Below are 273683 nucleotides of genomic sequence, written 5' to 3' on the forward strand. Positions count from 1 at the left end.
CTGGATTGTGTGGTCAAGGATGCTCTAATAGGGGAGAGAAAATAAACACCTGGGTGAAAACCTGTTCAACCTCTACTTAGAAGAGGCACCCTTATTTTAAAAAAAAAAAAAAAAAAAAAAAAAAAAAAAAAAGTGGGGGAAGAAAAGAAAGAGGAAAACCCAAGCCTTCTTTATCACAGGTAGGATATCCACATGCCTAAACCCTTTGGCAGGTTGTGCGTAACTTCTATGGCTATAACCCACTTGAGGGTCCCTGTGGCATTTTGCTTCTTGCTGGTACCACAAATAGGATGCCACCAGGCAAGGCTGGGGCCATCGGGTGCTTGGGGAGATCCCTGACTGCCAGGACTACCCCTTTCCTGCACAGTCATGGCTTGGACTGCTTTGCAGGGTCTCTTGCTAAAACAAAATGGTCTGGGTGGCAAAATGGAAAATCTGGTCACCAATGATTCACAGATAGATCCTAAAAATATATGGCTATTGTTCCTTTCCTTATGACCCAGCTGGGATGAGTTGTTTTATAGAGGAAGCAGGAAGATAAACAAACAATTCCAGCATGCGATCGTGAAGGCTGCAGTCCAATTTTTTTCAGCTGCTTGAATTTGACTCCTGGATCCTCCTTTGCCATCAGGCTCCCCCTCTCCTGCTCCCTCTCTGAGCGGGAGGGCCGGGAAAGTTGGCTGGGAACATCCCTGTTGAATGCAGGACTGGGATACTGCATGTAGGGACATGCCGGGGTGCTTGGGCCACGATGCTTCTCCTCTCCAGGTCACTGATTCAGCCATGGGTCATCAGGGCTGGGGAAACGAAGCATTGTGATGCTGGCTTGCCACGCGGCACGGCACCGGGAGTGGGAAGCTGCCACAGATGGGAAGTTCCACTGGTGGCTGTCACTGGTCTGGATGTGGTCCTACCACAGCACGTGGAAGTCCACCAATGCCGCTGGCAATGCCTGGCGAGACATTTGTGTGAAATGACCTCGCTGACCCTAGCCTGGCTCTACAGCTCCTATTTTCTGTGCTAATGGGGATATTCCTGCCTGGCCCAAGCTGAGCCACCCCTTTCTTCCCACCTTCCAGCCTGGCTGTCACCTTGCTTAGCACTTTAACCCTGTCACCTCTAGCTTGGCCTTTCTGAGCATAGGGAGGAAGTACAGCACTCATTAAGCTAAAAAACCAACCCAAACCAAAGTATATTTCACTTGTGGGCATTAGGATACAAACCATTGCTTGAGAAGAAGCTCCTTTTAGCAGCAGGTTGATCCGTAACAGCTCATTTCAGGTTCGGTGGTGGGTTTTTTTGGTATCATCTCTGACCTACTGGCTCCGTTCAGAGAGTACGCTGGTCCCCTGTGTAATCACACGTGCCTGCATTTCTACACATTTCCTAAATCACACTCAGTGATTTAGCTCAGAGCCTCACATGGCCTTGATTTGTCCCCCTGACACTATACAAAATAGGGAAAATATGGCATGAGGCAGCACCGCTTCTCAGTAATCAGCTCTGCAGCTGGTGTAAATCAGCCCCGCTCCTTGGGTTTTTGTGAAGTTACACCCTTACGCACCAGAAATGGTGCGACCCCGCACACGCGAGGGATTCCTCTAAAACCTGTCTTGGTGTCAGGACTTGCACAAGGACCCAGCCAGCAATATTTAGTTTTGCAAGCGCTGCGCCCAGCCGCTGCTTGGCTTTTCTTGCGAGTTGGCCGTCCCCGGCAGAGCAGGAACGGGATGAGCAGGAATAGTGCATCTGTCTCGGGGCCACCTCAGTGCCCCTTTGCTGTATTTTGGCTGGGAGGCACTGGAGGGAATTAGGCTGCCTCGGCAGCTCCAGTCTTGGTGTTTTTCTCTCCGACAGTTGCTTCTGAGCCAGGGAGATAAAGCCAGTGTGATAGGTTTTTTTGGGGGTGATGGGGAGAGAAGCCTGTGCAATAACCTGAGACCCAAGCACCCCCTCAGCTCTGGGCACATCCATGATTCGAGTCTGGAGCGGGAGTTTGGTGAGAGGTTTCCTGTCCCACGCTGGGTTTGCCAGCCCAGAGCCTGTCTCTGCTGCTGAAGAAGCTGTTCTTGAGCTTGGTTTAAACCGGTGAATTTAGGATGCAGGCTGCCGGGGGGTGTGCCCACGTACCTCTGTTGTGCTTGGACAGGAGCACCTAGGATTTGGCAGATTTGCCCTCCGCCCTCAATAAATCTCAAGAAAAAATGGAGTGTATCCTTGCAAAGTGTAGATGTTTGAGTCCGCAATGTTGTTTTCATTTTGCCATGTGAAAAAGAACCTGCTACTCTGAATCATTTTTAATAACAAGGCTTGCTGCTTCAGTATGCTGGCAGTCTGCATACCAGCTCAGGCTGAGCTGCTGGGCAGGAGGTGTCGGACCCCTCCAGCACAGTCTAAGCCTTCATCACGCAGCCCTCCTGCTGATTTGATAATCTCCAACGCATTTCAGCTCTTCCTTAAGACCGACATGTGACACCTTTCTAATGGCAGCTAGAGCGCTATCACCTTGCCTGCAGCTTTGGACACCTGTACACGGTTCGTGCTGTCACACCATCGCTGGCTACATCAACGTGATGTGCCCCGGGTGTGCTGCTAGCATCAGGCTGGTGCAGGGAGGGAAAATAAGGGGAGGCCTCATGGTGTCCGTCCAAGAACTCGATCAGCCCTCAGGACCTCCTGCCTTGGTCCACCCCTGCCAGGGCTGCAAGTGCAAGGTGGGCTTGGGGGGCAGGTCATAGGATGGGGGAAGGTAGGGGAGAAGCCATCATCCTGACATGGTGCCTGCGTGTCTTGGGCAGTGTGGGCATCTCATGGAAGGAGGCTGGTGGGTCCACGTCCCTACAGCTCGCAGGGAACAAAGGTCCCTTTCTATCAAGCTCCATTATGGTGAATTTGAGGTGAAAGTGAGACAGAGTTCTTCACTAAAAGGCATGGCAAGGGGCTGCCCTTGCTCAGTGTTTGATCCTAGCCTTTCTCTGGTCACTGGCTCCCTGCTCCTTTCACAAGCACCTGGAAACAGCTGACTAATGAAGATGTGCAGATGTTCATCAACTTGTGCATTATGCAGCATGTGGCTAAAAATAGCCAAGGCTGCAGGTCCAGGCCCGGCTCTGCTGGGAGAGATTTGTCCCCCAGTGTCATGGCAACAGATCTGAAAATGTGAGAGACAGGACGGTGGCAGTGTGGCGATACTCCATTGGCGCACGGGATGACCGTGGAGAAGCAGGCAGCAGCAAGGCGGGCCATGGTTCCCACCAGCTGCTTGCAGGAGCCCATCCTGGAGCCCCTTTCCCCAGTCTACAGCCATCAGCTCCTGGCTGGCAGAAAAAACGAGGCTTTGAAAGAAGGGTGGACTAAAGCAAGGAAAACAAACATTGTTGCAGTTGCATTGAGGTGACAAAGACAATGATAATCTAGGAATTACCAGTAAAGATGATATAGGAGAAATTACAGCAGGGAGTGAGCTGTATTTCTCATTTGTAGTTGTACCATCTGAAGCATCTGTATTTCTCTTTTTCAGGAGTTTTTTCCTGTTCTGCTCGTTTTTAGGTTAGCAATATGCTGCCTGTTAGGTGTGGTATCCCAGGTTCTTGTTGGAGGACTCTGGTCCATTCAAGTAGGCTGAGGTTTCTCTAGGAGATGGAGCTCACTGAATATGTTGTAAATGCTGTTCCAACCAAAAAGAGCACAGGTCCATCCTCAGCTCCTTGGCAATAGCTGTCTCAGCACATCACAGCTCTGCTGTTTGTCATGTTGTCACATGGTATCTGTGGACTGACAGGTAAAACTTCATTATTTAATGGGAAGGAAAAGGAGACGGGAGCTGAACTGAGAGAAATAACTCAGGCACTTTTGTAAATATTTCTTCTGCAAAGGGTCAAGGTGTAAGAGGTTAATACTGTTCTTCACTTCAAGTGACCTTAGGAAAAAATAAAAATATCAACTTTAGCTTGCAAAAACTTGTTGGATACACCTTTGTTTTCCACTCTGTTTTCACCTGAGGGACATGCGTGACATGACAAACCTCAGTTTTCAGAGGACGCTTGAGGTTTTTCATAATCTCCGCTCTGAATACGTTATGTGACCCGGTTTGAAATGGGCCATCTCAGGTCCCTTTGGAACCTCAGTGTGGGTACCCAAAATCAGATAACTCAAATCACCAGCTCTGCAAAAGTGCCTTGACCCTGGCGCCAGGGTGACTTACGCATACGGGCTTTTACTGAGAGGGCCACGAGCACTTGATGTGTTCATTTGAGTAAGGGAAGTGGTGTAGGAAAATTGAAATGGAAAGGGGTACAGGCCCAAATGTTTGGGTACAGGAGAGGAACTGAAGCATAGCCACATTTTGCAGAAGTCTCTGTCTCCACCCATGCTTGCGCTCGGCGCTGTGACTCCTCCTGTGCAGAGAGGTGCTCTCCTCTGTGGAGCTGGGTCCAAGCCACAGGTCAGAAACTGTGACTTTTGAGGCTGGTGAGCTTAGCTCAGTTGAGTGAAAAAGATAGAAACCATTCAGGAAAAATATAATCCAGATTTGGGTTTAAATTTTATGTGTAAATTCTCAGATTTTTTTTTTTAATTGTTTTTTTGAGTTTGGGTTTGCTGAATTTTCTTTTAGGCAGGCCCATTTGTCAGTAAGGCTGAAGAAAAGTCCCCGCTTTATTCTGTTGACCTCTTTTACGGGAAAGTTAAACAAATGTGCTGCGGAGGGACAGCCCTGTCTCCGAGGGAGGGACCTCCCCTTTCTCAGAACGCATTCTTGGGCAGGTGTCCCACTTCCCTCTTTGGGACTGCGCAGGAAGGATGGAAGGGGAAGCGTAATAAAAGCAATCAGATCAAATATGGGCACGAAGCACAGTCACCAGCATTGTTTCTGGGACGGGGCACCCCCACACTCCCATTCTCATGCCAGAGCAGATTTAACAAGGTGTGTTAAATGGTGGGTTGCTTGAAATGAAAAGCCTCTGTCTCTGGTGTAATGCGCACTGCAAGAAAAAACGTGCTGCAAGGATTCAGATGGGCCTCCAGCAGCTCTATCTCTTCAGCTGCTGCATGAGAGTGTTTCTGCACACAGCCCTTGAGAAAATTGCTCATGGAGGTGCAGTTCCTCTTGGCTACAGTAGATCATACTTGTTTTGTCCTGGGAAATGCTGGCATCCCTCAGCCCACAACCAGACGCGGCAGCTTGGTCCAGCTTTGCATCCTTGCTTGCTTATTTGGGTGACTGAAGTGTGGCTCAGAGCTGGCATTACCCTGGAGCAGGAGCAGCACAGCACCTCCCTGCGCTTTCTCACTCATGTTTTCCACTGCCGGATGGCCTCTAACAAAGCAGAGCTCAATTCCCACAAAATCCAGATTTTTTTTCCCCATGATACCAGCCTCTTCCCTTTGATAACAGGGGCTTGTTGAAATAGGAACCGTGTGTGAAATTGTGCCCAGGGCCCCGGGCAGGGCGGGCAAGGAGCTGCGTTGCCCTAACAGGCACCCACGGAAGGGTGACGGAGCAGGCGGAACGCCTGCGGAAGTCTCCGGGCACCAACAGCCCACCCCGCCTTCGCAGGGATCATCCATCACGGCAGCTGCGATGTGCAAGTATTAACTGGGCATGGCTTTGGCTGCTCATCCAGCTGCTCATTGAGTTAGCAGTGGCTGCAAGTAGGGTCATGGCTTTCTGGTGCTCCATCCGCAGAGGCTCTGTGACCACCCACGGCTGTTCCTCAACCAAGGCAGCGCACCCAAGGATGACCTGCATGCTCTTCTCCTCGCCTCAAGCTGACCCCACACAGATACCTTCCCCGGTTGGAGAGCTATGGGACTGATTTCCAGCTTGGGATGGGGCTTTTCACCCACCCCATGCAGATGTGCCCTGCAGGAGCTGCTGCCCTAAACCCACCATTCCTTCCTTCACCACTCTGAAAATGCAAGGTTATTACTAGGGGAAAAATATCCACCATCCAGCTTCCAGGAGCCGGCGCTGTTTCAAGCCATGGCCACCCTGCCGAGGGAGGATGCAGAGCCCCGGCACCAGTGTCCGCAGTGCTCGGTGCTGTGCCCGGCGCTGGCAGGAGCAAGGCGGCTGCGGCAGCTATTAGAAGCTATCATCAGTCTTCAGCCAGGATGGCTGCGAGACAAGGAAGTGATTAGGAAATGGGAACGTGAGTGAGAAGTCATCTGTCAAACGGACTTATTAACCTAAATGTGTCAGAGAAGTTACCACTGAAAAGAGAGAATTTATTTTTTTCTTTTAGTTTGGGCTGAATTAAAAATGGAGAAAGCGACTAATTCGTAGTTTATTTTTTTTAATGTAAGCAACATTACTTATCAAAGCTTCAGATACCACGCGCTTATTTGTTCACCTGCCTCCCGCTTGAAAACAGCTAGCAATGAAGAAAGGCAGATTGGAAGCGCAGGGAGAACAGGGTGAAGGGAGTCTTAACTTTTCACAGAAACTCTCGTTCCAGGGATCATCAGGTGCTTTCTAAGAGACTAACACCGCTCCATCACGCTCCGTCTGCCTCTTGCTTTCTCTGCCTACACGGTCTCTTGCAGGCAGATGCATTTGCACTGCCTGTGCCCCGAGCTGTGGAGACGTGAGCCAGCTCAGAGTGAAAGCCACCTAGCCGTGGTTAGCTTGGTTCCTGTCCAGCTGGCTTGGCGTACCGAAAGTGCACGCACGTGTCTGGCGGCAGATAAAACCGCGTTGCCTTTCGGTGGCAAGGAGATTCGATGCGGCACCTCTAGTTCTGCTAGGAAAATGCATCCAGCTCTGGGAGTAGCTCTGATAGACAAGCACTGGTTAATCTTGCAGTCTTGGTAAGGTAAGATGTTGCTGCCCACCCTGCTCGAGATGACAGCAAATGATGCGGCTGAGTGTGGTCTGTGCGTACGGTGCTGCTGCAGCAGTGACTCAGTACACTGACGCTTGCTTAAAGCAGGAGGAGGACATGATGGAGAGCAGTGGCTGAGGGCATCGTACCAGGTCTGTGCACACGCATGTTTTTCCAGCTGCACCTCTGCTTCTGGTTGCCCACCACTGTCCTCCCCTAAATATTTTGATTATTTTAGATCTGCTCGTGGTATGGCTGTCTGCAGAGGATCCCAAACAATTTGAACGAAATTTGTGTAAATAGCCAAGTTCTTGGGTTTTTTGCAAGCACGACGTCTCTTGAGAGAAATGGCTTAGGCAGCAGTCCCATGAGTAGCTCAGTGAGCAGATCTGAGATGGTGATAACCTCCAGCAAGGAGGTTGTGAAGAGCAGCCAGAGTTGGACCAGGTGCTCTTTGACTGCACGTATGCAGCCTGCAACCTGGACCAGGCTGACCACTGTCATATCAATGCTGCAGTGCAGATGACACCTCTGGCCCCAGGGCACCAAGGAAAGACTTTGGAGAGCAGTAGGTGATGTTTTTCTCCTGTGCCCACACTGATGACCTGATGAGTGTGGTTGGCCTTGTGCTTCCAGGTACAGCTGCCTGTGCGATCCCTTATGAAAGGGCTGCTGGTCCATTTATCAAGGCCAATCAATCTCTTCCCCAAAGAAAATGATAGGACCTTTAAAACAACGATGTAAAATGAGCAGAAGAGACAGCAGTGAACCACCTACCATCAGGAAGCATGACCAGAAGTGTGAGACTGTTAATAGGAGCGGTGTGCTGCTTTTCACACACATGGTGTCTGCTGTATAAAATCAAACAAGATGACAGTTCCACATTTGATTTTATTCCTTCTCTTTAAAATATCCTGGGTGAGAGTCTTTATATTGAGGTGTCTCAGTGCATGTGATATTGAAGAAAAGCAGTGAGTCTTGAGGTCTGGTGTGCCGCATCAGTAACTTCTCACTGCCAAAACCTGCTAAATTAAAATCTGCGTCTGGATGTAATGTTCTCAAATTCATTTCTGTTTGGAATCTGGGGCTTCAGTTTGGCTATTATAGAGCGGTTTTTAAGATGTCCCATCTTAGGAGAGGAGATCCTCTCCTAAACTTCAGGGATGTTCACACCTCGGGTCTTGATTTCAGCCCAGTCATTGCAGTCTCTTCACAGGACAAGTGCATAATTTTTTGTCTCTTAGGAAAAGAAAAAGCAGAAGCTTCCACTCTGGGGTGATTTTTTTTTTTTTTTTTTCCCCCTTCATCAGACGTTATTCTGTGTAACACACTCAACTGAAGTCAATCAGTTGACTTCAGAAAGTTGCCACTTTCTGCTTTCAGTGGCAACCAGGACCTGCTGCCTTCCTATCAGGAGCAGGTGGTTGGTGGTCCCTGTCCATCGTGCAGGATGCCTTTGCATGGCCACCGCCACTGCTCGTCCTCCTGTGGCAGCTGTGTGCCCTACAAGGTGCACGTGGGAGAGGAGTTGTGCTCCTTCTGTGGAGGTCAGGACTGTGCAGAGGTGACCACTGCCAAGGCATGAGGTTACCAGGGCTAAACACTTGCTTCAAAGTCACAAGGCTGTGAGAAATCAAGCAGCACTGGATCATTCCAGCCTAGTGCAACAATTTACTATGAAACCAAGAAAGAGAATGAACCACAAAGTTGGAAAGGCTGGAGCCAATTCTTGTTGTATCCCTTGCAAATTCATTCCTTTCCCCAAGCAGCAAAAAATAACCCAGCTCTTCCACTCCCACAAACTCCAATCATTTTTATAAGCAAATACCAAAAGCAAATCAAAATATTTTGGAGGTCCTGAAATGTTGATTCACTTCATGTTCCAGCCATAAAGGAAATAAAGGGCTAGAGATCAAAACTGTTTTCATGGTCTTGTCTAAAATGGGAAAAGAAATCATGGCAACTCAAATGTGTTTAGATAAACTTTGCCTCTAGTTTTGGGCTTGTGCCTGGCTACCATGTTACTTTATGGGTGTTAATTTCTGTCAGCAATGGTTGCTGTCGGTCTTCTGCTGGCTAAGGCCTCTTTGCCCAACCTCAAGAAGACCAAGAGAGACCTGACCTAGGTCTGCCTGACCAAGGAAGCCTCTCAGGCTTTTCAGAGAGGAGGTCCATAAGGTGCAGCCATGGATTTGGGTGCTTGTTGGAGCTGGGTTTGACATCTGAACTCTCTCATTGGCTGTATCTGTTCTTGAAGGCAGCCGCCCCCCAGGGTTTCTGCAGCGTATGTAGTGGCTGGTGTCAATACTGCTGGAGGCTGAGTTCCTCTGGAGCAGCCTAGTTGCACCCACGCTGCATAACTCTGGGCTTAGGTCTTTCCTGGGCCACAAGTTATGGCCTTGACATATTGTTATTATTTTTCTGTGGGTTTTTTCTTTCTTTTTTTTTTTTTTTTTTCTTCTCAAAAAGCTTGAAGAAATGCGTGTGGGGTGCTGTAACCAGACAGGCTGGTGCTTTCATAATGTGATGCTAATGGTATGTGTCGCATGCTCTGGGTTATTGTGTGCAGATATTCAGAAGATATTAGTGTGGAGGGTCTCAGAGGAGCACTGAAGGACCATTCCAGGAGAAGGGACCAAAACTGGAGCCTTCCACTCCAGTATTGCCTGTCTCATGGGAAATATGGGGGTAACAGTCCCATCAGCTGTGCTCATTTCTCCTTCTGGAAGGAAGTACTTTAGTCAAACTAGGAACAGGTTGCCCAGAGGGGAGGTAGATGACACAGCCCTAGAAACATTCAAGGTCAGGTTGGACGGGGCTCTGAGCAACCTGATCTAGTTGAAGTTGTCCCTGCTTATTGCAGGGGGATTAGACTGGATGACCTTTAAGGATCTCTTCCAACCCAAACTATTCTATGATTCTATGAACATGCGGTATGGCTGATCATAGACTTAGGACCTGGGAGAGAGGTAGGAAACTAAACTGTCAGTGTAGACACACTTCTTTATGTTTTAAGCCAAAATTGTATTGGTGGGTTTCCAACAAAAGGGGGGAAATTTGGATTAGTCTTCTGGATTCAGTGGTCATGCTGGAAGAATTCAGCAAGAGGAAAGGAGGAGGAAGTGACTTATTCCTCTTGAAAAGGTAGTGCAGTGAAATACAGCGTGAAGTTCAGCAGTGGTAAATATAGCTAAATCAATTGAGTTTAGTTCATATCCTGAGAGCCATAAACGTACACAGGTGAAATTTTATGAGCTTTTAAAAAGAACTTTACGAGCTTAGAGGGAGAAGCAGTATAATTTGAAATAGCAATGGAAAAATAATGTAATAGGGATTGTGGCATACCTAGAAAAACCTGTTAACTTAACCTACAGAAGGACCATAAAGCATAAACAAGTAGAAGAGACCTAAGGATCTCTTTTATTCTTCTCCAGGACCTTGATCCAATCCCCTTTCGAAGCTGTAGTACCCATTGAAATTACTCTCTGGGCAGTCCAGGAGTGTAAAGAACTTATGTGACAGAGTCTCAAAGGGAAAAAGGGGAAAAAAAGGGAAATGTGCAAGTCTTTGGTAGGCGCTCCTAGTTCTTCATCACTGCACCCTCTTGTTTTCCTCCTGGGAACTAGAGGTTGGCCCTCTGCACACTTGATAAGAAGCAATGTTCTGAGACATTTAAAGATGCCTGGTGTTGCCTACTTGGTGTAAGAAGGGTAGCCCGTAGCCTCATGTGAGATATTTGAATACCAAAATACGCTGTCTCCAGAAGCTCTTCTTTCATGGGTAAATTAAGTGCCCTTAAGAGCAGCAGACTGATAGCAGGAGAGGAAGGTTCAGAGTTATGCAGGCTTCCTCATGTAACTCTGGTATTTAAGAGACCAGGACAGATGTTTCCCTGACCACTGACCCCTCCTGGGTTCCTGCTGAGCTCTGCTAATGCCTGGAGCTGTCAGTGATATCTCCTGCTCTATGCTGTGTTTCAGCACAGGTTATTTGTTCCTCTGGATCACAAGTCCGACTGAGGAAGATTTTGGGGAGGGAACCTCACTTGTGAGCTCAGTGACAGTCTGGTCAGCTGTGCCATCAGCTTCTGTTCAGCCAGTGGCCATGGTAAGATAGGGCTGAGAGCCATCCCTGATAATTGCTGAGCTGACTGATAGGTTTTAAGTAGCAGCATTTCCACAAGTTCAAATAACCCAATGTTATGGGTGAGTGGGATGCTATGTGAGTGGGTTGCTTTGATTTGGTGAGGTCCTGCCTTCTCCTGACAGCGCTTCCTTAGACCTCTTACTCTTTTGAGTCTGGTAAGGCTGGCTGTGCCTTAGAGAGTTGCACATCAAAGGAGAAGTCTTTGTGACTAACCAAGCCAGTCTGGTTCAAAATCAGATGTTTAGGAGTGAATTTTCAGCAGAGAGCTAGATCTAGAGCAGTAATTAGGGCGAGAGTCTATTGTTGATCTCTTCTCACATCAAGAATTTATGCTAGAACAGAAGTAGCCATCCAGCACTGCATTTGAGACACTGTCTTCTGAAGCAAAGGCTTTATTCCAAATAAAATATTTCCCCCATGTCACTAATCAGATCTGGCTTTTATAGAAAAGTCATCAACAGAATCCTCGTATGGTGCTAGTATCTAAGCTTTGCCTTCCTCAGTTGTGTTTGGTTTTATACATATATATATTTAAAGATCCTCTTGTTAATGCATCAAGTATGTGTAAGCAATTAACAGAAGATTGTGTTTGATTACAGCTTACAAGAAAGTCTCCAGAGAAGTTAGTGTTCATTACTCAGTGAGCAGCCCTTTCAACCATGAATGGTGACCTTGGAAGAAGGTCCTGGAGACCACGGAATTAATTGAGAAAGTTTTAATAAAGGCTGGTGCATGGAAAAAAAAATCCATATGACTAGTGCATTGTTTGCTGGTGACGATATGTTTGGCAGATACCTATCCCGTTACAAATTCAGATACTGAGTTCATTGCTGAGCTGTGCTTTCAGGATAGATTTGATGACACGCTAGTGTAAGGCAGCTTTGGAAAATGTTGTTTGATATATTCTGAAAGATGTTCTGCAATTTGACAAAAGTGTAGAATCGCTTAATGGGAGTCTGTTGTATGTAGCCAAGATGCTTTCTTGGAATAGTATTTTTCCATGGCATCATAGTTACAGAAGTGGTTGTGAGCACATTCACTAACTCATGTGGCCTGAATGAGTTTTCTTAATGAAAAAAATAGCCTTACGCATTGATTCCGTTTGCTGTTATTCCTTCAGTCATAGTTTGCTGTTTGTGAATGCTCTGATAACTCGCCCCATTTTTGATTTCATTGAGCCCAAAAAGGGGGACAGAGGAAAGATGTTAGCATGGTCGTGAATTCTTAAGCAGGCATGGCCAAGCTTCAGGAAGGGCTTGGAGCTCCGTAGATTACACTATGGAAGTACAAAGTAGACAAATCACGTATATGGGGTGTCTTTCCACAGTGATGGCATCATGTATGTGCAGCAAATGATGTGTATTATCAGGTGCTAATTTTCCCCAAAGTGACAGTACACCCACTGAAAATAAAAATTGAAAGGACCCTTCATGCCATAACTTATCTTTCTCCGTACCAGAGTATATTGCAGGGACTGCAATATAATCTCTCCTCGTGAAGCCATAATTAAGCAGTTACCTCAATATCTGTTCAGAGATCCTGGCCTCTGTAATTATAGGACTGTGTCTTCTTGAAACATGTGGACCATGACTATGGGGAACCCTGAGCAGTCCTAGAGGACCTGAGGTTTTAATCAAAGCCCACTGAAGTCTTTGGGATTCTTTGTGCTGACTTGGATGGGTTTTAGATTGAGCTCTTGAAATCCAGCAAGTTTAGGTAAACAGGCGTGAGTAACAAGTTGTTTCTCAAAAGCTCATTTTGTCATCAGCGAAAAAAAACGCACTGCAGATGCTTAAGATGCGCAATTCAAGCGGAGTTTGTTTTTTTTCTTTTGAACAGAGAAAACATTTTTCTCAAAAATACGGAATCTTTGAGGGTTCTATCAACTTCAAGTAAAGCTGTCCTCACTTCCCCATCTCTCTTCTGACTTAAAACTACTTTTTTCTTACTATTTAAAGTAAAATGAGATGTAATATTAGCAAAGTGCAGGATGATTTACTCCAAAGAGGGTAGAAACCCAAAAATGCGAGTGAGATTGGAAGCCAGCATGTAACTGGCAAGTAAGCAGCCTGCTCCTATAGTGTGGGTTCAAAGTTATCCTCTGGTTGGGCTTTTACGCTTATTTTCGTTAATGTTCTCCTCAAACAACACTGATGGGCTAGACAGGAGCCAAAATATCCTGCCTGAACACCTGCGAACTTTGGATCTGGAAGCAAATGGGGGTGTTGGCGGCGGTTCCTCTGTTGGCGTGATGGATGAGACTGCGGTCGGGTCTGTGTGTTTTTCAGGGGCTCGGGTCAGAGCGTGGGGCTGAACTTTGCCTTTTAGGAAAGGCCAGCTCTTCCCCACCGTCCCACCACGCGCCAGGCGGTGGGATGAGCCAGGCGACGGGGACAAAGCGTCACACAGTACAATGAAGAGTGTTAATATGAGTAATTATTGCAGTATGTCACTGTGATATTTTAAGGCTGCTCGCTGCATGCCAAAGAGTGCTCTGGGCAGGGTTTTCATTACAAAATCCTGCCAAAGCACTTCCTGAGGGGATCGTGATAAATATAGATAGCAGAGAGCCGGTCTGAATCCATTGCAGCGAATAGCAGCGGTGCGCATGCCTTAGGGTCCTCAAGGCTCATAAAGCAGAAGATACTTGAGTTGGCTGAGGTCCCTGAATAATTTGGCTGACTCCAGTGAGGGATTTTCAGGTAGCCTTTTGATATGGTATATAAGACATGCTGGGGAATCGGCTCCCAGCTCTCCCTATGAGGGCCGTGGGGGTCACTTTTATTTCTGGCCCTTGATTAATCATGATGAATCCCTGTCAGATGTTTTTAGGCCAACCGCTTTTCTCTTTTATTACACAGCTTCATTGTTGACCATCTGTATAACATTGCTCTTTGCATCGTGTCATGGCAGAAAAATAAAGAACAAAGGAAAAATGTCTGGCTGGTTTTAAACTCTCCCTTTATAGCAGGACAATTCCCAACTGCACATGTACATGAGCAGCGCTGCGACTAGTTGTGCAAACAGTTTTATGTTCTCCTTGCCGTGCCCAGGGCTAGCAGAGGTGCCTAACCTGACTGTTGTATCTGCAGTGTTGTCTAAGAACTCCTTAGTGACTCTTCATCCCGCAAGGCTGGCAGGCCTTGACTTTCTGTTCAAGTAGTGCAAAGTGATGACTGCATTGAAGCATCTGTACATGGGGGTCTGAGCCAGGGTCACCTCGCCTGGACCAGTCGGTCTGGTAGCACTGATGCTGCTGCAGTGTGGACCACCGTGAGCCAGTGACCCCATGTGCGCAGCAAGGGCTGTGATGGCTTTGGCCTCTCTGAGTGGCAGCACTTCTGAAGCAAAATGGCACGCCTCATGGGATGGCTGTGCATTTCATAAAGGCTGATTTTCACCACCAGTTGCGCTGGGCAATGCTCAAAGGTGCCAGGAGGTGTTTCGTGTCTCAGAGGGGTAACAGAGTTGGAGGGCAGAAATGTCCTCAGGATCATCAATGACCTGGACGAGGGGACAGAGCGTATCCTCAGCAAGTTCACTGATGATACCAAACTACGTGGGGTGGCTGACACCTCAAAGGGCCGTGCTGCCATCCAGCGTGACCTAGACAGTCTGGAGAGCTGGGCAGAGAAGAACCTAATGAGGTTCAACAAGGAGAAGTGTAGGGTCCTGCACCTGGGAAGGAAGAATGTCAGGCACCAATCTAGGTTAGGGGTGGACCTGCTGGAAAGCAGCTCTGAAGAAAAGGATTTGGGGGTCTCGGTAGACAGTAAATTATCCATGAGCAAGCAATATGCCCTTGTTGCCAAGAAGGCCAACAGAATTCTGGGCTGCACAGGGAAGAGTGTGGCCAGCTGGTCAAGGGAGGTCATTCTCCCCCTCTACTCTGCACTGGTGAGGCCACAACTGGAATACTGTGTCCAGTTCTGGGCTCCCCAGTTCAAGAGAGACAGGGAACTACTGGAGAGAGTCCAGCGTAGGGCAACAAAGATGACTGAGGGATTGGAGCATCTCCCTTATGAGGAAAGGCTGAGAGAGCTGGGAGTCTTTAGCCTGGAGAAGGGAAGGCTGAGGGGAGACCTTATTAATGTTTACAAGTGTCTAAAGGGTGGGTTTAAGGAGGATGGAGCCAGACCCCTTTCAGTGGTTCCCATTCACAGGATGAGGGTTAACGGGCGCAAGCTGGAACATAGGAAGTTCCAATCAAATATGAGAAAAAAATTCTTTATGGTGAGGGTGACAGAGCACTGGAATGGACTGCCCAGGGAGGTTGTGGGGTCCCCTTCTCTGGGACTTTCAAGATCCACCTGGATGCAGTCCTGAGTAATGTGCTCTAGGCAATCCTGCTTTAGCAGGGGAGTTGGACTAGATGATCTCTAGAGGTCCCTTCCAACTCTGAAATTCCGTGATTCCGTGATGTGGGAATGGAGACATGACAGACTGTACTACTTCTGCTTGGAAACCTGTAGTCCCTCCTTCAGACTCTGTCTCTGAGGGCTGGCCTAACTTGTTTTCCCATGTCGCTGTCGGCTGTGGGCTGTTGCCAGAATGTGAATTTGGTGTTCTATGTGCTTGTCCTGGGTTTCTGCTTGTGCTTGGTACCAGTGTACCCTCTGCTGCGCCCTCTCCTGCTCCAGACCCGTTGACCGAGGCTGTTGTAGAGTCTAATTTCAGGAGGTCTTATGCATTTCTTAGGTTGAATATTGACTTACTTTGAAACTTTCTCATCTCTATGTCTGTTGGACTCTCCCATGGAATGTTCCTCCAAGAGAGGCCTTTGAGTCCTCTCCCCATCGTGGCCTCATGAGTGACTTCATCTCCTCTCCTAGCAAAAACCAAGGAGCTTGCTCAACCGATGAAGTCACGAGGAGCAGTGAGGAAAGCTAACAAAGGAGGCCCATTCCTCCTGCAAGCCAAAAGCCCTGTCCATTCAGGGACAGCAAAATGCCCCTTTATAATAATTCCCTGCTGTATTTTCCCTTCTCCTCTCATTTCCCCTAATGTCCTGGCTCCAGAAGCCCCCCGAGAGAGCTCCAGGACAGGCCCTGTGGGCTCCTTTCTGCCATTTGCCTTCTCCTGTTCCCTCATCCCGACCAGGTGCATGTTGCATCACCTCCGCACCGCACAGGGCTCTCCCTGGAGCGTGAACAGGGAGTGGAAACATAGCACCAAGTTAAAACTTCCCATAGCTTCCAACGAGTGTGTCATGTGTTTCATATGCTTTTCCAGAAAATACCTGTGTTCTTTGAAAATAATACTGCCACGATGGCTTGAAATGCTTGAGAAAAAGTAACATACCGGTCAGCTCACTGAGAGGGGAGGTTGTGCATCAGCAGCAGGTGAACTTTGATGTCTGTATCTAATAGACCTCGTAGTTCCATGAGCTGCAGGAGGAAAGACACAAACTCCATAGTTATTTTCAGTTCTTTTTCTTTAAGGGGTAAGGCTATCATAAATTCAAAATTGCCTGTACTAGATAAGGGGTATGTGTGTGTATGTAGTTATTGACGTTCATTATTTATTTTATTCATGACAAGAAAACTGGATCAGAGTCAAAGCCCATTCTCTTATCTCCTGTTTACACAGGTAAAACAAAATCCAAAACTGCCTTGTTAAACTACGAGAGATGCTAATTTTCTCACAAGTTTGTTACGGGGCAATGCAGACAAGGTCTCTAGAAATAAATCTGAACAAAAATGCAGGAAAGGTGGTTCTAGTGCGGTGATGCTTCTTTGCAGCATCTGCATTGCTTTGGTTGTAAAGAATAACAAGTGACTTTACAATAGGGAAAATGTCTGCTCCGGCAGTTTTGCTGCTCTGCAGAGAACTCCCTGTACCTGCTGGGAGAGCTGGATCGGTTGACTGCTACCTACTCCATTTAATCATCTGTTTTTGTGAGTGCCGAGAGCTGGAAAACAGGAATAACAACATGTTTAGAGGTCTGATCCTTTCTCATGACCCACAAGGACTGTTTCCACCGCTTATTCCAAAGAGACAGTTGCAGGTAGCGGAAGTGGAAAAAGTTATGAGGAAAGATAGCTGTGAAGGTTTGGTTTGGACATGTTCATCCGAGCTAAAAACAATGATTATTTCCACTTCCCACCCTCATTGTCCCAAACAACGCACTGACCTGCGGTTGCATGTGAAGACATGCTTTTGACATACTTCTCCGTAATACACATAAGACAAGTCAGGTGGTAAGGGAAGATTTGGGTTTCCCGCATATTTCTACCCTAAACCTATTCTGTTCTATTAGCTCCCTGCTCCTTTGCCACGTGTGCTTTGACTCCTCTGCACCGTGCTTCAAAGGAGCTGTTTAAAAAAGTTGATGAGTTATTCCAAGCCCCAGAAGTTGCCACCTCTTAGCCACAACTATAAAAAACAAGACCAACTGTGTCAGAGAATGTGCACCAAATAAAATGCTGCAAGAGTAGGTCCTGGGACCAGTTACACTAGCGTTGTTCCTATTTCACTTCCATTTTATACCTTGGTTTCACACAACCAGGCTGTTGTGGAGGTGGACCAAGTCTCAGGCGCAGAGAACTGGTTTTGGTGAGTAACACTGACTGTCGCCACAGCACGCTGGTGACCTTCAGACTTGCATAGCTGCTAGGCCTACAGCCGTCTGTGACTGAGAAGAAAAGCTTCTTGAATAGAACATTCCAATCATTGACCTCATCAGGACAAAATTCATATTTTGTGGGGGGAAAAAAAACCAACAGTAAAGAGCTGCAATTGGGAAGCACAACCTTGAACTGTGACCAAATGGGAATTGGAAAAACCTGGAAGTTACGAATGAATGTCACATTTTTCCCTTATATAAAATTTAGTTTTGTCCCTAGAGACTGGTGATCTGTCTTTACTTCACAAAGCTTATAGCAGCAGACCTCTGAGCTGCATTTTTTTAACAATTTGATTTGTAGAGCCTACAGATTTCCCAGTAGCACTGCTCTCACAGTGAATCCAAGCTTCCTGCCAGCATACCCACTTCTCTTAGTGTCCTGAGCTGGACCCCTTGGAGCTCCTCCAAGACCCTTGGGGACCTGCTAGCAACAGAGCAAACACCTCTGTCCTCCAGTTCTGAAGCAACATTCCAGTTCGAGGTTTCTTTTGTGACCTGAATAGACTGCATAGAGTTTTGGATTATATTGGAGAAGGTGGTGCTCTGCCTCCATCGTCACCTGCCTAGGAGAGCAATATATTGCTTAAGAGCAGCACGTAGGGAGGCAACAGCTGCTGTCAAGCCTCAGCATCCTGAAAACTCCCTGGGGGAAGAGAGCTCCTCCCCAAGCAGAGTTCAAACTATGCTTGAAATGCCTTTTTTTTTTTTAATTAAAAAATACCGTTCTGATTCGCCTTTGCCACAGCACAGATTCCCTACACGCTAAGCGGTTTCTATCCAACAGAAACACATGTTCAACAACAAGATCGTCCCCCACCAGTTATTTAAGCAAAATGCCTAGTGAAGTTATCGGTGCGGGAGCTGACCTGGTGCAGACAAGCCTGGAGCTTGTCTGAGAGATCAGGGTCCATTGGCCAAGTCACCATGACCCCAAGGCAGTGACACCGGCTCGGTCACAGCCACTCATTTCTCTCCACCATACTGACACAGAGCCAAGCACAGCACAGGAGAGCTTCCCCAAAGCCATGTAGCTCATGCTGCTGGGGACAGCTAGTTTGAAACCCCATGCACGTCCAGTTTAACCAAGACCCTTCACGTCTGAGAGTGCTGGTGACTGAGAACAAGGCTGAGTTCACATGGAAATCCTGCCAAGTGACTTGCTGTGGGTCCTTGTCCGAGCGATGTAACTTCTCAGTGCTTTGGTTTCCCCAGTTGTAAAACTTAAGTAAAAACTTTGAGGTGTTGTCTGACAAAAAGCTGTAAAAGTCTGGGGAACTTTGACTCCCTCTGTTCCAACAACACAGAATAACGCACTCCAATTAACTATACTGCATTTCAAGGGTTAGTCAATAATTGTATACCTACAGAAACATATTAAACACCATGTACATGCTACACAGTATTACTGTCATTGTTTTCTCACTTGCAATTCTTTAGATTTTTTTTTCCCCTTCTCTCTTTTCTTTTCTCCTTCTCTCACCTTTTGGCTAGTAGTATGCGCAGAGAAGATATAGGAAGAAGATACAGAAGAGTCGCAGCAGAGCATGTGAATAATATTAGTTCTTCATGTTACTGGGGTGATCCATGTGAAGTTCACATGCAAGCACCGGTTCCCTAAACCTTGGAGAAATTTAGAGTTCAGGGTGCTGCTTGACTTTTAGGACTGCAGAATCACTTAATAAGGAGACCGATACAGGAATTACTGCTCTTAGAAACATCCTCTTTGCAATTAATTTTCAGACCAAAGCCTGCAAGTGATGGGTAACTTTTATCTCTTCCTCATGTCACTTCAGAAAACGGTTGTCAGAAGCCATACCAACAATGAAACCCCAGATGCACCTACAGCTCCTGCCCTGTTCTGTTTGAAGACTTCACTTCTGATCTCTCTGGGCCAACAGCCTGGCTACAGTCCATGTGTTTTTTTCGACAGCAACAGAAACCAGTGAGTGCTTTGTTCAACACAGTGGTGGTAAAGGTCCAAGTCAAAGTAAATCTGGCTTTGTCTGTTGCGGAAGCACCAGCCAGGGGTGAGGTTCCTCACAGGGGAGGGAAACAAACAAAACAGCGTTAGATGCTGGATGTCTCTGGCAGTCTGGCCAGTGCAGTGTTGACCTCCCTGGGTACCACTGCTGCATGCAAACTACAAAGGCCACGCTTCCAGACAGATGGGTATCTTTCCAGTCATCAGGTAACCAACCTTGCTAGCACCCTTTGGAGACTGAGAGAAGGACATGGCCCCAAACACACATAGAACCATAGAATGTGTTGGGTTGGAAGGGACCTCTAAAGGCCATCTAGTCCAACCCCCCTGCAGTAAGCAGGGACATCTTTAACTAGATCAGGTTGCTCAGAGCCTCATCAAGCCTGGCCTTGAATGTCTCCAGGTCTCCACCACCTCTCTGAGCAACCTGCTCCAGTGTCTCACACGTTCCCTGACATACACAATATTTGACAGAAGAGAGATTCTGCCAGAAAATGCTTCAGTGATACCAACTTGCATGCCTGAAGCTAAGTGCCTGCACCTGTACTGAAGGACTCTGTAGTCAGCCGGCAGCCTGTTTATCAGAAGCCTTGAGTGCCTGTTAGTCTTGTTGTTTTCAGTAAGAGCTGAATGTTCCTAAAATGAATCAAAGGAAGCCAGACTAGGGGACGGATGAAACGTGCGCATTCAGTGGCCAGCACGCAGGGGTGCCGCACACCCTGCTCATCCTACAGGCCAGCACACGAACCTTGAGTGACTCCGCAGCTTGCGCGATCGGAGAGCGGCCGAAGCTCGCTGCCTGTGGATGCAAACAGGTGGGATCTCGGTTCAGCATGCTCTCGCTGCATCCTGGCAGCCTGCTCTGGCTGCAGACATGTGTTGATTGTGGTGGCCAAAGGCTTTGCCTTTCCGTAAGGAGTGTGGGTAGAAAAGTCTATGGATGTGTTTTCCTGGTACAGTCAACCTGCTTCATTGTCGTCTTGCATAGTCATTGGGTGAGCTTGGTTTTAGGTGCATTTTCAGATTTTTTTTGCTACAGCTGTGCTTTTCCCTTCCACTGGGAGGGCATCACAGCCCTTCACCCCTCTGCCATGAGCTCTGCCTTCTGCAGTCTGGTCCTTGCCTAATCAAGGGAGACAGCTTTCCTGTTGTTACTGTTGAAGCTGCAATAAATAGCATATCCATTTCTCCATTTATCTGCTTTTTGAAATCCAGCCTGCAATGCCAGCAATAATTACTCTGTTTCTATATTTAGAGATCATCAGCACCTCATGAATATCAAATTGTACTGTTATTATCTCTGTACAATATGGGCCAGTCTCCTATCAGTGTAAACATTTATAACAGTGATTATCGGTAGGACTGCTAGAGATCCCAAAATAGACAAGGCTGAACAGGAGCCCGCCATTATTTGTTTACTGGGGAATGTGGGGAGAGAGGCAGAAGAGCCTGCTGAAGGTGTGATAGCACCTGTGTGGGAAGGCTGGTGCAGAGGGAACTCTACCTGGTGGGACCATTAGGAGCAGGTGTGGAGAGTCCTCTGAGCCCAAGCACCATCTTAAATCCTTGGCGTTGGGCTGCCATCTGCACAGACATCCTGCCCCACAAGCAAATTCCTTTGAACACTTCCTTAGGGTTTGTTTTCAGTGTTTTCCCTTGTCCAGAAGAAGGTGATGTTTAAAGCTCCAGTCTGACCAGTTTGGTAAATCACAGAAACTTAATTTCCAAATTACAGAATCAACTGATTTTACTGTCGGTAATTAGCTGGCTGGGGGGAAATGGTTGATGTCTCTTCTTCTATGCCAGGGAGCAGCTGCGTCTGAAGGCGTTTCCCCCCCCCCCGCCCCCAGGCAGCGCTTGCTGTTGGCTTGAAATGAAACTGTGCTTTGAGCTCAGGCAAATGGCAGGATGCACAGACAGGAGCGTGGGGAGAGACTGCTGGTAAATGTTAAGGGCATGGGTGAATGCCAATGGGTTTTTGCACTCACTCACTTGTTTGGGTTTTTTTGCTTTGATGGACATGCCACATTGCATTGAGAAGGGCTGATCTAAGCCTCTGTCAAACAGCTGAAGCTCAGTGGATCTGGCTGCCTCCTAAGAGACCTTTTCTTCCCTCTGAATCTCCAGCTGAGGAGGCTCCCAGGGGACGGTCACTCCCTACCATCATCTTTCAAAGCTGTCAGGATGCTTCAGCAGCTCGGCTCTTGGCGCGGTTTTCCAACCCTTGCTTGCCCTGGTGTGGCCCCAGTCGTATATCCTCTTTTCCATCCAGATTCATACCTCCCCACCACAAAGGCTTTACGGACATTAATAACTGCAATGCTTAATCGAATTACCTTTTTCTTTCCCTCACTTTTCCCTAGAATTATTGCTCTAGGGTGTTTCGTTTGCAGCTCTGTTGCCACCTGGGCATGGCTAGGCAGAGCCACCTCCTGGCAGGATGGTAAGCAAAGCTCCGGATCTGCTAGCCCAGTACTTGCCACTGCACAGACACTTGCCTACTGTCCTGATGGCAGACTGAGAGAGCAGGGTTACACCTCAGTCCGTAACTCTGTCCACACAAAAAGGGGGCATCTGTGCTTCACGAAACCTGTTTTGTACATAAAGGGGGGGTGCTCAAGCGCAGGCGAGAGAAAAGGGTGGCTGGTTCATTACCAGGAGCTCGGCATGGGAGTGACTGCGCCACCCGAGGGTGGGCAGGTTGAGCTGCTCGGAGACAGGGCCGGTGGGGCTGGGGGACACCAGGAAAATGGTAAAACCTTCTGAGAACCGTTGAGGCCATGAAATTGCAGATCCTGTTAGCCCATGGTATTTTACCCCAAGACATTAGCACACACACACACACAAACATATCCTTTAGTTTCTAGCTGCAAACACTTTAGGAACACCAAAACCAGGCCTCAGCATCATATTTTCTACTACAGATAGAAAAAAGTTAGTAAATAAAGCTGGCTTCTTATCAAATTCCTTGTCCCTGAAAGTGCTGTAATACACCCACCCGACAGTTTCTGTCCTAGCTAATTTCTAGAATCAGCTCTCTTTTCAGAGAAACCTCTGCCAGAAGAGGACATGACTAAGCAAAGGAGGAAGCTCAATTGCAGCAAAATACGGGTGAAACAGAAAATAATCAGTGAGTAAAGCAGTCCTTTGGTTCGTTCAGCGGGGGAAACAAATCTAGATCATTCTCTGCAGCTTTGGAGAGATCTCGCTGTCTCTAGCACAGCTGGCCTGGGGAGGCAAACAGCGTACAACACAGGAGTTAAAGGCGCTGGGGTTGTGCATGGCACCCAGCGCTTTCATCTCTTGCACAAGGGGATGTGTCCTTCCAACAAGAGAACTCTTGTATGCATGTTTATGCCGCGAGAAAGCTGTCTATGTTTGGTTTGGAAAAGCTACGCTTGCTTAACAAAACCTGAATTTATCCCTGTAATCCTTCCCTGCATCTCCATGGCCAGATTGGAGCAGCCTGTGGAAAAAATTCCTGTCTATTTTCAGAAATAGATAAAAGCATTCAGATTACAGAGTGCAAATCTCAGCTCGAAACGGCTGGAAAAATCCATTCAGCGCCACTGTCGCTGACCCCCTCGACCTCTCCAAGTAATGAATTTCAGTCGCCTGTGCCTCTCCCCCGCACCGCCTCCTTCTCCTCCCGCCGCCGCTGCCGGAACCGCCTGCGCTCCCAGCATCTGCAAAATGTCAGCCTTGCATCCCATTGTTTATCCCACGGGGAACAGGGAGGGAGGCGTTATGTGAAAGAGCGGAGTTCGTGGAAATTATTATTGATCTCGCTGCTCGAGACCGTTAGTGGGATCTTTTTAGTCCGGCGTTCATGTGGCTCACAAATTTTGGCAGAGCGCTGGCGCGCCAAGGAAGGAAGTGCTCTTTGCTGTGAAAATAAAAAATGCCAGGAATCTGCCTCTTTGCCCACACTCGTCTCAGGGCTCTGCTCGCTGCTACACCAGGAGCTGGGTACAGCGTCGTCCCATCCACCGCTGGGAGCTCCCAAAGCAAATGAGCCTTTAGCATCACTTATTAGTTCATGAGATTGAAGATTCAACAGAGGAGATTACTGCTCATTTAGAGGGATTGTGTGCTTTAGGTAGCCCCTGAGGCTTGATGAATTCCTGCTCCTGGTGGATTAGATGCCCTGTTAGCAAGCAAAATATTAAGTGCAACTGCAGCAAGCTTACATCTCACTCATATTTTGCTTATGGATTACAGGGCGAATCTTCATAATTAATACCAAGGAAGAAGACATCCAGATGGACTCTGGCTTTTGAAAGATTAACCTTGATGGGTTTTCTTTTTTTAATTTAAAACTTTGTTTTTCTTTCTGTCATGTTCAGAGCAGACCTGGGATGCTGATAGGTTTGTGCCCGGCTCGTCAAAGTGTCTAACAGAAATCCTGTGGTCCTCCCTTGGGATTCACCCAGCTGACGATCACCGCACTTTGTGTCTCCTCTGATAAAACTGGGCTGAATCCTGGGAGGTTCTGAGCAACCCGTTTTGGAGCTGAGGGTGCTTCTGACGTCATTCCTTCTGTTTCAGGATGATGAGCAGGATATGAAAACCTAAAGGAGCAGTGTGTAGCAAAATGAGATGTCGGAGAAATCACCTGCTCTGATGATGAGTACACAGATCGGGCTGGTAACATTCCTGGGTGCTGCTCCTAGGCCTGCTAATGAGCAAGGACTTGGGAGAAACAGCTCACTTCACTAGGAAACTTATAAAGATATCGTTTGCAATAGTGATGAGAGGGTTAATTTTTATCTAGTGTGTATTCACAAGGCATACAACTCAACACGCTGCTAGTGAAATACGTGAACAGGGGACAAGGTATACTGGTAGCTCATGACTACACCCATGGGATATTTGGTTCTTAAATGACTTTAAAATACTTTGAGATCTTTGATTGAAAGGCTTCAGCAAGGCAGCACGCGCAGCATAAGCACAAATTATGCATCTATTGTATGCGTATGTTCAGAGCTGGATTTATGTCTGTGTCCATGCACGTGTGTGTACTTACACGCATGTTCCTTCGAAGTCTAAACACAGCTCAACTGAACATACAAGTGAAGAAAAGTGGAGACTCTATGTGTGTGTGTATATATATATGTTCCTTGCATATTGAGTACAAGGGCCAAAATACACTGGAAAACACAACACATGCATTACACTCTGCCTACAAGTCTAACGCTAAGATCAGAATTTCTTTTATCCCACTGCCTTATTTTTAAGGCCTAGAGAAATACTCACACTAGCCAAAATAATCTGACTCTTGAGCTCGCTTCAGTACTTTCCACATTTTTCAACCAGCTCTCAGATGAAACTTTCAGCATTTGTAAATGGCTGTTGAAATTTTTAAAAATGCTAGAATTGCAGCATTTAAAAAAATGCAAAATTACTCTTCTTGTAAGAAATTATAGGGGGTTTTTTATAATCTTATATTGTTACTGAAAATAGTGTATATATATATATATATATCAAGGGATATAACTTCATCATTTCAGACAATGGTATGCAAACAGGGATACCACAGGAAAGGCCATTATTGACTATAAAGGTTAATTAATATTTATTCCCCTTAAAGTAGTCACGAAGGGATACATATTGATTCAAGGTTACTGGATCTACATACGTGGAATGCAGGCTGAATACATAAGCCTAAACTATATCCAGATATAAAAATGAGGGTGTTCGTTAGAAAGTGGAACCAAATCACAGGTTGTAACAAATTTATTTTAAATATCTAAGGAAGATCTGGAGATGTTTCTGTTGTGGCCGCGAGTCTGAGAACTATAACAATGTCTTTTCCGAGTAAAGACCTAACCTGTTAAGAGAAAATTAATGTGGAAATCCAGAAAAAGACTCAACTCTGACCCATTTGGAAGATAAAATAAGCCTGTGATATCCTGTTCATTCACCAGGGAGTCATACTTATCATTGAATTGTTACAGCCAGCCAGAATACAGGTATTTATATATTCTGTATGATCCAAGTGCTTAAAATTGCTTTCGACTGTTGACTCCAGCGGAGATGAATGAAGGAAATTTATAGGACCGCTGCAATCCAGGCTCTTCCTGTGGTGTGTAATGACCCCAGGAATATCTCCTGTGTACATCATTCCCATACGTTCCCAGAGTTCCCAGGGCATTGTGCAAACCCTATGGCAGAGAGGTCACCGCAGCCACCGCTCCCCCACCGCCTGCTGCCAGCTGATGGCCGCTCAACAGGAAACAGCTGCATGGCACACGCAACTCATAGGGCCATTTGGATGGGCGCCTTCTGGAAAAACGGGGAAAAAAAAGGAAAAAGAGAGAGAAAAGAACAGAACCAAAAAGAAAGGCTTCAATACGAGTGGGAAAGATGAATCCTGTTCCTCACTGAAACTGTCCAGACAGACTCTCTTACCTCCGTCCATGTCACACGATGTGTTTGGACAGCCAGGAGAATGGCTGGATGCGTTATCCAAACACTGAGTTACGCTCTTAACAGCTCCGCTGTGACACTGACCAGTCAGCATGGCTTTCCTTGGACATCAGCCGCGCATGACAGAGACAGAGATGAGCGAATTTACCTGGATACGTGCCCATGGACAATTCATGTTGCCATTTTGCTGCTGTTTGGACTATCTCTGTCTTTTCCACATAGTCTCCTCCTTCAGTCCTGACTACTATCCTGCTGCTTCTTGCTCTGGAGTCAAGGCCATGTGTTGTTTTAATGGGGATTTTCAGGAAAGGAGAAAGCACCTCCTTTTATCTTACAGAGAAGGTAGGTTTACAGGGTCTCAGAAGGATTCCCTTAGGTTTTCTGATTATGTTTCTAGGTTTAGGATGGGCACAAAGTATAAATTAGACAGGCAAAAGGCTGTAATACGCAAAACCTGGAAAATATCCAAATCTTTCAGACTTAGCATTTTTCACGTCCAGCTTTCCAATCGTTTCTAACTCCACAGCTTCATCTCTAAGAGTAATGCTTAGTTTTGAACTTAGCTTAAACGTGGCCAAGAATCCAGCCTAGAGCTAACTGAATTAGTACCCAGCCCTTGGGTACTTCAGTAAACTCCAAAAAGACCCAGTAAGGCAGAATGGAAGGGGAGAGGAATAGATTTTGTAATTAAAAAGCTGTCAGTCTCCTAAAGTTGAGTAAACGAGTTAAATCATCTAAGCCTTTCACACTGAAGATCAACATTTACATCTTCAGCCCCAAATCATTTATAAGCAGTAATAAATGATGGAATATATGTGGAATATATTCTATCCTCTCATGGTAAATACTGCCTTGGGCACAACCTATTCAGTGTGAAGCAGCAGCCTCCAAAAAGTTTGAAACTATAGTACTAGGCAGAGCAGGTTACAGCAACCCAACAGACAGGACAGGTGAAGTTCCCACCTCCAAACTGGGATGATGCAATTTCCCATTCAAGCGCAACTGAGAAAATAAACCAGTTTTGGAAATCACGGTTATTCCTTTCCAGCCACCTGAGACCCTGAAACTTCAAAGACTCTTGCGCTCAGGACATAGAGATGTGGACGCCTAACTTTTATGATAGTGTCTTAGAGGAAAAGGCATCACAGTTGCACAGGAAGGTGGTCTGTCCTTTGTGTACTTGGATTGCTTTAACAACTTGCCAGAAAGCAGGCTGGAATAGTTCTTCCACCTCTACCAGTAGGCTCTACGAGGAGGTAAGAGTAAGTGCAGTGCAGGAGGGCAGACCACACTCCAACGCCGGTTTGTTGAAGGCACTCTGCTGCCTAAACTCCTGCCTTGCAGCTCCATGCCACATGGCCCGATTCATCCCAAGGGTGGTCTGGAGCATCAGTGTGTGTTATCACCAGGTCTTTGGGTGCTTGTGCAGGCAGCTGAGAGCTCTTCTATCTGTAGCACTGCCAGTAAAGTTGGGGTCCTCCATCGGTGCCTTGGGTAGGACTGCTCATTGATCCTGACCCCGAGTGAGGTGCTGGAGCCATGGGGCTCTCCCTGGGGGACCTTTTCACTAGAGAGAGGGAAGGGAAGGAGGTGGAACCCTGCCAACAGATCTGAAAAAGAGGGGTCTTTTGCTCATTATCTGGATATATATTGCCATTGCTCGTTTCGCCTGGCTTTATGACTGCACTCCCTCTTGCCTAATAAAGATCTGGGAATGCAAGTGAGTGGTGGAAATCCATCTCTTTAAGAGCTCTCAGGGAGGGTATGTTTAGTTTTCTCAGGTTTCTAAGTGGAGACTGGAATTCAGTCCTTTATCAAGAGGGGCCATGGGTATATTAAATCCAGACATTTTCTCTGCTGTTAACCACCTGGCAGAAAGGTTACGCTAATTACATCAGATGTATTTTCTCAAATTTTCCTGCTTCTATTAAGAGCGTGAGGCTTATGTCAGAGGAACCAGTCTGACCGCTGGGAAATGCAACCTGTTTTATCCACATCTCCATTTTCAGATTAACCAGGTGACAGAGAGACCCTCATGGGAGGCATGGCGTGGAGACAGAAACGGGCAGGTCATGAGAGACGAGCGTGACAGAAACGATCCGATTCTGTTACTGCAGGGCTCCAGGTCTGTACGTATGGGGCAGTGAGTTGACAGGCACTGTGCCAGTAGACAGCGCGCAAGACTCTGTGGCTTGGACCCTGGCTTAGTAGGAGCAATGAGAGTAATTTTTATGCTGTGCAAATGTCTCTCTGCCATCCTCCTAACGCTCAACAGACATTTTTTGGGGGTTGCCATTGTGAGAATGATAGGAATGGTGAAGCAGGTGTTGGCTTGGTCTGAAGAGGGAGGAATTAAAAGGAACAAGAGGTGGGAGAGAGCTCATGTTCATGGCACTAAAGATTAGCCTTTGGATCATCCAACAAATCAGTGCCCCTGTAGCAAATGCCGCAGTGTGGCTAGCCATCATCTCAAGCACTGCAGTATCTCTCATGCAAACTGGAGTGTTTGGCCTTTTATTACTTCTTCTTGTGTAGTATTTTGTATTTTTTTGCTAAGAGTGCCTCAAAACTCAGACATGTTAAGCTGTGGGACAGGCTTCAGTGGAAACCTAAGGCGCTGAGGAAGCAGTAGTGTTAATTTCCTGGGAAGCAGCAGTGTTAATCTCCATCTGAAAACAAATTGCCCAGAATTGACAGTGGCAAAACCAGTTTTGGGTAGAAAAGAAAATCATTGTCATGCACGAAAGAGAGGAGGACAATAAAAGTCGCAGTTAAAAAGGGAGAAAAGTAAAATATGATTTGACCTTGCTCTTTCAAGATGAGACTTAGGCATGAAACTGCATTGTGGGCTGAAATTTTTACATTTAGTGACAGATCTTCTGACATGCTCCCACCAGATGCTTCTGTAGATTGGAAATGAGCAACACGGAAGAAATATGGTATTTTCTTACATGATGCAACAAGATGTTGTACTTCCTGGCCACATATAAAATGAATTTACAGCAGAAACATGCCAGAAATGCCTGAGGTTAACACTAGCCATAGCAGAACACTGAGTCGTTTTTTTTCTCCAGCATTGAATAATGGGACTGAATGTCATTTTTCTTAAAACCCCAGGATGGGTGGCTGGAGAGTGAGATCAAGGTTCCATGTTTCATAGGGCACATCAGGAAAAAGTTATTGTGTAATCAGATTTCATATGCACATACGTCCTCTGTCACACGCACTTAGATAATTCTCGAGGTTATTTATTGCAATAGACCCCTACAGTGATGACATTATGAAATTAATATTATTACTATGAATAATTGCATCATTTTCTCTGATTCTAGTTATTCTTGCTTCCTGCTAATACATGCATGTCAGTGCTATTTATTGCTGGAGTGACTGGAAACATTTCACACCGTTTGCAGTGGATAGCTTTAATATCCTCCAAGCAAAGGGGAAAAATACACCTTGACTCTTTTTGGCCTTGAAACTATGCAACAGATTTGCAAAATATTAAAGCACAGAGCTACCAGGTCTCTGCCAAGGTCATGGTAAGCTATAAAAACACTCCCACTGATTTCATTAGGCTTTATATTACACTGAAAAGACCAGAGCAATCAGAACTGCCTATTAGTACAAAGGATGGAAAAGAGGGATAGCCAATCTCGTAATGCATGTTCAATAGTAAATTGACCTGCACCGAGACCTGTGTGTCTCAGAGGGGCTGAATGGCAGTGCTGAGCGGTAGGTGACGAAGAGCCATGGAGGGAGAGGGGTGGATTCAGGTGCTGGTTACAACAGTGCAAATCTCCCTTTCGGCATAAGCAACGTGCCTTACACTTTACACAGGGAACAGGAGAAAACACCACTGGGGAATAAGCTGAGAGACCTGGAAGATCTTAATGCCTTAGTTAGGGCTCTTTGCCTTAGTGTCAGCTCTTCCACACTGATGCACATATGCTTTCCTAACCACAATGCTATCCCAAGCCTCCATCTTGGTTAACATTTCATCATTCACACTCCGGGAATTATCATTTCCTCTAGACATGCTGACAAAGCTCATTGTTTATTGCTCACAGCATGTCAGAACTGCTGGTTTTGCTTTGGACTGCAAGATGTTTGGAAAGCCACATGCTTTTTCTGAAGCTGGCTCAGTCCCCTCTGTGCCAGCCTCAGCTGCTGCGTTCGCTTTCGCCCAGAACGCCGGATCCTGTCCACGATGAGCCAGAGCAGAGGAGAGCGTCCACTTGAGACTGACCAAACAGCACTGGATTTCATGTAATCACGGCCAGATTCTTCCTGGCAGCCACATGTACGGCCTTTCCAGCAGTGATGGCTAGTGCTTTTCTACCTTTCTCCCCTCCAAACCCATGGATAAGCCTGTCCGAGGAGTGAGCCAGAGAAGATGATCTGGAGGTGTTCCTGTTGTGCCATTCACCCCACCCAGGGGAGATTATGGCTCTTCCTGGTAGCAGTATTGCCCACGGGGGGATTATAATGGGGGAGGAGGCCATGCACCACCCCTTCTGGAAAAGGAAGCAATCTTCAGCAACGGTCCTGTGCTCTAGGTCTCCCCGTCCAGAAATGGAGGCAACACCTGGCTACTCACTGACCTATTAGAACACTGCAGCCACAAACGGTTGCTAAATGTTGCAGTTGGAGAGCTGCAAATCATTGTTTATTAGTTACTGCATTTCATATGACAGGACATACATTTTTCCATAAATCCCTGAAATCTAAACTAACACAGACAACACAGGACTAGTCCGACAGATCTGTACAACATTACATCTGGCTGCACGGCTGAGCCCTCATTTCAGTCCAGGAGGAGTGAGAGCTGAATTTTTAATGAAGGCTCAATTTCTGTCTTGCAGGAAAAGCCCTGAACCACACATTCTGATCTCCCCAGCTAACACTTCTCCTGGAGGACCTGTCCTGCTCACAGCAGGACTGCAGGCAGGAGAGAGGACACACGGCACAGGAACTGCCCAAGGCTCCTGTACGTGAGCTGAAGGCACCCAAAGGCAGGCAGGGAGATCTTCTGCCTGCCCAGGGAAAACAAACGGCCCGGGCAGAAAGAGGGCAGCTGCACCCATCGAGTGGAGGCAGAGCAGCTGGAACGGACCAAGAGCTGTAAGTCCAGCACAGGGGCAGCCAGGGGCTGTCCTCAGCACGTAGCAATTCCACAGGGATGAGCGGCGTGATGGCAGCACTCCTTATTATTACATGGGGCAGATGTGCTCGAAGGCACAGGATACATCCTCCGGAGGATGGAGATCCCTCTGCATCCAGTGGTTGGGTTGGGTTGCTCCCCCTGTGTTAACCCTGAAGGAACTAGTCCAGCCTGGAGAGGTAGTAAGGAGAGGTGGCGGGTTTGTTATCACTGGGAAATCAACAAGTGGTTTGAACAGTTTTTTGAGAGGGCAGAAAAATCCTGAGGGCCACTAGCACTGATGACAAACAGCAGCTTGACCATGAAGACCATAGGCAGGTGCATGCTACTGGGAGCGCTGTCTTTCCTCGCTCCCCACCAGCACCTCACTTGGTCTCACTTTGCTGCCTTGGTCTGACAAGCCCCTGTAGATGTCACCTGTCTCGTGGAGCTTGTTATCCCACATTTTACTTGCATCACACTGGACCTCTCCAGGTGATTAAACAAAAGCCATCTTTTTATTATTGTTGTTGTTTTTACTGTGCAATTGCTATGTCCTTTATTAGGGCTTTGCTTTTTCTGTGAGGAGTAATCTCTGGAAACTTGGATAGGATCCTTTGGCTCACACTAGAAAAGGTAATAAAATCCTGGGAACCCAAAAATGCTTCTCTGTTGTTTTCATCAAACATCTTTTCCCATCTTGAAAAATCTCCTTCTCTGTTCTGATTTGTTTCCTGATTTAGGGAAAATGTCTTTCTAACCTGCCAGCTTTCATCCTGTCCAGCAGACCCGGGCACTAGAGAGGCTGTGACCAAGTGCTCACAGGGATCCACAGACCTTCCTTTTGCTCCCCACCACACTTCTGCCTCTCCCTACAGTGACAAGGAAGCCACTTATTTCCTCATTGCTCTGGGTTCTCCATCTGCCACCTTATGATATAATATTTACTTACCTTTTCAAAGCATTTTAAATCTCCATAGGAATGCATTATAAAAGTGTATTAGTGTTATTACTGTTCTCCGTTGCGTAACTTGGAGAAATGGCTTACGTAAGGCTGGCTCCTCTGTCCCCTCTCTGACCCCCATCCATTGTCCCAGTGCTGCTGCCTCCCTGTACGACAGCAATAATTAAGCTCCGGTTTCCCAGTATCCCCCTCAGGCTCCTACTCAGATCTTGGGGAATAACCACCCAGTCCCCTCTACATCAGTCCAGAGATCGGCAGCTTTGGTCCTGCTGCTTCTCTCCCTGCGCCTCTGTTCAACATGCCTGCATTGGAGTCCCAATATAAGCTTTCAGAGGCTCCAGAATGACTTGTATGATCTCAAAGCCCCCTTTTTCTGGCATCTCTAAAGTACCTCATCAACAAAAAAAACCTTACATATTTCCTTATAACTATGACATGAGTTTTATCACGAGGACATTTGTAACCTTTTACCCCCCCACGGTCTCAGGCTCAGCTTTCACAAACCAAGTATAGTAGGACCATAAGAGCGGTCAAGTAGAACGTATTCAGAAGTTATGGTGGGAAGACTGAAGCTCCCGACGAGAAAGACATAGCTGAATGCTGATGTGCTACTGACTGTGACCTGCTTTCTCTGCCACAGCATTTTTCTTTTTAGTAGGTAAGTTAAATTCTTTCATTCCATTTATTTACTGTCATGCCAAAACACCTATTTTCAGTGAGATAAAAGGCTGTCAAAACAGCAGGTACTTGAACTAACAACACAGTGTAGGATCTTTCACTAAACGGGCTGTCGACAGGAATCTGAAGGGTGCAAACTAGCGAGACTCGTCCATGGTCTTCCTCCTCTTTTTCTTCCTCCTTTCCTGAAGGATATTGGTCCACATCCTTAACATTTTATGTGAAACAGCTGCCAGGTTTCGTGCCAGAGGTGACTGCATTTCAGAGACAAGCAAATGTACTGCTGTATTGCTGCCAGATACTGATCTCATGTACATTAGCATTGGCTTTTCAAGCAGCTCCATTGGACTTCAGTGGTGCAGCTCTGGCCTGACCCCAGCATAAAAGAGATCTGAGCCCATTCCACTACTTTTTGGCATTCAAAAAATGTAAAGTATGTGTCTTATAACAATGTACCCATACATTCTGCCATACTGTTAACTCCTGTCTCACACAGGCTCGCTCTCTCTCTCCCATAGTCAATTATTTAGACAAGAACTGGTGACTAATAGAAGCAATTTGTAGGAAACATGCTGTTCCCAAGTGACCAACAGCAAATTGCTAATGACTGACATTAGAATGACCATTCTCCAAAGAGGAATAGTTGAAAGCCCACTGTGCACAGCACTGATCGCATTTAACACCAAAACACCCCCTGCTGATACTGACACCTGCCATTTATCCTGGCTACTGTTTGCCTCCTTTCTCCGGTACATCTGTAAGAGCAATTACACCGAAATGCAACAACCATGTATTTGTTTACGCAAACATGAAATGTGATTTAAAACACTCCGGTAATTTGACCTTATAAACTTGATGGACAAAATATTAAAAATACAAAGGCACTATAGGGAGCAATTCTGCACGGCTCAGGAGATGGATCATAGGGCTTAATAGATTGTTTCCATCTCTGAAATTTCTGAGTCATGATGAATGGAATTTCTTAGTATTTGAAACAAGAGAGGGACACATTTAAAAAGACTGGAGAGGACTGCAGTGTAAAATCTTAGCACTATAAAAAAGGCAGCCTTGGATTTTATTGCCCCTGCAGGGAGTCTCCTGTGAACCAAACAGCAACTAAATTAAATAAACATTTCTGAATTAAATCCATCTTCTCTTTAGCTTTGGGGAGGTTAAAAAACCCAGTAATTTATTGCATTGCCATTCATGGTTATACCTGCAGATGCCTTTTGAATTTGATAGCAAAAACATTTAAACTCATAGTGTTTCCCAAATCAGCTAAATCCATTATATCACCCATACCAGTTACTATATTTGTAGGGCAGTAAACAGTGGACTTTATTGTTTGCTGTTCATGGGGCTGTGCATAACAACGGGCTTAGTCTGTCTCCAGAGATATACACCTACCTTACTGGCACCAGAAATATTATACCAGCTTAAATCAGTGCAAGCTTTCCATGCTGTCACTGCCTCCCCTGTTTTGACGGTAATCTCTACTCATTGCTGTGCCGATACCCTGTGAGTCAAGGCCCCTTCACTACTTCTGCTGTTTCTGAAAAAATTTAACAAGTGCAGCTCAGGCATGTTATGAACAGTTAGCAAATTTCCACACCTAAGAGGGTATGTGGGCTCAGATATCTGCTTTCCTTTGCAAGCAGATGGAGAGGTGAAAATCCTTACGTGGGCTTGTCGTATCCTTATCTCCAACCCTCCAGAAAAGTAAGAAAATGAAAGCGAGAAGGTGAACAATCCAGACATCAAGTAACTTAGCTCTTCTCACAGGGAGTGAAATTTGCTTAGAAAACCCACGAGAGAGGAAAAATCCAGGTGGATGTGGAGTACTGCAGTTTTGGCAAATGAGGCCTATGAGGAGTGTTAGGGCAGAGCAGAGGGATCAGGGCAGGGCCATCCTAAAGGTTTTTAGGAACAAACACAGTAGAGGTTGTGATGATGGTACCTGCACTGCTCTCTGGGGCAGAGGTCTTTGGGGACAGCATCTCATGACCTCCCACCTCTTGCATTTATGATCCCTTCTCATCTTTCCCTTTCTGTCACACAATCCTTTCCTCTTCCTCTTCTTCCCATCCTTCAATTTAGCATTTTATAACATCTCTGGGGCTAATTCTGCAATTGTTTACATGGCATCGGACCATTAGGAAAGCATTTAACACATTCTGATGTGACTTAGGAGGTGGAAATAGCCACGTGAACAGCAGGGTCTCGGCAGACCCATAAGAATCTTGTGGGTCACAATTTGAAAACCTTTTGATGCAAGTACAGCCCAGGCCATTTAGCGACAAGAGCTCCTAGAGAGTCTCCTCACTCAAGTGACTGAGGCTTTTGCAAAGAACAGGAGAACACAAGTTTTCTTTCTGCTCTTTTTTGGCAGTTCTAGGGAGGTGAGACTGGCTGCTTAAAGATATTTTCCATGTTGCTCATCTTTTCTTTCCTTTCGAGTGCCACATGGTCCCTCAGCTCAGATATAGGCCCCAAGGGAACTTAATCTATGAGTAAAATGCAGAACTAAGCAATAGTGATTAAAACCCAAAATGTTTTAGGCATACTGCTGTTGTTAGTGACACTGGTTTTGAATCCTTTCCCCTCTTCTCTCTCTCCCCTCTCTTAGCGTCTTGTTACAAGCTCCGTGATGCCACTTGTCATTCAGGTGAGCTATGTCAACACAGGATGGATGGAAGGGTCCCACTGCAAATCATATCACTAAAAACGTTATGTAAAGCCTACATCAGCTATAGCCAAAAAATTCCCTTTTCACATGTTACTAGCAATATCTTAAATTCTTCATTCCATACATTTCCAAGTCCTGTCACTGGAAGGATGGTAGCTCTTCTCATTTCATGTTTTCACTTTCTGTTTCTCAGGTGCTAGCACAACTAGAAAGTCTGAATCATTTTTAATTTCGCCCCCTTCCAAAAAGGTTTTCATTGATTTCCGCCCCCCTCCACTGTGGTCAACTCTATTTTTTCAGTCTCATTTCTACATGAATATTGCTTATGCGGCCACGCTGACTTTCAATCTGTCTCCCCCCTGTAATAGCTTTTGAATCTTTTTGATTAATTTAACTCAAACTTGATGGAATGGCAGTAGTCTCAGAAAAACACATGTTCCTACAATATCTGTTAATGCAGACAGCACGCCAGAGGAGCAAGAACTAAATTCATGCCCCCACTGAGCAAACATTATTGTTTCTCTTGGCAGCTCGTACTCACTGGCCAACCCACACCTCCTGCTTCTTGCTTTGCGGGACTGTCGTCCGTGGTGTGGGGAGGAGACGAAATTAATGCAGCGGGGACGGAGGTGGTCTGGGGGATACAGGGAGTGAGTTTGTTGGAAATCAGGCCTCACTGCTTACAGCTCTACCCACAGGTACTGTTTTGTGGCTAAATTAAATCGATATTGTTTTACTTCAAACATGTCAAAAGCTTGACTTCAGCTTCAAATGGCATTATTTTTGTGGAGGTAAAGCCAGTACCTTAATATTATTTTAACAAAGCCTTCTGAAACGCACATACATTTCCAGTCAGCCGGATTCTTCCTTTTTGCTGAATACTGAACATTCTTTTCTTCCCCTCACTGTTGTCTTTGGCTGTAGAAATTGTACTTTCCACTTTCACAAAAACTGTAGGGGCATTATGAATGCCTGTATTTTTCTTGAGCAGACTTTTTGCTTTCTAACAAAACTGTTACGCTAGCTCACCTCACACAAGTTCAGCGTTAAGTATAGGATTGTAAAGCACAAGGTGCTTATCTACTTTGCCTGTGTAGTTGCAACTGAAAATTAAATTCTCCTTTGTATTTTCTAACAGAGTGCCACAGGGAATGGTTGAAAAGATGTCATGTTCTTCTTCAGCCGTCTGCATGTCAATGTGATAGACAAAATGATTTCTCTACAAACAGTACAAAACTGCTTTGGGGTCCTTAAGCAACACAGGAATACAATTACTGGTTATTATCTGTCTTAGCAAATTGTTTTCTCCACAGTTATAAATAAAATATCTTAACTGGAAGTTTGTGTAGCCAGGTGTTGGCATTGTAAGAAGGAGAGCTGTATAGTGTTTCAGAATTTCTAATCAAATTACGAACTTTGATTATTATCTCCCAACAGCATTCTCAGCAGAAAGAAAGTGTCATTATTCCTACTACACTGATAGGGAGAGTGAAGTGATTTGTCCAGGGTCACCCTGGAAATGGCAGAGTGGGCTGCAGTAAGATTCTGGCCCATGCTTTGGTGCTCAGAGATACACACTAGAGTGCCAAAGCTCCTTACTTAGCTACAAAATCTTCTTCAAGATTTTATTAACCCATTTTAGCGCAGATTTCTTCCATGCGTTACTGTTCAAACTGATGAGGCTGACAGCCCAAGTCACATATTCCCCTCACAGCCATTCTGCCTATGTTATTTCTTTCATCCTAAAGTCTTGGGCTTAACTACTTGAAATTCTTCAGTTTGCCTTCCTCGTGTCCTTATTTTCAGGAGGCATCAGTGAGGATTCATTTTGCCTAGCTTTATCTGTCTGACCAGTGAGAGTGCTACCACAGTCAGCCATTTCAGCTCCCCGTGTGCTGAGCTGCCTTAGACATCCCTTGTAGGATGGATTGGGCCACCTTTTGGAGCTGCTTAGAGCAGGGAAACTTGATGAATAAGTCTGACTAAATGCCTGTTTTATAGTTAGCACAAGCCAGGTAAGCTGAATCACCCAACAAACAGCTTCCTGACACAAAAGAAAGTGGAAGCTAATAAGAAGTTGTCTTCATCTCTTCAGCTATGACATTTTGAAGCACTTGGGATGCTATTAGTACTTTTACTTAAGAACTTGTCCAGACCAGTTTTGAGATTGCACAAGGTCTTTGGGAAGCCTGTTCCAGTGCTTGCCCACCTTCATTTTGAAGAACTCCTTCTTAACATCTAATTGGGATTTGTCTTGCTGCAAGGCAGGACCAATGCCTCTCATCTGTTTGCTGCGCACCTCTGAAAAGTTTGGCTTCACTTCCTAAATAACCTTCCACCAGTGGAAGACAACTAAGTCCTCCCTTAGCCCCTACTTCTGCAGGATGAATGAACAAACAAGACCCTTCAAAAAGGGATGGCAATGGAATTTCCAACATTTTTATGACTTTTAGGATGAGATTCCCAGAAGGCTCATTCCATATTTTTTTTATTTCAAGTACTGTCAAATTGATAAATGATTCTCAGCTCTGGGAAGGTACTTATTAAGGCCATGACTTCTCACTGAATGATTGTAGGCACTTCAGAAGAGATGGTGTTTTCCTCAAAACTAACTGCAGTAGAAAAGAGGGATCCCACCAGGGGGGTGGCTATGGGGCAATATATCCCTAAATGGGTTTGGCATCAGGTTTTGCCCTGGTATTTGTACTTTGCAGGAGTTTTGCAGAGGGGCATGTTCACCTGAGCATGTGAAATTGTTGTGGGGTTAGAAAGAGATCCCAGGTCGCTTTGGTCCTAATCCAACAGCTCTAGTCAGCCGGGCATGGGCGCACTTTGGTTTTACACAAGCGTAAAACTTGACTTAAAACCTCCTGGAGTTTTCCTTCTTGGATTGGGGGTTTCACCAGATTTGTTTACCTTATAAATCATACATGTGGAAAGCGTATAAAAAGGTTAACCGCGTCCACAGTGAGCAGCAGTAAAGCATGGTGCAATAAAAGCTGAAAATATTGCCAGTTTCAGAGAAAGTTAAGAGAAACCATCTCCTCACGGCAGAGTGGAAACCATGCCACAATCATTTTCCACTTCTCTCGCACTCGACAGGCTATTTTATGACAAAATCCACAGCTAACAATAGCAGGATTTTCCCCTCCATACAGCACTGTTGGGCAGATGAATCACTGTCCCCTTTTTAGCTAATAACTAAATTAAGACGAGTGCTTTGTCTTCCCGAGTGCCCGAAGCCACCCTCTCCCACCTGCTGCCCTGTGGGAGCGGCAGCAGGGCTCTGCGTACCCCGAAAGGCCTGGTTTAAACCCACTTTTGAGGCGAGCTGGGGCCCAAACTCCTGGAGCCTGGTGGAGAGGTGGCCGAGGGCAGCGGGGCTGGGCCTCAGGGCGGTGGGGTGCCTGCCGCCCCCGGGCACACAGCTCCCTCAGACACCTGGTCGCTCCCTAGGTCTGTGTGTGTAAGGAGTGTGTGTGTAAGGAGTGGGCGTGGGGTTGCGAGGGGTGGTGGGTGGTGGTGAAGTGGTTGCTGCCCCTTTAAGGGCGGCCGGGGCCGGCAGCGCTGTCATGGCAACGGCTTGACAGCCGTGACCGGAAGTGATTGGGGGGGTCAGAGGTCGCCGGTGGTAGCGGGAACATGGCGGCGGCGGCGGCCCTGGCGACGCTGGGTGCTAGCGCGGCCGCGCTCCCCGCGGCGGCGGCTTCCTGAGTGGGGAGCGGAGCGGAGCGGAGCCTCCTCCCGCCGCGGCGCTGCCCCGTCTCAGGTGAGGGAGAGTGAGGGAGCGAGCGAGCGAGCGGGCGGGCGGGCGGGCACGGGTGGTCCGGCGGCGGGGCTGACCAGCCGCTCCGGGTGTCCGCCGCTGGCCCGGCCTTGCCGGTTGTTTTCTCGCTGAGGTGCGGCCTGCCCCGCTCTGACCCTCCTGCTGTCTCTCCCCAGGCATGGTCGGCGCGCTGTAGGAGGGCCGGGAGCCGCGGCGATGCCAGAGGAGGAGCCGCTGGAGGAGAGCGCTTGAGCTTCGCCTGGGGATACGTTCAGTGTGTGCGGAACGTGTACGTTACCCGAAACCTTGGTTTCAGTGCTGCTGGGTTTATTACATCTAGAGGAATAAACGGAGGCTTGTTGCTATAATCTCATCCTTAGTATCCTTCCTTTTGGAAAAAGCAGAGTCTCTTGTTATGACTCGCACATACACAGAAGTCAGTCAGTTTTTGCCAACTGTAGCTGGGTGGTTTTCCCTGTTTACTGTGCCTGTCGTCACTTCTCCTGTTGGTATTGGCATGTTTGCTGCTGTCTCGGCTAGATTTGCCCTCTGGCAAAGCTAAACTTTGACCTGAATGGTCCTTGTGTAAGAAGTGTGGCGTGAGTATGGAACAAGGCATGTGGCGTTTCACAACCAGGCTGTTCAGAACATAACTGTGGCTGTGGAAAGCGGCGTACCTTAAATAAATACTAGAATTAAACTACGCGTGCAGCTTCACATTGGTGCTTATGTGTATTCACTGTGATACAGTACTTGGTAGCCACTAGCCTTTTTTTAATCTCGATTTACGCTAGTGCACTGAGTGGACTGTGCTCGCATAATGGGGTAGTGTGTTTTGCTTATTGATTGCTAAGTATTGCCATATCTCATTTACTTCATGCTCTTGTTTTGAAGACACCACCCACTCTCTGCTTTTGGACCCCAGGAGTTTTCAGTTGTGGTTACCACAACAATGCTTTAATATTATTTCTCAAGCACGAACTTACTCTGCTGTAACACAGAGATTAACAGATGGTCTTTTTTTTCCCCTCTTCTTCTTACATTACAAATGGCGAAACTAGGATTAAAAAAAGGAAGAAAGCCAAAGTATGTCTTAAAATGAACGCAGAAAGCTGAAATGGGTTGGTTGACTTTGTAATCAGATTTTATAGTATTATCTAATACTCTGAATGTAAACCTTCACTGGCAGCTGTGCTATCTGGCTCCTCAGCAAATTGAGGTACAGTTTAACAGTGTGAAGACATAGTTTGGTCGATGTGTGGGCTGCAGCTGAAAAGCGTGGTCTCACTCCTTCAGCATCACTGGCCGTGGGTTACTGCTACTCTCTTTGTAGTGGATTTAGTGGTTGGATGGTTGCAGGGACAGTTGATCTAACAGTTTTATGCGGATGGCTTTCTGTCACATGGAACCTATTCTATTGAGCGTTTGGTCTGATAGGAATGAAAGCTGTTTCTCCTCCTGCACTAATGTAAACCAGCTGAGGGTTAAATATAATGTGAAACTACCTCGAGAAACCAAATCTCAAATTGGTCATTCAGAAAATAAGGACTACACTTAAAACTTCTGAAGAGTTTGGATCAAAAAAAGAAAAGTCAGCCATGTGTAGGGAATATGTGGTAAGAGTGAAGGGAGTCTGAGTCTGTGGAGGAATTTTCCCATCTTTCCAGAGTCTTTTCTCCATTCACTTCTTGCCAAAGAGCTTCTGCGCTAAAAAAGGGAAGCCTCTTACAAAGCATTATTTAGACCTCAGGGGCTGGTCCGCCCTGTGTACTCAGTGAGGCAGGAACCTTGAAGGAAAAATAATATTGTATCCTACTGTGAAAGCCAACTGAAGTTGTGTAGAGAAACCTTGATTCTGGTATGTTCCAACTCCTCAGTCTTAATGAGTTTTACTTTCATGGAGTTCCCTACCCTCCTCGCAAAAGCAATCTGAAAAGAAAATTGGAAGTGTAATGAGGCATCATCTTCACATCGGCCTGGGGTTTTAGCAGTGTTAGGGTTACTTGATCCAGCAAATCCTTTCTCCAGTCTCTCAGGTGGCAGGCTGTCATGAGTTTCATCTTATTCTGCTTCTACAGCAGCTATTGTTAATAACGCCAGGCTAGATTTGTAATCACCTGAACTGCCTCAGGTGCAAATCCTCTTGTCCTTCTGCTGGCTTTCTATTTCATTCTGTCCAAGACTTCTCCCTGTGGAGTTTTTGTCTCTTAATTTTTATTTAGACAGTCACATTTATATTCTTGCCTGTCACTTTTCCTGTCTTTCAGTGTGCTGCCGCCCCCCACTCCTCCAACCTCTGCTTTGCCAAAACAGACCTTTTCCTTTTGTTGGCTGCTTCTTCCAGCTTCTTGGGAGATGCAGAGTCTCTGTCTCGGTTTATGCTTTCCTACTACCTAGTCATCAGGTACAAATGATCTTTGTTTTCCTCTGTCTTTCTTTTTTTCCTAATTTTATTCTCCTGTTCTCCACTTACAGACTTGTTCAAGGTTGTCCCTTCCTTGCTCCCTTATTTCTTCAGGTCGTGTTGCTGAGAACGCATGGACAAGACTCCTCATATTCAGTATCTGGTATTAAGTTCCATAATCTGCTTTAATGTTTTATTAGCTATGGACTGAGGAGAGCTGGCTTGTCTGTGTTGCATGTGTGTTGTTTAGTCAGCACTTAGAGCTAAGAGAGGGGAAAATGGAACCTTTAGAGAGTTGACTTTTTGAAACAAGGCCCCACTGAGTGTGTGCAAAGGCTTGCAGTTTGGTTTTATTTGACTTTTTTTTGACCTGGCCAAAAAGTAAATTGCTCTTGAAAGACCATTCTGTGTTATAAAGTCCATTGTTGCTGCTGCAGGCCACTATGAGATGTGAGATAGCAATGTTAGCAGACTTCTTGAAATGTAGGCAAAATGTCTCTTCTTTTTCTCCTAGCTGAAATAGTTTGCTTGTGAATTTGTTTTGCTGTAGTAAACTTAATTACTTAATTTCATGTTTGTATTAGGGTGTCTTACATGCTTAGGGGTTTAAAACTGAGGGAGTCTTTACTCGTCAATACAAAATTAATTGCTCTACTAGGTTCACCCACTATACTTTCATGAGTTTAAGAAAATGAATCTGCCTTTAATCTGACATCAGGCTTATTTTTTGGTGTTTGTTTCTGCACACCCCATCCCCTGGGATTCCTTGAAACAAACCTGTTTTTTTTCATCTTGCTGCTTTTAAACATTCCTTTCTAAGACTTTGCATCTATGATATTAAAAGTCCCATCGCTCTTAAGGGAGTGGTTTTTTTGGGCATCCTTTGGTATAATATGTGCTATTTATGTTATTTTAGGTAGCAAGGGAGCAGGTATTGCTTTCATTCCAGTGGTTCTGAAAGGTATTCCTTAGTATCAGATGCTTTCTCCTTGAGCTTACGGTGGTTTTGTTGTTTTTAAGACATCCAGCATATCTCATGGTTGAATGAAATCTGTATCTATTTGCTCTTCTCTTTTGATGGCAGCTTCAGAGGTGCCATGAAGACTAAATGAATAGACTGCCTGATGAGTCTGTATGAAGCAGTTATGTGTCTCACCACATGTTGCATGTAGAAAGAGAATTAATTATTCTTGAAAATAGTTTAGTCTTTTATAAAATTACTGTTTGAATCATGGAAGTCTTCCTTTAAACTACTGTGTCGCCAGACATGCTCACATTTTCCGGTGTGATTTAATATATGAGTGATAGATTGTTTTGTACTCCTTCACCAACCCATTGAAATGACAGAGCTGGTTTGAGCGAGAAGAGTCAAAAGATAACCAAAATCCCAGGCTTTTACAGGAGAACAAGAAACAAAACACAACCAAGCCATGCACTGTTCTTGCTAAATCAAAGACCAACAATGGCAGGCAGTGCAGGTACTGACAAGTACGCACAATCATGATTTTTTAAACAGGAATGGAGTTACTTTGATTTCCTGAGATACTGTTATTTGTGTCAGACTGGTAATGGTTGTCGCAGATCAAGATTTAACTTACTGTTCAAAGTAACTGGAATTTGTTTCGGCTATACGTGAAACAAACATACAGATCTGTGGCTAGTGCTAGTGTGTATTTTTTTTTTCCCCCCTTTTAACTTTTGCGTGGTCAGTATGATGATGATTCCACCCAAATATAAATGTTAATTGTTAAGTAACAGAAAATACTCTGTATGACCCTTCAAATCTATTAGGAAGACCCTCTCTGGTGTTTGAAGGTAAAAATGTTACCGTCTTGCTACATGTGAAAGCTTGCTTGAAATGCCTCGTCTGGCCGCTTGCACAGTTTTAATAGTCATGAAAGTGCTGAGAATCCTCTGTTTAGCTTGATCAGCTCTTGGAGAGACAGAAGCAGTAGATAAGATTCAAAACTTTTTTTTTTCCTCAAAGAAAATTCTTTATGTCTAAATAATAAATTCCACATCACTTGGTAATTTTGCTCTTAGGTTTCATTATGGTTACTCTTATCTACTGTTGGTATTGATTTTTAACATCGATTTCCCAAACCTCCATGCGAGGAACGATCTACAGCCTGCATTTGTTCAGATCGAGTATTAGCATTATGTGTTTGAATTCGGAAGATAATTGCATATCTTGCAAATTACCCAATGGCTGTTTCATCTTGAAACATTTAGAAATCCATTTTAGTTTCTTGTAATTATAATGTTTTAGTCAGACAGCAATTTAAACTTAGGACAGCACTTTGGCAGTGATATGCTTGTGTTTCTAAAATGAGCCTAGTTTCTGTGGTTAAATTTTCCTTTCATTTAAATATAGATTTTAATCAGTGTAGGCCAAACTTTTCCAACCATGTTTAAAATTAGCTCAAGCCATATTTTAAAAAATAGGTTCTCCTAATGTCATTTAACTTATGTAGAAGTGAATGTTTTTAAGATGGTTAATGCTTTTGAAGTGTTTTTACAATTTATTTTCAAAAAACGTTTATAGACTGGCTCAAATATGACTTGATACTAGTGGTCTCTTTGTAATAAATATCACTGAAAGCGCTTCATGCTGTGCTTCTGAAATTTGAAAGGTAGCTGTTCAGAAAGAAACTGTAAATTCCACTCATCAAGCAGCTAAGTTACGACATCAAAACAAAGTAAAATGCTTGCTTTTCTCGCAGACTTCCATGCGAGCGTTGTTTTGGAGATTACTGAAGTTTTCATTGGTCATCTTGTACTTCTTTAAGCAGGGTATAGTTACCATTTTCAATTGGTAACGTGAAGATGTAAATAGATGTACAGCAAGTGTTAAGCTTTGTGTAGAGGATGTTCAACATCATACGTATTCCAAAATAAAAACGGAAATGAGTCTGAATTGAATCTATCAGGTGGCTGTTACAACTCCCTGAATTACTGCTAAACATTTGGTAGTTTCAGTTTCTAGAAAAGTATTAAAAATAACCAAGCAAAAAGACCCCCAAAACTGCTACCAATCTTCTGTCGTTTTTACCCAAATACAGGATAAAACGTCTTTGCTATACCCGGAAAGTTTTCCAGTTGGCGACGTGTTCAGAGATCAAGGGAGTCAATCTGTCAGCAGACTTCCCTTCAGATAGACCATTTCTGCTGATCACAGGTAGGGTGAGATGCTTTCACAGAGAAACGTGAGGACAAATGTCATAAGAGGGAGATGAGTTGCGTGGATTTCTGTTACATGGAATGCAGTGTGTTTTTATGAGATGCGCCGGTTCTGTACTGTTTCTTTAGTGAAAACAGTACAGAAAAGAAATACTGTCTTGGTTTCGGCATGGAACTGTGCAAAATCTGACTTAGTTTTTCAAGTGCTTTATTTTATTATTCAGATGCTAGAAGGACTAGATCCTTCTAGTTTTTAATACTTAATCTTACAGTAATCATGCGTCTGTTCAGCTGATCAATTCCATTTGCTATCAAGATCATGTTTGTTACTGTGATTTTAATGATCTAGAATTTAAAGAACATTGGTTTTGAAAGAGCTTATAATACTATAGCAATAGTAAACAATAGCAAATTTATCAATGACTGGTAAAGCTTCCTTTTTTTCCAATTGTTGCAGGTTGTGCTATTATTTTTAAGAAACTTAAATGGAACAAACACTTTTTAATTTCACTCAACGATTTTTCTCATAAACAAGACTAACTCTTACCCAGAATTCATGTGGTACGGTGGGAATTTCTCAAGCATTCAGCTCACTGAATAGCAGTTACATGTTTTCTGCTCATTGAAAAACAACTTTTGACTCTTCTGGTAAGATAAAGCCAGGAGACAGTGGTGACCACATGCTGATCTATGGAAGTTAACTTTTCAAAGTGAACCAAACTGCAAACTGGCTTCCAGCTTTCAGGCCATCGTCAGGACTTGGAGCTTGTTCCTAGTTCTTCTGTGTAAATTTTTTAGATTGTGTATCAGCTGGAGTTGGGGGCCATGTGCTCCAGGGAAGTCATCGCTAGGTCCTCTAATAAAGCTGAGGAAAACTACAAAAGATTTCTCAAAGAGCAAAACAAGCAGAAGAAATATTTACCTGATAAGTCTCTATTGGGAGTCAGTCCATTTTTAATTTTTTTATTTTTTTAAACTCTCCACTCATGGAAAACCTCTTGAGTATAACATTTCGGAACGTGTGAGGTAATACGCTCATGCCAAGGGTATTGAGCCAATCAGTAGAGTCTGGTAAGGTAAGGCTAATCATTTCTTTTCAGCCTCCTGCATTGCCTCCTGGTCTTCTCTCTTCAGTGTGAAAACACCATGAAATCTGTCAACCTAACTAGTGAATTCCCTTAAAAAGAAAACAGTTTTAGCAATTTCTTTCAAGGTCTCTTGCCCAGGTCAGTAGATTTGTCCTCAGGACAAGTAAAAACGATGCACTGCCAGTGAACTAATTACATGTAATTCATCATCAGATAGTGGAAACAATTAATGTTCTGGGAATTGGCATGCATTTCCCATTTGGAAAGGGGGTGTTTGGTTTGGTTTAATCTCTCTTAAATAATTGCAGACCATCTAGGAAGATGGAATGTAATGTTCTGTGTATGTTTGATCTTTCTAAACTTTGGGGATAGACTGTTTTAGGAAGAGATTGGTCTTACTGCATTTTGTGCTGTCTCCACGAGATGGATAGATTTTGCACTAGGGTTTCCTTAGAAAAATACATGTGTGTCAATCTGATTTACAAGAAGTGTTTTGCAGACTCATCTATTTCTAACCATTGAAAGTGACAGAGGGTGTGTCTCTCCCGAAATTATGGCTTTGCTCAGAGAAGTGTGTTCTCTTATTAGGAACATCAGGTTTAAATTTTCACTCGAATACCAAGTTTTAAATAAAATCCTGACAGTTATCCGCTATTTCCAGTGCTTGCATGGGTCTGCTATTTGTTACAAAATAGATACTTCATTATTTTTTTCATAAATGGTTGTATCTTTAGATCCCAATTTCCAAAATTTACTTAGAACACTCATTTTTTGTAAAAACTTTGTTTGCAGGAAGTTTTTTTACTTATGTTGTAATAATGGTAGGCATTGTACTTACTGTATCTCAGTCCTGCTCTGAAGAAAGAATCTTGGTCTCTTTCCTAAATATTGAGAAGCATTTGGTTTTGCACCTCTGTTGGATATAGGGTTAGGTGTTGAACAGCGTCAACTTCACTAAGCAATAAAAAAATGCCACTTTAAGACAATGCTTTGACTGAATAATACATCCCATTTCGATTTTGACAGTGAATGAGAAAGCTGTGTGTTTATCATGTCTGCTGCCTTAATAGTTTTTGAATGACAAATGCCTGAAACAATGTCAGGGGTTAAACAGCTATATTTTTTGTGTGTTCTTATTACAGTAGGTCATTGGAGGACCTTGAGAGATGGCTGATCTGTAAAATTGAGAAAAAGGCTCTGTAGTTATGGTAGAATGGAAATTAAGTATAGGCAGAAGCAAATGTGGCTTGAGTGGTCACAATAGGGATATTGCTAAAATTATTGTTGATAACACAGGAATATGTATTATCTTTTGTCTAAAGGGAAAATAGCTAAAATTAAGGGTTTTTTTTCGTTAAAGTAATTGCGGTAAGCTAGTCTACTGAAGAACAGTATGTCGTGATGTGCAGCAGAATATCTTTGAAAATACACTAATAGCAGTTATTTTGAATTAATGAAATAACCTTATGAAAAGTTTAGAGGATTTAGTAAGCTTTAATCGTGTCAGTCATAAGTTAGTAAGATTTTCTTACGGCCTGCCTTCTCTCTGTGCCTTTGCAGCTCAGCAGACCATCACCCTTCTGCACAGCACTGTGCCCCTGAAGTGGCTATAGCAAATACTTATTTCCCTTATTTTTAGGGGAAACTTTTAAGTTATTCCCACGTTGCCTGCAGCCCCAAGTGTGTTCAGAGTCTTGTTTATTTTATATGTAGGCAGTGGCAAATAGAGGTGGTAAATATGTCTGTTTTTTCTTTTTTAACTTTATATAAGGCATCCATAAAAATCTGCTAAGCAAACTGCTATGCAATGCTAACATTGCGTATCTTGCCCGTAGCTTTGTTATCATGAGCACCGGGCATGCAGAATTAAGCTTGCTTTCAGAACAAAAAGTATCATCGTTGCGAGCAGAATGCTAACATGAGTTTGCATATTAGAAAGAAAGTGAGATTACATTTCCTGTGTCCATCATCTCTCACTGCATCTTGAAATACAGAATTAGCTGAAAAAGGCATATTTAGGACAGACTTTTGCTGAAGTTTAGAAACATGTCATTTATTCATAAACATAAAATTAGCAAACCTTAAAACTTAAGGAAACCATCTGGTAGCTTTGGATTTCTATATGTATTCTATATGTACAGTAGTAACACAGATGATAATTTTTACTAGGATTATCACAAAAATGACATATTGGTTAGGAGTTACCCCAAAAATGGAAAATAGTAGTTGCAAAATATTGTTGTACATTGGGTTCCACAGGCTGCAGAATATTTTAGAAAGAAAATTTTCAGCAGTGCTGAAAATTATCTGATCTGGCAGAAGAGTTATATTTTAATGAATGCTTATAGGATGGCAAGAGGAAAGAGAAATTATCAGCAGGTATTTCATCGGTTGAAAACTGCTGTTACTGCTGTAGCTCTCCAGCCATTTAGGTAAGTGTTTACTAACTTTACAGGGATTATGTTACAGAATTTAGAGCAAATGCCTTTGTTTGGCCTCAATATCCTGTAAAGATACCAATTCCCAGGATTTTTGTATATTGGACCTTAGTTCCTCTGCATGCAACTGGCGCAAGTCTCCCAGCTCATAAGAACTTGGGTTTTGGTGTTAGTATGGAGCAGTTGCATCTTCTTTTGCAAGACCTCAATATCTGCCTTTCTCTTGAGAAAGGTTATGGTATGTGTTTCTGCCAATTTCAATGTCTTGAATGATTTTAATGTTTCGAGTGAAGTTATCAAGAACTTTCATTTCTGGTTGGGGAGCTATTTGATATAGAACCATCAGTCTGTTGTTCCTTAAGTAGGTGATTGTTTTCTTCTTAACATCTCTCCCTTAACTGAAATTTACTAAAAGCTGTCAGATTTCCGCTGAGCATGTACTGAAGAGCTAGAACATAAAAGTGAAGTTCATGTTGGAATGAGATCTGGAGGGAAGCAAAGTTGTGGGCAAATATTTTTCTTTTTTCCAAATGTTAAGCTACAGCCATGCTAATAATATTTCTACAAAAACATTATTGGGCTAATTTAAAGCAAAACTCTAGAACTGTTATATCCCATATGGCATGAAACATTCCTGCCTTTTTTTTTTTCTCCTGGTGTATTAACTTCTTACACAGAAAGGAAATGAATTTTAGAAAGAATGTTATACATAAGCCATTTGAGACATTCTCTGTTAAGGAAATACCAGCTGTCAAGAAAGATGCAGCCAATGTTGAGTTATACTAAAAACATTGTAAAGGAAATATTTGTCAAGGAAAAGTGGATTAATGAAAACATCTTAACTATTTTTGCTCTGGAAGAAGATTAGGGAAGTTCTATGTAAGCCTCTTCTAAATGCAACCATTATTAAAAGCCACCAATTTGTTTTTTCAGAAGGAAGTTGACTTAGGTAAGTTGTTCTCTAATGAACAATAAAGACATTTCTGACTACAATGTAACGGGGCGGGGGGGAAGGCTTGGAGTCATTATACTTTATTACCTTCAAATTCTATAAGCTTGCTTTCATTGATTCTTCTTGATGGAAGAAGAATTTATATCAAAAAGAAAATAGGTTACGTTTCAGGATTTTCATATTAACGGTTTTATTTGAAAATCAGTTCTTTTATGAGCAATTAATAGCACTAGGAGGCATTATTTTGCTTCTGTAGAGGAAAATAGTGAAGTGCATATAAAAAGGAACCTGAATCGGGCATTTGAAACATTAAATATGATAGGATTTACTCTTTCTTTAATCCAGTCTATCCTGCTGGCTTTATGGAGTTGTAAACTCAATATGCAGATTTACTGTAGTGGTTTGAAATGTAAGCTTTTGGTTTAATTACCACTTTGCTCTTTTTCCCCATTAGTCTGTTGATACTATCAAATCCACCCTGAAATGCAGCAAATACAGAAACAGTTATATCTGGTACCTTTCTAGATAATGCTCCATTTTATTTATTTATTTTTTTTATTTGGGTAAAGAGGTTGAAGGGGATGCTGAGATGTTATGGTTTATGTCGCTCAATGTTGAGTTTTTGACTTCAGAAAAGCATTAATATTGTACATGGGACTGCTAGGTCTTCCTCTTTTTAAGATATCATAGAATCAAAGAATGTGTTGGGCTGGAAGGGACCTTTAAAGGCCATCTAGTCCAACCCCCCTGCAGTAAGCAGGGACATCTTTAACTAGATCAGGTTGCCCGGAGCCTCATCAAGCCTGGCCTTGAATGTCTCCAGGGATGGGGCCTCCATCACCTCTCTGGTCAACCCGTTCCAGTGCCTCACCACCCTCACTGTAAAGAACTTCTTCCTGATGTCTAATCTAAACCTGCCCTGCTCTAGTTTATAACCAATGCCCCTTGTCCTATCGCTACATCCCCTTGCAAACAGCCCCTCCCCAGCTTTCTTGTAGGCCCCCTTCAGGTACTGGAAGGCTGCTATAAGGTCTCCCCACAGCCCCTCACAGCCTACTCAAGTGTTGAGTTTTTGATTTCAGAAAAAGCATTAATATTGTACATGGGAATGCTAGGTCTTCCTCTTTTTAAGATATCCTATGTTTTCATTATAATTATTTTCTGGAAATTCATGAAGCTCAGTGTGTTTTCTTTTGTTCTTTGAAAATACTAAAATTACATTTCTCAAGTTACATGATTGCCATTAGATACGAGCGGCTGTTGTTCCCCAAAATTTTCTTCACGCTGGGCTCGTGATCTTAGACTTGGTTAAAATATCAGCAGAAACATAAGTACCAAATGATATATGGGCTACATCTTTAAATGTCACCTGCATCTCTACATTTGAATTGACGGTTTGTAATTCCATTAGCACATTACCTTTTTTCCCCATAAAAAAAACTTACTGTTCAGGATGGCTTGTATTTTAGGAATGCCTTAAAGATTTAAGGAATGCGGTCTGTAGAACGCATTTTGCTTGTTGCACATGGTTGGTGTTGTATACTGAACTGAGTAAAGGACTGAAGAAGATGGTCATCTGAAGGTTTCTTTAGTTAAATGCCACTCTCAAGAACTGGATTTTGCTTTTTGCTTGATAAGCAAGATCCATAACTTTGTTATTAACAATGACTAATTGTGATCTTTGTATTGAATAGTAAGGTTTCAAGTTGGACACCTACAAAATAAAGAATGCAAAGGTTTCACAGCTGCTACTGAAGCTAATAGCAACTGTGAATTGTGCATGTGATGTACTGCACAGTGACAAATATTCTGGAAAAAAATTAGTCTGGAAATGCTCCAGATTAGACAGACATAGACAGACACAATTCTTATACTTTGTACTGTGGATCTTGAGTTATGAAAATATAAGTAGAATCTGTTGTAAGAATAAATTACTGACATATAACACTTTCAGATAGTAGTATAATAAGCATAATACAGAGGAAAAAAGGGGGGGGAGGGCGATTTTGTCCTAGGATTTTAATAGCTTAGGCTAATTTTAGCACTGTACTATGAGAAGGGGAAAAAGAAATACAGAGTAAATTCTCCCTGTTAACCCTGCTGTCAAAGCACCTGTATTGGATGAGGCAGGGTTCCTGTTTGAAAAAAAAATCAAGCAGAAAGGAAGGAATGGCCTTAATTCTGGTGTGTTATAATTTCTGTGTGTTTGATTGTGCAACTTCAGTATCCCAAGTGTTTTTTGACTGTGATATGAAGGTGACAGGTCATTAACAGTGTGCTGGGTGGTGCTGAATGCCCATATCTTTAAGCTGTGGGTGTAGCAGAGTGTCATTATGCTGTGGATGACCCCTTACCAAAGGTAATATTCTCCCTCATGTAAATTCTGATGGTCTGATGCTTTTCAGGCTGAAACTAGCTGTCATATGTTAGACTTTCACAGAATCACTTCATCTGTAGTCTGAGACTCTGCTTTACTGGCAATCTGTTTTATCGTATGCAAAATGATGGATATCTGAGATCAATGCTGACTCTAAAGAGAAGTAACTAGACTGAGTTCCTGAATATAGTATCAAGACCACTAATCATGTCAGGGCTAGAAAAAAAATCTGTCAGTATTCCAAGTTATTTCTGCAAAGCAGTTAACAATCGTAAATGATTCTGCAGTTTGACTGAATTATACAGATCCTACTTTATGCATCTCACTTTAAATCTTGCTTTTGTCCAGAGTGAAATAGTTCTTTGTGTATTTACAGATGTGTGATTGAGCATATGGTTATTGTTCCAAGGAGAAGCAAGAGGAAAATAGCCTCTTCTAATCTGTCAATTCACGTATGAAAATTTTCCTTATAGTAACTCTTGTGAAAATTGTACTAGCCATCTAGGACGGCTTTTTTTCGATTTCAGTCTGATGCTTTGGCAATCAAGATGAATGATGTTGATCAGGGTGCCTTTCTTCTGAGAAATTAATGCTGAACCACTATGCATTGATTGACTTCTACTGTCTAATTGGTGATAGACAGGTTTGCCCAATCTGTGTTGGCTTTCACAGTGAAGTTAAGCCTGAAAATGTACTTGAAGTTATTTGATTTAAATATATCTTAGTCTTTTATGGTGTTTAGAATGAGACAAAGCTTATTTGATGAACTAGCAGACATCTTTACAGGTGGATAACTGGAGAGATGCATTTTGAATGAGGTGTGAAGCTTGGGAGTTTTAGTTTTAACCTAGTTTACTTTGTTTGATGGTCAGTTAAATCTCTTCTTTAGCTGTTGATTGAGGACACAGTAATCATTTCTCTGGATATATCTGGTTACAAATTACATTTAATGCCCTGAATTCCATGCCAGTGAGAAAAAAAATACTCCTCTATGTACTTCTAAAGTAAGAACTTTGGGGTGGGGGGGAGTTATTGCTACAAAAGATATTTCTGTTATGTCCTATATAATAGAAAGTGACTAAATTATATTATCAAAATGTATAACAACTTTAACAAAATTGCAGATTGTAGATGTTCTCTAATAGGGCATCTTGCATCTGAGTTGAGCTGGTTCTAAATGCATAGAAAAGCCTACTTTCAGTTTAAAAGGGTCAGTTATGATATATCTTGATGTAATTTTCCATCTATATGTTCGATATCTTTATCTGACAGCATAGAAGCTAGAGATGGAAAGTTATAAAGAGAAATTATTTGACTACCTTAAGTGTTATGGGACAATTGATAGATGAGTCCCATTAGCCATGTTGTGTTGAACTGCAGCCAGCCATTTTGAAATATTTTAAATCCCTAGCGTTCCTGAACAATTGGAGGAGAATCCTTTTCTGATATTCCTTCTAAAATGGATTATCATTTATTTTTGTTGTAGTTTATTCTAAGAATTTCAGTGAAATATCAGGAAATTATTACATTTTTTCCTTAGTGACTAATGCAGTGAAATCTGACTTGAAGCTCAGAATCTGTTACCGGTAAAAAAGGCTTAAGATTAGGCTGTTAGAGGTTTTAGATTACTTTAAATTTCTTATTTCCCGTAAAATACCTAAAATCCCACCAGTATAAGTCATAAGGTGTATTTGTTGGGTGGAGAATCCTGTAAGAGCAATCTTGTGCAAAGCTAGTTTTGCAAGTTCTTCTTTGTTTTGTTCATTACACTTGTGTAGATGCTTTTCCATTGCCAAACCCCTTCAGAGTTTCCAGTTTATCAACATTTTGAGATGCAGAAAGTGATTGATGCGAAGCTGTGTCTGTAGCAGCTGCCCAACTGAAGCTTGAAGCAATGCCAGGGCGTTGGTGCTGAGTTTACTAGAATGGCTTTCTCTATTTCTTGCTCTATCACCATTAATCTCTTTCTTCTTTGCCCCAATGTTAGTTATTAAAAATTCTGACATCCGAAGAAATGCTTATCAAATAACTTCTCGTTCTGTTTGTCTATTATATTCTTTTTGCATGCTGCAGGATACTGTAAATGGCTCTGGAAAGCATAGTGAAAAAAGTAAAGGCTTAATATCAATAAATGAAAAGGATCTTTCAGTCGTTGCTCATGACTTCTAGTCTACTTAGATGTTTGGTATTGGGTCCTCTTACTAAAATGTGGAGAGAGTGAGAGAGAAATGTTGGAAAATCAGTGAACTCTTTCGTTTTGTTTTGGAATATATTTACCTTTTCCCAAAGCAAATTTAAATAATTTTGTTAGGCCATACTATAACAGAGAACTACTGAGACCTTATACACATTCTAAAAAGCTTTAAAATAGGAAACAGTTTCACCTGCTTCCCTCCTCTTGTTTATTTTTGTCAGTGGTTGGCGTGAAAATGTTGTCTTTGATCTTCATGTTTTGTCTTTTAACCTCTTACTTTTTTCTCAGACTTACAATATTGCAAAACCAACATTTACTTCATGAAGTTTTGAACTGTTTGAAATGGAGCTGAGGACTGATGAATTTTTGAGTGATTTTATAGTCTCTAAATTTTGCAGCTGGCAGGGAGGTATTTTCAGAATTGTTGGCATAATTCAGAGTTTCTTAAAAGTTGACCTGGTTTGAGTTAGGACCAGGACCAAAGGAATAATTCTAGTGGTTAAAGACGGAAACCCCCTTATGCTGAATTTGGAAGGCCATAAGCTCTCTTTCTGCTGCTTGTAGAAACCCTGTGCAACAGGTGAAGGGATGCTCAGGGGCTTAACTTCCCACCTAATAAGGACACTCTGGATGCTTCCAGAAACTTTCAGGGTTGAGACCCTGCACAAACACATACTAGACACAAATGGAGAGAATTCAGTGAAGGGCCACAAGGATGATGAAGGGACTGGAGCATCTGATGTATGAGGAAAGGCTGAGAGAGCTGGGACTGTTCGGCCTGGAGAAGAGAAGGCTCAGGGAGGGTGATCTTGTCAACGTACATAAATACCCGAAGGGAGAGGACAGAGCCAGGCTCTTTTCAGTGGTGCCCAGTGACCAGACCAGAGGCAATGGGCATAAACCGAAACACAGGGGGTTCCTCCTGAACATCAGAAAACACTTTTTTACTGGGAGGGTCAGGGAACACTGGCACAGGTTGCCTAAGGAGATTATGGAGTCTCCCTCAGAGAGGTTCATAAGCTGACTAGGCACGGTCTTGGGGAGGCTGTAGGTGGTCCTGCTTGAGCAGGAGGGTTGGACCAGATGACCTCCAAAGGTCCCTTCCAACCTCAGCCATTCTGTGTGATTCTGTTGTGCAAATGTCATACAATCTTTATTGGTTTGGGGTCACCCGTAGGTGATTTGCGGGGGAAGATGATTCCCCTTAAAATAAAAGATACCTTATTTATTCCTTTAAAGGTCTCATCAGCTTCAGAGGAGATGAATACTTACTTTAAACTAAGTTGCAGAATAAGGGGTGATATTTGGGAAACACAGTTCCTTTCCTCTTTTAAGTCTTAAGAAGCGTGTGAATTGAGAACTAAAGCAGTAGTTTTAGTTGCTGTTAGAGCAGTTTAAGTGTATGCTGTAACTAAGCCACCACAGGAAAATAACTTTCTTTCCTGACGGAGGAAGGACAGAAGCACTTGCTGCGTACTCTGTTTTGCTATAGGCTGTTTCTCCTCTTGTGTAATGGTCTTGTGCTATAAGGGGGAGAAGCACTTTAAACACAGGAAAATGTGGTTGTTAAGCCACAAAAAAAAAGAGGTTTCAAGAGCGTGCATAGTTATCAAAAACAATTTCTCTCATTCTTGATTTTGTTTTCGAGAGTGACAGTTTAAAAAAAAAAAAAGATTAACAAGTCACTTTCCTTTAGGTGATGGAAATCTGCTTGTCACTTTTGTAATGAAAATGCTCCTATTTTGAAATGCTTGTTTATTTTCACAAGTTTGGAGTGGCTCTAAATTCAGTGACTTCAAAACGTGACTGTACATTTTAATTGGCCTTCTTGACACACATTTTGTTGTTAAATGAAACATTTTTATTGGCACTAAAATATTTGCCCCACCTATTTTCATTTTCTAGTGGTGGGAACGGCAACATTAAAGGCTGTTTAAAATATATGAAGTGAGTTCTGGGGTCATTCCCCACCTGTTGTTTATTTTGGTTTACGCAAGAACAGTGAAAAGTAACCATGTTGGTGAAGTTCTATCATCTAAGTAGTGGTTTTGGAGACTCACATCACTGTATCCCACAGGGTGTGGATTTAGACAATTTACACATCAATAGGTTTGTTCAGCTTCTTCAAGCAAAACTCGGGACTTCTGGATAATGAAAGTGAATGTTGGCAAGAAAGGTCACTTCTTAGCTTTAAAGTAACCTAGAGTACATTGTGCTGAATTATGGAACAAAAGACAGTAAATACAGAAAATCTTTGATTAACTTGTCCTTTTCAAAGTGTCTTGACCTTTATTGAGTTCCCCTAGCTGACATTTTTAGAAGACTTTTAGTACTATTTCCTTTCATTAAAAAGGGTTTATTTGCATATTTGCTCCCACATATTTCATTATCATCTTCTCTACCATTTGATTTTCTTCAGCTACAATGGCATCTACATTTCATATCAGCATGGTTACTGTAGTAGTGTAGTGATATAGTCCTTTTTTGTATAAAATTCTAGAAAGGCGTTTCTGTAAGTAGAGGTTATTATCTTGGTAAGCAAAAAAAAAATAACGCAAACATGAGTGGAAAAAGTAAAAAAGCAAAGCTGATAAGCACCTACAAAAACATTTGAAAGACAGCATAATATATTCAAATTAGGAGTAAATCACATGGGATTCACATCATATATCTTTCTATTTTTAGTTTTGAAATTATTAGCTGCATTTTCTATTTAAAGGTAATGACATATTTAGTCAGACTTAATGCAAGTGAATCATAGTATTGCATTGTTATTGTATAAAATAGTGATTGCCAGTTGCGTGTGTTATACTCTTCATATTTTGGACAGGAAAAAAGGCTTCTCTGTGCTCTCGAAGTTGCTCAGACATTTCATAGTCCGTGGTGGTGATGAATAAATTATACTTTAAATAATGCAACAGGAATACATATTTTTGTTTTGTTAGACTAGACTTCACTAGTTGGCGTCTGTCTTTCCTTTTCTTTACACCCCCTGTGGTGTTAGCAACCTAGACTGAATAAGATTACAAATAATTTTTTGACAAGGAGTCATTGCAGACTTGATCTTTTTACATGATTGTTCATACTGGTTCTGCTGTCTTAAGCTGGTACCTCCCAGCTGTTCTTTAAAGGTCATGCCAGCAGCGCCTATTAATATGACTGTGTCCTTCCTTTCTCCTGTTCCTATCCCGCTGTTGCTGCGGCAGGTCGGGAACTTCCTCCAACAGTTAAAGGCTGATTAAATCTTAGTGGTTGCCACCTTGGACGGCTGGCTAGCTCAACAAGATCTTTCTGGTTTGGAGAGGCAGCTTCTCAAGAGCATCCCTTGCTCTATAATAACTGAACAAATCCCAAATGTAAGATCTAATTTCCTCCTTACTACTTTCTTCCTCTTTAATACTGTGTTCCCTGAAGCCTTCCCTGAAGTTGCTTTACATGATCTGAGGTGCTGTTCATGCCTAAGAGAGCTTTCTAGTAAGATATTCCATAAAACGGGAAATTTTCCTTAGAACAAGATACAGAGTTTAGAGTTTTTAATTTTAAACGTTCTAGGAGAGGGTGGAGAGTGGTGATGAGAATCACTGGTCGTTTACCGTTAAGGTTACAGGCTTTTAATCATCTCCCTTCTGACTGATTACCTGCTGATAGTTGAGTGAAACCAAGGGTGGGATTTGTACCTTTGTTGCTCGAATGGGCAAGCTGTCTGGCTACTGTCAGCCCTTTTCTGTTACGGATTTGGATACTCGGCAACAATGAAGGCGGCTTTAAAGATTGCTGATAGAAAAAAGGGATTAGGTCTGTTTATATAGAAGACAAGATCAGCCTACTAATGAATGAGTAATATTGAGAAGGATATAAACCCATGTATTTTATGGCTTAAGATAAAGGTTAACAGAGACTAAGAATAAACTTGCCATCATTGCCTACTGTAGGCTTTCTTCCTGCACCTTCGTATGAAGTGCATGGTTCAAGGCACTGTCAGACAGGATGACTGGGTGGACTTCTGCTGATTCAGTTTGGCAATTTTTGTGTTTTTTCCACTGATCATTTCTTTCTTCAACACCATACAAGATAACAAAGTCTCTTAGGTCAAGACACTGTAAATATTTATTCTCTGTAAATGTTGTTCTGTTAAACACAAGTCAGATCTGAGTTTATAGAATCCTTTCTTTCTTCAGCCTGGGCAATTTTCCAACTTTCTGAGGGCAAGCAGCCCAGCAAACACTCTTTCAGACAATTCCTCATCTTTCTCCTTTTTCCAGAATGAAAATCCAAAAATATCAGCAATGGGGGCCAAAATAACAAAGGAAAAGTGGGTGTTGCCACTTCTTGCCAGGTTTTTTGTAAATGTTCCTCTAGTTCCCTGTCCCAGAATAATAACAAAACTTCCCAAAGAATCCACAAAATAAACCAGACTCTTTTTCAGTCTCTGATCTAATTCAGAGTAGATGCCATAATGAAAATACTAGAGAACAAGTACTGTAAAGGGTGTACTTTTTATCTGACTGTTAATGTTTTATTCCTCGTCTCTGAAGGTCGCAAGAAGTTCTAGGGCATATGCTAGGTCCTGGGTGATGCTCAGCTGTTATTCTTGTTTCTAGGGTATTGATTGGGTTGATGCTACTTGCTGCTCTTTTACTTGATTGTGAGGAATCTTAACTGGGACATAAGTGGGTAGATCCTGTAGTTTAGGACAGACTGGATGAAATACTGTTATGAGAACTGGAAAAGCAGGGGATACAAGCTCCAGGGCGAGTGATCCGAGGCTAGAGGTTCTCTGGTCCATGCCTGCTTGTCCCTCCTCCAGCTTCAGTGACATGATCAGAAGTAGTAGGTAGGTGAAGGGGATATGGTATGCAGTGAGATCCAGGAATCAGTGTTAAGCAGACCAGAGGTGGGATTAGAAACCAAGGCTGTGCTGGCAGAATGAGTTAATACAACTGAAGGGCCAAAGACCACTGCTAGAAGCAGGATGAGAAACTAACACTGAGGGACAGGAAGGAGGTTTTTAGACCAATAATCTGGATGTTATCTGCCGCTATAGAAGAGTGTCTGGGGTTTCTTCTATGCCAGATGTATGTGGCAACCATTAACGGAGTTCACAAGGTCAGTTCTTTGTCTTGGGGAATGCTGGTGGCTGGCTGCAGCTTGATTGTCTGTCTTGAGTCACATGTGCTGCTGTTTTCTACAGGTCATTCTTATTTTAGTTGAAATTCTTGGAGTTACAATGAATTCACTATTGTGAGAGTTTAAAGAGAATTTTTTTTCACAAAGGTGTTTTATATCAACAACTCATTGAACTTAATCATGTTCATATGTGTGATAGGAAAGAACTATTTCTTCATCAGTGGATTTACTAGAGGAAGTTCTGCTGCCTGGGTTTATGCATTCAAACTACACGATTGATCTGTATAATGCAATGACTGTGCGTGAACTGTGCCGTGACACATTCAAAGACCTAATAATTCATTCCTTGAAACCATTTCTACCCATGTGAGTCATGGTAGAACTTGTGACCTCCTTAAGAAGTTTTTTGAGGATCCTTTTTGTGACCATTCTCCAAAGGGCACGGATTTCCAGGTCAATGACTGTCAGACTGGAATTCATAAACCAGAAGGAACAGCCACCCAAACTGAGACACAGTCTGGAATCTGAGGACCATATCTCTTTAAGAAAAGAGCTTCTTGGTTCCCGTGCTTCTGCTCCTATTTTGATTGCTAATATAGTTTGTTTTGTTTTTTTAATTTGGAGAGTGCAAAAAATAGAAAATTTGATTCATCAAGTCCAGGCAATGTCTTATTGGAAGACTCCTGGAAAACCATGCTTGTTCTAGAGGCAAACACGATGTCATTTCAGTAGCGATGAAATGAGCCTCCTGGAAAAATCTGTTTTGCATGAGGACTCAATTTTTCTTGTTCTGAATTGATTCGAACAAATTACCCTGCAGACTGTTTGTGGTAAACTTTTCTTGTGAAAGCCTTTTCTTGAGCTCTGTTCAGAATCGAGACAATCTGAGTGCTGTTTAGAAGCTGCAAAGGTTGTAAGCATGTGAACAGGTAAATGTTTTGAGCAGAGAATTGTGCCTCAGTCTTCTGAAGCTAGGAAGATCACTGTCCTTTAGAGCTTACAGCTGGTGTTTCTGTCTGTTCTCAAAACTATTGTGTTCTCTGTTTTAAAAAAAAAAAAAAGTATGTTGACCTGGAACAGCAAAGCAGCTTGCTTTTCTTTCTTTAATTAGGTGATGATTTAAGATATTTACAAAGGAAAGAGGATAATTTGCTTAAGCAAAGCCAATTTGTAGTAGGCTGTTGAAGATCTTTTTTCATCTATAGGGACTTTTTTTCCCCTTCTGTGTCTGAACAATCACAAGTTTTTAGTTTCTTTAGTGCAGGAGCAAAGATAGAAGGCTGGCTCAGAGCATCAGGGAAGGAACTAAGACATAAATCCAAATTACCTTATTGGGACTTTGACACACTTGCTTTCCAGCTGATTGAGAACATAGCCATGAGAATAATGTGCTTGGGAATTTTCCACCTGCCCATTTGACGTAGAACAAGAAAGAAACCATTCATTTCCTGACAGCATGTCTGAAAACTGGAAGTGGAATGGTTATTTAATGTGTTTGGCTTTTTTTGGCAATCTGATTCATGGTTTTTGAATGCTGGTAGTTGCCAGTTCTTGATGCAATGCATTTACTTTTTTTAAAATTCCATGAATTTAAAGACAAATTTTCAGGGTGTCAGAGCATACTGTGGTCTGTTCTCTGTTTTGTTCTCCTTCTAATAGCAGGATAAATAAAAGTATTTTGAGGCTTGTCCTCTTCCATTAAGCCTCTGGGAAAGAAAAAAGAAAGGGTGTGTGAGGGGGAATGACTGAGCATGGAAAATTTTATGAAATTGCTCATGGGTTTCCTTTTCATGTGAAATTTCCCTGAAATTTTCCCCATGACTCATTTCCTTCTTGATTCCTTTTTAAGTCCATAGTTTGGGCTTTTTTTTTTGTTTTAAGACAAGTAGGTAGCTTTTTCCTGCCCAGTGTGATGTGGATTTTGCAAAGGTGTGTATTCAGTGTTGAAGTTATTCTGTGTCTTCTGAGTGCATAGACATTGCAGTCTATTCTCCATAGGGACAGGTGCCCTCTTTTCTCTGACTTCTCTTTGCAGCCCCTGGGCAAAGACAGGAAGGAAGGAATGCGCTTCCAAAGAAAACAGATATTAATCAGAGGTGTATTGTGTGAGGGAAGAGACGGTGGGAAGAAGGATGTTTTATTTTAGCAGATGTCTGCTGATGGTTGCAAAGGTCTTGTATTGACAGAAGGTCAAGGAGGGAATTTGTTTCGCTTTCATAGCTTCTGACGTGCAGTTTTCAGTCCATGCTGATGTACGCTCTTTCTGATGGATATGGACTTCCCTAGAGCTTGTTCCCTGAAATGCCACCTGGCATCTTCTACAGTGGTAAGGGCAGCTCTTTCTGGATCGAAAACTTGCATGACTAATTCCTTTTTATTGGACAAACAAAAATACTGTCCAGTGTGAGACGTGTAAAAGGTTGATAGAATGCCAGAGTCCTTTACCAACCTATAGTCATTGCCACTCATAAAATAAGTTCTATGGAATCCAGAAATACTTTATTTACTGTGAATACATTTAGTCTGACCAAACTCTTGGACACGCTTAAAGCTCTACAATATAACTTTTCTGACAAGGGAAAAACATCAAGACTCTCAGAGTTCTTCTGGTACCCGTAAGATAGGGCTCACTTCTTTTGTAGAAATGTGTTCTTCTAGTGCAATTGAAGTTTAGTGTAACCATTCAATGCATCTGAAGCATTGTAAACACTTGAGATCTTGGCAGCATTTCTTGGAATGTCTTGTTCCATAAAGGTTTCTATGATCTGATCACCGAACTATCTGAATGCTCCTTGCAGTGAATTAAGGCCTGTCCTCTTTCCCCACCCTGCTCCTCACCCCCTTCTAGAATTCAAATAAACCATATTATTGACAGGGCCTGAGTCTTTTGAAAAGGCATGTGATCTCCCTAGTGAAACAAATGAAATTATTTAAATTCTAAATGATTAATTTGCTGGAAAATAAAGCTTAAATACTAGAAGTAAAATTGCCTGCAGAGGTTAATTCAGTTTTGATCTACAGATTGGTGTCACCTTTGATTTACATGAACGCATACTACTTTCTCTGTAACTAGCCGTTTCCTTTCTCTATACTTACAAGGAACCAAATGGAGAGCCTTGTATGAAGAATGTCACTCTTCAATGAGAAACATACCTGCCTGTCCTGCTCATAAGCAGTGCAGTCATCCTAATGTTGAAAATTTCATGGTTAAACTTCTTTATCGTGTATGAAAAAGGATCTTATTTTGTAGAGAAATTAAGCAGACTTCTTAGCTGGGCTCTTTCCATATTGCTAATAGCATAATTTCTTCTAGTTGGATAAAATACTACATCTGAAACAAGTTTGGGATACTTGAAAAGAAGACTTAAGAATAAACTGGAATCCAAAATAAGATTAAAGTAAAATAATAATAAAAAAAAAAATCCCCCCAACTCTGCCCACACACCCTCACACCCCAGTATAACTAGAGAAATCTTCCCTGTGTTAAGTTACAGCTGTTATGTCATAGGAACTTGCAAATACTGAGAGAAAGTGGCAATTTCCTCGACTGTGGCAATGCTGGCTTAGTTCCCCTTTCTGAAGTGAAGGGAGTTTTCCATCCAGGAACAAGTGGATGTATTACAGCTGACTTTCAATTTAGGTTTATTTATGCATTTCCACGTGTAAATTCTTAGCTTGTTTTGAAGTATCAGTACATCTTAGTATTGATATATGCTATTTAGCTGTTTATCGGTTAGGAACCCTGAGCAAAAATTTGCTGTGTTTGATTTTTACAATCCTGGTTTTGTGTTCTTGTCTCTGAATGTACAAATAGCTACAAGTATTTTCTGAAAGGCCAAGTTCTTGTAAATTAGATGCATGCTCAGAAAGTCCCTTGATAAACTCGCAAACTACATTTCCCAGCTTGATCATAGTTTACTCTTTCCAATTATGAATAATTTGACTGGAGACAAATGTGGCTGTTGCTGAGTTGGGAGAAAAATTATCCAGTGAATATAATTGTCATGGCAAAATGAAGAAAACTTTTGGAATCCAAGTGACGCTTTACTTATTTATCTATTAAATGTTACCACTTTAATGACTGTATTAAATAGTTCATTATTAAGGACTGGTAGCCTATTACTAATGTATTTTATATATATAAAAAGAGTATTTATGTAGGGCAGGAGGTTGGGGTACTCATGCCATTAGTAATAGATTACATCCTTGGGACTATTAAAGGTAATGGGTTAACCTCACAGCATAGTGAGTAGGAAATCTTTGTCTGATGTGTGTTTTATCATTTGCAGGTTACTGTTTGTAAAATTTATAATTTATTTTGAAAACAGCTCTGGCTAAAGGAAAACTCTAGTGGTCACAGCGATGCTTGCCCAGTATGCATCTGGCCTAGGATGGTCTTCGAATAGATACGATTATATGGAAAATAAGTTTGGTTGATCAAATTAATAGTGTTTGTAATGTGTTTTACTTAGCTGTTCATGATATATTATTACGTTTGTCCAGTTCATCTAAATGAAGACTGAAGTTTCACGGTTAGCTTGCAATTATCTTTATGGAAACAAAATTATTAAATCAAAATATGGGTTGCGTAATAGTGGGAGGTGTTAGATATTCACATGCTGGTATTTTCAAACAGGGCAAGCTTTTGGAAGGTTGTTCTATACAAACTATCGTTGGCTAAGTGAACTGAATTGAATAGCCTCCCATAAACATTTGATTAAATGATATAATGGTATCTTCTGGCTTTAAACTTTGAGGAGGACAAGCCCATGACAACTAAAATACAGTTTGACTCTAACACAGTTTTTCCAAATGTCTTCTGGTGGTATTGATGGAAGAATAGTCTTTTGTATAAATGAGCAGGAACAAATTGAAAGAAAACTGAAGAGGGAGCTATTTTGCAAAAGCACTTCATTTTGCAGGTTTTTTCCATTGCTGAAGTTTGTTATGACTCTGCACATGTTTAGTCATTTCTGGTATGTAAAGAGAAAAATGGCAATTTTCATCATCAGTTCTTATCCTTTTCATCTATAAATGTTAGTGAGTCTGATAACCCGGGTCTTGAACTCATCTCTAAAACAGCTTGAAAGGGATAAAGTTCATTATTTGCTGAAACTCTGTTCAAAACTCCAGGCTGTGTGGGCGTACATCAATAGTTGCATGTTCTTGTAGCAAAACCTTTATTTGTAACAGGAAACTCTTCCAGGGTATCCCGTACCCTGTTCCTTCCCTCCTTTTTTTCAGAAGAAAAACTTGAAAAAATATTGCCTGCATGGTATCTTGCGTTTGGATAGTTCTAATGTCACAAAGATGGGAGGAGAGTGAGGCCTCCCTGCGGTTAAGTGCCTCTTCAGCTTTTCCTACTGTGATTGCAAATTTTACTCAGAAGTTCTAAAATATTAACCCCCTGTAGATCAAGCCTCCATGAAAATAAGCTGTGTCAATAATATTTGCTGCTTCAGAGGAGGAGAAAGTGGAGTTTTATTTTGTGAAATTAGATTATAGGATCAGCCTGCTGAATGGACTGAGATGGGATGGGGAATGAGGGGGAATAATTCCAGTGACCCAACTTAAGGCACTTATGTAAATGCCCAAAATTAAATGAAGGAAATCCTTCTTCGATGGATTGGCACTAGGCTTGGCAAATGCAAAATTGCATAAGGTAATTTTGATCCAGGATTTTAAAAACTCTGTACTACTATGCTGGTATGAAGCAGAAGACAGCTAATTTCTTTTCAATTTAATCTTTTCTCCCAAAGATTCGAAAAAAATAGACAACCAAACCCTTACTCCAGAAACACAGTAATGTTATTGTAACATACATATAAAAGAGGTGAAAGCTGGCATAGGAGGCGATTCTTAAAATTACTTCAATTCTTTTGACTTCAGTATCTGTTTAAGCTAAAACACTTGAAGAAATGTACTCCTTTACATAAGCATGTCTCGCTCTGGCAGCTGCTTGTGGTTTAATGTTTCATCACAATAATGGCAGTTTATATGTGCTGCCAAGAGACCATTACTTTTTCTTCTTGCGCTCAGAGTGTTCCAGTGAGATACCTTTAAGGTGAGAAAATGCATATTTAACAAATCCTGTCATCACTGCCTAGTCAGTGAGAGAGCTTTGTGGGTGAACTCCCTACCCTATTCCACCACGTGTAACTCCTGATATTTCTATGGAGCAAAGTTTAATTTAAAAAGGAAAAGAAAAGGAAAGGATAAAATAAAATCTCATACTGGAATCGGATGTAACTTACAATAAGAGACTTTATTATTTACATAAGCCATTTTTAAAGATTATTTGATTGGAAATACTGTAGTATGTGTACAAGAAGTGTTTTGCCTTCTGCAAGGAAATCAATGGGCAGGCTCATCAGATGTTTTTAGAAACTTATTTAGAAAATGGGTTGTGCCATATTAAAACCCTGATCCTTTGAATTTTTTGTTTTTATCCCGTAATGATATACCCTTCAAAGAACCAACTGCAGCTTTAACTCCACATCGTTTGCCTAATGGGAATTATATCAAAGAGTAGCACATGCTGGGAGTAATGCAGGGCTACGCATGTGCTATTTGACCAGCCAGCTGCTTCCAAACAGAATTTATATGGCTGTGTTAACTCAGTGTAGTCTTTGGAAAGAGTGTTAATTTGTCATAGGAGTAAACTCGTGGAGGGGGATCTAAAAATCTTGGCTTTGGTGGCTATTGCTAGCTTACCTTTTACAACAGAAACTAACAAAGGTGTCACTTAATCTTTTTTTTTTTTTCTCCTGTTCCCCATTCTCTATAGCAAAAAATCCCCAACAAATTAAAAGAGAACTTTGATTAAATAGTAAGTATGGCTAGTAATATCTTAATTAAAAAATAAATTCCTGTATGCATTGCCCATAAAACTTTCCTAAATATTGATGTAGAAGGCTGTTTACATTTCTCAATATATTAAAATCCAGGGCAGAGGGGAAGTAAAGACTTAATGAATAGTTTCATGAGCATTTGTATTCAGTATATTGTTCCAAATACTCTGTTCTGATGTTCTCATCAATACATCAAAATTAGTAATCAGATTTAATTGCTCAGCAGTCCTTGACATCACTTATTCCAATCATTGATTCCTTTTACCAGCATTACTTTAATAATATATCTGTTTGATCCCAAAATAAGAGATCTTATAAAAAAAGGTTTTGTGAAAGCTTCTTTTCTTACTGTAATGGTTCAGTAGAATGTTCAGCTGTGGCTGAATTGGAAAGGACACACATGTTGTTGTAGCTTGTATCTATGTTGGAAAGAAATTTTCAATATAATAAATCTTAGCTGTTGTTGAAAACTCTGTGCTCAGCAGGAATCCATGTTTCCTCAAGTTGTTTTCAAATTTTCTCCTTACTGCCCTTGTGAAAACTTTTTGACAACTAGCTTTACCCCTCCTTACCCTCCTTGGGAAAGAGGGGCGATGGAAAACTCGGGCTCATATACGCCTGAGTCAGTACATTAATCTTCTGGGTTACAGCTGGCTTCAAATTGTCTTTGTTAGAAGGCACGTTGTTTTGCCTTGCTTAGCTGTAATACAGGGCTTTCCAATAGCTCTAGGCTTCCCCTTGGACATAGTATGTTCCTTTATTCCCACTGCTGCGTTGTTTTGGTTCTTTCTGTCCTCTCTCTCTGGCTGTTAATCTGCGACAACAGCAGAAGCAGGTAAAAACAATTTGTACAAGAGGAAAGCTTTGAGTGTTAAGCGACTTTACGTAAAATTAAAAATGATATGCTTTAGCCTTGAGAAATTACGGTCTTAGTCCGAGTTATTTGTGTTAATCCAAGTGTATAACCGATACTATAAGAGCCTAGGATTTTTCTCACAACGCATTTATAGGTACCATAGTAGAAGTTGCAAACATTTATATTCTATTTAAACTATGAAAAATGTATTATTAATCTTTAAATAAGACAATAGAATTCTCTGCGTATTTCTGTGGAGAGCTTTTAAGGCCATCTACATACTAAGAGCTTCCTTAATGGGAAGGCAATGCTCTTGCATAAATTCTGATCAAAGTACATACAAGAAATCATATTTACTGTTAGATGACTAAGTAGTGTCCGCCTCACTCAAAAGTAGTGTCCGCCTGTGTTCCCCTGTGAAAGGTAAAATTAGGAGTTTTCAATTTAACAATCGGAGATTAACTTTTTCAGAGGTGTTATTGCCTCAGTTGTCGCCCAAGGTGGATGTGCTGAGGGGAGGAGTCAGAACTGCGAAGCGCGACACCCTTGCCTTGCTTGTCACCGGGCTCTTATTTTAGTGCCATTGTGGAGAATTAGGTTTAAGACCCCGCTCAGTATAAAAGAGTTTCTCAGCTGGGTGCCTACAGTGGAATAGAAATTCACATACTATTCGTTCTGCCCATGAGCTTGGAAAGCAGCATCCCTGCGTGTCATCTTGGTTTTGTGCCTCTGGGAAAGACGGCAAGTTGACCCAACTGCAAGTTAATTAATAGATTTTAGTAAAAAGTTGGAACAATTTTTGGTCCCTTGTTTGATGAAGGTCTTGTAACTCTAGTTTCTCTAAATAGTTTCCATGCTTTTGTTAGTATCTGCTTACACTAGCATAAATGAATAGCTTTAATAGACTCCAGGTGATACTGTGTTAATATCAGGTCTTCGATCCATGCGTTGTGTCACTTGCCATCACTACTCTTGCTCATGTTTACCAAGCTATTTGCTTTGATGGTCATGCTGGCAACAAAAATATTTCAGAGCTGAACATCTAAGTATAGGATAAGATAGCTGTCTGTTCCAAGCTCAGATGAAAAATGTCACTTAGTTCTGGGACATAAGAATATTTCATTGTCAGTGCTGCTATTTTTAATGCTGGCACTTCTGTGTTCAGCTTTGTAGCTGTGCTCGCGATGGTTTTTCTTAACCTCAGCATGCCTTACCATCATGCCAGAAGTGGACTAATTTTCTTGAGGCTGTATTGTTTGAATGCAGAGTGTCCCAGTATGTAAAGATACACTGTCCTTTGGTTATTTGGGGGAACTGAGAGTTTCAGCAGTGTGTTTACTTTCATACGGCACAGGGAGAAGCCTCAAACTGATGAGGAAGAGAGGGAAGTGGAATGTCATAAGCACCTGTTTTTGACAAGTCCATGATTTATAATTTCCCGAATAGAAATATCACCTCTGCAGTGCCCATTGCAATGAACTCATTAAAGGCATTTCAAGAGCTGTGATTTCATTTGGGAATTCTCCAAACGCAACTAGAAAGATGTACATGCTTTCTCATATATATCCTTAGCCAGTTGCCCAGGTACTTCACTTATTAATGAGCATATTTTACAGCTTGAAGATAAGCTTTTCCAGCTTCTGTTTCTGTGATATTAGTATACTAATTAGAAATAGCAGATTATTTCCAGGAATTCTCTGCTTTTGTATAATCTTTTTCCTGAAAGGTCAGGGCACTTGGTAAAAAAAAAAAATAGGAAAAAAAATTACTTACAATAAATTGCCAAGTCATTAACTCTAAATCTGGCTGGCCCTAAAGAAAAGTCTAGATACAGCTGGTATTAAACATGTTCCATGACTGTAGAAACTGCAATGAGAAGATTCCTGATTTAGATATTTCTGGTAGTATGATCTGCACAGCCAAATCTGGATAATACCTTCCTTTTTTGGATATGATTTATCTAGTGCAAAGATTGCGTCATTGCATTTCCTCTTAGATTCCTTTTTTATTATTATTTCTTTTAAGGGGAAGAGGGGATACCAATAAACAACCTCCTCTAGACTATGTCTACCTTGTCACCTGTCGTCTTTATCTTCCACATGATAGTTTTTGGTGTAGGTCAGGGTGTTCTTTATCTTCTGGCCTCTTATCCCCAAGGTATGAGCAAAGTAGCTTCCTTAAGTATCCAAAGAATTTTTTTGCTTCAACATCACAGTCTTCTAAAAGTTGTCCTTTCTTTTGTTCCTTTCCCCTATCACTTTGCAGCTTTTAAGGTACTTTTGTAGCAACATCAGTGGTATCAAGCTGGAGACTGGAAGTGGTCAGTCGGTCTGTAACAATGCCCCAAATGTGTGTTGGAAGGCTCTTTAGCTCTTACGAGGCTTTCCTTCTTTCCTCTCCTTTTTTTCCTAATAGCTCTTGTTAAGCTAGAGCATTGCTCGCATGTGTAAAATCTACTAGTCCCAGAATAGCTCTAATGGGTTATTTCCCTGACTAGGTCACTTGCTGTTCTGTAATTATCTCATGGATACTTTATTCTTGGATTGCCTAGCCTCTATGTGTCTGTTACAGCATGTCCATCTAATGAATCTGCAACTGCCAAACGTATTTGCAGCTGACTTGAAACTCATTCTTACTCTAACATTGACTTGGTCTTTGATGGGAAATACAATACCTATTAAACCACTTTTAATTCTTTTTTATAAGCTCCTTTCAGTTCTGGCAAACTTTATTGCAAACTGAGATTCTATTTCAAATGAGCTACTGTTTTACATAATACAAAGCTAAAAATCTAAATATCTGTGTCTTAGATGTTGCTTTTTTCTATTTGTCTTCTGGCAGCTTAGTAAAGCATTGCATAAGCACTGGCAGATAACTTCCCTGGTTGCTTCAGCATTGAATGACTTTATTTTGCATCTTATACTGGTAATTTGTTATAGGATAAAATGACCTTGTTAAATGTTCATGGAAAACATTTTGTTATTCGTTTGTTAATAGCACTGTGTCACTTGCGTCTAAATGCAAAACACTTTACAAATAAGAATCAAACGGTCACTCATTTGTTCCTATGTCTTTGAGGGACCCAAGTCATTCAGCTTTAACAAGAAACGTGAGTTGCTGTATTATACTATATTGGTAAAACATTTTCTGTCTTTGAAAGCACTTAGAATTTGAAGAAAAATGTGTGTTTTATAGAATCAAATTCAGTAGCCCTGGAACCAGAAGCAACATATCTGCATCAGCATCAGCCAGCTGCTGGGCATGGGCTGAGAATCCCTGCTGAGACACAAAGCTTTATTAGCTCAAGTAGAGATTGTCTAACTCAGCTGTGCGTCTTCCCAGGCACAGCTTGCGTCTACGCACAAGCACCATGCAGATGCATGGAGGAAGCGTTTACACTGGGAAATGCAGTGCTCTGTCAGAAAGGGCTTTGAAGACCCGGATCACCTTGAAGCCCCTTTGGAATTCCGTCAGAAGAGAAGCTTCCCTTTGCAGCTGGTAGAAAGAAGGAATTACAGAGCTGAAGATGGGGTTAAAGCTGCAGCTCTTAACGCTGGTTTATAATGTAATTTTAGAAATACCCAGATATGCTGTTGACTGATCCTGTTGGTGGGCTATGCAAACGAGATCTGAAGACTGTTTTCTAGAAGGCTCTGAAAAGCACAGCAGAACTTCACCCCTTACTGTAAGGTCTTGAAGCAGATATATTACTAGTTAGTAGTGGGGCAGTAGTTTGGCAATGCGTGTTTTTTGGCTGTATCGCTTTGGGCGTTCCATCTTCACCAAAACAACAGATTGTGAACAGGATTTCATGTCCAGAATGGATTAAATGCAAATAAACTGTTTCTGCTGCTTCTAGTGGGAGTTAAACGTTGGTAAATTTTCTGCAGAACTACTGCATTTTTCCTCTTTTGCTTTGAAGCCTGCCAGGTAACTGATCTATTGTTTCTACTATGCTTACCTTGGAAAGCAGCCAGCCTGTAAGAATAACTCACTAGAAAACTACAATTTATGTGGCTTTTAAAGTTGTTATAAACGTGATATTTGCTGATGTGTAAGTATTCTTCAAAGTGCTGTGTATTCCTGATACAAAGGCAGCCCTGCAAAATTTCAAGTTCTCTGAAGTATGGAATTTTCCAATTAAGTGTCTAGAACATTTTAAACGTTATTTGCAAATGTTTTTTTTCTTTGATATTTGTCTTGGAAATATATTTTTTAAAAGCCTGAGGCAGTTGCACAGACTCGGAGGCTTGGCAGAGTTATATGCAATTGATAATAGCAATTTATCTTTATTATTATAAAAAAAAAAGTGACATAAATTTGTCTGTAGGCACTGTTCTCCATCTCCTGTATAAGTATGGTTTAGCCAGAATGACTTACATCGTCAGGAAATGAAGATAAGTTTCTAGTTTTTCTCTGCAGCCCTTTAACAGTTCTGAGAGTAGATAAAATCCATAATCTGATCTTGCAGCCTCACTGACTTCAGTAAGTTTGTTGTTGGGATTTTTAACGTGGGGCCTGCTGAAGTTTTATAGCATGCAATGTGCTACTAAGAAAAGGAATAAAGTAGTTTAGCAATTGCCATTGTTTTACAGGTGATGGTTGTTATAGTATAAAAAAAAATATATAAAAGAATAAGCTGCTTTGGTTAAAAAAAAAAAACCAAACAAGCCAAACCATGCCGCAAAATTACCCATCCAGAATCCAATTTACTTGTACCTGCATTTGTAGCATACGTTATAACTGGAAAAGGAGGAATTATTTGGGTTAATATATTCTGTTCTGAAACCAAGAGAGGTTTTTGTAAAGGGTGGTCACAAATACAGAGCTCTCTCTGAAACTTTCTCCAAGTTGATTACCTTGCTTAAGGCCTCTGAAGGGCTGCTTTTTACATTTCCCCTTTTTATTTTCATAATTGTAGTCTTCAGAATAATATGAATTAGTGTAAGTTTTCTGTCATGCTGTTACTATCACAGTGATGGTTAGTGGTTTTCATAGCTTGTTGAACAGGCCGTTTGAGTTTTGTTCATACGTGTCTCCTGTATTTCTTTTGAGTTGTTAACCCAATGAGAAGATTCTGTCTTGGTGAGGGTAGAAAAGCCACTGGAAGTTTGACGGATGTGTCCGTACACAGAAGGGAGTTGTGAGTTACTGTTCTGTAAGTAGTCTGAGCAAAGAATGTATCTTGGAAATGGAGAACACAGCAAAGGTTTTAGAACCTTGAAAAGTCAGCATTTTTCTAAATGGTACATTCAGGATCTGTTGCAGTGCATATGAATAATTTGAAGAGCATTCACTATTCTCAGGGACTGAGTTTGGTTCAGTGCCAGTGGCAGAGATTTTAAGATCTGAACACTTTACTAAGTAGTTCTGTCTTTGAGTAACTATTCTTCAACATGGAGTCCTTGATTTCTGTTCCCCAGCTGAGGATTTTATTGTGAAATACGTACTTCTGAAATTATAAATGCCACCTCTCCCCACCAAGAATAGCTGTGAACTAAAGTGCTGGGATGCTCTTATGCAGGAGGATAAAAAGGTTCATTTATTGGTTTGTTTGTAGCATCTCCAATTACAAAGTGGAATGTTTTATCTGTTTTTCATAATTTTCGCTTGGGTTTGTTATCTGTCAAAGTTGGTCAACTTTTTGGTCTGTTGTAGACTTTTAAAACCAGAGGACTTAGATTTGCCTGCTATCGACCACAAGTAGCTTTTTTTTTTTTTTTTAAAGTACACTGGGCCTGGAGCTGACCTGCAAGTTTTACTTAATACACCTAGTAAAACTTCAGAACTCACCCCTATTTCGTGTTTGTTGCAGGGTTATGGTTTTTTTTTTTTTTTGGTTTTACTTAAAGATGGGATGGGGGGAATACAGCGGCTGTTCTTCATTTGCTGAATCTATTTTTGATGACTTGTCAGCCCTGCACTCTTTTTATATTGGTTGCTGTTTAATATAGGCTTGTGGAGCTACAGTAACTTGAGGGATAGTACAGAGAACAGCTATATGCATGGAAAGCCATGAAGAAGTAATTCAAAATTATTTGTTCCTGCAATAAGCATAATAAAAAATGAGGTAGCTTTTGTTAGAAAAACCTCTTGTGCAGTTCTTTCTACAGCAGCTCAAATTCGTCAATTCATCTCGATTTTCTGAATATAGTAAGGAATAAAAGCAAGCTACTTTTCCGTAAATCATTCTTTTTTTTTCGGGAAGCAGCTGTAGCTGTTGCTTGATACTCACTTATAAATAATTTTAAATACCTTAGCTCATGCTCTCATTCAAGCTTTATTGGTCTAATGGTTGTCTGGAGCAACAGTGGAAAGAGAAGAGGTAAACAAGAGTGAAAAAGCATCAGGCTGATTTGATGTCTGTACCCTGACTGAATTATCTGCTTACAGTATCTAAAGGCTGTACTGCAAAGAATCTCAGCCAGGTTTTTTGCATTTGGAAAGACACAGTTACTTGGAAGAGCAAATTAAATATTCTACTAAATTTTTTATTGAATTATAATAGTCAAATTAAGTCTTGGCAAATAAAAGAGATAATAAATTATAAAATGCAGCAGGAATCATATTTTATTGGTAATATTTACGGAAATTACTCATTGAGTATTGTACTTTTTATTTTGTGCACGTTTAATGATCTGCTATACTGTTAGAGATGGTCAGGGATGTGCTTTGTGATGATAATTACCTTTTATTGCCCTATCCTATATTGTTTTATGATACATGTGTTAAATCTGTTAAAGGTTTTTAAATGCAAGAACTGAATAAAAGGGAAGTTGTTTTAATGGTGCCTGTTTTAAGTGCCTGTTTCTTTACGTGTTTTTTTTTTTATTTTCTGTGATAGTGATCTGTGCCGTATTTGTAATGTTCATTAAAATACTGAAGTGCCCAAGAGAAGGATCAGAAATAAAATGTAGTGCATAAAGAGGTCTGCGGAGACTGACAGAGCTTCTTGCCTTTATCGCGTGGGCTACTGATTAGAGTGGATATCTGTGCAATTAATAATTCAGCTTCTTCCTGTCATTGCTTCCCATATAACCTCTGGTATTTCTGCAGTTCTTTTAACTGAGGCACAAGTGAGAAGTTACATGATCAAAGAGATGGGCTAAGTTGTAGATCTGGAAATACAATTGAGTCAGTCTACAAAAGCTTGCTGTAAGCAATTTTCTTTTTAAAATACAGTACTACATAGAAACTAGTTTCTTGCTTTGAGTGCAAGAATTGGTAAAAATTTCCTTTGAAATGTTGTTATGAAAAAAAAACCCACCATAAAATGTTCAAACAGAAAAGCCTGGAGATTTGTTGGACTAGAAATGTTCTGCCAGGATGTGTCATTTCCCCGAAACTTTGTCTGCCCGCCTGATGTTTTGTCACTTGGCCACCTGCTCAGTGGTTGCTGAGACCCCTTGCAAGCTGGGAAGGATTGTCCAGTTGCCTGCTCTCCTGTGTAGATGATTTTGTTTAGTAACCATAAAAACTAGTGAACAAGTAGAAGTTTGGGTCACTCATTTGATGGCTTGTTTAATGGACACCTGGGAAGTTGGCAGTCTTTGTGCCCCTCTTGCCCACCTCCTTGAAGTCCAATTCACTTCACCCAGATGAAAGGTTGTAAAAATTGTTGTGAAAAATTCAATCTTCTGATTTGGAAATTATGTTTCAGAATGCAAAACTGAATATGGGAGCTGGAATTTCCATCTCACCTCTTTGATTTAGGGGAAATACAGAACTCAGTTAAGTCAGTTTGCAGTTAACTGCTGCCTTTCTTGCAGAAATGTTAGAGAAGAGGCATCGTTGGCTGTCTTTGTGAGTTTCTGCTTGATTTTAATTGAAGATAACATTTACCTTTGCCACTGGTAATTGACTGGAAGAAGAATTGAACGCAATGCCTAGTATTCCCCATTCAGTTCTTGAAGACTAATGAACATGCAGTTTATTGTCCGTGCTGATTGAATGGAAACATACTGACCAGTAATAATACAACATTGTTTTATTGGCACTGAAGAGCATTTTTTTATTTTTTTCAGTAGTGTAATAAAACCTGATTTGCTGACTCCATAATACTAAGTACTTAAAAATCTCCCTAATTATCAGGCAATTGGCTCTGTTTGTCAGGTAGTATTGCTTAATTCCATACTGTAGGTTAAATCTCGTTTTACATTGAACCTGGAAAATGTATTGACCTGTTTGTACAAGAACTTTGAATTAGCCAGGAACTGTTAAGGAAATGTGAAGCGCGAGTCTCAACGACTGTGAAACTTCTACACCTTTAATTTTAAAGAACCTTTTTGTTTCTAACCAGCTAAACTTCTTTTGCATCCTTTGCCTACTTCCAAGACCTAGAAACAGTTGTGAAGAAAAACTAGTTTTGTTGTAGAGAACAAGCTGTTTAAAACCTTTTGAAATCATCATCATAACAAGCTGTGGTTTGTCTGTCATTCCAGCCGTACCTTGAATAAAAGCATGTAGATGATAAGCAAAACAAGCCAAAATATGATCACTGGAAGATGCCTCTGCTTTATGTTACTATGCAAACACTTTGTTTGCATAGAATATTGTAATAATTTCAAGAAAATAATCTAATAAAGATGCAGTTTACAAAAATGCAACTGTTTTGGAAAGTAATTTGTCCCATCGTAGCCAAGAATTTTTAAAATTAACTGAAATGTAAAACAAAAATTATATTTTAAGAATTACTGTTTCCCGTTACCTGGAGACAGAGCATGTTTTCCTTCTGCTATGGCAACGAGAACATGTGAAGTACAGTACCCCAATAACTTGGAGTTCTGCCACAAAATAGATGAAGAACTACCAGCCCAGCGTGAGGGTGCTGCCTTTCTCACTGTTTGCAGCTTTCAGCCTGAATCTTAAACTAATTTTGACTGTCTCCCCGCAGCTCTGACCCACAAGGCAAATAGAGATGCTTTAATTGCATTGCTTTATGCACCTTAAATGCTTTAAGATGCATAAAGGCCGTAATACATGCGAAATCCAGTGTTAAGAGTGATTGCTCCATTAGGGAAGAGAGAGTTGTCAGAAGCAGTAAAGGAATACTGCTGTATAGAATGTGTTGGGCTGGAAAGGACCTTTAAAGGCCATCTAGTCCAACCCCCCTGCAGTCAGCAGGGACATCTTTAACTAGATCAGGTTGCTCAGAGCCTCATCAAGCCTGGCCTTGAATGTCTCCACGGATGGGGCATCCACAGCTTCTCTGGTCAACCTGTTCCAGTGCCTCACCACCCTCACTGTAAAGAACTTCTTCCTAATGTCTAATCTAAACCTACCCTGCTCTGGTTTATAACCATTGCCCCTCATCCTATAACTCCATCCCCTTGCAAACAGCCCCTCCCCAGCTTTCTTGTAGGCCCCCTTCAGGTACTGGAAGGCCGCTATAAGGACACAGTATTCACAGTATTCTGTACTTTGAAAATGCTTGGGTTCTGTGATTCAGACTTCCTGTCGAATCCTTCAGTTCATTTCTTGTGTGTCTCATCTCTGACATGAGTCAGCTCTGGCTTGCTTTGTTTTGCGACTTTTCACGTTTGTTTTAGATCATTTTACAAGTCCTCATTAAGTACTCCTTTCCCTTTGGGGTTATTTGCTTGTTTTTTAATCATGTTTCGAAGCTGCAGGCTTGTATCTTGCATTGATTTGTAGCTGTTACTTCTCCTGTTGAATGAGTATGTTAGATTTGGGATGGCTGATGTAGATGTCTATGAGGATACTTTGATTGCAAGCTAGGTGTTTAAGCGGCTGAGAAATGCAAAAGGAGGATAATAGACTCCAATAGACAACTCCCTGTTGTCCTTGGTAGTAGATGTCTGGGAATTCATTCCTCAGGTGACTGACACAATGGTAAACTGGGTACCACAGCCCTTGTAGTGCCAACACAAGTGGACACCGGTGTGCTGAGCCTGGCCTGGCCGGTCTCGTTAGCTGAGCCAGCATGGCAACCATGCGGTCCTCGGCACGATGGCTTTCCTTTTCAGCTGGCTGTGTGGCCACTGGGAGCATGCTGCTCCTCGCCTGCCCAGGCAAGCTGGCATTGCAATGGGGGGTGTATGGGAAGGGTATTGCTGCCTCGGGATGGGAGATGTGTGGTGGGGGCTGGGAGAAGGGTTGCTCTTGGGAAGGGAAAAAGGTGAGGATACAGAGCTGAGGGAGGACAGGCAAAACAGGGTTGGTTAGTCAGGTTGCAGCATTGTGAACACAACTGGACTGCTCCAGAGACAGGGTAATTCATAGAATGGTTAGAGTTGGAAGGCACCTTAAAGATCATCTAGTTCCCACCCCCCTGCCCTGGGCAGGGACACCTCCCACCAGACCAGGTTGGTCAAAGCCCCATCCAGCCTGGCCTTGAACATCTCCAGGGATGGGGCAGCCACAACTTCACTGGGCAACCTGTGCCAGTGTCTCACCACCCTCACAGTAAAGAAATTCTTCCTGATATCTAATCTAAATCTCCCCTCTTTCAGTTTAAAACCTTCACCCCTCGTCCTATCGCTACACTCCCTGATCAAGAGTCCCTCCCCATCTCTCCTGTAGGCCCCTTTTAGGTACTGGAAGGCTGTTACAAGGTCTCCCTGGAGCCTTCTCTTCTCCAGGCTGAACAACCCCGACTCCCTCAGCCTGCCTTTGTAGGAGAGGTGCTCCAGCCCTCTGATCAGCTTCGTGGTCCTCCTCTGGACCTGTTCCAACAGGTCCATGTCCTTCTTATGTTGTGGGCCCAGAGCTGCATGCAGTTCTCCAGGTGGGGCCTCACGAGAGCACCGTACTGAAGCTTTAGTAGCATGCAAAGTTGTGACTAATTATTTTGTCTGACCAGAGCTGGCTCTGTACAATTTACAAACTTGTTTGCTGTACTCCTAGCCGAGGAGGTGCTGGAGCTGACTCCCTGTGGCACCGCTTGAGTTAGAGAGGGCACATGGCTTCAGCAGTGCACGGGGTCTGGCGAGCGTGTCAGGTCCAGCCTGGGGCTTCAGCCTCCTCTCTCAGCCCTCCCTGCTCTAAACACACCCAGAGAAATGCTTCTGCTGACCAGCCCAGGGTATGTGCTGTTGGCAGCCAACGCGCCCAGCAGACTGCGTGATGAATACCCATGCTGGACTGTTGGCTACAACGAGAGCATATATAAATGTTTCTCAACTGACACGCGTAGGCAGATGCGTTTTAAATCATGTAACCTATTGACCAGGCTGTTACTCCACCACGTGAACCTACAAATGAAAACAGATGGGTTGAGCGTGTTAACATTTTTACCTTGTTACTAAAATGAGCTTGCTGGGCATTGTTTTCAGGAGGCCAGCTGGATGGTTGCTCTCTGCTGTAAGTTCTTCAAGTTCTCATAGGCTTCTCATTTTGCAGTTTTGCTCAAATTCATTAAGAGCTAATTGTTTTTCTGTTCTCATACCTGTTTGCGTGGTATGTGCTTTATTGTGGTGGAGGTAATTCAGAGATAAAGTCTATTCATTATTCTAGATAAATACACGTGTATATGTGTGAAGATATGTAATATATTATATATAAGCAAAATATGGTACGTATCATACTTTTAAACTGTGCCTGTAAGAGAGATCAATGACAACTAGTAAAAATACACGTGATATCTTTTGTGTCTAGAAATAAACACTACAGTGTTTAACCCAGTGGAATACAGTATAACTTCTATATGTATATATGGTAAGGTTAAAAAAAATGCTGCTGGGGTGCAGGGTGAAGAAGAGAAACTTCAGAACTTCCTCAGGTCTTTGCCATAGCTCAGATACCTTCATCTAAAAAAAAAATAAATAAAAAATTTGTTTGTGAGACAGTCTTTCACATAAAATACAGAAAAGGTTTTTCTTAAATATTTGGCTCTGTGCTATAATTTGAGGGAAGGACCAAGGTAAACTGAAAAGCTCAGCCTGTAAATAAGTGACCTACATTGCTGTCCTAGGAGTCTAGGAGGATGACGGAGCCGTGTCTTCTTTCATTAACTCTGTGGTTACCTGTGTGCAGTGGTCAAGTGTTTGGAAGTGGAACGTGACCCTCCGTGTTGTCCAGCAGCCGCCTGGAGCCGGGGTGTCTGTCGGGTGGACGTCACAGCGTCTGACTTGATGACCAGTGGCTCTAAGCAGCCTCGCAGAGGACCGGAGTGGCTGGCTGAAGCTAAACAAACTCGTGTTCTCTGTCTGCTAGTGGGTTTTATGTGTCTGAAAGCAGTCCCTAGATGTTTCCAGTCATTTTGCTGTGTTTGTTCCTCAAAAAATGCTTGATTAAATCAAGCACATTGAATTTTCATCCTCTCTGCTGCCTTTTGCAGTAGGTCTCAAATCTTGATATGTCAGGAGAAGGCCTTTTCTTCTAGTCCTGCTGCAGTTCATGCTTTTCTTTGCCCTTTCTGTTGTTTCTGTCCTTCTCTGGGTTTTTATTTTTTGTCATCTGCTACCTTTATTTTGAACTTTCCCTACGCAGGTTTGCAGTAACAAATACAAGAAGGCAGCTGGAGCATTGTTTCTTCAAAGTAATGCTCTTCAAGGATCCCTTGATGTGTTAAAATTGATCCTACTTAGTGCGCGCATACATGGCCAGCTGGTTATTTAGTTCTTGCTTTTGGCAGGAAAGATTTGGCTCTGTACTCCAGGATGTAAATAATATGTATTCGTTTGAATTCGAATTTCATTGCGTTAAAATCTTTCTAATATAGCTGTCAGTGAACATTTGTATTTAGCGTCACTTTTTTTGCTATGCTGCAGAAATCGGGCTAAATACAGCTTCCTATATCCTTGTTACATTAACAAATTTGCCTGACCTCTTCTCTTGGTCTTCCTCCAAATGTGTACAGTTTAGGAAATTGTTTAAAACTAAAACTATCCCAAAATAGAGCCAATTTCTTGTTACTTGTCAACATGAAGTAGCAGAAGCAAATCTATGTGCTAGCAACACTAGCATTGCCGTTTCTTGCCTTTTGAATACAAACATTATTGCTATGGACATTGCACAAAACACACTTGAGATAAATCATGCATGTTACAGTACACAAGGCTTAATAGATTACTTTTCCATTGCTTATTTTAAAATTAAAAACACCGGCTTCCTGTTTTTCTTGTCCTGAAGTCCTGTCTATCGGAGCTCTTATAACTTCTAAAATAGTAAAGTGAATGAAAAGCGACTTCTACTTAACCTTTGATTTTATAAACAATTGCTTGAGTCCTAAATAGATGAAAACAGTCTATTTTTAGGCCCTAATTTAGATAATTGATATTTCCACATTTGCTTTATCATAGCTGGTAGTAGTTGCTAAATTGTGAAAGCTTGTAGCTATTACAAATGCTTGGAGGATTGCTGAGTGTTCTGCTGTAAGGCATTAAGAAGCTCCATGCACTGTACATTTCAATTTATAATAAGGGAGTCTAGCTGATAGCACAGACACTGAAATATTTCAAGTCTAGACTACTGTCTTAAAAACCAAAGGCTATTGTCTTTTTGTGGAATAAGCTGGAAAATAACTGATAAGGACAGCTGAAGTACAAAAAGTCACAAATTCTCTAAATCAGAGTGAGCCGGGAGGTTTCAGCCGCTGCTTGCCTGCCCTGTTGTGCTGAAAAGGGAACTGGTGTTTGAAATCATTTGGTCTCGCAAGGTTTGAGTGGTTTCTGAAAGGGGTCACGTGTAGACCCTTAGTTAGATGGGGAAGATGAGTTTCTGAAATGTTGGGTTCAGCAAGAAGAAACAAAATGGAGAAATAGAAAAGCAAAGTTCCCTACTTTCAGAAAGTGAGAACATTGGTACTCTGCCAATGACAGAGGTAATGGCTGAAAAGTTTAATATAACTCTGTTTTAATATAAGCTCTTTTGTACCTTTGGATAATAAAAATAGCTTGCTGAAGATTTTAGAGTGGAACTACACATTACAATAAGTGGAGGAAATCATGATGTAGCTGATGCTTTTATGACCCCTTTAGTATCCCAGTGCTCCTTACAAATCACTGTGTTTATAAAGCCGTTCTCTTACTGCTGCTTGTGAGGTAGAACATTTTGGTTGCATATACTGTCATTATTTATTGTTAGCCATGGGGGAAAAAAGGAGGAATATTACCTTAAATTGAACCTATGGACTTGAAGAATTATGTAACGACTTCTAGTTTATCTCTCTAACATAATGCCAACTTTCTCTTTCAGAGCCATGGTGTCATGGAAAGGGATATATTTTGTACTTGCACTGTTCTTGGGAAGTTTTTTTGGAAGTGTATTCATGCTTGGTCCTTTTCTACCTTTGATGTTTATCTCGCCGGCCTGGTATCGCTGGATCACCGATTGCGTTGTGGCCACTTGGCTCACGCTCCCAGTGGTAAGTTGCAGTTTAAACGAAGTTCTGGGCAACTGTTCCTAATCCCACAATTTAGTTTGCTTACTAATGCGTTTTATTTTGGTTTATTTTGGTTTATTTTGGTTTATTTTGGTTTATTTTGGTTTATTTTGGTTTATTTTGGTTTATTTTGGTTTATTTTGGTTTATTTAAGTTTTTTATGCTTTTGTCAAAACAGGCCTTAACACATTTACTGTCTCTGGAGACTTAGGTTTTAGCTCAGTGTTGCAGATTGTGTGCCTGTCTACAGTCCCTCTCTTTTTCCACAGTTTAATTTATATGTAAGCTAATCCATTGTCTCAGTCAGACTCCTGAAAATGCCTTTTTGTGACATCTCCATCCAATACCAGTTAGATGCTGAGCAGGGAAGAGCAGGTGAAGCACTAGTAAGCAGGAGGATTTTTGTAAATTACAAACTTGCTAAATAAGTTGTCTTATAAACTATTCCATTCAGCTGTGCTCCAACTATCTAATTAGGAGTATTCACTGGTACACTGTTGCTGACCTTCACTGTTCTCTTACTTAATCCTCGTAGAATTTAGTCCTTGTAGTTGAATTAGAGATAAACAGTTTCAGATGAAAAAGAACTTTCCCTCCAATGGAAGTCTTCCTCACTTATAATGCATCAACTTTATAGCTATAGGAGTCGGAAATCAATAACAAAGCTCTTCCCTGAATTGTTCCTGAGGAAAAGCGGTATGAATGCGATCTGTCTCTTCATCCATTCTCTAAAAACCAAGGGACTTTGTTCCTCTAGGCCTTTAAAGATTTGTTTAACTTTTTCTGAAGTAAAACGCTAGATTGGGGTGCAGAAATACGTATCTTGTGGCACAAAGGAAGATTTATCTTTATTACATATCAAATAGTTTCTGCTTTCCTGTTTCTGTCTTGTGTGTTTTAAAGGGGTGTGAGCTGTTTCATGTTCTGAAACTTTTGTCCTTTTCATCGTTAGTAAATTGTAATGAAATTACAATTGATGAAATTAGGAGGGAAGAAATAATTACCAGTAAAGGGAACAGAAGGATTGCTATTTCTTGCCATGATGAAATTTAACTGAGTACGGATAGCGTCACAAAATCAACCCTTTCTCTGTCTGCCGATTTTTCTAAAATTGCAAACTCTCCGAAATGAAATACTGGTTTATTTGATTAGCTGCCTAGGCCTTATAATTCTGGATTATTACAATTAGCTTGTGATAACTTTTGCAGTCCACAAGTTTGATTTCAGCTCAACTGGACTTAAACCAAAATAATGTGAATATCTTTGTGGAAAGGATTCTGTCTTGTAAACATCTTGGGGATTTAGGTTCAGGAAAGGGGTCTGAAAAAGATGTAGCACCTAGCCTTTTTGAGGCTCAGAGCTCATCTGCATTAGTTTTATGTCCTTAACCTACTCCATTCTTAGTCAGAAGAAGCAGGTACTTGGGTTTGTGTCTCCGAACAATAAACCTAATGTTGGACCAGTTGGACTTCAGCAGGGAAGCTCTGACACTGACCTCTGTAGATAAAAGAAACTTCCACCTTCGTCAGTACTCTGCCACATATTATTTCCTTTCTAGCAGAGTCAGCAGGATGGGCCAGCAGGTGGGTCTTAACTGTTTCGGTTTAGTTTGGCTTATACTAGCATTAGGGTATGTAGAACAGGATGTCTGTTCATTATTATGTTTAACTAGATGTTAAATATGTAATAAGATTCTTATTTAACTATCAAAAAAGGCCGCTTCTCTCTTTTCTGAAAAGATAACTGTTTACCGTTTTGAGCTGTGTGTGCTGTTCTGCATTTGCAGTGGTCCGTAGTTACTCTTGATAGCAAATGCCTTTGCTTTTCATTCTGAGATCTCAAGCCATTTGCGATTGTGAGAATGTCATTCCAGTTTTACGGGTGAGTTAAACTGAGAAATTTGTGTTCTTTGAGGTTCTGTGGCACAGAGGTGGCAGAAATATGAACAGAACAGAAAGTTGTTTTACTTCCTAGAGCTCTGTTTAAATCCCCAGGCTTTACTTTTTTTCTATATTATTTTCTGGAGGAAGAATGGGGAGGAGAAGGTAGGGAGGTAATTTGAAGTGCTTCCATTTTTTACGTTACGGCCAGTTGCTAAGTTTATACCTCTAGATGTTCAGTTGTGTTTTCTGGTTTCTTTTTCTGTGCTAACTGGGTTGGACACTGTCCTGCCAGTGGCCCGAACCTTAGGGCCATAAGTCATACCTCTGGGGAATATCTGTTGTCTACCTCCTGTTTCTTGAGATTTTGTACATTTCCACTAGGTATTTAAAGGTTGCAAGGCACTAGCATTCAGTCATCCATATTTTTTAATTATTTGCCTTGTCTTTTGCTGTAACCAACCAGCACTCCTCCATAGGCTTTCTTGCACGATTTGAGAATGTTCAAGGGTCAGAAACCATCCTCAATAGACAATTTGTGTGGGGCCACCTTGTTTTGGAGGTTGAGAGACTTCAGTGGTGTGACTGTGGCTGGAGCATGCCATTGGACTCTGATGTTATATACAACTAGTCTAGTTACACGGTTATGGTCCAAGTTATGAAGCCAGGCCATCTTAAACTTACTGTGTAGCTCTTGCCTGCTTTTTTTCTTTTGATAAACCAGCAACCTATGGTTTATAACTTGACCCTTCAGAGCCACATAGTGGGTAAAGCAAGAAACATGTTTTGTATGTGAACTTCTAGCACCACTGGTTGTTGAGGCAAAATGGAGAAAGCTGTTTGCCTGGCCTCTTATTTGTCTCTTTCCAAGTTTGAGGCATTGTTCGGTGCTTTAGGACAGCACTTCCTAGATGACTCTGTACCAGCATTTGGTGGTTGATGCTTTTTCAAATCGTGGGGTGGAGGCCCAGGCTTCAAGGTAGCACTCTAGAGTTGTACAGACCTCGGTCTGCATCGCTTTACTATATTCAAGCTTAATTGGGGTTCCTCTCTCTCTCAGCTGCTCTTTCTGCCATTAGATTTTAACTTTTTTTGCAGGTGGAAGTCCAGCACAAACATGTTGACCATTTGGACCCAAGCAAAAAGCAAGGCAGCTTCTAATGCCTTCCCAGCCCTGGCAGTATTGGGCAACCGATTATTTGTGCAGCTAATCTAGATTTTTACCTACCATGGGATAATCCCTACTGATTACCTTACTTTTATTCCTGCGTGATAGTATTCTGGGAAAAACAGGGGAAAAGTAAATTTAATGTTGGACATTGTAAAAGAGTGCCTTTTAGGAGGAACTGCTATTCAATTGTTGTTTCCTTTCCCTTAAACAGCTAACTGTTACTGTGGAAATGCTGGCTGCTTTATTAGAAAAGAGTCAGAAGTTTGTTTATCAGTGGTAATGTGAGTGAATAAGCGAAATGGTATAATTCAAATTAATTTGTATTGGTAATGGGCTGATGCTTTTCTTCTGGGAGTAAAGCCGTAATATTGAGATATTCTTTCCAGGCCTTGCTGGAGATGGTGTTTGGTGCCAAGGTGGTTGTCACTGGTGACGGATTTGTTCCTGGAGAAAGGAGTGTCATTATCATGAACCATCGCACGCGAATGGACTGGATGTTCCTGTGGAACTGCCTGCTGCGATACAGCTACCTCAGACTTGAAAAAATCTGTCTCAAATCCAGTCTCAAAAGCATTCCGGGATTTGGTAGGTCACTAAACCTTCTAATTTGAAAGGAAAATGTGTTTTAATTTTGCGTAGCGTGGTACAAACCCTATTAAATAAACTAGGTTTCAATTCTATTTCAGTACTTTTTAAAAAAAACTTGTGTAAAATATATGGTATATTGAACGATTAAACCATAAATCTCCCAGAGGATGCCTGGACTACGTGCGTAAGCATTTCTTTTTAAAGATACTACATGTGCTGCTGTTGCTTATAGGTAAATATATTTCTGCTTTACGTACTGAAAGAATTTTTCAAAATTATGAAAAAAGATTTTATGAGTCTTTTCAACATCTCTTTCAACACTTTGTTTTTGGTGCTATTTCACCCCACATTGCAAATGGTCTCATCAGGCTTCTTTCTTCTTTATCCAATTTATACTATTGAGAAGATTTAAAAAAAAAAAGAAAGAAAGAAAAAGCCCTGTAGGCAATTGCAAAGTTGATGGTTCATTTTAATAACTGTAGTTTTAAATTGAACTCGGTTACGCAAAATATGCTGTACAGGATATGAAATAATCAGTATTTATAGTGATATAGGCTGGAAACGGATCTGAGTTGCACATACTCAGAGAAATCGTTTCAGACAGGCCAAAATTGTCGCACAAATGGTTTTTGAATAAATAGGCAGACTTATCTGAAATAAAAGCATCTCTTTGCATTTTATTTATCTCTTAGATTTATTTGCTGTTTTATACAAAACTAGCTTGGGCAGGATATGCGTCAACTTTATGATGTCGAAAGAGTAACCTTATTTATGGTTCCCTTTTGTCAGGCCATTTATCTGAACAGAGAGTTTTGGCAGGATTCCATACAGAGGAGCTCTCATGCTGTTGCGCTGTTACTGCATTCACTTACTGGGCCTTTAGTCCTCTTAAGTAAGAGCTGCAACTAGGTAACATACTTTTTTCCCTAACAGTCAAACATTAACGTCAGTTTGACTTGACAAAAGACATCTCTTTTAACATTATAGGAAATGGGAAAATAACGTATTTAGATAAATGTTTTATCTACAGCAGAGATGTTTTGAAATCTTGGAATCCGCTGCGATTGCAACTTTTAAAGCAATGATGGAAGATAGAATCAGGAGTATAGTCCGGTAGATTTATAGGTTTATCTCTTCAAAAGTAGGATGTATTTATTTTTTCATAACAAAACATTTATACATATGCTTGTTAATGCCTTTAATAAAATTGGAAGGTCAGCTTCAGGAGCTTGGATGCTATGTTATGCTCAGCAAAATTTGGTTTGTGAAAGGGTCTCAGCAGCTGTTTAGAGGTTGATTGTTATATTTTTTTTTTAAATTTTTTTCCCCCAATTCTTAGTTCTGTGCATAAACTGAACACATCTAATAGACTTGATGAGTAGGCTCAGGCAGAGGGAGCTGTGGCAGGCCAACGTTAGCAGACCATGATGTCGTCTTTGTTCATAGTCTGACATAGTAGTTTAAGCTACTAATAAAATTCTGGGCTCTTACTCCACTTTGTGGGCTGTGATGGTAGAGGTTGCACAGGCAGACATTTAATCCTGTTGTTTGCATTACAGGATGACAATTTCTGGTAGTAGATTGGGTGCCTGGATCTGTAGTGTTATAAACCACTACTTATATGCCAGACATGTAAGCACTCTCCACCATATATGGGCTTTGAGGTATTTGGTTGCAATATTGTGAATTTTAGCTTATTTTTTAGTAGGCTGTTAATAGTCACAGGAGAGGAATCCAGCTAAACTACGTCCTTCGTTCAAGCCATAATTAGATAGTCTAAAATCGTAAATGTTCAGCTTCTATTCTACATAGCATTTCTGAAAAGAGGCTGTAGAAATACATGTCTCCATGTTCAGTCAGCCTGTGTTTTGGCTGGCAGATTCTTGCAAAAATAAAGTATTCTGTATAGCCACATAATTAGGGGACAGTTGGAAAGTGAGACCCTTGGATGAAATTAAGGTTGACAGAAGAAGATTTCATCGTGAATCTGTATGAATTTTGGTGGGGCGGTGATGGAGCAGAAGACGGTGTCCAAAGCGGACAGTCCTGAATCCCATCAGTAAGAGTTAGAATTTCTCCCACTTATCTCTGATGACCCTGCTGTGTTATGTGATAGACTTTTCATAGGTGTTTGTCAGTTTTTGGCTTTTTGATAAATTGTGTCCGGTGGTTTCACCTAAAAGTTTTGTTTATTTTATGAGCTTGTAAAGGCAAGAAGATAACGTGGAAATCAACTGGAGAGTTTCAGTGCACTGCAGCTATAGTTGATACTTTAGATGTTGATCATTTAAGTTATAATATTTTTATTTATAATTTATATAATATAATTAAACCAGCTACTTTCGTCATGTCTTTCAGTTTCATCATTTAATGTATCTATATGACTGGTTGCACATAGGCAAAAGTACAGGATTATGGAAGTATTGATATATTGGCTAAATGTAACTTCTAATAAATCTTTACCTGATGGTAATTTTGCTTTGAGTTTGAGAAATATTTGAATGAATATACTGTATTGCTTTCAGCGGAATTTTTTCTGGTCTTTCAAAGGATTTTTTTACAAGCATTTCATTTAAAATCATGTGTAAAATACAGTTCATAATGCAACCCTTTAATTTTCATGTTGCTGAAAGTCTTGCGAATATTAAGCATTGCATCCTTGTTGTTACAAGTACTATCCCAATTGGGGTGTAAAAATAGGCCTAGGAGAGATTATACTGATCCAAGTGGTATATTTGGTAGGTGAAGGGCAAAGCTTGGAACGCAAATAGATCCAGAGTCCTTGTCGCCCCCTTTGTAGGTTAAAAGTGTAAAGGTGTCAGATTTAATGAGTCTGTATTACAAGTAGGCAGTTATTTTCTAGTTAATGATAATTAAAATCAGAGGAGCCAGTATTTTGAGCAGAAGCATTGAGTCACTGATCTAGTTCTTAAGTTATTAATTCTTTGCATTCCAATGTATGAAAAACTTTAAATTGATTAAAGGTGAGCCTTAAAAACGAAGCCCAAAGGAAAACAGATGGTCCTTTCTTCCTGGAACCGTAGCTTTGGCTTGATAAATTGTGTGCAGTAAAGTTTTCAAAAAGAAGTATTACGTTTCAGTAATCTCAATTTCAGAAACATTCTTGCAGCGTTTTCAGTACAACTTGACAAAGTTGGCGTCTCGAGGGAGCACTGCTCTGCTCTTAGCTGTTGCTGCAGTTTCTCATCTGACATCATCAGAAACTACTGACACATTCTGCAGCATCGGTTTTCAAGGAGAATTTCTAATGGCATTGACAGTTTCCTGCGTAAGCTGACAAAACAGGACTTCTCTACGGTACTTGTAATAGATACGTACCATTTATATTCTCACCTGTTCTTAATTAATATGGAATAGCATCGGAAGTGATAACAGGTTGTGATGCAGTTGTGTTCAGCATACACTGTGGAATACATACCGTTTGAGTAGGTACCGAGGAACACACACGAACAGTTTCAGATGACCAGATAATCACTAGAAGTTGCTTCTATCATTTTAATTTTTTTATCTTAATGGTTTCATTTCTAAAAGTCTTGTTTTGATGTGACCAGTAAGACTTCACTGGAAGTAGAGATGTATTTCAATGATGGACAGATCACATGTGTTCGTTGTTTTAAATAGGATTTTAATTATTGGTAGGCTTGCAGTAATACTTGGATTTTTAGTGGTTAAAAGTACCTCGACATCTACATGAAAAAAAAAAAAAAATTGGGTTTAATTTGAGGACTATCAGATAAATTGATGGAAAAATGAGAGATGGTAACCAAAGGGGTTAGTGTCAGTGTGTGGCTGCTATGTGAGATAATATTCATCCTGGTTTTGCTTAGTGCAAGATGGAAAAGATAAATAACCGTGTAATTCAGTGTACAAATGTAAAGTATGCAGGTGCTGCAGGCACCATTGATGGACATATCTTGAAGACTTACCATTTCTAAGAGGGCTCGCCAAGACTGCTAAAGCAGGGAATTATAGCTGGAGTGGACTGGGGGAGGAACAGGTTAGGAAGGGACAAGGTGAGAGAGGGAAAAGGAGAATAAGCAAAGCAGGCAAACCTGGAGCAGAGATAACCGGGTAGCTCTGTCCAGATCTTTATCTCTATTCAGGTTATTCTGTGGCTAACATTGCTCCTGAAGAGACTACAAGATATAGGAGCTTTTTACTTGTTTTTCACTCGTCCGGTCACTCATGTGTTGTAGCTCTCAAAGGCTCAAGTTAGGTTTGGCCCTTGGTGTGTTAAGTGCCAGGGGGAAATAAAAAAAGGACTTGTGCTCTTACAGCACTAAGCTTAGCCCCACGAATCTTTTACTGCACGTCAGTTGATCCATTATAGCTGCCCATGTGTGAGAGCTTCGCCTGAAGCAAATTCAAAGTAATTTGAGTCATCTTAGTTTTCAATGAAGCAGGGCAAAACAACTCAAATTATCCTGCCTTTGCCACGGGCTAAGAGCATGCACACCGACAGCTATGATGGATCAGCTACCATGAAGTAAAATATTGGTGTCGCTAAGCCTAGGAAATTTTAGCACTTAACTCAATTGGAGTATAGTTAAAGCAGCGCGCTGCGGGGAATCTGTACGCATTTATATTGGCATGAAAGTGTTTGTGCTGCCACAGCTCCTTCCGTAAGTAGGGATATAAATACTTCAGCAGAAAGTGTCTTTGTTTGGGTTACAGCTGGATTTTCATTCAAGTTCTTATCAATAGAGCTTATTGGTTTAAAAAATTAAGTGTAACCTACTGAACTTTCAAGTACAGCTCGTGTCTCGAGTATCTTTGTTATGTTAAAATAGACTGAAATGAGAGTTTTGAGGAGCTGTGACATTTTGTCTTCTAGCAATTCCATTATAAGCTGCCAGACTTAATTACCTTGGAGTTGTTATCCTACGTGATTTTTAAAATAGAAGTTGAAAAGTATGCTCTCTAATGGAAAACACAATTGTTAGTCTACCAGTTGTTCACAGTCAAGACAGATATGCAAGATACTCTTGAAGAAGTTTTAAGTGTGAGGGAAGGATTATACTTTGAAGCAAAAATGCATCTTAATTTGCCAGTAACTCTCCATGCATTTTTTGTGGGGAGGAAAAGGCTTAGGTGCCTGTTTTTCAGCTTGGCTCTTGTCTTTTTTTCAATGATCCAGGAAAGACAATAGGAATATTTTCAGATTAATACCACAGAAGTTCTCCCAACTCAGTCAGGGGAAGAAAATTAGCCTGACTTACACTGAAACTTTTCTTATCCTTTCTATATAATAAGGACTCCGGTTTCTCTCTGCCCCCTTTGCCTCTCCAAAATGCACGTCGAAAGAGTGAGATCGGATGCTAACCTTTCTCCTTCTCCCCATTTTATAAACAACAAGTGATGAAGAGAGCGGTTATTTTGTCCAAGCTCACAGGACAAGTAACAGCAGAATTGGGACGGCATGTTTTCCTTTGCCACTATCAGTGGGTTATGCAGCATCCGTACGGATCAGCCCATCAGGCTGAGTTACTTTTGTGGCGCTCCCATAAGGATATGGAGTATCTGAAGAGGATGCAGGCCTACGGGAGAGGGCTTGAATCGTAAAATCTCTCACGGTTTCTGACTTGCAGTAGGGGTGATACATCCATGGGAGAGACTCGCACTGTTTGGTAGGGCCTGTTTGTTCTTCCCCATGATCGAACAGCCAGAGATTGTTTCCTTTCTGGCTTTGGAGATTCTGGAAGGACACGGGGATTTTCTCCAGATATGTATTGGGCAAGGCTCATCTTTTTTAATACTTAGGTTTTCATGCTCTGTTTCACTGTATTGATGTATTTTTAAAATGCATTAGAAAAAGCAATTTTCCAACCATCCTAAGGGTTTAAGCCTTTGCTTTAGTTTGCTTTAGTACTGAGTGATGTTATGTTATTCTGATTTTACACAGTACATCAAATCAAATTTGAAGTGTTATTTTAAGATAGATATTGTAACTGAGTAGGTTTGATGTTCCTTAACAGCATTTATAGCATTTTAGTGCAAAGATTTTGTGTAAGTAGCTTTAATACAATGGTAGAGTTAATCATCTGATTGCCCATATTCTATAAAAATGCTGTAATTTAGGAAATAGAATGAATATTTGATAATGAAGTGTCCAAATAACACCTTTCTGATCCATGATTAAGGGATTGAATATTGAAAGAATACTTTCCAAGAGCATGGTATACCTCTGTCTAGGTGCTTTCTGTATGTATATATCCTGCTGCTACTCTAATGATTTTTTCCTACGTACTTTCACACTTTTTTTGGTGTGTGTATCAGCTGAGAGATACCAATTCTTCGATGGAATATCCTTTCTAGAAGTTTTCACAGTTAAATTTTCACAGCTGAGACATAGGCCACTGTATCTGGCTAGCTTTTTCTCAACATTGTTGTTATTCTGACAAGTAAATCTTACACTGTAAACATCGTTTGAATAAACTTCTAATTGTATTATAAATAAACAATAAGCTAAAGCAGGTTTCTTCTGGCACATACTGTATTTCCCACAAGAGAATGAAGCAGGGCAAAGGAAATACAGAAAGTGTTAATATTTGAATGTGACTTAAATATAAAATCTAGAATATTTTGGTACTGAAACAAATGCATGAGAACTGTGGGAAAATCAAAGGTAAAACTGATCAGACCAAAACTAGAATATTTTTTCAGTTACCTTAAAATTCTGTGTTTCTAACACTGTTGTTTGTTCACTTAAGTTGTTTTGACTAAGCAAAAAGGTTTAGGCTTCGCATACATTGGAAGAGATGATATTGTGTCCAAGTAAAAAGTAGACTATGTGGTATATACATGGATGAAATATATAATCTGAACATAAACTGAATGGGACCATAAAAATAATTTAAAAACAGATGTAGATTAAAGTAATGTTCAGAGTCTGATAGGGCAAGACAACATCGAAAGCATACTGTGTTTAAATAGACATCTTACAAATAGATTGAATGAAATGAATAAATGGACTGAATCAGATGTTTCACTATAAAATTAGGAATCCTACTGTGAACCTATATTTGTGAATTTTATCTCTTAGCTCATTTTGTAATTTGCTCAAAGAATTCACCAAATCAGATGATATTTGTTCAATTCATTATATTCCTGTTAACTACATTATTGGAAATGGGCACGGTTAAAAAAAAAAACTTGCCAGGAGCAGAGATTGTGCATTACAAGATTATTTCAAGAAGCATTTCTTTATTGATTTTCCTAGTTCGTGCACTCAAACTGTTACATTAAATTTAAAATATCTTCTAATTTTTAATTTGTTGTGGGTTATTAGACATAAAACAATCTAGAAAAAAACATAAAACGGCTGTTTCTAGTTGAATTTGCAGAAGTCTGTTTGTCAGTCTATACTGATGAAAACTTAACTGTATACATAGTGACTTTAAGCCCTGGCTTCCTGTGTCATTTTCTGCATGCTAACATCTTTTTAATATCTACCCATCTTTAAAATAAGGAATGTTTAGCATTGCATGGTTGTTGCCTTGTGGATATTTTATGCAGCAAAACACTTGAAATAGCAAACTGTTAATGGACCCAGTTATTTGTGTACAGTAGGATCACGCGCTTCCAAGTGATTTCCCTTATTAAGCCTAGATGTCTGGTTCACTGTTGCCTCGAAAGCCCTGATCAGGACCAGATCCCAGCTGAATACAAGCACACTAAAAAATGCTTTTGTTTTTGACCAAGAGAATTTTTGATATGAAAAACCAGTGAATTAACACAGTGGAAGAAAAGAGGGAAGATGAATGGATATAATAAAGAAATATAATGGATATAATAAGGAAATCCCACAGTTAGGCCTTCTATCTTCCCACCTGTTTCTATAGTTCTGAATCATTTATCGAATTGTTTGTGCAGTGCTTAGCATTATTAGCTCTTGTTGCATTGCTTTAGGAAATACATACATACCATTTTCTTGATGCATATTTGCTTTCATTATCAGTCGTGATAGTCCTCCCACAGAGACACGACACTTTGGGGGATATCTGATTTCTGAGATCCTTGTGGAAATGTACATAAAATTCTGATAGAAAACCAAACAAAGACTTTTCTTGCACAACTCGCCTCTTTCTCTCTTTTGTTCATTGCCGCCTCCCTCTCTAGTATCTACTTAGTCCCAAATTACCTTTGCAATGAAAACACACTTAAGAAATTTCAGCTTCAAGTGTTATTTTCTTTTGAAGGATTTTGGGGTAGGGAAAATAGAAGTGCGGGGTCTTAGAATTTAAAAAGCTTTATACTTGCAACTAGCATTTTTAATACAATGCCGCAAATTCTAAAGCTGTATAAGCTATAATTTCCTTTATCCCCAAGGCAGCAAGGAAACTCTTATGTACAGCACATTTCTCTAGTTCAATAGCAAGCTTTCCTTTTGTGTAATTTTTTTTCTGTGTAGAATTATGTCCTGATAAAGCCTTATTGAAGTGTGGGATACATGTCATTAGTGTGTGTGTGTTACTCGAGATTTGAAGCTGCCATTTGTATTTTTTCAGCTTGGAAAAGTTGATTTAAAGGTCAGTGTGGCTAGCTACTCTACCTAGTAGGTTTTCACGCTGCTGTTTTGCCTTTTTGGACAAGAGCTATGCAGTGTGATGCTTTTTGTATACTTCTCCAGGCAATGTTAGTTATCAGAAATGTTGTCTATTACAAGATGACTGTTTTAGTGAAGAAACTAGTTGCATTATTATGATTTCTTTAGATTCAGTGTTTCTGTGCTGTGTTTTTATAACCGCTGATTTCTCAAGAATCTGCAAATCAAAAGACAACCATTTTTCCCCCGTTCAGTGAATGCTGCCTTTGCTAGGGAAATTTCTGTTGCCTGGGAGCTTTTAGATGATCAAAAACGTTGTGCATAAGAGCAAAATATAATTACTTTCCTTGGACAATATGTGGACCTAAACTTAACAATAATTAACCGAACAGCGTGTCTCACTGGAGGCTGCACAAGAGAAGGTACTTCCTTCTGCTGCTTATTCGTAAATCTTGCTGATTAGCAAAACCTGTCATTTTGCCCATTGCTTTACTGAATTCCTCTCGTTCCCTTGTTACTGAATTCCTATGTGCATTCCCATTTGGATCCTGCGTTGTGCCTCAGACTTGTTAGGTGTTGTTTTTCCAGCAGCACAGCGCAGACACACTGTGGAATGGAAATCCAAGCGAGAGCTGCTTTTGCTTTGTTCCGAGGCATGTGTCTGCAAGCCTGTGCTGGGTTTCCTCTCCCGCTTGAGTCTGGTGGGACAATGAGACATGTAAACAGCATGCGTTCCTCCCCATCGGCGCATGGGCTGGGGTTTTGGTTCAAGGCAGTAATTCGTATTTTTGTTGCTTTTCACTGGAGGCCTTAAAGCTGAGCCAATGTGGAAGATTCTTCCACGTTCCTAGATGGTAAAATGGTTTGGCGCGGTGTGCTGTGCTGGGATAAGTGGGGAGGAAAACCTGGGTCCTTTACCATTAGTCATCTGACTGTTAGGTAATCTGTTCTTATTTGAGCAGTCAGGACTGGTTTATCTAATTAGATGTACACTTAAAGATGGAAATATTCTTCCAGAACAGTGGGCATTATGTATCGGAAAGGTCGGAAAATCAAGCCTGTTGTTTATTTTAAAAACTGGATGCCTCTCAGCTCCTTTCTCTCTCTTTCTTTCTTCCTCCTCCCTGACACCCTGCTGTCATTACGTTACTGCCTCTGTTTAATTTTTCATAGCCCGTATATAACACTACCACACTTAGGACAGGAATGGGGAGCTACTGTACTATATCCTCTGCAGTTTAGTCAGGTAAAATACAAGTCACCCAAACAGCAGCTTTCTTAGTAGCAAAAGGTGTTTGTAATTCGATGTTCACAGTGCTGTTAAAGAACGGTCGCTAGAAAGAGTTTATATGCAAGTTTCCATATAATTTACAGCCTTGTGCTGCAGGAAGAAAGGTGGGGGAGAGGGCGTGATCTGGCAGTGAGTTTTTTTCCATGCTCCCTCCCTGTTACAGACCAAAATCACTCTTTCTAAGGAGCTGCTGACCTGGGAAAGTATCAGCAGGCTTCCCAAGTGAGCATTTATTTTGCTTCTTGTTTCCCTTCTTTCCACCTATGGATTCTGCTGCAATGAGAACACAAGGACTGAATAATTTAGGCCTGATGTGTGATACCACACAATAAAATGGTTTAGCACACTACAGGTTTTGCATAGACTGATTTAGGTGTAGCGTCTAGGGTACATAGAACATACAAAAGGTCTGGGTTGAGAGGTAAGAACGATTGGAAAACACCAAAACCACAGCCCAACTTTTCTAATCTCTGTGTATTTTTCCACTCTGTCCCGTGGAGCATCTACTTTCTTAGATGTAAATGGTATGGTACTGGGCATCTCTGTTTCTGCTTAGAAGGCTTTTTTCCTTTGCTGTGTGTTTTTATGGATTTGATTTCGGGTGAGGTATCAGAGAATCATAGAATTTCTCAAGTTGGAAGGGACCCATAAGGATCATCAAGTCTAACTCCCTGCTCCTCTCAGGGTTACCTAAAACTAGGCCATATGACTAAGAGCATCGTCCAGATGTTTCTTGAAGTTTGACAGGCTCGGTGGTGTGACCAATTCCCTGGAGAGCCTGTTGCAGGCTCTCGGTGAAGAACCTTTTCCTGATGTCCTGTCTGGACTTCCCCTGATGCAGCTTCATACCATTTCCGTGTATCTTCTAGAGCAACAAAATGCTTTAGCACCACTTGGTATTTGGCAACATTCAGTATAAAGAGATGTCCTTTGTATGTAACACGGTGACAAATGTGAAAATGAAGCCCTGATTAGTTAAATTTAAAATACTGGGTTTGCACCAGTATGGTGAAATGTATTGTAGCAGTAGGAGGTGATTAAATGCCAGAAGAGAGCATAGTTACATTATGTAAGTTATTTTTCAGTTACTTTAAAACTGACCTTTGTTTTTTCCTGCAGATAATGTTTAAATATGGATAGCTTCTGTTAATAAAGTTGTACTGATACTTCTTGACACTGCAGATGTGGGTCTGTGATATGTGCGTAGATGCACATTTGTGGTCAAAGTTTAGTTTTGTTTACAGAGGGTTTTTAACAAGTACAGCATGCAAATTTGAAGAGATTTGCTGAGTCTGCGTTCTGAGCATTTCTTTTCCTAATTCATGTAACCCCTTCCAGTATTCAGTGATCTTGATATCCATCATTATCTGACTATCTGAGACTCATTAGGTCCACATTGCAGAAGGCATGTTAGTTATGCATGCTCCATCTGTTTAGTTGATTTAAAAATGAAAAGTATCTACCCCATGATACAGGTTACAAATCTTTAAGAAAACAATTAACACATTTATCCATCCAATTATCCATTTATCTATCCAATACAGAAGAGATTATGCAGCTTGGCTAATACGTTATCCAGGCTGATTGATTTATGGAGTTGATTTAGAAATTGGTGATTTACCTCAATAAGTGATTTTCTAGTGTATTCCTCTTTTAAGATATTGCCACAAACAGAATAGAAAAGAATCCCTGTGAAGAGGAGCTGAAATAAAGTGCAAGAATAACATGCTGTAAGTCACCAGCAAAGGGAAAACATACTTTTGAGAACTGTGGTGAGCAAAGAGAAGGGGATGCTGCGATGTTTTCTCTTTGATGTGGAGTATCTATCTGCAGGTTTTCTGATGAGATACAGGCTGGCCAAGTACAGTGGTAAGACAATGTCGTGCTCCTCTGAGCCCTGTTTAAGAAAGGAGCGTCACGGGCGTGTGGCAGAACCTGAGCTCTGCATTTTCATCCCGCTGTCTGAATTTGTGGACACGACTTCTAATATTAAGTGATACGTTGTATACTAAATTGTGCCAAAAAAGCCAAGAATGTTTATTGAAAATAATGGTGTGTGACCCCTGAGCTGCAGGCTCAGCAGCAGTTTCATTAATTTAACTGTGTTACATTGTCTGATGTTGGGCTGTAAATCTTCACAGTTGTCTTGTGGATTGATACAAACAAATGGATATACATCAAATTTTTCTATAATCAGGTGTAAATACAACTTTTTATTTTCTTCTGTTAGTAATGAAAATTATAAGAAACTATGTATATAATGTATATAATAATTATATGTATATAATAAAGCTCTCAAAGCAGTAGATATTTTCTGCACAATGCACATTGTTAACACGCACTACTAAGGGCAGTTCTCTCTATGTAATGCAGCTTTCTTACATCCTGCAGTGCATTGCCGAGATGTTTGTCCATAGGGGCAGTGCCTTCCCTTGAGCAAATCGGTGTTGCAGCGATTAAGGCTATTACAGTGAGGGCCATGGTTTTAAATACTTTACCTCATGACAACATTGACCCTATTCTTGCTTTCTGGAAAGCTCTTCTAACTCTGGTAACTTGAGTTTTGCAAAACTGTAGCCCTTCCAGATTTATGTAGTTTTATTCATTTAGATGATGCGTTCTTTTGCTTCCTATCCAAAACTCCTTTTACAAGGTAACTAAGTGCTATTAATCAGAGGTGAGGACAGGCAGGCAGTAAATAAAATGTTGTATCTAGCACGATTTGCAAAATATTTTGGAATAACAGACATTGCAGAAGTATCACAGTGAAACATTACAGAAGGTGTATTTTTTTAAACTTTAGGCTGGGCGATGCAGGTTGCTGCCTTTGTTTTCATTCAGAGAAAGTGGGAAGAGGACAAGAGTCACTTCGAAAAAATGCTGGATTATTTCTGTGACATTCGTGAACCACTACAACTCCTCATCTTTCCAGAAGGAACTGATCTCACAGGTAGGTTGCATTTGTCATCTTCTCATGGAACGTTCAATGTGGAAATTCTGTATTGTTTATGGAAATAGTTAAAAAAAGTTCAAGGCAGGAGCAAGAGTGGGTTCCCATGGGCAGCGGAAATTATAGTTAATGATCATATGTGCTGATTCATTTGAGAGGCACAAACGTAGTTCCACTGAGAGGCTTTGCCAGTCTTCCTGAAATAACTCTTACATTTCAAAGCATCTAATGCTTGAAATGGCATTATATTGGCCAGTACTGTGTGTACATTGCATTACCAAAAATAGGTTTCGAGACCTGGAATAAATCACTTGCATGTTCACATTTCCCATATTACTGGGGCAAACAGCGCAAAATCATTTCAGACCTGTGGAAGAGCGATTGAAGAGGAGAACTAATGATTCCATTAGATTTCTTGCCTGATGTTTTAAGAGGAGAAAATGGAGATACTTGTTCCTTAGGCCATGTAAGCAGTCTGTATCTGCCTCCATAAGCAAAATGTCTCCCTAAAACAAATGTTGACATTATCATAAGAGTAAATTTAATGATTTCGATCCTGTAGTATTAATTCTTAATAAAATATCTACCTTAATGCCGGTATCTTACGGTATCAGTAGCAAGCTGCTAACCAGTGTTGAAGACAACTCAATTGCCAATAAAAGAAAACATTGTATGAATGTTCTGTGGTGGTTCATGCCTGCAGCGTGATTTGATAAGCATCATCTTTAAATAGGAAATCAATTGCAATTAAACTTCTACCTTTTAGCTTATTTAAAAGATTTTTACTATACTTTCCATTGCAGATATTCTTACATCATAATTTATTGCAATGCCAGATCAGTAAGTACTAGACACAGTATAAAAATAACCAACATATACTGCTGTTTTTCCTTCTGCATTCCTGATATCCCTAAAAATGGATAGGTATAGTATTCAGATGCTGTGACACTGTAGGGAATTGTCATCACTTGATCAGCCTTCCTAAAAGAGGATGAATTCATTGTACACTCTTCATGTGGTATCTCTTGTTGAATTACTTACTTTGTATCTAAAACTAGGAAGAAGGATGGAAATCATCTCACTTTAATTATTTTTTTCTTTTAATTCATGAACAACTCTCCCCTCCTAGCTCTGAATTAAGAGATGAAATCTTAATCTTATTCATGGAGTCAGGAGGGTCGCTCACACATGGAGTCGCTCACACTCTCTTTCTGAACAGGTGTTTCCATCTCAAGATGACTGAAAGAATTGGATTGTTTGTAACTCATCCCATAAATTATGTAGACCACCTAATTCCTCCCAATATTCTTCAGAGACAACAGATTTTAAAGAACTGAGTAAGATTCGTACTGCACTTTTAAAACAGAAGAGTTACTGGGGACTGAGACTGCTGTGGTGTTTAGCGCTTGTGCTGCGGAGTCCCAGAGGCAGTGGTGCGGATGCTCCCACCTGAATGTGGAGTCGCTTAAGGAAACACAGGGTTTTCATTCTGCTGTTGTAACTTAGACTAAGTTTAAGTATATGCTGTTGATCCCATCCGCTGAGAAATTCATGTGGACGAGATTCTTCACTCAATATTGAAAAAAAAATAAAAATCTCTAATTAGATTTCTGAACACAGATTTTTGACGGATACTTTTTTGAAGGTATTTCTGTTCTGGTTTTCCTTCCTCATACGTGTGTCACATGTACTCTTCAACTTTGGGAGTGTCAAATGGATACCCGCACGAACTGCGCTGTTCTGAAGTCAGTTTTAAGCCACCGCAGGTGGGTGGTGATCGTTTCCCCGGTTCATTGAGCAGCCCAGGGAGGAAGCAGAGCGGTGGAAGGCCAGAGTGATGGGCAGGCAAGACAACAGGGCACAGCTTCCTCGGGCAGCCGTGCTGGCTTCTGACATGTTAAACTGCCTGGTGTTTAACTTGCCATCAGTAATGAATGCCGCCTTGATAATATATTAATGTACTAAGATGTATAGAGACAAGCATTTTGTGTGCAAGTAAATAGCTCTCCCTATCTAATTATCTTCACAGGAAACAGAAGCTCATATATTTTAAAATAGTGTAGGAGACAGGGCAAAACCCCTTGACAAGCTAATCCTGACCAAGCAATAATTGTATGCCATATGAGAGTGAGAGAACATAATAATGTATTTTGTGCAATATTTTTGAAAAAATTATTTTCAGAAAACTGTTACTGACAAGGTAGGACATATTACAACCTCATGTTCCGTCTTTTAAAATAAGAAATAAACTGCAATTTTGCTCTGAATAGTTGCTCGATATCTTAGGCAACGTTTTGCAAAAAGAGAGGCAATGGCTCTTGTTCGCTCACCAAATTTTAAAACTGCTAATTATTTCTGAAAACAAAATTCTTCTGGTTGTTAGAATGAAAAGTAACATTCTACATGTACTTCACTGAAAAGTAGAATTGCTGTGCAGCTGTGTGCTCCTGTCATTTTTTTATCCTCTCGGAGTTCGCATGACAATGATAGATTTATTCCTCTTACAAAGAAATTCTATAATGTTTTCAGGTATTCGAGAAGGAAAGGTTTCAAAGAAATGTAAAATATGACTGTATTTATACGTGGGCCACTGTCTGACTTCAAGTTGGCGACATACTTTGCAGTGTAAGATGCTGAGTAACTGAATTTTAAAAGTAGTAGTGTTATGAACCCTGAATAGCGTATTTGCAGACTGAATGAGTAGGGTCTGAGGTAATAATTATATACTTATTTCTGATAGGTTGGTCATCTTTTCACTCTGGAGTACTTCAAGGTTAAAGCTAAGTGCATCAAAGGTATTTTATTGTGATTGCTTAAGAAGAAGCCCTCAGCAGATAACCATGTAGCCAGACTTTCTGAAGCTGTGAAGAAAACAAAGCAGCCATCAGTCTAGTGCTTCTGGAAAGCTGGAATACAACCCACCGTTTTGCTTGTTCTTTTGTTTTTCTTGGTGTTCCTTACAAGACTCTTTGTAGTAATTCTTCAGAAAGCAGTAACAAAAACTCAGTTGCTGTATTGCTCTGGGCCTGTTAAAGCCTCATGTGCTATGGATTTGTGTCTGCATCCCTGTATGTGGTCTTTTCTTCACTCCAGCTTCCCCTTTTTCCCTGTGTTTCCTTCCGTGTGTCATTTCCTCTGCAAATCTCTTGCTGCTGTCTCAGCAAGAGGTGTTGTGTGCCGTGGCCCGTCCTCACCAATACTTGTTTTAGCCGATGGACTGGTGCATGCTCTGCTGAAAGCCCCGACAGACCAAATGCCCGTGGAGCCTCCTCTACCTTGTCCCGTTATTAAGATCTCGACTCTCGGAGGCTCCCCATTACTCAGCCATTGGTTTTTCTGAAACTCCTGTGGGGCGTAATGATCTTTGAATCTCTTGTCTCTGTCAAACTTTGTTTGCAGGTGGCAATAGCTTCAAAATTAAGGGGAACAGGTGGACAGAGTGTGATTGCACAGACCTTTTTTCCTTGAGGAACAGCTCAAAAACAAGTAGGAAAGCTAGAGCCCAGATTTTGGCAGGAATGCTGTGATGTGGATCACATACAATATTATATCTAGAAAGTAACAATGAACTGCAGTTGGATTTTTCTCTTTTCTAGTAAATGTGATATACTCCGGAATTGCAAAAAAACATTGTTAAAAAGCGCTGGTAGAGGTTGATTTAACATGTAATAGTTTGAAAGCAACACAAGTACAATTGCTTTTTCTTAAAATAGTAACTGTGAGCAATATAGCTTTTATGCTTTCTATGGAAACCTCTAATAGATAAATGAGGTTTTTAATTTTTTTTTTCTTTTTAAAGAGAAATTTTTTGAGTTGTTGTTTATTCTTCCTCTGTCTGGCACCAGTATCGTTTGAGAGTACTCAAAGTCATAGAAGTACATGCATGCTTTTATCACAATTCAGATGAAAGGAAAAGGTAGTCCTTAATATTCAAATATCAGTACACTAGTACAAGAAAAAAAAAAGTAGTTGAGAGTTGATCAGAAATAGTTTTATTAAAGCTGTCAGAATCAGCTTTCCAGTAGGATGAGGGTAGTTTATAATTCCTTTGGGTGACGTCCAGCAAAGCCCACCAGCCTGGACAATGGTGAATCCGTAAAAGCATGGGAGCTTGTTTGTTTGAGACGAGCTAATACTGCATACATATTTCATGGGGAGCACAGACTTAGCTTTTCATTGAGTATGGGTCTTGGAGTTTTAGTTCCAAATACTCTTCAGGCTCTCACAAATGCGGCTTGTTACAGCATTATAGCTTTCGTTAAAATCAAATTCTAGAGATTTTTCTTCTAATTCAAAACTATCTCACAAATTAAATATATAATTTGACTTTAAGAAAAAAAAATTGAACTTGTTCACTTTATCTTCTCGTTTTCAGGGGCAAAAGCAATTGAACTTCTTAAAAATCTGTAACTCAAAAATCAAGAAAATGTATTAGCATAACTTCTTCCTCTGGTTACTTTAAATGAAATTCTGAAGTGTGCTGCTTCTGGGAAGTGCTGACTTTCTGAGCTTTTCCAGTACTGTAAAAGTTTAATAAATGGGATTTTCCCGCATAATTTTGAGATAAATGGGAAAAATGTAATGAAGTGATGTACCAAAGGCAGCACAGGAGCCAAAAAATGTAAGGGATTATGGCCAGGACCCTTAAATTCTTAATCATGGAATGGTTAGAGTTGGAAGGAACCTTAAAGATCATCTGGTTCCAACCCCCTGCTCTGGGTTGGGAAACCTTCCACTAGACCAGGTTGCTCAAAGCCCCATCCAACCTGGCCTTGTTCTTTTGTGTTGTTTGACAGTTGCTCTGCAGTACTGTCTAAAGGCTCAAATAGATTGGACTTCTTGTACTTGTCACCACCCCAAAGAACATACCCTCTGAGAGGCAGCATGGAGGCAGCTGAAGGCGACAGGGGAGGAGAGGCACATCAGTGCGAGACCAGAGGAGACAGTGCCTGAAGCAGTTCTGCATCAGGAGAGGTCCCACATCATCCTCTTCTCGTAACCTGGCAGCTTTCCATAAAAATAGATTGTTCTACATATTCGTTTTTATCATAGGAGCAAATAGAACCAAGGAGTTAAAATACAAAATACACCTAAGAGGAATGATGAGCAAAAATTCTGGGAGTGGATTCACTTTGGCTTAAATACAGTGTAAGAAAGAAAATACTTGTTTCTAGAAAGCAACGCTTACTCATATTTTTCAGAGAGAGTAAGCAAGAGGGGGCATTACCCGTAGCCAAACGATGTGAGTGACCTTTTGGGATTGAGGAGACCCAAACTGAGTTAATTTCCAGTCCCTGCTTCAAGAGCTGCTTTATGCAATTTGTGTTAGTTGGTTGGAAGCAAAGAGGAGAACATGTGTTTCCTCTTTTTAAGGAAGTGTTTTCACTATCAGGCTTACAAAGACATCTTTCACTTTTTTTATTCTTTCACCTAAGAATGTTATAATCTGAACTGCAGAATGATGAGGCATCTGCATAAGTTTTTCAGCGCTGACAGTGTAGCCTGGGCTATTGATTAAGGGGTTTTTAAGAGGTGTTTGTTGTGCAAATTCCCTTAGGATGGAGAGAATATAAAAATAGGTTTCTGGTTTCCTGGATCAGTGTTCTAACCTCTAGGTTTCATACAGTGGGGAACATCCCATTTTCTGCCTTTCGTTGAATCCAGTGCTGAGCAGGCGGCTTACTCGGAATGAGGCACAGGTGTCTCGCACAGGGATCCCAAAGAGCAGCAGGCATAAAAGTGCGTACGTCAGATAAGGTGGCAGTCAGTGCTTTTGTTCATAAGTAACGGCAGAGTAAGAAACTGTTTTCCTCAAACGCTGAGAGTAGCAGGAGGGGGAGGAAGAGCATTATTCTTACTTTTTGGTAGAGTGAAAGCACATCCTACCCTTGTATTCACGATGGCATCAAAACCCCTTTGACCTTCCCGACTTGCTGTAACAAATACTGTTGAATGCACAAAGACCTGTGGCTTGATAGTTGTTAGGAAGGGAGGAGGGAGATGATTTTTCCAGATGACAGTGATCACTGTATTAGCTGGGAGCGTTACTCCAGTTCTAAAATCCCATTACACTAGGGTCATGCAAAAGGGGAAGGGAACAATCTCTGTCACGTAAAACTTACAGTCCAGAGGCAGGACAGGGATACAAATATCAGGAAATAGCTGAATAGTGTTGGCCGGTGTGCCAGCGTCCAGCTGTTCACACATTTTTAGAGAGGCGTTGTAGTAAAGGGAAATTTGGAAGATGTTTTACAGATGTTTACAGGGAGTTCTTTCCAAGTGCAGGGAGGTGCACTACGAGGAGTTTTGAAGATGATTACTTCAAGGCAATGGGCAGTGGAGGTCCCAAACCTCTTTTGCAGCATCAACTCGGGCTTGTTCAGAAAACAAAACTGCCAATTTGCTTTTTGGTTTTCTTGTGGTGTAAGCAGGAGTGTTTTACAAATACCAAGGAATTAGTTTTCATGCTCCCTCTGAAACAAAGTGCTAGTGAGGAGACATATGGAGAGGGTTTTTCTGAGTGCTCATTAACTGTGTGCAGTTTGAGATGCTTAAGACTTTTTATTTTTTTTTTAGACTGCTTAGCTTTGTGTAGACACTTATGGCACTTGTGTCTCAAAGCTTTGATTGACTTGATTTGCAGATTGCAAATGTTCCAGCGTGAAACCCAAATTTGGATATGCAGAAAATGAAGACGACACTTCCTCTGTCCTTTGGAAGAAACAATACGTTTGCTTAAAACTTTGTGATAAATTAATTTAAAGCATTTTACTTGAATCGCCACAGAATCTGGAAAGGATCTCTTGACTTGTATATTTTTTTATAGGAACAGTCTTGGTGATCAATGTCGTTTCTTAGAAGACGAAGAGTTTAAGTTGTTGAGCTAATAGCGCAACACAATTATGCTTAAGAGGTAGAATCTGGCTTTTCAGAGGAGCAGTTAATAATTTCTAGATTACTCTTGTCTTTTCTGCCATTCCAAGTCTTGCTCATGGCTTGCTTTGCAAGTTTTACTGTCACTGATGTAGGGGTCCTGAAGGCAAGTTCTCTTTGCTGATTCAAAATAGTCGTTTTTCAACATTGAATGGAGTGGTAGTTGAGCAGTAGTTGACAAAAATAGATACTCTGATCATGTGGTTAAAGACATGATGCATATGTCCAAGGAAAGATAAATTTAAGTTACTTAGCCAAGTGTAATTTTAGTATTTCACACATTCTGTAATTTTAGCAATGCTTTTTAAAGATGTCATATTTTCAAGTATTTGTACGTTTTGGCAATTTGGCAAGAACTAAATCTTTGGATTCCCTTTGCTGAATCACTTGCTTGGCTACCGTGCAAGTTTTCCTTTCCTCCCAATCACATGGTCAGGAAATCGGTGCACTAAATCTTAAGGGCTGCATGTATGAGAAGCAGTACTCTTATGCATAGAAAGGGTAGATCACAGGGGAAAAAAATAGTCAGTATATTGATATGCTATTGCATTTATTAATAGGTAGATGGTCCTTTAAGAGGGACACCCACCTTTCTTTGATAAACAGAGAGCTCATGTAATTTAGGAAAAAAAGAAGGGTGCAGGAAAGCTGCATTTTACTGCAAAAAGAACATCTCGCACTACTGTTGCTTTGTCCACTTGTGCTATTGTTCCTTTACAGGAAAAATTATGATGATTGTAAAGGAAAGGACTTACCTATAGGTATCATTTCTGTTAAATCATTAAGCAGCAAGCTGCTTTTCATTACTGTATCTCCCATCTCTGCTAAGGTGGACACTTAAAAAAAGAGCTGTTTCTGCTTGAAAAAGGTGATATATGGCTTAGGCAACGATTTTGTCCCATAGATCAGTTGCTGGTATTTTTACACCACCTGTAAAACTATATAAATACGAGTTATTTAATAAGTTAGTTGATCAGATTGATATTTTTTTTTTTTTTTTCCGTGTTGCCAAGGGAACATTACATGTGTCCATTGCCTTTTGACCCTGGGGGAGCACAGCGATGCTCGCAAGGAAGGAGTAAGCATAGCCAGCAGAGCCTGTCTGGCTCCAAACCGGGGCTTCTTGGAAGAGCCTCCTGCACATCACTGGAGAACAAATTGCTTCCTCTCCGCTCACCTTCTGAAGTTTTCACTTTGGTGTCTGCATCTTCCTTGCTCAGTGGGCTCTGTTAGCAACTCGCTCTGGAAAGCCTTTGTTCGCTTTGCTCGTGAGAGGCTTATTTTTTTGCCAGAGGTTCGAAACATTTGTCACGGGGTTTAGCCACGCTGCTTTCCAGACGCCTTGTGTGTAGGATACCTACGGGAGTGAGCGTGTGTTGTGGCAATTGAGGCAGCTGGTCAAAAAATTAAAGCAGGGGACGTAGGTGCAGCACAGGTTGATGAATCAAGCATGTCAAGTTCAGAATGAAGATGTAAAATAGCATTTTAATGTATTAGATTAACTGTTTTCCTCCATTTAATGTTTTCTTTCCGAAATAAGTTTAGCATGGTTGAACGTTGACCTCAAGGTATTTCTGTACATAATATCAAACCTACATTATTATACATTGTGCTTTTGAGTTTAAAAAAAATAATAAATTGAGCCAATTAATACATTTTACAGTGAAATGGGTATTGAAGTGGGTGGAGAATTATTAACAGACTTTAATTTATAGATCTCAGATTGTGCTTGATAAATATGAAAGATTTGCTGATTATTTCCTAACATGAAAGGAGAGGGTAAAAAGGCTTTTCTTGCAATCCACATCGCTCTTCCTTATACCATACTGCAGCCCGCGGAAAGCACACTCGCAGTCTGCCTCCACCTGAAAAGCTGTTGCACATTCGTACTGTGTGAACTGCTGTTGTACTGTTCCTGTCCTATAATAATCCTATTTAATTCTTGGTCTACATGCACACTAATAGAAAATGGTGCTTTTTATTCTCTCCTTCAGCCAATACCAAAGCCCGCAGTAATGAATTTGCTGAAAAGAACGGACTTCAAAAATACGAGTACGTCTTGCATCCGCGAACTACTGGATTCACTTTTGTGGTTGAGCGTCTAAGGGGAGGTAATCCTGCTCTGTATTTGTATGTCCTTTTTTTTTTTTTGCTTACTTTAAGATAGCGAATTCTCACCCAAGCTGTCGAAGCTGATGTTCACAGAACTGCTTGAAGTAATTTCAGAGGAACTTTATATATCCCGATCACACAAAAAGCCTGGTTTGCAACCCTACTTAAAATGATTGTAACATGGAGAGATTTGAGAGAGCTGATAACTGATACTAATATCATCAGGAGATATGCAGTGGAGGAAAACAACATTTTCCCATTTTTTTTTTGTTGTTTTGGTTTGTTTTGTTTTTAATATTGTAGCTTGTTTAGCTGTCTACCTCAGAAAAATAGTGGAAAAGATCCCAAGGAAGTTCAGCCTTGTTGTCTGTACCAGTCCTTACCCCCAACTGGGTGGTTGTCAGGGAACACACAGACATATATGACACTGCCCTCTCTGAAAAGCTTCTGGTTTTAAGCCTGAGAGCTGAGACAACAGGTTGATATGTTAAATGGAGAAGGGGAAGGCACAGCAGCGGGTAGATGCAGCAAGGCAGCCGCCCAGTGCTGCCAGCTTTTTCAGGTGATGGTGACTCGGAGAAGCTGTGTAAAATAGGAGTTGTGCTGCCTGGTCTTGGCAGAGTGGTGGCCAAGAGAATGCGTGAGACTTACTTTCTACCTAGAAATGATCTTCCATCCCTGTATTAGTCTGTGGGTAGAGATTGAGTCCCTACTATCAAGGGAACAGAGAATAAAGATGTGATTGCGTGTTAGATTGAGATGTCAGTAGGTTGTTTTGGGAGTGGGCATTTTGATGAGATTTGAGGCCGTGGCAGTGTAGCCATTAAATGATAGTGATGTGGCGGTGATTCAGATACAGATGAGCGAGTGTTCACAGGATATATGAATGTATGGCTGAAGAAAATAAACATGTACAGTAGATATGAAGTGACTTATTTACAGGCAAGTTCTTCAGGGAAAAGCAATTCTAGATCTTTAACACATGTTGGTTATTCTGACTGCCAAAGGAAGAAGTTTGAGATTATTAAAAATAATAGGGGGCCCGCTGGTAGGTTTTTTCCCTTGCTGGAATCCTTGCTTGGATTTTAGGAGCAGAGCTGGCTTGCATTTTGCCTGATTCTTACTAAGCAAATATCCTAAAATCACCGTAAACACTTTGATATTTTGTCCAGCTGGACAATCCTAGCTGGGCCATGTGTCTATTTGACTCTATTTTTATTAGACATTCACTGGTAGACATCTTAGATTTTCGTCTATCTTGAATGTTTATTACTCCATTCGCTCAAAAAACCCCTGCCACATACACAATTTCAAAAGCTTGCTTTACTTAACCTAGTGCATAATATTTCTAGACTGGAGTACTTTTTCAGTTAAAAGTATGTTTTCCACTGGAAATATTATCAACTTAAAAAAAAAAGAAAAGATTCTCTATTTGCTGCAGAAATGAGCTTTGTGGTTATACAGTCATTTTCTAATTTTATAAAAATACTTTTCTATTGCTGTATGAGAGATATATGCAAATTAGGCTATTGGGTTATAAAAAGGAAAATATTTGGCGCTGATGAATTGATTTTGTGCAGTACAAAGCTGGGAAAAAAACCAAAAACATCCCTGGATGGTTATTTTTTGTGTCTGGTCTCCCAAATGTTTTTATGTCCTACTTTTATTTAAGGCAGGAAAATATTGTGTGACATACTAATGTCCCTTTGGCATTGAATTTATAGGTATTTGGTACCTTGATAGGCATTATAAGCTTTATGTATTATGACTGTCTGCTAGTATGTAGTAAATTATGTGTGAGAAGGTGGTTCATCTAGCATTTTAAAATACTTAGTTATTACTTACTAATTTAAGAATTGGTTTTCAATTGTTTGCAAGTGCGTCAAACATGGACCATTTGTGTTGAAATGTTTTATTTTTGTGGACAACCCAACGGTAGTTGCTTGACTTTAAAGCACTTCAGTATATTATATACCTGCATATATGTATTTTCATCTGTACAATATAGATGTCCAGGTAGATTTTCAGATAGAGGTGGCACAGTTTATACTTAGCATTATCATGCAGCTCTGGTTTAGACTTATTATTTATACTATTAAGTGCCTTTTTTACAATTCTAATTTCTAATACAAGCAGTAATAAAGAAAACAAGGATTGTTAAGGATACAGTGTTAACATAAGTCCCTGCTTCTGGACTGTCTTAATGCTGCAATAGTAGCAATAATCCTAAGAATAGATTTGTTTCCTTTTTTTCCTGCTTGTAACTGCAAGCTCAGAGCAGTGTGTGTGACTTTAACATGCAGGAGGGAGTGGTGGAGATTTTAACATCATGTTTACGTCTTTGAAAGTATTTTTGTGCAGAGATGACAACCTTATTGCCCTATAGCTCTCCTGTGAATACGTTTTGGCTCGTGGCTGTTTTCCATTCCTGAGGCTCAAGTGTCTTTACTTCAGGCCTGAGTACATTATTTTGCTCCAAAAATAGGCTGATGAAGAGAGGGGGAAAAATGTCATTAGAAGTTTAACTGCTTTTCGAATGTTGAAAAAACTAATTTAATTTGGCAAGAACCCTGATTAATATGCATCACAAGCTGTAGCATGAAAGAATTACCTGTTATTACATAAAAATAACTATTAGCGACCCTTTTGAATAGGAAATGAAGAATCGGGAAAAAATAACCTTCAGTAAAATGTTGCCTGTATCTCTGCAGAAGGTTTCTTCCTAGAGGAAGCACTGTCTGTACCCTGACAGCAGAGTCTGAGCAGTTATCAGTCCTTTGCTTTCCGTAGGTGGCAAAAATTTCTGAACCATTAGAATGCGTTTTTGCCAGTGATGACCAACACTCAGATTCCTCTGGCTGCCTTCTCGCTCTTATATGGTCATTATTTCAACGACTTGATCTCTTTTGCCCATAGATACTGCTATGATGGTTTCCAAGTCATTGCTGAGATTATGGGAGCTAAGAAAAAAAAAGATCTATATAACCTCCACCAAAAAAGCAATAAAAATTGTTTAGGCAATACATCTTCTTGGCTTTTGAGTCTCTCACCTTTTTTCCCACGTTGTAGCTCTTCATGAGTGATAGCTCTTACCCCCTGAGCTGACTCTTCTAAACAGAAACCCAGGCAAAAGCTGACTGGTTTTTCCTTTCATTATGCTCAGGTGCCAAGACAGTGAAAATACTATTTTATTTGTATATGATCACATTACTGTTTTTTCATTCATATAAACCTTAGAATCACCCAAGAGTAAACACAGACTATGAACATTCTTTAGATGTATAATTAATAACATACTCAGTAGAATAAGGACTGCAGTTGTTGCCATTTTTTAAGCAAGAGAAAGACATAAATTTGATTCAGCGTTGATTTTTTGTAGAAGTGTGTACCTTTGGCTCAGTCGTCATTTTAAGTAGGATGTTTTAATATAATGTCATTGTTTGTGCATGGTAAGAGAAAATACAATACAGATAGGAGAACACAAAGAGGGAAAAACCGCATGGCAGCTGGATAAGATCAGCTTGCTACCTGATACACAGCATAGAGTGTTACCTGAAGATGTGGAAGTGGGTAAGAGAGGAACAAAAATTTCAGTAAGAACTAACGAACATGGAAAAGTATTAAATATACTTTAGCCAGTAGGCTAAATATAGATTAACAAAATATATGCATTTTTCAACCCTGCAAGAAAATCCTCCTTCTTGGGAAAAAGTATTGAATTTCTAGTCGATTGCCTCTGCAATTGATAAAGCAGGTTTGTGAGATTGTTCATTAATCTTTACTGATGCATATTACTCAAAATAGCGGTAGCCTTTTTTCCTAGCATGCTTTAAAGTTTGTTTCTGCAAACACTCCGGCCCTGGTCTATCAAAATACTTGAAGAAAGTGTATAAACTCAATTAATTACACGTTTTCTCGGTGCTGAAGCACATTTGATCACTTTGATCACTTAGTGTGGCAGCAGAGGAATTACCCTGTGGAAGACCAAACCTTTGTTGACCAAAGTGGCCACTGGAATGTTACATACTTTATCACATCTGTTTAGTTGGCTATTGATAGACAGCAAAGGGAAATAAAATAATTGATTTGCTTCTTTCTAATTCTGTTCACTTGATCGAGTAATTTGTCTTGCCTGAGCTGTTATGAATCCTGGTTTCAATCAGCACCTGGTAAAAGTTACTAGAGCTTTATGCTGTCTTTCTTTGGGGAACAAAGGTGAGAATTTTTTTGGAAAGACAGAACGTGTGATGAACAACAGAAAATGAACTCTAGACACCAAAATTAAGACTGGTTATGTTTGGTTTTGGGTTTTTTTTAAATATCATTATTATATACTTCTCTAAGCATCTCCTCAAATCATATCTAATCCTTTTTTAAAGACTGAAACTTTAAATAGATGTTATGTATGGAGTCATATTTGGCAGAACTTGAGTTAAGGCAGACCATCTCCTTTTACAAAATATAAGACTTTGAAAGTGACAGAAATATGCAGGAATTTAAATAAGACTTTTATATAAGCATGCCTTTAACAAACTTAATTAAAAACATTTCTGGTTTATGTAATGCTCTTGAAGATCTAGTTTGTGAGATCCTTCTATGAAAGGTCAGGAGGTTACTCAGAAATGAATATAGCTTTTCAGGCCTGGTTGTATTTTATAAAGTTTTTTCTGAAGTGCCAAATGACATTGAAAGTTCAGATGGCTTGAATGTTCAGTTTCAAAGAGATGGAAAATAATACTAGTCGATTTGATTCAATATTGTCTGCATTCATTGAATAACGTATATTATCTTGGCATAATATCTGTAATTCCAGCCAAATAGTCTGTCAAGAGAAAATAGTTGTTTACGAATGTTTTCTTAAAATTGCTTCATGGCTTTTAAGTTTTTTCTCAGGACTAAATAAACAGTAAGTGTTAAGACAGAGCTGAGGTTTTAAAGCATCATTAAAGATTATTCATACTTTTGCAGACAATCATTTCTGCCAACATTAAATCTTAACTGACCTCTTCTTGACACTTCCTCTATATCCATCAACAATCTTTAATATCTGGATACATTGGACTGGATGTTCCTAATATATGCTTTATGTTTTACTGATTTTACAGTATGACGAAGAGTCAGAATTATTTGCTGCCTTATAGTATTTCAGCTTCGAATTTATTTCTGGTTCATAAATGGCCAACTGAAAAAAAATAATATTGCAGATAACAGCTGCCAACTGCAGCATCCTAAAATTACAGAAAGATACAAATTTAACATGCTTGCCTTCATTGCGTATCCTTACTGATGAAAAGAAACAGGGATTCTCATCCTGTTTCCATGATTGATTCAAAATTGATAGTTTTGCCCCCAAACAGATGTTTATATATCTGCAGTCAGAAACCAGTCTGTGTCTTCTACTCTTTATACCTGAGTTTTACAGTTGTACAGCATTTCAGTAATTGCATGCCAATATCCCAATCTGTTTCATTGCTGGGGCAGGAAGATTGTATTTGGGTTTTCAATCCAGGAGATATATATATAGAGAGAGATATATACGTAGATAGATAGATATAAAAAAAATGTAAATATCTTAATCCTGCAACACTTATTAACTATTATGTAGATTCTGGATGCTTTTCTGGGAGCTATAGTATCCATGTCTGTGTATTTATGTACTTAACTTTTAATGCCATTTATTTGGGTTATGGTACAATGTGCTTATGTGGCACTTTTGAGCTAATAATCTAGGAGACAGTTTACGGTTTGCAGATGAATGTATGTCTAAGACAGTTAACAGGAGGTGGTGGTCAGCACTTGAAAGCTGGCACATATGGTTCGGTTCACCTTTGCTGGGGTGTGAAGTAACCAAGCAGTTATGCAAACAGGTCCTCAGAAGTGGCATCTGGGTGTCCTCACCACGCACGGAGAACACAGTAAGCTCCTGTATAAAGCCCTAACTAGCTTAGGAACTGTCTTTAGGAGATGGTTCTGTCTTGAGCCCTGCAACCGTCACATGAGCTGAGGTACTCAAATTTGACGTATTTGTGTAAATGTTGTTTAAAGTTGATACTCTCAATTGAGTAATTCATTAACAAGACCCTCCAACTTGAAGTAGCCAGAGTATATTAGTATATTGTCTAACGTGTAACAGAGGTACAGGATGTAGAAAGGCCCCACATCAACTGACGGTAAGGGTTAGATCTGTTGTTTTAACAAAAGCTAGCCTCCCTCTTTGTGACTGAACAGATTTCTGACTCCCAGAATGATATGCTGGGCTGCTGCCAAAATTTCTGTGGGTTTTGGCAAGGCCAGGGCTTGCACCCTGGCCAGCACTGTCACCTCGGAGCAGCTCTCACCTGTTTGTGCTGGTTGCTCAGTGCATGCGTAAACCAAACCCAGTCTGTTTTGGAAATAGGAAAATATAAGTGGCCACGCAGGCATTAGCTTTAGGTCCTCAATTAGCTAATTTCACCCGTATATCCATCGGATTTGCAGAGATTAAGCAGCAACTCTAAACCATCATTTCTCAATACAAGGAAATTCTTTCTTCCCAATTTTTTTTCTTTCTTTTTTTTTCTCTGTGCATGTGTGCCTCCCAGAGTCATGTTACTAAGTAGACTGATACTGAGAAATTACAGAGCTATTGTGAAAGAGCTTTGAGCAATTTTTTATCTGAAAATGCAGTATTAAGAGTTCACTGGTTGCCGTTGTAATTGAACTTATGTTTTATGAGAATTGGATCCTGTGCATTAAATAGCATAGCCTTTGATAAGGAAATATTGGTTTGTAAATTGAAGCTTGCATGCCTTTTATGCCTTGTGTTGGTTGGTAGAAAATTCATAACAAACTAGTTAATTAAGAAAAAAACAACAAAGACCTTGTTCAAAAATACACTTTTATCGCTAGGCATGTCTGTGAAATTCAGCAATGCAGAAAATCGGGTGCAGGCTGTTGTGCTTTATTGCGGACGCTGACAGTTGTCTCTGTAATCTGGAACATGGGAAAGGGCAGCTTGACTTTTTCCAGAATCATGTTAACCGTTGATGATTACCATATCTTGCAAACATCTGCATGTGTTGGCTTTGATGTACTTCTCAGAATGAGCACCATTTTTCTGTTAGATATTTTCTGGCCTTTGGTACATGATGAAGTTTCTGCTGCTGTCTCTTCTTACATGTTGTACTGGAACGGTATTCTGCACTACTTGCCCCAACTCTGTGGAAAACTGTCCCATCATTTCAGTCCTTCCGGGAAGGATTTGGTTTTCTCCAAACCTCTCTCTCCTCTCAGCCCCCATGCTTTCCTCTTTCCAGCCTCCATGGCTTTTGAGAAGGGAATGTGGCCTGTCACTGGAAGGTTCATGGTGGACAACTGTAAGAGTTGCTACCTGTAGTGTTTACAGGTTGACGTCTTGTTTTTTGCATCACCCACGTATCCATGGTACTCATCAGAAATATTTCAGGTTTTATGTTCTTGAGCCTAGCAAGACTCACCTAGTGAAATAATCTCCTTACACTCTCTTAGGTGTGAGTCATGGCTTGTGACAAGCAGATATACCATGCAGTGGATCTTTTTCCGTTTGCCTCCTCGCAGGTGATTAATAGTTGCTGTGGTAACTACATTAAAAAGTTATTATTTGCCAACAGTTACCCCACAGTGGTATTAGAGGTTTCCACTGTTTTCCCTTAACTCAGAATACACAGTATCTGTGGTAACGATGTGGTAATGTTTGGCGAATGTGGACATTTTTAATTGCTTCAACTGGAGGCCTGGAACGATGTGAGCTCATCAGATTGCATACGTAGAAATGAAGCCTGGCCACAGATGAGTTCAGGAAAAATGATTGTTCAGTAAAAACTAGAATTATTCTCTTCAGAATTGAAAGTATGTTCCTGCTTTTGTTTTAAATCTAATGTTTATCTCCTCTTCAAGGTATATTTTAAAAAAGGTTGTTCTGGTTGTTTATGTGCTTTGGCTAGGCGGTGGACCAAGAGCGTGTGTAACAAGGTCTATCTGCTGGTCTAGACTTGGTCAGCATCTCTCTGGGAGTGCATTCTGAAAGGTCAGTCATCTGCTTGGAATATTTATTTGGTTTGGTTTTTCCTATAGTGTCACTCACAGCAGCACACTAAGCTTAGCACAGGGGCTCGCCATACCCTTGGTGCTCCCCTGAGCCTGCACGGAACACCAAACAGTCCATTTTGTGGCCTTGTTCACCTCATCCTTGTGGTGGGCTTGATACTAATAAAGTGTACCAAATACTGTAAGAATTGACAAGGGGTTTGGGGTTTCTGTGGCAGAGTACTGAGCTTTGTGGTTGTTTTTAAAGCCTTATGGCTGCAGGACAGACAATGGGTGAGCCTCAGGTAAAGTTCAGGTTTATTTATTACTGCTCGTTCTTGTCAGCCAATGATCCATGTTTTTGCAGGTGCTGTTGGTTGGATTGGTAGCATATTTAGTTATATTGCTGAAGTTGAAATTAATTCCTATAAACAGAGGAATAGTATTGATATCTCTTTATTTCACATGGCATTACAAGATGCTCTACTCAGCATACCCGTTTCTTGGCTCTCTTTCTTAGTAAGGCAGATAATTGCTTCAGGGAGTCTTAAGAGAGGAGCCTAAACATACTTTTTCCAGGACAAAATACTGTTTTAGTTTCAGTTAGGAGATGATGTTTCCTGATGTGTTTATTAGAAAAATGGCAGCACCTCTAGGCTGAACAGACCAATCCCAAACTAGAGTCCCATTGCAGAGGAGATTCTCAGTCATATTTTATGGATTTCCCACTCCTACACTTTTTGCAGATGCTAGCTGTTTTCATTTCCAGCTGCATTAAAGTTACTGCAAATGTATTTTGTGTATTCCTGATATCACTTTTCTATGAGTAATTGCTGGCAGGGGAGAAGGTCCGTGGAGTGTCATTTCAGTTACTGGAAACATTGGAACCCTCAAGCTGTTCAGATACAGCCCCCAAATCTGTAAGGCAGTAATACAACTTCCAATGTCCTCTTCTTGCAAAATTTGCTGCTTATATATCATTAAACCTTAAGTAGTTTGTTTCTTTCGTTCCTTTCTGCTGTTGCAGCTTCAGCTCTTCTTCCCATTGCCCTCCTCCCAGTCCCCTGCCATTATTTTAAGGGTATACAAAAATTAGCCCAGCATCATACTTTTCCGAGCTGACTCAGATCCCTGAGTTTGGCAGTCATTTGCAAGGCTCTGCTCCAGGGATGCTGAGAGCAGTACCACATTCATGAGTCTTGGATGTTGCTATGGTACTGATACTGAAAAACGAAAAACATGAGAGGGCAGAGGAGCTTGGGAAAAATTGTAGTAGAGTATAAATGCTTTTAAAAATAGATTTTTATCAAAACATAAACTTCAACATAAATTCAACGCTTCACCTCATTCATCGCCATCTATGTAACCTGAAATATTGCTGTCGTTGGGACTTATTTTGTCAACCTTTTCCTGAACTGCAGGATTCTGGAGGGCAGGAAATAAGGTCTTTGCTCTCAGTGTTCTCACCAAACATGGGTAGATATAGGAAGGGTTTCCCTTTAGTGCCTACATACCATGCCAGTTATTTGAAGTGTTGTACAATGTGAATTAACTATTATAATGATGTATATTACAGGTTACAGACATAAAGGTTGAAAATATTTTCCCATAAATTAACTTTTCTGTGGAATGGCTACCAGTTAAGAATGGGAGAACTGTTTTTAATGTACATTCAATATGATACTGTCTCTGCCCAGTCTCATTTCATACTGTTAAAAGCTAATAATATCTTAAAATAAACATCTCTGAAATGCGTATCATCTATATTTAGACTTGTGAAAAAACTGTGATTTTGTTTGCGTTGGTAGTCATTGTTGACCTCACAGTATAACCATAAAACTGAGTGCTCTTGATGATTATAAAACAGTTCCAGGAGCGAGGACCTGAGCAACCTTCTGTCTGGCTTGATCCAATCACCGGTCCTTCACTGCAGTGCTCTGAAAGGACCCAGCCCATCCTGATGGTTTCTGCCATTGCACAGACAATAAGGACATCTATTAGGAGAAAAGCATAACATGCACAATAAATAAAAAGAAGAGAGACATTTTGGAAAAAAAGCTTCAGAGACTTTGGAATTTGTGAGCAATGGCACGTTTGCGTTGCCTGGAAGTTGCTATGGGTACTGATGTTGAAAGCCAAACACACAGAGGGCAGACCTTAGGGACGTAAGTCCCATTTAAAATCCTGTAAGAATTCGTGTTCTTTAGATCTGCTTGGATGCTTTTGAAGAATCATCCCTCAAAAGGATTCTTTGCTTAAGTGCTCTCCACGTTCATCCTGTCAGAAGCACCACTGTGATTTAACCAGTCCTACTTCTGCCTTCACTTACCCCAAAAAAGCATTCCTTCCAAAAGACCTGAAAGCTCCCTGGCTTCCTCTATCAGCCCCTTGCTTTCCTGCTCTTGTAGCATGGATCAGAGAATCAAATGTAACATATGCTCAGCAGCTGTATAGCTTCTTCTTTCCTTCCCATTCTTCACGTACTGTCTGCTAGGACTGTGGCTTTTTGAGGCAGGTATTTTGGTTTTGTACGTCTGAAACAACCACCTCGCTGGTATATTAGCATTGTTGAAGCAGGTAGCAGCTAATGTGCGGCTGTCTCAAATAGCTCACTCCACATGTCCACAGCATTGCAAATATTTAATAAACCTGTTAATAATGCATTCCAAACCATACTGAGAGGCTGTGGAGATTCATCAGGATTTATGCTACCTGTGGTGCTAACGAATTCAGTTGACATTACACACTGAGACACGCACGTAAGCATGCATTCAATTTTAAAATATATACATAATTTCTGATTCATAACAGCAGTGTTGTACATTAGGAGAGAACATTTTCAAAGGATTATTCTCCTCCTCGAAGGGATAAATTCTCTTGACTTTCAGTCTTGTGCCTTTCTGTATTCTGGCACATGTTGTAATCAGCTTGCGGCATATTCTTTTTCACATCTTCTTGTTTGGATAGCAGCGGACAGCACAGAATTCATTAAAATCAAGCAGCCAAATGCTGATGGAATATAATGAGGCTGTGACTCACATGGTGGGTTTCTTCCTGTAAGGTGGGGTATATTGTGTATATACTAAGCTGTGTATATGTAGAGGAGTTTTGGTGGCTGATTTATGTCTTACTTGGCAAACTGTCTAGGGTATCATATTCTAAAAACTTGTTAATATAGTTACAGAAAACAGACTGACTTAGCCTTTGTGAATTTATGCAGCAAGGATATATCCCCCATGGTTATTTACAATCAGAATGATTTTTCCTCTGCCACTTCGTCTGAGATGACTGAAGGTGCCGTGGCCAGACTGGAGCTGCTTTACACCCAAACTGAAGAGATTATGGTAATGAAGCCAACATGGGTTTCAACTAGTCAATATGAGCAAAGTGAGCTCACTCAGTCTGCAAAATATTCCGGGGCATCCCCAAGCCAGTGTAGCAGTATTGTTGTTCAGAATGATTTCACTGACATCTTGCTAGAGGTCCGTTACCTCCAGTTAGCTCATCAAGAGGAGGAACTCAACTGAGTAGCTACACGTCATTTGGAAAACATTCCAGGATCCACTATCAGGATGCTCTGTCTTGACCTACAGCTCCAATAGCCTCATCAGGCGCTGCATCTTTTCAAAGTAAAACAGAAGGAAAGTGTTGAACGTTCAGATTGCATAACTAAATGCTGAGAAATAGGAATTTCCAAAAATGAGATTGACTGCAGCCCTCTTGTGGTGTACGCTTTTGAGTGAGAGAGCAAATGTTGTGTTCTGCCACGCTGCTATTTCCTTTGCTTAGAACGACAAGCTTTTAACAATATATTTCATGCTTTTTCCTTTCAAATGAAAGACAGAAAAACTATGTCAGAATGGAGAGCTTTTACTGGCAGGGCACTGAGGCTGAACCTCGAGTGAACCTGAGGAAATGAACTGAGTTTCTTCCTATGAGAAAGCTGGAATTTGGGAGTATCTGGTTATAATTCCAGAAATGTTGCTTTCATTTTTTAAAGTTTTCAAATTTTTCAAGAATTCTTTTACAGTTGTTATCTTACTGTTGTTTTCCCCAAATTTTTTGCTGTGCAGAAACACATTCCTAAAATATTTTCTTTATTTAATGTAAGAGTTGTGGCAAATACGAAAAGATGGAAATAGTGGAGGTAGCTGAAAGAAGTAAGAGGGGTTTGAAGATGTATACTGACAGCATATTCTCAAATCTCTTATCTTATAAAGAAAATAATGTGTTTTCTCTCTCTGAGTAATCCAGAGTACACTTTAGGAAAAGGTGCTATATCAAAAGGGATATTTGAACGTGGTTACACTATAAGCATCTTCTAGCTTTCAGATTTCAATCTCTTAAAAAAAACCAAACCAACAAACAAAACACAGAAGTGGGGTTTTTTTTTCCTAATGTTCAAGTGATATGTTTCTTTGACTTTTGTTACTAAATCGTACTTCTGTTTTATAGAGCAGAAATGTCAAATTGCCTTTTGCTCCACGGAATTCAGTATGTATATCTGGATTTAGACAAAAATCAAGAGCTGTTATCTTGAAAAGGAATACCAGCATGGTTTTAATCCCAGAAGTATGACACTTCACAAAAATCTTTCTCTGAAAAAAACCACACGTAAACCCACATTAAGAAACCAATTATAAACAAATAAGAACACGTGCAATGTGCTGGTCAGGCTTTTGTCACAAGATAAACAAGGGCTATTGAGAACTGCGTGTAAAATATATTTTGTCTGCTACTTAGCACACACTGTAGCTAAAATGGAAAATTCTGTAGAGCTGAATGATAGCACTAAGTGAATTGGCATTTGCACTTAGTTTTCCAGTGGTTTGGCGGTATTAATAATGCAGCAGAAGGACAGGATATCCTTCAACTAAGTCAGTATGAAAAAAGGTTTTCATTAGCATTACAATGAACTTTGACAACTAGGTATTCTTACTCATTGGGAAAAAAGGGTTTGAGGAAGCAAATTTTGTGTTTGAAAATGTTCGGTGAATTTTGAAGAGTATCTAAATGCGACTATTATCAGAAACTGTTTTTAGTATAGTGTAGGGATGAAGTATCTTTCTCAGGCTGTTATTGTAATTCATAAGATGTTATTTTCAGCAGTGTTTATTATACAAAAGAATGTTCAGAACCAGATGAATACACTAGGGAGCCTGGTTAAATAGGAATAAACCAAAGTAGTTACTTAAAGTTACAAGAGAAACAAAATGCTGACATAGATGAGATAAATTATTCTTTCTGTTGTTTTTCCATAATAGTCTACTTTGGTCAAAACCAAAGAGCAATAACTACTATATTTGTATATTTGTGGGCAAATTTAGATGAAGATCACAAGTGTTTTGATTTATCAACCAAGGTAAAATAAGACTGAAAGCAATCTGGTCTGGAGGAGCTGATGCTTATCAGCAGAACCTTGGAGCTGAGAGAGATAAGTTGAAAGCCATCAGACACAGGCTGACAATAAATGAATAGACAAGGAAGCAGTTTATAATTCTTGTCACCACAGACCACAGAGCATTTGTGTTTTTCAGATGGTCAAATTGGTCCAGCCTTAGAAACAGAGTATGCATTTCTGCTAAAGTGGAGATGACCATCTGGCAGCCTACAGCAACTTTGGAATTTGCTGCCTTTGCTGGTCTACCCCATCCTGAATGATGTGCTTAGTTTTTAATCTGCTGCCCTGCCACGTCTTTATAAGCCAATAATATCTTTTAGGTGAATTACTGTGCATACTATTACGCAATAGCTCAAGATTGTTTGAATTCTTAATCTTTTCTATGTATTTGGTTGGAACAGTATCAGGATTTTTTTGAAGGATCTCCTCCTACACCTCTCTGCAATAAACACTCCAAATACCCTTTCATGTAATCCTTCTTCATAAATTTATTGCGGTTCTGTCTTCTGCACATCCTGATGCCAGTGCCTCAGGTAAGCCTGAAAGAGTATCGCAAGTGGCCTCAACAGTTCTGCAGAAGAGAGAGTTAATTCTTTAAGATTCCTTCTCTCTTATGTCGCTCCATCCTTGTTTCTGTCTTCATCTGAGAGCAGAGGGAAGAAACTCTGTCAACTCTGAAGTTCAAGAGAACTAAGAAAGCTCAGGCTTTTCTGATTTTGTCTTTTGGACACTTCTTCTTTCTACTCTCTGCGCACTCTCCACCACAATCTTCCTCCGGTGCTAACCATGGTGCAATTTATTACTAGTCATTTCTGTGTATTACTCTCAGCTTGTTCTCTTGCAAGAAGCCGTGATTTGGATAAGCCCCTTTCTCAAGCACAAAAACCATGATGCTTTGCTAACTTCCCTCAGCAGAGTTGCTCCACAGCAGGTGCTTGCCAGAAGGACCCTTCTGCAGCCTCTGTGAGGCTTCTGCTGTGTCTACCGCCACCCCGGGCAGCCCTGGTTCTGCTGATGCCTGGCAGTTGCCCAGCATGATAGTGTTTGAATCCAGTGTATGATGGATCAGATTTCTTGCCACATGGCAGACACTTGTGACAGTAACATTTCCAACTCAACATTACTGAGATATATTTGGTTCCTTTTTTTGTTCAGTGCAAATAACGTTCCCCATATATGACATTTTGAGTGAAATTCGATTAGCAGGAATACGAATAAGGTTGGTTGAGTTCAGTAGTTTCCCTTTGTTTACCAACAGAGGCTGATGGAGGTTACATGGTAGAGGCAGCTTTGGGTTACTGTGCCCCGCTTTATAAGCAGTTGTGCATAATAAGGTCCCTCCTGCCAAACTTGCATTCGGGATGACAGCCGGCCAGCTGGTGGCTCTCAAAGGAATTTGCTTCAAGTGGGTTATGCGCTTGAATGATCATATCTATCAGATTTGAAGGCAGATCCATGTTGAGTAAAGCTGCTAGAGGACATGTGCGCACAACTCGGTGTGAGGGACAGGAAGGTCTGTACCAGAACCTTGAATATGGCTTGCTGGGCAGAGTGCGGAGACCTGGGATAAGGTGTCCAGCTGTAGCTTTTCCATGTTTGTTTTTTTTTGTCTGGGCTTGGAAATAAATGATTATAACACCAGGGCTGGAAAGGAAGAATGAATAAGCCTCTGCTAGCAAACAAACAGCGGGTAGTCGTCTTGCTGACCAAAGAGGAAATTCGGTCCAAAGTGTCGAGCCCAAGAGTAGCAGATGTGAGTGGAACTTATTCCCAGAACTGCAAACTGCTTTAAGTATCTTAACAGGGAAGGAAATGGCAAAGTTGTTTTTTATCAAACCTGTGCCCCAGCTATTGCAATACCTTGGTATTGCTCAGTCTTAGTGTACTGTGAGAATAGAAACATCTTACGGGGTTTGGGTTTTTTTTGAAATTGTAACAGTTCTGTCTTATTTCATCACAAGGTTGAAGTTCCTTTGCTGGAATTTCAGTTGCTTTTAGTGCAAGGTTAGGTTAAGATAACTTTAAGTGTCTATTTTGGCCTTCAGATCTCTGGCAGAATCCCTCGCTTGTTGAAATTGATGGAAAATTTCATACTGACTACACTGGAAAGGTAGTTGGACGTGTTGTTGCACAAGACAAAAAATTGTATAATGTTTATTGACAAGAATGTTTAAAATCCCAGTGTTTCAAATAGACATTGATGTGTTTATTCTAACTCTCAGTCAGGCTTCCTCTGCGTAACTGTCTTGTACGTCAGTATGTTGGGATAGGTAGTATGACTTGGAGAAAAGGAAATATAAAGGAGGTGAGAGAAAATCAGCATTTAGCTGTCGGTGTTGAATGCCCATTTAACTTGATTAGACTGGGTGCCTGTGAGGTGTCTCTTCGGTAACTGAAATGTGCATTCCCTTTAAGTGTAAAACATCAGAAAAAAGTATCAAAACGCAGAAGAGGTGAAGATGAGTGGGAAATTGCTACTCATCTGTTGAATGGAAACTTGATGTTAAATAAGATCTTCTTATGTTTCGCCATTTGAAACACAGTAAGAGTTCCAGGAATTAATTATCCAGCAATGGATGATGACATGGAAATATATTAAATATACATAGATAGCTAACCATGAATACTTGATGCATGCAAAAGAAGAGTCTAGTTAATTTTTATGTAAATTAAGCAACATTGAAAGTGGCAATATAATAACCAACAACACTGTTTTGCATTTGAATAGAACAAAGCAGCAAATTCACACTTGAAATACATTCTTTCTTCTTAAATTGTCTTTTCCTGGGTAGGTATTTTAGCGTATGCTTTATTCCCAGTAAAACTGTGGTCTTCATAGGTATCATCTTGTCTAGAGACAGTCAGACAAGTTAACCTTTTTAAAAGCTGATTTAAATCTTTGGAAGCTAATTTAAATCTTTGGTGGGTGTCATGTCTGTGTTACAGCTTGTAATGATTAAAGGGACTAGTGTTGAATCAGAGTGATAAGCACGCATAGTTAATGCCAAGATTGTGTAAGGACTAGCTTATTTCCTAAACTTCGTGGAACTAATAAAAAGGGATGCTCCCTACCAAGAGAGTAAGAAAGTCAGGTGTGGGCTGTCCTGGCAGAGGTGAGGATGCTCCAAGTGCAGGCTTCCCTGCACCACGCTGCTTCCTCGGGGGAACAGCTCCAGCATGAACTTAGCCGAGAGGTTGCCTGTTATCTGGAAGACAGGAAACTCACTTGTGGTCACTGCGTATCAAAGGAAAACTGAGGAGAAGGAAAAAGTTGAGGGGAAAAAAAGGTGCGTTTATCTTTAGCCTTGTGCAGCAGATTGCTTGGTAGATGGCAGTGCTTATCCTGACTCGTTATGCGTGGTTTATTTGTGCTGCTTCGTATTACTTCATTTCAGAATTGTCCATGGAGAAATAAAAAGTTCAGATTTAGATTATATAGAGAGCTTTTAAAACTCTTTTTGAGCTCTTAAGTCTTTGAGGGTGTGGGAGGAGGTATTAAAGCAATTATTAAATGTATATTACTATGCACTGGTAAACAAACTTCAGAAACTGTTAAAGAACAGATGCCTTTGGCACGTTTCACTGGTAAGCATATGGCTATTCAATTTTGAAATGCGAATCCCAAAGCATTTAAATCAGTGCCTGTCAAATTGTTTGTCATGACAGAGGGTTCAGCTTGGAGCTGCAAATTCAATCCCGTTCCTTCTTCCTAATCTACGGCTGAATTTGATTAGTTGAGCCACCACTCAGCTTCCTGTAAGACAGGAGTCCTTCATCTGCAGGAAACATACCGTCAGAGGCGGGCAGGGCACCATCTTTTACCTCTGTGTTATACAGTGCTGTGTGTTACGAAGGTTTGAGTATCGTTGGAATGGCTGGGGTCAAGTGTTTGTGTTAAGGATAATTTAAAAAAAAATTAGAAGCGTCAACTGATAATGCCCAAAATAAGAATATACTCCTATTGCAAACAGTTTATGTGTGCAAAGTTTGTAGAAGAGGCTTTAACACTTGAGCTGCAAGTCAAAATGACAAAATCCTGATTTTTTTCCTTCATTTGTTTCCAAATCTACAACTTTTACATGGAGTTCAAGTTTAAAGTGAATTAATAATTTTATTTTATAAATGTCTGAGAAATAGAATCAGAAAAATCGTAGCGAATTTGCTTTATAGTTGCTGATGAGCACTGCTTTTATAAATGGAAAGCTCTAAGACTTGGTCATTGACATTACAAAATCTGAATCTTCCTTCACAGATCAAGTTTGGGCTTTGAATTTAAAATCTAATGCAAAAGTGAATATTTGAAGGCCTAATGTATTCTTTAAGGGTGAGGCTGGATTTCTTTATCACCTTCCAGCATCCAATGTCATTAAATCTTAAAGGACTGTTTTGTTCCATTTGTTGGGAGACTGGTAGTTTTGTTTGGATGAAACCGACAATGAAAGCAAAATGAGAGCGAGAAAAAACATTATAATGCATGGACAAATTGACAGTCAGAAGTCAGCGAACATCACAAAGCTGTTTGTAGAATCTTAATTTGGCTTTCTTACATGTATATATGAGATGATCTGGTCTTTAGCTAAATGATTGCCTGCCATTCTCCCCACACACACGTCCTCAGCCTCATTGAGCGCTCACTGAAGGAGCAACTTTTAAATATTTTGTTTTCTCCTCATCTTCAGTGTGTGGCCCCAGGGCTTATATCCTGCACTATTCAAGCTCTTCTCTGAAAACAGCATTTCCATATAAGCATCTCTGCTGCTTGCTGCTCTAGTACTGGAGTGCTTCCTGATCTTGAAGGAATTTATTTTCACTATATCTCATGTATTTCTCATGCGTGTGGGAAATTGAAGTGCAGCAAGACAAAGTCAGGCTCGCTGCCTTGTTTCAGAGACCTAGGGGCTTATTTTTCAGTCGTAGCTCTTTCCATGAGCTGGGGATGCTCAGCAGCAGTGTAAAACCGACCCTAGAAACTTCCAGTCAGCCGAACCAGAAGATGAGAAGTTAAAGTGTGTTTATGAAATGGGTAGAAATAGCGTACAGTTCCCTTGGGTTTTATTTAGCCTTAAGATTGGTTTGAGACTCAACTGCCTAAAGTTGAACTTGTCCTGTGTCCTCCCCCCTGACTCCGTTTTGTTTGTTGCAGACCTTTCTGGTCCTGCAGCAAATGAAGCAAAGCTCCTGGGCTCTGCTGTTACACAGCCCTGATTCACTGCAAGGGTCCCGGGGCAAAGTAGTATATCAGCATGAAGCTAAAGATAATATCCATTATATTGTAGGCAGAGGCAACCTTAGGTCTGGTATTTTCCTACATCTGAGTATTGAACTTTACAACCTAATGTTCTTTACTACTTATGTATTTTATGTTATTGTACAATGTTTTTAAACACTAAATCAACAGCCGATCGCACAACAGATACTGCTGCCGTCCCTCCCCAGGCTGGGTTTTTGCTTTGGTTGCCAAATCAGAGCTGTTAAATAGTTGTCCCCTTTGCATTTGAATCGGCTTTCTTCCCCATGCTGCGTGGGTGGTCACACGCAGGAGCGGTGAGGGGATGTGGGGTGATCATTTACACACAGGGAATGGTGCATGAACTGAAGGGTAGAAGTTGGGAATACTCAATAAGGACAGATTCTTCTTAAATTTCAGCTGTAAACTCTATAAAATGTTTGCTGAGCGTGTGCAAAATTAAGATTCTTCAAAGGCTCGTAGTTGTTGGCCAAATTTGGGATGTTTTCTTGGAAGTTGGCAAAAGGCATATTACTGACACAAATACCATCTCCTGCCAAACTTCAAGTCCCGGTTCCAAGGCTTAGGGATGCTAGTCCTTTCCAAAGAAGAAACCATCTGAATTTTTTTTTGGTGACTTTTTAAGTAACAAAAACATTTTTTCCATAGCCTTGGTCTGTGATATAGCTGAATTGCTTTAGCTGAGATTGTGGTGCCCCTTCTTCCCTTGAAAAAAAAAGAATTTGAGGCTGAAAGAGCCTGGAAATTTCAAACCACTTCACTCTAAGTGGTTTAAACTTGATGTTGTACATAGCAATTACAGTAGGGTCTTGTAATGAAAGAGCTGGGAAATTGTAATGTGGAGGTAGTAAGCCTGCGTTATAGTAAAAGAAATTGGCTGTTGTCATCTGAGTTGTTTCATACTAACATAAAATTGGTGTTCAGGAACTTTATTTTTAGACCAAATAGCCCAAGCTGGACTGGACAACTTGTCCTACTTTGATTTTTGCTTGATCAGGAGAATGTGTGATATGTTGGCATTGCACCGTGCAGACTCAATCCGACCATCTAAGGCTAGTTTGTTAGGATATCGTCTTGCAATGTGAAACGTCTTTTCGTGAAAAGAATGCAAAGAATTTTGTTCCTAATAACTTCTTACCCTTTATGGGTAAAGTTATTTTGCTCCCTTCCAAGATGAATGCAGCTCTCACCGACTTCAGTGAGGATCTGCTGCTTTGCTGCCTGCCTGCTCTTGCATGGGCCAAATCCTTAGCTGGGGTGAATTAGTTTAGCTCTGTTGAAATACGTAAAGCTTTGCCGATTTACATCCAGTCGAGTATTTGCGTTTCTTTTAACTAGAATGTTTGGGTTTGCACTTGGAAGTTCAGGATTTTCTTTCCCGGCTGAACTTTTAGTAGAAACAAATGGGGAAGTAGTCCTTAAGTTGGTTTGCTTTGCAACAAGTTGCGCAACTGGGGCAAAGGGGATACGGGGATTATTAGTCCACCCGAAAGCTTTGTAACCAACCATGTAGTTTTACGTGCGTGTAAACGAGCAACTGCCACCGGGGAAAAATACAGGAAAAGGATTGTTTTTCAACGGGAGAATTTTTCTGATATGATTCACTGTTTGGCCTGCGAATCCTTGTGTCATAGCAGTGGTCGTGGGGGGAAGGAGCAGCCCTGAGATGCCAAAGCCAGAGAGCGAGGGAGGTGGAAGAAGCTGTTTTAATTTGATGGCAATGTCAGCTCAAGTGCTTCAGCTTAACCTAAAGCAGCAGGGCAATCAGACCAGCTGACAAAAGAAAATAATTGTTTCTCACAGCTATAAATAGGCACCTCACTCAGTTTGGTACATCTGAAAAGACCCCGGGGTGTTGAACTTCTTGAGGTGGGCACCTGACAAGTCCAGCTCTCTGCAAAACCTCCTCCTTGCACTCGTGCGTTCCTTGGGCTACAAAATAAATCGGTAAATCTGTCACATTAGCCGTTTTCTGGGACACTGTTCTTTCTTTCTCCAGTCGACCAACATCTGAAATTTGGTATTTGCCGTCTCCTTCTGTATATGGGTAGAGGTTGCTGATAATTTAATGGTTTATTTGTATACATCGAGGAAAAAACATTAATTCATTAGAAGTCAGCTTGAGTATTAGATGTCAGACACTGCTATTTTTAAATTGCTTGAGCCTTGTTGATACAATTCATCATAAATATTTAACAAGAAGCAGCTAAACATTTTTCTTTTGTTAAAGTATCTTTTAGGTTTTGGAGGGGGTATGTGTTTTTTTTAAAGCTTAACAAAAGCAGTACTCTTGGTATAAAATAAATTCAGTAAAATACTGGTAGCCTCCATTTCCAGCTTAGTCTCTCTTTGAAAATGACTATGTTAGTAATACTAAAAGATAAAAGAGATTTACCAGCATTTATTGAGATTTATCGCTTGTTTTTGTTTTACGTATGCTCTTTCAGATACAAATATTACAGATATTGTATGATTTAATTCCTGTTTTGTTTTTTAAACAACAGGAGTAAGAACAAAAGAAATCAAATGTTCCACTAAATGTGGCTGTTATCCTGTATTTAAAACTATTTAACTTGAAATTAATAAGCCAGCAGTGGCCTGTGTGTTGTAATGACCATAATAAAGAAATGGTTTTGATAAAATCATGACGTGGTTTGTGGCACATTATACTTCATGCGAGACACGATCGTTTTGAAATCGCCGAATATCCTCCTCACCCCAGAAAAACAAACAAAAAACCCTTAGACAGAAACAAAATAACTTTTTTGGACTTTATGAGGTTGTTTGGTAGCCTTACCAGCACTTGCAATTTCAGTGATATTTATGCAAGAGGTTGTATAATGGCAATGTAACACATGGACACTTTAAATGGAGCCATCAAAACTGAACCTCTGGATGGAATGTCATGGAGACAGTGGAAGCCCACCTCTCTGCCGGCCTGGTCTTTCCACCATCCCAAGAGTTTAACTAAGCAGAAGTATTTTCAGGAAGTTATTTTTAAGATTTAAAGAGTAATCATTTGTATCTGTAATACCAAGTCTTTCACCCGTGGTGACTGTTGCCCTGGAAATTTAAGAAATCAGTTCATTTTGTGCTGACCGCGATAGCTTCTCTGAGAACATGTGAATCGAAGCTCCTGAGGAAATAAATATGCAGTCAGTTGTAATAAGTGAATATAAAGACAAATGCAGTTTTTGAAAGACAACAAAAGACAGGCTAACTCATCCTTGTAAAACAGTGATAACCTTTCTTCTCCTCTGAATTTCCAAAAAAAGAGCCACCTTTTTGTTTTTTCTTTCTTGGCTAGAGCTTGAAATTCAAAACCTCAGCCAGGGAAGGGTTTCCTTGAAACAATGTCTTTAAAGGGCCATTAATCCATCAGAGGTTTTGATACAGTTTCTTACATGAAGATTTGTTTGGGAACCTGACTTTTTGGCAGTTTCAGTTCTGTTGAGCCTCCCATCCTCTTTTCCCTCTCTTGTTTTCCTGAAAAGGGAACATATAAATGTTTGGTTCAGTTTAAGCTTCTATTTGGTGGTTTCTTGAATTAGGTCTTGCTTCCCCCACTCTCCCGCTCCACCCAGCTTTTTCTTCATGACTCACACTAATTTGTAGATAGTAAAAGTATTGGGATCTACAGATTCTCCCTTTGCTGCTACTGACTTTCTTCCAGGAGTGATTTAAAATCATAATGGAGTGCATCTGTGGGGCCCCCTGCAAACTGTGGCTGGGTCTCCACCTCTTAGTAACTCACGTCTGGCTCGTTTTGGGGGCGATCGTTCTGGGTTGTTGTTTTTTTTTATATATATAGCAGTAGTTCTTCCTTCATTTCACTGTAATTTTAAATACTGAACCAAACAGCTTAGAGTCAAAATAAAAAGACAAGGGGCGTCAGGCAGAATACTGCAGAGGGATGGGCTTAACAGCAAGTCTCCCTGCCCCCTTTGAAGACTTCAGGAAACAGAGCACTGTCCACTTGAAATTGCGGTTGAGAGTTTATACAGAAATCCGAACAAAGGATGGGATTTGAGAAGGCAATGCAGAGTAGTGGTGAGGGCCTTTTAAAGGAAAAGCAACTCCTTAGACAAAAGCTGACGGTCAGCGCACCGAGTATCCAAACTCCTTCATCAGCTGCTTCAGGGAGAGATGCAAGAAATAAAGAAACTGTGGAATAAGCAGCCCAACTAGGAATCACCTAAAGAAGTAAATGCTTGGAGGCTGCTGCTGTGTGCTGCCTAGATCATCACTGGTTTGCTACAGAGAGAGGTGTAGATTTGTACGTGTTACAAATCTGTGTTTAGCCAGATTTGCTTTTGTGGGCTGTGGCAGCGACATCGTGGGCAGACAGACTGGAGGGACACATTCTGCAGCCCTGTGGTGTTATGTACTGAGTGTGTGCGAAATAGCACAGCTTAACAATTGATATTTTCAGTAAAATAGCTGCCAAATGTCTACCAGAGCCTAGAAAAGCTATTCGTGAGATCCTGATCCTTTAACTCTGGGAGCCTTGTGAAATGTTGGTTCTCCCATCACTAATTACAACGCTGTAGCAAAACCGATATATCTGCTTTTTTGTGTGTGTCTGGAGTTTTTACTCTATTCTTTTGTTACCTTAAATGGGACTTCAGTATTCATGTATTGTCTGTTTTTATTCAGTCTTAATTCCTTTGAGTTTAGTTTTTTTGGAGGGTTCCCATTATTGATGCATTGAAGAATATTGTGGACAGAGGTTACCAAAAAAGGGTGTGACTTGGGAGTGGAGTAAATTTAGCACATCCACATTTTATTAAATTTATGACTCATAAAATGCTCAATATTTCACAGAATAGCCAACTGACCCTCATTTTGCTTGTGCTGATGGATGTCCTGAAGTTTTGCCAAATAGTTTTGGAATTATATCCTCCAGAAAATGTTATTGCCTATTAAAAGCTTGAATGTGACCTTTTCTCCTTTCTCTTCTTTCTGACCTCTGTCTCTGGACACATCCCATATTGAAATTCTTTTTCTCCTCTGTCCATTTGGCAGAAGGATTCCACCTCCTGTGCACCCTCTGTTGTGTTTTAGGAGATGTAAAAATGGACATTTTTGCATGCAGCACCATCTTCAGAGTGACATCTGTCTTTCTATATTATCTTTGTTTCTGCATCTGGACAATCTGATACTTTTATATATGGATATTTGTAACAAGCTTCAGCTCCTCAATCAAAACCTGTTTAATTATTAAGGGGTTTTTTTTGAAATCTTGTTATGAAATGTTCTGTTTTGGTTTGGTTTCTTTTTCCCCATACAGCTGTTGATATTGTAAACGGCGCAATTGCAGGCATGCGTGTGTCTGCAGCATATGACGCTGTCAGCTTTTTAGTAGTTTTTCCTGTTTATGGACTGGAGAATGTTTCAGATGGAGAAGACCAGCTGGAGAGAGAGCAATGTCAGCATACCCTACTGGGAGTTTGATCGCACTAGATTCTGTTAATAAAATTCAGGGTCTGTGTATCAACATAGAATAGCTTGGAAATGTTATATAAACACTTTTTCGTGAGGGCTAAGGGTCTGTGAGATGCAACTTTAAAAGTATTATTGTGTTTTAAATCTTTTCATTTCAGAACTGTAAAAAAGCTAAGGTTTTCCTAGCATTGCCAGCAGATTTTAAAAAACAAAGATTTAGGAATCTTTTTTTTGTAAATGTTAGAGGTAATGCTTTTAATCATAAGCTAAGCCAAATCTATCAAAATAACCTTTAGTGCTGGTTTTAAAAATTATAGCACTAAAGATAGGTGGTGTTACAGCAAACTCTGTAGGTACATGTGCGCAGATGGAGCTTCCAAAATGGCTTTGTATTCACTCACCTGGCCTGTGTCCTATTACAGTGACCACATGTGCAAACAAAGTGACATCGGATTTGAATTGCCCATTCGACAATCAAATATATACATGAGGCGAGAAGAACATGTCATGTAATGCTCCGCTGTATAATGCGGCGCTTCTCTTATTCACTTACTGTCTCAGCAATCACATTTGGCCACTTCGTGGCTTCCTCTGCGCAGGATATGGTTTGTGGATTGCAGAAAATAAGGAGAAATGAAAGATATAGCTGGCGCAGGGAAAATTAATAAGCGTACGCAGAGGGGTTGTAAACTGTTCAAGGCACTGGTGACTGTGCATATGAACAAACAGGTACGAGAGGTTAAGGGAGGTTCTTTACGTTTTAGATCCTAGTCTAGCGATTTCATTTGTGGTCAAGGGACGGCACAAATACGCAGGGCAAGCTGTGCACATCTGATTTCAGGGCTGTTAGCGCATTAGGTTTCTGAAAATAAAAATAAAGCAATTTATATGAAACCCAAACAGCATTCTTTATACAATTCATCTTCTGCGGGCATCTTCTTTCTTTCAAACATGTTGAAACACAATATATATTTATTAGTTACCCTGTCAACTAAAAAAACATGCTTGATTTTTGTTTTATTGTATTTTTTCTCCAAATGTGTTTTGCACATTTAATAGAATGCTGTCCGTAGTCACTTTCTGTCCGACTTCAATCATTTTTTACTCTAAGACTACAGAAATAGAAAAGTTCAACTTGGTTTTTAAGACATGCAGATATACAGAAATCGCTACACGTATATGTAATTTTTCAGATCAGGAGTTGATATTTTTAATAGTAAATTTTAAAAACTTGAGTTGCATTCTTTTTTAGGCTCTAATTTAGTATGTGTTTTGGTTTAGGGAAAAAATATTTCCAGAATTCCAGAGTAGGTTATATTTGTCAGAGCTTTTCTCTCGGAAACCAAACCAGCCATCTTTTTCTCTAGAGGCTGGGTTGGGGTCTTTTTCACCCACAGGACATTCAGTGCTATGACGTGGTTAAGGAATGCAGATTTTTGACCTAACCAAATACAACTCGATCATCTTAATTTCAGAATGGCTGCGTTATTTTTTTTTCCAAATAGCCCCTTTTCTTTCTATTTTGGAGTGGACTATAAAAATAACTCTTGTGAAACCTTGGTTGATTTCCTCTTTAAATATATAAGGTTAACATTTAGTTGCAATTTTATGCATGAAACAAGTGAACGTATCATTTAGTTGTGTGATTGTGTTTCCACTTAAGAAACGGAAAAGTACAAACTCAAGTTCTGTTTGAATTAGGCGTCCTTAAACTGTTGATTACTTCAGTTAAGCAACAGAAAAAAGTGGATCTACTACGCTTAGAAGCTAATTTTCAGAAGCAGGCATTGAAACACCACAGAAACTATTTAAAAATCTGAACCAAGCTTTTCAGCAGCCAGGCTGGGTGTTTTTAAAGGTAAGCCATGTCCTCCGTCCTCGTAAGAGCCTCCCTGGAGCCCACTGGATTGTTCTGAGATTCATCCATAAAACTGAAAGTTCCTGTAATGAATGGCATTATAATCACCTTCTGCAGGTCCCAACCAGGACCAAAATGTTTGATTCTTATCTGCCAAACACAGTGAATACACGATATACGTGCAAAAAGATATGAATCCTTCCTAAAAGAAAAATGTTTTCATAGAGAATTTTGCTCATTTTGCACGTGGTGGGAGTATTCCCAAAACACAGCAAGAAATATCTTTGAGCTTTAACATTTTGGAGAGGAGGGTGGCGGGTGGGAGAGGAGGGATTGAGGTAATTCACGTGCAACGTTGCCAGTAATGTGCTTGCCATGCAGTTGACTACAGTAAGCAGTTCTTGGCAGATTACATTTACGTGGGTGAGTCACATCATTTATACTAAAGAATCCTATGTGTAATTTAGGATGGAAATTCTAGATGCGTTTCATAAAGGCAGAAAAGATAATTAGGCAGGTTTAAGCATGCGTGGGTTTTGTACACATTGTGTACAGAGAAAATAATCCTCCTGTCTCCTAAAAAAACCTATACATTCCAAATATTAAGCACACAAACTACGACCTTGTTTTGAGAAAATGCGTTAGCCGTCATTTATAGGTGCTTTTTCGTAGCTGTAATGAAAGTCATAGAAGAGAGGGCCTGGGTCTAGTTCAGGGCTGTCATTTTCCTGCCCCTTTGGTTGTGAATTTCTTTTTTTCTTTGGCCGAACCAGGTTCTTCGCAGGGATGTTTACTTGAAGTTTTATTACTGAATAAGTACGTGCCTTACATGATTTCTTATAAACAACCCTAGGTGGGAATCAGAGTTACTGTTTCTGTCTCTGCAATTAATTCTTTGGTCAAGCACTTTGCTGTTTGTAAAGCAGTATAAAGTCAGGGAAGTAAGACTGAAGGACCAGGCAAAGCAGGGGTTTTGTCTTAGATGCAATATTTGATGTACTGTGGGTTATTTTTATTTTTTTTCATAAACATGTTTACTCGTTTTCAACAGTGTTTTCTGTAACAGAAGTAATTATGTTGTATCAAGCGTTAGCACTGTTTGATCTGCCAGTTTACAAATGTATGTATTAAGCATTCAGTAGAAGTTCTTACTTTGAAACTGGAAAGCACCGGGAGCTTGAAATGTGCTGTTAACTAAAAACAATGTCGGCTTAATATGTCTTGGAGGTAGCTTTAAGCATCGTACACTGTAATAAGAAGATACATGTTTTGTCAATTCCCCATCAGTTAAGATCATCATGAAAGAGTTGGGTGACTGATGGGAGGCAGGAAACACCTTGGAGAAATTGCTGTACTGACACGCAGAACCTCAGTTTGGGAAAAAAGAGACAAAGATCCCTTCCACCCCCACCCCCAATCCAAAATTATAAACTGAGGTCAGTTCTGGCTTTTTTCAGCTAGTTGAGAGGAATGAAAAACCTAAGGAACTATTCCACTTGGTCTTCATTCCATTCTCTCCTCGGTGCACCACACCGTTTCTTGAGTATCTCCTGTTGACAGCAGGAAGGGTTGTGTGTGTGAAGGTGTCAGAGCTGAGTGCTGACTGCTGGCAGAGGGTGACATGTTAGGGTGGTTTTCTTCCTCCCTGGAAGTTTTCAGTTTCAGGAATCTGCTGAAGTTGTTGCTGCTCTAGATAAATGAATGCATACGGATACCGGGGCAGGGATTAAAAGGTGCCGAAAACTACAATTTTAGCACAACTTGAGTACAACATCGCTATTCAACATCGGTATTTTCTTCTCACCTAGCTTGGAGTTGTTTGCAATAAACCTTGTGAGACATGTACCTGGGCCATAATCTAAACGCTTCCATGTTTTGTCAGTGGTGAAGAAATTTATGTCTGCGTGGCAGCGATGTGTGTAGCTGATGGGCAGAGGGAATGTATCTGCTGGAATGCAGTAAGTGCCTACATCTCCGGAGGGAGGCGGGAGGGTGTGCCGCTCGCTTCTCTTGGAGTTTGTCGCTCGGAGGTCCTCTTGGGTCCTTCACCATTTCAGAAACGGAACAGCTGTGGTTCCATGCCTTTGTTTTTTCCATCTGTTGCTAGCCAGGAATTTGTGAACATCCTTCTCGGATGTGGATCTTGCTGAGGTTATTCATGTCTTTGTCACCTCCCAGGCTGAAATACTGCGATCCATACTTGGAGCAAATGTTCATAAGCCTCCAGAGCATTTAGCTGGTGTGTAGAAAGCAGTGGCATACTTCCTGAGTGGGTTTAATCAGCATGGGCTTGATTTTTCCAGATAGCTTTGAGCCCTTTGACTCTGTAATGAATATGCTGAAAGCTGCAGGTGTGTTGTATCTCTGAAAATCAGGTCTTGGGAACACACTGAGCTCATGTCTGTTACTCTCCTCTGGCTACCTAACTTGTTCCAGATGCTGTTCTAGGCAATAGCAACTAATAGAGGAAAATGCTACTCTAGGCAGTGGTAGAATAATGAAGAAAAAATGTTCCAACCCTTGGCCCAGAATTCATATGAATTACAGAAGGACGCTGTGTTCTTTGTAATCTTGTTTCTGCATCTTACCAACACAACAGATGTGAGCGGCAGGTTGGGTCTTCTGCCGTAAGAAGAGAAGCCTACACCCACATCTTGGATGGGTGCGGGAAGCAGAGAGTGCTTATCCTCTTTCGGTGGATGAAGGAAGAAGTTTCTAACATGGAAGCGCGCTGTGTGTATAGTATCCAGTCCAGCCTGACAAGCTCTTGTGACTCCGTGACCTTGCAGCAGGAAGACCTGTGTCCTGCTTCTGTCAATAGTCAGGGGTTCGGATTCCCCAGCAGCCCCAGTGCCAGCAGGGCTCTTCGGCAGGGTTAGCTTCTGCTGGCTCCGTGTGCTGAAAGGGCTCGCTGCAGGATCAGGGGGGACAACTGGAGCGTGCAGCGTGGGGCAGGAGGCAGCAGGATCACTCCCTTCAGAGTGAGGGGTCCTAGGGGTCATAGTGAGGGGTCCTAGGGGTCATACAGCAGTCCTGAGCTCAGATGTGTGTATTTGCCCATAAGAACATTCTGCTGATGATACAAGAGCATCTCGAATACGTGTCTGCCAGCTGTTCCTCCTGCTTTGAGCAGTCACTTTCCCTGCGTCTGAGTTCTCATGACAGGGTATGGTGCATGTTTCATGAAGTCCTTCCAAGCCATCTCTCTGTGCCTCCTACCTAGTAAGATCTTAAACAGAATGAGATTTCTGGAAATCTCCACCTCGACAGTCAGGAAGATCGCTTGGCCATGCTGTTGAGGGGTAGCTTCAAGCATGGTAAGTACTGTTACGTTACCAGCGGGGGCATTCTTTAAAGCTAGTTACTGAATCCTCAAATGTAATCCATGTGCAAACAGCCTTGTTCCAAGGAGACAAGAAAAAGGGAAAAAAAAAAAAAGGAATGCAAATATAGATATTGTATCCAGAGATGCATCTTGCCTGGAAAGCTGATGTCTATAAAAGGCTTACAAGCAGTCTGCTAAAAGTAGTAAACATTAGTAACCCCATCTTGCAGAGGAACAAGGGGATTTCCATAGTAGTGGTTTCCTGTGTAGTTTTCAGATTTTAAAAAGAGAAAAGAGCTATTGATGGGCTACTTTTTTCCTTGTTATGAACCTACAACTATGTATGTTATAATGGACAAAATAGAGGATATTGTGTAAAGGGACTAAAACACATCCCCTTATTGCTGTTCTTTAGCTCTAGGTTACAGACTCGGGAGAAAAACTGAGCTGGAAGGTCAGTCAGTTTATTTTCTATATTTCTCCAGCCCTGCTCTGCTCCAGTCTCTAGTGCTGATCAATTATAACAGCAGCAGCAGATTGCATGTCAGGACATCTTATGAGGTGAGAAATTAGTGCTGTTGAAGACTACGTCACAGATGTGTGAACCCAGGAATGAAGTGAGAATTGGACTTAAATAATATGTATAGTGTTATGAACTGAGGTGGGCTTCGGGCTTGGTTTTTGATTTATTTTTTGATATTGTAGTGTGGGGTAGAAAGTGAAACAGTAATAAATTTATTCAGAGGATTTCACAGGAATCCTGAGGGTATGTCCCCAGCACGATGGTTGTCTCCTTCTCTAGGTAGAAATATGGTATTTAGAGCAAACCCAATATTGATTCATTCCTCTAATAAGAAATAATGAAGAATATTTATACATGTCTATTCACTATGGACAGTGAAGACAGAAAATGAAATGCAGCGCTCTCAGTGGCATTTAGGAACATGGAATTTATGATGTGCTGCAGTGCCTTGTTGTGTTTATTGTGTATTGTGTTTCACAATATATGGTGGTCTCACATTTCCATCACCGTACCTTAATGCCTGACATGCCTCTGGTGCCCAAACATCACACTGGGGGTTATTCACAAGCTAGATTGGATTTATGATTTCCTACTTCACCTTTGTAATCCAGAATGTTTTCTGTGTCTTGATAGATAAAAGAGCACATCTTGCAGTAAAAATTTTATATGGGAATTCCTGGAGCAAGCAGTAAAAAAGCTGTGGCACACTATACAATTAATGATAAACCTTTGGCTTTGCATTTACATTGAAAGGAAGACTGAAATGCCTTTTCTTAACATAAAATATTTAAAATCAAGCATTTATTATGCTTAGATGTGATAAGGCTACTTACCAGCCTAGACATGTTTGCACACAGCAGTATCTTCTCATTTAAATTCAATCACAGTCACAAAACAAGCCTGGCTTAGACTAGCTGAAGATATAAACTTCATTTTCATCTCATTAGGCCACCTGGAAGCAGCAATCAGTGAGTAGTCCTGACGTCAATGGTCTCTCTACTTCATTAAAATGTTAATTTCATGGCTTTAATTCCCTTTGTAAAACGTGCTGCTGCAGGACACTATATGCAGATTTATTCTGAAGCAGACAAATCTGCATGCCATATTCCTTTTTTAGTGCCTTAGGTTCCTTTGGATTTTTATTATTAGCCATTCCTATTTTTATAAACTGCTGTGAAAAGATGATCACCATAACAACCAAAAAGTAAATATTTTCTTAAAACAGCCCTTTGAGAATGTATACTTAAGAATCAGGAATTCAGGGCATCATGCATTTGGTGGTATTTTGCTCTGCTGTTCCCTTTTTCAGTATTCAAAAATGAGACAGGTATTGTTACTGGCTAAGAATTTCAGACAGTAGATCATGAAGGGGAAGCATCGTGTGCAGTAAATCAGAAGCAGCTCCATAGATCAGCTGTAGTGTCAACATTTTTAGTTGAGGTCCCACTGATGTCAGGACAAAACGATGGGCTTTTCATCAATTTTAAAATCCTTCCTTGATAGTACGTACTTTCTCAGCATTTAGTCATCTTCATCTTGCTTTAGGGGATACTTTTCTGGTTTTATAGCATACTTCAAAATTGTACATCATAGAGTTCAACCATTGGTAGTAAAGCGCGTCTTCAATACAGGAAAACAAGAGAAGGCAATTGTTCATCTTCTCTTTTCCCCTTTTACTGTATACAGTTCTTTTTTAGGAGTCTGACTACTATTGTGTATTTTTCACATTGCTATATAAACTCTAATTACGTTTTTGTATGCCTATGCTAGCTATAGATCGATGTAATGTATACTTCTATTGCAGATGGTATAGCCAAAGCGCAGGGTCTGGACTTCTCAGGACCCAGCCTCAGTGCTTGAGCTGCCTGGCTCGGGAGTTCTGTGCTCAGCCGCGTGACTCTGAGGAAGGTCTTGGGTCTGGGCTACTGACAGAACTCAGCAAGAGGTCTTCCCACTCTACCCTTGCAGTTACTGTCACTTCAGGCTCTGTAGAAATCCCACTGTGCACCACTGGCAGGTGGTACCAAGGCCTTTCTGTGAAGGACCCTGCATAATATGTGTACCCTGCCTGATGTTAACCTGGCTGGAGGTGACAAAGACCACCAAGTCCCAGTCCGGCAAATAAAAGAGCTGTTTGTTTGGGTTTTTTTCCCTAAGCACTGGACACATCTGAAATTTTCCCTCTGGAAATCCCAGTGGGATTTTCCTACAGCTAGCCCCAGGAGGATGCTCCTGGGAAGTAACTAGGAACAGGTAGTTAATTTGGCCTTGTGCCTGTCCTGGGATTGCCAGAAGAGCAGTGTAGATGCAGCTGTATCAGTCTACTACCATGTACATCTCTGCTAGTTGCCTTGAAGGTGTATAGCTCAGGGAGCGAAATAAAAATATGCCCTGTAATTGTAACTGAGAAGTACCCAAAATAGCTTTAAAGATGTGAATACAATAAAGTTAGACAGCCTTCCAGACCTCCATCAGTTTCCTATTTCAGATTAGGTAAGATAATTTACCAATGAGTCTAAAAACGTGTTGGTGCCTATTTTGTCACTCTTAGTGTCAAGGGGGAAGTTTTTTGAAAGTCAGTGAAGACAGATGGACAGTAGCCAGTTCATTTCCATCTTGGGGCTCTTGCCTACAACATTATTTCATCACAAGCAGCACCATAACTCAATGTACTAGTCAATTTAAAATGCCAAAGTGTGCCAGGGTTTTACTCTATGGATGGAATTATTCATTCATGTCTGCAGTTGGTGAGAGTGGAGTGATACTGTGACGACTTCTCAGATCACAGACTGATCTAGAAAAACATTCCATTTTGTAACCTCTCTGAGACATTAGCTGTTACTGCAACAGCATGCTTACTCTTCTAACACTGTGTTTTGATTTGAGGTACGATATATCTTATAAACGAACCAAAGAACTTGTCACTATGGTGTGCAGTCCACTTAAATATGAGTTACTGCAGGTCTTTGAATGGAAGTGGTCAGTTTGTCAAATGGATTTTGTTGGCAGCCTTGCCATTTCTACGATAGAGCAACATGGTTAAAGTTACTGGCGTTACTTAATGAACTTATGACTGTAGGTTGACATGGCTTTGGGAGAATAAAAATAAGAGATCTTTTTGGTTCGTATGTATTTCTTTTGTCTCAGTCACTAATTATGTGTTGTTCTAGAGATATTCATGCTATAATTGCTTATTGTTTGGTTTGTTTACTTGTTTTTAATGATCTCAGAACCAGGGCAGATGGAAGACTTGGTGGGAGTTAGTTTGTGTCACCATTGCTTAGGCAGAAAACATACTGAGATGAGTGGTGGACTTTGGGTTTCAGCATTCGTCATGTTTTCCATGTTTCAAAAAGTATCACAAAGCTGCTGGAGTTCTCCTTTGCTTGTGTTTGCCCACAGAGAGAAAGGTTTTTACCAGCACTACCCCTTAGAGCTAAACTGTCTTTGAACTCAGACAAGCTACACTGGATTTGTCATCACCCCATCATTTATTTGTGAAAGACCAACTGGCAGCTCATCATTCTGCAGCTCTCAAAAAGTCTAACTTTAACTTTTCCTCGGATGAGAAATTATGCTCTTCAGGTAAACTTGAACTCTCTCACCACCTTTGTTGACCTGCCATGTGAACCAGTGGCAACATCTTTGTTCCCATTTCTAAGGGCAGCCTTTTTCCCTCCCACAGGGATGGAAAATGGGAGACATACAGTTGCTCCTGGCTGATGAAGACATTGTGCTGTACCGTGGCAAAGCTTTCCTGCAGGCATTTCAGAGCTTACCACATATCCAGGTTTCTTCCCTAACGCTCATTCCTCCAGAGCAGAGGTGTTGGTGCGTTTATGGGTGATCAGGAGGGCTCCTGTCCTTTCCCTCCTGGACAAAGCTCTCCACAGTTGTCTGTGTCCATAGACCAAACGTGAGTGAGAATAGCAGTCTTCTCCTAAAGTCGGTGCAGATGGTGTCTAGCTTATTCACGGCCATTGAGACTAGCGAGGGTGGGTGTCGGCTGTAGTGAACCGTGTTATGTACACTTGAGGGAAAATACCAAGGTACTGCCGAGGAACATGGAGTTTTCTGGGATGTGCTACTGATAGGCATGTTTCCGATCTCTGTTTGCTGTCCCTGTACACCTTGGGATCTCCCCGGTGGAGGAGGTTGTGGAACGAGGACTACACGATGTCTTTTGTGCTTTCAGTGGTAAGCCCTGGGGGGAGCAACACGCTGAGTTGTTCAGGCGGTCTTGAGGGAAAGTGTTTCTGAACTCAAATGTGTTAGATATAGCAAAGTGCATTTATGGAAAACAGAGCTCAAAAGGATTTTCTGCTATGACAAATAGTTTCTCCCCTTAATTAAGCATTGTCCTCTCAATGCTCTGTATGAAATTTAGGGGGCTTCATTTTTCCCGAGTTAAAACATTGAAGGAAGACAATTGTGTGCTGACAACAATGGAGTTTTTAACTTGCAGTCAATTTGTTTCTGTAATTCCTATGAAATAAACTGAACTGCCTAAGTTGATTTTATTCATTGTGGCTCAGTTATGTACATGTTCATATTTGTGTCAAAAAGTAATGTTAAAAACATTAATGACTGCTCTCAGTGCTTTCTAGCATGCGGTGCCAATGGAGTTAAATGTTCCGCCGGAGTTCAGAGATGGAAGTTTATAGCAGATATTTTCAGGAAACCAATTTTAGACTTCAGTTCAAAGAGGCCTGCACAACAAGGATTTACAGCATTTTCTCATCTGTGGCTTCAGCTGCCAGCATGGGATTGCCTACTGCTCAGTATAAAAAACCAGCAGACCACTGCAAAGCCCAGCTTTAACGTGAGGGTACAATGTGTAGATTATAAGCCTAAACCTGGTCTTATTTGCATTGAGCAGAGCAATGCATTTGGCTCAGTGTTGGGCCTTTGTGTACTTGGTTAAGTGGCATCTTTCAGCCTTGTTCTTGCAATACTGAGACCAGATCTGAAGATGAACCACTGGCCCATTATCTGACTCTTTTGCTGTCCTTGAGGTAGGAATTCGGTTTTTACTTCTCAGGCTGGCAGACTGACAACATCACACATGTGGGAAGTACAAGATGGATGTGCAGAATTAGGCTTCCATCTGGGCACAGGAGTGACTGTTCAGGCACTCTCAGCAGTCTCCGCTCATTTTCACTCTCAGGATTGACTGTAGCATAATTTTTCCTAAGCATCCCGATGAACAGCAGTAGTTGGAACAAAACCATTAGCAAATCATTTTATTTCCAGAGACAGATCTTTTTGCTGCTGTGCATTTAAAATGACTGCAATCCCTCATTCATCTGCAAGGCCACGAGGTGGTGTTTTCACACATGCTTTTTCTGTTCCACGACACTGTCATGACAGCTTCCGCTGGTACAGCCATTCGCACATCACCAGTTAAACATACATGAGCTGGAGATAAGGGCATTGATCGGCGGTTCCAGAAGCTGCTGTTGGAGGAAGCTCATCTGCTCCTGGACCTCCCCGTGTCTGTTTTCTGCAGGGCACCACAGGGTGGAGGAGCAGCTCCTTTCCATGCTCCATTTTTCTTCCTAGCACTTTCACCAGTGAAGGGAAGAAAACATTGAGGGTCAGCAAGCGCTGTTTACATTGACACTGTAGAAGTGTGATGCAGGACAAACAGTGCATGTCCTTCACCTTGGTTTGAGTGAATGAGGGGGGTGGCAGCTAACCCATTTACTGGGGGAACCACCACCCCAGTGCCATCAGAATGCAAACAGGAGGATGTTTGGCTTTACAGTAAGAATTACTTGAGCGGCTTGCTTTGTTTTTATATAGGGAAAGAAAAACTGGAGACACTCAGTTACGTGCCATTGGTACCTACCTGTAGGGCTGTGCCTTCTTAAAGAAACACATCCTGCTTGAGAGCAGTCAGCTGTCCCCGCGGGCTGCTGGTCGGAAGGGCTGGGGGGCGTTTGGGCTGGTTGCTCTGCCCTGGCTGGGAGGGCGGCCCGTGTGCTACGTGAGGTTTCTCTGCATGAGGAGGATCCGAAGACAGTCAGACCCTTCAACTTTACGGCTTCTTTCCACCAGCGGAGCTCCAACAAGTAGCTGCAGCAGGGTTTGGGTCTGATCCCATGTCGTTACGGAGGAAAGGAACTATATAATCATTATACTTTTTAGAAATTTTAACCACAGCCTGTGGAGGGATGGCAGTGCTTTATCTGACAAATATGTCATTGTCTTTCATCAGCTGATTATAATCATCTTGGAAGTTCCAGTGTGTCTGTTTTTCCCTCTTCTTTTTTACTATTGTGTTTTGTTTAACTTTCCCTAATGAGCCCAGTGAAAAGCAATTGTTCTAAATAAATCATGTGTGCTACAAAGCAGTATATCACAATTAGGTTTCCATTATACTTTAATTAGGCATTCCATTATTAAATTGATGTCTTCGGCTTCTTCCAGGTCTCAGACTAATCCTGAAACAAATTCCTCTTTGTGGATAAATATTAGTCAGTCGTAATTAAAGAGTATTCATTGGAGTTGCGGCTTTTCATTAAATCCCTTTCTGATTAAGATGGCTCCCCCAAGTACTGGGCTGATTAAATTTAATAAGATTTGTCCACTTATGTGTATCATGGTCTGGTGGAAACTGTTTTAGCACCAGGGGATTGGGAACAATAAGTTGCTATCTTGGTGCAGGCAGCCATGGGTCTAAATGCTGTATGTGCGTATGCGCTGTATGCTCCCGTGTCAGGGGGCTCCACGGTTTGCGTGGTCGATCAGCAGAGGGGAAAAACAACATGGAAAGTGAATTAGTGGTGTTAGAGTTGAATATCAAAGGGTTAAGTTGCATCTAGAGGGTTACAGTAAAGAACGGAAGATTGAAGTATGTCGGAGCCTCTGTTTTGTTGACTAATTCTCAACGAGGGCTTTGCTGCTTAGTAGAAGCCCAAGTGCTGCTTTGCCCCAAACTGATTTCACTCAGTGAGATGTATAGATGAGCTCATTTCTACGTAAATATGGTTCAGCTGCAAATTCGGATAATAAAACAGACGTTCCTGACAGAAGTTCTTCTAACGGCAGAATATGAAATGTTTTCAGAGCAAAATCCTTGTCCTGGATTTAAGACAAGGTGGAGCAAAAGCGTGATGTGGCTTTAGTATCTACATCCAGCAGAGAGAAGTTACAAGCCTCACCATTTTCTGTGTGCTGAAATAATGCCTTCTTGTCAGGCTGCTGGTGCTGTTCTGCATTCCTCTTGCTTTGTACGCAGAAATGAAAACAAACCTCTGTGACCAAGAATGGCAATAGCACAAATCGGCGAGGCATGAAATGCAAGAGATCGGCTCAGGACGTCTGTGGAAACACTCCATCCAAATATTTGAGGTGGCTGCTAGCAGGTGTTTTTTTCAACATCTAGTTCATACTCTATTTTTGCTGCAGGGTACGTTTTCATCTAGTGCTTTGGTTTGGTATGGGCCGTATTTGTAATATCGAATCTCTCGGAAGTTTGAATGCATTTTCAGTTTCTTCTCGTGTACCCCAAATATAATGGTCCTGGGTATATCATCTGGCCTGTCTTTTGTATTGCGAGGAATCCAAGTTGACCCTTAATTCCAGATTGCTCTTCCTGGGGCTGCTGAAGGCTGCACTCACCGTGAGCGATGCGTGGGACAGATTGAAGAGGGCAGGGTTACAAACCCATGTCAGGTCACTAAGCAGCTAAAGAGTACTCTCTAGCGGTTGACTTTGGGTAGTGATAAGAACAGATGGCAAAGCGCGCTGAATTGAACATTAGGTTACTCATCTGAAGCCATTAAAAAAAGGAAGAAAAATAGAATAAAGCGAGGAAAGGAAGCTGAACTTTAAATCTGAATTGTAGGAAAGAATGGGAGTAATGCACTAGAAGCCAAGAATAAAATCTCTTTTCTTTACTAGCCATTGTTTATTTACTTATTGCTACTGTTGAAATACTGCGTTGGATGGTGGTGTGCTATTCATAGCACTGTCCTTCTGTTGGCGTGAACTAAGGGCTGATGGAAAGTGAAAAGTCCATGGTGCTCCTGAGGAGATAGGATGCACTTCGATCAGCTGATTACGGAGCAGAAATTGCCACAACTGCTTCCTTCTGACTATCTGTGGTGAATTACTTTTCTCTGCTCCTGATGGTGTCTCACAGTAGCTTTGTAGTGACTTCACGAAAGACAAGACTCAAAATAAGTTGCATGGTCACTCTGCAGATCAGATGGGGTCTAACGTTCCTCTGTCTAAAACAATTTGAAAGTGATTAAAAACAATGAGAAAATGAGGAGAAAGTTCCTACCCTACATCCCTGAAAATCCTAACACTACTTAAAAAAAAGAAAAGGTAGATGTACTTGAAAAGAGTATAAGCAATGGTTTCGGAAGAATTGGGGGGAAATAAATAACATGTAATAGAATGAACAGGGAGGTTGGGAAGGGTATCCCCTTTAATTCTTGTATCTCAATTGGGGTGCTGAAAGCTTAACATACACTTTTGTGCTACAACATGGCAGTTCATACATACTGCTACTCCTTACATCTTGAAAAATGCCGCACTCTTCCAAAAATTCCAGGTTTTAAGCCGGCTGCGTTGTTTACCTAGCAGTAATGTCCTGTAATGTTGAGCATCATTGGTATGGCAGTTGTGTACGTAAACTGTTCCAGAGCGGTTTGCTTCACTGTTAACTCAGTGAGGCCAGTCAGAAATGTCAGTGGAAATTGCAGATGCAACAGCTGAATCCTGGCAGAGCTGGAGTACCTTGAATAGGGATGTGTTTTCTCTTGTAGAGACTGATGCTTAATTTCATCCGCATTGGGGAGAGATTGTTCATCCAGGCAAAGAGCAAAGAAATGCACATGGGTGGATTACTTCTTTCTCAGATTCCCGGTGATTTCAAACAAGTAACAGAGGAATTAAGTGGATAGTGTGTTAATTAAAAGAATAAGGCTGAGCTGCATATACATGCTTTGTTGTGTATGTGTGCATGTATGATTTATTTTAAGGGTATTTTGTATCTTATTTTTGCTTAATTGTAATGATACTTAGCTTTCCAGAAATGGATGACTAGTTTAGCTTGCTTTATAAAAGTTTAAAAAAACCAGCCATTTCTTAATTTATGTACATTTGCCTGTCTAGAAAAACGTCTTGTCATGACAAGGTAGAGTGCATGCGATGCTTTTTAAAAGGATTTCACTGCGGTAGAGTAAATTATCTTTATTTCAAGCATAATTGTGATTCTCATCTAAATTTGTTGGCTGCTTGCCAGGAAATTCATGTTAGAGCTTAGTGGAGTGGGAGAGTCGCATACCAGTGCGTCAGTGTCTGTCTGTTACGTGAAATATCATTTTTCTGTATGAATAAGTAGTAGTGTATTTAGAAGCCTAGAAACAGTTTTCTTCTTCCCAACATGTAACATACCTATGGAAACCAAATCCCGTATGTGTATATAGAGCAAACGTGTAGTATGGGAGGCCGGGAATGAGCAGATATGCCGGCGGGGGAATAATCATGGCATTTTTGTTATCTGGATTTGATAAATATAGTTTGGGAATTGTATAGTAAAGAGCTGTAAGTCAGTTATGCCTGGTCATCCCTAGTGACTGGAAATAACTTGTTATTCCAACCCTTTCATCCTTTTTCTCCCTCCTCTCCACATATTTTTGTATTTTATTTACAGCTGAACCCAGCTTTTGCTTTGCAATTTGTAAAATAACCCTTTGGAGCCGGGGAGGGAAGACAAAAAGGCAGCAGCCCCTGTGCACCCTTCCCTCCTCTGGCCGGAGATTCCTCTTTAAAACGAGCAGACGCTGTTCCTGAAGGCATTAGTGGCTTTGTGTTGACAGTGGTACCCAGGAGCCACATGTGGTGTTCCAGAGGAGCTGGCTGTGGCTTTGGTAGCAGCTGAGTGGGAGGGCCCGCGTCTGGGGAGGTGGCAAGGTAGAGTTGTATCTGTAAAGGAGGTTGTAAAGTGTTGTGAAACACATGGAACCCAGCACCCCAACCCATACTTGCATTTTGCCCGTAAAGTGTAGCTGTGCAAACAACACATGCAGTAATTACGAGCCAAATCTGTATTTCACTTCGGCTTGACACGTGCCTAACTATTTTTGTACAGTTTAATCCATGACCTAAGACTCAGTTTAGCACTTGATACATCTGAACTTGCAGACCCGGATAATATACTTCTGGATCTGTTCTTAGCTTTCCCAGCTTTCCCACAGCACTGACTTCTCATACCGTAACTGACCTACACCATGTCTTCCTTCTTTATTAGCTGTGATGTGGTTTGGAGAGGAGGAAGGGAGCCGGCAGATGTGTCTGCTGAAGGAAGGAGCATCCCTCGCCTTCAAATCGAAAAGAGGGACATCTACTCCTGCCGCTGTAGTAACGTTGGTTTATAGTCCTGCAAACAATCACTCAATCTGTAAGAGGCATTTCAGTCGATTAGATTTTATTGGCATTACAAGTTCAGTGTAGCGATGTTGATTTTAAAAAGAAATAAATTAATTAGAGGAATTGCCTACCTCATGTTAAAAGCTTTAAGGCAGCGCAGGATGTCTGTCTTACAACATCCCGTGGCAAAACCAAAAGCATTCTGCATAAGCTCCCATGGCCTGTGTTAGTCAGGAGATCAGATTAGATGATGATAATGTTCCAGTCTGGTCTTAAAATAATTAAATGAGGTATTTACAGAGATTTCAAAGTCAAAGCGGATTTCCCCCCTCCACTCCCCCCCAACAACTTCAGTTAGTGGTATTATTTTACACATGAATGAGATGTGGCATCAAGCTGCAAAACTATGTGATTTAAATGTATTTAACAAAAGAATTAAGCACACACGATGATTGCTGATAGCTATGAGGATGTCCTTATATCTCTTGATCTTTGTACCACCGGCTAGAGGTACCTCCTAGTGGATCCCGCTAGTCTTCTACTCCAGTATGCGGCACCCAGAGCACAGTTCCTTCCTGCTGGGAAGCAGGAAGCAGCCAGGGCTGTCCCTTCCCCAGACTCCCACCCTCAAGGACAAGAATCATAGAATGGTTCAGGTCGGAAGGGACCTTAAAGATCATCTAGTTCCAATCCCCCTGCTGTGGGCAGGGACACCTCCCACCAGACCAGGTTGCTCAAAGCCCCATCCAGTCTGGCCTTGAACACCTCCAGGGATGGGGCATCCACAGCTTCTCTGGGCAACCTGGGCCAGCGTCTCACCACCCTCACAGTGAAAAATTTCTTCCCGATATCCAATCTAAATCTGCTCTCTTCCAGTTTGAAGCCATTACCCCTTGTCCTATCACTACATGCCCTTGTAAAAAGTCCCTCTACAGCTTTCTTGTAGGCCCCCTTCAGATATTGGCAAGCTGCTATAAGGTCTCAACTCCTTAGTGTCAGCAGGTGGAACGTCTTCCTCTCTCCTTGTATCACAACATGGGTGGAAAATCAGATTGCTAGAGAAAGAATTGGTATGCAGGATCGCTCTTCTTTGTTAATCAAGGCCAGCATTATCGTTCTGTCTTTTTTTGTTTGCTTATTTGATTGCTACACTTACCCAAAAAAGATTTCCAATAACTACTGAGTTGAAAGTGATTTAGATTAACCCTGGCTGACACTGCTGCTTTAAAGAGGGCTGCCTGAAGTTTTAAATCTTCACAAAGATGATATTTCCCAGGAGAGGCTGTAAATCCTTGAAGCTGCTCCCTCCTGATACTGTGTTCTCAAAATAAAATGACTCAAATCTCAGGGGACAAGACAGTAATATTTCCCAGTAAGCACTTTTAGATGGCTTTTGGTTTAATGTCCAAAAATGTATTTTGTCTCAAAGCTAATGTACAATACTCAGATATTGTGAAACATAATTAGTTTTGTTCTGCTTGTTTACGTATCTGTTTTGATTATGTTGCTGATCAGTTTGTTTACAGAAATGCCAAGCCTCCTTCTGCTAGGTTTCCTAAAGAAATATATATAAAGTTGAGGATATACATAAATATATATAAAGTTTGAGGAGCGATTGAAGGACCTGGGACTGGTTAGTTTGAGGAAGAGGAGGCTGAGGGGAGACCTCATCGCTCTCTACAACTACTTGAAAGGCCATTGTAGAGAGGTTGGTGCTGATCTCCTCTCACAGGTAATTAGCGATAGAACAAGAGGGAATGGGTTCAAGCTGCAGCAGGGTAGGTTTAGGGTGGACATTAGGAAAAAATTCTTCACAGGAAGAGTGGTCAGCCACTGGAATAGGCTGCCCAGGGAGGTGGTGGAGTCACCATCCCTGGATGTGTTTAAGACTCGTTTAGATGTGGAGTTAAGGGATATGGTGTAAGGGAGAACTTTGTAGAGTGGAGATGATGGTTGGACTCGATGATCCCAAGGGTCTTTTCCAACCTAAATGATTCTATGATTCTATGATATTAAAGGGTGTAGGGGGGAGCTATAACCAGTGTTTTATGGAAGCCTGGAGCTATATGAAGCATCTGTTGCTGTGTGATGAAGGGACAGGTATGCTGCTTTGCAGGAGAAAGGAGTTAGTTATGTTGTGGTGGGAGGTGGAATGGGCAGGGGCCTCACATATTGGTTCCACTTCTCACAGAACAGCTTATTTTAAGGTTATCGTGAATATTTTGTTGTGAGAGCATCTCAATATACCTCTCCACGTTCTGGCTCAACAACTCCCTGGCACGCTGTTCTGTGATGTACTGTGGTTAAGAATAGCATCTTTTCTACTGGATCAATACAGGGGAAGAGACTGTATAATCCTTGTATGATTTAAAGTAATGTCAATGACAGCTAAAGTAGGACAAATTATGGCTGCTGAGATCCTCGCTAGAGATGGAAATGGTAATAGCCACCACTGTTAATGCCAGGGAGACTCAGCTGCCTGTTCACCTTGGAGGCTGCTGAGAGCCTGAGCAGTTCCTTGCATGGATTTGCCTGGGGCCCATCCTCATTTCTGGCTCACTGATGGTCATCTTGGCTTGAAGAGCTTTTGTTCTGAATCATCATTTCGGCCCTCAAGTTGCTGCTTATATAGATCCTTCTGTCTCGCATTGAGCTTGCTCAGCATTGCTCGGTCCCGAGTACGAGCAAGAAAGTGTCCTTGTCACTGATGTGAATCATAACTGAGGAACGAGCAGTGCCCGAGCTCCTGAGCGTGATCCTTACAGCACAGGGCATGGGTCCATCCAACCAGCCCGCTTATTTGGGACTGTGCTGTTGGGCTGAGCATCACTTCAGGCAGTTTTCACCAGTTGCAGCTACCTTGCAATATTTGCTTTGCAGATGTATTTGAAAGCAGCTTAAAATAGTTTAAAGCTTCCTTTTACATTCAGGCTATTTTTTCACCCCCTGGAATTAAAATACTGGGCTGATATTGTATTATTTAACGTGCACAATTAAAAGTAATTTTCAGTTTACCTGTGATATCTTTATTTTGAACCTAATGAGAGGCTCTTGGTTGTAAGGTTTTATAATAGGTTGTGAGATGAAAGGCTTGTCTGCACACATGCAGAGGAGCACAGGAACACAATGGCAGGTAGAGAAAACCCTAAAGTTCAGACAGAGAAATAGATCCCCTACCTTGGCTCCTCTGAGGCCTTCTGTGGGGGAGCCATCAGCCCGTGGGCCAGGGGTGACACCCATCACAGTGAGTCAATGGGAGAGGCTCTTGTCCATCACCTTAAAGATGAACTGGTGTTACTGCTTGCAGGGCTTCGGGACTTGTTATGGGATGCACAAGAGGAGAATTTGGGGATTGTACAAGACTTATTATGGTATATTTGGGGGAGGAACCAAAAGTGGGGAAAGAGGTAGTTCAAGGTGGCTTGGGAAGAACAAGTTTGAGAAAATAGAGGAATAAGGGGTAAAAGGAGCTGGTCCCATGTCAATGGGGCTCATCAGTACGCTTGCCTGGCCCTGCCTTGCACCTGATAGCACAGTCTGCCCCATCTTCTCATTAAACTCCATTTCTAACTATTGTCCTGGGTGAGAAGACTCTGTGGGTGTGCATGTGGAGATCCAAGCACCAGCAACTGGAGAGCCAGGGTCTGTGTCTATCGTGGGGGTGTGTATGTCAGCGTGTGATCAAGCAGGACTAGTGGGCAAGTAGGGAAGAGGCTTGGGAGCCAGGTATCAAAGTGACCATAAGTCGTGGTCAGATACTGGAGAGGTCAGATAGTCAAAATTTGGCTACTGGAGGGACTGCAAGGTCCAAGCTGGCAGCTGTGGAGACTTGTGGGGTCTGGGGTGAACTGTGACCAGTTTGGATATCTGTTTGGCTCTGCATGAGGCAACTGGAGAAGAGAGGATCCAAAGATCGGCTGGAGTCTTTGGTCCTGAGTGTCTAAGGTCAGTTACTGGAGGGATCGCCAGTGCTTGTGCGTCTGTGCGAGGGGTCTGTACCAGCCCCTGGAAAGGGGCTGTGGCCCCGGGGGCTTGTGTGTCCAGGTGCCAGCACCTTGGAAGTCCAAGGACCCAGTGCCATCTGTAGCCTGGGATAGACTGTTATGGCTAGTTGCTGGAGGGATCCATAGCCTGTGCATATAATTCCCACTGGCAGACCTTTATTCTAATCAGCCAGAGAGGCAAAGACGATGAGGCCGTTTTGTTTGCTTGAGTGCTGTGTTTTCTGTCCATGTTGATCCGGGCTGTCCGTCTGTCTGTGCCCATGCATTGTGTATAGGGAATACGTGCTCAGACTCACTCTGGGCAGGGAGATGCAGCAACCTCACCTCTACTGGGTTACCAGATGCTGCAACTTCTAACGCAGAATGAAAATTCTGATGGAACAGCTGGTGTAGTGAAAGAAAATGTCCTGATTTTTCCTTGGAAATACTTTTTAAAAGAAGGCACCTTTCTCTGATGCTGTTATTTTGGTCATGAGCCTGGTAAGTTCTTCCTCTGCCACCTCTGAGTGCAATGCCCAAAGCAACCAGCTGTGCATTGTGATCGCTTGAAGTAATGTCGTGTATCAACAGAGCCTGAAATATAAATAACTTTGTTTGGAGCGCAGAATGTTTAAAAAGAAAAAGAATAGTGCTTTTGAGGCATTTTGTCATCCCCAAAATGGAGACTGCCACATGGATTAATCATCCTGTACATGTTATGCAGTTTATAGCCACGTAGCAATAATTGCAAATAAGCTTTGTATTCGCTCCTGAGCACTATAGTAAGCTTTCCATTTCTGAGGTGCTTTTATAAAGCATGGGACAGAATAGTGTTCGTGGGTATGAAGGATACGTAGTTCTACTACTGCAGGAAGAAAATCGTGAGACACTAAAGCAACTGAAACTGATGTCTCTTTGGCCTGAAAAGCTGGGCTACCTGCCTGTCATTGTAGCCGTAATGGCAGTTTCTTAGCTTAATTAGATTTCAGATGCAAAATTGGTGAACATTATTTGATTTCCTCTGTCCTTGATTCCTTCCCCAATGGGATGTGGATACACGCAGGATAAAGAAGATCCCTCAGATGTCACTGAAAGCATTGCAAAAAGTGGTTTGTTCATTAATAGGTTCTCTGAGCTATGAACAAATACAGTTGCTTACTTCATTTTTGACCCACTAGAGAAGCACAATGACGTGACTTCCCTTAGGGAAATTTCTTCTTAAAACGTGCAGAAGCAGGTGTTTTAAGCAGATCATTAAATTCAGGTGGAAAAAAGATCTTTAAAATCAGCGACTGCCTTGTGTCTTCACTTAGGATCCTTTTTCGTTTGCTGGTTGACTGTCACTTTGCTTTTGATCCGAAACATGTACTGTTAGATATCTCCAGACTGCAGAGAGAACGAGCTGAACTTCAGAGGGAGACAGAGACAGTACAGATGCTCTAGCCAAGGATGCAGGTTCAGAACTGCCTGATTAAACCTAGCCTAAGGGAATTTTGTCCTTGCTCACAAATGGTCTACCTTCATCTGCTGCAGTAACTTTTCTTCTTTTTAGCAGATTCGCTTGTAGCACGTTTGGCAGAGATGCATTGACCCTGTCCATATTAAAAGATGCCACTGATAAATCGGCAGAGAATATGCGGATTCTTTTTGTTCAAGTGCGCGGTGTGGGTCCCACCGCTTTACTGCACGTAACACTAGCAGGGCACGCTTCTTTCAGCAGCTGTGGAGAACTGATTGAAGCTGCTCCTTTCCACATGTTTGCCTTGCCAGGGAATTAAACCTTCAGGCTGCCATTTGTGTGGAGTTTTTAAATATGTATGACCCAAACAAGGGGCCTGTTGAGAAAGGCTCTAATCCTCTTGCATATGAAACCTGGTATTCTGGTCTTCACTCTTTGTGATGTTTCTGTGCTTTCAGATATGCTAAATCTACCTTTGAAGTTTCATTTCTTCTTGTGTAAAATACACCCTAATAGGTGAACCTTGCAGCTGGGAATTAGGAGATACTGGCTCAAGTTGGACACAATGAGCAGCTCACGTAATCATCCTTTGCCTCGGTTTCCCCATTTGTAATGCAGAAAGAGTAATATCCACCCTCCTGTACGCAGCTCTTTGAGCTTTGTTCTGGGTAACTCATTTGGAAGCCATAATGTAGTGTAGATCACCTGCAGTCTGGCATGAAGCCCTGCTGGGAGGTATCTGTCTGGGGATGCTACAGATCCCTGGGTAGGGAGTAGAGGCTTCCCTGTTTCTGATGAGGAATTCACGGGCAGAAATACATCTGTGTGCTGAAGGTATCAGACCAGCTGTGTTGGGTGCAGGGAGACCTGCCCAGTCCTGCCAGTCCAACACTTGCACTGTGTCAGAAAATCTGTCTCTCAGGCGACCCTGATGATTTGCTGCCTGTGGCCTGTGTGCCAGTGATCCTTATGTGTAAAGCTTTGATTCTTCAAGAACATTTGCATGTCATGGCAGACTGACTGTTTAGCTGCAAAGACACAAATGACTCAAGGTGGGTGAAAAACCCATGTAGCCAAAAACTCTTTCCATAGAAGGCTTTTTTCATGCAAGGATCTCAGGAAGGCTGGACTTTTCTGGCTGAGGTAAAGTGTGTAGACATGTGCCACTGGGACCCGGGGAGCTACGGAGGATCAGGAGGAAGACAGATTTTAAGCGATGGGGATCTCTTAGAGGCATATGTAGCAGCCTTTCTCTGTCCTGTAGGGTGACTGTAATTCCTTCTGATGGCAGAAATATTTGGAGTAGGGGGAGGAAAAATGTGAGCAGTTCTCAAAATGAAAACGCTTTGTGCTAAGGTGCCTCAGGCTGGCCATCGTTTCCTTTTGTATGGGCAGGGTTTCTAAGACACATTAAATTTTGGCATCTCTTGGAAGGAATCTGAAAGGTTTTACCTGTGCAGAATACAGTGATTCTCTGCTGAGATAGGTTGTGATCCCGTAGCTAGACCAAAGCTGGAGTATTGAGTTTTGCTCTGATGGACCTCCTAGGAGCCATATATATAGCCTTCAAAAAATCCAAGTAACCTACCACAAAACTGTCTGAGAGAGAGCGTTATGAGACAGCCCAGTTATAAAATACTCTCAAAGGCTGAATGGGGATTTTCCCCCTCTTGTGATATTTGGAGTTGAACTTTAGATACATCGTTTTGAACATGGCCTTTTAAAGGAACTTTCTATTCTGTCCCTGTCATTTTTAGAGCTGTGAGGAAAGCCAAAATGCCAGGGAAGGGGAGCAAATGAAAAGGGGAAGCGGGGCTAAAGAGTAGGTTTTGATCATCTTCGCGAGAAGTGACATCATCTATGAGAACAAAAGTCTTCAGTCGCTGTAACTGGAGACAGCTTTTAGTCTCCAATTCTGTCTTGCCCCGAGCCAGCCAGCCAAATAAAAACAGCGGGATAAATCACTGCTGGCAGAACTTAACGGTTATGCAACATCCAGTGCACCGTGCGCCTATTTTTAGATCAGTTTTGCACTAGCAGAATTTACTTTATGAAATCTAAAAAGAATGTCTGGTCAGAGGCTGGGGGATAAAGAGGGCATTTAGAAAGTGCAAAATGTAAAAACGCTTAGCACAAAGATACGTTAGCAAAGCCCGCTTTGGCAGTACTGATAGCCTTCCGAGCGCGTTGGCTCGATCAGGCGTGGTAATGAAGAGTAGAGGGTTTTTCATCAGTAGTCCCTTGAATTTCTAATCTGCAATTGCTTTTTAAATGGTTAACTGTACTCACTTTACCCAAATAGGTAACCGTGTGTGATTTGCTTAAAGCTGAGCTTCTCCAGTACATTTATGCTGTACTTTGTCTTGACCAGATCTGGAATGCAGTAAGCAGCAGCTCGCCTCCTTACAGTACCGGCTGGTCAGATGTAAAGAAATTGTGTTAACTGGAGTACTCTGCAAAGCTGGCTGAGCTGCAGAGATACTCCTCATCCTTTAATGAACGCCTGATATTTAGCTGAGATATGTTTCATGTATGTTTTCTCAGTCTTCAGTAAATTAGGATTGTGTATGCTGCTTGCTTTTTCAGTGGTCACAGGAACATACACTGAGCTGTACTTCATTAGTTAAAAGCAATTTCAGCTTGCAGCACAGGTATGAATAACTGAAGATTAATCTCACATACTCTGCTCTTTATCCAAGACCAGATGCGCATCTTCTCTCCTTTAAATTTTATTTAATCCTCTTAGTCACTGTGTTGTAATTCTGTGTTACTTTGTGCTGTGTATAATTTTGTTCCCAACGTCTTCTGCTCGGATTCAGAACAGATAGTGATTGGGAAAAGATCGACCTCTCTCTAGAGATTCTAGCAGATAAAAAACTGCATTGCTAACATATCTTTGGGATTTCTGCCACAGTTTGGACAGTTTTCAATGACGCCTTGAAACAAACTAGTGTTCTGACCATTGCATGACCTGCCATTGATCTTTTTTCCCCAAAACCTGTCTTCTAGGTGACAATCTCGATGCTATCCATGACATAACTGTGGCGTACCCCCAAAACATTCCTCAGACAGAGAAGCACCTTTTGAACGGCAACTTCCCAAAGGAGATTCACTTCCACGTCCAGAGGTATCCCATAGAGACAGTGCCCATTTCTAAGGAGGAGCTGCAGCTTTGGTGCCGGAAGCGTTGGGAAGAGAAAGAGGAGAGACTCCGACTTTTCTATGAAGGTGGAAAATGCTTCAGTGCAACAGGGCAAAGCATTATTCCACCGTGTAAATCCGAGCTCAGGGTCCTCGCGGTGAAGTGCATCTCGCTCCTGTATTGGACGGTGTTCCCACCGGGTATGCTTGCGCTGCTGTACCTGTACAGCTTTGCACGATGGTATTTTGCAGCCATGGTCGTCTTCTTTGTTGCACAGCAAAAGGTATTTGGTGGGCTGGAACTAATTGAACTCGCTTGCCATCGATATTTTAAAAAGCAACAGAAATTTCACGACACGAAAATAAAACCCAATTAGTTCCGGGGTAGAGAAAGACATAAAAATGGGTGGGTTTGAGATGTCCCGCAAATTTTATGCACAGGGAAGAATTTTTGCATGAGAATTGTCTTTTACTATCGCCATTGTTAGACATTTGCACTCGATTCTGTGAAAAGAAAGAAAAATGTTATTGCTACACATGAAAATGGTAGTTTTTATCTCTGAATGTAATTTCAACATTGCTCTTGCAAGCAGCTAGCAACTGCATTCTGCTGTAATTAAGAAACAAATTGCTGGATTATCGAACAATCGTAAGGACGTTAATAAATGTGACATGCACTGAACTTTCATGTAGAAACCCAAACTGTCCAGCTAAGAGAGACAGATGTATGATTTCTGTATAATCACATTGTCATAAAGTGAGGACCGGATTTGGAAGGCTGGTAAGTTTATCGATGTTTTGATGGTAGGTGGAAGCCGGAGGAGGAGTTGTTCTCTTTCTTTTTTTCTCTTTCAAATATTCAAACTTATTTTAAGATAATATTTTCACATAAGCTTTTTCGAACACTACTGAACCTACCACTGTTCAACCATTCTGGCTTGGTCACTCAGAAGGATTTTTCAAGCCTTGCCGTCTTGTGTTGTAGGACAGAAAACAGCGCTGGCTCTGCCTCCATTTGAGTCTCAACCGATTATTTAATAGACCTATGCAGCTAAGTTTTGATTTCTCTGTTTCATACTGTTTCGGTCTCCCTTTTAGCTGTGGGAGGCTTATTCCTACTGTAGTATACAGAGCTGTGGGATAGAGGAGCTGGGTTTTTTGTTCTTTTTATTGGTGTTTTTTTCTGGTAGGGGCAAAACTATGTGTCTGTCTCTGAGTAGCTGGTAAGTGTTCTTCAAAAAGGTCTCCTTGTAGACATTATTTGATTGAAAACATTTTATTTCTTGTTCAGAGTAGGCAAGATGTCTTTTTTTTTTTTTTTCCCCCAAGCATTTATTTTGGTTTTCACATTGCTTCCTTAGAATAGTCCATGCAGATAAGCAGGAAGGCTGCTGCTTCTGTGCGTATCAGCCAGACCTGTTGAAATGCATCTGATGCAATGGTTGTCTCCTTATGTGTGCAAGAGATGGGTTTCAGACTATCACAGCACAGGGAAATCGAGCTACATCTTCCCTTTGCAGTATTTTCTTTGATTCCCTGGTGACATCGTTATTTTTCCAATCATCTCCTTCGCAATTTTTGAGGGGTTCTTTTGGGGCACCCCCTAGAATACTTCCCCTTATTTTCATGACATTCAGAAATTCTGAAGGCTCAAACCCAGACAAGGCACTTTCAAATGTATTCCTTGTCATATATAATACAAGTAATGTTCACGGTCACGTAGTAAAAGACATAAACATTGCCAGCACTTACGAGACACTTCAGGTTAGATTTGTTTTTCAACCTCAAAAAAGTTAGACCACTTGATCGACTGTATTGCTGCAAAACCTTCCTGACTTACTAAATAGTTGTTGTTTATTGCATGAAGGCTTGTTTGAGCTAAACCAAGGTGGCCTGGCTCCATATGTTGAGTGGCATTGCCATGAAATGTAGAAGTACAGAGTGCGAAATGTATCTTGTGTTGTGCTGAATATCTCAAGCATTGGGTCGGCATGGTAGACGCATCTGTTTTCTTCTAAATTACAACACTAAACATGTTGTCTAATGTGTTTGTATCAAAGGGCCATTTTTCAAACGAATCACCAGCCTCTATTCAACTGTCCTTTGCAAGGTGACAGGTATTTTTTAATCTATGCTTATAATAACTAATTGTTTATTATGCGGAAAGTACTTGAAGCCATCTATTTTACTCTAATTTTTTTAATCCCTTTTTTCTTAAAAAATAAATAAAGCTAGGTTTATATTTAGGGTTATGTTTCTTAATGATTTTTTCATATTTATATTTGAGTACCCGAAGACTGACAACTGGTGTTTCATTGTCACGAGTAGGAAGAGGTCCTTTCAGCACTACGAGGACTTTTTTAATGTAATTCTGTGATATCAAAGGCATGGTTGCAGCTTAAATCTACGTAGCCTAGTTTTTCTTTGTCTAATTCTCTGCTTTGGTGCAGTTCCCTCCACGTCCACGTAACTAGTCACAAGGGAAAACCTAAAAACCTCATTTATGGTTAATGCAGAGGACTAAAGGGTCCTTCTAGTCTGTCCTGAGCCATGGCTATGCTTTCACACCAGGAGTGACCATGGCCAGCCTACTCCAATAGCCTTAACGCAGTCTTCAAGAATGACTTTGGAGGACAGGTTACATATGTTGGTGACATAAATACCAGATTTGCTTTTTTTCAGTCGTTCAGAGAACTTTGTGGTGTCATCGAATGTATCAGAAACATCAGTGTGAGTCTTGGTCATGGAGCGGTGAAAGATTTACATCTGTGTGTGATTAGCGTGGGGCTCTGAAAATGAAATCAAATGCAGTCCACTGTTGACCCTTACAAGAGGTTTTCTCCCAGGTGGAGCCAAACACCTAACCTACTGTGATGTGGTAAACAAACTGCAAATCTGTAATTCATCCTCCTGTCTCATGTATTTGGATCAAAGAGAAAGAATAATGTTCTTGTCAGCTGCAAGTGCCACACTGCCATCGTGCAGGGCAGCACGTGTTAAGTGAAGAATCCTCCTCTCGCAAGGACAGGAGTTGGCTTTGTGATTGACGTAAATTTTCAGATTATGTGCATCATTTGCCAGCTCAATTAGAAATGCAAGACAGGGGAGAAGAAAACTGAATAAAAAGAAAAAGCTTTGTGGTTATAGAAGATTCTTTGTTTAGAATGTGGTTAAGGAACTGGGAGAAGAGCTTTCTGGGAATGTTTTTTTTTTCTCTTTGGTCAAAACATTCCTTTTTACTCAAAAGGTTCTAATATACAGGGTTTTTTGAGACTATTTTGCTCTTACTTGGTTTCCCTATTCGAAGTATACTACGATGGCACTTAGGGATATGGTTTAGTGGTAACTTGGCAGGGTTAGGTTTATGATTGGACTTGATGATCTTAAAGGTCTTTCCTGACCTAAATCTGTGGTACTCTGCTGGGTAAATCATTTTGAAATGTTTTCCATGCTGTTAGGTTAAAGGTGCTAGTACTCCAGGAATCACACACCCCTCTCTTTCATGGGACGCATATTAGCACCGAGACTCGTCTCACTCATTAGCGCGTTTGTCACAGCTCACCTTCTCTCGTAGTGCCAGCAGCCGCACTGCACTGCAGCGACTGCTCTGGCTGCGGGACCTACAGGTCTTGCCAGGTCTTGCTTACGCTCTTTGGGATCAATGACGTGCTTTAAGGATACTGCTCTCCTTTGCTCAATCAGATGTTTCCTCATCAGCATCGGGGTTTTCTTTCTCTCTGCTGAGAACAGGAGGTTGAAATCCTGCCATCTGTGTTTGTCATCGAGCTCATCTGGGTAGCAGGACGCCAGGCCAAGACGTTCCTCTCTTGGCTTCAAAGCGGCAAGGCCTGAAGCTGGTCTGTAAGGTGTTGTCTTGATCATACGAAATGTAGTTCCTAGTTTTGTGCATTGCATCATGCTGTTGTTTGAACAAGATCCGTGTTTTTATAACTTGATTTTATATGTACACTGTGTGAAAGGAAACACCAGGATACTACAAACCTACAGAAAGCCTTAGTTTTCAGAGTTCACTGATGATATTAGGATGTTTTAACCATGTACCAGTTACTCTACAGCAACAATAAAGACCTGAAGCATTACATGTGTTGAATTTTGCCCTTTGCTTTCTGCTGCGTGACATATTCTGTACGCACCCGTAAGGCACAAACCTTGTCTTCAATCCCATGGCTGTCTGTCTTGGGCAGACCGGTGTCCGTTTGGGTGCTCGGCCCACAGCTTGTGGCTGTTGGGGTGGTACATCTCCCTTCTCTCCGTGGGAGGTTGGAAAGGGCCGGATGGCTCTACCCTCCCTTCTAGCCTCCTCACATAAAGGGATGCAGAAACCGTTGAGCGTGCGAGAGGTACAGCTCCATTTTAGCCTTGCTCTGCTGCTTACCCAGTAATGCTGTAGAATCAGCTGTGGCTCGGAAGAGCGTGTTAGGTAGTGATACGTAGGTACATTTAGCTATTTATGACATTTTAGCTATGTCCTGCTACCACCCATGTAATTACTGACACAAGAAATGATCCATGGCACGGTTCGTGTTCTTAGAGGAACTGTCTTTAATGTAACTTCAGATCACGGGCTCCTTGATTTCTCTCCCCATTGTCCGAATGGTAATCCGGTGTGGAAGGGCAAGGGCTGTGTTTCTCAGGAGCTGTTGTGCTCCTCGTTAGCTAACGGGGAATAGCCTTGCTGTGACTGCTGCACCCCACAGCAGCCCGAGCAAAACACCCGCGTCTCGGGCAGGTAGCACGTGTCAAAAAGACCACAAGAAACAGAGACCCTGGTAGCAGCTTCTACAGCCGGAGATGGTATTTGCAATGTCTACCTATGCTCAGAGTGTTCAAATCGGTCCCCAAAAGTCAAAATGACCCGTGCTCTGTACTGAGCGTCTTGTCTCTCTGAAAAGATGGTTGGCACTTCCTCTTTTTTTCTTCAGAGCTCAAATATGCAACGAAAAAATTGATCTCTCTCTCTTACCTGCCACTACAGAAAATAATAGTAATGGAGGCCAAAGCTTTCACCCTCCAGCTGCCCCAAACGCCTCCCTTGCAGTTCCATACAACGGGTAAAGGCTGTCTTATTTCCTGAGGACTTGGAATCGAACCGCAAGCTATCTCAGACAGATTTTTTTCCTAGGAGCAGGGAGCACGGTCTGTGCTTATAACATGCTCGAGCGACTCCCATCCTAGAGAGGGTTTGTGCTGAGACACAGGAGAGGCAGGGCGCTCACCTCTGCCCATTCTGGACCTCTCAAAAGTCCCAGCATCTTCAGCAGGAGTGGAGATAGGCCCTAAATTTTCAAGCAGATATCTTTGTTTTATTCAAGTCTGGCCTCCGTGTGGTTTGTCGTCCCTTTTTCTGGAGTTCTTCATGTGGGGTGACTGTTATCTCTGGCAGTGGGATATGCAGGAGACTGGCAGGAGGAGTTTGAGCGAAGCTCTGCCTGCTTTTTCTCAGGTAGGCATTGCTGGTCTCAGGAGAAGAAGGAAGGGTGTTTGCCCCTTCTGAGATTCTTCTGGGCTGCATGGGAGAGGCGGGTGCACAGGGGCTGGTGTGAGGGTAATGGTTTTGGTGGTCAGCACCAAATTTCCCTAAATTTCTCTCTCCATCTTGCTTGTCGGAGGAGGCGAGAGTCCCTTCACCCTCATCTGCAGGGAGCAGAGAAGCACCTTCAGCCCTGCTAAAGGGCCTCAGGCCTTAGCCTTGCTTCTGTGTCCACAGGACAACGCTCAGTAGAGGTGGATAAGATGCTGCAGGAGGCAATGATGGGCACCACTTTCTCCAGAGCCATAACCCGGCACTACCACCACCACCTGGTTTTGCCCTCTACCCCCCTGCACTACTACTTTGCCTGCCTTCGAGGCTTGCCCTGACGCTTGAGCTGCTGGGTGTCTAGTGAGGGGCGAGAGGAATGGATGTTGATTAACACTGAACCCAAAGGGGAGGGAAATATCAGGGATAACAGGATAGAGGCGCTGGGGGAGGTGTTGGCTCCTGCCAGTGCTGGGTACAGCTGGTTGGGAGCCTGTCATCTTGCTTTGGATGCTGAAGGAAAAGGTCAACATTAAGAGACTTGTTTAGTTAGGCATCTTTAGAGAAAGTGGAGAGAGAAAGAACACCCTTGGGGTGGGTTTATATGCAGGACCCACAAACTGCCCCGCGAGGAGCCTCTATATGTTCTTACCTGACAGGCTGCCCACCAATGGTGACATTGCCCATGCGTGCCCGGAGCAAGTCGGGGTTATATCTCCTCTTTTTCCATGCTGAAGGTGCTCACTTGATGTGCTGGGTTTCAAGACATGCAAACGGCTCCACCTGTTTCTTGTCCTGGCAGCTGTGCAAGACCATGAGCTCTTTAAGTATAGAGTAATGCCTCGCCATTGGTAGGATTCTCACCAGTAGGCTGGGAAGCTGCCTGGCTTACTGGGGAAGCTTGCAAGATACCTTGTAACGTGGCACTGCCTCGTGCAATCCATGCCTTGCCTGGCATCCAGGTGCTCCCTCTCCTCCCTGACAAGGAGCTGCCTCATTGTCCCCTTCCCCGCCGCCGCAGTTAGATTTCCTTCCAGATATCCGCTGATAGGATTCGAGTGGAGATGATGTTCGTGCTGGTTAAGTCCAGAGGTTTGCTTCCTACGGCTTTGCGCTCCTTGCCCAGTGCTCCTCAAAGAGCTCTCTAAAGCTCAGCTCTGAACTCGTTTCACTGGGGAAATGCCCTTTCTATCGCTACTTAACTGAAGGTCCCCACTTTTCCCAGGGGCTTTCCGTGGTGCTTTGTGCTGGGCACAAAACATGAGAGCCAGTGGATCGGCCTCAGGGTCATGGCGGGGAAATCTTCCCTCTGCTGCGAGGGTGGGAGAGGGTCCCCTCCCAGAACTTGGGGTCCAGTCAGATCAGACTACCATGCGCAGTCCTGGCTGTGGGGAGGTCAGGAGCTGGACTCGTGCTGCTTCTAACAGGCCTTAGTGCCAATCCCTGGAAGAGCAGAACCAGCCGTTTAAAGGAAATAACCTGGTTTTGCAGCCAACAAAACTTTTCTGATTTCTTTCTTGCTCCACACCTTCCTTCTCCTTTCTCCCTCACAGGAGCAAGAGAGTAAGGCGCAAGAGGAGCAAGGGTTTTGGGATACCTTCTATGTTTCAGTAGCAGAACATTGAAGAAGTGATCCTGGAGCCATTGCCCCACACACATCAAGCCGTGCTGGTCTGGCTCACAAGGCAGGAGTCAAGGGCTGCTCGACACCACAGGCTCCTTGGATTTGCCTGCCCCCGGAGAGGATCACAAGAAGAGGAGCCAGATCGTTCCTCACCCGCCGCTGGTCTCCTGCATGGGCATGTGCTAGCTGGTTCATCCAGCTGGGCTGCTGCATGAGCAACGTGGGATTCTCGTGGCCAACACAAGGACAACGGGACGCAGATCATCATCCCGCAGGACCCCGATGCTTCAGCCAGCAGCTGGGTAGCCGGAGAGGAGCGCTTGGGAAGCCTCTGCTGACCGACAGCCCTCAGGTGTCCGTGGTGGCCTTCTCAAAGATGCTGTGGGTAAATGCGGGACGGGGGTAGGGACAGTCAGTGGACACCACTTACTGCAAGCCAGGGATGCTAGTGCTCACGTACGGGTTTGAGGCTGCACATCTACCTGGGACGAGTATCAGTCTTGGTCCCCAAGGCCTCGGCTGGGAGCAAGTGCCACCATCACGGGTAGGACAGCACAGGACACAGCTGAGCCGCAGCTGCCAGGGTAACGGGCCACAAATGTCCCATTGCCAGCAGCGGCAAGGACTGGCTATTTTATTCCAGATTCAGTAACTCAGCTGCCTGCCTGTTCCCATCCCTGGCAGGTGCTCGGCATACATGGCCCCCAGAGCGTTCATCCTAATAATTCGATGGGGTTTTGTCTGACACGGGTGGGAGCAGGGCTGATCTTCAGCTGTGATCTCCGCTCTCCTCTCTCTCTTGCTGCCCCTGCACCACATGCAGGGACACCTGCGAGGTGCCTCAGCCTATGTTCCACATGTCCAGGCTGGCTTTAAATGAAAAAGTTGAAGCTCTAGGAGTAGTGTGGCTGCCCAGAGCTCAGTGTGGGCTACTCTGCCCCGCTCTCGACAGGTAGGCGAGCTTGCTCCGAGCCCCCCACTGCCATGGCCAGACTGCTCTCCTGTGCAGCCGCTTAAAAGCTGACTGGGGGATCTTGGGAAACCCCTTCTGCAGCAGGAGGGCTTATGGAGCTTCCCTTTCCTTCCCAGTCACTGGTAAAGAGCAGTGATGGAGGCAGGAGTCCGGCTGGAATGTGACCTCTGCTGTGTGAATGTGACCGGCATGTGACCCCTGCTGCCTTCTCCGTACCCACGCTGGGATGAACTGGGTAGCTGGCTCAGGGCTCTGTGGTCCATCACTTGGGCTCTTGCATCTCTGCAAGGGCAAACCTGACCTTGCGCTCACTCGGTGGTCAAGCGTCCACTGGGTGTGTGACATCTCCAGCCTCCTCGCTGCAGATGCTGCGCTCCTCTGCAGGCTTTGCTTTTCCACCCTCCTTGGGGGTAAGAAGGGGGGGGTCTTTTCCAGGAGCCCCTGAGAGCAAGCACAAGGAGAGGCTTTATGCAAGATCACAGCAAGATATTCGGGTCTGCCTCCTCACAACATGTGAAGGTTAACGGCAGGCTCTCCGCTTTCCACCACTAATGACAGAAAGTGCTATGTGAGTGAGAGAGAGCCTAATTAGGGATTAATGAGAAAGGAGCCTGTGGTTTTATTATCCATTGGACATGAGTGCCGTGGATGAGCAAGAGAGGTTGCATTAGCTGCTTCATGCTGCGTCCTTCCAGCAGGAAAGTCCTTAGCAGACTTTCTGCCTCATTTAAGGCTGGGAGGTAGAGGAGAATGTTGCGGACAAGGAGCGGTGGGGCTTGGTGTCCTCTGCTGCAGGCTGGGACAGACCCCAGACCTGTGGCCCCACCAGTGGAGTGCAGACCTTGGGGCAAAGGCAGTTTGGGCTCTGCTGTCGGGTCTGCCACCGACCAGTGGCGTGTGTCAGGCACCTCCTGCTTCCCAGGTGGTTCAGCAGGACAGGGGACATCTCCTGGGGATGCGCTGCTGCTGGGGACACACACCACACTATGCCACCGGCCATTATTGCGGGTGAAAAGAGGCTCCAGCTCCCTGAGAGGCCGTTTGGTCACAGCTGTCCCTTTTCCTCAGCCTGATGCCTGGTGGCAAGGCCACAGCACATCAGGAGAGGGGTGGTCCGGGAGCAAAAGCTCAGCTATTTGCTTCTGTGGAGGCCGGAGCAGAGCCCCCTGCTTTGGGACCAGCCCTCTGCCCTGCTCCAGCCTGGAGCTGGAAGTGGGGGACGCTGACGAGTGGAAGGGATCGAATTGTTGGCTGTTAGATAAAGACAGGAGTAAAACCAGGGAGGTTAAATACCTAATCTTTAATTAGCTTTCTCATCCTTAGCCGTTGCATAAAAGCTATTAAAGTTATTACAGGGCACGCTGGATGCTTGCACAGCAGGAACAACAAATATAGGTGGAACGGTCCGTGTCATAAATATCACTCAAGCTGTCTCAACAGCCCTCCTTGCCATCGCGACGCTGCTCGCAGCCAGCCTGGCTGAGCAATGCCAAACTGATGGCAAGTGGTGCGTGCATTTAATGGGAACGGCTACTTCTCTTTCTAGATAACACGAGGCTTGCATCGGTTTATGATTAGCAGATCCCGGAACGTTTCTCCGGGAGAGAAACCTCCTGACGTGGGGCAGACATGGTTTCGCTGGGTCCTCTCCATGGGGCTCTTGCTGCAAGTGCCGCAAGGAACCAGAGGCCAGGGGTGAAAAATCACTGCGCAAAACCCCCACTTCCGAATGCATTTGTCGAGTCTATTAATAAGTGCTTCATACTGTACTTTGAATGATTTATTTAATGATTACTCTGCACTTCGCCACTCAGCCGTTGCAGTCATATCTAGGTCCTGAAGTTATCAGATGTTCGTTTTGTAAGATCGCAGCCTGACGCTACTGATGTCTTGCTGTTTGATACTGAGATGTCTTTATTCCCAAGCACACGGACTTTTTAAGGCTTCTGTGTTGACAGAGCACGCCGTGAGGTGCTTTTGTTGCTCTGTTAACCAAACCAGGTGCCTTTTCCAGGGGCAGACCATTGCCCCCTCTAGCCATAAAGTCCTTTGGTTGCCCCTAGTCTGCCAAATGCTCTGCCACAGCCCGTCAGGAAATGAACCCGGCTTTTAGCTAGGTCTCTCCAAATCCTAATCCTCCTGTCCCATCCCGCTCTGCCGCGTCTCCTCCAGCAGAAAGGAGGATTAGAAAGGAGGACCTTACCCCACACACTGACGGCGGTGAGCAGAGCGGAGAGGTCGCGCTGAACCTGGAGTACTTCCAGGGCCACCGAACCTCACTGAGTCACTCGTTAAGTCGATAGAGCAGGAAGTCATCGAAAATAGAAGACAGTGGAAATAAAACAAATAACAAGGCATCCGTTCACACTCTTGGCAGAGGCGTTTCGGTTCCCGGTCCCCTGTGTGCCCGCGGGGAGGACAGCCACTGCTTATTAGACAGGTTATGCAATTGAAGTGGTCTATATTTATCAGGAGTGCACGGCATACACACCTTGAGGGTCAGATGCCCGGCAGTTTGGAGAACATTAGCTCCCCTAATGAATCAGCAGGGAGAAGGACCTAAAAATACAACTTGGCTGCAGAAGGGCATCATCGAGTTGCTCGGGGAGCCAAGGTCAGGAGGCCCTGATGTGCCGTTCTGGGGTTGCGATGCTATCCTCAGATGCTCATTGCCTCTGAAAAGGCAGGATCCATGCTGTGCTGAGCTTCCTTTCAAACTTCTGCTGGGGTGTTGGACATTGAACCAGTGCCTAGAGAAGGAGAAAGACAACTCGATCCATGCCATAACCACCATGTTGTAAAGTCAACCTCCTTTTTGGGCCGTTCTTCCTCTGAGCTTGGCAATTCCAGACTGGCGCTGGTCCAGCTCCTGCAGGCAAGGTGCTGGGCTCACCTGCCTGCTCTGGGTTTCAGCTCTGTGACTTAGAGCGTCCTTCGTGTAAGGAGCATAAAGGCTGGAGATGGCCCAGGCTGCAGGTTTCTCGCTTCCCGTGTGAGGGCATCAGCCATACAGAAGGCAAGCGATGGCTTTCTAAGCCTGCGTAGGTGTTATCAGTGCGCCAGGCCCTTTCCATCCTCCTTTCTGGATGGGTAGGGATGGAGAGGGTAGGGCCGGAGAGAACCACCCCATTGCTCCACACAGGGTGGGGAATCCACCTCCAGGGTGTGGGATGGCATCCAGGCAGTGCTCAGGCAAAGCGATGTCAGCAGCCAGTGGCTTGGCAGGCAGCAGGTCTTTCACAAATTCATCCTCTTTCAGCCAGGCTGTGCCCACCGCACCCCAGTGCTGCGCTGGTCTGCACTGGGAGAACACCCGGGTGACGTTTCTGCTACGTGGAGGGGGGAAACTGGAACACGAGTGGGATGTGTCCTCCTTTATAGGGTGTAGTACCACTAAAAATGACTGAGTTCATTCAGGGGTCAGGGCAGCCCTTGGCTGGTACCAAACGTGGAGGCTGGTCTGCACCACCTGTGCTGAGCTCTGCTGCGGGTGCTGGTGGGACACGTGTGTCATTGCCTTCTCCTCGGCCTGGGGTTGTCGTGACACTTTGTAGGTGCCTGTCTGTCAGTGTGCTCAGCTGCCCAGGCCTCTGCAGCCAGCTGGGGCTTCCTCACGCCAGGCAGAAGTCAGCTCCCAGGAGCCATGTGAGGACAGATCTTATTTGGGGGTGTTGCTGAGGAGGTTATGAGAACGGCTACATCAGATTCACCTTGGAGCTGAAAGCCAACATGTATCCACCTCTCCCTTTTGCTCAGAGATCCTGCTGTATCCTCCTGCCAAGGGAACAGGAGGAGACTTTGTCACTCTCCTGCAAACTCTGAGACCTGAGGAGGGCTCCTGAAAGGTAAAAGAAGAAGAAGCCCCCACATACACCAAAACCGGGGGACGGCTTGTCTCCGTAATGCTCCAAGACCAGCCTGCAGGAGCGGCAGAGCTGCCCCACGCTCCCCCCACTGCCGGTGGAGTAGGGGAGCTCCACGCCACCAGCAGTGGCCCACGGTCACCCCACGTCAGGCTGGAGATAACGAGGTGAGCAGCCAGCTGGAGGGGTGTTTCTGCTGATTTGCATGATTAACGATGGTTAATGAGAGCTTTTTTCTTGGGAAACTGGAACAAGTGGGAGGAAATCGCAGATAGTCTCTGTTTTCTTGGTTTCTACTACTATCAGTGAATTTGTTTGCCTGCAGTGCCCAGGAGCACAGCTCAGTACCTTGGTTTACCCAGAGCAGTGTAGGCAAAGAGTGGTCCTTACCCTACAGGCCCTATGCTGTGTTTGCGCAGTGTCCATACGTGCCATTCACCTTTTTAAGATCTTAAATATTGTGCCTCGGACCAAATTGTGCCTTCCTGTAGACCCGATGGAGGACCTGCCCGCCAGAGGCAGAGAGCAGAGCCTGGCCACGCAGCCTGTCCCACAAGGCTGACGATCACCCCCATGGCTGTGCATCCCTGTCACATCCCCAGTAACGTCTCTGGTCCTTGGCTTCACGCGGTTCAGCAGCCCACCCCACGCAAGGGCCAGGCCGCCCATGCTAAAGGTGGCCCAGATGGGCACGTGCGGCTCCCCGTGAAATACAATAAAACTATCGAGGGGTAAATTGCACAGAGGCATTGAGTTAGTGACCCATTGCCGCCAAGGTCGATGTGCCTCTCGGTGGGGTTTGTAGAGGGCTGGTACCAATTCGAATAACATAATCCCAGGGGCTCACTCTGACCCACCCGGAGCATTCACGCTTTGTTATGGTTTGGAAAAGCTTGGTCAGAACGTGCTTTCTCGTTGCTGTTTTTGCGTGTTTCTGAAGAACAGCTCTCTCCCGTGAATGTCAGGGTGGAGGTTACCTGCAGCAGCAGTAGAGCTTCCCGACTGCTACAGCTAGTATTAATTAAGCCTTGAAAGGAGGATCCTGCTGAGCGGCGGGTCGAGGAGCAGCAGTGTCTTGGGGGTGGTGGGGGTGGAGAGAAGAGGGGTCTGGCAGTTCAGGGGCTGCCCCAGGACAGAGGAAGGCAGGCAGGTGCAGGCACCGTGTCCGTGCTCCACGTAGAGCTCTGGAGGTGTCGGGCACAAGCTGGGATCTGCTTCCCACCGGAACCACTTCTGGTGCCAGTCTGGAGATGCTAGCAGCCCTGATCAGGAGGACAGGCCCCTGGAGAAGGACTGGGAGGACACCACCAGTGGTCACGTCCACGCTGTGGGCCCAGGATACTGGGTAAGGCATCTGTCTGTGTTGCAGTCACGCATAGTCTCACTCCCCCCCTTCAGCATAAACCTTGGAGGTTCTAACATAAGCCACGGGAGGATGTTCCTCCCACCACGCTTTTATTTCTGTTTCTCTGTGGGGTCTCTGTGATCACTGCAGAGTCTACCTATGCCACTAGTGGCACTGGATGACTCCTTCTGGGCTCTCACAGGCCAAGCACCTGGGTGCCAGCTCCCCTCTGCTCCCAGCAGTGTCACCGGCTGAGGCTCGGAGACCCAACCCAGTACCACCCCATGGTTGCACTGGTCAGCCCTGGCCTCTCTGGGATGAAGCTCTGTCCCACAGCGACTAAGGAAAAAGACAAATATAGCTGCGGGGCCGGTCTGCCCACTGCATATTTCCTGAGCAAGGTAATTTATTTGAAAGAGCTGGTTCTGGCAGAGATCTTTGCACACATTTTCCTGCTCCCCTCAGTCCTCCCTACAGATAACTCAGCTGCCACAGCAGCTCCTCCTTCCCCGACCCCACATCTCCTGGATGCGCTCGCAAGGCACATCCCTCTCCTGAAGCAGCTCGGAAATTGGTTTTTATTTTTAAACCCCGGGACACAAAATCCCTACCTTTATCATTCGCCTGCAGTCCCAGCAGCTCCACGTAGCCTCATCAAGCCACTGATGATCATCAAACGAAGCTGACAGACGCAATGGGCAGGGGGAGATGCGGCCACCCGGCGTGCCCGCAGCTGGTCCCGGATCCCTGCGGCTGCAAAACGCGGGGGGGGACTCTCCCTGGAGGCGGGGGGAGAAGGGCGGTTGGGAGCCCAGAGGAATGGTGAGCTTCTGCCTTCCCCCGGCAAGGTGGGGGCCGGTGGCCGCGAGGACCGAGTTCTCCCCAGCCCCGCGGGATTTTCTACTGACAAACGATAATAATAACAACTCCTTAAAGGGGTTTAATGGGATGGAAAAATGGCTAACTGGATTATGGGCCGTGCAATTTTATTGTCCTCTTTGGAGATGCTATTTAAATAATCCTTTTCTTTATTTATTTTTAACCTCTGTAGCCCACGCCGTGAGCGAGGAGGTCTCCAGAGGAAGAGGACCACCAGCCTTTGGTCGGCTGGGTGGGAGGAGATGTCCATGGGCAATCAATTTGTGTGGCAGCCTGATCCCCAGACCAGGGCTGCTTCTAATGAAGATCTGGGGAAAGGGACGGATCGTGCAGGGATATTGCTGCAGGCCCCTGTCCAGAGCAAAAACTGCTCTCATTCGGCTGTAAGTGCCTGGACGTTCAGAAGTGTTTGGACTTGATGTGTTGAGCTTGTGGTTTGGTTGGGACTAGCTCCCTGCTGGTTTCTCCAGCCACCAAACTTGCTACAGAGTCTCCCAATGGACAGGCCACGTTGCATTTTGGAAGAAAACGTGCAAAGCCCAGTACGCGCAAAGTGGGAATCACGACGGGAAACGCTACGGCGATCCCAGTGACGGGAGTGTGTTTGTAGGCAGGAATCAGGCCTGTGCTGCGATGACAGGAGAAAACGCGGTCGCTGGTGCTCGTTCTGAGGCCAGGATCCTGCTTTCTGGAATATACTAGAGCTGGGCCTGCAGCAAAATTACAGCTTGACAAGGATGCTCAGGAGTCCCTGCTGGGGAACGCTTCACCCTGGGACAGGCACCAGCTGATACATAAATTAACTTTACACACACACACACACACACACAGCTTTCAGAAAAGGCTTACGCTGGGCTCTGTAATTGCACAAAGTTTTAGTACAGCTTCTGTCTTGACTAAATTTCTTCAGGCATTGCTAATTAAATTGAATTTACTGGGATGACAAGCGCCTTTCTCGTCTCACCCGCAGCTGTTGCAACTGCTGCTTGGGCTCCAGCGCTGCCTGTTCCCTCCTTGGGCTCTGCCCGTGACGGGCTCAGCCTTGTGCAGGGACCTGCCGTGGGACCCCCCAGGTCCCCTGGGTGTGCCCGGGCTCAGGAACACTGCCTGGGTCCCTCTCCCGGCATAAGAACCCAGGGGCAAACCAGGGCTCAGCCCAGCCTGGGTTTTACTTCTGCAAATAACTCGAGTGGCCACAGACTGGTCTGGAGGTCCCTCATCGTCCTGCTGTCCATGCCCGGTGGAGAGAGTTCGTGATAGATGTTGGATGCTGCTGGAAGATGTAGAATTTAAATGAATTGCCCTTCCTTCTCAGTAATAAAAATGTTTCTCCCCTAAGAGTCCCTTGATTAATTGATCCGGCAATTGACAAATCAAGGATGGGAACGCATAAAATCCAATAGAAACAGATGAAAATAGCATTATGTACCATCTGATGCAGTCAGCGATGTCACACAACGGAATGACTGCAGAAAAATAGGGCCTTGAGCTGGAAGGAGCCTTCATTAAGATGTGGCAAGGGTATTATTAAGTAAAAGAACATTGATTTTGTTTGAAAGATTTGGCCAGCCGTATTAAATATAATCTCAGTAATGTGATCTCGGTAGTTGCTTTAAATGTCAGCCTCACTTGGCTACATCTGCTTGCTGGGCTTGCTGCTCTGAGATGAAAATGAAAACTTCATTCTCCATCCCCCATTGTACTCCATTAGCAGCTTGATAGGCTGTGCCCACACGGGGAAAAATTAGCATATGGGTTTCCTATAGGGAATAAACTATGCCAGAAAGGCCCGTGTCTATAAAACATATGTGATGGTAACAAAACAAGTAATTTACGAAGACAGAAGCAGCCAACACACAGGATATTTCAAAGCCAGAAATCACTTTAAACTCTGGGCTTTTGTGTGAGGCTCGAACACCGGGCCAAATTCTGCTAAATAATTTTTTTTTTTTCCTGGTTCCCAGATGTCCAGCTCCAGCGACAGCAATGCCTGCACAGGGCTGCCACGGGTGCCTGGCGGCTAGCTGGAGGGAGAGGTGGCACTCAGCGATGCCCCCCCCATAGCCCATCAGAGAAGTGGATGCTTCAAGTCTGGGGAAAAACACCACTGAACTCACAACCGTCCAGCACGGTCGACGCGAGGGCCCTCACCCAGGTGGGTGTTCCCACAGCAAAATGGCTCACGACACTACTGGTCCCAATTGGAAAGAGCGGGCAAGGTCCCAAAGAGGCATGAACACCTCATCCCCCAAACCTCAGAGGAGTTGAGGATAGCATCCCCTGGGGCACAGTGTGGGGTGGAGGAGAAGAGGAGGAGGAGGATCTCTGGAGACATGAAGCCAAAACCCAGCAATACGTAGTGTGAGCGCTGGATTTCCGCCTGCCAGGGAGCCCTGCGGTCAGAAATCCAGCACAGCAAACGCAAGAGGCGCTCCCATCGCCCGAGACAGATAAAAGCTTTGACCAAATCCTTGCCCCTGTCTGCCTGAGCCTGAGGCACCTACTCTGCTCCCGCAGGAGATCTCCAGCCCTGCACTCTCCCTCCAAGGCCCTGGGATGAGAGTAGAAGCCTGCGGACAGTGATGGAAACAAGGGGTTCCGCCACCACCAGGAGGGACTGTGAGCTCAAAAATAGCTGGGAAAACGTCCATAGGACCACAGCGAGAGTTTGGACGCAGTTATTCCAGCATTGCCCCCGGGTGCAGCGGACAGGGGGTGGGCAGCGGTGCGGAGAGCAGGTGGCCGAGCACATCGGTGGCGCAGCTCTGCTGAGGGAGCGCGACAAAAGGCAGCCAAACCATTTCCTTGCGAATCAGAAGTGTCCAGCCACAGCTGAAGGCACCGAGCCACTTGACTGTAATGGAGTCAATTTTCTCCTTCAAAGTGCAGCACGTAAACCTTTTTATAGCCATGCGCCAACAGAGCTATTTCCTGTCCCGTCCACCCCCCGCCACCAGCTGTTGAAAGCCATTTCTGTGGCTCCCTCTCCAAGCCTTCGTCACCCGCTTTGAGCGCTTGGGAGATGAAAGGCAAAGAAATAGAAAGCCACCGCTCTGCTCTGACACTGCTATGGGGTCGGGAAGGAGTCCCCTGTAGGTGGGGGCTGGCCAGGGGATGGGGAGGGGGAGCAGCCATGGGCAAAGGCTCGCCCCGTGTCCCCCCCGCAACATGAGGTCTGCTCCGTGCGTCGCTTGCAGTGGTGGGGCCACAGCAAGAAGGAGCCGGTGGTGAGCAGAACAGCAGGGGAGCGCCTTGCCCCAGGATGCTGAGGGCACCAAAAGCCTCATACTGCTTTTTCTGAGGAAAAAATGGGCACAATGGCAGAAGAAAGCTCTGTGAAGAGCAAGTTAACACACAGAAAACATCTCTGGTGCTGGGCTCCTCAGCGACGTGTTGCTGGAGAAGTGTAGGGTTTGTGAGCAAGAAAAAAAGGCTCTTTTCAGTGGTGCCCAGTGACAGGACAAGGGGCAATGGGCACAAACTTGAGCATAGGAAGTTCCACCTAAACATGAGGAGGAACTTCTTTACCCTGAGGGTGGCAGAGCCCTGGCACAGGCTGCCCAGAGAGGTGGTGGAGTCTCCGTCTCTGGAGACATTCCAACCCCGCCTGGACACGTTCCTGTGCCACCTGCTCTGGGTGACCCTGCTCTGGCAGGGGGTTGGACCAGATGATCTCCAGAGGTCCCTTCCAACCCCTACCATTCTGTGATTCTGTGAAGAACCCTTGTGGTTTTGCCCTAATTTTGTTCTCCTCCTAATAGCTGCTTTTCAGGTAACGGCCTGCACGGACGTTTGCTCTGACCAGCTTCTACCTGGCCTGTGTGGAAACCTAATGATCCTTCTTTAGGTCCGTTGACTGCTTTTTCCGTGTCTGTTGCAACTGTGAAACAAGAAACGAGATAAAATCACCTTGTAAAGATCATTCTCCGGGCTTTTGCTTTGCCCCCATGTAACTGTGATCCAAGCGCTAGGCTTGAAACAAGAGGGGCTTTGCCCGACATCTTTCCTTGCAGTAACTGCGGAGCAGGAGCAGCGTTGCCTTCCTCTGTGGAAAGGTACCACCACAGCTCCATGGAGTAAGTGTCCTGGGATCAAACATAGGGCCTGACATTTGGGGCATGGATGGGGCACAGACACCTGCCTCCCTTCGCAATCCATCCCAGGGGGTGTCCGATGGAGATGCAAACACAACGCCCCGGTGGAAAAAAAAAAAAAAAGAAATGGAAAGAAAATAGATTTGTGTTGGGTTGGGCGAGTCTGGTAGTTTTTGAAAAGCCACAGAGCACAAAGGGGAAAATAGAAGCAAAATATAGAAGCTTTTGTGTGATGCCGGCAATTTTCCTTTCCTTCGCTGAGAAAGGAGCTGCGTGAGTGTGCGGTGGTAGGATTTGCTCTTTCAAATGGCTGAGTCAAATACCAGCGAAATTACAAAGAGCCGTACCGAGACATGAAGGACACGTAATGACAATATTTTGTCATTCCTCCCTCAGACTAGATGGATGTGGAAAGCGGGAAGAAGAAAAAAAGAATGCATTAGGATTCAGATAGGATTTTGATAGCAGTTATTAAATGAAATTTAAAGGTTATTTTTAAACCCAAACCCTGGGTGCTGCTCCAAGCATAAGCAGACTGGCAAATGATCTGAATTTTTCCATTTTCTTAGTATTTGTTCCTGTGGGTTTGTTTACCATGTAGGCAGGCGTTGCAACCTTAAATTAAAAAAAAGAAAAAGGGAAAGACAAAAGAAGAGCAAGCATTCTTTCTGCTGGGTTTATAGACAAAATACATACCAACAGAGCGACAGACGGAATTTGTATTTCATTGCCAGCACACCTCGCTCCGGGATAAGAGCATCTGTGAGCAGGACCAGGATTTGGAGTATCCCAGGCACTAGTTCAGCCTTCAGCGTTTCAGCTCTTCAACACTGGAGCAGATACCGAGTATTGAGAGAAGGAGATGTGCCCGGTGGTGTCCAAACTTGACCCAGAAGCCTCTGTAATGATTCCCGTTGACTTTGTGGAGTCGGTCCTGAGTGCACGCAGCAAGCCTGGAGGCAGCCGGAGTGGGCAGACTTCACACCTGACTTCGTAGGAAGCTCCTGTATGTCTGGTTTCTGGTTATTGTTCCTGCAGAGTTCAGGAGTGCCTAGACCTTGTCCTAGAACTTGTCCTGTCTCACTGAGGAGCTGTGGTTTTCATCGGAGAAGAGGGAAGAAAAGCGCTTGTTCTTGCTCAAACCAGAATATTCACCCTTGCGATCTACACACCAACCCTAATGGGGCGATGGACATTGCAGAGAGAGGAACCACCAGACTGTCTCAGCCCAGCCGCCGCAGCACAGAGGGCTGACCTTCTCGCTTGCACCCCAGTGTGCAGGTATCCTTCCTGTAGTGTTCAACACCAGCTGCCCCTTCTTCTGTCACGATGGGCTGCAAACTTATTCTTATCAGCTCCGCAGAGCAACTGGTTTCAAATCTTCCCCTCCAGCTGTGTCTTCTAGGACTTCTCCCTCTCCCCCATTATTTTTTATCTGTCAGGGTTGGTCCGATGTCAGCTGTGAATAACTCATCTGATGACTTGGGATCATCTGCCATTTCATCTGCATCATGGTCACAAACCACTTGTGATGCCTCCAGCGTCTTTAGGGCCAGAACTAGCTATCACACCTGCCTGGCAAGATTTTATTCTCTAAAACTTTTCCATAATTTTCAGTGCTGGAGGCACTGGCAGCTGATACTGGTTTTTGCAAATAAGCAGAATTTCATATGGCAAAAGGTGAGCGTGGAGCCGGGCAGTAAATGTGGCTGTTGGCCACAATGTTTATTTTCCAGAGGGGGCAGAGATTTTGTTCACCAGCATCCCTGCCCAAGTGCTGCAATATGGTTGTTGGTTTTGCTGACCTCTGGGCCCAACATCAAGGCTTGGTTAACAACATACATACCCCCTTTCCAGTCAAAGCTCTTTCTCCTCTTCCCATTGCTGAAGAGGATCTAGGCAGTGAAGCCCAGCTAAGGTCACCGACACAAGCTCCAGTTTGGTCATCCTTCCTGAGTTAATGTGGCATTATATGGCACTCCAGTTGGCTCGCTTATTGGTCTTCAGTATTGTCACCTTATTGTTTTTGATGCTACTGATCACGAGCATCATAACACAGTAGAAATCACAGAATCAAAGAATGGTTCGGGTTGGAAGGGACCTTAAAGATCATCTAGTTCCCACCCCCCTGCCCTGGGCAGGGACACCTCCCACCAGACCAGGCTGCCCACAGCCCCATCCAGCCTGGCCTTGAACACTTCCAGGGATGGGGCATCCACAGCTTCTCTGGGCAACCTGGGCCAGTGTCTCACCACCCTCACAGTAAAGAATTTATTCCTAATATCCAATCTAAATCTACTCTCCTTCAGTTTGAAACCGTTACCCTGTGTCCTATCGTTACACTCCCTGATCAAGAGTCCCTCCCCATCCTTCCTGTAAGCCCCCTTTTAGGTACTGGAAGGCCGCTATAAGGTCTCCTCGGAGCCTTCTCTTCTCCAGGATGAACGGCCCCAACTCTCTCAGCCTGTCCTCACGGCATAGTACTGCTGTGAAAGCTTGTGAAGCAGCAGCATGTGCTGCCAGTGACACACAGAAGCAGCTCCCTCTCTTCCCAGCCCCTGTATTCACTCTCCCTCACCAGCGCCACGGGCGCAGCCAGGGGAGGAGGATGCTGCCGCCTGACACAGAATGGGTTGTTCATCTGTGTGCCGTCCACGGCTTTGGGCACAGACACTGGACGTGGCATCGTTTGGGAGACACCAAGGGGAAAACGCTGGACCACCAAGTGTTGAGAGGAAAAGGTTAAAGGCCTCCCGGTTGAAGCTGAGGGAGAGGCTGCGAGGTGCTGCCGTGCTCTTGCTCCATCCCACATTTTTTTTCTGTCCCGGCATGTGTGCACTGAGGAGTTGCTGCACTCCTTTGAGCTGTGCACGGAATGATGATGAACTGACATCACCATGGCAACATGCGTGGATTTCCTGGTTGCATGGCAACCCGATGCAGGCTGATGTAAGGTGTGTGCTTGTTTCTTCCGCTGGCTGCGCTCCTTTGATGTGTCGGTGAGATTTGGGGTTGTTTTAGTTGTTCGGTTTTTTTTATCTGTTGGACGTGCCGTGATATCAGAATGATGGGGATCTTGTTTTGTGTGTGCACAGAGGGGAAGAGACAGAGATTATCTCCTCTGAGAGCCCTCATCCCAGGCGCTGTCTTGTTTAGGGGCACTAATATACACAGCTCATTTTCAGAGACTTGGTAGTACTTGTATTTATTGTAACTACTTTATGCAATATAACTCAAGGAGACAAGAAGATGCCTTTAAGTGATTTTTGTCTCAATATACCCCTCTTGATTTTCGCATTAGTCTTGTCAAAGGTACAATACTTTTATGCGTGGGGCGGCTGTAAACAGGTCTGATTTTTTTCGCAGCATCGCAGCTCAGTGCTATAGGGGAAGGTGCAGGCCTGATTTTTGTGCAGACCAGGTATCTGCAGAGCTGACAGACCCACTAGCTGTTTCATGGGTCATCTGCAGTAGGGTAAGACTAAATCCTTGCTGACAATCACATTGAATCTCCATACACAACGTGGAATGGCAAAAGTCCGCAACGTCCTGCTGGCTTAAGGGCGTGTTTCTTTATCTTGAAGCAGAAGGTGGTCTTTACCGTCATGGTTGTGGCTTCAGTCTCTGGTGATGGCCAAATGGTCAGGATCTGCAGATCTCGGAGCATGTGTCTGCTAAACACGTCTCATTTCACTGGCAGCAAGGGCCCAGGTGAGATGCTAGAGGTAGCTCAGAAGAAGCTCATGTTGCATCAGTCTTCTCCTTGGTATCTTGCTTTGGAAAATCTGGCCCTCAGGCTCAGGAAGAAAATTAGCACTGTAATAGCTAGTGACCTTAATGGAAGACATTAATTCAATTAGCACAAAATGCTTGGCCTTTAGGACAGATCTGTTCAGCCTGTTCTGCAGGATGTGTGGAGACAGGTCCTGTAAGCCACAGAGCGTGAAGCAGGAGGAGGGTGGCCTGAGGCCCTGCTCCGGTCAGCATGTGTGAAAATCAGGCAGAACAGGTACCTTGTAGGAAAAGCAAAGCTCTTCAGGCTCCTCCATTAGCTCATCCCAGTAAGGGTGAGAAAGACAATCCCAGACTGACATGAGGAGCTTTGTCTCTGGCCTCTCTTTAGGCCATGATGGGCCTTCAATCATCTAGACCCCCATGGTGTACATCAGCTGGAACCTAATTCGGGAATAAAGAACAACAATTCAAAGTAGGGGATATTGAATTAGAGCTGGGGAATTAAAATCCTTCAGCAAGTCCTTCCAAATCTACTGGTCCATCCATTTCCCCCTGCTTGGCCCTTTGCCTGGCCCATGTAGATCAATGGAAGAGTGATCTACACTACCGTCACTTCTGGTGATGCATATGTATGGCCCAAGGAGAGAAGCAACAGGCTACGAGAGAGCTTGGAAGAGAGAAGGGACAGCAAGCCCTTAATGGACCAGAATCTGCATTACCAGGGTTGCACAGAGGGATACGGCATCCTTGGGGGAGGCCAGGACTACTTTAGTCAGTCAGTTGCCCTTCCTCAGGGAAGGATGGAGCTGGCAATAAGGGTCTCTTGCATATAGACTTGTGCCTGTGTCTTTTTGTGCCATATGGGATGGGAAGATTGGGCACTCGGCAAATTGCGCATCCATCTATGCCATCATTCATGAGCAGACATTGCCCTAAGAGGTTTGGGAGAGGTGGAGGGGCAGTATAAAGGGAAAAAAGTCCCCTGGCTCAGCCAGGAAATCCACGCGTGTCCCAGTAACTCCAAAATCTAAGAAGTGATGATCATAATAAATATATAAATAAAAAAATAAATAAAAAAATACTGCTGTCAGGTTTCATCAATATGGCACTACCAACTCTGCAACGAAGTGTTTTAAAAGAGCCAGAAGAGATTTGTATCCCAGGTTTCCCATCATCAGGTCCCAGACATGCAGATGAAGAAATCTGTAAGGAGATTGATCTGGAGGCTTTTATCATCCCAAAGACAGTCTGAATGGCTGCATACATCACTTCCCAAACACACAGGGTGTTATTTAGAGACAGCAGTCTCCCAACAGCTCTTCCACACGATTGATGGCAGCAAAAAGGTATCCGTCACTGTTTGGCTTCAGGCTTTTCACACAAAACCATGTTTTATACTCTGTTTGCTGAAAGAAAAAAAAATAAAAATTACTGCAACAAAGTCTTTATTTATTTGCCAAGAAATTTGTACAGAACCTGGAAAACGAGCACACCAAAGCGGTGGTGCTTTTTCCCCAGTCACTTGGACGTGAGTTCCTGAGATGTGATGCCAGAGGAGCAGTCAGCCCCAGTGGTCAAACAGTTAATGCTTGCCCTGCAGCAGGCCCTGCTGGCGTACGCTTTTTTGATATTTTTCAGGGATGATCATCACACAGAAATTCCTTCCTGTGATGCCTGTGTTCACGGTTTATGGAGCAAAACCCAAAAGAGCCTTTCCAGATTCCTGCTTGTCAGGTGCTGTGAACATGCCAAACTAAACGGAATTATTGTTATCTCCCAAGATGTGCGCCTAGGAGAAGCTGTGGCTTTTAAAAAGCCTCTTCAATGTCACATAGGTGACTACCTGGATAGCACAGCTCTTCCTCCTCTCGTCCCGTGCCCGTTACCTCTCCTCCCAATAGCTCATGAGCAGAGAATCTCTGCCTTTCTCTTCTTTACTCTAAATTTGTCCTCTCTCCTTTTGGACATTAACAAATTGCATTGATTATTCCCTTCCCATCCTGTCCTGTCCCATTAGGTCAAGTCATTTCTTGGAGAGAATGCATCTGCAACGGTACCTCTGCTCAGGCTGTCCGGCTCAAGTAGGGGTAGTTGGACCGCTCAGATTTTTCCCCCCGATGCAATATTTGTGACTGAAAACTGACTTGCCAACAAACATCGTTTTAGCCAAAGAGGTGGAATTTCTGTGAAAAGTGAAGCGTTTTTACCAAAACCCTCAAAAGCCTGGAAACAACGTGGTAGAGAACAGATTTTTTTTATCCCTCGGGAAGTTGTACCGATGAGTATGAACCCTTTGGAGCAGCAGCCACGGCACCCAAATGGCACCACTCGAGCCAAACCCCGGCAGCACCTGTGTGCACCCGGCAGCAGTGGGTCTCCCCCTCCTCCTGCTGAGCAGCAAGGAGGGGTCCCAGCCCCGGCCACCGGCACTTGGGCAGGCCCCCGACACAAGGCCACCAGGAAGGGTTTGGCTCCTGGCTCGGGTTCCCCTTGGCTTCTCCTCTGCCTCCCACCACGGCCCTGCTGCAACCGCAGTGTTTGGGGCACGTGTGCGGTAAGAGAAGGTGGATTTTACCAATCCCAGAGTCATCGTGAGGAAGAGCTTATCCTCTGTCTTAACGGTGCTAAGGTAGCGCAGCACCACCAGCAAGGACTGGAAACGTAAGGTGGTTTACAAACTGACTTGACCCCAGCCACCAGTATCGGACCGACTCTTCTTGCAGGCTGTAAGTACAAAAACTCTGTATGAAGCTTAGGGAATTGTAGTATTTTAATTTTAATTTTTATTTTTAATATTTTGCAAGCACAAATGGCTCCTTTAGGTGGGGAAATACCACCTCATCCTCGCGCTTTTTAATGGGCATGAAATCTGCCCTGGAAGGTCTGCTCTGGCAAACAGGGCAGGTGGCCAGTACCGCGTGTCCCACGGCTTACAGCTTTGCCACCTCTCCACAAAACCTCTGGGCACTTGAAATGGCGAGGAGCTGAGAAAGCTTGCCTTGCTTACAATGGCTCTACTGCTGGCTGTTGTGTTTGGCTGAATGGTTTATTCTTTCTGCCTAATTGCTTTGCTTCCCAGCCCATTCATAGAAAATCTGGGAGCAGCACCAGCCTGCCTCCCCACCCGGAGTGGAAATAACAGTGCTGGCAGATGGCATTTGCCGTTATTTTTTTAGGGAAGGTAATCGTTGCTTTTATTTTTTGTATTTTTTTTTTTTTTGCTTATGAAAGACTGAGAAAAGTCTCTCTGTTTACCAATCGATCTGTTTGCTTTGGTTTCGTCCCATTTGATTGATTTCCTGGAAATCAGACACAACTGGCTTTGTGGCAGAGAGACCTCTTCCGTGCACTCGGCGTCACGCTTGTCCAAGAGCAGAGGGAGACGCAGCCCTGGGGTAATGGCAGGCAGCGACCTCAGCCGAGGGACATGAGGTTGTTCTTACCTCTGCACTGCCCAGACCACTGGCCCCACCATCCACGTTGGACACGGCGTTGCCCGTGTGGGTGACTGCAACTACTTTGGCTCTGCCTCTTCCCACTTTCCGCTTGGTGAGGGGGCAACACATCCTAGAGAGAGCGCTGCTGATGTTGTCCGACTCCTTTACACAGTGGCTGAGCTGAGGGTTAGGAATGAGGAGATCAGTGTCAGTTTCCAGCTATCTCACAGTTTGGGTTTGAGGAAGACATTTGATTTCTTCATTTTTACTTTTTATCTCATAAATACAAGAGGGGGATTATTCTGGCATTTGGAAGGGAAGCATTGCTGTTGCTATTGTTACTAATGATGTTGCTATTGCTACCATTACTCATTACTCGTTGAGTAAGAGGAGGAGCCAGATGATGTCCCTGGAGTGACCGATGGGTGCTGGGTGTCCGTGCAACCCAAGGACAGGCCCTGCCCTGATGCTCCCAGCCCGCGGGACTGCCAGGAGCCGAATTGCCCTGGGAGGTGGGGTGAGTGCCAGAAGGGAGCTACCAGAAACAAGCAGGAGCCTCCTGGCCAAGGCAAGTGATGCAGAAATGTAAAACATGGATGCAGCCACCTTGGCTGAAAAAGACTGTCCCGATGGCTTCATCTGCAGGTAACTCGGTGCAAGTCACCATCCCTGGAGGTATTTAAAAGATGGGTAGACATAGTGCTTAGAGATCTGGTTTAGTGATGGTTTTTATCAGAGTTAGGCTGAGGGTTGGACTAGATGATCTGAAAGGTCCCTTCCAACCTAGGCAATTCTATGATTCTATGATTCTGATTTATTTCTGGGGCTCCCCAGACCTGCTGCTCTGTCCTGGGAGAGTCTGGGCTGTGAAACCCACCTCTGCCCTGGGCCCATGGTGGGAGGGTGCGTGACAGCACTGCCCTGTTTTGGTTGGTCTCAGCTGTGGTTGCAGAGCTCCCTCCAAGGCTCGGGAGCTGCTTCTATCAGTCCTGGAGGAGGAGGAGGAGGACAGGGTGGGTTTGGGTTACTTCTGGCAATGGAAGACAGGATTTCTTCTTTGCACCCAAGTGTGGGTCTTCCTTCTTCTTCCCCTGGAGCAGACATGGGTGTGCAGCCTCTTGCCTCTGCATTTGGATTTTTTCTAAGCAATTCCATGTTTCACCAGAAGGCTGACATTTTTGGGGCTGCAAGTGAACACAAGCAGGGGTAACCAAGCACAGGATGGGAGCCTTGCTCAGAAAGACCTCCCCCAGGCGTTTCTGCTGCTGCTCTCCTCATGGCGTGTTGGTGCAAGCTGGGGTTGGCACCGGCTGTGGGGCAGTGTGGGTCTCGGGGCCCCTCCAGCCCCTCCAAGCTGGGTCCTGCGTGGGAGCAAACCGAGGACAAGAAGCCACTGAAGCAGGGCAGGTCGCTGGGAGCTGCAGCTTCCACAAAAACGCAGCCGGGGCTGGAGAAACAGGAGACGATCGAAACAGCTAAAGGCACTTGGCAGCCTTTTGACTCCAAGCAAAAGCGTTCTGTTACATTCACGGTGAAAGAGAAACAAATTTCTCAGAAATAGAACAGCAAGAAAATCGTCTGGTCTGTCACTGAGCAATGAGTCTGTCAGGGGGGATGAGAGCCTCTGCCTTTCCAGACAGGTATCGCTGAACTGGTTCCTAAAGACACCTGGGGATAGGCGTCAGAGACATCTCCAGGCAGCCTAGTCCAGCGTCTCTTTACTGCTGGAAAGACCTTTCTAATACTCAACCCAAATATTTCTCCCTTCTTCCTGAACCCACACAACCCTGGTTCGATCCGTCTTTCCTCCCAGGTCATTTTGTGAAGACCAGTGGTTGGTCTCATGGCGGTTGCTGGCAGCTCTGCCCCCTCTGAGGTGGCTTTGTGGCAGCTGCTGGGGACAGGCTGGAGGGGAGAAGGCAAAGGGAAAAGAGGAAATAAAAGCCAAAAAACAAAAGTGAGGACAAGCGGTAGCAATTTGCCTCCCAATTGCTCATTCCAAGCATGCTTTAACACTGCCTTTGCGTAACGTGTAGGGCTATATTTGTCCGTGAGACAGAAAATATTTTTCCATTGAGGTCATTCTTGCTCACTTTTTCCTCTAAGAAAATCAATGTCCTCTCCGGTCCTTTCCGTTCCCTTGCCCTCCATGCTGCAGACTCACAGCCCTGCCTCTGCTGAGCGGTGACACACTGGATTCCTCTCAGTAATGGTGGTTGGGGTCTTCAGACCTCTAAGTCGAACACCTCCTTGCGATTCCCTCTGGCTGCTCCCCCAGCAAGCATCTTCTCCCCCTTCCCTGTTTCAAACACCCTCGTTCCTCCAGCCTTCCTCCCTTCCAAAATACCCAGCAGGAACAGGGAATGGAAAGCCCTTTCCTGGGGCTGGTTCCCAAGGGCTCCAGACCAGTTGCAAAGGAGAAGCCGTGGTGGGAACGATGGGTGATGGTGCCTCTGGAGGGGCTCCAGCAGCCCAAGGCACGTGCTGCTCTCCCCCAGCTCACCGCCCGTAGGAGCTGGGGTGGCTCGGAGGTGATTTCGGAGGGTGGGTTTCCCAGGGATGCTCATTAGCTTGCCTGAAGGCTGCCAGAAAGCCAGAGCAGTTTCTCGTTTGTCTCACACCAGAGTGAAAAGATGGCTCCGAAATGGAAATTGGTCTAACCTAGAAGCTTAAAACTGATGTATTTCAAGCAGATCCTGGCTCCTGAGCCTGCAGACACCCCCTCCTCCCTTGCTCAGGGAGATGTTCAGATCAAGGGATGCAAGTTTTTCTCTAACAAATCAATGTCCTTGAAACATCTAACGTCTTTTTGGCATAGTCAGGGGACTTTTTCCTGTGAGAAGCAAAAAAAAGATCACAAAATGGTGATTAAACTTGATTTCTTTTTTAGCTTCAGATTAACCTGACAGCCAGAGGATTTTTGATATTACCCAAGGAAAATTGTATGGTAATGTTGACATTTCTCATTCCCTGGGTACCAAACCTTCAGAAATGCAGAGCTGCAGCTGTGCAATTCAAAGAGGGATGCAGCGTCTTTTCCTGCCACTGTTAGCCCAGGTCACGTCTGTTGGGAATGAAGATCATCGTGAGAGAAAAGATAAAGCCTCCACAAGGGGAAAAAAAAGAAAAAAAAAAGCCATGCTTGAAACCAAATCAGTATCACCAACAGCCTGCAAATCCTGCTGTTTGCTTCCTGCATTTGGAAAGGGGCAGCGTGAAGGTGGTGGGACAATGGTCTCCCCGTGATCTTCTGCAGCAGAGAGGGGAGGCCAGCTCGCTTCCAGAGGTGATCCGTCAGCCGGTTTTCCCAGGTTCGCTGAGTGGAGTCAAACAAGCAGCTAAAATCTTGCACCCTTATCCAAATCACCCCCACGGCTTCACGCAGCCGTGCGTTAGGAATCTCATTGCAGGTGTTGGTGATGTTTGAGAATTGCTGTTCCAGCCCTGGCTGGGGGCCAGAAGAGCACAATACACATAAAGAAAGGCTCAGCATGATGGTAGGGGCAGGTCTGGGTCAGTACTGATTTGATGCAATCGCAGTGTTTCCCACTACTCCTTCTAGCTTCTCCGGAGCAAAGAGATGCCACCGCTTCCCTCAGCAAAGCCTTGGGGATGCAGCAGACGTTACCTGAAAAGCAGCTATTAGGAGGAGAACAAAATTAGGGCAAAACCACAAGGGTTCTTCACAGAATCACAGAATGGTAGGGGTTGGAAGGGACCTCTGGAGATCATCTGGTCCAACCCCCTGCCAGAGCAGGGTCACCTAGAGCAGGTTGCACAGGAACGCGTCCAGGCGGGTTTGGAATGTCTCCAGAGACGGAGACTCCACCACCTCTCTGGGCAGCCTGTGCCAGGGCTCTGCCACCCTCAGGGTAAAGAAGTTCCTCCTCATGTTTAGGTGGAACTTCCTATGCTCAAGTTTGTGCCCATCACCTCTTGTCCTGACCTAGGACATGTCTGACCTAGGACTGGCATGGCTTGGTGTCTGGGCAGAGCCTGACGGGCACTTTTCTTAAAAATTTTAAGGTTTTGATTTGGAAAGAGATGCTAGATAGGCAACTAGTCCCAGTCTAGCGCAGACCGAAGTTGATGTAAAGGTGTGATGCTGACTGGTCTGCCTTGGCAACGGACCAAAACTCCCAAGAGCTGCCTGTAGCTGAAGCCCAGCCCTGACTGCCCTCTCCGGCACCCACACGCACCTCCTCCGTCCTGCTGTAATTGCCGCCTGGCCTGCCTCTTCCTTCAGAGACAAGCGGGAGCCGGACTTTGACCTCCCCCTGAGCTGATGCCAAAAAAGGGTGTGTTTTATAGTGTGGTAACTAAAGGGTGTGTTTTATAGTGTGGTAACTAATGCCTGTCGCCTAACCCGCTGGGAAACCCTGGGGGAGACTGGCACCGCACTTCTATTGACACATCTTCCCTAAAACTGTAATCTCTGTTTCCACATATTAAAAGTCTCCCGTGTTTATTGTCTGTTTGCCTTAACCTCTCTGCGATAGCACTTCGTTTTCAGGGAAGATCAATAAAGAAGTTAAGCTAACTGACTCTCCGGGCATTTGTAATATCGGCTCTTCTGCTGCCTTGTTCTTCGGAGAGTTTTCATTGCGCTGCTCAGAAACACGCCAGCGTGTGTCGGGGCAAAGGTTGGTAGAGCCTCTTCATTGAATGACAGCTACTTAAAATATTATTTACTATTTAGATTGTGTTAGCAAATTGTGAGAGGGGAAGGAGAAGGAGTTCTTGCAGTGGTTGGGTGTGTAATTCAGCTCACTTCCCCCAAAAATGAGTAACACGCAGCCGCAGCATGTTGCATGTATGCAGCCACGCAATACATCTCATGGCAGCCATGTGGGGCTGAGAGCACGCCTACTGAGAACCTTATCCATCCTTTTTGCCTCCATCCTTGTGGGCCAGGAGGGGGTTTAAGCCGAAAGAGCTCAGGCGATGCAGGAGAGCCGGGCTGTGCCGGTGAGCTGCTCCCTTCTGACAGCCAGAAAGAGTGTTTCCATCCAGCAGGTCTACGGGATCTTTCCCCGGCACCCACCTTGGCCCTTAAAGCCCTCACGGCCATGCCTTGCTCTATTGCGATGATAATTTCACATTTTGGATGCCTGTGAGCTAGAACAATTGCCAATGCTCCCAAACCCCTTTAAAACAGGGCACTTCGCCACCAGTTCCTTACGGCAGCCGCTCACTCTGCACTCTGCGTCTCTCATTCTTCAAGAAGAGTTAAGGGGAGTATGGGAAGATGAGTCCCCAGAGAATGTCAGGCATCCAAAATTTGTCTTTTCCTGAATTCAAATATGAAAATGTCTGAATTCCCCCATCTAGAGAAACTCTGTTTGAAAACTTTATGGAGTCATCTGGCTTACTTTGCTTTGATTCCGACTTTGTTTTCTAACGGAGTTAAACATGCAATTTAAGGAAGTACTTCGAATTCCTAAGAGGGAACATTTATTTCTGAAAATGTTGGGTCTTTTTTTCTATGGGCTTCCCCCCCCCCCCCCCCAAATGACATTTGTGATCCAAATCTTTGGTGTTATCAGGCTGCTTATTGTAATGCTCCTATCAGAATTTCTGCTGAGGTCCCTTTCTCCCGTCATCTAGTCCCTCTGGTTTTCTTTTTTTTTTAAAGCAAAACAAAACAAAACCCAAAAAACTCAGCCAAACAAAAAATAGCTGAAGCCAAACATTCTATACTAGCACCTAGACAAAGCCCCATCCCTGCAGGACATTGTTCTTCCAAGCAAGCTCTTATCAAGCTTTCTGGTGTGTTTGCTCTTGGCCTGATGGGGCTGCAGATAGTGAGGAAAAGCAGGGGCAGATGCCTTCAGGGTGGAAGAACCAATCACTGTGGGAGGCAGAGAGTGGGGGTCTTTGCTCAACATGGTCGTAATTCACTGGAAACAGCGTGGTCAAGGGCCGTGTGCTCTTGTGCAAAATATCTTTGGGGTTGCTCCAGGAATAGAAGAGAGACCTCGTGGGAAAAAGAAATTCTGGGGAGCTTTCCTGGGCTGGCTGCACTGCTAAACTGGGGGCGGGATGCCCACCAGCCTGGAGCTCCCACCCAGCTCCTGCAGCAGAGCATCCCTGGGCCCCACATGTGGGGCAGAGGCAGAAGGCTGTTGGACATGGGCAAGGGACAGAGCTTCCCAAGCCACTGTTGGACCTGGCGGCTACGAGACCTCCCTGCTGAAAGTGATGAAGCGAAACGGCTGTAGCCTTGCCTGGAGGTGTCACCAGCTCCTGCAGGTGGGTCCTGACGATGTGTCGGTTCCTCTGCTGTGATGGAGCAGGATAGAAGTAAGAACATTGTAAAGAAGTTCTTTACACTGAGGGTGGTGAGACACTGGAACAGGCTGCCCAGAGAGGTGGTGGAGGCCCCATCCCTGGAGACATTCAAGGCCAGGCTTGATGAGGCTCTGAGCAGCCTGATCTAGTTAAAGATGTCCCTGCTTACTGCAGGGGGGTTGGACTAGATGGCCTTTAAAGGTCCCTTCCAGCCCAACACATTCTATGATTCTAAGGCCAGGACAACCAGGTCACAACCATCGCCTGGCCTTGTTTTACCTCTTGTCCTGTTGGTTAACCGCACCCTGGGAGCTAGGTATGAACAAAGGGCGGAGAAAGCCGTCTGCTCAGCCTCTTTGGGAGCAGAACGGACACCTCTGGCACACGGCAGCTCTGCTTAAATTGCTGGGGATCGGAGCCACGGGCAGGGAGAGGCCGGGCTCAGCTGGGCAAGCGCTGGAGGCAGCTGCCCACCAGGACTAGCTCTGCGTTCCCCATGGGCATGTGTGTGTGCACACACACATACACACACACACACACACACACACACACACGTGTCCGGCTGCCTCCTCGGGCTCCCCTCCCCGCATATGCGGCTGTAAATGGATTCCGGCATGATTGTGCAAGATTCAGGGGGAAGGCAGATTAGAGAGCCAGCCGAGGCAAATGCAATTATGGAAAAGTAGTTCAATAAATGGAATTATGCTCCCCTTCACCCTCCTCTCCCCCCCTCCCCCAACAGAGGATTACACCCAGGATTTGAGCAAATGTAGGATAAACAGAAATCAAGCACTGGACATGGAGATTACCAAGGATCTGGAGACAGGCCAGCGCTTGCTGCTGAAGGAAAAATCCTGGCATCCTGGCCTGCATCGATCAGAGGGTTTGCGCAGACGCTGCACTGGGCTGGGCTGACCCTTTTCCAGGATGGGAAGCCAAGGCCGGCGTTCAGGTGGGTCCCTTGTCCCCTGTTCCCTGCCACAGCAGCAAGCCAGGGCACGGCGTGCACGAAGCTCAGACCCGCTCTGCCCTCTGTCCAGTCAGAAACCAGGTGACCTTTCTTCAATTGGCTACAAAACATGATGAATAGCCTATTCTGCCAACATAACTTCACCAAGCGCAAGTGGTCAGAAACACGTATGGGTATTAGTTTTCCCATAGTAATTAACTAGTAAACCGTAGTGGTTTCTGCCTTAATAGTTCCTGTCACTGGCCAGATGACAAAAAAAAAAAAGAAAGGCTCCAAATGATCTTGCAAATGATCTGACATTGGCACTTGCTCCATTTCCCTTGTAATGGCACTCTTGCCGCTGGCCATCACAGCATTTTCACTGCATCTCAATTACCTCCCTGGGTGATATGGATACACCCATAAAGGATTCAGGGGCTGGGCCCACCTTTCCATCTCGCGGATCTTCAGACTCATCCTTTGCTCGAGTTAATACATTTCAGTTAATTTCCAATCAGTGGATACCCCCTTTGACTCTGGTCAGAGGGATCCATATCACCCAATGTCATAACAAAATAGCGAGAACCTCCTCCAGGTGTTTCAGGCGCTGAGCCGTGCCCTGCTGCTCGCAGAAGGGTTGTGTAGGCACATGGTGATCAGGTGCTATCTCTGCGTGTGTTTTAGCTGAAACTTTAAACAATTCTTTAGTCGTATTTGTGCCTGGCCAGTATTAAGGGATGTCGGACCTGGTAACCTTCTAACACTGGGAATTTGTCTGCAGCCAGGAACACTGAGCCCCCTTGTGAAACCAGATCAGCCAGCAGGCTAAAAAAGCCAGAATACCAAGACCAGCAAAACAGTTTAAAACCTTGTTTGGCTGATGTCAAGAGAAGCCAATGGGCCCGAGCAGTTGCTGATCAGCATTTCGCATTATCCAGTTGTTAACACCATGGTATCAGCATTCCCAGCCGGAGCGTAGGACTGAGATCCTGCTGTTCCTCCTCTGTTGGCTCTAATACCTTCTGCTGCCACCCCCCCCACCATGCTGACGGCAGAGCGCTGACTGCTATTTAAGCAATGCAAAATCCAGCGCTGCCAGGAAATGGCTATGAGTTAAGGCTGTTCCCATATTGCCAATTAAGCCTAATTAAAATGGGAAAAGAGTTGTTTTTCGTCAAAGGGAAAATCGGTTTTGAGAAAGGCGCTAACTCGGATGTCGTAACTGCAGAGTCACCTATGGGATGGCGCAGGTCACCGGGTTGGTCTGATCCCTCTTTCCCTCCCGCTCCCCCTCGTTGTCACACAGATCCAGCTCCATTAAGCAGACCTCTCGGTAGGAAAGCCACCCTGAACCCAGGGCGTGCTTGCTCCAGCCTTCCTCTGCACTCCCCGGCTGCTGGGGCGGTGCTGCGGGACACAGGCACACACAGCGTCCTCCCACCAAAAATGTTGTTCACAGCAGAGAGCAGAACAGCCTGCACACCCCCAGACTGTGGCAGAGAGGGAGCAACCAAAATAGGAAGGGCCTGGCCTGTGCACAAGCTGTAGGTGAGAAACAGGCCCAAACTCTGCCTACCAAACAGTGATGCTCTAAAGCACGGCAGTCCCCACACCGGGGGCTCACCCTGCCTTTAACAACTGGTTCTAGTTGAGTGCAAACAGAGAAGCTCGAGGAGATGGTGCAACGCTGCCATCCCACGCCTTTGGAAACTCAGAGCCAGGAATCAGTCCCACCTTCTCACCTTCAAAAACACCCAATGGTCACGAGATTATTTCAAGTTTTCTCCATCCGAAAGGTCTTTTGGAAGTGAAGGCTGCACACCCCCAACCCAGGTCCCCGGGCCAAGACCACAGAAAGTGCTGGATCAGCCCAGCTGAAAGGACCATTAGCACAGACTCCTGCCTCCAACAGCAGACACCTTGGGAAGGTATAATGATGGGGACCAGGTTCCTCATGAACCGGAGGGGATGTCTTTAAGCATGGTACCCCTCCATTAATTCTTCTCCCATGAAGTTGTCTGATCGCTTTTCAAAGTGCCGCAAGGGTTTGCCAGCCACGGTGTCAGTGGAGATGAGCCCTACTATTTCCAGGCTGTGTAAAGCAATACCTCCTTCTGTTTGAACACACCAGCAAATGATTTATTTGCCGTTCCCGGTTCCTGTATTACAGAGATTACAGAGACAATGAACACCCTTTCTTGCACACCTGCTCTCAACCATCAATGGCGTCATCTCTTGTCCAGGCTAAGATATTCCAATCTATTCAATGATTCCTCAACCAGAAGCTCCCCAGAAACGTTGATTATCTTCAGTGCTTTACTCTGTACGTTTTTCTGTTTTTCTGTGGATGGCAGGTGGGTGCAGCACCCTCAAAGCAACCCCAGGACTGCCAACATCAGCTGGGAGCCTCCGTGTTTGGGGATAAAAAGAATCTATTTGGAAGAGGAGGTTAACACCTCCAGAGCAAGCTGTGTGCTGGCGTTGTATCACGAGTCTCACCTACAAGATGCTGCGTGTACCTAAGTCTCGTGATTGAAAGCACTTGATTTACTGGGTTGGAGAGCAAATGAGTTCTGGTGTTGAAACGAGTCTGCAGTTCAATCCTGCCATCTGCAGCTCGCCTCTGGGACTGCGGGAGGCTCTTCTGCCCCATAGACAGCTCCGATTTGGAAATGAATAAACAAGCCCTGATTTAAATAATCCTCTCAGCTAAGTTTCTGTGTTCACATTTTGCAGTGGTGACAACCAGAGAAGCAGGGGTTTAAGAGGAATGAATACACTGTAAAGGAGATAAAGTCGGTTCTCTAATAATACACATACCTTAAATGACAAATTAAGATGAGATGAGTCTTGGGGAAGAGCCTCCACATCAGCAGTACAGGGGGCTTATAGATGTGTTGTTTCTCAGAAGCTCTTATTCAATCTGTCCATTTTACAGGGGAATAACAAAGTTTGTTCAAAGTCCTTTGTCCCAGGAAAACTCCAACTTGCCAGAGCTTTCCATGCCTTGATTATTTTTGCAGGAAGACAGTTTGGAGCTTGCCTGTTTCTCCAAAGAATGGCTGCAGGCGGATCTCCAAAAGTAGTTGGTAAACATTTGTTTGGATTCATAAAACAATGCTACTGAGCAGCGCTCAAACAGCTTGGTAAGAGGACACTGTGATGACTTATCCCACCTTACATGTCACCAAACAGATTCTTCTGCTGGTGTGTCCCTCTGAACTGCCCCAGGATGGATCCCACCATAACCCAGGTAGCCACCATCATCCCCATCCAGACCTCACCGCTTCAGATCCGCCCGTCAGAGGAGAACATTGTGCTCCATCCGCCTGAACGCCTGTATTATACATGACATGGTACATCCCTGGATTAATGAAGTATTCACCTAATCAGAGCATATCTTGTTGAAAAAGAGAAACAATCTGTTCCTGACTTAAAAATTTCTCCCGCTGACTTTCTGTCACCGGTTACGCTTGAGCCTCAGGCCTTGCTAAAGGCTCTCCCATTGTTCAGTCAAAAGTAAAAGGCAGTTTTGGAAATCCTGCCCCCTTTGTTTATCTTGCTTGCTCTTGCTATTGACTTACTATGCCTCAGTATTCCCACCTGCACAACAGCATCAATTCATCCATAAAATGTCTTGAATATCCATATAAAAGCCTAATGCCAGTTATTTTTTTGTTAATGCTGTGTTAGAAGTACATTACTACATTGAAATATCCAAAGGCTCTTGCTTAGCATCTCACACAAAATCATCACCGTGGCTCGGCATGGATACACCACACAGGTTCACGAACCTTTCAGCAGCTTTGCAAGCAGCTTGTGGCCGTTGCCCTCCTCAGTTTGGCACTTCCAGCTCGGCAAAGCAAAGCCGTTTGCTCGCCTGTTGCCTCTTGGACATGACTAGTGCCCGGCAGCAGGACAGTCTGCCAGCCTCAGGGAGGAGATGAGTGGTACGATCTCGAAGTCAAATTGCACCAGGGTAAAAGCCCAGAAACTATTTTTTTATAAATGCAGCTTAACGGAAACAAGATTCCTCTATCCCGTACTCTGAATTTGGTTCTAAAAACAATCTGCCGCCTATGAAGAAGTGCCTGCAACGTCGTGCCTTCAGGACTCAGCAGCAGAGATGAGTGATTGCAGATGTCTGCCTTTTCTAGGACTTGTTCACATTAAATGAACGTTAAATAGGAGGGCTGGATCCATCGCCTGCTTAAAGTCCTGAGCCAAAAACGCTGCTTCCCAGCATTTGTTAGCATAACGTTGTCGGGTAAGTTGTCTGTTAATGCCTGGAAGGAGATGGAGTCTGTAAGTCCACTATAAGGTAATCCTCGCCAGCACAGGGAGCAGAGTCAGAGCCTGCAGGAAACACGCTTTCCCATGGAAGGGGTGACGCAGGTTGGCATGCGGGAGTACGCCGACATCTCTTAGCTCCCTCCTGCTTGTCTGATGTGATGCGCAACACAGACCTTCACAAGTTCCCCATGATTCGGTTTCAGGGCAGCGAGACGCAGACCCCTCCCTCGAGCATCTCTGTGGTCACCTGTGGCGCAGGTACTTGCTGGAGGGGTCGGTGTTTGCACCAGGCAACCTCCGGTGGGGGCACAGAAAGCGCTGCCTTTGCTTCTTTGTACACAGCCCCAATCCTAGCCCATACAGGCCCAACTTCATACTCCTTGGGTCCTTTTCCTTTATTCCAGCCATGCCATGGGGTGTCCTCCTGCCCCATCAAAGTCCAAGGAGTGTTTCTAATGCATCCTTTTAGGAAGGAGAAGCGATGTCAACCCCTCCCCGGCACAGAGCCAGGACCTAAGTGAGCTGTTTGAAGTGCTGAGTGTTACAAAGACCATTTAAAAGTCCAGAATTCCCCTGTGCTGCCCTTAGCGAGAAATCAAATAGTAGATGATACAGAGGCTATAACGCTTAGTATGAAATTTTGTCTGGCCTTTCCCTGGAGGCTCACAGCGCTGCATGAGACCTAATTTAACTTTCAAGCCCCTTCCTTCACCACTTGCAGGGACTCAAGGGTTTGTGCTGCAGCTGTTGCAGAGAGGAAGCTGCAGTGAAAGGTCTGGTGCAAAGCCTGACCATTGCTGGTGACTTCACCTGGTATCAATAAGGGTCAGTGCTTCTGACAGACCAGGATCTCAGCATGGTTTTCCTGAGGTCATGCACCCTGTGGCTGGCAGGCAGAGCCCAGAAGAGCACATCCGAGTCCACCGTGGCATGTTGCTCTCCCTCTTCCTTCCTAACATCTTCAGCCTGGTGTGGAAGGTTTTGGCCAGGGGGCCTCAGTGGAAACCAGTGACATCTGTGGCCTTCAGGTCAGGTGCTCAATTCATCTTCTAACTTTGCTTTCTGAGGAGCACAGAAGTGCAACATTGCACTGGCCATTACTGATGACTTTTTGCCCTAGAAGCTTGAAGCCGTTCATTTTTTCCAATGAGGGGAAAAAATGCCCTGGTTTTCATTTGATACAATAATGAAAAGGGAAGATTTTTATGCCAATGCCTAAGAGAAAAAGAAGGTATATGAAAAAGAAAAATCTGGCACTCTCAGCCGCTATTTTCTTTTAACCCTTCTTCTTGCCATCCAGTAAAACCAAGACAACATGACAATCCCAGTTTCTTTCCACATCTTCTGTCACCTCTGAGCTCTAGAGGGTGTGGGATGCTAGTTTGGGAAAGAAACCCACCACCCAAGACACATTAGCAGCTCTATAGGTGAATGACTCTGTTTAGGTCCTGCAGAGCGTACACACCACTAGTAAACAAAACACCTTCCTGCTCCTTGGATGGAGGTGTTACTTGTGTCCCTCAGAGATAAAGGGAAGGCTTTTTAGGCCATGAAACCCAAGGCTGATGGAGAAGGTTCACCCCATGGCTGTGCCTCCCACCTTGAGAGCCCCTAATCTCAGCTCTAACATCCAGTGGGATACGTTCAGCCTGTCTCAGGTACAGTGAGGGTTCATACACTGCAAGAGCATGGAGGTGGCAGGAGCCTTCATCGCAGTGCTGATGCTTGCGCTTGATGCTGCTCCTGCCTCACCTTGCTGTCTCTCTGGCTGCTCTCATCCTCTCGAGGTTTCCCATATTGTCAACCAGAGATTTTTGATCTCAGGGAAGGCCTGACCCAACCTTTCTCTTGAATGTTTCCAAGTGTGAGGTAGCTCACAGGGTGGGGAAGAGCCATTCCTCTCACTTTTCATCACAATCCGCCCACGAATTTTGTACCATGGGAGAGCTCTGTTCCACTAGGCTGCTCGTTCCCTCATTTCAGGCTAGAAAATCATTTGCAATCTACTCTGCTGACTCGCAATGCCTATGCGATATCACCCTAGCGAATACATATTCTATTGAATAGCAAGTACCCCTCATATGGGCAATAATATGCCCTATCTCTCTCCATGGTAGGCATTTCAGCTCAGACTCCGGGAATGCTTCAGGAGATGCATTCATCAACTGGTTGAACAGTTCAGCCTATGGAGATGATATATTTACCCCCTTTTCTTGAATGCAGAATACTGTTTGCACAATAATCTTTCATCTTGCACAGCCAGCCTCGATGGAGAGGTGTTTCTGTGGCAGATTTGCATTTGATGCTGGATGGCATCAAATCTAAGGTATGGCATATGAAGCAAAGAAATAATATTTCCTGGAGTGAAAAAGCTGTATGTATTGTTTAATCAGCACCAGCCTCACGTGGAAAGTTTGTTTCTTGGGGTAGGGACATGGATCAGCTCCCTCAAACCTTTGGGATCCTGGAACCAGTATCAAATTTCTTCAAGGTGCTGCAACAAAGACCCTTCCCATGGTGGTTTAGGGAAGGAGGGCAAGGGAAGGAGCTTGGATTGAAGTCTTGCAGTCACCCTTAGCGTGTGAATAGGCTTCCCAAGGAGCAGGTTTCCGCCTGCCAAGAAGTGCCAGCAGCGTGTGAGCAGTGCGAGCCAGGAGCTCAGGCCAGAGAGCCTCTAGATGTCACTGCCATGCAGCAGAAATGGACCCCAGAGCCACAGTGGGCTGGGGACACCCGGCCTAGGCACAGCTGGCAGCAGAGCTGACAGCACAGCTGGCAGCAGGCATCCAGGGTTACCGTCTTACTGAAGGCAACAGCGAAAGCCGAGCATTCCCGGCCTTGCAGGCATCCCTCCGGGCCGCACACGGGAATACCAGTCCCTTACCGCTGCACCCTTGCGCGAGAGATGCCTGTGATTCTGCGGCCCATGGTGAGAGCATTAGCTGTGGTGTGGCACGGTTGGTCCCTGCCTCAAGAACTGCATTGAATTAGGAAAAAAAAAAAATAAAAATCATTAGTGCACGCCATAAAGTGCATGGGCCAGTGGGCTGCTCACAGCCAGGGTCAGACCCAGCTTTCTCCCCTTCAGCCATGCATGAGGTTATGTAAAAATGTGCCTTTTTTTTTTTTTCCTTACTTTAAAAACATTTTAGTTACTCTCTATAAATCACAGCAGTTTCTCTGTGAGAGACCCAAGGCACAGCCAAAGGCAAAGAAGGAGGTTCAGTTATTCCCAAACTGGCTGTGGACACTCCCAGTCTCCCATATCACAAGGGCAGGATGGGTTTCGATGAGGCATGGTCACCAAAACCACAGCCTCCAAGGCTTCTGGGAAAGCCTTAATCCAGGCTGCAGGCTCTGGGAACATCTGCAAGATCAGGCCCTGTAGGCAAAACATGTAAGAGCTTCCTCCTCCATCCATCCTGAGATGACTTGGGCACGGCCCCTGCCAGGCAGATGCCAGACATGGGGCCTCTGGAGAAGGGCAGTTAACAGCAGGGCTTCGAGATCTACATCCAGAGATTACACTTGCAGGGTCAGCTGTCACCACTTCTGCACCAAAGTCCTTCTGATGCTAATGGTTGTGTCAGATCCTACCTAATTGCATCAGCTTTATCCCATCTTGAACGCTAGGGAGTTCAGCATCACTAATCTCATCTGATTCAGCTTCTGCTTCTTCACATTGCCTGCTTCTTACCCTCTTGAGGGTTTTAGCATCGTGAAGATTTAAAAATAAAGCATTTGTGTGAGGTCCTTCTCTTCAATTTCTAATAGCAGATCCTCTTAGGGCTTTTCAGACTTGTGTCCCTGAGGACTAGAAACTGATTTTCATAAAAAAAATTAGAGATGGTATTATCATAATTGCATGAAACTCAGAGCTTCCACAAATGCCAGAAACCTCATGGGGATTGCACTAACATTTCAGAGCTGGCAAACACAGATGAAGGTGCACAGAAGATTTTAACAGGGGCACCATCCCCATAAAGTTGGCCTTCACAGCTTAATCACGCAAAAATGAGATGTAGAAGTTTTCCCTTTTTATCTAACACCCCACTGATCAGAGCTGCCTTTGTTTTTAATGCTGGTCCCTGTGTTTGTGAAACGTATTACACTTCTTGTTGCTTTTGGAAATAATACTCACTGCTGTATTGTGGCCAAATCATTGTTTTTCTCCCTATTGACCCGATTTTTTTTCAGGCTATCAAACACCCTTGACTTTGCTTGTGGGATGGTTAATCAACAAGTCTGTCACAATGATGGATTCCTCCTGAATTGTTGCTTAATTAGCTTGGTTGGAAGTATAAATCAAGTGGAATACCAATTCTTCCAACGCTACAGACAGGCAGCCACGCTCAGCTTGACAGCGGTGAGTTATTACTTTCTGCCCCAGTGCAGGATCAGCACGCAGGCGCCAGCCCGCAAACCCGAAGGGGCCGTAGGTTCGTCCCTGAGACCGCTGGCGCGCACAGACCACACACACCAGCGTGAAGGGTTGGCGTGATGGAGGTGGGCTCCAGTTGGCAGTGTTTGCAGCAGAGACAAGCAGCAGGGGCTCTGCACATGGGCACACACGCACCTCTTGCATGAGGAGGGCCAGCATCCCTGGCATCTGTCCATGGGGAGACAACTTTATGTATCAGTGAAGTTTCTGCTGCTAGCTTTTTAATGAAGAAGAAACATTCTAGCCTGTGGCCAGACTAAGTTATTAGAGACAAGGATCTTTGTCTCACAACAAGCAGAATCGCCTTCTGCAGGAAGGCAGTTACCCATCGTAACAAAAGGAAAAGTAATACATTGTCTGCAAATGAAGATTTTTTTAAGACTGATCTTAATGCACTGATCTTAACAGCTTGGTATTTTTATAGGTGGGACTTTCATATGACAAGAATGCATTTAAACCTGTTGACTTGAACTCAATTTCACAATTTTACCACGCATGACTTCTGTGTAGGTACAGCCAGCTTGTTCCCAGCAGGTCTGAGCCAGCTTAAGCATCCCTGAACTGTGTGGTGGACATCATACAGAAGCACTTCCAGATTTCTACTTACCCTTTTTGAATTCCCAGCCTAAACTAAACAAGCATACTTCTCTGAAACGGATCTGCTAATACACCTTTTTAGCAAAGCATACTTATTTTTCCATGGCCACCTTTTTTATTTATCTTCTCTCTTTGCCAGCTTTGGGTTTTATTTCCAGAGAATTTAATTAATGACTAATGATTTCAGGCGGGATGTGTAAGTCACAGCTTGGAGAAGGAATTGGTTTGTTCAAAAATGACTGAAAAATATCAGAATAGTCTAATTTTACTGATTTCCCTTTCCCCACTTTTTTCATGAAAGGGTGGGTTCAGTGGCCCCGCTTGCACAAGACCTACCAACATGAGTAATGCTCTCCAAGCTGCAGAATGAGACGCTGCTGCAGACTGAGCCCGTGATAACAGACACGGGTCCCTTCTTTACCTTGTGACGTAGTTGTTGCTCCAGTGTGTAACGTCGCACTGCCAAATGAGTAAATCTGTCTCTAGCACGTGGATGCCTCGATGGAAACTTGTGTGGAAGGTCTGGGTGAGGCATGGTGTGAATCATATTGCCATGGCAACCCTGAATTGCTTTCATCCATCGACATTTGCATCCTTCTTTTTGGCATTTTCACAAATAGAGTCTTCAGAGATTACTTTTTTTTCCAATAGTTGAGTAGAACAGATCACTAGCTTTGCTTTTATCACCATGATAAAAAAGTGTGAAAGCGGAGTTTGTGTGAGGGCTATAGAAAGGTTACAGTTATTTAGCGGCTTTAAGTTAAACTTTTGAGCTGAAATTATGTCTGAAGAAGCCCTATATTTTTAAAGATATCAGGACAGAGAAAGAGAATGCAGTTCAGATAAATTTGTCTCTTCCCAGACAGTCCTGATATAGATGCTGGGAATCAGAAAAAAACACTGAACAATCTGTTCTACGACTCTAATATGCCTCTTCATTGCCACTGCAAAAACAACGGAATCCCTACAACTGAAAAACTCAAATATGCATGTAACTTTTTTTTTTAATTTTTATTAATAAAAAGTAAAAAAAAAATCACAAAACTCCTGTTGTTCTTTATGAATTATGATTAATTTCTTCGACCTTTTTCTGGCATTTAGAAATGGCACACAAGCAAGTTAAGAAACAATTCAAATAAAACTGCGTCTTAATTGTTTCTGTTATCTAAGCAATAGATACTCCTTCCACACAAAAGGCCTGATTCGGTTCTTGCTTGCAATGAAGTTAATGGAACTGTCCTGACTTCTGTGTATTAACCAGGAGAACCAGCCATATAATTTACAGGAAGATGAGAGGAGACTATAGTCGGCATTTCCAGCTTGCCCCGACCATTAAGTCCTACCGGCTTGCCCATGGATGTCTCTCATGATCTCCTCTTCTCTCCAAACCAACTCCAGTTTGCCTGAAAAGGACTCTCCATCCAGACATCTGAGTACCATCAAGCGTAAGCAAATGTCCGTAAGAAACCTGGCTTCACCCCTTCACAGTGTTCAGTTTTTCCAGAGCCCCATGGCTCTTGAAAATGGTCCTTGTATGGGATGTGTCACGCTGGGGAGTAGAAAAAGCCACCTAGAACAGAGGTAAAGAGATTCACTCAAAACACAGACAGCTCGGGGTCAGTCTTTAGAAGTCACTAATGAGAATATTTTTTTTCAACAGATTTTTTTCCAACGTATGCCAAGCGTATTTTCTCACATCGCTCATGGTTTGTTAGGCTCTAGTTTAAAGAGTTTCAGTCCTCTGAGGGGCCCGTGCTGCGACTGCCCAGTCTCTGGCGGCAAGTGGCTGCTGAATTGCTCAAGTGAACTGCTTAAGAACACCCTACAGGCAGAATTTCATTCAAAACCGGTAAGTGAAAATTATGATTAATGATATATTTGCAGAAGTTATGATCAGTTTATGAATGATTCATGAAAGGAAAAATTAATACTAAATAGACTATGAATATCATTTGCAAACAATAATTTAAGCAACTTCATCCCCCAAAGCGAGGTCGTTCTAGTCTCATATTTACCTAATGATACTCTGTGGTGCAAGGGGCAGGTGCTATGTTTGTGAATAACCTGTTGCTACACACCAACACACCAAAATACAGCTTAGCTGTGACAAAGGGAAGCTGCACTGTCCAAAGCCCTCTGAATGCAAAGGGCAGACTTTCAAACAAAAAAAATATGTCCAGACAGCGCTCAGAGAGGTGAAGGCATCACAGTGCGGAATGGTGAAGCCCAGCTCCTGCCTCAGGAGGACACACCGGCTCCAATTAGCAGCCAAGATGGAGGAGCCGCTGGACATGAATGTTGTCCTCGAGCCAAGGGTGAAAAACACAGACCTGTCCCTGCTTTGGGTTTGAACCTACCATGCTTTCTCCCTGGGGGAGTGTAATTTACACCCCGATTATAGGTTTCCCCTTTCAACTTCTCACCAAACCTGGCATTGAATGTCACCTGCCTTCAGAACAGAGATACTGTTCATGTATTATTTATTATTGAAATTCCTGTCTATAGGAAGGCTCATCTGGATTGCAGTCCCTGGATTTCAATGAAGATTCTAGTTTTGTGGGGTTTTTTCACTCCATTTTTAAACTATGTTGATAAGGAAAGTGTGTGACTTTGCCCAAGGGTCCTCCGTGAGTTCCTGGGGCCAACCGCAACAGAATGGCAGGAGACTGCTGGCTCTCCACTGCACCTTTTCTCTAAGGATTGGGTTTCTTCCCGGTTTTCTCCTCAGTGCCAACTGTCTGGGACCAGCATTAATGCTTTACCCGTTGCAACTGGGAACAGCTGCATCCCAGTGGGTTAGTAGAAACACAATGGCTGAGATGGTTTATGGATGTATAAACAGGACAAGTTTTGTAGGAAAAAGCAGAGTTCTTCACTAGATCAAGTATTAAAGTTGGAAAGTCCAGTTAAACTTCAGGGATAAAAAGCCCCTCTCCAGATCTGACACGGAGGGAGCAAACACCAAATGAAACATAAGGTAGGGACTGTTGTTCAAAGGTAAACCAAATTATGTAATTCAGTTAAAAATGTGAAATCAGACTGACCAAGAAATCTAAGCGACTTCCTATCCCCACCCTCTGCTTGGCTTTATATCTGCTGCAGCTATGTGAGATGTGCAGGAGTAATTGCATCCCTTGGGAGAAGACAAAAAAGACAAGTTCTACTAGTTGATCTATTCAAAATGCGTTACCTCAGGTGGGAATAGAGGACAAGCAGCTAACTGAGCCATTGGTGGGATGAGCAACTGATAAGGCCATCAGCAATTCCTCAGAAAAAAATTGCCCAAAGCCCAGCTCCCTTTGCAGCCCCTCGCAAGCCCCGCTCACACCGCAGCTCTCACCTTTCTCTTTCTCTCAAAACCTACCATAACCCCAGGGTAAGGTTTCTGTAAGGCCCTCGCTCATATTCTTTGTGGTCACCCACCCCTTTCTTTTCAGTATGCATAGTACAAAGGAGACTTCTTACCAGCCACACTGAGCTTCGACACCTCTTTAGGTGTACATGACAAGAGTCAGCCACTGGAAAATGAAGAAAAGGTGCATTTAGATAGTGATGTTACACTAAGTCTTCAGACACGTGTCGTGGTACCTTCAGCCTGTGACCCAGTGACTATGGTCCTTTTATCCTGCACAGGAGAGTTTAGGGGTTTTGGAACTACCCTTTTCACTTATTACAATTCAGACTTACAAACGCTTCCCATATGTTGCTTTCCGTGATAAATTATTGCAGCAGCTGCAGCAGGAGCAATTGCTGGGAAAGGATGGCACCTGCATGATTGAGAGTGGAAGGGATGGCAGGCTCTGGGAATGTGGTTATCCTACCGACTACCCTGTACAACAGGTTCAGGGCCTCTGCTTGGAGCCACTGAACTAACCACAAGGTGAAAAACAGGAACCGTCAAGATTGTAGAAGTTTTTTTTTTTAAAAATCTTTTTAAACACTGTGCTGTCAAATAACAGTCCCTAGACTGATAAAATGCAGCACTCAGGCATATCACTATGGAGCACAGCAGGATTTTTGCTTCAGACTAGCTGATAAAAAGCTTGACGTATCCCCATTCAGCTAGCTATCCTTCAGGCTGTGCTTTTAAGACAAACAGCAGCAGCAAGCATTTGTCTGCTATTTCTTTCTTATAACCAAGATGTTTCACAATTTGGAATTAACAGATGAGGCAGTAAGAAATAAGAGCAAGGGTTTTTTTTTGGTCACTTCCTCGAAGTCACTTTGAGCAATGGCAGGCTGGCATGGGGGAGGGAAGCCTCTGTACTTTAGACATAGATGGCCACCACAGAGCTGTGCTCACCCCAGCAAGGCTGCGTGACTGGGGCCGGGGAATCCCAAGGAAATATCTCCCACTCATTACACACATCCAGCCAGGCAAAAACCTCACTGCTGTAGGTGCCAGAGGCAAAACCCCTAGCAACATCCATCACACATCATCTTTAACTTCACCCTTCTGCTAACATACTCAGTGGTGCCACTTTGGACCTGGAGAGAAGAGAAGGAAAGAGCATCCTCACCTCTATTGCTGTCATCAAAATTTGTGATCTGCCTCCTGCCAAGTTTTGAAATGCACCTAGGGGGAGAACAAAGAAAATTGTGTTTCATGAGGAGGAAGCAAGAATGCAACGCAGACATAAGGCTGTGTCAGCCGAGGAGCTGAGCTGCGATCCCTGTGCTGGGATGCTCTGCCTGGCTCAGGTGTTCACACACACTGTCCTGCCCAGCCACATCTCATTTCTGTGCTGGGTACCCCTTCAGCCCCATCCCTTGGATCACAGACTGGGAAGGCATCCCAACCGCCGGGCCAGAATTTGGCAAAAGTGTAGGAACAGGGAGTGCTCAATGTGACTGCTTTCATCTGCTCTCATAATTTGTTTCAATAGTAGCTCCCGCCTGAAGAATGACAGGAGAACGGTGAACTAATGAAACACATCTTCCCACAGGGAAACTTTCTGTTGGTCCTTTTCCATCCTCCCTGGCAGTGAGCGATCACAGTATGCCCTAAAGAAAGTGATTCTCTTGAAGTCATTAGTATGCCTTGCAAGCTTTTCCCAGGGAATATAAATGCAGATGCTGCTGTTATTCAGCTAGAGTTTGAAATTAGCATTGCTGAAAGTTTTCTGACAGAACACTTTGCCATCAGAAAATTTAAATCCTTTCAAATATTGATATTCTATGTGCACATTTATATTGCAGTTTGTCTAGGAGAAATGTTCAAACCCAAGTGTTTGGATAAAGTCAAAACACAGTATTTTGAGTTCTTTTTATTTATTTTGAAGTTACTTTTCTCCTAGAAATGTGCTGTTATAAAGAGTAATAAAAAGTTGAAACAAATTTAAGTCTGTTTGTCCTTGAATGACACATTTCTCCAGGAGCCTGTTTCCCACCCTGAATGGAAAAGGCACTGTAAGATCAGAAATGTTTTGAAACCTGCCCAGCTTCAGACAAAAGTTCAAGGCTGAGGGGAGAGCGCAGGAACAGGGAACAAGGATCTGTTGCTCCTCTGCCCCTTAGGAGGCAACCAGAGCACCCTGCATCCACCGCAGAGTGCAGCGGGGGACGGTGACTGCGAGGGGCGGAACAAGAGGAGAGCAGGCAGGCAGGCTAAGTCGACTGCAAAGAAAACATGCTCTCCACTAGGCCTGTAGCCAAAGCCCGAAGGAATAAAGCAACCCAAACGGACGTGACGGAGAGACATGCAGCTGTCCAGGCGACAGTCTGGAGGAGGACAGCAAAGACAGTACCTGTGTGCTCTGCAACCAGGTAAATGATCTGCTCAGCCTGGTGGCTGAGCTTAAGGAAGAAGTGGAAAGACCGAGGACCATTTGGGAGTGTGAAAAGGAGATTGATTGGTGGAGCCACACCCTGCCATCCTTAGGGAAAAAGCAGCAGGAGGAGGCTCCACAGGAGGTAAAGGATCCCCTGACCTCTTGTCACCAGGCAGAAGGAGGGGAACTGGGAAAGGACAGGGGGGAATGGAAGCAGGTACCTGCTCAGGGCAGCAGGAGAGCCCCCTCCAGACCCCCCATGCCCCCCCAGGTGCCCGTACAGAACAGATATGAGGCTCTGGAGATAGATGATGAGGGAACTAAGGATGCTGATAAAGCCCCATCCAGGGAGTTGTCAAAGCAGCCATCTCCACGCATTAAGACCGCTTCTGTGAAGAGCAGGAGGAGGGCAGTAGTCGTAGGGGGTTCCATTCTGAGGGGAACTGAGGGTCCCATATGCAGGCCAGACCCTTCCCACAGGGAGGTCTGCTGCCTCCCTGGGGCTCGTGTTAAGGATGATTCTACTTGTATGATCCGGAGCAGAGAAGAGACAGGGAGGAAAACTAACACGATGAAGCACACCCAGCCTATGGTGCTCTGATGAAAGGCATAGATCAAGGAAATCCCCATGTTGCACCCCCTTGACAAGGTTGTATTTGCAGGGCTGGGCTTGCGCCCAGCAATCTTTCTAGGAACAAACAGCAGCGTTGAAGTTACCTCCTCTGGGCAGAGGTAAGTGCCCCTTTACTGCTTCATTAACTCCAGTTAAATAGAGCTTGCAAAGAAGCTGCCGCATTTGGTTTGGGTCTCATCTCTGGCTATCTTAAAAGGATGAGTAATGATTTAATGGGACAGATTTTATCTTCCCTGCTGCATTCACATCATCATAAAGGTGGACTGCCTTTTATTCCCACTTGGCACCCTTATCTTCTCCTGTAAAAATCTTATTCACAATGATTTGAAAAGTTTGAGAAATGTATTCCGCATTAAACCCTCTGTAAAGTGATAACTGAAAGACTTGAGAGCATTTTAAGATACTCATTACAGACAGCAATGAAACTTTTAGAGATTCCTTTCCACATGGATGTAAAGGAACTGTCTTTACACTGGCACTTAAAATGTAAGAGGATCTTTTCTAAGATGAAAAAAAAATGCCATGGTACTAATTTCAGCATAAGAACTTTCATCTACAGCAAGTGACATGTATAGTCACAAAAAATGGGTGCTTACAAGTTGTCTGTTTTTTAATGAAAGCATTAAAATCAGGACACGCTCTGACTTCTGAGCTCTTCTGCTGTACTCCCTTGAAATGGCATTTTAAGGCAGTGTCATCCGGGCGGATCCACTGACCACTGTTGACCCATAAAACATCAGTGGTAAAAACACATGGGCAAGAAATGAACACTCATTTCCATGTGCTGTTGAAACCCAGCTCGTTCCAAAGATGAACTAAATTGCTGTAAAAATGTTCTAACACACGGGTCACAATTGCTGGGTTTGTTTAACTACCAGTTTTTACAGTCAAAATACTTATAATAGTAAAAATTATGCTTTTGTAAAACAGAATTCCAGAATTACAGACACTCCCTCCTCACAACTGCCAGACAATAGCTGGACACAACAGAGGCCATGAATTTGTTTATCCACTGAGAAGGATCTCAGACCTTCTCCTTACCAAAAAAACCTGAGAACTTCACTGAAGTTGGTGGGAACACCTCTTCAGTAAAATAAATTAGAAAAAAAAGCATCAGACTTCTCCAAATTTTAAGCAAAAGAGAAAGCCTTCTACTTGAGATGAGTTGCCTCTCTCATCCTCACTGGCCGTGAATGCATGCAGTCTCTCCTTGGTGGTACCGGCAACGCTCCACACCACCCTGGAGGAAGCTCTGCTGTGGACCAGGCTGCTCAAGCTTGTGTGGAAGGGCACCAGGACAAGGACACATCTTGTTTTTAGAAAATGAGTCAGGGCAAAGGGACTCTAAGGGCCAGCCTACAGAGGCCAGGCTAAATTCATACAGCAAAATAGGATTGGCAGCTGAAGAAGTTCTGGATATATGTTACCATCGCTCCTTAGCAGGGAAAAACACAGGGGAGCATGTTGCCACTGCAGCTCTGGTCTGCAGGAAACAGGGCGCCATCCTTCCTTGTGGCCCCTTTCAGCGAGGACATCACTGCATTCCTTGCTTTCTCCCAGCACTAAACCGCTCTCTACCCGCCAATTGCTCCTATGTACAGGAGGCAAATCTGGCTTCTGGCAAACAGGCTGCCCAAAGGGATACCTGGACCATGCCTGGACTTTGGGCAGTTTTGTTATTTCCAAGCTATGCTGTCAGACAAGCATTATCATCTCCAGCAGCATGTCCCTTGCCTCCTGCCGCTGCCCTCAGTCTGGCTTTGCAAGCTCCCCTGCTGCCACGTCCCTGCCTGACCCCAAGCCCTGGTGCCGAGACTCACAGGTCATGATTTCAAGACGCAGCATGCAGTACACGAAGTCAGCAAAGCCAATTCTTCTGGCAGCATCACCATACCGCATGGTCATCAGGCGCAGGAGCTGCTCGTCGGTGGCCAGACCTGCAGAGGGAAGAGGAACGACAGCACCGTGGGACAATGGACGGGCTCCGATAGCCTTGTGCACCCTGCAAAGAAGCTGGGGCTCTCCCTCATCCCCCCACCCTGTCACGACAGGTGTCTGCATCCCTGGGCAGCAGCTTGCCTATCCTCAGTTTTGTGCATAAGAGTCAGGGTAGGGTGATGGAGAATCAAAGTCCTGCTAGCCACTTACTCGAATTGTGGCTTAGGCCAGCACACAGGAAACATTGAGCTGAATAATCAAGTGTTATCTTGCTTTTCCTTTTTAGCTTTTATTTTCTATAAGAAAGAGTGATTTTCTTTGGCTCATAACTGTTAAAGTCTGAGCACAGCATTCACAATACCACTGTCGCTTTCTGCTAAACAGGGAGATATCGGACACTCATGCTATTATGCAGTATAGCATGCCTGGGATTCTTAATTTTTACATTTTCTCTTCTATTAGAAAATGGTGAAGGATGCATTTCTTTTTTATTAGCCGATTATTCAGTATTTGTGTCACAGTCTGTTTGGGTGGAAATTGGTATTCAATTGAATGAACAAAAATTGCCTTTTAGAATGATTCTTTTATTAGTTAAATAAAACTACCCTAAATGCGCTGGCTATGTAAGAGAAATTATTTAAATATATTTTGCACTAAAAGCTGATTTGCTAAACAAAAGAGAAATTTTCTGCAGAGAGCTGGACTGATATCTTTGGTTTAATGCATTCTCTGAGACTTCAGAAAAGCCTCATTTGCTCACTCCTAGTTTTTAGTGGCTCAGCTGGAAGAGAAGTAGCTCTCATGCTTTTTCAATCAGCTCTAAACTTTTCAGTTTTAAATTAACTCATCATGGAGATAAATCAGTTGAATAAGCAGAAAAGAAGGAAATGGTTTCTCTACACTTGTGTAGGGGGAGATACAGCTGATGGAGGTGGGTTAGTATGTCAACAAACTCTGGTTGCATGAGTCCAGTTGGAGAAGGTCTCCAGCCGGAAGCAGACAGAATGCCAAATATTTAAATAACGGAAATACATTTGGGCTTAAGATACGTTTCAAATTGAGATAAACCTGACTTCAGAATTATTTTTTTTTCTAGGAGGAAAAAACCTAATTAATGGAATTTTGCCTTTGGTTCTTTTAAACCACTGCCAAGAAACACTGTAGTAGTGAGCAATGAATCCTACCTAACTTTTAACCTTTTGAAGGTAGTGTGAATTCAATCAAGTTCTCTCCAGAGAGCATTCCAACAAGCACTGCAGTGCTGCTTACGAGATGCTATAACCGTGACTTACACTAGTAAAACACCAACAATTTGGCGTGGTCAGTGGGATATACCTGCTCTGAAATCTGCTCACCTGGAAATGTCTCTCTATTAATCTTATCAACAAGACTGGAGTGTCAGTCCCCTCTGTTCCCAAGATATTTCAATTACCTGCTGTTACTTGTTTGTAAGGTTATTCCCCACACATTTTGCCTGCTGAATTGTTCATTCTGGTTGTAGTTAAGCTTTAAAATACATACTTTATGTTTCCCTATTTTTTTAAATTATTTTGATTCATTTAATATTGACAGGGAGGTGTGTGTAAAGACGCCAGGCCAACGCTCCTGCTTTTCAGAGCATCACTGCTGTTAATGCAGCTAGCCTGCTTTACTCTGGCAGAAAATTTGGCCCATCAGTATTACGCTTTGAAGCACATAGGACAACAGTGAAAATTAAGCGCACACACCTGAGTGTTTTGCACTGAACATTTCAGGGAACAGCTGGCTAGGAGCCATATTTAGATACATTAGTGCCATTCCAAAAGCTAGCACCAACCTCCCAAAAGCTTTCTGGGCCTGTCCACCCCTTCCTGCTTAAAAACCAGGATGGGAATCATCCTAATGCAAAGCCAGATTCAAATGCAGCTCTCTGGCTCACTAGAAGGCAAGAATGAGCCTATAATTGTCTTTTCTCCCCCCACCCAGAACTGCTTATAGACTAACTTATATTGGATTTGCCATTTAATAGTGCCTTTTTACCCCTTCAAATAGCTGCACTGCTTTGGCTGCCAGGATTTCTCAATGTACAATTTCCCTCCCAATTTTACACTTTAGCGCCTTTCTTTTATAGAATGGACCTGGCAGCTTCTCCTTTGACATTTGGCACATTAGTGCTATGCTCCTCCAGCAGATGCTAACATTCTGCCCACCTCTCAGCAACAAAAGAATTATACAGACATCCCCTGAGCTGATGGCTTCCACAGACAGCACCTCTGCAGCAGGTTTCTCCTGGGGACAACACCACTCCAAGCTCCAGGGAGCTTCCCTACTGTAATGACCGTAAGAGGATTGCTGTCTTAGAGCTGTATTTCATGCACAAAGTCTCCAGAGAGATGATCCAGCTAAAATGCTTCACTCACGTGAAGGGTTCCATGCACTCACTGCAAGTTTCAGCATTCGCGTAGCCAACAGAGGTCAGTGCAAACTAAATAAATGCCTGTCACTGTGGCTTTCCCTTGTAGACTTAGTCACTGTCCTGCAGAGAAACTGCAGGATTCGGGTAAGTGCAAGCATCAACTGCTCCTTGCTCCTGGAATGTTTTGTCCATGGACAAAACTACTGGATATTTTGTCCACGACCTAGAGAGACCATGGATAAATCAGGCTGCAGGCTCCGGCCAGTGCTGTGCTTCTCTGCATCTTTCTGCTGGCTCCCAAGTTGCAGTGCAAAGGGTTTCTCCCTGAAATGAGCTTTCTGTCTCAATGCCCTAAACCAATGCAGACTCCGAGCAGAGCTGTGATCTAACTGGCACCTCTGGGAAATCCAAACCGCTTTCTCCCTGAAGCTCTTTTTTCTTTCCTCTCTCTTTGTCATCCGTTCCTTCACTGCCACAGGGACAATAAAGGGAGCTGCTCAGCACCTGTAGACGTACCTGCTGTCTGTATCGCGTTCTTCAGTTCAGACACATCAAGAAATCCAGAATGATTTCTGTCTTCCTTCCTGAAGATATCCTGAAAAACAGCGTAAAGGCAAATTTCAAGCCCATATCAATATCCCCCAAATTTACTACTACATCCAATTATGTAGGATGCTTTCTCTCAATAAACAGGCTGCAAAGAAGTGAGATGGGGTGACCATGACAAGGGAGACCCATTTCCAGAAGGCTCAGTCACTACATTACAGCATAAGAAATCCCACAGTTTTGGGTGGGTGGAAGCCTTTTTGCTCACACTCCCTGGTTTATGTGTGCAGGCAGCAATGGGAATACTCACACCTCCACTGACAAAAAAACATGTAAAATAAGCCAGGAGTCCCTGAGTCCCAGAATGCTGTGGGGTCATCTTTCCCAAAACACTGTTGAAACCCCACAAGCCAGCCCTGAGGTGCTGTCAGTGAGAAGAGCACCATTTCTAGATGGGAAACTGGCACCCCATGTCCTAGGTGGCCTCAAACCGTCTCAACTGGGACGAAACAAAGTAGAGCCCACCCAACTCTGAGGCTTCAAAAAATCTTCTTGTCCTGCAGCAAGACTGACAGGAGAAGGATCTGACACAGAGAAGCTGCCTGAATTTAAGTGGGACCATAAATACCAAGCTACTGTCCTTGCTGTTTCCAGACCTGATGCTTATCCTGGAGCAGAAGCACTTCTCCATGATAAACTTTCATCAGATCCTATGCATATCCACTACAAACTGCAGCAATGAGGAAGTGACACTTTTCAGATGACTCTGCTTAAGAGCTCAGTTCAGCTTAGAAAGCTTTTAAAAAACTTGCCAGTGGTGACACACAAACAGCGATTTCCATCAAATTCTGAGCCTAATTTGCCTTCCTGCCTTTTCACACTTTTACCTCAATATTCCCTGCACTAGAAAAGCCTTGGAGCACTTTACACACACCACTGCTTCCTGAGCTCTCAACCTTTGCATGAGAGGATGGAAATCTGACCCACTGAGCAAGCAACCTTTGCAACGTTTTTCCCCCAGTGTTTTGATATCACAGAGCATCTGCCCCTGGCTGATGAAAAGCCCAAGAGTACAATATCAGCAGAGAAGAGAGAGCAATCCCCATGTACCCTGTACTTAGCGAGACTTCGCCAGAGGCTCCCGAACTCCTGCAGTGTGAGCCGTCCATTCGATCTGAGCTGTACATTTAGTTAAGAATTGAACAGTTAACGAGAACTAAACCTGTCTGTATTCGTTCCCAAAGATGCTGCCTTCACATAAAGAAAGGCATAAGATGCAGTCTCTTCTGCCTGTTACTTTGTGTTGAGAAAGCCAAGATCTTTTCTGCTCTCGATTATGCTTAAATTCACCTTCTTTGACACTTTGTACAGCTGCTCATACCTGTGCTCACAAACAACAAAAGGTTTCTATTTATATGGTGCCTTTAACCACAAGGGAACCTGCAGTGATTGCTTCAGTTGACATTTAGCCACTGAGCACCGAGGCCCCTGTGGATGAACATGACCCCATGCTCCAGGCCACGTGTGCACATTGCTTTGCCTCTGTACATGAGGCAGCACAACATTAGCTCCGTCTGGATTCTCCTGGAGGAACAGGCACTGAAGGAGTCAAGAGCACAAGGAGCCGATCCTGATGCCTGCCGTCAGAAGGCAGCAGCAGCCTTTGAGCAATACATATGCTGCAGGAAAGAAAACGCTTTCCCGTAACCTGCAGGAGCCCAGCGGTATGAGCTGACATCCCCCAGGAATGCTCGAAGGGCTACGTCAGTGGACCTGCTCCCCTCCGTACACCACTTAGGAGTCCTGGGTAGACATGCAGCACCTCACCTAATGCAGCTGAGATGGCAAAAACTCCCTGAAAGCAAAACTCATCACCAGTGAAATATAAGCAGACAAATACCACTGCCGTGAAACCTGAGTGAAAAAGGCTGATCCTGTCTTTGTAGGCCAGGGTAGGTCACACCATACGTGGGTTGTATGCAGCCCAGAGAATGAAAAATCCATCTTGAATTAAAGCAGGACAGTGGCTTTGTCAGTTCTTTGCACGTTCCATGCATTCACAGTGCCCACTTAGCCCAGGAGGGTCTTTGGAAAGGGAGGAAAGTCTCTTTCACTGGCTAGATGCAGGAAGCAGGAAAGAGAGAGGAACTTCTGATCATTTTTATTAATTCCCTGGCAGTTTGTAAAGGTCTGAAAATGTCTCAGTTATTTCAAGGCATGGAAGAAGAGAGACAGTGAGCAAGCAAGGAGGAGAAAACACATGTGGGAGAATTTATGTTTTCATGAAGGAGTCCTCTTGTTCTACAACAGTCAGCAATGTATTTGCAGTGTTGCCTTGTTAACAGTAAAAACATTGCGTGGTCCATCTAAATAGGGAAGGTACACTGGAAAGGATGAATGGTCTGACAGGCAAGTGCCTGTGATTTGGCGGTGACAGTGCTTCTTCCCCTAACACCATTTGCTGGCAGTGCTAGCAGCCTGCTTGAGCCATGTCAGGCCAGTGTGGTTGCAGCCGTGATAGAAGAGCCGAGCTATGCCTGAGCTCTGTGCTGCCTCCTTGCCTCGGGCTCTGCCTGGGACCCAGTACCCAAGGGTCAAGCTTAGCCAAGCCCTGGGCCCTGCAGAGAGGACAATGAGAGCAAGGAGTTAGCTGGTAGCAGAAGGTTGACCCTCACCTTTCAGCAGAGACACCAGAGCCAGGGCATGCATGGCAAAGTCCTGCATAGACTCTGGGACAGTTATTTATTGAGGCCTGTGGCTAATATTTACTTGCAGGTTCTCACACTGGGATGCTCAGCTCAGCCATAACTCAAGGCAAGGATGGGCAGCACCAGGAAAGTTTATTGCTTCTGCTGAAAGGATACATCCATCAGAGCCAAAATGCCTCTGCATGAATCGAAGCTGAATTTTCCTCCCAGGCTGGTCATTTCATCTGCAAGGATTGATAAAATAGAAGGAATTAATGAAAGCAAGGGGAGTGACAGAGGCATCAGGTCATCATTCGGAGGAAAGGAGGACACCAGTCTGAAGGCTCACGTAGCTAAAAAGCCCCAGATCTGGCTCAGGTTCTCAAACAGCAGCAATGGCTACATGCCAGGCTGAGGTCCATTTTGAGGGAGTCTGACGTGTCTCAGAGATCTCTCTACTGCTCCCTTCCCCAAGGAACAGGTGCCCTGTTTGGGCTCACAGGTAGCTACTCCACACAGTCTCTGCCCACCTACCCTCCCTTATAGAAACTCTTCCCTCTTGAAATAAGGATAAGGGAAATGACGGTGACAAGAAAGGCCATTTATGGTGATTTAGCGAGTCTTAAGAGAACTTTGAGCCTTGTGCATGCCTGATTGGTTCAAGCCCTCCAGCTGTGCCCCGTCTCATGCTGGTTTTGAGGTGGGCAGGTTAGGAAGACCTGCTTAGGGAAATGCTGAAAGCCAGACTGAGGCCTCTGCAGGGCAATGCAGGCCAGGGCTGAACTGGGAGAAATCAGGTGACAGTGAGGAGACTGGGAGACACAGCTTCCTGGGGTGCTCTGGTGCAGCCCAGTCAGGAACTGAGTTCTTGCTGCAATCGGCGGGGCATGGAGCAGGAAGGGGTGCTCGTGGGGGCTTTCAGGGACATCCATGGACCTACGCCCATGGAGTAGGGTGGGTCTGTGAAGCAGAGGCTCTCCCTTGGCACAACTGTGAGGGGGAGGGGAGGGTGAAGTTTGGCTATCGAGCAGAGGCACAGCTTTGCTGATGGCCACACATTAAAGAGTCTGTTAGCAGCTGCTCTGGGTTGCAGTGCCTTCTTCATGTGAATGTTACTTTGATTTTCTTTAAAAAATAAAAGCAAACTGTTGTGCCTGTAAAGGAACCCTGGTGAAGGCACTTTCCATTCTTCAAGATCCAGCAGTGCAGTAAGCTGCACTGAGGATTTTTTGAGGACCACCAGGACACCACTAAATCCCCTCTCTAAAGTACATTAGGCTAAGGATAGGGAAGTACTAAAGACATTAGCTGGGTTGTAAAAGCTTTACCTTGCAGGATCACTTCATTAAGGAGTTGTTGCAGCTGCGAGGCATCAATATCTGAGCCCTAATGCAGAATAAAATGCAAAGAGAGGTCTGTGAACAAAAAGTTTTATCCTGTGTTACTTTTGCACAAAACTTCTTTACTTATGCACTACGGCAGAGGGACCTCTGCTTATATCAGAGGAGCAGCTCCCCCTCAGGAGCATAACAAACCCCTCCACGCTCTGGGCCACTCTTTGTCCTTTCCCTACAAGAGTCTGCAGGGGAGTTACAGGCACTCCCATCACCATGGGCTATTTTCAGCAGCGATGGGAACACTTGCTGACTTCACCAGCCCCTAGCTGGGAGCTGGGGAGCTGCCGATGGGCAGGCACAGCAGGCAGCTGGGTCAGTGTGCTGGGAGCACAGGCGCTGCTGCCTGCTTCCTTCTGAGCCTCCCAACCCATCGGGAAAGCTGACTGCCTCCCTCCTGAGACACCCTGCAAGGCATTCAGCATGGCAGCCTGTGTTCATTTTCACCTTCATGCACTGATGTAACTATTAACTGCAAGAGGTCCATTGTGCAAAAACTTTTGGCAGTGATTTTTTTTCCTCTTGACTAAGTCGACGAGTTCTTTATAACAGTTTATTAAACCATTAAAAGCATCTCCTGTGAACACACAGCGTTTGGCTCAGAAAGAGCAGGAATCAATTACTCAAACACTGACTGATTTCTGGTTTCCAAATGCTGCGAAGGCAAATGGAAAATGATGCTGATGAGAGGGGGGAATACCCAAGGCTTTCTAATTGCTTTCAGTAAATAAATAAACCAAAGCCAAAAAAAAGTACACATGCAAGCCCATCACTAGCGCAACCACAAATCTCCAGTCCTCCTCTGATATATATGGGGCTAGCCAATCTATCCCAGCTGAATGTCCCATTTTTCTGGCAGTTTTGGCATGTGAATCAATACTGTTTTCAGGGAACCTGCTTGAGGATGGAGCCACATTTCCAAAAATCGTTTTTCTAAATTTATTTGTATCAACTTTGGAGATCAGTTTTTCTTTTTGCAAGTCCGCATGCCTTTTTTATTTATTTTTCAGCAAGATGTTTTAGATAGGATACCTGCTTAGCGTATCTTAAGAAGACAGCCTTATAGGAGCTGTCCTCGTTCTGTCTTGGTGCCTCCTGGATGAAAGACAAAGTACGCACATAAATAATTCAGTTACAAAACACCTGGAGGCAGAAGTCTGAAGATCCAAACAGCACTTTAGAAAGGGCAGGCTGTAGTTTTATCACCCCGAAAGTAAAGTGGACTAGAAGCAAGGAAGAGCTACTGCAATGAAGGAAGAAGCATAGTTTGGATGCCATCACTTGGTACAACCAGGAAGGAGCTGCTCAGGGCTTGAGGAACACAACAGACCACATCCAAGGTGGAGTTCAGCAAGTTCAACACATGACTAGAGAGATACAAAGCCTGATCCCTATTGATGGCCCTCAGTTGAAACCACTGACTTAGGGCACATGAAGATTCATGTGAACCAAAGAAATAAAGCAGGTGGTGACTTCTCCTTTCTCTTGTACCTTCTCAACTCCACGGCATGCTGACTGTACCTGAGCAATTTCAATTCATTGGTTAAGTGATTTTTTTTCAACCACCTAGTGAAGAGATCCACCAGGCACTAAGGGGAATTATCCTTAACATTATAAATCTTCCAAAAAAAATTTAAGCCTAAGCCCTAATGCATTCAGCTCTTAGATAGCCAATCTAAACCTCCCCTGGTGGAGGGTTTAGACTGGATATTAGGAAAAATTTCTTCACTGAAAGAGTTGTCAAGTATTGGAACAGGCTGCCCAGGGAAGTGGTTGAGTCACCATCCCTGGAGGTACTTAAAAGATGTGTAGATGTGGTGCTTAGGGAGATGGTTTAGTGGTGGACTTGGCGGTGATTGATAGGTTAATGGTTGGACTTGATGATCTTAAAGGTCTTTTCCAACCTAAACATTCTATGGCTCTAATTCACACCCCTGAAATCAAACTGCCTGAAAAAGAGCAGAAAACGTGGGTACCATAATTCATCAAAGTCAAAACATTGGCTAATAACAACAGCCGAGTAAACTGACAGCTTGTCAGTGGAAAGAGATAATAAGCCACCACTTACACTACCCCTCTAATGGGGCTCAATTGCGGGCTGGAAAATGAATCACAAGGAAATGACTCTCCTTCCTATTCTCCTGAAGCAGCTTTACATCTTTGGCTTCAAGGACCTGCACTGAGTTGGCACTACTTACAATAGCCTCTCAATGACAGGATTTTGCAAGCAACCAGTTGAAGCAGCAGCGTGGACTGGATCAGGGCTGGCGATTTGCATCATTCACAGGGAGGAAGTCCAGCAACAGATGGCAGCTGGGTAGCTCACCCCTATGGACTCCTGTGCTTTATAGGGTGCAAGCACTTAAATGAAGCCATTCTCATGGGGAAGGCATATATAACCCCACTCTCAGGTGTGAGGTCTTTTTAAAAGAGGTCAAACTCAATTTGTGACTTTTTCATGGAAAGTCACAGATTTCTCCCTCTCTCCTCCTTGGATACATATGCATTTTACAGACATTGAAAGAATTTAATATCTTTGAAATGGTCTCCTTCCTGCTATATTTGGTTGGCCAAAGTGTTAAACGTGGCAAAGCGGAAAGGACAGATGGACAGGCTGACAGAGGGACTGTATAAGTTTCGTTTCCTTCAAAAACTGGGCCCTGAAAGAGACATATGTGAAGAGGAAGGGCTTCATTGTCACTCCTGTCTCTCCAGAGAGGTACTCCAGGCTGGTCACCTGCTGTCCCAGCAAGGTCGCAAGGTGCCAGAGTCAAACTCTGGGACAGGTACTGGGTGGTGAAAGAAGGGAGAGCAGAGTGGTGTCTGGTATGTAGGGAAGGAAGAAGAAGAGTCAGTAGAGGTGGCTACCAAAAGGTCAGCTCCCTGGGCACCATTCACCACCACCAATATCTACATAAGTTTTCACAGGTTCTTACCATCGGCAGCACTGGGCTGTGCAGAGAGTTTGGGTTCCTAGGAAAGAATTACAAGAGTCAAACTGGGAGAGAACATGCCTTTTCAGAGCACTGATTTGCAGATGTGGCAGAAGGCAGGCACCAACAGGAGCACCTGCCCAGCCCATGGCCCCACAAGACACCCAGCACCCACATCTCCCAGCCTGTTGCAATTCAGTCAAGCCTGTTGCACCAGTTCCAGGTCTCTGTGCAACCAGACATGAGCAGGTCTGAGTCTCTGGCTGCTCTGAGGACACTGTCTTCCCCGAGCTGGTCCTGCTGCCACCAGCAGCAGAGAAAGGGTAACTTGTCTCACTCTGAGCATGCCAGAACTAACCTCCACCACACAGAAGACAGGGCTGCCCTGCCTTGAGCCACATAAAATTCTCACCTGCTTTCTCTTTGCCTAGTTTAATAGTCAGGAATAAAAATAGCATCTGGGCTATTAAAAGACAACATCTTTTAAATGTCTGCAGATTGCCTGAAATTGAGTTGGGGTCGCTATTCCTTCTGAGACTTGCTTAGTATCAACATTCAATACTCAAGTTTTCCTTTTGGCAGAGAAATATGGCAAGCCAGATGCTATTTTTATAGCATCTGTGCTATTATATAGGTGAGTCCTGCAGAGACCACAGAAAGGGGACTCCATGCTTGACCTAGCTCAGGAAGGTGTGTGAGGTCACAGGCTCTCCTGGAAAGACATACCTCCCAAGGCTGAGCCTTCTTGTGCATGACTCATCATGCTGAAGGCAGTCCAGCCCAGAGCACAGACTTCTCATGTTTGTTTTCCATAACTAAGGAGTTGCCTTAGTCGGTTCTGGGCTATTTTTGCCAGGGCCCAACCTAGAAAACAATCTCATTATTAAGATATGGGCGTATGAGGTAAGAGCTGCTATCACCTCCACTATAAAGCTTGCTGAAGAAAAGACACTGTATATCTGATGCTTGAAGGTCATTTGGTGAGGCTGAGTGCTGGGGCTTGCTCTTTACGTAAAGCACACCCAGATATTTATGTGAAAAAGGCACATATCTGCCTTTGCATGAACTAAGATACTATTCTTCCACTAAACTTTTCTTCAAGGCTCCTCTCATACCCACAGGAAGCCCTACCAGCCTGTCTATGCGATGTCTGGGTGAAAGGATCAAGGCCCTTTCACTGCTCTTTACTTCTTTCGGTCTCTCCCTGAGCAAAATGGGACCTGATCCCGTCTGGTGTCTAGCCGGCACAACCTAGGAAACTATATAACAGCTGTTAAGAAAAACAAGCTCTCAGACCTCCTTTCACTAAAGAGAGATTTCCCCACGACTGGGAGAGGAGGGGGAATATTTCACAATTATTGCTCGCTTGTGTGGCTCTTTGCACCAAAGCTGAGACCTTGGGTGGCTGTAGATGAGCTATTGCCCTATTCTGCAGTGTCCACCCCTGTGCATCCGACTATATGTCTGATTCCCCTCAATACAGGGCTTAACACTTGTCTGTGTCTGCCCAACACGCTTCTAGAGGACGTTAAAATCAAATTGCCACATTAGTTATCTTGACATTAAATTGTTAAATCCTGACACACTGTAAGCCTGGGACCTATAAGGAGTACTTATCATCTTACTCATTGTAGTCTTGATTCTTCATGAAAATTCGTAAGAGAAATTCAAATTCTTGGTTCTCTGTTGTAGCAGGAACGACAGCATAGGTTCCTGGGCTCAAGGTAAAGTAGTTGGTCACGTCTCGAGTCAGGGAAAAAATTTGTTTCAGAACTTTGGAGTTCTCCTGAAAGAAAAATATAGCTGGTTATCTCTCCTCCATGTCAGAAACCAAAGTAAATCAGAAAGTGCACTTACAGCAGCCTTACATTCCCCCAGCTCTCTAAATATACACTAAATCTAACATGCCGTAACCTTCCCAGCAGCATGAAAAGCCCATCCAGGTGACAGACTTTGTTCAAGGACATATCAAAAATACACAAGGGTGGAAGAACTGAAACAAACAAACAGAAGGCAAAATGTATATAAGTGGATTTGAAGAGAACTTCAATTAACATTAAGAGACTGGAGTTCATGAAGGAATCAAGGATGAATACTCTTACTAAAACTTCCCTGAGATCTAGCGTGACTCAGAGTGGTCAGAGAGCTCACTAAAGCATCTCGCCCAGATGACAATGCTTCAAAAATCACAAACTCAAACCTTCCAGCAAGCATCACAAGAAAACAGAATATTCTGATCTTTCTTCTGTTATTCCAGTATTTTTGCTGAGATGAAACAAACATAATGCAACAGCTATTACTATGATGACATGTAAAGATAGCATAATAAAAAACCCTTACTAAACATATTCCCCAAAATACATCAGCATGTATAAATTCCATTTAGAATGGTTATACAGCGTGGCAGAGTTATTTATGAGCCATGCCTTTGGGAGAAAATAACATAAAACTGCTATTTTGGGAGGGAAAAAAAAGAAAAGATGACTACTGTTACAGACGGCTGGGAGGTATGTAGACTGCCAAGTATTATGGGTCGGATCTTGAGGAGATAGAAACGGGCAGTGCTGCAAAGAAATAAATAGTGTAATCTTTCTTTTACTTTTGGGTCTTATTCCACATCCCTTCTAGTAAAAAGTAGAAGCAGATTAATATCTCAATGGAGTCAAAACCGGTGTGAGATAAGAATCAGCCTCTATAGATTGCTCAGCTCTATCACACAACATTAAACTTCCCTCACAGCCATGTATTAGTGTTCCACGTCTATATTTAATCAAAGGCTTCCTAGAGCTATCAGATATGTCCATTCTGGTTTGCATCCTTGCCTGCACTGCATTCCTCTCTCATCCTACCAAGAGATAATACTCTTTTACTTCACAGCAACAATTTGATGCATCTCAAAAGGTACTGAACAATGAATGATGCTGCTAATGAGTAATGGCAGTGAAAGCAGTTGAGGGAGGAAGAGTGAAGCCACATGAATCTTAGCAATGGCACTCTCCTTGCGCAAAGAAAACCCCTTGTAAACTTCTATGCAAAGATGCCACCTCTGACTGTCCTCAGGCACTGGGGCTAGACGCTGGGAAATAAACTGAGGGAATAGGACTGTACACCCACCCTGGTTTTATCTCCTGCACTTGGCTTTTGCTGCTACCAGGGCAGGACACTGGGCTGGCTGTGAGCAGCTGGTAGGCCAGCTCTCATGTTAAAACACTTAATCTATGTTCATGGGGGAATATTTTCTGTATAATCTGCTGTGTGGATTTGTACCAATATCATTACATTACCAAAAGCTATGGCATGACAGACCCCTTCTCCCTCATTGTAATCCAGTGCCCCTAAGTAATGGTCTGTTCTCCTACTGCACAGGAGACCATCTGGGATCAGAAGCCCAAACTGAGCCTGAGGTGAGCCATGGATTGACAGCCCACAGAGGCCCTGTCTCATTGAATTTCATCCACCCTTAGGAATATAACAAGAGAGAGAAGAAGTAAATTAAGACACCTGAGCATCAACTGGAGGGGAAGAAAGATATTTTAAATATAAAGCAAGAATAGAACAAATCTGTATTCTAGTCTACTTCCTGATTAAATACCTCTTTTCAAGGGACCCAAGACCTATGCCATCACCTCCCAATGAGGGTCCTTTCTGCGAAAATGGGTAACTGATCAAGGTGGACATGCATCATGCAAGAGTATGAAGGGACCTCCACGTCTGGTGACTGTTGGGGAACAGCTGATGAGGATGCTGGAAGGAGCAAGTTCCTCATTTACCACAAGAAGCAGCTCCTTCCAAGTGGCACAGCTGGCCCCATGGAGTCCTGCAGGGCTGATATCTGCACCAGGCAGAGGATCTCTTTGCATAGGGATAGTGAGTTCCACTTGCTGGAGGAATGCTTTTTTTATTACATCTTTTATTTCTCGGACACTGTTTTGTGTGATCTACAAAGCCATGCTCTTCTTTTATGAGGAGCTATTAGACTTACAGCATCATTTATTCAAAGTCTGGGACTAGAGCAAACCTCTCTAGTGGTCAGGAGAATGTGAAGTTAGGGTCATAGCAATCTCTGCTTCCTTTTGCTCTTCAGGTTAAGAATAACCCCCTCCTACCCCCCTCAGCCAACAACAAAAACACTTTAGAAAGACTAGCATCCATCCACACAATTGTGCTTTCAGTAAGCCTAGTAAGGCTCTGACAATAACTGCCCTTGAAATGGCACCTCCCTGGACAGTCACCAAGAAAAAAAAAGCAAAACAGGGAACTTGTAAAGGAGGTCTCGGGTATCTGAGTGAATTGCCTGCCTATTGGTTTTGAGCAAAGCTTTTCATATATTTTGCAAATGGGTTTTGAATGGCATTTCTGTGATAGAAAAGGGAGGATGAAAAAGACAGGCCCATTTGGGGGAACAAGAGGCCATTCTCTTCCCTACTAGACCTGGAGTACTGCTAAAACGCTGTGGTTGGTGCTGGCTGTCATGCCTTGTGCCGGGCCAGCAAGGCATGTCACAGTACTGCTGGGCACAGAGGATATTGCCCTGGAATCTCTTGTAACCTGGGGACTTCCTGGGATGCTACAGAACTGAAAGTTCAACACGTCCCCTCTTAAAGATATGAAGAAAGGAACCTAAGCCTGCTTAACTCTACTTTTCCTGTGATGTTCTAAGATAGAAGGCATCCAAAAGTTTACTCCAAATACCGACTGCTCTTTTACAGCCCAAAAGGTAATTCAGCCTGTCATTTCCATGTACAGGTATAATAAGCCACACAGAAAACAACAATGTCTATATGATACCCGATTGTGCTTACCCCAGTTATGAAAAAGCCAATCTTCAGGTTTTTTGCATCCTGCGTATCCTCAGAATGTTTTCGCATGAGTGAAATGACTACATTATAAGTTTTGGGGTCATAGTCTGGCACTTTGAAGAAATACTGCGGGTTTGTTGAAACTGCACCTGTTGAGGAAGTATTACTAGATTAACAGTAGCCCCATAGATGCCCCAGTAGTAGCCTATTGTCTAAGATCTTGCTTATATGGACCCAGAGGTTTAGGTAGTTACTGCTCCAAGACCCTTTCAATACAACAGAGCACTGTAGTCTCTACATTACTAGTAGGAGTTGAGGCATCTGGAGTTAAACTAATTGCACATTAATCATTCTAGAAATCTCTGGCAAATTCATAAAAGTCACGCAGATTTCTCAATCCCCCTACATTTGCTTCACGTACATGTCACACTTTCCCGAGGCAGAAAAGCAGTGATTCTTAATCAGCCTCCTGACCCAGTGGCTGAGCTGAAAAGGACTGTGGCTTGGAGACCATAAACACATAAAAGAAAAAGACAAAATGGCCCAAAGCTATCCTCCCTTTCCTCCTGTTCATGTTTGTGATGGATGGGACAGAGGCTGAGCACCAGAAGGGAAAGACTTCTTCCTGGCCAAGGTTTTGGTTAATGGGAAGCATCCCTGATAAGAAAGCAGTACAATGCCCAAACTGGGAAAAAAGGACTGAGATGGCAGCATCTTCTTAAACCATCTAGACCTTAAGCCATGTAGCTCTGTTGGGCGGCCTTGAAAGCTGCAATTTAGCCCAAGACTGTATTTGGACAGGAACTTTACTAGAGGGCTGGCGGACAACACAGCTCCAAGGAAAATAGCTTTGCCCACATGCTCTTAGTTCAGGCCCTGCACCTCCTCTCTCATTCCCAGTGCCCATGGTGTGCAGCGGCACAGGCATTGCTTTATTATCACCCCTTGAGACATGGTGATCAAGGTTATGAGGAGGCAGCTGATACCTGCAAGCCAAAACCTGTTTGCTGCTAAGTCAGGGATCAGTGTTGCAGAAAGAAAAGGTCCTTCACTGACCACATGTTACTATCTCAGATTAAAAACACAGAGTCCAAACAGCGATGCAGCTGTAGAAAAGAAGATAAGATAAAAAATTTAAAAAATACTGCTAATAATGGGAGTTCGCAATGCCAGAATAGTTCTTGCACATGCAGTAAAACCAATGGTCTTATCTGCTCAAAGGCCTTTCTACCTTCGAAAACAGAGCTTTGTAGCGCAATTCTTTCATTTCATATCCACTTAATTTCACACTATTTCTCACTCTGTAAAACCAGCCGCGTATTTGCCAGACCAGATTTTCTGATGAGGTCCCCAGTAACACCTACTGCAACTGGCTGAGAGAAGATAGACCAGCACATTTTGATTTAAAGAGTTTAGGGTTTCTACGTCCCCTGTTTTAACTCAGCAGCCAGTGCTGCTGCTTTGTTTCTGCCTCTTTAGGTGCTGTAATGTGATAGGTGCTGTAGGTGATAGGTGCTGTAACGTGAAAGGGCAGGCATTAGCAACTGGCAATCAATATTTCTGCAATTTGGTGCTCAGAGTAAATGTTTCACTGTAAGTACCAATGAAGAAGAGGAGAGCACTGGGTGACTGCAGTGAGTGTTGGTTACCTGAGGAATAGTTGTTCCTGCCTGTGGCAAGGCCTGGACGCCACAGGTTGATGTGCCTGTCCACAGACCACGATGTGCAGTGCTGATCTCCGAAGTCCAGAAAGGTTGGGGTGCTGTTACATACATACAGCCAGGAAAACTGCTCCTGGAAGTTTTTGCAGGACATCCTGCAGAGGAGAAAATCTCATCTTTCAGTTTGGGACACTAGTCAGGTACTCATGTTCACCCCCTGTGTCTTTAAAAGGGGGTTACAGCAAGTGCTGCGGGCTGTAGCTGAGCTGGCTGATACCTTGTAGGAGAGGTCAGCTCTCAATGAATTTGGGCTGCCCTAACTGCATCTACAGCCCCAGGGAAATTACAGGGCATGTTCAGTAGTACCTAAGTAGAGGCCTGCTGTCTACAGCACATCTTTGCCATTGCAACTTGCTTTATCCCACCACAGTGTCCTGCCCTGCGCTCATGCTCTACTCAAGCCTGCAATATCTATCTCAGACCAGCCTGCTGTTCCCCTGCTTTCCTCAGAGCCTTGCAGGGCAAGTGTGTACTTTCTGAATAAGAATAGCTTTTCTAAAGGATGGCTCACACACGGCTAACCTGGATCTGAGAGTAATCAGAGGCAGTGAAAAAACACAAGCACCTGCAGAGCAGTCAAGTCCACAAACTCTATGACCTGCTCAGCGCTCTGTCCTCTCCGAGCACCAGTCCAAGGTTCGAGTTAGGCAGTTTATGAGGAAGGGCAGTGTGACAAAATGACTAGGTCTCAGGGAGCTGTTTTTTTATTTCCCTCACTTTTCATATTTTTCACCAGCTTGTTACTTGATCTTGGCCAGCACCATGTCTCCAGGTCTTGCTTCCTCTGAAACCATGGCGTCAGGACAACCTCCAACTTGCTGTTTGCGCACGGCATTTTGAGTCATCACTAAGAGCACAGAACTGCCTAAATGACTCTTTTTTCATAATGAGCATGAACAGAAAACCTGCTAGAGAGAAGGATCAATAGGGAAATACCAAAATTCTCCATCATCCTTGTTTCTGAGGTAGGCTTCTCTGTATTGAGGCTCAACATGGTCCCACTGAGGAGAGCTGCAAACAGGAACAAATCAACAAGCAGATGTGAGGCACGATTTTCCATCTCTCTGGCCAGCCCATTCCCCTAACCAGCCCATCAAGTCATGAGGGATCAGGAGGGGTAAGCAAAATGCATTTTGGGAACAGGACTGTGCTCTATACCTTCATAGCCAAGGCCAGCAAGCAGAGCTCTGCACCTTTGCTGTGCCTGAGTCACCCACCCTGGGATGGGGAATCCTGCCTCTTCCCTCCAAGCCCCAGTCACTTGTCCCCATGCTGGAGAGGTTAGCAAGGTACCAAAGCATAGCACTCCGAACTGCTGATATTACATTGATGTGCAGAAGGCACATTAGCCAGTCAAACATGTTGTTTCCAAGCAGCATGTTTATAATTAAGTGATAATTGTACTTTCTGCAGAGTGTAAGATAAATAAACAGAGCATGAATCAATAATTTATTGATTTATGCAGCTTACCTGTGAACGCGCTCTACTGACATTTCAATTACAGTTAAGATTATAGTTCACCCTTCCAAAAAATGGGAGGATGCTGTCTGAGCAGATAGCTAGTATCCCAGCCCTAAACATGTTTGCACCACCTGCCAGCCCATCCAGATGCAACACACTAGCCTGACTTTTCCCAGCAGAGAGGTTATAAGTGCTCCTAGCAACAGGGAGTGGTGGGATGCTATTAAATCACGTAAGAGTGACACCTGAACACCTCTCTAGTCAGGAAAATACTGGTACAATTCCACCAGGAAAACTATCATCTATTTATTTACAAAACACTGTTGCAGTCTTCCTCCATATCATCCCTTTCCTCGGGAAAGAGAAGTTAGCTTATACACACAGAAGCAAAGTGGTCCTTGCATCTCCAAAGGTGCGCACAGGATCCAAAAGATCAGTTCAAGCCATCCAGTGGCACTTTGACTTTGCAATAACCAAAGACCCTTTCTGTCTCTCTGTGTTCAATACTGCATAAAAATACTGCCCAATTCTCATGGACTCCGTTAACTATCCTATTCCCAATTTAGACTCACGGGAGGGGAAGAAGCAGCAGGAAGGTGGATGCGCAATTGCTGCAGGAGAATTCCATAGAAGCAGCCAGCCAGTGTCCGGGGAGATGGCCACAGCTTAATCAAGGTAACAACTCTTCCGTCCATGATTTATATGGAAATAGCCACCAGGAAAAATGTACACATAGACAAAAAAGGGTACCTGAGCTAGGCCTAGTGAGGAGCACGTATAAAACCGATGCTGCATTAGTTTTCCCTGGATTGTATTTCTGTAGGCAGTGGCTTTGCAGGTGGAAAAAAGGCTTATAATGTATTGATTTTAAAATGTCTCCTTCATTATAATGGGTGCAAGGAAGAGGTCCTTTACAATAAGTTTATAAAAGAGTGTCCTTATAAGATTAAAGCTTTAAGACCATACTTATCACTCCAAGGCCCCTTCCATTCCCCGTGGCCCCATGGATTCCAGATCCTGACGATATGCTTCCAGCCATTCTTGTAGCGTATCTGTAAAGAGGAAAGAGAAATAAACTCAGTCACAGCTTTTCACGATTGTGATATTCATTAAAGAGATGGGTAATAAAACCATTCACCTTCTACACCTTGGAGACCTGGTTTAACTTCTAATTTAATTCGACTGCAGCTAAAAGTCAGTGCCTTCTGCTACACTGTAAAGGAATGACATGTTGGAGAAAACTGCGCCCGTTTTCATTTCCCAAGGGCAGTGAATAGCTGACAAAGAAGGAAGCAGCAGCATTCCTGCCACACCGCATGACTTCAACAGCCTTGGGAAAGTCCAGTGCCTAATCCTGCACATCTGATGCTGTGAGTCAGCAAAGGCAGAAGCTTTGAGGAAGGAGGTCACTAAACTGCCTGGAGCGAATGGCGACAGTCAGCATGGAAAGGTGATGAAAAACAGAATCTGTGGCTCTATATCTACAGTATTGTGGTTTCCATCAGCTGGAATTTCTCATGCTTTTCTCCTCTTGCAGTCACTGGTTTAAGCCAGAAGCAACTCACTTCCACCATTTTGGTTTCGCTGGCGAAAGTGGAAAGGAGAAGCAAACCTTCTGTTTCTGGCTCTCCTTATGCACGCAGGCAGTGTTGGAAACAAATGCCATGGCAGTCTCTTCCCAGGCAAAGACCCAGCCCCCGGCCAGCCTCAAATAATTTCCCCACAGGACAACCCACCCGGATGCCTTGGCACTCCTGTAAGGTAGGGCAAAGACTGTTTCTCCTCTCTGCACACATCATGAGCAGCAGGAAGCTGAAACAACCTGCTTCCTCTTGGCTACAAGCAAGCATCCTCCAAGAAGCAGCACACTAATATGATGATGGCACCAAGCATGCCATGGCGTGAGGTGCTATGAGCCAAAGCCAGGCCCACACACAAAACCATTAAAGAGAAGGGGAGAAGGAAGAAAATAGCTTAGGGAAAACAACATCCCCTTTCCAAAGTGCTTTAAGTTCCTAGATTAAAATGTGTTGTAGCTATCTTGCTTGATAGCATAATCATTGTTTGGTTTCCTTCTTGGCCTTGCTCACTGTTAACCCTCCCTGTGTGCACTAGGGCTTACTGCGGTAAGCCATGTTCTGACTTCTGGTTGTAAAAAATCCTTCATTTCTTTTGATGTGTGATAAATTGGTCCTGTTTTCAGACCAGAAATATTAATATCTAGGCAGGAGAAGTTCTGCATGAGCAGGAACAGCTTTAAAAGATGGAGAAATGCTGTTCTTGAACCAATGAGTTATTTACTTTTCATACAGCGATTTTTGGCAGCTTATGATTGAGCTGAACAAATGTAGACTTGCATGATATGACAAATCCCAGAATTTCAGCCGGTGCTTCTATTCCCATTTGAAACAGAAAAGTGAATTTTTTAAAATTCAGCATGGCATGAAAATCTCCAGAAATTCTGTATTTGCTGTTGAAGTGTCTCAAAACAAAAGTGAATTTAAGTTGCATTTTTTCCATTAGAAAAAATTATAGGATTCACATATCCTCCCTCTTCCAATTCCACCAGAATCCTTTCATCTCCTGGAATTTGAACTACATGCTTTCAACAAACCCTCCTAAGTGTGAAGCTAATTAAAATTACTCTGAATGGAACAGCAATATGACTGCCCTGTAGTGGATCACCAGTTCGAGATCAACAGGTAGAACGAGTCCTTGATCTTACCTTCACAGCTCCTGTGACAGTGTAGGCATGACCCTGCACAATCCCATTCCTCAGCTCTATGTTCCTCAGCTGCAGAAGGGAGAAAGCACAGCTTTTAGCTGTCTGCCACACTGCAACGGCATGGCCATCAACTTCGAGAACTATCATTTGGAATGGCAGAAAAAGAGACTTGGTTTTGACTACGGCAGTATCTCAGATACAGTGGCTCCAGAGCAACGTGATTGTTGTTCCCATCGCAGCCACAAGCAGTCTAGTAAATTTAACAAAACTACAGGTCTTCACATATTTTGCAAGTTCTTCACTGGTCCAGTGCTACTGCAACTGCAGAATGACCTGGACTGGGTCACTGGGAGGATTACAGCCCCAGGATTTCCCTGCCACCCACAGCCCAGCCTCAGCTGTCTGAGCTGAGGGACTAAGGCTGTTTGCAACAGCTGAGCTTTGTGTTCTGATGAACCAGGTACCACAGGAGCAATACCGCAGACTTTGCTGTCTTCCCTTACATGCTGTAAGGGAAGCCTCGGCACCTTTTTAGCAAGACACTGGCTGAGCATCACAAAGCCTTTTGCAATTTACCAGCATTAATATTGGTAGCCTGCAAATCAAAATGCGATAGCATCTTCTCACAGAAGAGAGGTGCATTTTGGCCTTGCTAGAATTGATCACAAAATTATGAGGCCAAAATCAGCCCTGCTGCAAGAAGATACCACTATCACAGTGGAATTATCCAGGAGAGCAGCCACAGACCCCTCTCTGACAGATCAATCCACCTACGTCTACCGAAAAGGCTTTAAATTACTTACTACATAACCTTATCTACTTTCTGCTGCCAAGATCTCTCCAGGCATCCATAAGCTGTAACTATTACAGGGAATTACTATGGACTTTCTTTTTCACTCAAAAGAGTGACCTTTATGCAGACATCGTAAACCAGGAAAGGCATGCTCCTGGCCCTGTGACTCACATGGCCTGAGGTGCTACACCCCATCAGACACTGAGATTTGGCAGCTGCTTTCAGTATTTCTTCCAGATCAGAAGGGGGATCCTTCAATGAAAACTGCACTTGGACTCCACCTGTGAGGTCTACTAAAGCATCAGAAAGGTAGCCTCCATGCAAGTTCTGGTAGGAGCCCCGTAACCTGGGAAGGAAAAAAAGAGAGTTAATCAGTCCTTACACTGTGCTTTAATAAACAACGTACAGTGATTGTTTCCAAAAATGGACATGTGCATTGAGGCAGTGAGCATGGGGTGTGTAAACACTGGGGCCAGGTAATAAAAGGAAACGCGATTGAAATACATCGTCAGACACAACACATCCTGTGGAATGAATGAGGCAAAAAGGGACTTTTTCCTATGTATTCACTCCCATCTGAGGCAGCTGTGTAGAGTTATTTACAGACAGTGGAAAAATAAGGCATATCTCAGACATTTGAGGGAGATGAGCTGCATCTCATCTTGAAGTATCCAGTTTTCTTCTGAACAGGAAGGGAGCCAAGGGTGACTAGTTCAAATGGATGTTTCAGCTCGAATGGAGCTGAACTGTTAGTTTCTACATCATACTTTGTCACGACTCTACACTAAAACCGCCCAGTTTCCCTTTTGCACCTGAGAAATAGGAAGAAGACAGAGGTGAAGGCATTTGCCCGTGCTCCCAAGGCAAGACAGAAACAAGTTTTCAGCACTGTTCCAAATTCACTGTGCTAGAGTGCAATAATAGGATAATAATTTAATATTGCCAACACAGTCCTTGTTGTTTTTATCGTGTGCTTTTTATTGAGACAGCAAATAAGCTGGAACATGCCGTACTTAGAGCAGGTAGAGCATGCTGTTAAACCCCACCATACACACTGTATTTAATGAATGTAATCAAATGAAGTCTGCGGCTAATTGTATTTTGAAAGGTTGTCCTTGTCCTACACTGATGAAAAGAATTTGTCATGGGCATTGGGGAAAAACTTCTCAAATGGGAATCTCATAAACAGCATCGCTTGCAACTTTAATTTAATAGAGGTTTGGTTTGCTTTGTAATTAAAATCTTATGCAGCAAATTGATGCCGAATCCTGAGTCAACTTTTCTAAGGTATCTGAGGGCAGAATGCATCCTGTTCCCGAGTCACTCAGATGCTGCTTTAACATTTGCTTAGTCTTGATCAAATCTGCCAAAATAATTAGCACTTTTCTTCAGCCCCTCTTTACTGCATGGCAGACGTTACACCGACTTGATGTAGGGTGTGTGTAGCAAATTCCAACCCTTCATACCACCCCTAGCACAGGAACTTCTCTTCAGTACATTTAATAACGGGCAGCATGACATGCTAAGGGAACACATTCTGATCCCTTCACTCCTCAGAGGATTTATAAAAATTATTATTTCTTTATTAATCATTATTAACCCTGCAGTACTCTGGGGAGCCAAGAGTCAGAGCTCTCTGCGTGAAGTGAAGTGAGAGCTGACCAGAGACTCACAGGAGTGCATGTGTTGTGCCTGGGCATGTTCTTCAGTCGTGTTTCCTCTCATTGCCTGTTCCAAATATCTGCACGATCTCTGATTAGTGACAGTAATTAGTAAACAGAGATAATCCCCGCTTAGAGTCTGCAGTTCTAAACAGAGGAAAATATGTAAAGGAAAACAGAGGCAAAGAAGCTTGCTTAAAGTAGATGCCCAGCCCCTTTTGTGTCACCAGCAATTCCTCTGTTCATTTTACTTCTCAGGCATTAACACCCCAGAGTTTGATGGGGTACATTTACGTCTTCAGCCCAAGATCAGCATCTCCAGGTTATACTGGGGCTGTGTTTGCATGCACCCACAGTTCCTTATATAAGCACAACATACACAGCTGTTACCGTGAACTGTGTCTTTTCTATAAAACATAAGGTGAAACCACCTTCAGCACTGGGTGGAAGAATAGACCAGGTATATTTACTTGGCATATGCTTTTTCCAGCAAGGATGGCCAGAATTCATTTGATATTCGAGGGTGTACAGACAGGTATCTTCCATTTAGGAATGGCAGCCGGTCATCTATCACTACATCCACCCAGTCTCCATATTGCCAGAACTGTAAAGGAGAAAAAAAAAAAAGGGGAAAAAAAAGAAAGAGAAAAGAATGAGCCTCTTTTAAGAGCTAATATTCATGCCAAGCAACGGCCTCCTGAAATAGCACAGGAACTAATCTAAAGCATGGATATGTGCAAGTTCTCTCCTGAACTGCTTCAGGCTAATGGTCTACATTGTTACACAAGCTACCAAGCGGCTTGATTTCCCAGTGTCAGGGGAAGTCATTTGGGAATATAAACAGTCCTGTAATCAGTGGGAGGAAAGATTCAACATGGGAAATATGCTAACGTTATTGGGCGATAGCAAGCATCCAAGAGGATAAAGAGCAATCACTCAGATGGTTCATTGAGCCTTACTCCTCAGCTGCACTTAGATTTTCCCTGGCAGCACACCTCTTGGCCAGAGAGCCTCTGTCAAGATCCAGTCTCTAGATTTTCTTTTCTCTGTGTTTCAATTAAGACTCTGACGTGCTGTCATGGAGAGGGACAGTGTAGTGACTAAAGACTGTTTTTGAGGTGTTATCCATCTCCTTGATAGATGAGGGGGACGCAGGCGGTCTCTCCAGCATGTGGACAGAGCAGGTGTTTCTCCAGCTGATCCAGCTGATGAAAGCTTTCAAGGGAGAAGACAGGGAAAGAGATCTGTGGGGATGAACTAAAGGAGCCGTTTCCAGAGTCATTAGCAGATTAATGTAGCTTAGCATGATTTGCAATCATAAGAGGCCAAGCTCTTATTTGCAGTAACGCTAAGGACTCCAGTGGAAGTATGCCAGCAATAGATTTAGTCTAGCATGATTTTATTTCAACGGCTTTCGTCAATGAAAAACCCCAAAATGAGCTGTTCTGTTAGAAATGCACAAGACCAGATCTGCCCAGCAGCAAAAAAGCTTACAGTCTGCTAAGCCAAAAGCAGGTTTGATCCTTCTTACGCTCTGCCTCACCCCAGCCTCTCACTTCCTACATTGGTGGCAGCAAGAGGTGGCAGGGTTGGACTCTCTGAACTGAGGTCCAGAAGTGGTTTGAGCTCTCTGCTTGACTTTGGCAGGACGGGGTTGGAGGAAAGGCTTGCCACTGGCCGTCCTCTTCCCAAAAGAGAGCAGCCAGTGGCAGTCCAAAAGGAGCTGTCCTTTCGGTCACCTGATGTGCCCTCCTGTCACCGGTCAACAGCTGGTTGCATGCAGGTCCGCATGGAGAACAGGTGCATCACATGCAAACACAAGAGGTAAACAAGGAGAACAATATGGAACTGGCTGTGAGGATTAATGCAGTCCAAACCCACTGAGTGGCATTTTTCCAAAAGCCAACTTCCTTGGCCATCTTTGGTAGGGAGCTCAAGCTTGGAAGCCTTCTGAATGCAGCACTGTATTTTTCTTCAGCTGGATAAAGAGAGCTGCTTTGTCCTGACTGCTGCAGACTTTCAGGTTGTCCTCTCACCAGATTTCACTAGGACAGGAAAAGCCACAATGGGAACGAGAAACCTCGTGGAAAGTCCTAGGATGCTCTGGGAGTGCAAGAGTCCTATGGGAGAAGACATTCTCCCTCACAGGCCTTCAGAGAGGGCCGATATCTTCACATTTTTGTAGGAGTGTCTGGCTGCATGAAATTTCTTGATTTACTCAGGATTTAAAGTACTGCAGCTGGGAATGTGACAGTAAGTGAAACAAAGGATCCCTATTTAGGCAGGCTGCAAAGAGGAATGTTCTTCGCCTCCATATTTGTGGTGAGCCTTTTAAATCAGGACTTTAGTTTCCTGTAAAGAAATGGGCAGTTGCAAGATGACAAGAACATACTAGGGTGCTGCTGATAAGAAGGGGAATACTATCTTGTTATTTTGCCTCCCTTTTTCCCTCCCTTGATGGGCATCTTGGAGAAATCCAGTTCCAGAAGTGAGCAAGGGGAAAACCCCATGCCTTTCAACTTCTGTCTTTTGCATGGTGTTAGAAGGTACCTTTTAGATGTGTCCTAAAACTGAGGTCTTGACCACTTACGGCCTTTAAAGATTTCATCAGTTTCTTCCTGAGAGCAGGGACATTAACGCTCAGGGCAGATCCCACCTGTTTTGAGTTGGTGCGTTGTGTCATAAACCCCTGTAGTCCCTGCAGAATATTTCTGTTTTTTTTTTTCCCAGGCTGAGCTGCTGCTGCTCACTGTCACAATGCATGGCACACGCTGCCTCAGAGGCATCAGAGTTTCTGTTGCGGAGAAAGTGATTCCTATACAAACACAGGACTAACTTAATGCCTGGTGAAAAAATGCCATGCTAATTATGCCCTAGACAAAAATGTCACCCATCTTAACTACAGCTGAGTAAGTGCTTAACACCCTTAACTCTTGCAGCCAAACAGCCAGTGTTGTGTAGGAAGACTGGAGCAACACTTCGTATTCATGAGAGGCAATATGCTCCAGATCCAAAAGGGTGAAAAAAGTTACAAGCTAAAATTTTTATATTAGCATACGATATGCCTTGTTTGCAGTTCTTCACTGAACTGTGGACTGGTGGCTTAGCCTGTGGATGGCAGTAAAATATCTTTGATGGAATAATTGAAAGGCATTGCCGAGAAGCATTTCCATTCAGAGTAGCTTTCTCAGGGGTTTATTGCTCAAGGAAAGCCAGAAGCAGTTGCATTGATTTGCAGATGAGATGACAGGGAAAACATTTTCAAATACTGTAAGGTATTTATACTGCTTAAGATTTAAGGATTGCTCCTAACTAATCTGTTCAAAGCTCTCATGAAAGACAATCTATCTTGCATCCTTTTAATGTGTTTTAAGTGGACTGGTGTCCCTTCAGCTGGTTTATCTCATACGGTGCACCTCTGCATGCTGGAAATGGGCCAAGGCAGAAACATCTGGTATTCCGAGGAGCAAAGGAACAGAGCAAAATTTAGAATGCCTGAGAGATAATCCTCCTGGTGCTGCTCCACAAGAGCTCCAGAGGGTCAAAGAAGTCTCACTGCCAGAGCCCTTTGCTTGGTACTGAACTGCATATAACAAAACAGATTTGTGAAAAAAGGGGGATGATAAATGGCCAAGTATATACTGATTCTCTCTACATCCACTTTAGCTTCTGGAGTTTAATGGTACTGCAAGTGCTTCTAATCCCACAAGATATTTCGTTGACTCAGACACAAGAAAGGAAGGCCTGCCAGTTACTATCCCAGTCACCCTCCTGGGAGATTCAAAGAATTTCAAGAGTTGGTAGAAAGTGAGATTTACTAAAAAGCCTTGCTCCTCTCTCCGAAACAAATCTCTTTTCAAAATATCAAAAGCCTGTTCCTCTGATCTGCCTCCAAGGATTTGTAATTTCAAGCCATTTCCATGAGCTAAAAAGGCAAGGTGAAGTATATGGGGAAACAGAAAATAAGTCCAAATAGATAAAGAACACAGGTGTGCTGGCAGTCATAACAAACTGTCCAAATCAAAGCAGACACCAGAATACCATCTAAAACATATATGTGCACAAATCTATCTGAACAGCTGGTATCTATACCTCTGGAGTCACAAATTTCAGAAAAGGGCTTCAAATTCCCTAAAGTGTGATCGTACCACCTGGAGTACAAGGAATCATTAGAAAATTTGGGATTTTCTGCAAAATTCTGAACTGTGAGTCAGCACTGAAAAATTAAAGCATTCAAGGATGTCAACATTTGGGATTGCAGTTTGGACACCTTTATAATCCGACCAGCCAAGCCCGAGTAGTACCAATACATCAGGGAATACATACCCGGAAATGAAAAATCCCAGCATAATTGTCCTGGAATCCTTGATCCTTTGGTAAAACATTTTCCAAAAATTGCTTCTGCAGTGTCAGGGAGCCCAGAGCAGCCAGCATCCAGCAGTCACCTCAAGGGAGGGAAGAATGCAATGCATTCACTCAGTTACTCACTGTTGTGGACCGTAACTAACTCTTTGGGACAGTGGACTTCCACATCTAAGAGCCATATTTTTAAAAGAAACCAATGTTCTACTGTCTCCCTTTCCTCCCCCCAGAATGCTGAACCACTACCCAGTTTTCACCAGCAATGTCCTTTGGGCACCCTGATGGCACCCAGCCATCCTTTTCTACTTTCACGCTTCTCCCATCTTTTGTGGTCATGTTGAGACTTGGAGTCTAGAACGCTGTTAGGAAATCTTCGTACCTCTCAGTGTGGTGAGAAATAAGAAGACGTTTCCTTCTATATGGGAGCAGAGCTGTTCCCAAAGACAAATATGGTTATGGGCCCGCAGAAAAAGATGGAACCAATACAGGGTGCAGACACATGTCTGGGTAAGCATCAGAGATGGACAGAAATATCCACAGGAAAGAAAACACTGACAGTCAGATGAAGACATTAGGATAAAAAGAAAATCCAGTCCTACACATGTTGAACCTGTGCCTACTTACCCCAGAACTGTGTTTGACCCCTGTACTTGAAGCATCTGCCTCATCTCAGTTGGATCTCCCTTTCTATGCTGGTCCTTATACACATGAAGGGCAGGTGCCATATATAAGTAACAAGGATTAAAGCTGCTGCATTTGGGAACCTTGTAAAATATCTTCAATAAATTGCATGTGGACTTGCATGAGTCTGGATTGATCAACACTAATTGTAGGTCTACTGCAGCTACCATGGTCCATGTCTTCCCACCGAGCACTCAGAACATAGCAAAGCAATCACAGGTTATCGCTTTGTGCCAATCTTTTCCAAAACAGGAATATGACCTTACCTATTTCTCCTTGCATGATATCAAATCTGCTCACTCCATCTATGATCAAAAAAGGATTTCTCTGAAGTTCCTGGAGGAAAGAAAATGCAAAGAGCAGTGTGAATACTCAGCCTTTGCCGGCAGTGTGTTTCTGCCCCTTGAAGACCCTTGCTTGCCTACCTTTTCCACAGCTGAAAACTATTTCTTTTGAGCCCTGATGTTTTGTTGTCTGCCACCAACAAAACCAGAGGAGATACTCAGGCATCTCTTCTTTAGTCTGCTCAGCTGTTCCTAGGGATGGGGACTTGTGGCTGGGTGCTCACTGAGTTTTCATTCGGGTTTCTCTAATGCTACCAATACCTTTCAGAGAGGGCTCTGAGCCTGGCTGCAAAATCACGCAGTTTCCTGTGGGACAGTAGGGCAGAGACACAGAGGTTTCAAGTAAAGTGGAGCAGGGTCTGTACTTCAGCTCAGCACTGGGTCTGGGAATGTTTTACTCTCTGAGCCTTTTGTGTTTCCATGCAGGACTAATACAGATCAGCCTGGGCTGCTTTTCATCACTCTGGTGATGAAGCTATAGAAAGAGAGCGTAATATCTGGCTGCAAAATCCCATAGGCCTGGCTGACTTATTTTTAATTCAGGGAGATTTTCCTTGCATTCCTTGAGAGCCTTGCTTGGGCAGTGAAGGAGGAAACACTTCAGAGCTTGGTCTTGCACACAGAAATGTGAACCATTCTCCCACCTGCATCTGCTATTTGTCTGGGATATCTGAGTGCTCAGGTGGGAATGGCCCAAGCATCCCCTGTGAGTAAGCCTGGAGCACCCCAACTGGATAAGGCTCTGTTTCGAAAAAGCAATCAGCCTTAAATAGAAAAGTAATCACATACCTAAGAAAATGAAGAGATAAAAGGGAGAAAAAACATCTGAGTAAGAAAAATAATACAGCCGCTCTTCCTTAAGCGGGCCTTGGCATTTCTTCTCCCCAATTGATTTGACATGCTGCACAAAATGAGACCAGCGCACAACGTGACTCGTACGGTTGTGTGAGCTCAGCATTAGCAAATGCTGTCAGTTTTCTGAAATGGCTTCACGGTGATCAAACCCCTCTAAGACATTTCCCTGTCAGGAGAAGATGCAATGCAACATTGCTGCTCCAGGCTGGCAGGCAGATCATACTCCCACAGCACTGCTGACAACCAGGGAAAGCAGCCTGGGCAGGCATCTTCCTTGACAGATGTTTTCACGTAGCCATCCACACCTATCTCAGGACTTTGGGGATTTGCAATAGATTTACCCATAGCATGGGGGTAATGGGAGTAGGCCTAAGAAGTGGTGGTCACCACCAGCAGTGGTTGGTTATTGTACAGGAAAGCAGCAGCGCTCAGCCCTTCTCCCTTTCCCTCTACATCTGCCCCAGCTTTATTGTCTCCCTGCCTCTATTTCCCTGACAGCATTTTGCCTCTCTCACCTGGGTGAATTCAAAACCTCCCACAAGCAGGAAAGAATAACTTGCGTGATGAGGGTCTGAACTTAGCCTGTGCCTTTGTGCCTGTCTGACTTGCCAGAAAACCAACAGTATAAAGGAATGGGTGTTTTTATTCCCCCATCATTGCTGAGGCTGTTGAAGTCTTAGTTGTCCCAGGCAGGGTGGCTGGTCTCTGATGGATGTGCTACAGTGCATAGCTGCCATGCAGGTAACCACCATATAGAAACACGAACCTGAAACTAACGGGAAGGCAGCTGCATCTCTTCTGGGATTCCTGAGGAAAGGGCTGATGCTCTGCTCTGTGCTGGGATGATAAAGTGCACCTCTCAAGTGCACTGTGGATCCTGCTAGCCTGTTATGAAGACCAGCTGAAAAGTCAGTCCAGTAGATGCCTCAGCAGATACCCTATCACCCACCAAGATGTTCGACTTCCCAGTAAGCAAACGTGGATGAGTTGAGTCATTAAGCAGGTTCCTTGCTGAAAGAAACCAGAAATTTTGGCTAAAACCAGAAACAGGCATGATCTGAAGTCAGCCCCAGACAATGTGCCTTGACTGTGTATACAGACGATTTTGTGGCTATCAGAGAGAAGAAGAGCTGAGGTCAAAAACTGTCACTGTAATCCCCACCCACAACACACTAAGCTCTGCTTCCAGTGGGGCATTCTCCCCACAGACTTAGGGGGACATAACTGGAAAGCAACACAGAGCATGTGACTAGCCATGGAAAAGGGGCTGCTCAGCAGCTGTCCCTCTACAGAAACTGCACGGCAAATGCAAGGTGAATTCCCACCAAGCTGACACCAGTGCCACTGGCTGAAAAGGCAGCAGTCCTCCTTGCTGTGTGCACTGTGGTCAGAAACGGTGCGGCAGGTTTTAATAAGAGGTTTGTGCTTCTGAGTGTAGCTATGTCTCTGCAGGCTTGAGAAAAAGAGGCAGCACGGGCACACTTCAAAAGGACGTGCTGCACAGAGCACAGGCTCTTTGCAGAGCATTGGGTGTGAGACAAGGAAGGACAGGGGAGAAGGAGAAGCTGAAGCAAAGGGGGCAGCGGTGGGGAATTGCAAGACCAGATACTCAGAAAAGCTCTGGAAAAGCACAACCCCTGAAGACAGTGGTGGAGTGGCTGCTCCCCTGACGGGATGCTGTGTGGAGTCTGAACTAAGCACAGAGGTTTTCTGAAAGAGCTTACAGAGGACGTAATTGTGACGGGTGCAGTGCTTTGGAAATCTGGGCCTTCTTAACCAGAAGGAAAGGAATTCTCCAATTAGCTCCTCTTCCTTCAAAGGCAAGAATACAGCAGTTATAAAACACCAGAAACTATCACCTATTATTACAAAACACAGCTAAGCACATCATTACCACTACACAAATGTGCAAGTCTCACTATTCACTAGTGCTCAAATTGCGTGACAAATTGAGAAACCACAGATTTAACTGTAAGTCTGTCCAGAAGTAGTGTCCTGTTTCACTGAGAAATTATGATGATGCTTCGTGGCGTTTTCCCTGAGACTTTTCAGTTTTAGACAGAGGGGGAAAAAGGAGGGAGCTTGAGGAGGCACGTGGTCTCTTGTCAGAGTATCTATAAGTCCAGCAGTGAAGGCAACCATATGGGCTGCAAGTCAAGCACTCTGCCTGAATTCATGCCCCCGGGACAAAGCTATCATCACTCGCTTCCCCTGGCCCACTGAAGACTTCATTATATATTCAAAATAAAAGAGAAGTTAAAGTTCAAACCAGTTCATCCTCTAAAGAATGGTCTTACCACAGAAGTACTGCTTAACCAAAGGGCAAGATGGAGAATTAACTGAAAGGCAGAAGGACAGCACCCTGTACCTGCATTTGTCTCTAAATTTCTTTTTATAATTGCTTGAAATATTTAAGGAAGAACAAGGCCCCAGAAGAAGCTGGAGATCAGTACTGTAGTTGTAGGCCACATGCAGACATGCAAAGGAAACAGTCAGGAGGAAAGGAAAAAGGAAAAAGAAACTTTTGCAGAAAACTGGAAGCCTGAGATGGGATTTCATAGGTAGCGTAAGCCAGTCTGACTGCAGGCTGCTGCTCAGTATGGTGGTGTGGCCATGGCCACTTTCCCACAGATAGCCCCACTGGCCCAGCATGATCCTGCATGCAGGCACAAGGCCACTGAGGGTTAAAGATGCAGGAGATGACTCTGCAGAGCTGCCTCCTGATTCTCCTGATTATTTCACCATAACCCTACAGTGAAATCCCAGCCCCACTTCTCTTCCTGCCACAGCACCACCTCTTTCCCTTCGGCTGCACTTGCGTTGCTCCCCCCTGCTCCAGCTCCACCTTCCTGAGGCGTCCTGCCATCCTGAGCCACGGTGTTGCCTGTTCAACACACACCAATTAAGAAAGAAAAAAAAGGCTGCTATTGATCGAAAGCCAAACTCTGTTCTCAGCTGGGCAAATCTTAATTCAGCATCACTGCTGTGCCTGCAATAGCGTTGCTCTGGATTAGGAAGCAAACGCGATATTGCAATTCCCTGGGCTGAGGGCAGTGTGCGGACGAGGGGTCAGGCACACCACTCTCATACATCCCATAACCACAGGAAACCTCCGCAGAATAGCCAACACAGAAATAAGGCAGTTGGAGTAACGAGGGAGGGCAGGACTGAGGGGGTCATGCCGAAGGTCTGCCTGTTGCAATGACTCGTCTCGGACAGCTTGGAGAGAGAGAGGATAACCCAGCAAACTGAAACTAATGCTCCCCCCACATGCATCCTCCCACTCTCCACTTGCGGGCTAAAGGACTTCCCAGGCTGCAGGCTCTATCCACAGTTTCATGTTCGTTAGACCTCGAGGGAATCTGGAATCCGTTTCCTTGAATCCAATTTTTTTTTTTTTAATCCCTCATTTTCTGCTTTTCTTTGTCATTCTTTTGGTTTGGAAAAAACAGGCTAATCTCAAGGGGTTTGCTTGCATCACCAGAACTCAATTCCCTGCTTTACAGCAGAATAGCTCAATTCCTAATTGCCTGTTTTCAATACAAATACTTCAATTGCTTAAAGAACCCTGCTCTGCTCCGGCTCTCTCTCACAATGGAGGAATGAGTTGCTCAGATCCGCACAGGTGGGGAGCCCACAAATGTGAGAGCAAAGCCCTGTGGGAGGACGGACTGGTGTCCAACAACCAGCAGAAACAGAAACCAGCTCAGATTTTACCTGCAACTCATTTCTTTGTGTGGCTCAGTGCTAAAAAACAATGACAGTTGCAAACAAAGGAGGTAAATACAAAGGAGGTAAACAAGGGAGGGACCCCCGACTACCCTGAGCCTTTGAGAGGCAGTTTCTTTGAGGTCTTGAAACCTCCCACTTGGACCATACAGTACAAGCTGAAGTTTTCAAAGAGGCACAAGTGTTACCAACTATTTCCCCGTGGCCACCACAGCCATATAATCCCGCTAGCTGACTCCCCACAGCCCGACAAACAGGGAAGCAGACCATCATGGGAGCGCCGCCTTCTCCTCAACCCAGGACGTGTGCGTTCTCCGCTCAACCACCAGCCCTTTCCAAAAGCAACAGAGCCCTGAGATACTATGCAAATAAACCCTCCTCATCTAAAGCCTGTGCTGAAAGACAGATGTAATAAATGGTGACGCACTGCAGCTTCCTCGGCCCAGAGATGAACTCGAGGTCAGATGCAATCAGCTGAGTAGGCAAGGGCTGAGACAATGGCAGCCTGGAGATGCTGCTCCCGTTCAATTACACTGATTGCACGCGCACGCTCAAAAATAAGGTGAATTGATTTTGATTTTCGTCAAGGAGAAATACTGAATAGGATCCAAGGGCCTTGTGGCCCCTGGGAAATACTGAAGCTGTGAACTCCGCCACGAACAGCTGGCAAGCGGCTTTGACTCATGCCAGAGAACAGCCCCGCGGTGACAGACCTGCAGGTAGCACAGGACAGCACTATCCCTCATTGCCACACATTTCACGTAACTTGCTTTATTAAAGCAGCTCGTGTGACAATCCACATTTCTTCCTTTTTTTTTTTTTTTTTTTTTAATTTGATAGGTTTTTCTTCATTTTTCCCCTGTGCTATTAGAGTTAAGTTTTTAGGTTAACTTCAAACTATTGTCTGGTTTCTTGCCTCAATAAAATCTGCCTTTTTCTCCACTCCAACTACAGACAAGCCAAGGCTGGTGCAGTAGCAACTCCAGCTCGGCTTGTCTGTCTGGAAAGATGCTAACTTCAACATGATTTTTTTAAAGGGTACATTTTGGCTTAGTTGGTTCCTGAGTTCAAAATTCCTTAACATTGATGTTAATTCCTGGAAATTTCTGGAAATCAAATAAAATGTCAATAAACAAGTAATCACCAGAAGCAGTGCAGAATCATGGTAGGCACTCTGTTGCCGAAAGAAGGTTACATTTGCTTCCAGAAGGGACAGAGGAAGAGAGGAAAAAATGTGAGCAAGCCCTTTTGCAAAATTACTGAATCAAACGATGAATCCCTTTTCCCAGCAAACATGCATTGACTCAAACTGTGTAATTTTCACTAATGCTTTTCAGATGCTAAGTGCAGTAGCACGGTTCCCTGAGTCTCTGTTAGGGGAACAAGTTATTCCCCTTTATCAAGTTTACATTCAAGCAGCCTCTTTCTGTGGCTTCTGTTCAAGGACTTCTTTTAGACCATACTCTTCCCTTCCCCTGACAGCAGACATAGGACGCAAATACCCAGGAGTCCATGCCCTGATGCTATGAACAGACTGCGAGGATGCAGAGGAAACCCATGTTGGCTATTTCAGACAGTCCTGTCACCGTGGACCCTCCTACAAGTAACACCGGAGGCACTCAGGGATTTCTCTCATGCTGACCCTCAGACCTCCATTAGCCACCTTGGAGCTTTTCCCTCTCTTCTGGTTGCTCCACACACGTCACAGCCCATGTTAAACAGGGGACGGACTCTCCTACAACAGCTCTTGCTCAGCAATCCCTCGCTCCATAAGGTAGCACTATGGTCCCCCAAGAGATGAAGGGTGGGCAGCTATAGGAGCAGTAGTCTGTGACCTCGAAGACATTCAGGAAAGTCTTCAGCAACTTCACCCTGTGTCCATTTTAGCCTTTTTTAAAGCATAAGTGCTGAAGATCAGGGACTATCAACATTTTTAACAGGCACCATATCAAGTACAAGGGTGGGCTATCCCTGGTGCAGGGCCAAGGCTCTGCTGCATATGTGGTAATCTCTCTCCCCTCACACATACCATGTTTGAAAGTATAACCAAGGTTACTAAAAGTAAGTTTCTTTTTACATGTGTATAGTATTATGCATTATGATCAGAACAGAGTGAAATCTTTAGCTTAAACATTAATTGATTAAAAATGTGTATTTGACAGCAGCAAATCATTTCATGACTTCCTCTGTTCCACTCAATTGCTTGTGTGAAGGGAAAGCACCAAACAATGGAAAAATTTGTTCTGAAAGTTTTTTTAAAGGAGCAATTCGGTTTTAAAAATCTGACATAACTCTTCGAGAAGAATTTCCATTTGACTGATCTTTAGAAAAGCCCAGCTATAGAAAATACTTTGTTCAGTCTAAAATAGAACTTCTCTTCCATTTCTCCAAACTGTGGGTGCAGCGAAAGACAAGTTAATTGCAGAGCTCCTGCTGTATCTGGTACCTCCAGGCCCACCTCCAGTAGTGCTTGAAGTTCCACATGTGAAATCTCTGTTACAAATTGCACCCATTTCAATGGATGTAGACTGAGGGCCTGGGGATGAAAGTACAGCCTGGAGCAGTCCCCATCTGATGGGAAATTGCAACTACTGCACAATTAGGAGAAGTGACATTTCAAATGATGTCTTGGTGTTCCTGATCCACCTTCAGGGGCTCCCACATCAAATCAGCTCACTTTGCAAGTCAAAATAAGTTGTTTCAGACTGTCACCACTGCTGTCTGAAAATCAAGCTGCTTTCTCTCTACTTTATACATTACCCCCAGATATGAAGACTCCAAGCTCTGAACGTAATTGGCAATTCTCTTGACAATGTACAAGGTAAAATAGAAGCAGCATGTTGCTCAACTGCTCAATTGGATCTGGAACAATGACAGCAGTTATAATTGCTATCTACCACTTAAATAACCAGATACTATATGACTCAGAAGATGGAGGCTAAGAGACTAACAGGACCAAGATGCCATTTTTGTCACAGGTACATTTCTAGCCAAATTTTTTTAATGATGTCAGAGGGAGCTAATGGTGGAAGCTGAGAAACATACATACACAGGTTAAATTGCCCATGCTGTCAGCCAGATGCAACTACACTCACCCTCTGGGAGATGCATGCAGGTAGGAAACAGTCTCCCTTTGGGAAATTATAGGTATCTTTTTGCCAAGCAGTTTAGGTAGCTTAAACACCTGAGATCATGTATCCTTACAGTTAGCATTGCAATGGCTTAAGTTCAAAGAGTTTATGAATGTTTCTGCATGGGTGAAAAGTGCCCAACTAAAAAACTTCAGGTTTGGGACACTTTGACTCCTAATACTGCAGCCTTCCCTTTTCTTCCCTGGGGACTAACTACCAGAGGCAACTGGATGCAGTGCTGGCCCTTCAAGACATTTGAAATGCAAATACAATTTTATCTACTTCCTCACCCTTGGCTCCAAACATCTGCAGCTCTTTAAATCAAAAGCAAATACTGCTATTTAGCAACCTCTTCTGCCCCTGCTTCAGTCTGCCAGGAGACGGAGGCCATGCTTTGGCGTCACCGTGACGTAGCATGGGTGTTGTGTTAACACTGGAGAACTTCTGGTTGGGCTCCTCAGGCAGATGGTGCCATTGCCTTTCATCTTGCATCTCATCTAGCAGGACAAAGCCTGGCTGCCAAGGAAACAGCTACAGGTGGAAATTTTGGTCAAACTGAGAAAAAAAATACTAAAGTTCTTCAGCACTGACATCCTTGGTTTCTGTTCTGGATGAGCCAGTTGAGTTGGCAGTCTCAACTTCTGTCCTGTGAGTACATCGTAGAAGAGCAGCTGGAGATGCTGTCTTAATGTCTATAATAGAAGAAAAGGTTTTTCAAGGTTCATGTTGTGAATCCTGGGCCATGAGCGTATGGTTTAATTTTTCACAGGAGAGGTCTGGCAAAGGCAATGACTTTTCATCCTGCTCCTTCCTGAAAAAACTCTGGAAGATTGTTGGAAGTGATTGGTTTCACTCAATTTGGTGGGGTGATGCTGGAAACAGTGTAGTGATTGCAGAAAAAAAAAAAAAAAATCTTCAAAAGGGAAGCGCTGGGAAGAAGAGGACCTCTGCAAATTTTTGAAACTGATTCCATGAAAACTTTTATTCATCAGCCTAATCTTCATGGATTCAGCAAAATGGAAGAGTATTCTCCAACACCTGTCTCACCTGACAAACTTTGAGCACTAGTGGCAACAGGTTCTGCTTTTGACAAAGTATGTCTGTCCCTTCACAAGCAAAATAACTATCCTGCTCAAATATCCTGAGAGATGTTCATCCCACACTGTGATGCCTCAAAATTAGAAGTATTTGGGTTTTAAGTTAGTTTGTATGCTTTTGAAAATCCTACACTTCTCTGATGCTCCCAAATGGCAAAAAAAAAAAACCCAGGGTGGTTAGTACTTAACATTTTATTTCAATTTATTCATCTTTAAAATGCCCCCGAGTCCTTTCTAATATCCATGTTAGTCTTTTGAGAGTCTAATGCTTAGTTATCATATCTTTGTCTTTCTCAGTCTGGAAATGGTGGCAACTAACTCCTCTCCTTTGCATTTTTTAGTTACTCTTATACTATAACCTCTACTTCAAGATAGATTATCCCCACCTGCTATGACCCTGTAAGCAAAATGCTGGTGTAAAAACCACAGCACCAGCTGCATTCTCACTGGACACTGGCTGCCAGAGGAGAAGCCCAGACATTCAGGCAGTGGTAGGAGCTGCTTTGGCAGAGAAGAATGATCCCTTCACAGCAGGTCCACAGAGGACACCCAGACATCTGCACCCAGCACCTCCACACCTACCAAGCCATGCAATAAAGCGTCAACCCAGATTGGAAGTGCCCGTACCTCTGCACATGCAATTTCCCTGAGACTTTCAGGCCCTGCTGCAGCAGTAGGTAGTGAGAAGGTCGAGCCTCAGGCGCCATCTCTATCACCACAACACTGCAGCCATAGCCCTGTTGGGTCCAGGATGCAGCTTCTTTTCCATCTGATACTTCAGCGTGTCACGTTACTTTTACACCACGGCTGGCGCTTCCTGCCTTTCCATTCAGCCACCCAGATTTAGCAGCTATCCTGGCTCCCTGGGCTAGCCTGCTTCCCTTCTGTGAGCCACAGCTTTCAACATCCATGCCAGCAGCAGCCTCTGCTGTTGCTATGCCAAGGCCACAGCACTGCCAAACTCCAGCATACCCTCATTGCCCTACTTGCATCTGCCGTCCAAATAAATCTCATCTAGTTTTCTTGTCCTGTCTCTACAGCCTCACAGTTGCTCTCTCTACACCTGGGGGATTGCCTGCAAGGAAACGAACTGGTTTGCTCCAGCCCAGGGAAGCCAAAGGGCAGCGTGTGGCTAATCTAGTAGCTGCACCAGCAGCAAGTGGTACATAGCAGTGCTATACAGCACAGTCTGGCCATGGAAAGATTCCCTGAAGTAGGTCCTGGGATAAAAGAGCTGAGTACGTGATTCCGCCTCCCAATTTAAACATCCATGTGCCAGGCGATGACAACTGCCTATTAAACTGCAACTGGGAATCAGCAGACCAACGTAATTCATCTCATGCTTTGTCCCAGCTACTTTAAAACAGGTATTGCTGAGTTAGTGGCCTGGATTACAGAAATCAGAGATCTTCAAGAGAATGTGACAACTTTTCAGTTTGCACAAAGTCCTCTAGGAACAGATCAAAGTGGGAACACTAGTTCTAGTCAGGTTCACAGGTGGAAACAAACTTTCTATAAAAATATACCCAATGAAATCACCAATGTTACAGAGATTACCTTCCCTCCACACATCCCACAGAAAACATGCCTCTTTGCAGTGTTGCACTCCCAGTGTTCCCCTTGGGGTCTATTTTCCTGCTTAGCACAGATCTTCCCCAAGGTGAGGGCCTTTATCCCCTGGCCAACAGCCATTCAGCAGCATGGCTATGAAACACCCTGGCTGGCATAACTCACAGTTGGCCTCTTCCATTGTATTTGCCGCAGCTTATCCTCTGGGAGCAGGTTGGGACCAATGGAGCTGAAGTGAGGGGGGAAGGTGGCATCCTCAAAAAGCAGTCCTTGGCTCAGACACAAGGCTCGCAGGCGGTTGAAGTCCTGGTTATTAAATTTCTTCAGGTTCTGGAGGCTTCCTGTTGCCCCTGTTGTTTGCCAGCCCTGCTCCGACATCAGAGTGGAGTCAGGGGCGAGCATTGTGCCCCTTTCCTGTGAAGGGGAGACATGGACCGCTGTTAGTTTCCTGATCCGAAGTGATGCCTTAGGAGTGTGTGGGAAAGCAAACACCTCCCCCCACCCAGAGGACTGTGGAGCAGCAGCTTGCAAAGCTGAGGGCAGTCACAGTGACAAAATCCTTATTAGCTGGAAATGCCTGGGGAAAGAGCAGTCGTCAAATCCCAACTGGTTTATCTTAAACCAGTGCTGTCACTGCTACAAATTCAATTTTGAGTCTTCCCTGAGGACAAGAGAGCAAAGCTGTTAGCAAGCCACTGTGTTAGCATTGAGGTACATCTGCAACATAAGCAAGCACAGGGGATGGAGCAGGAGCTGCAGTCACAGGGGAGGAGGGAGGTGGTGTGAGCAGGGAAGCTGCCCAGAGGTAGCCAGGACCCTTCTGGCCATGAATCACACCTGTGCCCAGGGCATCTTTCGAGTTACCTATTTCATTTTCACAAGTGAGTGCTTGACGATCACTCCCTGTGAGACCTATGGAAGGCAGAGACTTTCCTTTCTTTGGGATCTGCTCCAAAGACCCCAGACAGTTTAGCAGGTGGCTTCCTACCAGCTTACACAGATGCTCCACTAGACTCCCTTAAGCTGCAGTGCATAGAGTAGACTCCCTACAGCTACAGAGATGGGACCAAGCTGCAACATCCAGACCTGGATCCCACCTGCAGTACATGCTCACATGAGCGTGCACCAAGGTCTGGGGTTTCGGACTCAGTAGTTCATTTGGAGACCAGTGTTTAAGCAGATCTGAGTTGTAGATTCATATTTAAACTAGACAGTCATGCATGAAATCTGTAGCTATTGCTACAGCTATTAATGTGTCTAAAGGGAAGATGAACTTAGGAAAAGGGAACATTTGACACACTTAGTGAAACATTAGAATGGACCGACCTGCTGGCACAGCTACGGAGTGATACAGGAGATAAAATCTCCTGTTGTGGACTCTGTCCCCTTTACAGACATCAAACAGCACAGCAGGACTCTTGCCATCAAATATCTACTTTTGTTCCAAAGGGAGGCAGTGCCTCGCCCATGGAGACACTGGACTGTGGAGTGAGCTGACTTTTGGGACACAAGAAAGAGAAGGGCACAGGAAGGCATAAAACTTGCATGTTTGGACACGCAATGGCACCTGACTTTTAAAAGAGCTATCTGTTCTGGCTAACCAGAGTAGCGGCTTTCAGGTGCGCTCCCCAGAGCCGCGTGGACGTACAGAGAGACACACACATATGCACCATCTCCTGGGGATCTTCCATCAGCTAAAAAGCTCTGTTGTGAAGTACAGAGTTTAGAGAAACAGCAGGAAGGCTGTCCAGCCTGCCTGGCCTCCTGGTTCCTCCAGCACCTTTTGTCATGCAAAATTATATGTTGCTGGGTCAAAATATAACTTGAGATCCACACAAGCTTTCACCCTTCATTTGCACTTGCCCTCACAAAAACAAATAATTCCCCTTTTGTTCCTCTCCTTATGAAAAGAGAAGCCCCTGGTGAAGCCCGGCATTAGGGGGTCAGACTTAAGGTCAAGAAGGATCACTGTGATCACCTCCTCTGGCTTCTTGCTTGACAGGTGCTACCGCACTTGATCCAGCGATTCCTACCCTTAGCTCCTGGCTTTCACTTAAATCAGTGATAAATTAGTGGTGGAAAATCCACCACATGCCCTGGGAAGCCACTCCTATGGTTAATTAACTTCACTTAGTTCAGTTTCAATCCACTGGATGCCATATTTTGTTTGTTTGTTTTAGTAGATGAAAGGGCTCTTTTCTTACCAAAGAAACTTATCTGTACATCTGATCTGTTCCCGGTACAAAGGGAGCAGATGGCTCCAGTGAGAGCAAAGCCTCAGATTTTTATTGTGATTCATTCACACGTGTGAAAAACCCAGACCAGCCACACTGAAGATGTGATACAGCCTCCCCACACATACACACTTTTCACTTAGTATCATCACTTTTATTGGTGCTTCAAGTCACTTGGCCTGCTGGCATTGTAACAACAGACTAGAGAAATAAGGAGTTTTGCATCTCCTTTTTTTAATTAAAGCCCCTCAGAAAAATCAGATGGAATTCAGAAATCACCCTTGGCCAACAAGAAGAGAGAACATTCCCCTTGGGCTTGCATTTTTTAATACAATGGAAATAAATCTCATGTAATGTACCATAGCACGACAAGGGAATGGCTTCTTCTTAACAAATACTCATTTGAAACTGTGCCCAGGCCCCATGCATGCTAAGATCTATTTCTTGCAACAATGTTCCAGCAAAACTGATTACTAATTCCAGAAGTCAAATTAAAACTAACAGAGCTTGAAGGCTGGGTCTGACACGCGTTCCCTCTCTTCTGACAGAGAACAAGAGTTTTTAGCATGTGTGTGTGTGTGTTTAATTACGTTGTTCAACATATCCGGAATAAATTAACAACCAGACTGAAGAAAATAATACACTTAACTACTTTTTCCTTGTGGGAATAACTTAATCAGCATTGTATCTGGGGGCATATACACACAGATACACGAGCTCTACATCCGTCCATGCCACTGCCCAGTCAGTCCATGGGGTCACACACACCTGGCTAGCACTGTCCTGTCCACACCAGCACGCTCTGCTGGCCACCTCTTTCAGAGTAGCATCCTGAGCCCTGGCCACAGGTTACCTCTCACGGGTGCATCAGCAATAGCAGATCACAACAGCTTTTAAAGCAGAATACTGCCTGCCTGGTTGGGGAACTTCTTACCGTTACTGAACTCTGAGGCTGAAAGACTTCAAAGAGACAAAGTTATAATGCAATGGGTCTCAGAGGCGTTGTCCTTGGACTGCTCCCTGCTGTGTGACATGGGGAGAGAGAGGGATTTCAAACACTCACAAGAGCTGGTTCAGACATATTGTGAAACACTGGAGAAAAACAAGAGACCAAATCTCAACTAAGGAAATTACTATTCAGAAGGGGTTAAACGTATATTTACTTAGTCCTGGGATCTCCTCCAACACATCTACTGATCTGAAATGGAGAAAGGAATCACGCCCAACTTTGCATCTACTGCTCTTTTTTGGTCCCTCTTCCTTCTCAGCAGAGAGATCCTTCCTCTAGCTGTCTGTGTCAGTGGAAGGGCCAAAGGGAGAGGGAAGGAAGGGGAGCAGTGGAAAAGCTATAGAGAGAAGGAGAAAAAGAGATCAGGCGTGACAGCTGGAAGGGATGGGAGGGAAAGAGGAGTCTCTGAGGATATCAGAGCAAAAAGGTTGGTGACCCCCTCAGAAACAAACCTGGGAACCCCAAGCACCCACCATATTCAGCATTAAACAGCTTAAAAGCCAGCAGCAAATGGTGTGTCTCATCTCTCTCCAGCACTCATTCATGAAAGATGTCAAGCAACTATTATAATCAGATACACAATGGTGGCAAATGCTACTGACAGCTAATTACACTTTGCATAAAGATTTATGTCAGAGTACAGACATAATTTCCTTCAATGGCTTCTGATATTTCTCACTGAGTAGAAAGTGGAAATAGGCAATTAGAAACATGTGTCTACTTCATAGCTGAACTATCCACCTTCTCCTCTCCACCGATTTTCTCAAAACATTTCCATGTTGGCTCAGCTGGGTTTCTGTACTTTAGGAAGAGCGGCTGAATTTTCTCAAACACTACAAAGAATACCAGAAAAGACAGAAAGCCAGCAGTCCTTCTTCCCCTGTTTCCTCTCAAACACTCCAAACTATCAATGTACATTTCATCTCACCCATAATATTCAATATACACTACAATAACGCAAGCACTCTTTCCCTCTAAGACCCTGTCATTCATGTATTTGGAGCATTGTAAAAACTTCAGGGAGTCGGTTCCAGAATTGTCTTCTAATGAAGGAATGCATGACTTTATTAGCTCTCCTTGCATTCAGAGAAAAAACACATGAGAAAGTGCTGCTTTTCAGCAGCTTGCCCCCACTGACAGAAAACTGCAGAGGCAGAGCTGGGACCTGAACTTGGGCGTCCCAAACCTCAGATGGGCAACAGCTCCTTGTACATACAATGTGTGAAAGCCTTGAGTACCTCAGAAAATCAAAACCAGAGCCAGGAACTTTGGCAATCCTCCAGGAGATTACTTTCCCAGTGGCATCTTGCATGACCTTCTGCTCCAAACAGTCTGTGAAGTACTCCCTTCTGGCTATTTATTAAGTCAATTTTCTCCTCGTTTTGCATACATAGCATAGGACAGTTCCAGATACCTTTTTTTCTACCTCATTTAACAGCAGCATACAGTAACTATAAAGTCCTCCCCATCTTAGGATCTCCACTCCCACTTGATCCAATTACTTCTGACAACTTACCGTTTTACTATGAGGCTCTTTCTAGGACAGCAAATTCATCTTTTTTTTCCCCTCCAGGTAACATTAAGGATGGGGACTAATTTATTCTGCCTCCCCAAAACAAATCCCTTTCAATGTATCTGTTGTGCTTTTCCAGCACTATTACTTGTATTTCACCTGCTTTATCTTGTACTAAGTAAAACAGCAAAGTGGTGTTTTACCTGCAATGCCTCCAGTGTAACTCTCCAACCAGCAACCACGGTGTGACAGACAGGCTGGCAGGATCCCTGGCCTCCTTTATAGGGCAGCTTTCACCACACCTTAGGTAAACATGACCAAGTTGAAGTCAAGTTCAAGGCCAAAATCAAGCAATCTGACTCAGGCGCGATAGTTTCATACAGATACTATACCACAGAGGTGTATATATATACACACACTTCTATTAGCCATCCACAATGAACTGTCTGTCAACCTACTTCGGTTGATAGTTTCTTGTGGCTAACTGTGGCTTCAGTTGCAGTTATTCTAGTAAGAAAATTTGTTTGCACCTCCCACACTTTCACATTATCTGTTTTTCTCCTCACACCACCAGGAAGCACAGCAATCATCCTGCATCCAGGCACAGCCTGGCAGGACTCACCACGAGACAAGTTATCAGAGCTGTGTGTCATTCTTTCTTCAACAGTAAAAGCAGAAGATACTTTTAGACCAATAACTGTTCACATTTACACCGGGCTTTTTACTTAAATTCCACATCAGTTCACTCACTCAGGAAGTCCATTTCCTCCAGGGCTGCCTGAGGAAGTAAGAGTTATCCATATATTTAGGAGACCTAGGGGGACTGGCCTCTGTTAGCCTAAAGCCCAAAGCTAAAGAATTAAAGAATATCTAGCAAAAGTATGGGAAGGAGGAGGTTATTTCATTTTTGGGAAACCAAACTGAGATAGCTTAAAGGGGCCCAAAATCCAAGGGAATGGGTGCAGTACATTCTTAGGGACACATTTATTGGCAGAAATCCTAAGTGTATTCCTACAGCCTGTACATGTGCTTTTAAAAAAAAGGCCCTTGGTGTCCTGGTGGATGGCAAGCTGTACAAAAGACAACAATATGCCCTTGTGATAAAGAAAACCAACAGCATCCTGGGCTGCATGAGCTGCAGCATAGCCAGTGGGTCAAGGCAGGGGATCCTTCTCCCTTTGCGCAGCACTTTTGAGACCGTATCGGCAGTACTATGTCCAATTTCGAGCTGTCCAGTCTAAGAGGGACAACACTGAAAGTGCAGCAAGTCCAACAGAAAGCCACCGGGATGGGCAGGGGGCTGGAGTAGACATGTGAGAGAAGAGGCTAACAGCTTAATTGTAGAAATCTAAAGAGACCTAATCGCAGTCTCCCACTAACTAAAAGGCAGTTACAGAGAAGCTAGAGCCAGACTCTCCTTGATGGTGTGCAGCAAATGGCCAAAGGCAATAGGCACAAGAAGCAGCAAGGGAAATTACACCACGGTTGGAGAGAAAAAAAAAATTCATTAGGGTGGTCCAGCCCAGGAACAGATGCAGGGAGAGACCGGAGCATCTCCACCCTTGGAGACATTCAGCTAGATGGGGCTGTGAGCAGCACCACCTAACTTGGAAATCAACCCTGCTTTGAGCTGGAGTGGGACACAAACACCTCCCGAGGTCCCTTCTCAGAGAAATATCGCTATGTTTCTCTGTTTCTGGAGCTGTAGTTCGTGCAGCAGCATCCAGGCTGGCTTCAAGCCGGCTGGGCCACATGCAAGTGTAACAAAGCAGTGGCCGCACAGAAGTCCACAGTGGTTGCAAAGGTCACCTGAAGACCTGCCCGGTTAGTGCACTTTAAGCACTCTGCTCAGGCACCACTGCTGTCAATGCCCCACCTAGCGAATGGAAAACCAGCTTGGACTATGGATGCGTGTACACAGCAGGTTAGGTACTTATCCCAAGAAATTACCCTCTCTTTTTCAAGCTACCACAGCTTATTCATCAAGAAAAAAGTTACTCTACAGTGATTGTTCATGAAGTTTAGCTTGAGGCTTAACAGAAAATCTTACCAATGTGTAGTTCTCTCCTTACGCAGAATAACCTGGACTTAGATATTTCTTCAGCACAAGACTTTCAACTTGGACCGCAGGCTCTTTGAGGTGGGATGTTAGCAGTTCCGATAGCAGCTTGGGGAGATGAGAACATAAAAAGTGCTCATGAAAAAGACAGTTCAGCTTCTTCATCAATGTTTAATTTAGTTCTGTGGGTCTCCAGAATTTTATCTTTAAAAGCTGTGCACTGCATTCTGCCTACTCGTGTTTTAGGGCTCTCTTTTCTGCATGAGAACTCAATGTTTAGCAGACTTTAACAGGAAAGGCAGGGATGCCTTTTTACATCCCCCTTACAGGGATGTAAATTAGAGCAAAACCTGCCCCAGAGAGCAAAACAGGTGCAGTTTTCCTTTAAGAGCCATTTTTCACAACCGCTACATAAATAAAAGCTGATTGCACCAGAAGCAGAGAGCAAAGATTTCCTTCATTGCAGGAAAGGAGCTCTGGGGTGATAAATGCTAACGTTGCTAGCTCATCTGACAGCACGCGTGCTGTTAATCGCCTCCTCTCTGGGGAAACGGCAGGTATATTCCCCTCCAGGTATGGTGATTCATTGTCTGGAACTGATATCTCTGCTTAAATGGTGGATTAACATGATTTAAGAAATATTCATTGCAAAGTTGATTAGAAAGCACCATCACCAACCTGGCAGGAGATTTCAGTTATTGCAGCATGACACCATTTTGAGATTGTCAGCTTTTCTGCAGAAGGCTGTATTGATGTGTCCATTTTCACAGTGGCTCCAAAGAAGGAAACCCAGAAGGCTGAGGGATTTATGCACAGTAATGAGCCTTTGGATTATTTGGTCTCCTAACTGTTCGCGGAATCCTGCAACCAGAAAAAAAAAAAGAAAAGAAAAAAAAAAAAGAGGCATTTGAGTGAAAAGCACAGGGCTGTGCATTGGGAGAGCAGGGGTGTTTTCTGCTAGTGGCAGCCTGCGAGATCCTGGCAGATGCAACATTGCCCTGACTTGAGGTTTGCTCCTGCAGAGCAGGGTCATTAATCCACCTCAGGGTAGCTGTGCAGCTTAATCCACTCATGAGCAAAAGATGCTGAGGGATCACTGGAAACTCAAAACTGCTTCTATGCTGTCAGCTACCACCTCAGGGCTGCAAAAAGTGCAAATAAAGGAGCGCCCCTACGCTTAGGACCAACAGCTGCGTTGCGTTCCTTCCTCTGGTCCAGTGGGCACAGGCACCAAAGGGCAAACACCAAAAAGTGCCGTTGAACCTCTGTTTTCTATGAAGTTAGCATGGCTTGCAAGGTCTCAGCTGGCACCACAGAATTTCATGTATTTGGGGATTTAATGAACCTTTATTCCTTTCTGCTCCAGAACAAAAATACACCCAAAAATATGCCCCAAGTTGGGGATTTTTTTAGAAGAGACTTTAAACTGAATATATTTATCTTCTCTCCTCTTTGCCCAGCTTTCCTGAGGGCAGACTGCTGTTCTGCATAGCCAGCAGCCTCTCTGAAGCAGTGAGGTTTTTACCATCTTTGGCAGGGGGGAGGGCAGAGAAGAGAACAACATAACTTTGCCCAAGTACTGGTGGAAGCTTTGGCATTAAGAAAGGCAACTCTCCTCACTCCACCCACAGAACTTATGTGCCAAAGTATTAAGACAGCTATTTTTTGCAACATTGCAGACATATGTCTTCATTTCTTACTTCCGTTGCTTTTACCCCTGTGAAGATCACACTCTTTTTAGCAGAAATACTGCTAATTTGCTATGGTAAATAAAAGAAACAGGCTAGGAATTTTTCCAGGGTGGTGAACACCACTACGTTTTGTGTAAAGGAGGAATCTTCCTTCCATCACCTTCACATTTGCTGCACTGTTTAGATGTCCCACTGCTTTTCCATTATGGGACTAATGGAAGAGCGCTTTCAATCCATTTCATTTCCTCATTCATAATTTTCTATATAGGTCAAGTGTTACCATTTATTTGCTTCTCGTAGACGAGATGCAGGGAGGCTATGAATAGTATTATTCATAGACAATCTCCTTTGCTCTGTGTTTATGCACTCATATTTCTGGCAGGACCTGCCCTTCTGAAGCACAAACTTTTATGACCGTATAAACTACCAGGCAAACAGCAAAGTCCTACTTCAACATCTGTTTTTCACCCAGTCCTCACCCCCGAGCTGCCCCTCAGTGCAAATTCACCATGAGCTGCAGCACTTTTGCCATATTCACATATGAATTATTTCGCTTGTAAATGAAGTACAACTGCTGCTGGAGTGAAACGTGGCAGCTGCTTAACAGTACATAATGAATCCACACAGCTAGATCCTACTGCCACTTGAGGGAGGGGGGATTTGGTGTGAAAAATATATCTCTCCGGAGCCCTATATTCAGAAGAAATATCCGCCGACTTCAGACTACAGTGGGAATTCTTCAAGAATAAAAATGAAAAGAATAAAAAAAACAGACAGCCTGCTACCGACACCCATATTAGCACTAGAATTTCCCAGTGGAATATTTTTCCTTCAGAAAAATGCCAATCTGTCAAACATGAAAGTCACTAGCAATGAATTTTCACCATGAGAAAGATACAATACATTTCAATAATGCCACTAGGCTCCATTTTGATTTTGGAATAGTCTCATTTTTTGCTTATGAAAAACCCATCACTTCAGGATTCTCTCTGTGTTATCCAGAAGGTTTAACGTTGCAATGTAAAAAGGATTCCGAGTGTTATTGCAATAGCTCGCTAGATTCAGTCTGACATTATTTTTCAGAATGTGGTTTCCCAGGAAGTTTCAGACTTTGTTTTTCCTTTGAATGGGGAACAGAATGTGAAAGCACTTTGAATGTATTGAATCTCTACAAAACTGAAAGCCCAGTTTGGCCCCACAGCAGCTAGCACTGAAACTCTCCGTGAGAGTGAGCCCATCCCATCATCATGAGTATCATCGAAGTGTTTTCTAAACAGAGCTGTCATGACATTATCCTCGCAAGGGACATGGATACCCTTTCATCTGGTCATAGCACCGCTGTTTTGCTTTATCAAACTTGCTAGTAACTGCTCAGAAAGGCAAGTGCACTAAGTGAAGAAGCACTTTGACCCTTCTCACCATGGTGTCCCTTGTCTATCTCTTCATAAATGGGTATTGGGTTCCATGAAACAGCAGGGACTCTGTTAGAGCCAGACTTTTGTGGAGGGCGCGTCAAAATGAAGTTCTTGTTTTCAACAGCATATTAGCCCTTGTTTGGCATTTCCATGTCCAACCCTTGTCAAAGCCCTGTAGGCACGAGATAATTTATTTCACACTTTTTTGTTTTGTTTTCTCTTTGTGTGAACAGATTGCAACAGTCTCACATTTGTCTGTTTTTCAGAAACATTCCTGCCATCTTCTAATGAAGAATCCTTAGCCCGCAGATCATTCACAGACAGTTTACAGGAAACATTTGCAGTTCACAGTCCTCGCCTCAGTCTTTGCTGACTACTGGCATATATTGCAGAGCGCAGCTTCTTCTTCCGCGACATCTCATCATTTGTAAGGTGCCAACAAGGATGAGCTGCTGGTATTCCAGTCAGATAGGCAACTTGCTGCCCACTTGTCTTCCTTGCTCCCACAAGACATCCAATGCCTAGAGATAATAAAGGCTGCAATTTGAGACAAGCCAGATAGCCACTCTGGTATTCCATGCTGTAAGAAGCTCTTATGGAGATTCACCACCACACAGTAAGCATTGTTGTATGCTGACAGTGTTGGTCATTGTTCAAATATACCGGTTCTGTGAAATACAAATAATAAGAGAGAATGAGAAACTGAATTAATTTCTCAGACTAACACTTCCACCAGCAAATCCCTGGAAATTTAAAAGATAAAAAACCAGCAAACAGCCGATTTTGATGACCCTGACTTCACCTTCTCTTGATCCAACAGAATTGACCTCATCTGAATCAATAATACCCCAAATACATATAGCCCAAAATGCATACCTGCAAGGTACCTAGCAGTTTAAAAAGCAAGACTGTCTCGAAAGAGGGTAGAGAACATGCCAAGAGACAGAAACCTGCTGGTCATGTTTGAAAAAAAAAAACAAAACAAAAAAAACCACTTTCATCTCAGGTACCATGTTAAGTAAGACAGGCACAGGTCTTTCTGCCTCCAGGACAGGGCAGCAGCCAGTTCTCCTTGCAGCCCCAGTGAGCGCGGGCATGAGGCTCCCAGGGTCATGCTGTTTCCCTGGAATGCAGAGTGCCTAAACCAGGTATTTAGAGCATTATAATAAATTCTGGACGGGCCCCACTGTAACCAGGGGTTACCATCCATTGCTCTTGACGACTGATGCACCACAATTCCTTTCACATACACTGAACCCAAACTCACTCCCATCCCACAGTGTCTCCTTCTCAGTAGAAAGTGAACCACAGGACAAGACAGAGTGCAGCTTCTGTCACTGCCCTGCATTCACCTGCTGCCAGAGACTTCTGTGAAAAAAGCAGCCCATGCTCTGTAACCCCTCTCACTAGAGACCCGTTTGGTCTTTCTCTAAGGCTGATCTTGGCCATGAGAAGAGTCATCTCACAGCTTTCATAACAGCATCAGCACTTATCAACATCACAGGGTTGGGCAGTTAAAAAAAAACAAAAACCAGCAACGAACCAACCAAAAAATTACCAGCCTGAGTACAGTCATGTTTTCTCATCCTCATGACTTTGTACCCAGATGCCTCTGAGCTTGCTCATCTGACTAAGAGTAAATAAAAAACCAAAACACTGCCCATAAAGAAGGCAGCTCAGTTTATTCTTGAAGCTATAGCTGTGAACACTGTTCAGCGGTGTTGCTTCATCTCAAACCAAAGGTGAATATGAACCCTTATTTTAAAAGCATAGGAAGGGTAGCAAAGCCATGGAGAAAAGCTCCAGGCAGAAGCGGGTTCCTCCAGTAATCAAGACGATTTTTCTGCTGAGGGCTGCAGTCAAGGGAGGAGGAAAAAAGCAACAAGATTTTGTATAGAAAGAGTTTAGGGATTTACCTGGATGAACTTTTAATACCAATATAGACTTGGAAGGAAAGAGTATTTTTTCTTTCGCATTATGTCTCTGGTGGGTGCGCTAGTGTCTAGGACACATGAAATACTCGAGTCCATCCAAGCCAAAACAGAAGCAAAGACCATGTGGTGAAGGTCTAGAGAGCAAGTGGAGAGTTTAAGGCACAGACACCAGTGGTGCCCTCCCTGGGGCCGTCATCCTGAGCAGCACGGCATCAGGACTCAGCCTGAGTTCAGACATATCAAAATGGCTCAATGCCTGATGGATGAAACTGTTCCTCCCCAAATTCTGCTTTTCAACAACTGTGAGGTGCCAGCTGTGACCTGCTTGAAAAAACATATCAGCACACACCACTGCAGCACCCTTGAAAATAAAGAGTTTGCTCTCATTTTCCATCCTGTTGCCGCACACCCGTGGTGTGTCACGCATGCCATTTTCCACACTGACCTCTTTCCCCACTCTGTGCTGGCAGTAGGATCCCATTACGTGCATGAGCAGCTTCCAACCCTGAGCTCTTTTATCAGGATGAAAGTCCCCTCTCAGAGCTGCACAACATGCTTCGATAATGCAGGTCTGCTCTCTCGGCTCTGCTCTATCAGTATGCAGAACAATGAGGACTGGCACTATATCTGAGGTATTAATTAAATACCTTAAGTAGCTAGATAAGCCATTTAGCTAGGGCTCAGCGCATGTAGGCAGAGCAAGATACGAGTACAGTACGTGGTCCATAGTGAACATTGCTGACACTTTTCATTGACATTTCAACTAATGTTCTTCCCTGGTTATCTATATTCTACAATAGATTAAGGAAACTCATCACGGGTTACATGTAACTCTTCCAGTCAAACTGCACTGTATTTCTAACCACCTCCTCCTTCTTGGGGGAGGAGAAAGGGGAGGATTAAAACCTAGAAACCTTATGTGGTCAAGTACAGGAGGCTAGGGGTAACAGTCATAAACCAGGATAGAAACAAGGCCAAAATCTAGAATGAAAATGTAAATAGAATGGCAAAGTCTCAGGTATTTGACAGAGGATCACTTCTGTGAAAATAATTCCATCCAGTAAAAAAAAAAAAAAACAAAACCAAAAAGTGGTAAATGGTAAATGCAAGGCAATGCCTGAAAGGGAAGAGGGACCCTGCAGAAGTGGACAAGGCTCAGCAAGATTGGCCCCAGGGTGAGACAGAGTTGGATAGGGTTGCTCCCCATCCAAGTAAGCAAAACCAGTACAATACCATGCTGGGAAGCACCCAGGAGAGTCTGAAGATAGACTGGAAAACAACATGATAGTGCCTTAATTCATGGTGTATTTTTAGTTCTAACTTTTTCTGGAACAGAACATGTTAATTTTAAATTTGGTGAGCTTATTAGAAACTCCCAGACCAAATCACTAATCTCACTATAGCAGCACTAACGAAAAAGAATGTTTAAGATGGAGCAAGAGTTGGATGAAAAGCTGTCACATCCCCCACAGCACACCTGATGAGAAAGGTCTCATCCTTCTCCCAGTCATCTAATTTCCTCCAGCTACTCTGATGCTGGTGAGCCGTACAGAGATGCAGAAAGGGAGTGAGTATGGAGCAGAGCTCAGCGAAGCAGCTCTCCTGACTCACTAATGGAAAAAAAAAAAAAAAAAAAGCAACACCATCCTAGCATCTCCCAAGAACAAATCAGGGACCTGACTATGCCACAGTGAACCATCAAAAGTTTGTTCTCTGGAGCAAGAAGATGAAACAGTTTGAACTTAAAAATAATCATTGCTGGGACCTCCCTGTACTGTCACATTTTGTTCACTAATGTGGGTAAGACTTTGAGACAATACTGAATCAAGCCCCTTGTTTACTGCCTCCAAGAGAAAAGTCTGTATAAGCAAGTGTGTGGTGTGCTAAAATGAAGACTAAGCTATTTCTCTCCTGCAGTCTGAATTTCAATTACTGTGCTTGTTGCAGTGTGCTGAGACCAGGCCTCAGTAGCCATTAGCTGGAGAATCAAACTATAATGTGTTTGACCCAATATACGTCCTAGTGAGTGACAGAGAATGGTATTGAGGAGGAAATACTGCGGGCTGTGATGTATCGGATTCCTGGAACAAAGAATTACCTTCCTCTTCTCCACTCCCTTTATAGCCTCCTGCCAAAGCACCGGGGATGGTCCTATTAACTACAGGCTACACAGAATATTGTAGCATCTTGCAAGGAAGTCACAGAGACTGGTTTCACACTAAATAACTGGACTGTCAGAGCGAGACAGGGAGAGAAGACGACACTGCATTGCTGGGAGACAAAAGACTGAAAATGATATAGCATAGATACCCCATCCTGCAGCTTCTTTGGGGCCACAGGCTGCTGTTTATTATGTGTGTGCTGTGCCTCAAACAATAAGACTTTGATCCTTGACTAGGAACTCTGTAATCCAAACAGTAATAACAAACAATTACTCCATGTCAGAATGATGAATGATTAAAAACATTTTATTGTGTTTTAACAACTGTGTATGTAAAAAAACAAAACAGGGAAGTTTCAGAACAGTTAATCTTTAATTGTTTTTTTTTTATTAACCAAACTGGCTTAATAAATCTCTGGGCATTTCGTTAATGAGCACAGTTACGTGCTGTGGAAGAGCCAAGTGATTCTCATAAAAATTATGTTTTATGAAGATTTCTCTGCCTTTGTTTTACTTGCTGTGTTACCAGGCCTGCAACGCAGGCCACAGAGATACAGTGCGGATATACAGTCACTTTTTTTTAACTCTTCCTCCTTTCCAGTACACACTTTTTGCCACTACCACTGGCAGCAGTTGAAAGGCAGGTTAGACTCTGTTATCTCATTCATCACTAAGCAATAAGTGAAGAGCAGAGTTCAACAACTCCTTGTCACTACTCACAGTAGATAACGTTAAAGCCGGTGGCTGGGACTGCCAGGGCTGTACCCCACCATTTGTCACCTCAGCACTGCGAGCAGTTTGAGCTGAGTCCTTCATACCCCTTTTTGTTTGTCAGAACTCCAGAGAGAAAATTTTACTGGTGAAATATTCACGGAGAGACAATTTAAAGCTAAATCAGAAAGCATTTAGTTGGAAAATGAATTCCCACATATAATTCAAGGATCTGTCTCAGAAACACACCTGAAACTCTTGTTTCTCTAATGAGGGACTAGCTCAAGGCCTGGATTTCCAAATAAAACCTGCTGGGTTCAGGATCTATCCCAAACATCACTGACTTTGACAGAACAATTCAGCAACTTCCATGTACCTTGAAGTATGTGTTTTGGGACAAGGCAGCAGCACCTTAGCCCTGCCGGGGGTCAATGGACACATCGTGAACGAGCCATGGACACTGAGGCTTCAACCCTACTGTTAATACAAAGGGAGACACCAATGGCCCAAATCTGGCCCTAAGGCCAAATGGCATGTGCCCATACCACAAACTTACTTTCTCCCCAAAAGAAGGCAGTCTGATCCAGGCTGGCAGGGGATCAGCATCTGCAAACTGCTATCTGCTAAATAATCATGCTTCTTTGCTAGACAGCAAAAACAACCTTTTTGGGTAGGATGGCTTTAGTTTCAGACCTGAAGAAAGGCCCATATATCTGAACGTTTCTGTTTCCTTTCTTCTCCCTCTCTATCAATACGTCTAACACAAGTTGCTATGTCTCCCTGCCAGCCTGACCTTGCTCTTCTTTTACACCATTCCTCTCCAACACCTCCTAATGCCTGCCTCACACTATATCTGTGTAAAGCCATTTGTTAAAGCTTGTGTCAAAGGTGCTTGAAAAGCAAATATTTGCAAAGACCAGGTCCACTGACTCTACCTGCTGACTATTACCTGGGGTTGTGTTGCTCATCAACAGCGAGTCGGGTGTCACCAAAGCACAGGAAAGTTGACTTTTCTTGCTGTCATCATCTGCAGTAGGTATTAGAGCCTGAACTGTGGTGCCCAGGGAAGATTTACAGCTAATGCAACACCCAGAAAGCCTCATTAGCACCAAAACAAATACCTGGCTTCAGCCTGAGCTTGGATTTGACTCACACATGGATCTGTTTATTCTTGATTGAGTAAACCACTTACAAACACCTCTAACTAGCCCAATGGCCCAGAGATGGGCCTGGTCACAGGGTGTTCTGTCCCAAAGTCACACCAACACCTTTGATTTCACAGAGGGTTACGCCAGGTCTAAACTCCACCTTTGCACATAACCAGGTATCTCCCATTGATTTCTCTATCTCTTCCCCCAGTGACCAAGAGAACATAGTGCCAGGAGACGACTGGGTGGTGGCAGTCTGAGCCTGCCTTTCACAATGACAACAGCAGTGTAGTTCCACAAGGCTGCAGACATACCCTGTTGAAAGATAGGTCAATGGGCTGGCATTCAATCGAAGTGGCTTATAATCCCCCTGTTGTTTTTGTGAGGAATTATCTTTCCTCTTTTTCAAAGACTTTGTTTTTTTTTCCAGGTTTTTGCTACTTTCACATTACTTTTCTACAAATGTGCTTTTAAGTAATTTTACTGGCAAGAATATATTCAAAAATAGTATTCTCAGCAAAACTTTCAGTCACAGAAAATAGTCATAGAAAATAGATTGAGTGTTGTGTAGTCAGAATCACTGAAAATGGTCTGAGTTTCTGTCATTTGCGTGAAAACACAGAGAATTTTCGCATCAACAGACTAGTGCAGCCTCCAGTCTGTAGCTAACTAGATGCAGAAAGCTTTGCTAGGAACAGTCCTTATTAGAGAAGGCATCCGTGCCAAAACAAATCATCCCCTTCCACCTGGTTCTTTTTCTGGTAAAAGGGAAGAAATAACATGCAACAGATGCTCATAACTTTGCTCAGGGCAGTTCTGCAAGATACTCAGATACAGTAAGGCAATGCACGGATCAAACAGCTATCCCTGTCAAAAGAAGCTGGAGGGAAGTCCACTGCTATCATTTGTCATTAAGCAGCCCACAGCTGTTTCTTCTTAACTCTGGATCATACTCTTAGGGCATAGGCCAACTACTAAGGATTTTAATGAATTATTATTTTTAGTAATACAAAACATTTAAAGGTCACAGTCATTTTAGTCAGAAAACAGAAACACATCGAGTACCTTGATGCATTCAGACCAGCTGATCAACACATCAGCACAGCCAGGATTTTGAATCTCAAATACCTTACTGTGAGATGCTCACGCACTGAAAAATTCATAAATCATAAATGACTAATGGCCGTATTCAGCAAATAATTTCAGACAGCAAATGCGTTTGAGAAGCCCTCAATCTGTCCATAAGGAAGATCAGAAATGATAAGAAGAGGTGACTTTGACCATCCTCCTCTGGGAATTGATTTACTCATAGGAAACTCTAGTTGTTTGGCTCCCAGGACACCAGCCCGGCGGAGGTGGGCAAGCCTTGGCCCATCTCAGAGCAGGCTCTTGGCAGTAATAACATTTGCCCCACAGAAACCTTCAGGAAAAAGTTTCCAGAAGCTATCATATTTATTTAAAGGAAAAAACCAAACTCTATCACTTCCTCTCCTGTGTTGGCTCAATCTATCAGGAAAAGAAACATCTGCTCCTGCAGTGGCTGGCTGATCTCTCCGCTGAACCACACGTGCGGCAATAACAAAGCATTGTGAGGTTTTAAAATTAAATTTGCTATGAGATTGAAACCGGGTAGCTCTGCGGCACTCGCTGTAAAGCCGTATACACCCAATTAACAGCCAGCCATCAGGCAGTCGCAGCAAGGTGACTCCAAACCCTCAGGCCCGTTCCCTGGCCGCAGAAGAGCTCCCCTTTGGGTGTCCCCCACACTCCATCCTTAGACCAGGCTGGAGGGTGGATCTGGGGCAGTCGCCATCCCAGGGCACCCAGGCACAGGGGGATCGGGGAGAGGATTTCACCTTTGGGGTGACAGCACAGCTCTGATGGACATCGGCCATGCACACGGCAAACACCACCACTCCAATGCCTCCGCTTATCTTCCCGCTTCCCCGGGAGGCCTGTGGGCAGCCGAGAGAGCAGTGACAGAGTGATGTCCCCCTCTGACCTGGGGGAGATCGCTCTCTTCCCCGGTGTAGCCTGTGTAGTGTGTGCCAGGGGCAAGGCACGGGGGGCTCCTCTGCGAGGAGAGGCCCATGCACAGTCCCACAGCAGCCCCGCCGCAGGGCCCGGCCCAGCCCCTCAGCCGCGGTGGCGGCACCCCGGGGGGAAAGGTGCTTAAGGAAGGGTGAAACACCACAAAGACAGAGAGAAGCGAGGAATAAAAGTGAGAGAAACAGCCCTGCAGTAAACGATCGGAGAAGGAGGAGGAGAGGAGGTGCTGCAGGCGCCGGGGCAAAGGTGCCCCATCCCTTCCCTGGCTTCCATTCCTCCTGCTCTCCCAAAGTGCCCAACAGGGAGAAAGCCTGTTATCAGCCAAAATCCAAGTCTCACCAGCTCTTTCCCCAGCTCTCCAGAAGGGACTGCCTTGGGAGGAAGGGAGGCCAGGGCACCCCTACCACAGGGCAGCTCAGCACCTCATGGCTTCCCCCTGGGAACCAGGGCAGCGCTCCCCACAGCCCCTGCAAGCTGCCATGCACCCTGCTCCTTTCTAGTGACAGAAAATGGCTTTTTGTTTACACATCGCCTCATGTGTGAGAGACCATGTGCACAGGTGACTCTGCACATGTAAATCCTACAGATGCCCATCTATGCCGGTCGCAGGAAACCTGCCTCTTTGCACGAGACAGATTGCACGTGCAAGCACGCGGGAGAGCCAAAATGTGTGAGCACCTGAGGACCATAGCACAGCCACTGCCAGATCTGAACACCTTATTCCTTGTCGAAGCACGTGCCAGATCCGCTCGCTTTTTCCCCTCCTGCACAGATCTAATTAAAATGAAAAGAAGCTGCCACTCACGGCCAGTGGATCAGCCCCAGCCAGCCGTGCAGTTTGACGCTGGGTATAGACTTTACTGTCAGATACTCTCTAATCAGCCGAGCTGTTTTGCAGGCTTTTTTCCCCCCCCCCTCCCCTTTTTGTGGTTGTTTTGTTCAGGGCTTTGCTGCGCTGGCAGAGTTCTGCTGGGCTCTTGGGCAAATCACTCACACCGCAGCCCGTGCATGCCACAGACAGAGGGTTTTCACTGGGGTTCAAAGTAATTGCTAGCATTTATCACTTTAATAGCCTAATGAAGGTGAGATGTAATTAGAAAGGGTGTCAACTGGAATATGGAGTTTGTTTTACAATTATCTGTACAGCAGGTAACCACTGGCACAGAACAGTGCCTTTTAAAAAGCTGGTAATATGTGGCATAAATGTTCATCACTGGGTGACTTAAAAGTGACCCAAAGCCACATTCTGTAATTGCTGCTTTTCTTCGTAAGCACTTGAAAGCAAACACAAAAAGATTGAGCCCCTGCCAAGGTGGCTTTTCCAACCAATGAAGATGGTTTATATCCACACAACTGAGCCCATATAACTGTCACCTCAACATCATTCCCACTTGCAGAGTGATCAGCAATGATTTTGCTCGAGTGATTTTTGTCTGTGTAAGCAAACTCAAATGAACGCAACAATATCAAGAACTCCCAGAAGAGCCCTTGCCATTGCAAAAAAAAGTCTCCAGAAGCACACACACAGCCTTCTTATCGTACACACACCAAAAAAAAAATATCACTGAGAACTAGAATCGGTTCAGGAAGTTGCATTTCTTTCTGGTTTACTCAAAATAAACAGTCATACTCAGGGTAAAAAGTGGGTTTTATGCAGTTGGCAGGATGGCTGACCCTTATTTAAGGCAGCATGTCTAAAGGCACAAAGAACACTTCTCCTGGATAACGATCTCCTGCTACTAAATAAATACCAGGGTTGTTGCCTGCTGGATATTGTGCAGGAAAGTAATGGTGGCTGATGGTGCCGTTATGTGCAAGACCAGAGGTTCAGATAGTCAGAAGCCTCCTGAGCCCAACAACCACAGTACAAAGTATGACTCTCCTTAAAGAGCTAATCTTGCTTCTGAATAACAGAGTGTAGTTTTAAATTGTATAATCTCTTGAGGGCTGGTCAGATTACTGGAAGAGCAATTACTTCAGAGAAACAAGACCTTTCCTTTATAGAATGGAAGTGTGGATATTGGTATATGGTTAATATCATGAGCGTACTCTAGTCCCGGTAGCTTTCTCCAGATGTTCTAACTGTAGGATTAATAACCTGTTGCACTGGCACCCTTCTGACATTATCTAAAATGGATTCTAATTTAGTGCAGAAGACTGACAAGAGGCAATGTTGAAAGTTTTAGCTTAAAAAGTCAGAAACACAAAGACGTAGCCTGCAGCAGTAAGTCTGGGCTTCACTCAGCCCTGCTGCAAGATGAAAACAAAGGGTCTTGTGCCTGCCTATGAGATGCTTCCATTCAGTTCATCGTGACAGGGTTCCTCCAGGTCTTACAAACCCATAACTGGCTCTACACAGAGCTTCCCCATTGCAGATGCACCAGTGGGTTAGCTGAGGGTAGATTCCTAAAGCACTCACGGATGACACCAGAAGTGTCGCTAGCTACTTATCAGATAACGCTCCTGTCACTAGTCCACCAGTTAACACTTTCACCAGACAGCAGGAAGCACCCAGGTCTTCCAGAAGCATCATCCTAATAGATATGAACTGAACCCCTTTCTGCATTATGTGATATGTGACCAGCTACCATGCTTTTAAAGAGTGTGGTCACACTCTTAACTAAGCAGCCATCAGCCTCTTGATACACACTCCCAGTCTGGTCTTCAGCCATCTGAAGCTACACAAGGAGGACAGGAAAAATGACCATTTCAGAGAGGCACCATTTTACAGTCCCCTTGCAGGGTTTTAGGTGCCTTCACAAAGAAGACGTAGCAGCTCAGGTACTCTCTCTTTTTTGGTCAATTGAACACAGATCTTTGACATCCTTAGAAGCTGGATACAGATAATTGCAGCAGACAATCAGACTTGCCATTTGGAGACTGTCTATTTATTTTTCTATGTGGACATCCCATACATGAGAATTAGCATAGGTTGCCCCAACAGGTGGGAGCCTGCAGAAACGAGAGTCTGCTGTAATGTGGAGGCCATATGACGACAGTGATGGCTCAGAGAAAGCGATGCTGCTAATTGCAGCAATTAAACAGTAATGATATAATTAATGCAAAAATTATGCATGGCTCAAATCCAAGCTATTGGAGTGCAAGAGGTATTCATCACACCTAGATGAAAATCATTCCTGTTGAGATGATATCAAATCTGCTTTTATGACTTGATCGTGGATAATGGTTACGGGGAATTCAGGGAACAGTGACAGACTGTGTTCAGCACTAGAAGTAGCTGATGGGAATGGTAAGGAAGCAAAAAAGGACTTTAAATTTAATTGGACAAATTGAGCACTGAAGGTGAGGAGGACTGAAGAAGTCTCGCTCTAGTAAGACTCTTCAGATCCATGTCCCAGACCAACAGCAGATATTATACCCCACATAGCCAGATGCAAAGACCGCATTCAACACATTCAAATGGACATTTGGCATGTCCTCTTCCAAATGCCTGACAAGAAACAGCACCAGAAAAGTCAACTGGTTCATTTTACTTTTTACAAAGCGACCTTTGGTGAAGAGCAGGTTTAAAGACCAGCATTAACTCTGCATAACCCACATCCCACATTTCCAGTCTATTATGCTCATAAATCCCTAATTTGAGATATGAAGGAAATTAATTTAAAGTCACATTACGAAGTATTAAGAAGCATGTATAATATTGCTTAAACTTCAGAAATCAGGTGTTTCCAGATAGCCAGTAAAAAAGGGGTGAGAGTTAAAAGCAGCCTGTCATGTTTTCTCCATGCCTGCCCCAGCTCTCAGCTTATTCTGCAGTTTGGCCTCTAAATTTTCAAAATCCACTTTTTCATATTTCAAGGTACCTCCCATTAAGGCCGTTAGGAGGACATGTTAAAAATATGTCTGAGAAGGCCTCAAATTGCAAAGAAAAGATTTTTTTTTTTTGGTGATGTTCAAAGCCAATTGTGGCAGCCCATGAATGTAGATGGCCACATCAGTCAGACGGCTGTGCCCAGTAACTCTTTCCCACATTTAGACCAGAAGACTATTGCTGTGATTGCCATTTGATTGTACAGCAATAGCAGAACTGCAAAACACTCAAGAGTTGTTTGGCTGTGCTACAGGTCGAGAGTGTTGTACGGTCACTGGGCCTCCAGAAAGGCTTTGGATTTGCAAAACTGGACTGAAAACATGGCCAGCCCCAAGCCTTTCCCACAAATCCAGCTTGAAATATTACTACATTAAGTGGTAGTTTACTGGAACTATATTATTTACACTTCCATATTGTGTACCTTAATGTAGTAATAAATAAACCAAAGTGTTTGCTGTGTATTACCATACATTTTACTGACAGGTCTTCCCACGGATAAGGACAGAGGTCTTGAGGAAAAGACTCTGAGCAATCTCTAGTCTGAAAATAAACGTTGCATATTAGAAAGCAACCTAGTTGCTAGCACAGAGTTTTCTTCCATGTTTTTTGTCCCATGGCCCACATGAAATCACTTTTAACCAATCCTTCTGTGCTGAACCCAGAATCTTCTCTCTGGTTTCTTACCAAGTCACTGGGATGGAGTCACTAGGGAGTTTTGAGAGTCAAAATTAGCATATTGTGTACAGCTTTCCCCTCCAGTATCTTAAAACATTTTATTTGTCTTTAGCTAAACAGAGAAAGCCCTGAGGTCCAGTGAAGTGAAGTGGACCCAGAATTTGGGTTCATGCAAACATACAATATATTGGCCATTTGGCTTTATGAACGCACCTTGTTTGGTGTCCAAGGAGGAGTAATGGTTTTCCATTTAGACTGTGGAGTCTACTGCTTAATAATAAATACACTCCTGACATTGTTAAATGATAGCCTGCTTCTAATAAACCCCATGCTGATCCGTGTGTTGGTTAGAGTGGGTAATTCATCTTCCTGGGCTGTTAAAACTTTAGCTGGAATCATAGAGACAACATGAATCAGATAAAATCAGCATGTCCCCTGCTGGTTTGCTCATTTTCACCCCATAACAAAATACCGGCTAGTTTTCTCTGCGCATTGCAGATCTTGTTATTAGTTGATTTCATTATTAATTGCTCCTAAGGCTTGGGAGGCCTTTTCAAGGCACGTACATAAGGGATCCACACAGTCTACAGCAAAAGATCACTATACTTTTATGCTCGTGCTTCTCCCGAGCTACTTGGTATCAAGTTGTAATCCCTTTGTGCTACTGAGCAAAGCGCCTGCAGCCACACTCTGGCTCCACAAGAATAAACTGAGTGCTCCAATTTTTTCATCGATTTGCTACCAGCGATAAAGAAAGAAAGATGGGGGAAGAAGTGTGGGGGGGGGGAAGGGGAAGAATCATATTATCCGCAAATCTAATTATGGCCTCAATAGCTCCTGAGGATTTGGCTTTATGAAGTGGTTCATAAAAGCCATCCGTGTCATCGTGCCTACTAATACCCTCTGGTCTCAAGCGCTGATAAGGGCTTGTTTGAGTCATTTTAAATTAGCTGATAATATGCTGACAAGTAGGCTCCAGGTTGCACCAGACAGCCAAGTGCCCTAGAAAGAGCAGCCTCCAAGGAACAACTCACAACCGCCTGAACAGACCTGGCTTCTCGCTCCATTGGGGTCTCACCAGAGGTAAACGGGCTCCCACTGGCTCTGCTGAGGTTGGCATCGGTCTTCCCCAGGAGCAGGCATGTCACACCAGGAAGGTAGAGCATATTCAGGGCACGCACAGCTTACCACCAGTGATCCTCCACAAGCTATCACTGTAAGCCTGGGGAGACAGGGCTCCCCAGGCCCCAGCACAGCCCTGCATACTCGAGCACACAGGCCACACAGTTTAGAAAGCAGAGCTTTTAGCTCCCCATTGCCTCACATTAAAATAGCTCAAGGCTGACCTTTTAAATCACAGACTGGATCTCACATAGTCCCTCCGCGCCCATCCACCCACCCACAGCTGCTGCTATTATTATTTGCCACAAAAAGTTGAAGTCAGGTTAAGGACATGTTCTTTTTCTTCCCCCAGTCCAGTTACTTCTTACAAAATCCAGTTAAGGCACCATGAATTTTTCCTTTCCCTGATGGATGCTTACGCTCTCAGGCACCTTTTGACAACTACCATTAATTATTGTGATACATGAATATGGGACCTTTCATTTCCACAGCTGCATACAGTCAAACCAACAGAAAATTTGCTTTTTGCCACCAAAGGCAACAAGCTTACCTGCAAATGTCACCCTGTCCCCTGCAGAACAACCAGTGCCTGCCCCAGGCCTGGTCAGCCAGGGTCTTTTTCCCTGTTGTCTCAGGGACACCCTGAGTTGGCATCTCTTGCTAGAAGTCCATCTGCTTCTGTTTGGGGATAACTTCTCAGCACTCATGAGCCAACCTAGCACTCCTGCCAAGGGAAAATGGCAATGCAGGACCCACAAAACATACTCAGTCTTGGCACAACTGGAGCTGGCAGCCTTATGCTGAGGGAAGAGAGGGGATGACTCTGGACAGGAGCTGCACTGCAAATGCACCAATATCTCCAGTACCAAAGTAGCATCCCAAGCCCTGATACCTCTTAGATATGCTAAAAATTAGATGCTAACAGGAAAACCTATTACAAAAGACCAAGAGAGAAAGGGAAAGATGGTGATTTTGTCATGCATTTTTTTTTCTCACTGCTTTTCCCTTTAAAGCATACTCTCTGTCTTGCTGTTTTCTGTAGGTTGGTTGCCAGAGTACCTAAACAGACAGGGACCGGCTGAGGACCAGAGTGGAAGGACAGAATCAACCAGAGGAGGGGAGAAAAGAGATACAAGACACTAAGTCTATCCAGAGAGAAAAGAAAGGTGTGTGCATGAGCCTCTAGAGCCACCACTTACCAACTGGCAGCTTAGGCAGAGCCTCACAGACCACTTTCTGCCGCTTCCTGAAGGCAGCAGGAACAGCCCAGCATCTCATTTGCAAGCCCCTCAAAGCAGATAGAGCTGCCTCACTTGCCCTGGTAATAAGCTCTGGGTTACACCACCAGGCCTCATGAGTCTCTGTAATGTGATTCGGAAATATGATACACCTGTCCTGAATTAGAGTAGATAGGTTTATCTCATTTCAGAGCCAACTCACGGATGGGTAGAGATCAGATCAGCTGTAAGAAATTCCTTTTATTGTGCAACTTGTTATTCACGGTAGGGTGAAAATGGCTTCAAAGGTGATCTCATGCACTCTGAGGGATATCTTCTTATATCTAATGTAGTTTATACAAACCAAATTGGTTTTTGCTTCAAACACCTCCCCGCAGAAGAAAATCAATTTCAAGATTCAATAGCTGTGATCTTTCAAGCTAAGGATCCATTTGCAAACATACTAAGTGTTTGGCAATGCAAAGCTGCAGACAGGACAAGCAATGCACGTTATCAATATACATGCCATGTCCAAATCAAGATCTCACTTCCAAGGCACTGAATAACCCACTCCCACTCTAACAACAGTTTCACTCACGGAAGCAAAAACACGTAGTGACCAGTTAAGCAAATTTGTTTTAACCCCTACAGCATTCTGGGGCAGCCATTTCGAAACACTGGATCAGTTATCAGTCAAAACAAAAACCCCTGGAAGCACAGGGCGCTGACCTGACATCCACCCAGGCTCTCTGCACCCCTGGCAGCAGGGATTTTCATGCTCTGATGATTTGTAAGGTCCCCGGTTACCCTCCTGTCTCACCTGACCTGCTGCAGCAGCAGCAGCCCCCCACCTCCACAAATTACTGTGCACCTTGTGAACTCCCCCGCCTTGCCCTCCGCCAGCTCTTGTGTCAGTCAGACTTTCTGCCAGTGCTTCCCACCACTGCCAGACCCCTAGGAAAACTCCCCTTCACCTCAGCTTGTGCACAACCCTCCCCAGCTCAACTCTCCAAGGATTAGTAAAAAGGTGAAAGCAGCCTCAAGCTGAGAATTAGGAGCGCTGTCTCCCAACACTGCATGTTCTTTTCCTTCTCGTAACATGATCATTGCTGTCCATGTCCTTGTTGTCAGTGGGATGGCTAAAGTAAAACTTGTAATAGCTATCTAAACTGTGTTGGCTTAGCCCAAGAGAGTCAGAGCTAATGTTAGTAACACCCTTGGATCAGGTTGTGACTGCATGTAGTCTTTGGGTCTGACTCTGTATTTAGAGAAAACAATAATCTCTGCTAGAGAAAATAGGCTGGATGTCCATGGGGGTGATTCACGAATTGTTAGCAGGATCAGAATTCATGAAAACTGCTCAAAGTGCTTCTAACACTGATTCGGCTAAAAACACTTCAAATGCAAGAACAGCGTTACGGTACCAGGATGCTGACCTCCATTAAAATAGGCTCAGGCAACTTCTCCAAAGGTGAGAGGAGAAGGCATAGCATCATATCTCGCTCCTGCAGAGACACACAGATACGTGGATCATTATGTGTCACCATGGTCAGAGTTGGTTGGGAGCATGTAGCGCATGTTTAATTCCTGATACATGCATGGCTGGTACAAAGGACCACAGCAGCACTGTAGAGTTGCGTGATCTTTTCAGTAAGAAAATTGAGGATTGGGGGGACTTTGCTCTGCTGCTGTGTTACAAACCTGACCCCATGGTGTAGCTCTGAACCACTGGGGCTGAACCTGCAGCTCACTTGGACAAAGCATAGCCGCTCCAGTCCATGGCCAGGAGGTAAGGCCACCAGTTTGGAGAGGATCCTGCCACAGCATTAAGGCGCCTCGTGCACTCTGAGTGTTCTGGCAGAGGATTCCCTTTTGTAGCAGAGACGGCTGCTACCCTACAGGGATAGCAACATTCTCCCTCACACAGGGTAAAACTAAGACAATTTAAAACTAGAAAGAATTGTATCAACTTGACCTTTAGATGGGAGTTTGCTTCTTCTCACTTCTCTCAGTATGAGCACTGGGAACAGGCTAGGCCAGGACACTTCTGTCTGTAACGGGCTCACAGCCCAAGGTATGAAAGCTTAGGTTGCAGAGACTGCAGAAAAAGGTATGTTTACAATCAGCAAATTTCTTCACACTTAAGATCTCTTTTTTCCACCCTTCTCTTAAAAATAACCCTAAACACATTCCTACTGACTTGGAGACTCCAAGATCTTTCAGCCTGGGGAAGAGTCCTTATTTTGCAACTTCCTTCTTTTATTACATGTATCAGGTTACATATAAGTTTTCAAAGCTTCTTTTCCTTTTTTCCCACCTTGGCTGGTCAGTTGGTTGGTTTCACAACTGAATTTAACCCTGTACAGTGGCAAGGTCTTGCCTGGACACTTCTTTCACATAAATCCCAGGAAAATGGGAGACATCAGTTATTGAGATGGACAGTTGATAGATAACTGCTAGATGAGTGCTAATGCAAGCCCCAACCTTGAAACTCAGTCATGTTTTCTTTTGTAAATCACACACAATCAGCTTGGACTTCCTTAGTGCCCAAGAAATACCAGAGGAAAAAAAACAGCCCCCTACACCACAAAAGCAGCATTCTTACCTGCAAATTTGTATGTTGCATTTTGTCAGCTCTAGGCTAAAAGGCAGCTCAACTTGAAACTTAATTAGACTCAGTTAGAGAGGTAGTAGCTTGTAACAGGTCTTTATTCTTACAGGGTTCTGAAGGCACTTCCAGTGAGTAACAGAACAGTGGACATATGGAAAACATCCATAAACCTGGAATAATTCCACTGGATTTCAGCCCTTAAATCTCAATGCAAGCTGGACACCCGTACCAGATTTCCTTACGCTCTTCAGCCATCTAAAGCAGCCACATAGTATTAAAACTGGAGCTGGACTGATCATTTGAAATTAATTTAACCAGAACATTGATGAGCTACAGTTTCTTCTGCTGATTGTACGTTGATCATCAGCAGTTTGTATTCTGCTTGATTTTCCTTCCTTTACCAGTTCTACAAACAAAGGCTTTTCACTAAAGCTTTTAAGATCTGAAATTTGAGCAGTGCAGATCCTATTGCACAGTTGTGATCAGAGTCCATGCCGTGAAGGATACCAGCAAGCTACACTGCAGATGCTGGTTTGCTTAGGGCAGCGTGGTGGGTTGACCCTGGCTGGCAGCTAAAACCCTACCCAGTCACTCCCTCCCCCCCTTCCTCCCTCCCAAAGAATCAGAAGGGTAAACATGAATAAAACTTGTGGGTCAAGATAAAGACAGTTTAATAAGTGAAGGAAAGAAAAAAAAACAAACCTAAGTAATGAAAGGCAGTCACTCACCACCTGCAGACTGATGCCCCGCCAGTCTCCAAGCAACACCTACTATGGAAAAACTCCCCCTGGTTTTATTGCAGAGTATGATGTTATATGGTATGGGATATCTCTTTGGTCAGTTTGGGTCAGCTGTCCTGGCTGTGTTCTCTCCCAAGATCTCACCCAACCCTAGCCTACTCTCTGAGGCAGCAGAGTGAGAGATGGAGAAGGCCTTGACACCGTGCAAGCACAACAATAACTAAAACATTGTTGCATTTTATCAACACTGTTTTGGTCATCAGTCTAAACACAGCACCAGACAAGCTGCTATGAGGAAAATTAACTCTGTCCAAACCAGACCCTGTACAGGCAGATAAGAAGGGACCATGGGCCTAACTCCAGAGACTGCCAGTCTGTTGCCAGTCCAGTACCTCTGGTATTCCATGCAACAAAAACTAATACTGGGCTTTCTCTCTGTTCAAAACATTCAGTCTTCATGGAAAGTTTGGGAAACTGAGGAAGGGAAATGAAGTAAACTATCCCAAGTCACTTCTAGAAGCAGTAGAAGGGATTAGCGCTCAGGGCTTGTCTTGAACCACAGTCCTCCAATCTTCATCCATCAGCTCCATTTTCCTATTGCTTCACTGGATAATCAAAGATCTCTGAATTCAGTTTCTTTCTTTTTACTACTGAATTAATACATTGGCATGTTGTAAGCTGAGGTTCCAAGCACTGATGCTTTGTGTTGTTATCTCATGGCACTTTGATGGTACAGAGAGAGGATGAGCACAAAATACCTGGAAATCAGACAAGCAGCAAGGTAGGGACAGTAAGACTTCCCCCCAGCCCAACTAAAACCAGGTAGATTTGTTCTCACTGAAACATGGAACTCCTTCAGGAGGGAAGAGGAAGGTTAAGGTGCTTTTTTGGTCTTTTTTGCATAGCCTTGGTTGGCTCTTTGA

General features: G+C 43.6%; 2 protein-coding genes across 4 annotated transcripts; one reads left to right on the forward strand and one right to left on the reverse strand.

Annotated features, from left to right (window-relative positions):
- The first annotated feature begins 39082 nt into the window (after nucleotides 1-39082).
- On the forward strand, nucleotides 39083-159453 carry LCLAT1 (lysocardiolipin acyltransferase 1). 3 transcript variants are annotated; one of them, XM_074578956.1, is made up of 9 exons: nucleotides 39083-39242; nucleotides 39416-39528; nucleotides 41715-41799; nucleotides 44706-44821; nucleotides 80864-81032; nucleotides 84488-84686; nucleotides 97350-97496; nucleotides 106424-106540; nucleotides 155222-159453. In XM_074578956.1, exons 5-9 carry the CDS (start codon nucleotides 80868-80870, stop codon nucleotides 155728-155730), a joined length of 1137 nt encoding a protein of 378 aa, XP_074435057.1. In that variant the 5' UTR covers nucleotides 39083-39242; nucleotides 39416-39528; nucleotides 41715-41799; nucleotides 44706-44821; nucleotides 80864-80867; the 3' UTR covers nucleotides 155731-159453. The 3 variants fall into 3 exon arrangements, with proteins under 3 accessions (XP_074435057.1, XP_074435058.1, XP_074435059.1); XM_074578957.1 differs by lacking the exon at nucleotides 41715-41799 and having other exon boundaries at nucleotides 39091-39242; XM_074578958.1 differs by lacking the exons at nucleotides 41715-41799; nucleotides 44706-44821 and having other exon boundaries at nucleotides 39091-39242.
- A 39043-nt stretch (nucleotides 159454-198496) lies between these two features.
- Nucleotides 198497-249615, reverse strand: CAPN13 (calpain 13). The gene is made up of 22 exons (XM_074578213.1): nucleotides 249599-249615; nucleotides 244805-245053; nucleotides 234181-234250; nucleotides 233198-233316; nucleotides 229342-229475; nucleotides 227382-227556; nucleotides 226418-226486; nucleotides 224659-224744; nucleotides 223168-223242; nucleotides 222160-222326; nucleotides 220514-220659; nucleotides 217337-217497; nucleotides 215715-215751; nucleotides 213811-213873; nucleotides 212713-212770; nucleotides 211562-211629; nucleotides 209808-209876; nucleotides 208668-208746; nucleotides 205639-205755; nucleotides 201934-201989; nucleotides 200879-200931; nucleotides 198497-198983 (listed from the first exon to the last, which is right to left on the reverse strand). The coding sequence occupies exons 2-21, from the start codon at nucleotides 245039-245041 to the stop codon at nucleotides 200905-200907; spliced, it is 2013 nt and encodes a 670-aa protein (XP_074434314.1). The 5' UTR covers nucleotides 245042-245053; nucleotides 249599-249615; the 3' UTR covers nucleotides 198497-198983; nucleotides 200879-200904.
- Nucleotides 249616-273683: the final 24068 nt, after the last annotated feature.

This window comes from Larus michahellis, chromosome 3, assembly GCF_964199755.1.
Source record: "Larus michahellis chromosome 3, bLarMic1.1, whole genome shotgun sequence".
NCBI classification, from domain to species: domain Eukaryota; kingdom Metazoa; phylum Chordata; class Aves; order Charadriiformes; family Laridae; genus Larus; species Larus michahellis.

Excerpts from the sequence above, each read along its gene's own strand:
- LCLAT1 (XM_074578956.1), top strand. The coding sequence starts at position 80,868 with ATGGTGTCATGGAAAGGGATATATTTTGTACTTGCACTGTTCTTGGGA. Across the intron at positions 81,033-84,487 it reads CTTGGCTCACGCTCCCAGTG|GCCTTGCTGGAGATGGTGTT; the intron begins GTAAGTTGCAGT and ends TATTCTTTCCAG. Across the intron at positions 97,497-106,423 it reads AGAAGGAACTGATCTCACAG|CCAATACCAAAGCCCGCAGT; the intron begins GTAGGTTGCATT and ends TCTCTCCTTCAG.
- CAPN13 (XM_074578213.1), bottom strand. The coding sequence starts at position 245,041 with ATGCTCGCCCCTGACTCCACTCTGATGTCGGAGCAGGGCTGGCAAACA. Across the intron at positions 215,752-217,336 it reads AAGAATCAAGACTACAATGA|GAACCCAAACTCTCTGCACA; the intron begins GTAAGATGATAA and ends ATTCTTTCCTAG. Across the intron at positions 209,877-211,561 it reads GCATTTTGGCTCTGATGGAT|CTCAGATCGAATGGACGGCT; the intron begins GTATCCTTTCAG and ends CTAAATGTACAG.